General features: G+C 38.3%; 1 protein-coding gene and 1 non-coding gene across 2 annotated transcripts; both read left to right on the top strand.

Annotated features, from left to right (window-relative positions):
* The first annotated feature begins 33,070 nt into the window (after positions 1-33,070).
* LOC139451131 (AF4/FMR2 family member 4-like) lies at positions 33,071-187,160 on the top strand. The gene is made up of 20 exons (XM_071232927.1): positions 33,071-33,396; positions 59,249-59,357; positions 70,940-71,914; positions 72,354-72,401; positions 73,318-73,413; positions 77,597-77,630; positions 94,577-94,634; positions 112,330-112,378; positions 118,954-119,009; positions 143,361-143,544; positions 144,109-145,832; positions 161,963-162,137; positions 167,682-167,827; positions 168,063-168,120; positions 168,808-168,947; positions 169,311-169,385; positions 177,034-177,130; positions 177,490-177,606; positions 178,421-178,622; positions 181,089-187,160. The coding sequence occupies exons 1-20, from the start codon at positions 33,380-33,382 to the stop codon at positions 181,196-181,198; spliced, it is 4,470 nt and encodes a 1,489-aa protein (XP_071089028.1). The 5' UTR covers positions 33,071-33,379; the 3' UTR covers positions 181,199-187,160.
* A 5,135-nt stretch (positions 187,161-192,295) lies between these two features.
* On the top strand, positions 192,296-192,368 carry Trnav-aac (transfer RNA valine (anticodon AAC)). The gene has a single exon. It is a non-coding gene; the product is annotated as a tRNA-Val (tRNA).
* Positions 192,369-204,496: the final 12,128 nt, after the last annotated feature.

The following is a 204,496-nucleotide window of genomic DNA, read 5'->3' as shown; positions in this document are numbered from 1 at the left end:
CCAATCTTCGTCTAATCGATCTTTGTCTATTCTAACACTAAATAGCTTCAGCGACAAAACGATTTCAGTGGGTCTGATATTACAAAGTCAAGGCTGTCATATAATTTCTACACAAGTAATTTTGCAAAGATTGTATATGTTTGAAAAGGCGTTTAGCAGCGGGCGATCGATCATGTGTTGCTTCATAGTGTTGTTGTCTCAGAGAGTCTGCACTATGGCCAAAGGGAGGTAACTTTCGCAGCGAGGGGGAAGAGGTTGTTTCCGGCAAATTGGCATTTCAAGCAATTTTGATTCGAAGTGTTCACACAACACTTTGTACAACTTGCATAGTCTATCTAGAAAGATCTACCAGGGTACATGTGTGCAGTATAGACCAAAAGAAGCGCGAAACATGCATGTCCTACGCGCATGTCCTACATGCATGTCCGTAAAAGGCGACTATTAGATGCTTGTCGTAAAAGGCGACTAAGGGGATCGGGTGGTCAGGCTCGCTGACTTGGTCGATGCATGTTATCGTATCCCATTTGCGTAGATCGATGCTCATGATGTCAATCACTGGATTGTCTGTTCCAGAATCGATTATTTACAGATCGACGTCATATAGCTGGAATATTGCTGAGTGCTGTGTTAAACAACAAACGTGTCGAGTGTCGAGAAAGATGTCGACAAATAATCGGAAACGCAAGATGTTGACAAATAAACGGAAAGCAAAAAATGGCAAGCTACAGTGAAAGATAGATCGTATTCGAACTACCATGTCTATGTGCATATGAGCAAACCTGTGAGGGAACACACTGCATCATACACTTGTAATAGACCTACTTCTTTGTGGAAAAGCGGTGCATGACCAACATAAGTTTCAGTAGAACGCTTTACAGGAATTATTTGCCTCCAAATTCAGAACATCACGCTTGTGAGTGAATTTACGCAGCAATACGTTCAGGCATACTATGTATATATCTACCTCTGTGAACGTCATCTTATGTTATTTCTCCGTGTAGCCGTTCTCACGGCCCAAAAATCAATCTGTAAAAAGGTGAGCTACAGATACCTTTGGCACATGCTAATAGCATATGTAGTACCGGATGTACGGAGAATTTCATCATAATAGAAAAATAAGAATGTTCATACCTAAACACTATTTATTACAATACACGCTCAAAATATGAAAGTTAAAATCATTCAAGTAAATATTTCCAAAACAAATCCTTAAAATGTAATTTTTATTTTAATGTTATTATTATGGAAAATTAAAATATACACTTGAAGCTTAAATATTATAACCCTGTTTGTTACAAATGGATTGTGCGTATCAACTCATAAGGATTATCTCCCTTCCTAGCTCTTCCCGTTCCTATTTTGTCTCGCTCATTAAATCTCTTGGAAGCTGCAAGCCAACCTATTGACCCAAGGCACAACAAAATGAACGAACCCGAAACTCCCAATGAACAGTGTTTTTAACTACCCACAATTCCCTGTCGTTAATTACTATTCATTCCAAACCCCGACCCTCGCCTATCTCGGAAAAGTTAGGAATGACGCAAACGCAATTCTTTTTAACATGTCACTCGTTCTTTTTCTTGTCGACACTAACTATTGCACGTGTGAAAATGACTTATGCATTGTTATAGTTATAAACAAACAAAACAAATCATAGCCTATAATAATACTAACTGATCCTTATAAAACAAACGGCATCACAGCCCAAACATGCTGTGTTACATGAACTAGGGGTTCCTGTGGCACATGCTACGAGCAGATGGAACACCGGTTCTAGTGTCTTCTTCATAAAAAAATAGAGGTAAGAAAGCACATACATTAGCATTAGTAATTACAATACAATATAAACGTTTAAATTAGATCAATTATAATAATTCAAATACTGTACTTCATATGAATGTAATGAACATTTATGTTGTCGTTATGAAAAGTCAAAATTGATAGTTTGATTTGTACAATAACATTTTCTGCTTTTGTATCAAACGGTTCATTAACCGTCATATCCCATATGAACATTATGGGATTATCTCCTTTCCAAACTGGTGATCTTCAACACATCAGGGGCTTCCACAAACAATATCCCCACCGTTGAATTAAAGGGTGATTACTGGTTTAGTTTTTACCAGCAACATGAACTCACACCACTTCGTCTTCTGGTTTTACATTTTGTTCAACAATGAAGTTTAGCCGTTCTCACGGCCAAAACTCTATCTGTAATTAGGTGCGCTACAGATGCCTTTCGCACATGTTAACAGCATGTGTATTACACGAAGCTGAAGACAAGATTAGAACTTAACAATAATATTATCAAAAGAAGTCAGGGTAATTAATCTTAAACTTAATACATATTTGTAATTTATAACAAACTATTCCTGATCAACCTCTAAAATACTGTATGTAAATGGAAATTGTTTTAACAACATTTGTGGTTAATAATCTGGTTAAAGCTGAACGCTAGAAACAATTATTTAACGCAAAAATGATGCAGTTACTTGTGAATGGATTACCCCCCTTGATCGAGCCATGTCTCGGCTAACTCTCTTCCCCGCCATCTGGCATGCTGCAACAAGGCCAACAAAGGAGGAAATCAACTACGATAAACAGAGAATAATACAGGTTCAGCAAACTACCTTCAGTACGTCTGTACTAACTGCCGTATTAAAGTCTAATAATTGTGTCATTTTTCGAAATCTTTTGACAGAAGCGTACTTCCTAGCTTTTTATAAATAATTCCTACCACAGACGGGAGTATAGACGATATTTACCACAGGTGGTTCTAGGTGGGGGTGCAGTGGGTGCGCACCCCAACTCCATATTGCTCTCTGGCCCCTTACGTGTTAATTGCTTCCTCGGTCAAGTGACTTCGTGACTTGGGTATTATGTTCACCATCAACACATTTTGTTGGATATATGTTAAACATATATCCGAATAAGTTAATACTTATAACAATCTCAATAATAGCATGGTCTGCTCCTGGCTACCGGTTGCTTGACTCTCGTTACATACGCTCTTCCGAAGTTGCTTTCGTTCCACAGCCACCTGCTAATAAATGCTGAAACGAACGAAGCACCAGGAACATCTTGACTTTGCAATGTAAGTTCTGCCGTACGATGTCCAAAGCCTGGATGACCAAGATGAAACTGTGTTTTGTGAGCACATCTTAACTCATTTACGTAATACTTCGGTTGACCTAAATTGCTGAACGTCATATTTCGGTGGATGCATTACTCGAGTTAACAGATTGAAAGTGACGTCTTCGTTAAAGCGATTTAGTTTTATGTATTGATTCAATCATGAATAAAAACATTTAAATGAATATCAAACTTTGAATGACCTGAGTCAAATGAGATTACCATATATCTGGCAAACAGAATTGACTAGATTTAACCTGAGTTTACTAGTATGAATCAAGTATAAGCCGAAATAAAATGCAATATCTAAGGGAGCACTTTAGGCGTATTATTTCGGGTATTGACCTAAGTTATCCTTGATTAATACTGGTTAACTCACGTTGTAAGCGAACGAATGTTTAGTATCGTCGAGATTTCACCCATTACGTGACGAGAACTAAATATATATCCGTTAAAAACATGCACAATAAAGCCAATATATCCATTAAATAAACACGATGGAGCCACGTGATGTATGACATGGATCACTTTCTTGAAGTATACTAATTAGGTTAACTTGTTAACACATATAACTGAATCAAACAAACAAAACTAACAGTTCTTCGACTAAATTGCTGCTTGTTTGCATTCATAGAACATTTTTGTACTTTAATAAATTCAAATATCATTCACAGGCACCATGAGAATAAGTCGGAGCGGGGAACTACTCAGCCTGTAAGAGTTATTTCCCTTTAGTCGTAATACCGCAGTGCGGGCAGTGTGCTATTCATATTACACAAGGGCATGGGTATTGGTGGAGATCATTAAACGAGCACGTGTGCGATGATTTTCCGAATCGAGTGTTAGAATTCTTGAATTTACCGAGCGGGAGCGAGTGTAAAACATGGATTCTTAAACGATAACAATTTCTATTATTTCTTATTCCTCTTGAGCTCCCCTTAATTGTCGAATGACGTCAACAATCTTCAGCTACGACGTAATTTATATTGTGACGTCATTCCGACCTTAATTCGCAATAAGATTCGAATCACGCCAACAATGCCACCCGTATGATGTAAACAATACACTGGTGCGCGTGTATTGATATTTGCACTGGTGTACAGTTATTTTTAACTCGGTTATTTCTACCCCCAACGGGTAATAAGTGAATTCCTTTCACTGATCATTAGAATAACGTTCCCATTGCTTTCATTGTTTCAAAAGAGGCCCATTGTTCATGACGTCATGGTGATTTTTAGGTGACGTCGTTTCAACAACTCCTGCGCAGTGGTGACTTAGCATAACACCACTGCCACAGGCTAATTCGCATATCACGTGAACGGACTTTCCTCTTGTTTGTAAACAAACGCGCTGATTCCGAAATCAGAACAGATTAGCCCAATGCAAGTATTTGGGGGTGCTTTACATATTGTTTTGCTGAATTATATCGATATGCTACTGTGAGGTGCATGACAATATATCTTTATACATCAAAGTGACCGTATCGCTAGCTCTCCGAAGGGCTTCGATGACAGCTCGTGGAGGCATACAACAATGGAGACAAAGGATAAATACGCAAATGGAAATAGTTTTCACGTTTTACGATGATTTCTCAATGGAAGTTACCCATTCTATGACATATGTTTATCTGGATGTGTAGACTTGTAAAAAATGAAACTGATCAAAAACATATGCAATATCTTGAATGGACTATGTTAGATGTGACGAATCGTCACATGGCACTGGCCTGTGGCAGAGGTACTATGCTGGCCGGAAGGAACTCTCGGTAGGAGAGTGTGACTGGTGATCTCTCCATTTTAGATTAGCAAACCCATAATTTTGTACATTTTCTAAAACATAGACTATTGGTATATAAACAAAAACTTACAATTACGGAGTATCTGTCCCCTCTGAATTAATGTTGAAAGCTCCTCGCCACAACATAATCTAATTTCTTTTACATTCTTCTACGACGTAAGATTATTACATTATTCTGTTACAAAGGGCTTTCTTTCTCACACCGTCCGTATCAGTAGTCTAGCGGATAGAGTGTCGCCCGGAGAGCGGAAGGTCGGTTGTTCGACCCCTGCCCGTGTGATACCAAAAGATTGCTTAAGATGGTACATTGTATTTGTTGTTACCCTACCCGGTGCTCGGCATTAAAGGGATAAAACAAGTACTGGTCAGCTTGGAGTCAGTACACACACACACACGCACGCACGCACGCATGCACGTACCGCGCACGTGCTTTATAAGTGCCAAAATCTTGAACGCGACGTTAAACTCCATTTTACTTCACCTTTCTAAGTACTTTTTTGTCGATTTGCAATCAGCCCCATCCCCGACAGACTGGTTGCCTTAGTTCACGTTTATGAAGAGATTGTGATGCATCTACTTGGAGCCAAGTTCGGCCAAAGTACAATGCTAAATGTTTGGATTGAAAAAGGATCAGAAATCAAATCATGAACCCTTCATAGAAAGGAAAGACTGTCCAGAGCTTATACATTGCATTTTGTAAAAAGTAAACTCGTAATTAATCCGTCTAAAATTCTATAAAAGTCATCGAAGACAACCACTTATTATGCATGTGACCATATCGACGGCTTCATTGTAGAAGTACAGTTGCCCGGCCTATCATAATTCAGGACAGAGGCCGGCCATTATACACGCAATGAAAGACGTACCACTCGATCATAACACACGCACTGAACGCTCCATCACTGGGTCATGATATACGCTCTGGAAGAGCATTCACTGGACCATGATACATGCACTGCAAGCTCCATCACTGGGTCATGATACACACACTGCAAGCTCCATCACTGGGTCATGATACACACACTGCAAGCTCCATCACTGGACCATGATACATGCACTGCAAGCTCCATCACTGGACCATGATACATGCACTGCAAGCTCCATCACTGGACCATGATACATGCACTGCAAGCTCCATCACTGGGTCATGATACATGCACTGCAAGCTCCATCACTGGGTCATGATACACACACTGCAAGCTCCATCACTGGACCATGATACACACACTGCAAGCTCCATCACTGGACCATGATACATGCACTGCAAGCTCCATCACTGGACCATGATACATGCACTGCAAGCTCAATCACTGGACCATGATACATGCACTGCAAGCTCCATCACTGGGTCATGATACACACACTGCAAGCTCCATCACTGGGTCATGATACACACACTGCAAGCTCCATCACTGGACCATGATACATGCACTGCAAGCTTAATCACTGGACCATGATACATGCAGTGCAAGCTCAATCACTGGACCATGATACATGCACTGCAAGCTCAATCACTAGACCAGTATACAAGCACTACAAGCTCGATGACTGGACCATGATATATGCACTTCAAGCTCAATCGCTGGACCATGATACATCCACTGCAAGCTCAATCACTGGACCATGATATATGCACTGCAAGCTCAATCATTGGACCATGATACATGCACTGCAAGCTCAATCGCTGGACCATGATATATGCACTGCAAGCTCAATCATTGGACCATGATATATGCACTGCAAGCTCAAACACTAGACCATGATACAAACACTTCAAGCTCAATCGCTGGACCAGTATACAAGCACTACAAGCTCGATGACTGGACCATGATATATGCACTGCAAGCTCAAACGCTGGACCATGATACATGCAGTGCCAGCTCCATCACTAGACCATGATACATGCACTTCAAGCTCAATCACTGGACCATGATACATGCACTGCAAGCTCAATCACTAGACCAGTATACAAGCACTTCAAGCTCAATAACTAGACCAGTATACAAGCACTACAAGCTCGATTACTGGACCGTGATATATGTACTGCAAGCTCAATCGCTGGACCATGATACATGCACTGCAAGCTCAATCACTGGACCATGATATATGCACTGCAAGCTCAATCACTAGACCAGTATACAAGCACTACAAGCTCGATTACTGGACCGTGATATATGCACTGCAAGCTCAATCGCTAGACCATGATATTTGCACTGCAAGCTCAATCATTGGACCATGATATATGCACTGCAAGCTCAAACACTAGACCATGATACAAACACTTCAAGCTCAATCGCTGGACCATGATATATGTACTGCAAGCTACATCACTGGACCATGATACATGCACTGCAAGCTCAATCATTGGACCATGATACATGCACTGCAAGCTCCATCACTAGACCAGTATACAAGCACTTCAAGCTCAATAACTAGACCAGTATACAAGCACTACAAGCTCAATCACTGGACCATGATACACGCACTGCAAGCTTAATCATTGGACCATGATACATGCACTGCAAGCTCAATCATTGGACCATGATACATGCACTGCAAGCTCAATCACTGGACCATGATATATGCACTGCAAGCTCAATCACTGGACCATGATATATGCACTGCAAGCTCAATCATTGGACCATGATACATGCACTGCAAGCTCAATCAATGGACCATGATATATGCACTGCAAGCTCAATCATTGGACCATGATATATGCACTGCAAGCTCAAACACTAGACCATGATACAAACACTTCAAGCTCAATAACTGGACCAGTATACAAGCACTACAAGCTCGATGACTGGACCATGATATATGCACTGCAAGCTCAAACGCTGGACCATGATACATGCAGTGCCAGCTCCATCACTAGACCATGATACATGCACTGCAAGCTCCATCACTAGACCAGTATACAAGCACTTCAAGCTCGATGACTGGACCATGATATATGCACTGCAAGCTCCATCGCTGGACCATGATACATGCACTGCAAGCTCAATCACTGGACCATGATACATGCACTGCAAGCTCAATCACTAGACCAGTATACAAGCACTACAAGCTCGATGACTGGACCAGTATACAATCACTTCAAGCTCAATCGCTGGACCATGATACATCCACTGCAAGCTCAATCACTAGACCAGTATACAAGCACTACAAGCTCGATGACTGGACCATGATATATGTACTGCAAGCTCAAACGCTGGGCCATGATACATGCAGTGCAAGCTCCATCACTAGACCATGATACATGCACTGCAAGCTCAATCACTAGACCAGTATACAAGCACTTCAAGCTCAATAACTAGACCAGTATACAAGCACTACAAGCTCGATGACTGGACCATGATATATGCACTGCAAGCTCCATCGCTGGACCATGATACATGCACTTCAAGCTCAATCACTGGACCATGATACATGCACTGCAAGCTCAATCACTAGACCAGTATACAAGCACTTCAAGCTCAATAACTAGACCAGTATACAAGCACTACAAGCTCGATTACTGGACCGTGATATATGTACTGCAAGCTCAATCGCTGGACCATGATACATGCAGTGCAAGCTCAATCACCGGACCATGATATATGCACTGCAAACTCAATCACTAGACCAGTATACAAGCACTTCAAGCTCAATAACTAGACCAGTATACAAGCACTACAAGCTCGATGACTGGACCATGATATATGCACTGCAAGCTCAAACGCTGGACCATGATACATGCAGTGCAAGGTCAATCACTGGACCATGATACATGCAGTGCAAGCTCAATCACTAGACCAGTATACAAGCACTCCAAGCTCAATAACTTGGCCAGTATGTTACCACTGGAAGCTCAATTCACATGTTACCATGTGATTCTGAATTTGTCTATTTATATCTATTTCGTTCACTTACTGCAGCGAACTAACACAGACACAAAGTAGTATCATCGTCAAGCAATAGTCAGTCAAGCATTGTTATTGATCTGAGATTATCTGAGTACCCACGACGTTGCCGAAGTACTAGATCACAGTCATGCCGGAGCGCGTTGGATATGCAGATGTAGTGGGCATACCGTTGGGGTTGCGTCTGTGCTTTCTGAGATCGATTGACAAGTGGCCTCGGAAACATCGATTTTATGTTATGTTCTTTCGCGTTTTGTCTTTGCGTTTGATTTGTGAAGTGTTGAAGGTAATGGGTTCTGTGCAATAAAAGGCAGTTCCTAGATGGCGATGTCCCGCCTTATAATGACGTCCTAGCAGATGTCTTCTGCCTTACAACGAGGCACTGGTAGATGTCTTCTGCCTTACAACGAGGCACTGGTAGATGTCTTCTGCTTTACATTGGGTGTCTGGAAGATGTCTGATACTTTAAAACGAGGCGATGGTAGATGTGTGCTGTGCTACAACGTGATCGGGAGGGATCCGTGGTCCGGGGAGATGTCTTGTGCCCTACGACGAGGGCCTGGCAGCTGTCTTCTGCCTTATAACGAGGTCCTGGTAAATGTCTTCTGCCATACAAAAATGTCCTGGTAAATGCCTTATGCTTTACAACGAGACACTGGTAGATGTCTTCTGCTTTACACTGGGGGCCTGGTAGATGGCTGATACCTCACAACGAGATTCTGGAAGATGTCTTACACTCTTAAAGGAGGCCCTGGTAGATGTGTGCTGTGCTACAACGTGATCGGGAGGGATCCTTCAATGAGGTCCTGGATGATGTCTTCTGCCTTACAACGAGGTCCTGGTAGAGGTCTTCTTGCCTTCAACGAGGCACTGGTAGATGCCTTCTGCCTTACAAAGAGGTCCTGGTAGATGTCTTCTGCCTTAAAACGAGGTCCTGGTAGATGTCTTCTTGCCTTCATCGAGGCTCTGGTAGATGCCTTCTGCCTTACAACGAGGCCCTGGTAGATGTCTTCTGCCTTGCAACGAGGTCCTTGTAGATGTCTTCTGGCTTACAACGAGGTCCTGGTAGATGTCTTCTGCCTTCTAACAATGTCCTGGTAGATGTCTTCTTGCTTTCATCGAGGCCCTGGTAGATGCCTTCTGCCTTACAACGAGGTCCTGGTAGACGTCTTCTTGCCTCCATCAATGCCCCGGTAGATGCCTTCTGCCTTACAATGAGGTCCTGGTAGATGTCTTCTGGCTAACAAAGAGGTCCTGGTAGATGCCTTCTGCCTTACAACGAGGTCCTGGTAGAAGTCTTCTGCCTTACAACGAGGTCCTGGTAGATGTCGTCTGGCTTATAACAAGGTCCTGGTAGATGTCTTCTTGCCTTCATCGAGGTCCTGGTAGATGTCTTCTTGCCTTACATCAAGGTCCTGGTAGATGTCTTCTTGCTTTCATCGAGGCCCTGGTAGATGCCTTCTGCCTTAAAACAAGGTCCTGGTAGATGTTTTCTTGCCTTCATCGAGGTCCTGGTAGATGTCTTCTGCCTTACAACGAGGTCCTGGTAGATGTCTTCTTGCCTTACATCAAGGTCCTGGTAGATGTCTTCTTGCTTTCATCGAGGTCCTGGTAGATGCCTTCTGCCTTACAACGAGGTCCTGGTAGATGTTTTCTTGCCTTCATCGAGGTCCTGGTAGATGTCTTCTGCCTTACAACAAGGTCCTGGTAGATGTCTTCTGCCTTACAACGAGGCCCTGGTAGATGTCTTCTGCCTTACAACGAGGTCCTGGTAGATGTGTGCTGTGCTCCAACGTGATCGTGAGGGATCCTTCAATGAGGTCCTGGTAGATGCCTTCTGCCTTACAACGAGGTCCTAGTAGATGTCTTCTTGCCTCCATCGATGCCCTGGTAGATGTCTTCTGCCTTACAATGAGGTGCTGGGAGATGTCTTCTGGCTCAAAACGAGGTCCTGGTAGATGTCTTCTTGCCTTCATCGAGGTCCTGGTAGATGTCTTCTGCCTTACAACGAGGTCCTGGTAGATGTCTTCTTGCCTTACATCAAGGTCCTGGTAGATGTCTTCTTGCTTTCATCGAGGCCCTGGTAGATGCCTTCTGCCTTACAACGAGGTCCTGGTAGATGTTTTCTTGCCTTCATCGAGGTCCTGGTAGATGTCTTCTGCCTTACAACAAGGTCCTGGTAGATGTCTTCTGCCTTACAACGAGGCCCTGGTAGATGTCTTCTGCCTTACAACGAGGTCCTGGTAGATGTGTGCTGTGCTCCAACCTGATCGTGAGGGATCCTTCAATGAGGTCCTGGTAGATGCCTTCTGCCTTACAACGAGGTCCTAGTAGATGTCTTCTTGCCTCCATCGATGCCCTGGTAGATGCCTTCTGCCTTACAATGAGGTGCTGGGAGATGTCTTCTGGCTCAAAACGAGGTCCTGGTAGATGTCTTCTTGCCTTCATCGATGTCCTGGTAGATGTCTTCTGCCTTACAACGAGGTCCTGGTAGATGTCTTCTTGCCTTACATCAAGGTCCCGGTAGATGTCTTCTTGCTTTCATCGAGGCCCTGGTAGATGCCTTCTGCCTTACAACGAGGTCCTGGTAGATGTCTTCTGCCTTACAACGATGTCCTGGTAGATGTCTTCTGCCTTACAACAAGGTCCTGGTAGATGTCTTCTTGCTCTCATCGAGGTCCTGGTAGATGTCTTCTGCCTTACAACGAGGTCCTGGTAGATGTCTTCTGCCTTACATCAAGGTCCTGGTAGATGTCTTCTTGCCTCCATCGAGGCCCTGGTAGATGCCTTCTGGCTTACAACAAGGTCCTGATAGATGTCTTCTGGCTTACAACGAGGTCCTGGTAGATGCCTTCTGCCTTACAACGAGGTCCTGGTAGATGTCTTTTGCCTTGCAACGAGGTCCTGGTAGATGTCTTCTGCCTTACAACGAGGTCCTGGTAGATGTCTTCTGCCTTACATCAAGGTCCTGGTAGATGTCTTCTTGCCTTCATCGAGGTCCTGGTAGATGCCTTCTGGCTTACAACAAGGTCCTGATAGATGTCTTCTGGCTTACAACGAGGTCCTGGTAGATGCCTTCTGCCTTACAACGAGGTCCTGGTAGATGTCTTTTGCCTTGCAACGAGGTCCTGGTAGATGTCTTCTGCCTTACAACGAGGTCCTGGTAGATGTCTTCTGCCTTACAACAAGGTCCTGGTAGATGTCTTCTTGCTTTCATCGAGGCCCTGGTAGATGCCTTCTGCCTTACAACGAGGTCCTGGTAGATGTCTTCTGCCTTACAACAAGGTCCTGGTAGATGTCTTCTGCCTTACAACGAGGTCCTGGTAGATGTCTTCTGGCTTAGAAGTCCTATCAGATGACTTCCGCCTTACAACAAGGTCCCGGTAGTTGTCTTCTGGCCTTCAATGAGGTCTTGGCACATGTCGTCGGCCTGACAAGGAGACACTGGCAGATGTCTTCCGCTTACGGCGCTTCAAACAATATTGAAGACACCAGAAATTGCCTCTTACAATGGACATTACGTTCTTACAATGGATGGTACTATTTTTAAAATAGACATTTGGTTCTTACAATGGATGCTACTGGTTTTACAGTAGACATTACGTTCTTAAAATGGACATTACGTTCTTACAATGGATGCTACTGGTTTTTCAATGGACATTACATTTTTACAATAGACATTACCTTCTTACGATGGACATTACGTTCTTGCAATGGATGCTACTGTTCTTGCAATGGGTGCTACTGTTCTTACAATGGACATTACGTTCTTACAATTGATGCTATTGTTCTTGCAATGGATGCTACTGTTCTTACAATGGAAATTACGTTCTTACAATGGATGTTACTGTTTTTACAATATACATTACGTTCTTACAATGGACATTACGTTCTTTGAATGGACATTACGTTCTTACAATGGATGTTACTGTTTTTACAAAGGGCATTACGTTCTTACAATGGACATTACGTTCTTACAATGGACATTACGTTCTTTGAATGGACATTACGTTCTTACAATGGATGCTACTTTTTTTACAATAGACATTACGTTCTTACAATGGATGCTACTGTTTTTACAATGGACATTACGTTCTTACGATGGACATTACGTTCTTACAATGGATGCTAGTGTTCTTGCAATGGATGCTACTGTTCTTGCAATGGGTGCTACTGTTCTTACAATGGACATTACGTTCTTACAATTGATGCTATTTTTCTTGCAATGGATGCTACTGTTCTTACAATGGACATTACGTGCTTACAATGGATGCTACTGTTTTTACAATAGACATTACGTTCTTACAATGGACATTACGTTCTTTGAATGGACATTACGTTCTTACAATGGATGCTACTGTTCGTACAGTGGACATTACGTTCTTACAATGGACATTAGGTTCTCACAATGGACATTACCTTCTTACAATGGATGCTACTGTTTTTACAATAGACATTACGTTCTTACAATGGATGCTACTGTTCGTACAGTGGACATTACGTTCTTACAATGGACATTAGGTTCTCACAATGGACATTACGTTCTTACAGTGGATGCTACTGTTTTTACAATAGCCATTACGTTCTTACAATGGATGCTACTGTTCGTACAGTGGATGCAACTGTTCTTACAATGGACATTACGTTCTTTAAATGGGCATTACGTTTTTACAATGGACATTAGGCTCTTTGAATGGACATTATGTTCTTACAATGGATGCTACTGTTTTTACAATAGACATTACGTTCTTACATTGGACATTACGTTCTTACAATGGATGTTACTTTTTCTACAATAGACATTACGTTGTTACAATGGACATAACGTTCTCACAATGGAAGGGTTCAATGTGTAGTGTCTTGTTATGAACGGGTATATGTGTGTTTCAATGAAGATGCCCGTCTTGTAGTTAAGATACTCGTGTTACAGAGAACATTGTCGTGTTACAATGAACATGCTGCTGTTACAAGCACGGTGCCCCGAACGCTGTTATATTCACCTCAGTACTTTCAGATTCACACACGTTGTAATACAAAACTATGAAGAGTAAACTATATAGACTGTCGATCAAAATTATTCCGGCTCCAAGTGTGCATTACGCTGTGTAAATGCCCCATGCATTTGTATTCACTAAATGTTCCGTCTACCAGTCCTCAACAGTATCAACAATTCATCGCCGAAACAACCTTTTCTGAGATAGAATTTGTGAGTCAAAGATAGAAGTTCGCTTCAGTCAGCTATATTACGCAGTCAGCGCCCGCCGAGAGCAGGACTATTATTGCCGCAGTCTATATTGAGGCCTCGGTCGATATTAATGGGTATGTTTAGATTCAGTGACCTTCTAGAAGCAGTAAGACGCAGGGCGAATGAGACAAGAGCACAGTCAAGAGTTCTTTCTTCTTCTGTATCATATTAGGAATGCTACTTTGGAAATATCGCACTCATAATGCACAAACTAGGTCAACCGCCGACTGGTAGTTGAAAACTAACATGTTGATAATTATCATTTGATGTCATTCGCCAATACCGTTGATCCTTGGTTAAATTTCAGTGTTTCACAATCCTAACAACTTTCAATAACAATACATAAATGTTTTCTATGGGCAAGTTTAAGGTATTTTGTGTACATTATTTAAAACAACCTAAATTATACTGGCCCGAGGATTGCTGAGAAACCTTCCAACACCCGATTTCTCAATCACCCTTCATAATGAATGTTTCCTTCACAAAAGACACCTGAGTTAGCTGACGTCACATGACGCGTGTCAGAAGGGCGACTACCTGCACCCCCAGGCGAGTTGATACTGTTTGTCCGAGAATAGGAAGTTATCTGCCCACAGGAAATGATTTAACGTTATACAAGCGTCTGATATGAGAAACATTTATTAGGTCGATTGCTATTGCCATGAACCCATCAGTAACTTCATACATTACTTTAATATTTTATACGCACCACTGTGTGTTTGGTGATTACGTATAATGTTGACACATCCCCGTATATCCCAACTCGCTGTAGTACCACCCCTGGTATATACGTCTTCATCCTGGACATATTCTATACAAACTGTTCTTGTCAAACTTACGTTCAAGATCTATTGTAACATTAAAATCAATATCTATGACTCCGAAAATGTTTTGGAAAAACAGCCAAATGTACGGTTTGACATAATTGTAAAGAACCGTTAACTGTAACAGAAACATGCATCTCATATACAACAACCTGGTTCCACTCTTCGGGATTCAACTCGAAAATTAATAACAGAAAAACCGTTTAGTGGCGTTAACAAACTAAATGAATCACTAAATATGAAGGGTGAGACTATGACTGAGAATATATTTAAGATCGTGAAATTACTTTAATTTTAGATAATTAAAACGACGCCAAAATCACACTACAAAATGTGGGGAGATTGTGCGCTGCTGTTGTGCAGGAATGGAACAAGCGCTGCTTGCTATATTAATTGACAACCTGTGGTGTGAGAACCGCACTAAATACGACAGAGGCCTCCTTATCGCTATTGTAGGGGGCCCCCGGGCTCTCTCAGCAGGGCCTTTGATGAGAGTGATGACACGACTTGTTATGCGGGGGCCGCTCAGTTTATCACCAGACCCCCATGAAGTTAAATATGCGCTGCATGTTCTTCATCGAATTGCGCATTCATTAAATACATGCGCGTTTTGACGTAATTGAGGAACAGTTTATAACTAGTGAAGACACCGTCCACATTCAATGACGTGAAAGACCAAATCTTGACAAAATGTATGGAGGTAGCGGGTGAGGCTTGGGGTGGGATTGAGTGGGGTGGGGCTCTTAAGTCACAGATTTATTTCAACTAGTGCAGTATTCCTTGCAGGGCACTTGTATTTTTTTCGAGCAGTAAGTTTGTTGTTTAACGCAGCACTGCTATATGACGTCAGTCTGTAAATAATCGAGTCTTGACAAGACAATCCAGTGATTGAGATCATGAGGATCGATCCACGCAATGTGGGATATGATGACATACATTAACCAAGTCAGCGAGTTTGACAGTAGCAACAACAACTTACTACAAGCAGGGATTATATTATGTAGATGCTGTTCACAAGTGCATATATTACATCAACTGACTATTGTGTCCCGCAGGGATTATATGATGTAGATGATGTTCACAAGAGAATATATTGAATCAACTGTCTATTATGTCCCGCAGGGATTATATCATGTAGATACTGTTCACAAGTGCATATTTTGCATCAACTGTATATTGTATACCGCAGGGATTATATGATGTAGATACTGTTCACAAGTGCATATATTGCATCAACTGTCTATTGTATACCGCAGGGATTATATGATGTAGATACTGTCTACAAGTGCATATATTGCATCAACTGTCTATTCTGTCCCGAAGGAATTATATGATGTAGACACTGTTCACAAATGCATATAATGCATCAATTGTCTATTGTGTCCCACAGGGATTATATGATGTAGATACTGTTCACAAGTGCATATTTTGCATCAACTGTATATTGTATACCGCAGGGATTATATGATGTAGATACTGTTCACAAGTGCATATATTGCATCAACTGTCTATTGTATACCGCAGGGATTATATGATGTAGATACTGTCTACAAGTGCATATATTGCATCAACTGTCTATTCTGTCCCGAAGGAATTATATGATGTAGACACTGTTCACAAGTGCATATATTGCATCAACTGTCTATTATGTCCCGCAGGGACTATATGTTGTAGATACTGTCTACAAGTGCATATATTGCATCAACTGTCTATCGTGTTCAGCAGGGATTATATTATGTAGATGCTGTTCACAAGTGAATATATTGAATCAACTGTCTATTATGTCCCACAGGGATTATACGATGTAGATACTGTTCACAAGTGCATATATTGCATCAACTGACTATTGTGTCCCGCAGGGATTATATGATGTAGATACTGTTCACAAGTGCATATATTGCATCAACCGTCTATTGTGTCCCGCAGGGATTATATGATGTAGATACTGTTCACAAATGCATATAATGCATCAACTGTCCATTGTGTCCCTCAGGGATTATATGATGTAGATGCTGTTCACAAGTGCATATATTGCATCAACTGTCTATTGTGTCCCGCAGGAATTATATGATGTAGACACTGTTCACAAGTGCATATTTTGCATCAACTGACTATTGTGTTCAGCAGGGATTATATGATATAGATGCTGTTCACAAGTGCATATATTGCATCAACTGTCTATTGTGTCCAGCAGGGATTATATGATGTAGATACTGTCTACAAGTGCATTTATTGCATCAACTGACTATTGTGTCCCGCGGGAATTATATGATGTAGATAATGTTCACAAGTGCATATATTGCATCAACTGTCTATTGTGTCCCGCAGGAATTATATGATGTAGACACTGTTCACAAGTGCATATTTTGCATCAACTGACTATTGTGTTCAGCAGGGATTATATGATATAGATGCTGTTCACAAGTGCATATATTGCATCAACTGTCTATTGTGTCCAGCAGGGATTATATGATGTAGATACTGTCTACAAGTGCATTTATTGCATCAACTGACTATTGTGTCCCGCGGGAATTATATGATGTAGATAATGTTCACAAGTGCATATATTGCATCAACTGTCTATTGTGTCCCGCAGGTATTATATGATGTAGATACTGTTCACAAATGCATATAATGCATCAACTGTCCATTGTGTCCCTCAGGGATTATATGATGTAGATGCTGTTCACAAGTGCATATATTGCATCAACTGTCTATTGTGTCCCGCAGGAATTATATGATGTAGACACTGTTCACAAGTGCATATTTTGCATCAACTGACTATTGTGTTCAGCAGGGATTATATGATATAGATGCTGTTCACAAGTGCATATATTGCATCAACTGTCTATTTTGTCCAGCAGGGATTATATGATGTAGATACTGTCTACAAGTGCATTTATTGCATCAACTGACTATTGTGTCCCGCGGGAATTATATGATGTAGATAATGTTCACAAGTGCATACATTGCATCAACTGTATATTGTGTCCCGCAGGTATTATATGATGTAGATACTGTCTACAAGTGCATATATTGCATCAACTGTCTATAATGTCCTGCAGGGATTATATGATGTAGATACTGTCTACAAGTGCATATATTGCATCAACCTTCTATTGTGTCCAGCAGGGATTATATGATGTAGATACTGTTCACAAGTGCATATATTGCATCAACTGTCTATTGTGTCCAGCAGGGATTATATGACGTAGACACTGTTCACAAGTGCATATTTTGCATCAACTAACTATTGTGTTCAGCAGGGATTATATGATATAGATGCTGTTCACAAGTGCATATATTGCATCATCTGTCTATTATAGCCCACAGGGATTATATGATGTAGATACTGTCTACAAGTGCATATATTGCATCAACTGTCTATAATGTCCTGCAGGGATTATATGATGTAGATACTGTCTACAAGTGCATATATTGCATCAACCTTCTATTGTGTCCCGCAGGAATTATATGATGTAGATACTGTCTACAAGTGCATATATTGCATCAACTATCTATTGTGTCCAGCAGGGATTATATGATGTAGACACTGTTCACAAGTATATATATTGCATCAACTATCTATTGTGTCCCACAGGGATTATATGATGTAGACACTGTTCACAAGTGCATATATTGCATCAACTGACTATTGTGTCCAGCAGGGATTATATGATGTAGATACTGTTTACAAGTGCATATATTGCATCAACTGTCTATTGTGTCCAGCAGGGATTATATGATGTAGACACTGTTCACAAGTATATATATTGCATCAACTATCTATTGTGTCCCGCAGGGATTATATGATGTAGACACTGTTCACAAGTGCATATATTGCATCAACTGTCTATTGTGTCCAGCAGGGATTATATAACGTAGACACTGTTCACAAGTGCATATTTTGCATCAACTAACTATTGTGTTCAGCAGGGATTATATTATTTAGATGCTGTTCACAAGTGCATATATTGCATCATCTGTCTATTATGGCCCACAGGGATTATATGATGTAGATACTGTCTACAAGTGCATATATTGCATCAACTGTCTATAATGTCCTGCAGGGATTATATGATGTAGATACTGTCTACAAGTGCATATATTGCATCAACCTTCTATTGTGTCCAGCAGGGATTATATGATGTAGATACTGTTTACAAGTGCATATATTGCATCAACTGTCTATTGTGTCCAGCAGGGATTATATGATGTAGACACTGTTCACAAGTATATATATTGCATCAACTATCTATTGTGTCCCACGGGGATTATATGATGTAGACACTGTTCACAAGTGCATATATTGCATCAACTGTCTATTGTGTCCAGCAGGGATTATATGACGTAGACACTGTTCATATCTGCATGTATTCCACCGTTAAGGTCAATAATTTCGTGATTCGGAAGGATGAACTAGTCGGTGTGTCCTTGGAGAACGAATGCCTGGATAACGTTCATTGTTACCCGCATGCCTTCTCTGGTTCTCTCTCCCTTCATCCATTTGGTGTTGTCTGTAGCCTGACGCGTGCACATGTAGCTAATCTGGACGGTAGTAAAGCTTTAGCGTTCCATATGGCCTTCACGGTAAAGTCACCTGTATCCATACGACGTGGCGTGCGTAATTTACTTCTATACAGATATTGGTAGACACACAGCGAGAGCTTCTCTCTTGGTTCTGGGGGTTCTACAGTATTGTAGAGTCCTATCCTTGTAGTATTGGGTGGGTTTACAGAAACCGACCTCTCTTTTAATGCAACCTAAATAAAAGAACACAACCTTTCCCCCTTGGAACGATATGTACCAGAAAAGATCATTGTTACAGAGGGGAAAGATGGACATGTCGTCTACGATCCTATGATCCTGGATTGTTTTGATACCGACATACCCCTGCTCGTGGGTTTCACCAAAAACCTGCATCACTTAGGATCATCCAACCAGCTGAAAACCGTAATATTATTCATATAAACTGATGAAAGCTGTTGAAAATTAGGATGTGATATGCAACACTACAGTTTTTTTTGTTATAATTGACAACTTTTCTTGTCGTAAATCCAGCAGGCAGTAGCAGAATGGGAACGTAGCGGTCTCTCTTGAATGTTACATACTACTTTGACGGTGACATTGATGGTTTATTATGGGACTGGAATTGATAAAGATGAAAATATACACTGATCTAACCATAATACATGAATTAACAATAAATAAATCCTGCTTCCATTAGTAGGCCGAGTGACTCAACATGCAAGTTACGAATAATTTGTGGCAAGCAGCCATTTGATTTGAAATGTATGTTCATTTTATCCCTTTTCCTTTTCAATAATATAGGTTTGTTTTAATCCCAATTTATTGTGAACAATATTTAATGAACGATCTTAATTTTACATTTGTAGATGATCAGAGGAGTGTTCCCGATTACAGCCCAGGTATTAATAAACAATACAAAAACAACCTGACTATACAGAAATGGGCGTTTATGTATAAGGGGAAAATGGAGATTTCGTGATTGTTTTTTTGTTGTTGAAGACACAGAAACTGTTTGGGGGGCTCATCTTGTAAAACACATGCACTATTTCATTTGCCAAAAGGTAGCTATGTAAAATATAGAAGGAAGGTTTGGATTTCGAAGGAGAGAAGTAGTAGGAAGCCTTTTGGGGTTAATCTAGAAACAGACGCAAACACCGAGGTGTGGTTGTTACATCAAGTACTTCATAGTCGAGTGTTGTATGGGACGAGTGCAGGGGGGCTCGGTGCGTTCATAGCTGCTCTTTATGTGGCGAGTATACGCATCCTGTTGGTTAGGGGTCGCTAGGTTCGGACTGGTCCTGACACAGGCAGCGTGTCAAGCAAGGCTTGGACAGGACGAGTGGCGGGCACTGACTGGCGGGTGTATGTGTGGGTGGAGTGTCGGTGCATAGTTTGCACTGTCACTGAATAATGTTATTTTTATAACAAACCGGTTGTCTTAAAAATGACAAATGTTCGTGTTCATCCCTGTCTCTTTGGATCTAGAAGTTCAAGATGACCTGGACCCAACATGCTTGCTCAGTTGCTTATGACATACCCCTGCATGATCATCTGTGAAGCATGTGTTATACTGTAGCAGTACACTATGTATGTACATATGTGGTGGAGAAATGACTCGGGATGGTAGGGCCTAGTCTAATATATACTATAATAAAGAAGAAGCGGATATTCATATTTACAGTAATCAAACAATTCGGTGCATAGAATTAGATCTGAAAACGTTAGTTGTGATCAACAATAACATACCTTCCTCAGCCTGTATTTGCTCAGCTAAAAGCCGGCGTCCTCACTCAGTTCATTTTCTATTTTCCGGCTGTGATTAGTGAGGCTGCCAACCCCCTTTTGGTACGCAGGATTTGGAAGTTTTTTAGTAAGTATTCGGGACTCAACAGTGTGGTTCGCGGGACGCAAATAAAATCGAATTTGGTACACAGATTCCACATTCATTTAAAAAATGATGGGGAACGTAACAAATCCTTTATTTATTTAACTTTTTCGATATTATTTCAGAAATTTTACTTCAAATCGCACCCTTTTCTCAATGATTTTGAGATTTATGTTAAGTAGTATTTGGGATTCAGGGGTTAGCAAGCAGACTAAGAGTGAAAAATTACATGGTATTGAGGATTCAGGGGATGGGGGTCGGGGGCATATAGGCGATGGGTGGTGGTGGTGGTGGAGGGGGTTGACACCTTCATTAGCGGTCAGGGCCCCGTTCCACAAAGCGACTGTCGTAAGTCATTGTTAAAGTATATGGGGGTTTACGACAGGCTCGAGACCTTATTCCGTTCGTAGCTGACAAGAATTCACGGCTTAATTAGTAGACTTTATCGTATTCAAATACTCGGGTCCAGTTTCCAAACCTTACCCTTATACCCCGCCCTTAATAGAGGAAATGCGGTATGCTGACGTGTACTTCAACTGTCGATATCTACTATACCAACCGAAAAAAGTAACCGTGCTTCATATAAAGTTCAATGAAAACAAATCTATTCTGAATTTATACTTTCAATACATATTCATGAAGAGATCTCCTCAACTTTTGCGTGAGCGTGATACGCACTTTTGAACATGAACAGCACACAATGACTGTTAATCTATCAGGTGCTGATAAGTGAGTGAGTGAGTTGGGTTTAACGCCGCTTTGAACAGTATTCCAGTTATATCGCGGCGTGTCAGCTTAATGTGGGAGGAAAGCCCGAAGTGGTGCAGGTCTCAGACGTTTACCACTTCGGTGAAACCCACGAGCACAGGTATGGTGCTGACAAACCTAGAAACATAATCGGGGCAAACCGGGATTCGAACCCACAATCATAGGTTTCTGGCGTGCCCAAGGGACGCAACTCTGCACAGCGAATCGCGGCGCCTTAGACGACTGGATCACCCGTGCCCCCCAGGTGAAGATAAAAACAATTTTGTCTTACCATAAGTAACACTTACGCAATGCCCCGGCTGCTGAAAATCAACGTCAACACGCCGTTGGTAGGTCGCAAACAGGAATGACACAAATGTTGCCATACATTTTAATGTTCATCGAAAAAAACCTATTTCTTTTGAAGACGTTATCTACAGCAGGTCAATACGTAAACAAGACAACCATATTCGGCTGGTGCATCAACGGATATCTATACCAAATTCCCACGTTAACACCTCCGACAATTGCTGGGTTGAGAACAGTTAGTAGCAGAACAGTAAGAAACTGGTTAAGGGTGCACAACATCCGGCCTTGATACGTTTAGCTATACGCCCAAGTTTGCTTCCACGTCACCGTCAGGAACGGCTAGCTTGGTGCAGACAGCATCTGAGGCTCATGACTTGGGCAGGTCCAGGTTTCATCTGGACGGCTCTGATGTCAGGGACGCTTGCGTTATTCAACGTCACCTACCCACAGGTGGCACGTGTTGTAACATACGTTTTGAGACAGCATACCGTTGCCGTCTGACATGGCCGTTTGTTTCTCCAGACCTCTCCCCTGCGGAACACGTCTGTGTAGAGATGGAATACGCCTATGAGAGGACCAGCCGGTAATGCTAGCTCATTTGGGCCAATCTGTGGTTGACTTTCGGAATATGGGGTATGCTATAATGTCGCTTGGTACTACTGAGGTATACAAGGTTGTCACGTGGTACTACTGAAGTATACAATGATGCAATTTGGTACAACTGAAGTATACAAGGTTGTCACGTGGTACTACTGAAGTATACAATGATGCCACTTGGTACTACTGAAGTAAAGAATGATGCCACTTGGTACTACTGAAGTATAGAATGATGCCACTTGGTTCTACTGAGGTATAGAATGATGCCACTTGGTTCTACTGAGGTATAGAATGATGCCACTTCGTACTACTGAACTATAGAATGATGTCACTTGGATCTACTAAAGTATAGAATGATGCCACTTGGTACTACTGAGGTATACAATGATGTCACTTGGTTCTACTGAAGTATAGAATGATGCCACTTGATACTACTGAGGTATACAATGATGCCAATTGGTACTACTGAAGTATACAATGATGCCACTTGGTACTACTGAAGTATACAATGATGCCACTTGGTACTACTGAAGTATAGATTGATGCCACTTGGTACTACTGAAGTATACAATGTTGCCACTTGGTACTACTGAAGTATAGAACGATGCCACTTGGTACTACTGAGGTATACAATGATAACATTTGGTACTACTGAAGTATACAATGATGCCACTTGGTACTACTGAGGTATACAATGATACCACTTGGTACTACTTGAGTATGCAATGATACCACTTGGTACTACTTGAGTATACAATGATAACACTTGATACTACTGAGGTATACAATGATAACACTTGATACTACTGAAGTATACAATGATACAATGGTGTATAAGCCATTTTCACGAAGAGTGTAATTTTCAAAGGAAGAAAAACTGAAAATATATTTGGGTGTAATGATAATTGATAAAGTTCCCTTGAAAACTGTTTTAGATGAATCGACAAAAATGCATTCTTATACTTAATTAAGAATGGGTTTGATAAGGGTCGAATCTATCTGAAAATGTCAAGTGTTTGAGATAATTATGTATGCTTTCTTATAAATTATGTGCAACCACTTGAAGTTACCAGAACATATATATTTGTATATTATTATATTTGTTGTAGGAATAGTAGTTATGGGCATCTATAGTAAAGTTATGTAAGAGAACAGTAACGGTATGGGCAACTGAGTTGGATGTCTGATTTTAATGAATATTTATACAAAATGTATACAAAAACATCTTTGAATCATTCCACCAAAACATACTAAATATTAAAATGGTAAATCTAACATATAAAAAGACTATAAGTGTGAATTCGTGAAGTTGACTAGCTGGCAAAGTAACAGTTCGGGCATAAGTTGTTGACATGTGTCAAAATTTGTGTTTCTTATTGTAAAATCATACAGAAAAACAGTTTTGTAAACTATTGAAAAGCTGAGACATTTTCCTAAATATGACCCCTTGATGAAACAGGACAGTATATAGAAACAACTGTTTAACCAACATCTAGTTACAGTTTGGACATAGTCACAGTATGGACATTGAGAGTTTAGTCCTAATACACAAGGTAATATGATAACTAATAAACTTGTTGTAAATGCAAATCTACACAGTCCTGACACATTTTCATTCTCAGTAATCAAGAATTTGTAAATTCACAAACAAAAACTGCAAACACAATTTTGTTGAACAGGTAAACAATATTTCCATTAAGAGCAATTAACCTCAAAAGGGATAATGTGGAATTCATGAGGAACTTTCTCCAATAGCCCATAAATATTTTCGTTTTTTCATATTTTACCCGGAATTGGCATTTCTTTGGTTCAGGAATGACACACTAGATACTGTTGTCATAAGGGTACCGACATTTGTCCTTTAATCTAGGCCAAAAAACACACAATTGCTTTTGTTGATGATCTGTTGCGTGCATTCTACATATAGGTCAGGCTGCTCAACACAAACTATCACATAGCCAGGACATGCGTTATCCCCATCGAATACAAGTTCAAATTTGTCCTGCAGGTTATCTGGCATGGGCAATAACGTGTTCAGATGCTGAAAAGTGTGTGTCATGGTAATTAGGGGAAGCCGACAGCTCCTCAGTGGTATCAGTTGCGGGAATTGAAACTTTAGTAACATGTATCATAGATATAGATATAGGTATCATAGATATGTTACACATTATCTTTTTCAAAACAGTAATGATTACCGGCATAAAAATCCTTAAATACATATTTTTATTGAATTGCTTATTTTTCAAGAGATGTGTTCCTACTGTTACCATTAAATCTTCATCTGAACATTAATTATGCAGATCTGTTGACATGTTGAAATTAAGAAATACATTAATGTTTTAACATATCTTATAAACAAAATTAGAACCATGTATTTCTTATTAATAACATGTATTTCTGTAAATACCATTTTAAACTATTCTGTTACTGACATTGTCCATACTATCACTGACATTGTCCAAACTGTCACTGACATTGTCCATACTGTTACTGACATTGTCCATTCTGTTACTGACATTGTCAATACTGTAACTGACATTGTCCATACTGTTACTGACATTGTCCATACTGTTACTGACATGGTCCATTCTGTTACTAACATGGTCCATTCTGTTACTGAAATTGTCAATACTGTTACTGACATTGTCCATTCTGTTACTGACATTGTCAATACTGTTACTGACATTGTCAATACTATTAATGACAGAGTCCATTCTGTTACTGACATTGTCAATACTGTTACTGACATTGTCCATTCTGTTACTGACATTGTCCATTCTGTTACTGACATTGTCAATACTGTTACTGAAATTGTCCATTCTGTTACTGAAATTGTCAATACTGTTACTGACATAGTCCATTCTGTTACTGACATTGACAATACTGTTACTGACATTGTCCATTCTGTTACTGACATTGTCCATACTGTTACTGACATTGTCAATACTGCTACCGACATTGTCAATACTGTTACTGACATTGTACATAGTATTACTGCAACTTTTCAATACTGTTACTTAAATTGTCCATACTGTTACTGAAATTGTCAATACTGTTACTGACATTGTCCATTGTGTCACTGACATTGCCCATACTGTAACCGAAATTGTCCATTCTGTTACTGTAATTGTCAATACTATTACTGACATTGTCCATTCTGTTACTAAAATTGTCAATACTGTCACTGAAATTGTCCATTCTGTTACTGAAATTGTCCATTCTGTTACTGAAATTGTCAATACTGTTACTGACATTGTCCATTCTGTTACTGACATTGTCCATTCTTTTACTGACATTGTCAATACTGTAACTGACATTGTCCATACTGTTACTGACATTTTCCATACTGTTACTGACATGGTCCATACTGTTACTGACATTTTCCGTACTGTTACTGACATGGTCCATACTGTTACTGACATTTTCCATACTGTTACTGACATTTTCCATACTGTTACTGACATTTTCCATACTGTTACTGACATGGTCCATACTGTTACATTTTATATGGTAACAGTATGGACAGTAACAGTACTGACAATGCTAATACAATTATTGATTATTGACCACAGTCAAATAAAGCTGCTTGCCATTTTGAAGACCAAATACAGGAAGTAGCGTAATAGGGACACTTTTTGAGGTATCACTCTTTTACAAGCATGCTCTTTATATGACCACCATAATTCCTTATTTTGACAATATGTTCCCGTGAACAATTGACCTCTGCGTGTGTGTGTGTGTGTGTGTGTGTGTGTGTGTGTGTGTGTGCGTGTGTGAGTGTGTGTGTGTGTGGCGGGTGCCCCTAGTGGGGCAGGATACGCTCATCTTTTCATGAACACCTGGTATCATCACTTTGATAGTGATTCATAAACACATGCTCATTTACGCAGTCGGAATCGTACGGTCGACTGTAGCTATAGAAAGTGTTTCTCGTTTTTATTTCATCAGCATCTTGATGCGCTAGGGATCCTTCTATGAGATCACATGCTGACACCGAGAGAATTAACTTTGTGATACACAGCAGTTCCCATCAACAGCAAAGAAGACAAAGGAATTTCTTAGGAATGGTTGAACGAATTAGCCATTGAAATGTCTGGTATTTTCGGCAACTGCATTGGCAAGAGAGACTCCAGCAAGAGAGCACGTCCGTATGGGATATAGTAATTGTGTGCGCAAAGCATTTCATGATCATTTCGCGTCTGGTATCTTGGTGTACTGTTAGGACGAATCCTATTTCCACGTGCAGCCCTGGGTATTCCATATTTCCTTCTTTGAGACTTTACTCCATACACTATATTCGTACATAGTGTAAATAAAAGCGACAAAATCCTGTTCATAATCATGAAAAATAACTGCTAAAGCAATCACTTGTAAGATTCCGACTATTTCAGGAATTTTTTTTCGCAAAAAGGTGGGCGTATCCTGTCCCACCGGTGAAACCCATCACAAACGCATACAAAGGCAAGTCAAATGTTCACTGAAACAAACACGAGAGCATATTTCAAAAGGCTATGTGTGTTGTAACGCTGATTAAACAGCTTTTGAGCAAAAGTCGTATGATGCTCTTTGAAATCTTTGAAGACAGAGCAATGTACCTACAGGTCGTTACACAAAAGCCTGGAGCAGCTGGATGTTGCTCAACATAAAGTTACAGTTGACTAGCACCTTGTGGATATTAAAATATGTTAGCTGCCGAGTGCACGATCTCCAAATGTTCCTATAATTGAACAACTTGGATAGGAAAGTGTTCGTACGGGAGAATACTGGTGGCTCTTGGAATGTGAAATGTTGTGAGACATTTAGGGAAATTGATTTTTGCCTGAGAATGCTACTTAAGTTTAAAGTATCAATTCCCTTGTTTGCAAATTTTAAATTCTGGAACATGCGGTCTATATTGTTTTGGTGGAGTCTACTTATGGTTGGGCCAAACTTCTAATTTCAAGATCTATGCTCTCTAGTCGGGACTGTCGGCCTTTACTGTTTGTAGACCCATTCATTATCCTCAGTGTGTAGTCATGAAATGGTTGGTTTTATCTTCTTTGTCAAATACGTCAATTTGATTGTTTCTCCAGCCATAATGATATCAGTATACAACGCTATAATATACCATCTTTTCGACTTAAAGGATGGTATTCACAATTTCCACGTACATGTTCATGCATGGCGCACAATTTGGATGATTGCGTGTTCGTTGGGAGTGTGATACTCACTTTTGATTGTTAATCTGACAGGTGCTGCCAAAAACAATTTTGTCTTACCATAAGTAACACTTACGCAATGCCCAGGCTTCTGAAAATCAACGTCAACGCGCCGTTGGTAGGCCGCAAACAGGAATGACACAAAACGATGTTGCCAGACATTTTTATGTTCATCGAAACACAATATCATCAGTTTTATCTACAGCAGAGCAAAAAGCATGATTTGTACGGTCAAAAAGACAACCATATTCGGTTGGTGTATCAACGGAATCGATACCAAACCGCCACATTAACAGCTCGGACAATACCTGGGTGAGACCAATTAGTAGCAGAATCGTAAGCAACGGTTGTGGGAGCACAACATCCGACGTCACTGTCATCCACGCCCAGCTTAGTGTAAACAGCATCTGAGGTTCAGACGACAAGATTGGGGCAGTATACTATTCACAGATCAGTCCAGGTTTCACCTGGACAACTCTGATGGTCGTGCGAGGCTCCACCAGGAGGCGTCCAGGACAACGTTTCAGCGACGATTGTGTTATTCAACGTTGTCAGGTTCAAGCGTGGATGTGTAATGGTATGTGGTGGCATCACAACTCATGGGAGAACACAACCCATCATTGTTAATGGCAATTGGCATGGCGTACGCTACCGTGATCATCTTCTAATGCAGGGAAGTATGTTGAACGATGCACTTCCGTATTTAGGTGAGAAGCAGTGCGTACGAACCAGGTGTCACGTGGTCACATAAGCTCTGCTCACTCACGAATTTTAGTACACTTAAGGGCTCTACAAACATCAAAAGAAACATCAAATGAATTAAGTTTTGGAAATCAATCAATAGTGTAGTTGAATATGGCCATTTTCCCTGAATTGCTTAATCATAGTTTAAGTGTATTTGTAAACAGCTGAATGCCTTACTGACGTTTGCCTTTATCGACCTGCTTTGGGGATGCATTTTTCCAAACGGTCTTACACATAAAACCTCTGACACATTTGATCAAGTAATAGTAATAGATTCGAAATCAAGGAATTATTTACAATTCTAAACCGTTTTGAGTTCGTGGTCAAGGTATGCGATCATTAACTTCCTGGTATGACAAAAGATACCCGCTTCTGTTTTGAATTGCCTTTTTCATTAAGGCGAGATTAAGCAGGACTACAATAAGGTCGACCTTCGCTCATGTATACAGACAATGGTTTTGTGTTCCTACATACTAGGCTCAAGATTTACCTTAACTTGCTGCTTGTGTGTTGTTGTTTAACGCCGCACTCACCAATATACCAGCTCTTTGACGGCGGTCTGTAAATAATCGAGTCTGAACCAGACAATCCAGTGATCGACTTCATGGGCATCGATCCACGCAATTGGGATGCGATGACATGCATCAACCAAGCCATCGAGATTAACCACCCGATCCCGTTAGTCGCCTCTTACGACAAGCATATTCGCCTTTTACGGAAAGCATAGGCTGCTGAAGACCAGTTCTACCCCGGATCTTCACGGGTAATTTACCTTGAAATAAAACCGAAATTACAAACTTGTTTCGCAGAATGTACGTGCTACTGGGGTCACATAATACGTTTTTTGTTCAACGGATCTGCCTTCTCTTCTTTCTAGGTTATATATATTTGAATTGACATATATCGTAAGGGGAAGCAAGGGCGTCAGCGAAACAAGTCAACAATAATGACATTCACGAATAATTCTCGTGACTTATGATTGATTGGTGCCGAAGGCTCCACTTGTGATAGGGAAATCCTCTTTTTTCTTCATTTTCTTGTATTACATGTATTGGTAAAATAAAAAATAAACTAGTCGCAACTCATAATTACGGATTATGTATCTGTTTGTCGTGAAATAGTGTGAGCCCCGGAAGTAAATTGACAAGCTCCTCACAGCGGCGCCCTGTACACCCACACCATGGCGCGGTGATGACATACACGTTACACCTCTAACATAGGATAATTTGCATATCACGCGACCGGACTTTTCTGTTGTTTGTAAACAAACGCGCTTATTCTGAGATCAGAACAGACTGGACGAATGCGAGCCTTTCGGTGCGCTTTACATATTGTGTTGCACAATTATAATATTATTATATAATATATAATTATATACTGTGCGACTACAGCCGCGACAGTGAGGTGCATGACAATATATAGAGATTATTACACTAGTGTGTGACACGCTGATGTTACTAAACGAGTGTCAGAATTCCGATATTCCCGAGCGGAAGATTGTAATACATGAATTCTGACATGAGTTTCGTAAAATGAGTTAGACACACAGGCGAGTGAATTAGTTTTATTTTCACCCAGTTTTTCTTAATCCTCACGATCGCTGTCTTCGAAAGCCACAATATTGTCGAATGACGTTAACAATCTTCAGCTATGGCATCGTTTCTAGTGTGGCGTCGTTCCGACCTTACGTCACAATAACATTCGCATGACGTCAACCACTCGGTTATTTCTGACCCTATGGGTGATAAATCGTTGTACATCAAAATAACAGTATCGCTAATTCTCCTAAGGAGAACGTTTCGCCGACGCATGCGTTACTCAACGTGGTCAGTTTCTGGGTGGAAGTGTATTGTTATGAGGTGGCATCACAATTCATGGGAGAACACAGCCCATCATTACTAATGACAATTGGAATGGCGTAGGCTACCAGGCCTTAGGGTCACGTTGCAGCAGGATAATACCTGCCCACAAGTTCCACGTGTTTTAACAGACGTTTGGAGGCAGCATAACATTGCTGTATTGCCATGGCGGGTTGCTTCTGTATACCTCTCCCACATAAAACATCTCTGGGTAGAGATAGAGTGACGCCTACGACAGGACCAGAACCACCCGGTATGTTTGTGTTTGTGTTTGTTGTTTAACGCCGCGCTCAGCAATATTCCATCTCTAAGACGGCGGTCTGTAAATAATAGACCAGACAATCCAGTGAATGGCATCAGCGCAATTGGGACACGATGACATCCATCAACCAAGTCAGCGAGCATGACCACCCGATCCCGTTAGTCGCCTTTTACGGCAAGCATGGGTTGCTGAAGACCTATTTTACCCCGGATCTTCACGGGACAAGCCGGTATGTATGTATGTATGTATGTATGTAAGTGCGTGCGTGCATGCGTGTGCGTGCGTATTTAATTATAACTCGTCAATGCAATTTTTGAATAATCAATTTTGTTCTCTATAATGACAGCATTGTACCATGTGTGCTTACTTGTCTTATTATATTTTCCTTGTATTTGTGTCCATTGAAACAGTTAAAATGTATTTACTTGCAGTTTGGTTTAACAAATAAATAGCATTTTCAGGACATGTGTATTGTCTCAAGTGATTATAAAGATTGTTTTAGTTATTTTACAAATTGATTTAGACATTGATTATAACATATACATGCCAATATGCCTTCTTACCCCTGTGTGCCGATTTTGCAAAGTGATGTTAATAAGTCACTTCAACTCACTTGTACATTGTACGACACACATGTACACGAGGAAACATTCAACTTCTCGCGTTTGTATGAGTCAGCATGTCGCTTCTATATCACACTTGATGTTTTAGATTTGTATGACTGTTGTTTAAAGATTTTTGTAGAATTAGGAATCGCTTAGCCAACGAAAAGGAATCAAACACAAAATGACCTATAAGTGTTTCCCCTAAAGCTAACGGATTATCACCAACCATACTTCAAGTCGGCCGAATTTGGTCACATGACTGTTTGACGTCAGAGTAGCGATGTTTGTCTATTTGGAGAACGCAATGTTTATGCAATGGTAAACAATTCGTGTCTCGTGGTACTTTTATTTTAATAGTCCTGTGAAGGAAGATAAAATTCTCAAAAATAAACAATACTTTATGAAACCGTGGAAGTGTTCTGGAATTTTTTCGGATGTCACATTTCCCTCACTCAATCAGCTGGTGCAGGGTGATACGACGAAAAACTATTTTCCTGACGACTAGTTCTGAGACAGAATTAATAATTGGAGTTCTCCCTGAAGGGATTGTAACTATAACTGTAACCGTTAAACTGTGAACGAGGTCAGTTTTCATTCAACACAATTTGCAAATATAATTGCATCAAATATTTGGGTAAACGATGATTACTTCTATTAGTGGTTTGAACTGATAAAATGACAGACATCTGTAGCGATTTGATGTTTACCCACATTTTTATTTTCCAAATAGTGGGGTTGGTAACGTGGAAAACGAATATGATCAATGTTGTTACTCCCTTTTTTGTTTATTTGAACACGATTGTAAAGATATTTGTCTTCACACAAACATAAGTTGAAGTACTCCAAATGATGTTGAATATTGCTATTATTGAAAAGGCAGTTTTTATTTTAATTTTATTATTATATATTTTTGTTTGGAGTGGGGGTGGGGGGCTTTGTATAATGAATGTTCTCCTTTGAATACATTCGCAGATGTAGATTGACATAAACAAACACAAATCTTGTTTATAAATATTTGGAATCTTATCGAGACACGTATTATTTTAATTCAGTAAAACTTAATTGTTTACTCATCATTATATCCTTTGTTTCAAGTGAGTATTTACGCATTTTTATAATTAGCGTGTGTTATAATGTGAATTTAGGATGTATGAACTTGAAAAATGTATTTACGAAATATATTTCATTTCAAGTTAACAAAGGAATGATGAATTCAGATTAGTAGCTGATTTTTTAAAGATTTGTATGTATTATTTAGGGCGAGATATGCAGTATTCAGTGAATCACATGGAACATGTTTTGTCTCTAATCGTTCAAGTAGATCCATTTAAACATTTCAGACACGAAACAACTGAGACCGCTAGAAAATAGTGCAGTATTAGCAGTCGTCAGTTATCAGTAGCTGTCATTCGCGAAACCTTACTTGGATTCTCAACTGTAATGGCGATTCAAGGCTGTTATCATCACGTTTTATGTTCTAGGAATTTCACTGTTGTGCGACTCTCCTGACAATTCTGATGGATATGCCATCAAACTTTATTTGTTATTTTAACTAACTGTTTTAAAGTTTGGTTCCACTGGATAGTGAACGGTTATTTCTCAAGGTCTCAACATGTAGGCCATCATCATCGTCTGAAAGCTGCGTTCCCTGTTTCACGAATTTGTGGAACTGTTGTGATCGACAGTATTTCATTCTGGCTCAATTGTTGACAACTTGTTTTTAAAACAAACAAGTCCGAAATGTCTGGTCATCAAAGGTGAGATATAATCATAAATACAGTGAATTTATTTGTATCACAAAACCTTTTTGTTGCGCATGCACTGAAAATCAGCATTACGACTTCGGGGACAAACTCGGCTACTATTTGTTTGTTTACAATTTCGTTACAACTCAGATCATATAGGCCTTTCTTGTTTTGTTTTATATTAAAACAAATATTTTAAAGAAATGTGGAATATTCACCTTTATTATATATATACATCTATGCATCGTTATGGGATGGGACAATTTTGAATGTAAATCGCATTTTCAATCACACCAGTGGTCTCAATCCAGGCTCAGAGATCAGACAACTTTGCAGGCATAGAAATGAAAGATGAAAATGGACCGATACAACACCTAATATCATATCTTTCACCCACTAAAGTCAAACTTCAGATGTCGAAAAAAAATTACACGCATTGAATCCTTTTCTCAGCTGTCTGTAGAAAATGGCCGCCATATTGTCTCGGAATGTTGTCACTCGGCTGACATACTGAATTCATGCATCAACTTCCCTTGAATTGTTGTGGTACATATCAGTAATTTAAATGAAGTGTGCTCTTTAAGTATCCAAGCTTTCCGTGATTACATATGCGTTATGAAGACAAGTGTTGTGTGCATTGGTCTGGGCTGAGGTACTGGTGCGGGACACTGACACAAATTGGAGCAAACTAACCTGACCCAATTTTATGAATATATACGTTGGCACTGCTAATTAAACTTACCTTTTGCTCCTTAAAATTGTCATATTTATCTAAATGTTTTGTATTACAATGTCAATGAATTCTAGGGTTCTATTTGCATCAAATATACAGTCTTTTATTATCAATATTTATTTTTTAGGTTTATTACTCCTTGAAATTGAATGGATTGAATTAACAGTTCACATTGTTTAACATCATGCAAAGCTAGACATATGACAAGGCTTTTGTACAAAGTGTTTGCCTTGATGCTCCTAAAGATGACAGGTAACAGTTCAGTCCTTTTAGGTTTCATGTGACAATTCATGTTTTGGTTTTGATGGGTTGGAACTGTGAAGTATTACTCGATTGAATAAGTACTTGAACAGGTGCTTCTTGAATCAACTTGATTAAGAAGCACCTGTTCAAGTACTTATTCCCAATTCACCTTTCTCAAAATTAAGTAACTGCTATTGTCAGTAGACGACAAAACATTAAGATTCTTCAGTATAGAAACAAAACCCTGGTGTGTTAGTCATTTATTGTCATGTTTATGTATTGTAATAGTGAAAGCTTGTGGGACAGAGGTAACTAATGCGCCGATATATGATGTTGATCATTTGAAATTGTAAAACCATTCTGAAGATGACTTTATTGATATGCTCATACAGTCAAAATACTTTATTTGAATTGGCTTGGTTATTTTAGTGATATTTCAAACTTGCTGCTTTTGCATATAATCAAGACTCTCAAAGTTTCATTCATCATGAAAAGACAATGAATCTAACATATTTGAATGTAACCTTTTAGTGGGAAAAAACCTTATTTGATGCTTAGCTTACCAATTGTTTCAAGGTAGTGGAACATAATTTCATGGAAACAGCATTGTGGAGGACACTTTTTATGTAGATGAAGAGGTAATAACATGTTAATATGAGAATACAGTGAAAATTGCCCTACATTTTATGAATGAACATATACTAATTAAGCAGCTGTTACCTTATACCTTTATTCCTTGTGTACCTGTTATATCATTTCTAGTTTGTACAGGGAGGTCAATGGTGGCCATGGATACTTGATATTGGTGCAGCTTTGTTGATAGAGGTTTTCATTGGTACCCACTGAGCTCTATATTAGCTACATATTTGTGTAAAATATACAAATTAATTCACCATAACCCAATCAACAATACTGCATAATAACTCAATGTAGTTTCAGCCTGCTTCTTAACATGTAGGTCTTTAATACTTTATAGATCTTTTCTTACTGACCTAATGCAGGCATCATGTATGAATGAACTCTACTGCAGTGCGTAATGCACTTGATCCCTGGATGTGAAATATCTTGCTTTGGTTATCTGGGTTAGAATAGGTCTTCACCAACCCATAATTGTCGTAAGAGGCTTCTATGCTTGTTGTAAGTGACGACTAACATGATCAGGTGGTCAGACTTGCTGACTTGGTTCATGCATGTCATTGTATCCAAATTGCATGGATCGATGCTCATGATGTCATTCACTGAATTGTCTGGTCCAAACTCGATTACTTACAGACCGCCGTCATATGGCTGGAATGTGACTGCATGCAGTGTGAAACAAACATACTAACTTGGACTGACTGGCTCGCCATGATATTGCTGGAATATGGCTAAAAGTTGCATAATACCATACTCACTCATTCTGAGATCTAGTATCAAAATATTTCATATTCTATACAAGTCTCTTTTATTAATGTTTAAACATTCAAAGGATTATTAAACGGGATGAAGAGCAATATCGAAGTTTGATTTGGTACAACATGTACAATATTGTACTTGTACTTAAAATTTATTGTACTGATATTCTCTGATAGAAAGATACGAAGTGTGTGACAAGCAGCAGGTTTTCCAAGTTGTCCGTGATTAACTTCTCTTGTAGGAACATGAAGGGCAGAATGTATCCCGTGGTGTGTCTTGTGGTAGTTCAGTTATGCAAATACTAAGCATGATGTAAGACAGTGTGTACAGTCATCAGTACTTGACTCATTACTGTTGTGGGAGCTACTTGCAGCAGGGTAGCAGCTATCTAGGACACTCTGAGCAGAATGATGGAAGAATTGTTATTGATTGAGAAAGCACTTCGACTTGATGTGCCTGCACTTGCTGATGTTGTCTGCATCAGGTTACAGGTTGCATTATCACAGTCAATTCCAGTAATTGATTTGTTTGGTTATTAATGTCTTACTCTTAGTGTACATGTTACTTGGTAGGAGTGCATAGAACAAACATACTTTCATGTTGGGAAGGATTCAGTGGTGCTGTGGTTGGTGACTGTTTCATGTTTGTTTCATGTTTGTCAATCACGTTCATGATAACAATTTATTATGAAATATTTAAATAGCATGTATGATGTTAACATTGATATTGTGACTTAAGGAACCAGGTATACAGTGGTTACTGGATAGTTTTAGACCATGTTACTATTTCTGTAATATTGATCATGTTGATGTCTGTTTCTTATTTGAATTTAGAATTGTATGATTCTCAGATGCTCTGAAAACATGACTAGGCATCATTAAGCTATGGAGTTGGCACCTTGTCATTTTGTATACAGTGTGCAAGGGTCTGTTATCATAGAAGTATTTCATACCTTCTCTACCTTCCTTGTCACTGTCAGTTCACATGTTAAACTGCACTAAATCAACATCTCGACAACCCCAAAGTAGACAATCCGAGGAATATGCGACAGATTTTTGCAATGTTCCAGGTTGTACACCTATCTTGTGACAGTATAATGCAAGAGTGACTGCTGCCTTTAGCAATCTTTCAGCAATATCGCGCCAGGGACACCAGGAATGGGCTTCACATATTGTGCCCATGTGGGGAATGGAACCTGGGTCTTCAGCGTAATGAGCAAACCCTTTGACCTCTAGGCTACTCCACCGCCCTGTATAGTGCAAGAGCATGTGGGTATTTCAGTTTCAACCCTATTCCTGATTTTTTGGGTCAAAATTTCATCAGCCATGTTGACAATATATTCATAAATGGATCCCATTCACTATTCTTACTTCCCTTTGATCAAAGAAGAGCAATATGAAGACATTTAAATTATATGCAGAAATATTGCTTGAACTTATGTTCACCAAGTGAACTGATGCCCTAATATTATTCACCATCATTGAATTTGATACAGGTACTACTGTTCATATGGTGTCAATGTTTACTAAATGCTGGTGACCTTTGACCACTCATTAAGTACTGTGTTATTGAGATACATCATGTTACTTTTGCTGCTAATTTTTTAGCGTGTGTAGGACAATTATAGTGAGTGAAGGTGTGAAATATGCATGACTTAATTACAGTGATAACTATGCACAGTTTGGGATACAAATATAGGCCTCCTAACTTGTGACAGCCTGGAGGTTATAGATCATCATGCAGATAACATATCTGATAAAACAGTCATGAATGATGGACAGTAGTAGATTGTATATTCCATGTATTGAATAATGTATGTACACAAATGCTGTCATTGCAGTGTCATTAGTCTCATGTTGGGAGTGCAAGGAGTCAAATATTGTTTATCTGCAGTAGCCGACATAGTTGACAGTGAACTGTCAACACCTTTGTATTCATGAATATGGGCTGAACTATCATTCTTTTAGTTTACACATGTTAAAGTTTACAATGAGAAATAATTTTGAATATGATAGCTATGAAATTGTTGAAGAACATGTTTTCGTCAAAAATGTTAATAATATTCATTTGAAATATGTTGCATTTAGATTTTGCCCATGTCAATTATTCTGAATATTGTGTGATGATTCTCTGTGGTGTGACTGTCTGCTGACAACTTGAATTATTGTTTACACTGATGAGAATCAGCATGAATCATTTTGCTGAGAAAATGTGTGAATATTATCTCAGATAGATCTGATTGTTCTATTGCAGTGGCTATTGGTTGTTTGTGGGATTATGTCAGATTGTGTTTCAAATTCACAGAAATATATGGTCCCATCGGCCTACATGTTCAGTTTCACAGTCGTATTTGGCATAGGCCTATGTCTTTGCCAGTGGTGTATACATGACAGATATTTTACTAATTAGTACCTTGCCTACTAGAGTGAATGTACATGTTGATCATAGGAAACACATGTATTTGGTAGTATTGATATACACTATTGTTTGGTAAGTCGAAATTTCAGCTCCTAGTACTAAGATTTGGTATGGATGTGTGAAGTAGTTGGGATGTAATGTTATTTTGATTTACCTGTAACAAGCAGTATAAATTTTCCAACAAGGTACAGAAAGGGAATACAGTATATGTTCAAAACAAAATCACAAAGTCCTGGATGAATGTTGTGAAATCGGTAGACCCAGTAGTCTTAAGCCACCCTGACACTTGCACGATTTTTGTCCCTGCAATGCAGCGCAATGCGTCGTGGCAAGGCGTGGCATTTCGGTGGTACGCAGCGGAGCGTGAAGCCGCGTTTGCGCCCTTTTCGTGCACTGTACACGCATAAGTTACGCAATGCACAGCCAAAAATGGGCCGCATTGGCACGCAATGGCACGACTTGTTTACGTATAGATAAAGTATTGTTCGCGCATTGTTCACGTCTACCGTACCGCAATGTCCCGCAGTGTCACATACGACACGCATAGTTCCCGCTGTTTTCCCGCATCTCCACGCATTGCCCCGACGACTTCGCGCATGCGTGGCAATTTTTGGTCCCACTTTGTCCCGCTTGGCGGCACGCTTCAAATCTCGCTATTAGCGTATGTATATAAACTCCAAATAAAATGGATGCTTCATTCCTCGACTCGCTGTGGACGATACAACATGCTGAATACCAGAGACACTGCTATTGCAGAACAGAGAAGGTGTCTATATCTGGAAGCTGAAGAACTATAACTTCTTGAAGAGCAGGAGAAAAGGCAGCAAGAGCAAGAGGAAGAGCATGAAAAAGAAGAAGAGACAACCCTAGCTAGAACAAGGAAAGCAAGGACAGTGTGGTTGGCGACATGAGTTTTGACATTATGATCAGCTATTGACAGGACTCCTTAAGGAAGATCCCAGAGTCTACAGGAATTACCTGAGAATGACACCAGAACTGTTCCAAGAGATGGTGAAGTTAACCCTCACCTTAAGAAACAGACCACATTCATGAGAACCGCTTGAAGTTGGACTCAAGCTGGCTGCCACCCTCCGCTTCCTAGTCACTGGAAATTCCTATCCAAGTCCACAGTACAGCTTCAGAGTTGAAGCAAGTACAATCTGCAAGTTCTTACCAGAGGTGGGCAAAGCCATCATTGAGGTCTACAAGGACGAAGTGCTCAGCTGCCCAAAATCTCAAGAAGAGTGGAAGGAGGTTGCTGAGATGTTCAGCTCCAGATGGAACTACCACAACTGTCTGGGGGATGACAAGCAAGTTGCTATGAAGAAGCCACCCAAAGCAGGGTCCCTCTATTATAATTACAAGGGCTTCCACAGCATTGTACTCATAACTGTTGCAGATGCTTGGTATAAGTTCTTGTATGTTGATGATGGGGCAGAGGGCGGTGCCCCATTGAGCCAGTCCGTCTGTCTCTTGTCATACAACTGTGGGTAGTCTTTTACATATTCTGCTAATTTCATGGTACCCTCATCTGTTCACTTATACTCCTTGGACACTCTGATTCTCTTCTTCTGTTTTACTGTGGGCTCTTCTTCACTTGACAGTTCTATTTAAGTCTCTGCAAATACTTCAAGTTGTGTCGGTGGAACAACTTCCACACTTGAGCAGGAGGAAGGAGGAGAAAGATCCCTCTCCCTGTCTGCAATCTCTGTCTCTTTCTCTGTCTCTGGCCTGTCCTCTTCCTGTCTTTTTTGCACTGGTCTTCCTCTTCTTATACGGACTTTCTCCTTGTAAGGCATGTTGTCCGTTTGGTGGCAAGTTGCAGCATGACCAGGACCCGCTTACATACGCACTGACGCGAGCGCCGTCGTCGCTCATTGGTCGGGAACTACGCGCGAACAATGCGTAAACACTTCGTGAGCAGTTCCTGCATTGCGCGAATGGTTCGTGATGTGCGCGACCTATGCGTGAGCTGGGCGTTCCATGAATACGTGAACAACTCGTGACAACACCCTAACGACCGCACGATCACTCCTCGTGAACGCGACGCGAACAGGCGCACCCACAACGTGGACAGTTCGTGACCCATGCGTGGCATGGCGTGTCAGAGCGTGTAGTGGATTCCCATGGCACGCATTGACACGCACTGTCGGCAGTGTTCGCGCCGAGTACGTACAGTATTCACGCATGGTTCACGCAAGTGGCACGCACATGGCACGAAATTGATGCGTGCCAAATTTTTGAACATTTTGAAATACTCTCTACGACATGGCACGCATCCCCGCATTCCTCACACTCTCCTCACGCTCGTTCCCGAAGACTTTAATCATTGGCACGCCGAAGTGCGAGCCATTGCGGGAACAAAAATCGTGCAAGTGTCAGGGTGGCTTTAGATGCTGCAATTCACTGCTGCACCAGTGATCGTGGGTATGAATCCCAGCCTGGTATTGTGTTTCCAGATTTGTCAGCACCATTCCAATTTTTGCAATAAGAGTCTTAAGATCTCTTTTTCTTCAGGTTTTGTATATTTAAATCTAAAATAGGCAAAAGTTTTTCTTCAAATGTGCAGAATTAGAGTTATGTCCCTTGACCAGACTCGTCATAATGTTGTTATACATTGCAATAAAGTTCCAGATGGCAGTACCATGAAGCAGGTCAGTCACTCTGTTCAAATCCTTCGGTTGGCTTCCCCAGTGTAATGTCAGTTGTGAAGCAAACCATTGATGTCACCAGTTATATGACTGAAACATTGCTAATACTTGTGACCGAAACACTCACTTCATGATTTCACTATTGTCTTATTAGACAATGTTTTGATTTTGTCTAGAAAGAAATAGTAAGAGAAAGTAAGAGAAAGAAATGTTTCTTTCTCTTTCTTATTTTTTTCTCAGGTTACACAAGTAATAACATCTACAATTACTATTAATGAAATTATTTCATCTGTAAAAAGGTGGATGTGTTTGGCGGAAGTATGTTTGTATTTACTCGGTAGACAAAATATAGACACTGAAAGTGAAATCAGAAATGTTGACAAGACTTATTTTATTACTGGCCTGTGAAGAGATCACCCGTTTAATAAACACACAGCTTTATTACACATTGTGTAATACCAAAACACATGCTTATGTACTCTCGGAACACGTTTCACGAACAAATATTGAAAGCTCTCAACATCCCTTGGCTTATTCAACCACATTGTGTATGGAGATGATAGATCACTGGGAGCAGCGTATGCACACTCGATGACCCCAGCAACCTTGTTGCAAGGCTGACGTCACATGGCATTGTTTTGCGGATGGATCTTGCAACAAGATTCAACAAATTACGTCATCGGGTATTGTGACGTGATTGTAAACTTTGAGGTGCAAGGCGATCGTACTCTAGCGCAACGACAGTCGTTAGTCTAAGTTAAATTATGTGAGTTGTGATAGCCTTAGCACTACGATAATTTTGTGGGACGAACGCCTGAATTTTAAAGGTGGACTATTGTATGATATTAAATTCATACGTTTCAACTTTTGACGTGTTTGAAGTATTATTCTGTTAAGCTCCATTGGATTATGCCATGTATCGTGTAGGTGTCAGTCTATTTACACTCATCAGTATAATTCTAAAAACATTATAAATGACAAGTTATAAATAAAATACTAAACTCGCTCTCGTGTAAAACCAATTTTATGAAACTCATGAATAGTTGTGGTATCTGACTCGCTTTCACTCGTCAGATACCAGAACTATTCACTCGTTTCATAAAATTGGTATTACACAGGAGCTCGTTTAGTATTTTATATATATGATATGTGGATTGTTGACATGCAGAATTTCAGTTATGAGCATGCATGTGGCATATGTATGGTCACAAATATGCACAAATCAAGGATAGACATGGCCACTAGTCTGTTAGTCTGAGACTGTTAAATAGCTAGAGGAAGTTGTTTTCTCTCGAAATCTAGTTATTTTGCATTAGTGGACTAGTTTGATATGACTGAAATATCCCCTGGAAATATGAGAAAGTGAGACAATACACATTGTGTAAGACCTTGAAGGGATTAGTCTCCATATCAAAGTAAACATCAAAGAGTTAACGGTAAGGTATTCAGTAATCTTGATCAAGTCAGCTAGTTCCTTTTTAGCTGACTTTACTGTGTAGTCGAGAGGCATTACTTTTTTCTACGCATTTTGAATTAACACCCTTAAATTGAAGTACTGTTCAACATGTTCACATGTTTTAATGATTAAAGAAAACACAGGTTAGCTTCAGAGAATCTAGATAAGCTATTCGTTTTTTTTGTATTTTACCAATGGGTTTGATTTTGATTGGGTATCCACACTTTGTAGTGAGTATTCAGGTTTTTTTACCCACCTGTTTCTTAACATTTGAAAATCTGTTTCGTAACAATCCATGTAAATCATTCTTGAAGTTTTCTTTGGAGTGTCTGTCTCCTTGCGACGTCCTGTTCGGGAAGCCATATCTTTGTTAAAACTTATCATTGCCAGAAAGGTGGTTGATCATTAGACGCTACTTTTAAAAACACCATTCAGCGACTGTTTAAGATACTGACTAGGCAGATGTTCTTTTCACATGGAATCTATCAGTATTTGAGTTTGTCACACGTTTTACCGAATGTAACTGTTTGTAAATGAATGTCAGCTGATACACATTTATATAATCTAACAGTTATACATAAATATTATTTCATTTCAATAGCGTATGTATAGCTTTTGTTGTATATTGGATATGCTAGGATTTGATTTGACTTGGCATTTGTTCATTTAATGGATGTTTTGTGAAAATAATGCAGTTTATCTAGAGCTCTGGTGTCTGTATCATAAGTTAAAATGCGTTGGGTTCATATTATTTTTGTATCATTAGTCTTTCAAGTGATGAAAAGTTAAAATATTCTTTAACAATTTAACCAAACTATATTACTACATTAACTCATGGCAATGTGTCAACTCTGTATTAGCTAAGCATGGAAGCATACTTGTATTTTTTCCTCTATTAATCATGGTTGTTTTATCTGTTTCCAATCGACTCAGATTATATTTATCCTTATGAATAGGTAGCCTTTAATTGACACAATACACACGTCAGCATTTCTTTTATAGAAATCAAGCATAAGAACTGTACACATAGCTTGGGAATGTTTGTATGTTTCTGTTGGGAGCCAATGTTTCTGTTTTCATTGGAGATCTCAAAACAAGTTCTTGAAAAGCAAATGGTTGTCACATGGTGTGTATTTTGTAGAAAGAGTAAATATGTTTTTGAAAATGCAATACCTCATGCATTGTGTTGAAATATATGAGTGGTAACTGAATGATTATGTCAATACTCATGGTGTTCCTATCATTATAATATAGGTATGTGCTTTCTGGGCCTCTCCCTTTCATCCACTGGTTTACTTGCACCAGGCATTTCTACATTTTCCAAGCTGAATGTATGTTGCCCTAATAATGTTTATTATGTGTTCAAAATCTCTCACCCAATGTCTCCTCAAGTAATCCCACTTTGTTTCTGAAAATTTGGAAGTGTTTTTCAAGAGTTGTTTGAAAAGTTAGTGTTATTTTCTGTTAACAGGCTAGTTCTTTTTATCAGTTGAGGAATGTACTTGAGAATGTACTTGGGAGAAGAACCTCTTTGAAAAATAATTATTTGTCTGAACTTGATTTCAAAACAGAGGAGCCATTTAATTTGCATTTGGAATGTTGAGGATTATGCTAGATGTTCAAGCATGTTATGTCTGAGAACACACAAGAACCCTTTCTGTTCGGTAATAATCCCATATGGAACATATCTGTTGAGTGCAAACACATTTGCTGTGAAACTAGTGACATATTAAAACGTAGTGAGGTATTCATACAGGTGTAAAGGGACGCACTAATACAAGCATGTAGTTAACAAGACCTGGTAATGGTATGTCAGTTGTCAGGAAAGTAAAACAAAGTGTTGAAATTCAATGCCACATGTAACAGTGTTTGTGAGGAACAGTAACCTTATTTCATTGTCTTGCTGACATGCACTTCCCATTCTTAGGATTCAGCACACATGATTGGATAATAAATATACATTATTCACTTCCTGTTTTGACAGCCTTGAACTCATGAAGCTTTTATTTTGGCTAGATGTGTTCGTCTGTTCAAATTGGGCTGTAAGTTTTCAGTGAAGTTTTACTAAGTATTCTTGTAAGGACTAGAAGTTAGAATATAGAGAAACAATAGGTATATACATCTGTGTAAAGTGGTTGTTCAGTAGTGGATGGCATCCCTTTGATGTATAAGCATCCAATGTTCATGGGTTCAAATACGAGTTTCTCTTTCTAACTATAACGTAGGGAGATGTCAGATACAGTGTGTAATACAACTTTTGATCATTATTAAGATAGCAAGGTGTTTTGCAGCATTTTGCTGTTTCTGTATTCAGCTTTAATAACTCATACCTGAAATAATCAGAGCAGATAATTAACTGATTGGAGATAAAGAAATAGGCTTCAGATTAAACTTGGGAAGATAAAAAAATAAACTTTGATTAATAAGAAGGAATTTCAGACAAAGTTTGATTTGGTGTGCATTATGAGTGTCAGAATAGATCCTCTGAATTGTACTCTGCTTTGAGAGTTGAGCAAGTAGCCTTCACCTTTGTTATGATATCACCTGGGTGGTATTTAGGTAGTGTGTACTTTGTGACAAACACATTTGTAAACATGAAGGCAAGTTCCTGGTCCTAAGATACTGGCTTCTACACACACTCAATTTCTCCTCACATCCAGCCCATGCTTATGTATGTTATGTTGGTGATCTTATCTGATGTGCTTCGTACCTGCATGGGACTACGTCTGAACAGGGGTTACAGCACACGGTATACATGATTGTTTATAGACATCATAACCAGGCTATGTAGTTAAGAACTCTATACAGGTACAGCTTATTTACTAACTTGACAAATTAAGGTCCTGTCAATCATGACAAATCTGATTTTGTTGACATTTCTTGCATTGATATGATTGGTGAAAGTGAGAAATATAATGCAGAACATGTTTTAAACAAATCAAATAGTGAATTTATGTGGGTTTTTATCAGCACATTATTTTGGTTCTTCATTTATCTGTCACACAGTGACACCACCAAATGTCAAGTGCTTGTACCAGGCCAGAAGACCGTTAGATGATTGAAACCCTAAGCATTTCCACATTACATTAAGATGTTTGCTGTTTTTTGGTTCATTCATATCAGTCAAATATAGTCAGTGGAACACTGCCTGACAGTGGGAGATAATATTCAAACACATCCACATGAGCAAATCAGAATGTCAGAATAAGGCCACACTGTATTTTTTACTTACTTTACACATTTATTGCAGGAAAATACCTGTCGTCGATAGGTTGGGAAAAAGCAATTCAACTTTTTAAAATAGTTTTTTGTTCGTCACAGGTAGGCTGGTATAACAAAATATAAATAGCTTCATGTGGGAGCAGAGCCTGCAACACAGCTGTTGCTTTAAGCAATTCAAACCTTACGAATCAAGTGGGAATACTGTTGTGCATCTATGCATCATATTATTTTCTGGAACAACAAACAACTTTATTTTGACTTGCATGTTTAATATACCCAGTGTCAACTCTCAATGGGTCCTTGTTTAGGAATTGTGTTTTCGTGCAATATGCTATCAGCTTATCAGTGGCATAAAACAACGTACCAAATAGTGAACAAAAAAGTCTCATTTCAACAAAATTTACTGTTGGCGGATATGTAAACCAAGTGAAAAAAGAAGTTTTTTTCTACTCTGTGATGAAAACACACAACAAACAACATGGAGTCTATTCGTTTCTTTTCCTCTGATGCAAAATTTGTGAGTTGGATAGGGGAAGTATTGGAGACAGCTAGCTGGTGTTTGGTGACAAGGTGTAGTCTCTACATGACAGAGGTCCCGATCACATTTGCTGCTCCCTGGCCTGGTAGACTCCCGTCAACTACAGAACACACTCACAGCCAACATCCTATCCTGTGCTAGTAATCCCTTGTTGCGTCACTGAGCCAACATAAACAGTTGGTAATTAACTGTCTTGTTTGTGTTTTGTTTTACAAACTGATCCCTTCTTGGATGTCATGCTTGTTTGGTGATGATACATTTGCTTTGTCTGTTCAATTGTTTGAAACTTAAGTAAGAAATTAATCTGAAGTGAGAAGAGACTTTTATCATGCATATTTGAAAGTGTCCAGATTTGAATAAATGCATTAACTTAAAAGAAGAGAAATGTAAATCCAAATATACTGTGAAATCTTGTTAGTCTGCCTTTTTTGTAGTTGAAAGAACGTTCCAGCTTCAATGTACCAGTGATTCCCAATGATTCAGAAACCCAGAAATTTGTTAATCCATATGATTTCACTGGGAACAGAACCATCTCTTTCAATTGTTCTGACAATGGGTAATGCAAACCTGGCATATATCATGCAGGCTCAAATGATTCCCATTATCTAATGTCCTGTGACATGTTTGATGTAGGTACATTTTACCCAGAAATGTGAACATGGTGAAGTTTGTAGAGGTTCATGAGTTTGCTTGTGCTAGTTTAGTAATTATTTATGAATAAAAAATCTTAGATCCACCTTGATTATCCAGTGTATTAAATGTACATTTTATTGTGATAAATACCCTTGACCCTTTTGCCTCCTTAGCACTGTGGGGCTAACACAGTGGAAATGACATGACCCTAAATAAAGCCATTTAATCAAGTTACGCTCTTCTTTCATGATTGAAATGAGTGGCCACATCACCAGTACTTGAGTTGCCTTGTTTGCATGATGTTTCAAGTATAACTGGAAAGCATTGTAGCATGTGTATCATAAGAACTTTGCTATGTTTTAAGTCTCCTGAAAACAGCTTTTCAAGAAAAAAATACTTTGTCTCCTGACTGAATAAATTTAAACAATTTCTAATGTAGATAATGGCTGAACTCATAAGATTGGTTGTTCATTTCAAGCTAACGAGCAAGAGACATTGTGTGAAGCTAATTTGAGAGAAAGAATGTGAGAATGATGGCATGTTAGAATATGATACCCTGGATAATCGAGGATTAAATGTTATGCAATACATAATAATAGATGACATAGCTGAAATAACAATTCTTAAAATGTTCACTTGCTTTTCTATTAGTCATTCAAGTCCATTATGATGATGGTTCTTATTATATATCATAGCATATGATATCCACTCAAGTGTTTACTTTACTGCAATAAAAAATCTGAATCTGTATGTTTACCATCATAAGAAAACAGTCTCAAGAGTCGTCATGACCCATAGATCTCAAAGCAGTGTAATGAAAGGAAACTTCGCTTGATGTAAGTTGTCAGTGGATGTTTATAAGTAAACATGTATGTTTTTGCTTCTCTGAGACACAGTATGTGAGAATAAACAATAAGCATAATAAGTGGAAATTATTTAGTGATGATGCTTGAAGTGTCTGTAAATGACAAATGTTTCAATGACAGCAGGTTAAATATCAAGTTAAGTTTGTCAAATGTTGTCTGGATAAATATTTCATTTATGAATAATGTCATGGTGGAAATATAATGTCGAGTTTAAACACAGTTCAGAACACTGCCAGGCATACCGTTTGGCGTGTTTTCAATGTACACATACATTAATCAACCAAACTGTAATATTCCTGCTTTGGTTTTGCAATTATTATTAAGATGTTTTAGTGGACATGATTTAAACTTTTTTAGAGAAATTGAACACGCAAGTTAATCTTACTCTATTGAGAGCTAAAATATTCGTTAGACAAACAAACAGACAAATCATACATTTTTCACAGGGTAATGCAGAATATCAGGCTAAGGATTCAGTTTTTGGTGTGCATGTTTTCTAAGGAACATTGTTTTGATTTTTTAAAAAGTGAATGCCTCTTCCTATTTGATCACAATGTTTACGTCATTCATATTCATTGATAAAAAAAGTATGATGATGTCTGTGGTATTTGATTGGCGTTGTTTGTACTGTTGCAGATATCATGGGCATGTTTGCATTTGTAGAGGTTCAACACAGTAACCAGCTGCATGTAGTTTGACTGGCTTGGAAAAAGCACCCACAAACAAACAATGATGTCCCATGTCAACATGACCTGAACGGTGGATTGCTATCTACCTCTGTATGAGACATTTATCTTTTTGCAGGGACCTTCCGTCATATGCAATATTTGGGTGTAACCATGGTAAACTTCGCACATATACAGTGATGCGATGCTGTATCATGAAGCAGATGGACAAGGTTAAATGTGGATATGGAAATACTTGATGATGATAAATATATTGCTTTTAACTCAGGAATGGAATTGAGGCATGGGAAATTGCAAACTGTTGGGGTAATTGTAAGTTATCAGTAAACTTTAAGTCTCTAATAGACATTTTGTGTTGTTATAGTTACTAAAGCTTCCATGTGAACATTAGTCTTACAGGAGCTATTATTGTTCCCTGTCTAGTGAGAATGGGTGTGATTCTTTGATATAAGACATGTAACAATATGTTAAAACATTGTTTGTGTGTATAGAATAGTAGTTCTTACTGCAGCCAGTATCACTCTGAATATAAATATCTATATGATGGGATTTCCTAACTCAATCATAGGGAAGTTCTGGTGGTAAGTGTCTAGACGCCAGACACAGGCATGATGAAGTTAGTGTCACTTTCACACTGTAAGATCAATTGTCTTTCATGTACCTTGACATTGTTGACCTTTCATCATTGTCACTTAACGAACTAGGCTGACCTTTTTGCGGATCAGCCATTTTAGACATTAGTGTCAGTTGTATATGTTTTTTGGACAATTTTGTTGAGTGTGTTATTAGTTTTTCATCTTTGGTTTCATATCCTTTAATCTTGAAAGAAATTTTAGTTGGACAGTTGCTTATTTAAGTTCTTATAAATGCTGATGGTAATAATGTATGACACGAATGATGAAAGTACTTCTAAATAAGATGACACATGGCAAATTGTTATTGCTAAGTGGGGCGTTAAACAACAACAAACCAACATGAACCAACCAACATGGCAAATTGCTCTTGCGAAATAGTGTTTCAAGGCATAAGTTTGAGTTTTCATTTATCTTGTTTTGTTTTATGAAGGTTGTATTTATTATCTGTTTCAATACATTGTTCCTTGATATATAGGTCATGTGACATCATTCACTTGACAATGACATCATCACACATATTCAAACCATGCATGACCTCTATCCACTGATCAACTGGTACTACCTTCTAATATAGGGATGGTGGTGTAGCCTGGTGGTTAAAAAGTGTTGCCTCGTCATGCCTAAGACCCGGGCTTATATCACCACATGTGTAAAGCTGGTAATTCCTATGAATACAGAACCTCCATTACATCATTGCCATAAATCCTGTATTTTTGCTGTTATCACAATATAAAATACTCAGATTTTCAACAGAAGTTCTCTTCACTGTCAACTGTCCATAATCAGGTGTGACACAAATAGTATCTCCCTTCCCATGCTGGACTTAATAACTGACTTTTTGCTTGTGTGTGCGCTATAACAACAGCTTACAAAGTTTGGGAGTTGTCTCAGCAAAAACATTGTCAATTCACACTTTAAAATTTATTCTAATGATCCAGTTTAAGAAGATCTATTTCCTCTGCTTTCTTGTCAGTCTTCTAACACAAAATTATTGTGTATAATTGTAGACCAGCTTGTGTACAGTTTGGGCACTCCTGATACTTTACACCAGGCAGAAGAAAAGCCTAAACTCTCTTCAAATATCTTCCGAGAGTTATTGAAGTAGCAGCAAGAAAGTATTCAGGTTATGGTTGATAAAAGACTGGACACTTCTCGGCTGAAATCAATGCATACATTGGCAGCAGCATGCACCTGGCAGTCTGAGATAACTTCCCAGGTGGCTTGGATACTGCAGGGGAGGATAGTATCATGGCCAGGTGTTCTCGATCGCCCTCAGCAAGACACAGTCAGACCAGGACAGTTGAGAGCCAGGGCACAAACATTCAGGCCACATGGTGAAGTTGAATTTCGAACACTGACCATGGGACCTCTAGATGATGGTATACCTGCCACTCGGGTTGGCTGTGCGTGCCATGTCTGTCATACCCTACATAACATGGAACGGTTTTGTCTTACTTCCATGGGATAGCACACAGATAAGAGAATGGTAAGTTCAACAGTTACCATGGCTTATGTTATGCCTATGTTAATTTGGACCCATTGCCAGTTCATGGGGAGATACAGCCAGGTTAGAGATTTGCCACGTGTCATGCAATGCCTGTCAATCATCCACATCACTATCCCGGATCTGTGGTTATAGATCAGCATGTGCCAACATGAACCAACTGATGGTGGATGGTTCGCCTCATCACGGATTACATCTAGATCAGAGAGAGGGATATGATTCTGATAATTCATTGGTCATAGTGTTTAAAGAGAAGAATCCAATACTTGATTTCAAACCTGGATACTCATTTCCTGATCTAATCAAGGAACTTTATTATTTGATGCCGGACCTCAAAACAGATGTGCAGGAGGTAGAGGTAGCTCAGATCCTACCAGGCAAATAAGACCACTCTTTGTAGAAACAAGACTTCACAGCATCAGCTCCAACAACCAGATTACAATCGATGGGGTGGGGGCCATTACTGTGGGACTAGGTAATATGAAGGTGGTAAACTGGTCAGTAGAGGGGATCACCAATATTGAGTATTGGACAACCCCATTGCTTAGACCAAATCCCTTCGACATGGCAATGTTTATGGACACAGATTGTCACAAACCAAAATTCAACATAATCCGTACATTGGATCCAGTGGGGGGGATGTTTAGTGTTGTTTGCAGGCAATTGGAAACACATCATGTCTGATCAGTGGATTTTTAGAGTGGTCCAGGTAATCTTAGTCCTTACAAAATGCACTTCCATCGACGACATAAATCTTTTAGTCAGACCAGAGGGTCGATACTTTTGTCTGGAGGGTCCCAACTTAACAGCAGCTTCCTTGGCCATATAGACATTAGTGGACAAGTGTGTCATATGGAACTGAAGGATACGGATGACAGGCACAGCTTCTATTCTCAAGTTACTCTAATACCCAAGAACATGCCAGATATGCACATAATAGATCTAAACATTGTCAACAAGGAATTCCTGTTATGACCAGTCCAGATGGAATTGGTGTGCAAACTTTGCACATCGCTCAGGCCTGTGAATTGGATATTCAGCCTAGATCTCCAGGATGCATAGCTATAAGTTCCAATTCATCTATGAAATATCTCTGATTCTCAGGGAGTGGTCGTTGTTACGAGTTCCTTGTACTTACGTTTAGGATACAGAGCCGATTATCAGTTTTGCTCACATCCAGCTGGTGCGTCCTCATGGATATATTGGCAGATCAAGACAAGATTTAGATACGTCATAATCTAAGAATTGTGTCATTACAGCTTCTTAGTTCACCCAACCAAGATGAAACTAAAGTTGGTACAGAATATTGTAGCTAAAACAGAGGAATATTTGCCCACCGGAAGAACGTTACCTCAAGATGTCGTACACCCCATCTGGACTTCTTCGCCACATGTCTCAACAACAAACCCCCAGTGTAGTCGAGATCTCCTCCAACCAGATCAAACATTACATACGGCAGCCTACAGCTTCATGCTTGGAAACGATTACATTAAAGATGTAGGATTTTGGCTGTTCTAAATTGACTGCAGAATTAGTTGGTGCATCATGGAGACCATATTCATCAGCCATCTATGACTACAAGTCCTTCCAGTGGCGCACATGACAAAGTTTGGACCTGTCACTATACCCATGACTTCCTTCTTTATCTCCATCAGGATGTCAAGTTCTGTCCCGGCACAATTGAGGGATACTGTCCTGCCCCAACATAACATGATGGGTTATCTATTGGTGATCGGCCTATCCTTAACCGAATCATGGGATCTTTCTTGGAGGATGTTAAGATCCCTCACACTTTTGGAGTGGAATCTCTCAGTGTTTTTTTTCTGCTCTTCTGGACGATGCATATGAACCTGACATCCACCAAGTTTTGTTGCAAAAGACTAAGAGGACAGTTTCCTTTTGGCAACGGCCATAACGGCTAGGGTTGTAGAACTTCATGCCCTGGACATTTAAGGTCTCGTGCATCCTGGGACGATGTAGATCTGTTATTGGTCTAAACAAGTTGAGGTATTTTGTTTGAAATTATAGTTTAGGGTAAATAGTGCTTTTAGAAATCAGTACTTATGAAGTTCAAGTAACACGAAAAAATTGTTTGCATTTTTGTTACGAATAATCAATTACCCTATATACATTAGGTCAATTCATGAGAGAAAAATTCATAACATTCCTAAAAGTATTTAAGTGTCCAAGTGAAAGTGATGAAATCACACACTCCGTAATTGGTTTGCTTTTTCTGCCCTGATGACCGTCTGCATGCAGTCATGAAATAAGTGCAGGTTTTCTTTGAGGTTTTTGAAAACATTTTGTTTTAAAATCCTAAAGAATATCTGTCATGTCTGTACAGACAGTATTCATTTATCCTTTTGTTCACAGCAGGGGGCACGGGTGGCCCGGTCTAAGGCCGCGATTCGCTGTGCAGAGTTGCGTCCCTTGGGCATGCCAGAAACCTATGATTGTGGGTTCTAATCCCGGTTCGCCCTGATTATGTTTCTAGGTTTGTCAGCACCATACCCGTGCTCCTGGGTTTCACAGAAGTGGTAAACGTCTGAGACCTTCATCACTTCGGGCTTTCCTCCCACATTAAGCTGACATGCCGCGAAGTAACTGGAATACTGTTAAAAGCGGCGTTAAACCCAACTCACTCACTCACTTGTTCACTGCATTGACTTCAGTTGAATTTTCTTATCAAGGCTTTTGTTTGCCATCTCAACTGTGGTATCATTTACCTCAAGGACAAAAGGATGATAATGATGTTATATAAATTTTGACAATCTTCAGAAATCTTCTTATGAAAGTTGATATGACACACACCTGGTTTATGAGAGTTATAAATTTTCCAGTATATAAGTAGCTTACATAAGTGCTTCAAATAAATATTGTCATCATTTAGTCCCAGCGTAATCTATTCCTTCACCGAGTCAGATTCAATGCTTTTGCTGCTGTTTGCTGTTTGATGAATCATGATGGTGCAAGATGCAACAAGAAGTACAAATATATCCAACACCAGTGAAATGGAGCCAGTTGAATGCTGTGTGCACACCTCTTGTGCTTAGATACTGAATTGAGTGTTGAGGAAGTGCACTGCAACACAGGCTTATTCAGGACCGTAACCTGATCACAAAGGCAAGTTCAGTTACAAGCAGTGAAATAATAATTTGTGTGGGTGGATCTAAGAATAACTTTCAAATTGAGAACAGTGAAGCCTGATGCTCCTGTTTTAGAGGTAATGAATGCTCTTGGATGACTTGTTAGCCACCACTATGTCTTGAGAGGAGAAATGCATGTTTTGCTGTTTCTGTCAACGCTGACTATTGTTTTTGTGTATGTAGTGTTAGAATAAGGAAATGCTTTAGCCAAACATATTTAGTGTAATGTGCACAGTGACTTCATGTCATTTTAGGTAATGATGTCCAAGGTCAATGATAACTTTTGCTGAAGGCAAATTGAAGTTTTCTTTATCATTCTTGTTTCATTTAAGTTGTACACAACATTTCTTAATTTTCTTTTATATATCCTTACTATGTTTACACATTTTACTGAATTTTTTTACAATGACTGGTGTTGTCAGTAATTAATTTTAATTATTCATGATGCAAGAAAATTGTAGTGATGTCGTAAAATCAGTCAAGCAATCACACTGACTGAGTATCCAGCAACCCCAGAACATGAATGAAACTGAGTTTAGGTACACCGGGACTCTGATTTCCTACACAGTAGTAATATCAACTTAAAGTATAGGAGACCACACTTTTATATAAGTAAGATGCCCACAATTTTGATTTATTTCCATGATCAGTGCTGCAAACCACAAAAATTAGTGTACTAGAGATTAGAAATGCTGAAGGTTGGCATGTTTAAGGAGTTATAAGATTTTAAAGATGAAGACAAATGACTAAAACTCTGTATTAATGTTTGAATGCATATGATTGTTAGAATAAGAACCAAATAACTTGATCTGCTTCTTCAGTGCTATTTATGATGTACATGATACCAGACATCATTATTCGTGTCAGTAGTTTCATACCTGATTACCTATGAATATACCCTTGGGAATTTTTCTTTCAGTTAATTTTGTGAAAGTCATGGTCCATGGTTATCAAAAAAGAATTAAATTTAGCACTAGAAAGGTAAGCGACAGTGATACCTTGAGAATTAAGATGTAGAATTCTAGTTCCCACCAGTGATGACACTCCAATTTGTTCAAGAGGTTCGAATCCAATGCGGCTGCCATTTTTGTTAAAAATGTAATAATTTTATATGAAGTTTATGCAATAATACACGTTTTCACTTCATGAAAGGCAGTCACATGACTGTGAAACTGATGTTCATAAAACATCTGAAAGACTCATTTTGATGTTGAAATGTGTCATTCAAATGTTTTTCACGAGACCAGACTAGTCTTGAAATAACATAAACACTGATGGCTATTTCCACATTCTTAAGGAGATCCCTCGGAATTCTCCAGCATGAATAAATACAGAAGTGTTGTTTAATCTTGCCCTCAATATTTTAGCAGTCAGAGTTGACTGTATGCTTTGTGTTTGAATATCCTCTCTACGACCCATCCTAGTGAACAAAACATACCCCTATGCATAGACTGACAGTGAATTTACCTAAGTATCTATTTGACACATCTTTTTAATCACCTTTCAATGGTAAGTCAATTGATAAATGATGATTGGCACTTTTAATGGCCACAGGTTCATTGAATTCTTCACAGACTATGCATCTAATAATGTTATTATTTAATCCATTTGTTCTTACCAATCTACAAAAGATGTTGCTGTACAGCAGCAATTTGAGCTTCCATAAACTCATCTCACCTGTCCCTTTGAAGAGCTATAGCATCCTACCATACAGGTAATTTTCAGTGTAAACATTAAGTCACAGGTACTAAATGGATACATCCTCCAAGGTATAACATAGCTACACTGTTCATACAGTTTAGCCATCACTCTATAAAGGTTCATACTCGAATATTGACTGTAGTGGGTGACCTCGCCTAGGTGAACACCACCAAGCTGATTGTCGTTTATTTCCTGATGATTATGTTGTCAATAGCGCGGAGACATAAGAACTACTTTAGGGGAAGTCCTCAATGTCTAAAAATAACATTAAAAATAATTAGGGAAAACTGCGAGTGACGTCAATTTAGGCTATGAATCATGCAGGCTTTGAAGACAGACAGATCATGTACATATGTCGGGTCATCAAAATGAAGCATCCATTCGAAACTATAACAGAGAATGCTCGACTTACCAAAAGAAATCACCGAGCTCCACACTATCGTGCCTCAGTAAGTCCAACCACCCCGCCTCAAGCGGTAATCCCTGTCATCAGCAGCCATAGTATGACTCAAACACACACCAAAAGTTCACAGAACTTTACTATATATCCATTTTCAGCATGAGCAGGGTCTAGATTTCTTTTCAATTCCACCGCTAACTTTACTAGGTGCAACTTGTATTTCAAGCGAATGACATTACGGTAGCAACCATTTTCTGCCAAGGGATGTCACTGCAAATGGAATTTTTGGGACTGATGACATCACGACTCTCCTCGTTGATATAGTTTGCTATAAATAATTAAAGTTCGATGTTTAATGGGTTTTGTTAGGATTTATGCGAAGCTCTTCATGGTAAATTTGCTCACGTGAGGCACCATCTTCATCAGCTGATGAACGTCAACAAATACAACTTCAATCCTTAAATGGATTTACACAAAGTGAAAGTTCTTAATTGAAATATAGCACATGTGTAGTTGGTATATGTATTGGGGTTCGCCTCAACATTCTCAAAATGCATTTCTTTTAGCACTGTAAACATTTTCTCTTCAGAAATCACTTGACTGATGTTTCCACCAATAATATCACTTAAATTTGCAGAGAGGTTTGAATCCGATATTCAATATGTTTGCCACAGCAGTCATATTGAAAAATACTATACTGGTACAATGAAAATGCATAAACAACTGTAACTCAAAATGAATGACAAGAAAACGATTTTGAAAGGAATTATTTTCTTGCATGACAAAGATGAGTGTGTGACACTTGAGTGCACGGGAGATACTAGTGGATGACAGTTCCAGCAGCAAGATGGGGGTTTAGGGCACCACTCCCAAGATCAAGAGGTCAGTAACTGATGTGACCATCAGTTGCACTAAGGCAAGGACGGATGTTCAAGCTCATTCCACATATGTTCTTTCAAATTTTGACGGGGGAAACTGTGGGCCATTTCATTGATAAAGGATACGTAGAAGCGGGACTCATTATGAAACAGATTTCTGTGAAAGAATTGGATTTGTCTGCAGCCATACTGAAAACAAAACTGAACTTTCCGCACAGGAGTGTGATGAAGCTACCATCATCATAAGGTCGACTGCACGCAGTTCTCCCTCAAACACCAAATCACTTTCAAGGTATGGATGTATCTTTCATGGTTTTCCACATCATGTTTCCGAGGCAAGGGAGTTAACTGACTGTACGAGTCTAGTTTCCACCCTTGCCAAAATAGGCTGGAATTCTGGATTTAAATTTTGGCTGTACTAACGAGTCTATGTGCATCGTCCAATCAAAATCTTGCAACGAACTGGATATCAGCTCGTAAGAGACATGGATTTCAACATGCAGATTTCTATCGACTGGAGGATTTGCTAAACATGTACTGTAAACTGGGCACCGACAGATATTTCCAAATCTTTTCACGTTTTTAACCAAGGCGCTCATTTATTTGATGCACTTGGCGAGGGTAGACTCATTTTATTACAATAAAGATCTTGATCATCGATCAGATCGTCTTGACTGGGTGCCGTCAAGTTGTTTGAAGCAAATGCAAGTGATGCGAGAGGTGGAATCTGATTGGTCAGGAGGGACATAGACCGGACACAACTCATCATAGCCACTGGTAGCACTACCATCGAGCCACAAAATTCCAGCCTAGTTAGACAAGGGTGGAGACTGGACGTTTGTTGTCAGTTAACATCGGTGACTTGGGAAGATGGGTTTCCAATGAAAATAGCAGCTATTCTTGCTGCTGGCCTGAAGCAATCATTAAAGTGTTGATGGCGAATGAAGCAGTCCTTATGGGATGTTGTTTCGTTATGTCGGCCTGGTTGGGGTTTGCCACTGATGCTACCTATTTGTCAGTGATGTATCTGGAGATGGTCAATGGCCGTTTGGATGCATGTGGACATGGTTTCCAAATTGCCTTTTATGCGTCCACGTTCAAGAAAGCATGTACAATGTTTTCAAGCATCAGACAAGAAGTACTTTTTTTGCTCAAGTCCATCTTGAGACACATCAAATGAGATTCGAATTGTTGACGTATGCCTAAATACACAGAACAAATGAATTAATTCTGTGGCCATTTTGGCATATATTACCAAAAACTGAATATGCGCATTCATTATATGCACTGATATTGAGGAAAGTTGATATTATTACTTTATTGGTTGTAGTCCACTGTCTTTTGTTATCAGATGAGGTGAATATTTCTAGTTATTATTAAACATGTTTACTTACCATCAGACTATGTCATGGTGAACTGTGTTGTCTAATGTATTTGCTAAGGTTGCAAAATTAGATGTCTGTTGACTGTTGTCATGTCCTTAAGCAATATTCATCAAGGTACTTTATTTTGTAACCTTCTCTTTCCTAGAATTGAGGTTAGGCCGTTAGGGTATGAGATACAGAAGGAGGTGGGTGTTTCAACATGTTGGCATGCGTATTGTTCTGGAAATGTGGGGAATTCCAAGAGGCAGGTACACTAGTGCAACATATTCTCAGTCTGCTAAGCTGCCTCATTGCTGCCTTTCCTTCAGTCTTCGTCAGCTGTTTGCAGTGCAAATAGTTACATGCTGTTGTGGGGAGGTGGATACAAGACGCAGCCTGATCCTGCACAGGATTGTGTTGCTGTCCTCAAAAACAAAATGCTGATATGGTGGCCAACAAAACGATGGAATGTTGTGAGATCAACATGTTCATGTTGCTACTGCAGTAACACATCGGAGTTACATAGATTCATGACCTTCTTCAGACAGCCAATATGGCTATGGATTATTTGTTCATTTTTAGTTAGATCTGCTTGAAAAATAGACATTTGGAGGCTGTTGCCACAAAAATAATGTTTTAAGCAATTTTGTTATGTAATACACGTAGTTCGAAAACAGATGATTACCCCTGCATGATATTTGGAGAATCAATGGGTATTAGCTAGTTTTTAAGATAAACGCCCTTGTCAACTTTCAAAATCTTTGTAATTTGGTACTTTCTACTTTGGGTCTCAATCAGGTAGCTGATACCTTTTCAGCATACACAGCACAGCATAAGTGAGCTTGAATGTTTGTTGGCTTGTTTGTAGGCTAGTAGAACTCATATTCATCATGTTCATGGTGAATACACAGATTTGATCACATGCGCCCAAAATGACAGTGTTAGTTGATGGTGCCTGAACATTAGAGTAGTGACTGTAGTCGTTTGGAAAAGATGCTATGTTTTTAGTAGCAATGAGATATTTCCACACAAGAAAACCACTTGAAGAGCAATTTTCTATTACCCTTAAAACCAGATTATATTTTGTTGAATTTACCACTATTTTTATAGCCTCCATATGAGGCCTAAGTGTTGAGAGAGGTGTTCAAACTCCTCTGTATTTGCTGATACACCCTTTGTTGTCACAGAGTAATGAAAGCACCAGCCATAAACACTGGCATTGAGGAAAAGTTGTCTGAAGAACAGTAATCACTCTTATGACTTGTTTGCAGTTCAGACAGTTATTGGATGCTATTTTGTGTAATTTTATCATAGTTTTGATGCTAAAGTGTGTATTACCATGTCTTGGGCCAAAATATAGTTGCAGAGTAACATTATGTGTATTTATGCTTCCAGACATGACAAGGAGCGTCTCCGTGAGTTGGCGCAGAAAGAGAGAGCCACCAAAGCCAATACTTCCGCCTCTGACAGCCCCACCATGCCACTCTTTGACAAACCTTGCAAGGTTAGTAGAATGTTTATTTAATAGATGTTTCCATGTTTATGGTTATACTTGTTTCAGTGTTATACTGTCAATTACTTTGCCTGTGAAAGAATGTTATCAAGACATAATTAGACACATAAATGGTTAAGTTGGAGATATGATGTTCAACTGATGAACTCTGTTCGGAGCCTAACGTCAAAATGTTCAATACTGAGTAGACTATTAACCGTTAATTTTTGCAAGATTTGCAACATTGACCAATAAAAGGTCACGGGTGCCAACGCATGATGTACATGTGAATTCAGGTTATGTCAAGAAACACAACAGAGGTCAAGTATCAGAGAGCTCCATTCTACCTCTGCCAAACTGGGGAAAGTGTGCTAATGAGCCATCATATTCCCGATCCTTTGACTTGTTTGTACATCAGTCATCAGGTGTCCCCTCATGCATGTCCAATTGAAATTATATTTCGAGTTGTAGATTTTATGGAACACACCAAAAGGGATGAAAAATAATTTTGCTTGCTTTATGTCACTATTTTCAAGCAAATGTTTTTAACGATTCAATACAAACGTTTTGTAAACTTTTTGAATTGTTAAGGTATGTCAAATCCACTTAAATCACAAAAGTGAGTTTAATAAGAAACTGAAGACAACAGTGTATTGTTTCCGTCATCAGGACGGCATTGTTGTCATAATTTGAATCTTATTGTGACGTGAGCTGAAGATTGTTGACATCGTTCTACAAATTGTGGTTCCGCTGCTGTTGCGACTTATCTCTGTATGTAGACATCTTCTTCATTAATAAATGGAACTTTATATTTATGTTCATTTCATGTAATGTTTACGACACTCGTGCCTAAATGCTGGTATTACTCTCGCTTTCCCTTGGGAAATACCGGAATTTTGACACTCATGTCGTAAACATAGTATGACATGAACACTCATATAATATCCTCTATGTAAAGGCCATCATGCCCAAACATGTTGCAAACCATATAGTTTCCTATCCAAATCACAGTATGCCAGCAAAACAATGGACTTCGTTTGACATTGGTGGTTGGCTCAGTGACCACTGCTGGAATATGGCTGGAATATTTTCAGAAGTGATGTGATACCATACTGCACTCACTCAGTCATTATTCTCTTGTGACATCAAAAAGAAACAGGCTTTTGTTGGGTGTGTACATAAAAACTGAAAAATAAGTCTGAGAACATGAAAGAATAATTATTGTGAGACAAACTGTTTGAAACATATAACAAGTGAATTGCTTAGTGCTGGCCCCAATCACTCTGGTTAATTTGATACGTACAAAGCTTTGATCCCAATTTGGGAGTCAAATTGGCGTAAATTCATCAGTAAGCCTTTCCGTATTTTCTTGTGAATAGTGCACACTTTTTTTTCCAAAAAAACACAGCTGTGTAGAAGGGGGTGCGCGTTATACAGGAATTAATGAGTTTTGATGTTTTTTCCCCCATGGAAAGACATTACTGTGAGCACGTAACACTGGAATACTGAAGTTCGCAAATTATTCATGTAATTACAATGTCTGGCTATAAAAAGTGTTCTTTGTATATCTGGACTTGTTTGTAACTTATTTCATTAATTTTATTCAAAATCCTTTTAATATTGTTTTAATCAATTTCGGCGAAATTGTATGTGAAGCGATCGGAAGATCGCACAACTCACCGTTATTAACAGCAACCACGCTTAGATTACCGCTGTTGACGCCTTGAAACAAACTTTAGTTGACAGAGAATGGATACATATATCATAAATGCCATACTTTGATTCGCTGAAAGTCATATTTGTTTTTGTTTGACAATTCTATGTCAACGCGTAATTCTCGTGATTTGACGGTGACTGGTCAGATTGGTTCCATGTAAAAATAATCCCCGGGAATAGCGATCAGCTACTTCGCTTAGGGTTATTATTATTTTAAATATGTTTAGTAAAAGCTGCATCTAAATTAACAAGATATTGGAATATATTATTCCTGATAAAAAAATAGTCTCAGATACAACTTTTGACGATCCTTGCATTTAAAATCCTGTAAAGTTATATCATTGGGTGTGTCTTGATCGAATCACCGGTAGATTCCAAGAAAACGTGTGTACAGCTGATTGCTGTGTCCGGCTTAGTTTACGAGAAAATGCACACGGTAATCTTAATCCCTGGATATAAAGCAATGCCTAGCTGAACAAAAAATACAATTTAAACGGTAAATCGACATGTCTGAAGATTTTTTTATCTCAAATTTTGAATTTGTACTGTCCAAGTTTCTCATCACCCGTTCGTTTGCCGGACTTCGCTGAAGGGGTACGGTGTAATTTTTTTCTGCGCAGAATATTCAAAGTCACAAATATCTAAAATATACAGAATACAGTCATGCCACGCTTATACGGACTTCAAATATCCGGAAACCTCGGGCGGCGCTTATTGGGAGAGGGGGGCTTAATGGCTCGAATATGGTATGTACAATGCAAATGTATATTTTGTCATGATTGTGTTAATATCCAGGTGAGCAATACAGGTCTTTTGTTTTTATTTTGCCGCTATATGTCATCCAAAGTTGCCTATGTGAAATAGTTATTCTAATGACAGAAATGGCAAAGTAATGTTTACATGAACAAGAGCATGTTGAGAATGTAGAAAGTGGCGAATTATTGCCATCTGAGGTTAGGCGCCAGCCACAGTGGGCTACACCAGGGAGGTCAGGGTGACTCGAGTCCTCACTCTGTGCCAGCTGAGAAACATTGCAGGCAAATATAATTACTGCCTGTCTCAAGAATGGTTCAAACCAATTGAGAGATATGTTGAAAAAAAAGTAAAGAAATTTCTAACACTGTAACAATGTCTTCTTATCAAGTTGATTGAAACATTTTAGGTGAAAAAGATGTATTGGAAGTTGATGAGAAGGTAGCATGTATCCATCAGTAAAATGTGAGGAGAGCTGGAGGAAGTTGCAGTGTGAACTGGGTAATCCCTTCTGACTCTCACTGATTCTTGCCACTCTGATAGGAGAGGGGGCATTACTGTAAACCTGTTACCTCAAACTAAATCTAATAGGCTCAGGTGCTTGCGCTTCATAGCTTGTTGACTTTCTTTACTTAAGGAGGATCTTACTGGATTCTGATGTTTTTCACCTCCATTGAACCACTGAAGAGGAGAGAAAAGTAATCTGATTAAAAGGTCTTCTCCTGGAAAGTGTGTCATTTGTTTCTGAATTAATGAAATAGCAATTTCATCAGATTCAATTGATACAACGTGGGTAAAACTTCTGTGACAAAATCAGGCCACTATCAGTGGTATTTTAAGTAGAAGTTAATGTATTTTAATTTTGATGTGATTAGGATAATCAGTTTGAGGGAAAAACATATCTCGATTGTTGAAATTTGACTTCATTTGGCTGATTTCTGTCTTGGCATTTGCTAACTACTGCTGGAGATTTCATTCTTAATACACCTCAAATCACCCTGAACACTAATCACTTTGTGATATGTGTGATACTCTTCCTGAAAATACAAAGCATTTTCAGTCAGTGATAATGAATTACCTTCATTAATACTTGTAACATGCTCTGCTCATGTCAAATGTATTAATACATTAGTTTAGAGATTGAAACTTGATTCAGAAAGTATTGACAGTGTTGATACTCCTTCTGTCTTTGCAGTTGGAATTGTTTTCGTGTTTAATTGTCTGACAGGTGAAGGTTTGATAATGAAATATGTTTCAGTAGTTTGTCACCGCAGTCACTTGAGTCTTTATCATACGATGTTTTACCATTAGTAATGTGTATGCACTCCTGGTAGGAGTTTTGTTTACCTCCATCAAAGGTCCAAATCACAGGTTGTTTTACAGTCGTCATAATACATGTAATTCATGACATGAATCTAAAGAATAATCATTGACTTAGACTATATTAAAGTTAAAAGCTTTTCACTGTTCCACTGTTATCTTACTCTCATATAATAGACTTTTTGGGATTGTTGGGGTGTACATTTGAAGAGTGTTGAGCATATATCTGCTTGTATTCAGGGTCCTTTTCCCCCGGCTAGGGTAAGTAAGCCCACATCATTCAAAGTCTTTTTATGACTGACTGACAGACAGACTGACATAGTTTATGAAAGTGTCACAAGTTTTATTCACATAGCTAACACATTTCATAGCACAGTAAAAGATTGGTTGGTTGGTTTGTTGTTTAACGCCGCACTCAGCAATATTCCAGCTATATGACGGCGGTCTGTAAATAATCGAGTCTGGACCAGACAATCCAGTGATTAATATCATGAGCATCAATCCACGCAATTGGAATCGATCACATGCATCAACCAAGTCAGCGAGCCTGACCACCCGATCCCGTTAATCGCCTTTTACGACAAGCATAGTCGCCTTTTACGGCAAGCATGGGTTGCTGAAGACCTATTCTACCCCGGATTCTTCACGGGTCTTAATATCGAGCCATATCTTCGCTTACGAGACACCACTTATTTATTATGTTATGTACTATAAAATGCTATTTACTATGATACAATCGTTATAAAATAAACAATGCAAGTATCATGTGAGAAGTTGTTGTGTAAAAAACATGTTTCTTATGGTCGAAGCAAAACATGGATGCGCTAAGGATTATTTTCAGATAACAATTTAATGAATAGATCTTAAGGTTCTGTAGAATTGTAACAAGATAAGCTAATGTTTTTCCTTAGGTCCTTATGAAAATTACTCTCTCAAAGGAAATGAACTTCTGTTTCCACTTTCTTACAAACATAACAAGTTCTATGCTCTGAAGGGGTGAGGGGTCTACTGAGTCTACCAGTGCTTTATTTGTTTGTTTATCTCTGGCTGAACCATGTCCATAATCACCAGTGACAGGTGTAAATCCTGCTGGAGTACCATGCAGAAAGCAGAGGTACAGTAAGCCCCAATTGTCCCTGGTATGGTGGCCAGACTTTGATTGCTAGTGATCTATAGCCTGTTTTTATATTGTAATTTGTATTGTTGTTTATATTTGTTTATGGTAATATGCTAGTTTTAATATAACTCTGTGATACACCAGTTGTTTTACTGTATTTTGTGACAGGTTTTAATGTTGTCTGAATGTATTTATTATTCATGTATAAATTGTACTCGTCACAATATTGCTGATGTACTTTAAATTTTTACTCACTTGCTCGCTCCTAACGGAGCTACAGACCTGTGTTAATTTGTGAGAGGCAAATGCTCAATTTGTTTGGGCAGCCTTTAAGCAGAAACTATTACTGTTTTACAGAATTTCTTGATGTTAAGTAGGGGTTAACATTAAAAACATTTTAATGTGAAGTTTACATGATATGCAGCTTTTCCATTTCCGAGAGGTTAGTCATAGGACCTTGAAATCAACGTTCATTAGTGAATGAAAGACACAAGTTAACGTTCCTACTATTTTTTACAGGAAATGACGCTAACACTTATTACTACTAACACATTCCTTGGGGAACCCCTCGGTCTTCCCTAGCACGAATACATAGAGAAGCGTTATTTCTGATCATGTAGACCCTTTAGGCTTGAACTCTACATTTTAGCATACATTCCAAAACATCAGAGAGTTTGACTGCATGCCCGTTCACAAATATGCCTGCTACGACCCATCTTTGTGAACAAAAACGAAGATATGCATAATAAAACTATTGTAGTATCGACTTATCCGTGTCTGGGCTGGACAGTGACAATCTACAGCAAGCCCTGAATTTACCTAAGTATCTATTTGACACATCTTAATAGTCACCTTTCAATGATCGGCCAACTGATCAATGGCGACCAACACATGTAACCGCCACAGGTTCATTAAGAACTTTAGAAATCCCTCGTGTCACTTTTATCGTATCAGCCATTTTGAGGTCTTGTAATTGATGTAAATTTATTATGACATGCTGTCATTTTTACTGACTTACTGAGTTTGTTCATAACAGACATTTCTCATGCAGTGGTGATTATGTTTCTAGGTTTGTCAGCACCATACCCGTGCTCGTGGGTTTTACGTGGGTCTGAGACCTGCATCACTTCGGGCTTTTCTCCCACATTAAGCTGACACGCCGTGATATAACTGGAATACCGGGTACTGTTAAAAGCGGTGTAAAACCCAACTCACACACTCACTCATACAGTGGTGAAATTATTTGAATGCATTTGTTGTAAACATACTAAAACAGATGTCCCTGTAAAGCAAGTTGAGCATACATACACTCACCCCACTTTTTGAGGAACTATTTTATTCCCAGATACAGCTGGTTGTTGTATTGCTGTCAGTGTAAACACACTTTGAATATGATTGTTAATGACCCAGCACTCAAACCTTTGAGGTAAAAAATATTGATATAAAAAAATATTGTATTGACTTTCACTTTTTGAGTTTATTAGAGTATGAACCTTCAAAGAGTGAGGGCCAATTATTGTATGAATGTCATAGCAAGCTCCCACATTCATACAGTTTGGCCCTCTATGAAGGCTCTTAATATTATACAGACATTTGATATCTCCAGAAGATAATAGGTGTGTCGCAGTGCTCGAGATGATAATTATTGTTCTTCCTGACTGCAGATCATTCCTGACTGTTAATTCAAAAAAATTGTCTACACTTGGCCGACAGGCAAATTTATTTTGCCTCATATTGTGTTCGCAGAAAGTTTTCAGTGTTTCTATTTATTTTGAATTGTAATGTGTATATTTTTATTCAAGATAATTAATATATGGCATGTATTGCTTGTCAGCATCTTCGCATCAACTGTAGCTCATCGGTATCAAAGATCAGTATGACTCCCTGGTTGGAATGCTTTTCATCTATAATCTTGTATGGATCTTGTATATATCTTACACTGGTTTGTTGATGAAGCAGAAGGTTACTGGTACTTAAATTGATCAGAAAGTCTATATTAATTTTGAAGAGGGCAGTTGTATATCAGTCCTATTATTGGTATCACTTGGTTATCTTGCCATAGATATGAGTATCCAAAAGAGAGAAATTGTTAATACTTACCGGGTATGTTTGACCTAATCTAATTAATGGCCATGTAAACAGGGTGTCAGATCGGTTCATATTCTAGAATATTGACGAATTGTCATTGAGATAATTTTCAAATTTGGTAATGGTATAGAAGAATTTTCATTTAATAGTTGATGGAGTAGGACATTTATTGTATCAAGTTTTCAAAGTTATTAGCATGATTAGACCATTCAATATTTTTTTTATCAAAACTTTGCACAGATGTCAGTCCAACCATCAAAAGGATCCTTTTGTAATTGAGGAATTTAATGAATTTTCTGTTTTGTTTTCCTGACAATAATGTTAAGTTTAAAGAAGGGCAAGATGTGGTTTGTTTCCAGAACATAACTCAAAGATCACTCAATATTTTTTATATGTTTTGCACAGATACCAGTCTAGCCATGAAATGGTGCCTTTTGCTGCGTAGGAATTTATAAAAAATTGTATTATATCTGGTTTCCATGACAACAAATTCCAAGCAAACTAGAGTTCATTTCCAGAGCAAAGGTCATGAAGCATTTTTATTACCTCATTTATCAATCAAGTGGTCAACAACTGTTTTTAGAAGTTACTATCTTATCTATTTTTTTTTTACACCATCAAATATCGCCTCCTAGCGGACAGAGCTTTTATCCTGGCTGGGTCATACCAAAAGTGTGTGAAGCCCATTTCTGGTGCCCCCCCCCTGCCGTGATATTGATGGGCGTAAAACCAAACTCACTGACTCATACCAGAAGATATTAAAAAATGGTACTTGTTGTTACCTTTACTTGATGCTCCGCATTGAAAAGACGAAGACTGGTCTGTTTGGAGTCAGTATACTGTGCTTGAGTGGGGTATCCATGTTAATCTGCAGCATGGCATCTTGGTGGAATAGCACTATAAAACTAGTCATAAGTCTTGACTAGTACAAGCTGCCACATACATACATATTGCTATGTAAGTGCAGTAGTCTTTGAACGTGATGTTAAACACCACTCCACAGAGATGGATGAAGGTACCTGTCAGCATATTAATCAGTTTTTGATTCAGTGTTATGAATTTTACAACACGTCCCAGGCAGCTTTAATGGTCAGGGAGGGGTAAGAGTGTTGCACTCTATAGAACATACCATTGGTAGGGGTATATGTATTTCATGCTTGTTCCTACATGTTCTTCCAAATTGCCCCATGGAATTCTATTGGCACATGCAAAGTTCAAGGTCAAGGTAATGAGATACCAAAAAGCTCGAAAGAGCCCACATTCTCAGAAAATGTTTAAACGCATTTAACATTAAGCCCAGTACCATGTATTGCTGTGTATAAGGCGAGTTTTTCGTACCTAGAATTAGAGGCTTCCAAGGGGTTCGTCTTATACACAGGTTTGAAGAGTTTGCTTGATAAAGGTGTTAGGAATCTACACCGAAACGTCGCACTAATTGTAATAAAGAAGTTGTTCATCCATAGAACTCGTCTTACTTCATCTTACAACAATTTCAACAGTGCATGTATCATGCAGAAAAAAACATTAGTTTTGTTTGTTTGTTGTTTAACGCTGCACTCAGCAATATGCCAGCTTTATGACGGTGGTCTGTATATAATCAAGTCTGGACCAGACAATCCAGTGATTGACATCATGAGCATCGATCCACGCAATTAGGATATGATGACATGCATCAACCAAGTCAGCGAGTCTGACCACACAAGCCTGGATTGCTATTCTACCCCAGATCTTCACAGGTCCAGAAAAACTACTAGAGCGGCATTTTATATATAGACCGTATACTGCTGTGTATAAGGCAAGTTTTTGTACCAAGAATTAGGGGCTTAATAGGGGGTCGTCTTATACACACGTTTGAAGAGTTTGGATGTTTTTTTACCCAACACAAAGAGATTACTGTGAACATGTAATACCAGAAATACTATGTCAACAAATCTGTACTGAAGTACATAAACTAATCATGAAGTATCACTGTCTGGTTATAAAAAGTGTTCATTGTATATCTGGACTGATATTTGTAATCTATTATATTAATTTTGTTCAAAATTTCATTCCATATTGTTTACATTCATTTCGGAGAAATAGTATGTGAAGTGATCAGAAGATCGCACAACTCACAATTATTTACAGCAACCATAGTCAGATAACTGCTGTTGATGCCTTGAAACATACTTTCGTGGGTAGACCAGTAAAGAATGGATATATATGTCATAAACGCCATACATTGACTCGCTGAAAGTCATATTATTTGTTGTAGTTTGACTATTATATGTCTCCATAAAGTTTTTGTTAGCGCGAGTGCGGGAATTGACGGTGATTGGTCAAAATGTTCCATACGGAAAAATATCCAGCAATAGCGATCAGCTGTACAAAAGTGTTACGCTTATGGTTATTAATTTCTTTCAAATATATATAGTAAAGCTGCAGCCAAAATAACATGATATTGGAATAAATTATTCCTGATAAAATAATAGTTTCAGATACAATTCTTGCGATCACTGCATCAAAATTCTTTAATGTTATATTATTGGGTAATTTTTATCCGAATCACCAGTAGATTCTGAAAAACGTGCACAGCTGATTGCTACTTCCGGCTTAGTTTATGAGACAATACACACGACAATTTTAATCTCTGCATATAAAACAATGGCTATCAGAACAGGAAATACAATTTTATGGGTAAATCATCATATCTAGTGATGTTTTATCTCAAATTTCAAATTTGTATTGACCAAGTTTAATTGTTGTGATCTTTTCATTTCCTTAAATTCGCTGAAGGGATACAATCTTTTTTTCTGCAGATGCAAACACATTTGTATTGCAGATGTAGGGATTGTGTCATATGCTTCATTCCGATTTACTTTATTGAGGGGGGGAAGGTGGCTTATATCTTGGGTCGCTTTGTAGATGGCAATATACGGTACTAAATATCTTTGTAATGTAAATATTTGATGCGTGTAAAAGGACTAAGAATTGTTCAGTGAAATGTGCTAGTTCTACTAACTGTAGTGATCTTTTAACATGGAATGACATTGTGAACAGAAATGAAACAAGACTCTTGGAGTTAGTTCAGTGTTATACAGCATTTCATCCTTCATCTTAATTCTTCAAGGTTGAAAAAAGGTGTGTCAAAGTCATTCAGGCTTTCTAGCCTGTACTTCTCTATTGGCAGCAGATTTATCAGATTTGGATGTAAATATGTAATGGGCTAGTATGAGTTAAGCTTACTATACAGAAAGACAAAAAGGAATTTGACTGGGGGGTGCATATGTTCTGCTTAGTACCACATGTCAAAGGAAGTCTGCAACTAGTTGTTCCCCAAACATATTGCAATAACAAATTTCATACATACTATTTATGATGCCCTTTAACTGTTTCGAAAGCCTGAATGTCGTAAAATTTCTTTTGAGCTCATAAAATTTATTTTTAGCTAGTAACATGCAATGTAAAAAATCTACTTAAAAAGATGTTGAATGACAATTTTGGCCTTGTTGCCAGGACAAGTTTGAGCACAGGCTGAAAGTGTGAAAAGACCTAAACTGTAAATGATTCAGAAGATAGGGTTTCAGATGGCCGTCAGGTCAGTCAGGTTAATCTATGTTCAGCCTTTGTTCAGCCATCAGAGCTTCTCCAGAAGTAGATGTTTATCTGGCACATGGAAATCTTGTTGGTGAATTTCTATGAATTTACAGTTACATTTACTTTATATGTAGTGAGACCTCACTCACAACTCTTGCCATATGGTGTCCTTGAAGCCGGCTAGTTCACTGTGGTGATAAACACATCGGTCATGTTACTGTGTTACAATTGTAAATCTTTTTACAGCATACATGTTGTTTAATTATATAGATGTAAGAAATCTGCAGAACATTCTCCTGTAAATAATTCTCATTTTGGCAGTCAATACTGTAAGATTAAAATCTACAGAGAAAGAAAACTTGTATTTGAATGATTTATATGAAATGTTATTTTGCCTGTTGTTAGTGTTGATATCGCATGCAATTTATTAATGTTTATTTAAGCAGTGGTTTGGCATCAGTAGATGTCTGGAATCTGGAGAGGTCAAGGCAAAAACATCAGCATCAGTCAATGATACAGTTGTAATCCTCTCAGGACTGCTTGCTGATTTACAGTTATGTTACTGTTGGAAGCTGGTTGTAACACCTGATCAATACATGAGCAGATCGTTTGTCAAATTAACATGACAAGTTATCAGGCTCATTTGTAATTCCATGTTGATATTTTGGGCCTCAAATGTTCTTCATTTTTGAACATTTATTTAATAGTAACAGATATTCACTTCAAACTGAATTTGTCATTGTTTTAGAGCATTACTGTGCCACGTACATGTTGCATTAAAATGAATGATTTCAAACATGCTCAATAGCTGACAAAGCTGACACTATGATATAATGCAAATAAGGTTGTAGCTCTGAAAGTACTTTTCATGAACATTCATGGTCATGTTTTCTAAATGGGAGTCTAAAAAAATTACTGTTCACCCTCCTACCCTTAACAGTAGCTGCTGTTGCTAGTAAAAGAAAAACGGAACTCTATTCCTTATCTAACTGCAGATTTGAAAGTTCTCTTTCTTTGGTTGAAGGTCCAGAATTCAAATGAAGGTGATGACATTAACCAAAAGATTCGCCAGGTGCTTGGAGAGTTTTCTGACTTCAAGAGCAGAGGTCCCAAGTACCAGATAGGTGCACTAGCAGCACCTACGACTCCACAACCTCAAACTAGTGGCAGCAAGTTTTTCAAACATCCAAGCACACACAATGGTGCTTTAAGACATGGAGAAAACAAATCCACACATGACCACAGTCGCCGCAGTCTGGAGGGATCTGGGTACAAATCCCAGTCTGGTCAAAGCTCAGATTTAGATCCTAAACCAGTGGACATCAAATCTGGCCATGGACACAAACAACGGAGTGATGTGAAATCTAGCCATGACCACAAAGCAGGGTACAGTGACAAGAGAAGTCGAGACCACAGTGCGGACTCTTCTTACAAAACGGGAAGAGAACACAGAGGCCATCATAGCAACCATGATCGAACTAGAATGCCCTCAGATGGGGGTGGGGGATCTGAAGGTGGTGGTGGTGGTGGAGGAAGCAGGCGAAGTCACTCCAGTGAACGCTCCATCCATTCCAAACAGAGTAGCAGCCACTCTCAGTCATCCTCCTCTTCACAACAGTCTAGTCTATCCAGTTCCCAGTCCCCTGCAAAACCCAGTTTCCCTTCAATGCATTCACCCTTGTCATCACAGAGCAAGTATCAGCTTCATTCCAAACACTCCACCAGCCCAAGTCCTAGTCAAACTGCCAACAAATCACAAACTTCATCCAATGTCATTGTCCCGTCTCCCAAAAAGTCACCAGGCTCTGCCAGCAAGCCTGTGTTCCAGCCTAAACCTTCATCTGGTTCTCAACACAGTACTTCTTCAATTGCCCCCAACCAGGCCAGTAACATGCCTCTTCGGGAATCAACTACTCCACCAAACGGCATTGTCAGTCGGGGACCACTGGTCAAGCAACAACAGAAAAACAAACTGCCAAAGCTTCTCATCCAGTCTGAGGTAGGATTCTTCGTTAACATCTGTAGGTGTTCATCAAGCATTGTCTGAAAGTCTGTCAGTGATACCAGTAGAAAATAATTGTTAGCAAGCCCAACTATTTTTTTTAATAGGTATCAAATCTTTGGAAGGTTTATATCAATTTTGGTTTTCATTGTGATTTTATGATTAATATGTTTGTCAGTATTCCCAAACAATGTTGATAGATGGACTGCGTTTGATTTGCCACTACTTGCAGACAACCCCTTCACCCACTCCCTACACCCACACCCCACACCCACTCCCACACCCACTCCCACACCCACACCCCCACCAAATATGTATCGGTAAACATATGATTGAGAAATGGATACTATTACTAGAAATGATGTTTCTTTTCAATCTTGAATTACCCAGTAATTGCTGACATGGACATGTTGGACATATTCTTACATCTTTTCAGAATAATGCCCCATCTTCTGGAATCGAAGGACTCCATGACATATTCAATGTAAGTATATCTTCTTGGTTTTATTGTTTAGAGAGCTTAATTTAACACTACAATATAACAGTATGCAATCACACATACAGTGTATCCGATACTTAGGGAGGAGACAAGTTAGCATTTGAATGATCACCTTCTGATGTATATGCTTCATCTGTCTTTGTTTTACTTGGGACCGTCAAATTCTAGGTATATATTTTTATGAGTCACCCAGATGGTCTCCACTTAGTAATTTAGGATATTGCTTCCTTTTTTTAATTTTTTTTTTACTTATGTCAGCATGTCAACAATAAAGCACAAGGCTATTCCCTCTTTCACACATATATATATGCCAACTCGTAAAAGTGAAGAAAAAGTAAGAAGGGATTTTTTTTGTTTGAACATTAATAACATTTGAAGATGAAATATTATTAATCACCTCAAGTAGTTTCAAAAACACAATTTATTTGCCAAACTTCAGAAATTCAATTTGCTATGGTGTTTCAGCATCCAACAAATCTGAAAAGATAAAGATTTTATCTGAGACTGTCCTGTCATCAGGAGTCAATTACCCAGCCAGACCTTGATACACACCATTCATACAGCTAAATCAAAATACGAATATTGCTGAATTAATTATAACATAGTCTCCCTTGATGACGGTCACTGTGGTAAAGTTGCCTAAACTGGACTTGACTGGCGAGACTTTTTCTCTCTGTCACTGTCAAATGAACATTTGCCAAGCATGTTGCTTGTTTTTGACAAGTGAGCATGAGTCTGGAAAACCTGCAGTATTCTTATATTTGCAATCACTCCACCTTGTTCCTTTGTTAAAATTGTAGAAGATATTTTATGTGATTGGTAACTAACTTCTACCATTTTATTGAATTATTTGTATTGTTTAAAGGATGAATTCAATTGTATTTTATTATTTGTTTGGCAGGAAATGAGAAGTATACCTGCACCTGTGTCAGAAATTAATACACCAAGAAAATCAGAAGAAAAACTGTCGTTCCAAATTCCTCCAAAGCTTGGAAAGGTAAGAAAGTGAAGGAGTCATTTTTATGGATATACCATTTGTCACTGTTTATGCTCTACTTATGCAGTAGAGCTAAATGAACCGTGCAGTAAATTAAATCTTAGTTCGAGACATTAAGGATAACATCGAAGTAGCAAGATCTTCATGGCCCTTCTATTGGAATGTTACTGTTTGGGGGCTAACAAAATTCAGATCTGAACTTCTCCTTTTTAATCTTTAGTTGTCAAGCAGTATTTAATCTCAATAAGCTAACATGAAATTATTTTGTATGATATAATTGTGTCACAAGGTCTCTTCTTTTATTCTATGTACCGTATTTTCTTGAGTATAGTGCACACTTTTTTCAAAAAAACACAGCTGTGTAGAAGGGGGTGCGCATTATACACAAATTATGAGTTTGGATGTTTTTTTCCCCCATGGAAAGACATTACCGTGAGCACGAGACACTGGAAATACAATGTCAACAAATCCATACTGATTTTACTGTCTGGCTATAAAAAGTGTTCTTTGTATATCTGGACTTTTGTTTGTAACTTATTTCATTAATTTTATTCAAAATTCCTTTTAATATTGTTTTTATTAATTTCGGCGAAATCGTGTGTGAAGCGATTGGAAGATCCCACAACTCACCATTATTAACAGCAACCACGCTTAGATTACCGCTATTGACGCCTTGAAAGGAACTTAAATTGACAGAGAATGGATACATATATCATAAATGCCATACTTTGACTCGTTAAAAGTCATATTTGTTGTAGTTTGATGATTCTATGTCAACACGTAATTCTCGCGATCACGTGCACGTGAGCCTTGACGGTGACTGGTCAGACTGGTTCCATGTAAAAAATAATACCCGGGAATAGCGATCAGCTGCTTCGCTTAGGGTTATTATTATTTTAAATATGTTTAGTAAAAGCTGAACATATATGTCCTGATAAAAAAATAGTTTCAGATACAACTTTTGCCGATCCTTGCATAAAAATCCTATTAAGTTATATCATTGGGTGTGTCTTGACCAAATCACCGGTCGATTCCAAGAAAAGGTGTGTACAGCTGATTGCTGTTTCCAGCTTAGTTTACGAAAAAATACACAAGGTAATCTTAATCCCTGGATATAAAACAATGCCTAGCAGAAAAATAAATACTATTTAAACGGTAAATCAAAATGTCTGGTGATTTTTTTATCTCAAATTCACCCGCTGAAAGGGTACGGTGTAATTTTTTCTGCGCTTGGTATTCGATTTTTTTTTTTTCAAAATACTGAACCCGCTAGAAGGGGGTGCTCATTATACATGAGTGCGCACTATACTCAAGAAAATACGGTACATAAATAAGATAACACGAAATATGTCACTGGTATATGCATTGTAAAATCTCAAAAAGTGTGACATTAGTTTTCCCAGCAGTTATGAGTATTGGTTTGTGTATTGTTTGATGTCCTGGTTCTGAACCATATCTTTCTAGCAGTAATATGATCTATATTAATAACTTCAAGTATTGATCAGTACCTTGATGAGAGACCACAGAGACAATACAACACACAGATAATGGATATAGCATATTTACGTTGCACTGGAGAGGTGGAGGTTTGGTGGGATTTTAGCAGAATATCAGCATTACGTCTAGTATGTTCCAGTTTTTTCATCACTCAGTCTCAATTAATCTTGTTAAAATCAGAACTTAGTACTTGCTACCACTACACAATGATCTGAGGACATCCTATTACAGGTCATGCCAGAACGCCTTTTCGTAAGCTTTCACTGACCAATGATATAACTAATTCAGCATCAACCAATCAGAAAGCACCATTCTCAAGCTTAATGGCACTAGTTTCAAAATTGTCACTCCCATTCTAGACTCCTCTTTGAAAAATATTTTGACAAAGTTGTCAATTCAAAACTTGAAAACGGAACATACCTTTCCACTGGCTACGAAATTCTTTTCCATTTTAGATCCCGAGCTTTTCATGTCCATGTCTAGCATTCATGCAGCACGTAACTGTCTTTAGAAATGTACCATGCTTAGGGTTCACTGTTTGAATTTTCTGACATGGACCCTTTATGTGACAATTTCAAATATTCCAGAGATACGCCTATAGAGCACAATGTTAAAATGCCCCATTGTATTTGAAAATGTGGGCCTTATTTCAAATTTAGGGGCTAAAAGCACAAGGCCCCACCCTAGAATTATTCCTGCGTGCTAAGCATCTTGAGGTTGCATGTTAGTAAACACATTCAGATTTTCACTATTGCAATCTTGTAAGTGACACTCTAATTGGTTGGATGAAATGACCTATAATAGCAGAAGTGAGCACTAAGATTAGATTTTAATGAGATTGAATCTTTTACTCTGATACGATACTTATATGCACTAAGATTTGAGGACACCTCCATAGAAGGCTGTTGCTTCTGGTGAACACTGAACTTTGACGGCCTAATTTCAGTGAGGGAAGTATGGGTTCTTGAACTGATCAGATATCAGCTTTCAAAAATGATTTTGATTCATTTCTTTACCACCTTGATTTGAAAAATTTGATCTTTGCAAAAGAAAACCTTGACAGGAAACAATTAAAATATGCACCCTTTTGGGATGTATTATATATCCATGACCATATGATGATGATATTTATGTATGTCTGAATGCCTCTCTCACTCATTCAGAGACTTTAAATCTTGACACTGATTAACCGATTAGAAAGTTAACCTGATATGACCTATGAAGGTGTCCTCAGACCTTCACGCACAGAGCTGTCACATTGGAGATAAAGTTCTGAACACGAGGTGATTGGTCATCACTTAAATTCTGTGACTGTATAGGTCCTTTGTACTTAAAACCACTACATGATTGAAGTAAGAAGTGATTGGAATGGAAATCAGGTGGGACAATGTGTCACTTTGCTGATTCTGTCACAGACAATCACAGATTTGTCTGGTTCAGGCTGCAGGCTTTGTAATGGCTAATTGTGGCTTAAGAAGGTATTTTCTCAGTCGTAGAAAAGGCAGAAAGGCAACTTGTAGTTGCAGGTCTGCTATCATCGACAGCCTTTGCACTTCATTGACAGAGGGTTCATTGGGTGAGAGGAATACCATTACAGTTTAATATAGTTATTTTACTGTCTATGTTCATATTTTGACCTCAGTTGAGATGTTTCTGGTGACAAGTAGAAATGAATAGTCACCGATTCTTACCAATGAAATTAATTGTATCAATGTTTTGATAGTGGTTTTGTGCAGTCAAAACCCTTTTTATATTATTTTATAATCTGACCATCCAGCCACTTGGATGTGTCTGAATTCTTTTTGCACTTAGACATGGAGAATACATTTGATGACTGAAGCTACTGTAAAAGCATAATGAATTTTCATTTTTGTAGATGATAAATATGCATCAATGAAAGTAGATCTCACATGTGGGATTTCTCCACTTAGCTATTACTTATCCCTTATTTTAAAGTGTAATGACATTTGGAATCTATGTGCAGTTAGTTGTGAGGCTTATTTATATGTTCCATTTTTGAGGGATACCGGGGTATTTTAGGTTTTGACCTTTTACGTTGAACTTTGACCATACCATACTTGCATTGTGAACATAGTCTCTGCAGAGACCACTGGACCAAAGGAGCTAAAACAGTGATGACACCTGAATTTGTTCAGGAAGTTTGAATACGATTTTCAATATCATGGCAACAACATTGAAAAAAGCTGTTAATGGCCATTATTAAGTCATTATAAGCTGACATGACTGAAAGTCAAATTTCCAGTGTCAGTCATCCATCATCCATAATCAACACCATCTTCTCAGTAATCTTTGATCACTAATCATGGAACCATTGAAGCTGAAACTGTACATACTTGTTCTCTCCCACCAATGATGGCACCCAATTATGACCTCGATTCCACTGTGATTTGACCCCAGTTCTTTGAGCATATTTCATATTTGTTAATACTTAGGCCTCAGCATGTATGCAGAGAATATTTGAATAACAATGTTAACAGCAACTCTTGTAAGTTGATTTGTCTTAGTTGACATTTTGAACTGTTGACTACATATTCAGGGGAGCTACAGCGACACTATTTTTGTTATTTGAAACGCATTTCTTAGGGAAGGGGATATTGATGACTTATTTTTTCATGTTGGCAATTCTTTAATTCAGTGTTCAGTGTGTTACTGTTTTCTGTTACAGGATGTCACACCACCAAATTCTGACATTGGGAAAGGTATGTGTTATGTATACAGGATTTTGATGACTTTGATGTTGTGCATAGAAGTTGTTTTAGTTTATGATTGAGACCAAATATATTGCTATGCACAAGAAAATTTTCCCAAGACATGTTTTTACCAGTCTGAAAGAAAACATACACATTTGACTGATTGTCAGAGTAAATTATGGAATTAGCGCCCAAGTCACACAAGACAGATAAAACATGTGACGCTTTTCTTCTTTGAAATTCCATTGTAATTGCTAATAATCACCCAGAAGTTGGTGCTGCAGCCAGTTGTTGTATAGCCCAAAGAGGCTACAATTTGACTAAACACTGTATGATAATAATAGAAGACACCATGGCTTACATTATGCAATCACACAAGAGCTAACTGACTGGCAGGCAGGCTCAGCAGGCTGGCCAGGGATGGCTGACCGACTTTTCAGCTGACAGTGTTTGGCATAATGCAGTACACTGGTGTGTGGCTATGTGTGCAGTCAAAATGAGGACAAACAATGTGTTTCGTTAGCTGTAATGTCAGCAATTGCATCTGTTAATTATTGTCTTTTTGTTTGCTAACATCAAACTAGGCAATGATTTTCTAATGTGTCAAGGTGAACCCTTTGTGTATCAGCAACAAAATATTTTATGTTGCCTGATCCATGCTTATTACAAAAAATGTTGTCAATGCAATTTAATCAACTTATTGACAATTTTTTTAAATAGAAATAAGTCAGCTCTATGTGACTGTACACAACAACACTATGTTGTTTAAATTAGTTTGACACAACAGCTGCACCTTTTGAATGTCATCTCCCACATGAGACATCATTGTGAGGGCTAATTTTGTCACAAACACTGTTACATTTGGTTACTTGCTCTTTCGCAACACTATTTATAGAACTGGTGTAAAGCAGTGACAAATAACACAATGGCAAGCTGGGTGATACCAGTAGGTACGCTCTTCATGTCCGTTAATCCAACATTTTCTGCCGTTTTTTTTATATATGATATGCGGAAATTGAAGACGTAGAGGTATCTTTGCAGTCAAAACAGCAAGCGTTCTGGATAGTGACCTACTTGGCAATTTACATTTTTACAGGATTCATACCTCTGTGGGATATCTTGAAGTATTGCTATATTTAGCACTTCGCGTAGGCAAAGCTTGCTGACCAAAACTTGTTTTGTTTAATGACTCTCACTCACTCAAACAACAGAATTATAACCATATTAAATAGTATGTTAATTCATTCATGATAGCATAATTATATTAATTGATTTTTACCATATCTACTGTCTCTGTGAATTAAGTGGTTTGATTGCTGGTTATGAAGAGCAGTAGTAGGATAAATTAATGTTTGTAAATGTCACAACACGACAGGCGGGCAGGCGATATGTAGGCAGTGTGTGGGCTGAATCAACAGTCTACAGTTTTGTGAATAACATCACCTCATTCCTAGCATCAGCTACAAACTCCAGAGCATAGTTCTATGTCTTCATGGTTTAAATGTCAAACCTCTTTTTGAAAGGCTTTATTACCTCATGCTGTAGTTAGAGGCTTGTATTAATGTACTTCATTTCTGCATTGTTTGCAAGAAAAAAACTACCAAAACCTGTAAGCCTATTATCCTCAATTATTGATGAGAATAATTTGTTTGAAGATTTTGATATCACCAAATATATGATTATGCATTATTTATTTCGGTTTATGTTTTAGTTGCCAGGCAGTCCTAATAATTGGTCTTGTTTAAGATGATGCTAATTTGTAACTTTTCTGAAAATCAGATGGTACTTTGTGACATTGCACAGAAAGATGTTACTCTTGGTCGTTATTGTATATTTGTCAGATCAAGGATCTGCTGGCACCATTTTCATCTAGTATGGAAAAATCCTTTTTATAACTTACATTTATTATTTTCAGCCAAGACATTACAAACAATAATATCTTGTGCTTAGTTCAAAGTAATCAACAATTATAATATACTGAATTTGACATTCATGTTTCCACAAATACAAACCTGGGTTTCTCTCCCTTATCACATAGACTTTAAAAATTACTCCCTTTGTCTTAACACCAACATTTTGCTCACTCCCAGAGTTTGAAAAGCAAAAGGTGGTGGAGGCTGATATAATGTTTTGCTCACCTGACTGTCATAGCCTTCTTGTTTGGCGTTGGTGTCTGTAATCATTTTCTCCTCAGATATTACTGGACCAATATGGACCAATATGTGAAACTTCACATACTTGTTCCCATCAATCATGACACCCTAGCTTGTTCATGAGGATCAAATATTCCAATCTACAAAATCTTAATGTCCTTAGATGTTAGCATGGGTGCTTGGTCAACAGAACAGACAACGATATGAAAGTGAAATAGAATAAGAATTGCAATTTGACAACTCTGCCTTCCAAAGTTTGTTTGTTGTTTAAATATGCACATTCCTGCAAAATGATGTCAGTCTTTAAATAATCGAATCTGGATCAGACATCTCAGTGATTGACATCATGAGTCATTAGTCCCCCTCTTGCATGGGCTGCTGAAGACCAATTATAACCCCAAAGTGAAGAAATGAGTGGATGTAATATACCAGATATTTTCCTTGTTTTCTGTACCTACTGAGTGTAATTTGTAATGTTTAATGTTATTATTTCAAAGGGGCTTTAACTGGGGGGTTGCCTTTTTGACGGGGTCATTTTTTCTTTGGCGATATATGGCAAGTTTCATTTAAAGCGGATCAGATCTGATTGTAGCAAAAAATGTAGCTGGTCACCTTTGTCCGATGTCATGATCTAATGTTTGTTTGAAATTGTGTCTTTCATATAATTTGCAATGAAATGTTTGATGCTCACGGAATTAAATTGACAAGATTCAATCAGATATGGCTCACTACTGGTGTCAGTTAAGTGTTTTTTCTAGGTAGACATGAAACACTGTTTCTGATGCGAGTATGACACTGAGTTATGAGCACTCAAGCAATAGCTTCTGAAGCACTAATGTGGTAGTGGAGTAGCCTTGTTGTAAACATGGATTGTCATACTGAAGACACAGGTTTAATTCCCCACGTGGGTACAATGTGAGACATGATATTACTTGCATAGTGCTAAAGGCAGTGAAACCCTGCTAACTTTTTAATACAAATACATTGTAGTAATGCTGATGTTGGTGATAGCAGAAGTAATATTAACTTGGTAATACATGCTTTTTATCTTGACCTGCTGAGAGGCCAATAATTGGCCTGAAGTCTGCAGCAAATATCTAAAAAAAATTAAATGGAAATCAGACTATTCTCAATTAATTGTGTATAACTATTAACTAATGGAATGGCTTGGTCAAAGGACCAACAGAGAGGAATTTTACATTATTGCATTGAATATGCCCTGATACCCCTGAATTAAGAAAATTAAGCACTTTTCAAAATAAATGTAATAGTTATTAAGGTAGTAGATACTGACATTCCAGCCCTCAACATTGCGTCAAACTTGGTTGTTTATGCCCTTGTAAATGTCAATTAAAAAACTGAATTATTGTGATGTGACAACTTAATAAAAATGAAATCTTTTACTTCCATGCGACACCTCCCTGTATGATCTGAGGCAGCTCCACAGGAGGTCGTGTCAAGTGAACCCTGAGTGTCCTTTGACTTCTCAGTTTAAATGAAGGATGCATCGGTTCATGAGCCAATCAGATGTCAGCTTTCTAAAATGTTTCAGTTTCAACCATCTCAATTCAGAAAATTAAAATTGTAACAAAAGAAACTCTCCACAGAACCCAAATATTCTTTCAATGGCACTCCCTTTTGGATGTAGATGCCATTGAGCTCCGAAATGCACATGGGGTCAGCCATGGGGTCAGCCACAATAAAAACATAATTTTTTACTTATCCTGCATTGCTCCTTAATGCATTCACTGCTTACCTTACGACAACAAGAAGACTGCGCAATGGCGATGGTCCTGGGTGAAGAAATAAAGATGTTGATTCCAAATCCCACTTTTATATGGACCTTGATGACAAGTCACCTTCTTCACATCACTGTCTGTCGCCCTACAGCAAGGACGTGTCCCAGCCAAGCTTGTCAAATTGGATTTATTTAGACCTTCAGTTTTCAGCTATAATTCTAAAATTGAACTGTGAAGGGTGATGTATTCCTTTCATATTACTTTCACCATGTTGTGTAGTTTGATGTAGATTATTTAGGTGTAAAAAGATTTTTGTCCAACATTTTAAATTTGTGTTACAATAATGTACCTGCCAAGGTGGTCAGATTGTTTACATCTCCCAGCTACATATGTTTAACATATTCATGTGTTTTTAAATACTAGTAGCTTTGGCGTTACATTGAGTTGCATATATCAATATTGTATAAACTTTCAACTCATAAAAAAATAATTGCCGATAGAATATTGTTTAATTCTATGGCACTCTTCCAATCCCGTTTCATCAACAATTCTTTATTTGCGTAAATTATGATTGCTTGTTGTACTGATTGTCGTGGGAAAAAAATCTTCCAAAGATCCTCATCCACATTGTTTAGCATGCACACAGATTTGCTCGCCAAACTCTAAATGTAATTTTTGTGTGACTCTCTCTCCAGCAAGTTTTACAATATATAGGCAGGTTACACACAAACATATTTTGCAGCAATCCCGTCGTGTGGTGAGGAAGATGTCACAATCGCCTGATAGCAACGGACATGTTTCTGTCATTACCACGCAGCCATTATCATCGATGGGTCATAGGGCTCCCGTCATTGTGACTGCAGAAGTGCACCCTCCGCCGAAATCAACAATATCGGAGGAGATTGTGAGTGTCGTAACTGCTCCTAATTTTCAACTGCCTGAGACATCCAACTCTTCAAGATCTACGACGCCGGCGCCAGCATCTCAAGATGCGCAGGCACAATTCATGATCAAGTCAGCACCGATGAGCATTGCGTCTCAGTGACCTGCACCAAACGCAGCGCCTGCCTACTACAATGACATCAGCCCCAGGGCTTACATTATACAATGTTACGCAGGCGACGCATGATCAGCTTAGCGCTGCACCAACGACTTATCCAACGCAGCCGATGCACGCTCAGGCATCAACACTGTTCCAGAACACTAATTGGATGCAAAACTTCATACAGTTCATGTGGCAGCAGTCTATGGCATACCTGTATCCCACCCTTTTGCCAATGTACCAGACCCCAGTGTCAGCTACAACAATGACACAAGGCTTGGCGCCTCCCCCGGCACCTAACGTCCTACAATATGCCTATTGCATGTCCTGGTACAGTGATCCCTCGCTACAACGCTTCCTTCGGGGTCCAAATAATTGATGAGCGTTACAGATGATCAGCGGTTTAACTGACGTTGAGTGGTAGGTGGTAAATGACCAACAAACCCATTATTTTATATGCAGAGATTAAGATTACCTTGTGTATTTTCTCGTAAACTAAACCACAAATAGCAATCAGCTGTGCACACGTTTCCTCCCAATCTACTGGTGATTCAGTGCTACATCTATTTTGATTGCGAATACCGTATGTTGACATTTGATGGTCAAACTGCCTCAAATATGACTTTTAGCGAGTCATGGTACAGCATTTATGATATATGTATCCATTCTCTTGCAACTAAAGTTCGTTTCAAGGCATCAATAGCGGTAATCGGACCGTGGTTGCTGTACTTAACGTCCGAAATTATTGTAAACATTAATATAATTATTGAATGAAATTTTGAATAAAGTTAATAAAATATATTGCAAACATTAGTCCAGATAAACAATAAACAAATTCTTTTATAACCAGATATTATAATAATAAGAATTATTGCGTACTTCAGTTTGGATTTGTTGACTGATATTTCTGGTGATCGGCTGATAATGTTTTCTGAAATGGGGAAAACATCCTGAAAACTTGATTAAAAATGTTAGTAAATTTTGGGAGCCATGGTTTACCGCACACTATAACTGATTTAGCACTATATCGAAGAACGCAATAGCGAGGGAACACTGTACAGCACATTCATCGCTGAGCAGCGCTAGTAACCCAGAGCGTACATGGACATCGGTGCATGACTCCCTCTCACCAGGTGGCTCATCCAAGCCCTCTATCAGAGGTAGCACTACACACCGGAGCAGAAGCCAATCACCATCTAGGCGAACACATCAACATTGTTCTGACTTGTCAGACTCATCAAATGACGATTCCTTGGTAGAATGGAATATGCATCTCGGCTTAGCGCCAGTACCCGATTATGTAGGGGACCATCTCGTCAGTGGCGCCTTCCCTTGGTAATGGGGTGGATAAAAAGGACACCTTGTGGTCGCATCCTACATCGATTCCTATCGACCCTATGCTGACAGATATGACTAGGTCATTTGATGAAGACCACTTGCGCCATCATTTAAACCACCCAAGTTTAGGAAGGATGAGTTTCCTATCCATGCGTTTGTGGTACCAGACCTAGCTCTTAGTTTGGATGAAAGCATACAAAGGATGACAGGCTCGTCAAGGCCAACCACCCTTAAGGTACAGGATACCAGATTTATTGAAACGGAAATCAGACGGGTATTGAAACCTTTGTCAGCACTAGCATCGTCAACATGTGTGGTAGAGCAGGATCTATCAGAGGACAACATATTTTCTTGAGTACAGTGTGCAAGGGGTGCCCATTATACATGCCATAATGAGTTTGATGTTTTTTTTCCCCCCCAAAGCAAAGACAATACCGTGAGCACATAACACCGGAAATACCATGTCAACAAATCTGTACTGAAGTACAGATTATTAATCATGTAATTACATTGTCAGGTTATAAAAATTGTTCATTGAATATCTGGACTTATGTTTATGGACTTACATTAATTTTATTCAAAATTCCCTTTAATATCATTTTAATTAATTGTGGCGAAATCATGTGTGAAGCAAGCAGAAGATTGCATGACTCACTATATTAACAGCAACCACTCAGATTACCGCTATTGACGCCTTAAAACAGACTTTAGCTGACAGAGAATGGATACATATATCATAAATGCCATACTTTGACTCGTTAAAAGTCATATTCGTTGTAGTTTGACAATTCTGTGTCAACACATAGTTCTCGTAACCATGTGCACAGGAGCTTCGACGGTGACTGGTCCAATTGTTCCATGTGAAAATAATAACCGGCAATCGCAATCAGCTGCACCGAAGTTCTACTCTTTGGGTTATTATTATTTGAAATATATTTAATTAAACTAAACTAAAATAACATGACATTGGAATATATTATTCCTGATAAAAAGATAGTTTCAGATACAATTTTTTCCGATTCCTGCATTAAAATCCTTAAAGTTATATCAATTTGGTAAGTTTTAACCGAATCACCGTCAGATTCCAAGAAAAGGAGTGTACAGTTGATTGCTGTTTTCGTCTTAGTTTACGAGAAAATACGCAAGATAATCTTAGTCCATGGATGTAAAACAATGCCTAGCAGAACAAAAAATATAATTTAGATGCAGGATCAACATATCTGGTGATTTTGTGTCTCTAATTTCAAATTTGTACTGATCTAGTTTCTTTTCACCCGTTTGATTACCAGAATTCACTGAAAGGGTCCGGTGTAATTTTTTTCTGCTAATAATATTTTAATTAATTTTTTTCGTAAATACTGAATCCGCTAGTGGGGGTATGCATTATACTTTTGTATGCACGATACTCAAGAAAATATGGCATATCATATCCAAACTATAGTGGACTTCCCAACTGTGTCAGATTGACTACCAGAGGAATCATCTCAAAGCTGCTCTGGTGGAGATTACTGTCACAAGCAGACTTGGCTACGGCAACCCTCGTCATCTTCTTCTTTGTTCAATGAACAGATCACAGACCAGCACGCCAAAGTTTCCAGTTACTTTTGGGATGAGACAACACTCAAGGCTCTAGAGCACATCTCTCAAAGTCTATCCCAGCGATCTGGCAAGCCAGGCAATTATAAGCCTAGACACGCGTCTCTCAAGGACGGCCAAGACCAGGAGTACTTTTGTAGGGAAAGGGCATGGCAGAGTAAAACCTCAAGGTTCTTGTCAGTCCGGTTGTGGTAAATCCAGGGCAGAGGAGGTGATAAGAGGGGTAAACACTGAAGTGTTGGACAGTCATGACTAGGAACTCCCGCCCCCAGCTGTCCCAATTGTCAACTTCCCCGTAGGCAGGAGACTGAATCAGTTCTTGAAGAACTGGAGCATCCTCAAGAACGATTACGTTCTCAACGTACTACGTCACGGTTGTCATGTAGACGTAGAGATACTTTCTCCATAGACCACAGGTCCACTCCATTGGAATTATCAAAGGAAGCAACATTTGCTATTTAAATTCAACGCACCCCAGGGTTAACACCTGGCTTCTATTCTCACATCTTCCTGGTACCCAAGAAGGACTCAGACAATCTCTCCTTGTTCAACGAATGTTACCTGAAGCGTCCACCTTACTTCCGCCTCACCATGTTGAGACTGCTCAGAACCAGCATCAAGGCGTTCAATTCTTTGATCAGTCTCGACCTGCAGGATGCCGACCTGTTTGTACCTATCCTTACCTTCAACCGCTGGTTCCTCAGGTTCTAGTTCAATGGGGTTCACTACCAATGGGCAGTTCTCCCATTTGGCATTTCAGTGGCCCCGTGGCTATTTACACGAATAATGAAGCAAATTACTGCTTTTCTACACCTGAGGAACATTTGGTTCAAGTCGTACATAGACGACAGTCTTCTGCGTCATCAACACACGCCGAAGTTAGTATGCAACCGGGAATTCACCAGACAGCTACTATATCAATTGGGATGGATAATCAACGAGGCGAAGTCAGAGTTAACTCCATCCTTTCGACTCCAGTTCATAGGAGGCCTGCTCCAGACAGACCAGCATCTTCTATCAGTACTGAGGGACAGATGGCACAAAATCCTACACCTCTTGTCACCCATGCTACACCAACCACACACACTTCACCAATGGCAAGTGTTGCTAGGATTACTCACTTCGGCACAGGACTATCCAGCAGAGGCTGATTACAGCTGCGCCCAATTCAACAAATCCTGAACCCTTACATCAGGCGTCAGGATCCACTCAAGGCCATCACTATACTGGCACATCTAAGACCTTACCTCAATTGGTGGCAAGGTGGAGTTGAATGGCTTAGGAGGAGTTTCTTCATCTGGGTTATTCCTGAGTCTACACCTGTTCATAGATGCCGCCCTTCAGGGATGGGGTGCGCACCTGCAGGGCCAAAGAGCCTCAGGGCTATGGTTCGGTGCTCATCATAGGTGGCACCTAAACAACTTGAAAGCGTTAATTCTGGCCATATCCCATTGGCAGAATCAGTTCAAGTCCGCCCAACTCGCAATATGCACAGACAACAGCACTGTGGTGTGGTTCCTGCGCAATCAGGGAACAACACACTCACACTCCCTGCTTCAACAGACATTTAGATTTTTCCATCTAGAGGATCGTCTAGAACTACAATTCATAGTTAAGCACATCCCTGGATGTCGAAACATGCTTTATCGATGCGTTATTGTGCCCAGACAGGGTGGCTCCCATTGAGTGGAAACTTCAATCAGAAGCATTCCAGCTACTGCTTCAGAAGTTTGGGCAACCAAACATTGACCTGTTTGCTCTGTGCCAAAACCGCCAACTTATGATGTATGTCTCCCCATTACCGGTGACTTGGGCGGTGGACATGTTCAGCATCCCTTGGGAGGGGCTAAAAGTGAATGCCACCTGTTCCACTTCCCAAGGTGATACAAAAGATCAAGGAGACAAGGAATCTTGCTCTGACTTTGGTCACGCCCTCGTGGCTGGCGAGAGAGTGGTTCGTTGAACTCAGAAATCTAGCAGAAGACGATCCCTTTCCCCTCCCACAGTGGTCCAACCTACTTATCCACCCTCACAGCAAATTGCCTCACCCAATGCCAGACAAATTTTGTCTGCACGCTTGGTTCGTCTTATAAAGTTGTTAAGTGTGAAGGGCTATTTCAGCACGGGCAGCAAAAGCTATAGCTTAAGCTCATCGTCCCTCTACCAGAGGACATGTCACTATATAAGTGCAATAATCTTGGACGCGACGTTAAACCCCATTTCACCTCACCTCACCTCTACCAGAGGACTATATGATGACAAGTGGGGACCATTTGAGACTTTTTGCAAAGCAAAAAATCAAGACCCCATGACTGTGTCACCACAATTCCTAGACGACTACCTCCTACATTTGCGTACCCAAAGACACTGTAAAAGTAGCACCATTACTACGTACTAGGTTTCACTTAACTCAGTGTTGGTCGCTCCGGAAAATCGCAAGATGACTTAAGGTCATAGGACTTTAGTTACTACAGGCCCTACTACGCTCATTCAGGCTTGAGGATCAGAAGGCCCCCCTGCTTGGGACTTGAAAGTGGTACTTTGAAATTTGCGAGCCCCCCCCCCTTCTCATTTTATCATTTTATGACATCACCAAAAAAATAGTATTTTTCTTGGCTTCAGCCACAGTGGCACGGGTGAGCAAGCTGCATGCGCTTTGAGCATGGGATGCACGGAGCAGTACATCTTGGGTTGTCCTGGGATTTTATAGCAATATTGACAATTGGGGGAGCGAAGGTGAGGGTGAACTTCTCTGGTGCTTGGTGCGAGCACTTCGAGTTTTCATCCACCACTCCAAGACTAGGCGTGGTTCGAGGAAGCGGTTATTTAAACGCCTGTCTCCTACGTCCACAACTGATGTTAGTCACAACACCATATCCCTATGGTTACGTGCAGTTATCCTTAAGGCTTACGAGATCGCCAATCTGGATTCTTCGAGAGCGAAAAATCCTCACGAGATCAGGGTGCTAGCCTCTACCATGGCGTCGCACAGCAACTGTTCTATAAGAACGATCATGGAAGGATACTTTTGGAGGACCGACACAGTTTTTGCTAGTCATTATCTGTGCGATGTGACTCTTGAGGACATCGAAGGTGTGCAAAGTTTTGGCCCTCTGGTGGTAGCCCAGTTGGTTACCAACCCCCGATGCAAATAATGAATTTGCCTTAAACAGAGCCAATCTACTTCCCCATGCAAGTCACTGAGATTCGGCCAGTGGAAGGAAATTGACAACCTTATTTTTGTCAGGCCTTGGCTCTATGACCTAGTAAGGAAAAAATTGGCTGCTTAGCTAATAATTTCTAAATTACTATAAAGACGGGCAGTGATGTGAAGAAGAATAGGGAAAGAAACAACAAATATCTAGGCTGGATTGGATGTTTAATGCAATAAAAGGCGAATTGTCAACATGTTTTAATTATGGTATTTTAAATTGTTTGTTGATAACAACTACAAATGAATTGTGTTTTGTTCTACATCTTTTTGGTTTCTGGTTGGAGGAATAAAACAATCCATTGCTTTTTGTTTTTTGGCTTTTCACATTTCAATTCTTTTTGAGTCAGTAGATTCATAAACCAAGTTTCAAACAATAGTCTGGCCTTACATGCCTTTACTAGATTCCCTAACCCAGTTGATACTACTGTTTGATTTCACTCAATTGCGTATAGTGGACATGGTAGGTGTACTCCATATTCAAGTGACTGTCACTATTTAAGTACCCTGGGAAGACACTGGTTAGGATTGGTCTTCAGCAACCCATGCTTGTTGCAAGACTAATGTGATCAGGTAGTCAGGCTCGCTGACTCGGTTGATACATGTCATCGTATCCCAATTGCGTGGATTGATGCTCATAATATCAATCACTGGACTAGTAAAAGCAGCCACCCACCTACACGTACATGCATGTTGCTGTGTAAGTGAAACAGCCTTGAACACAACATAAAACCCCATTTCACCTCACTCCCGAATAGCTTGATATATTTAATTAACAAGGCTTCATTGTTTTATATTCATATGCACATTATGTTACCATTAATTTTCTTTCCTAATCTATCAGCTCCCTTTGTTACCATGTGACATCAGCATTATCTTACAATTATGCTTTTTCTCATCTGATGTAGTGATTTTATTGAGTTTTGTCATTTAAAAACTCTCGACAGTAATTCAGCAACAAGAGAAATTTACAACCACCATGACAGCAGTAATGAATATAGCATGAAAATATCATGGTTCCAGAGAAACAAATGTACAATGGTTTCTCACTGATAGACCAGAAAATGTCTGCCTTAATGGCCTAAAATTGCTTTTATGCTACAACTGTTGAAAAATGTTGATGCTTGTTTCCATGGATACGAGACCACTAACTGTGGCAGGAGCTATTAAGAGATTTTATCATATGTTAGTATGATGGAGATGAAATGTTCTTAATGCAACCCAAATGTACAATAAATATGTCAGAAAGCTGAATCCAGCAATAAATGCTTTTTATGTGCTTAGTATAAAAATGGATCTGTGCTTGGTTTACCACAATAAAATATATTAAAGCGTCTTTGCTTATTTGGTTTAAGTACAACATTGTGAGTGAGAGATTAGGTATGTGTGTGTGGGTGTGGGTGGGTGGGTGTGGGTGTGGGTGTGGGTGGGTAGGTTTCCAACTGAGCACAGCCTAATATTGATACTCAGGACCTCTCTGGCTTGAATGCTTGGATTAAGGAGGCTTAGAGGCAGGAGAATGAATAGGGAAAGAAACACCATTGACGACAAAGGAAATGGTATTAAAGTTTGGGAATGACCTGATTTATGCCAAAAACATTACTGTTGGAGGTGTGAAGTGAAGATTTGATAAGGGACAGCTCTGATTTATGTGTGCATAATTTGCATTATGTGATTCAGTACCATGTCTTCTTTTTCTAATAAATGATTAAGCAAATGAATTATTCATTGTTTTCACTAATTTCAGTTCTGATGCATTGTGTTTCATTTATCACATCCATAAGTGTAATGTTGAATGTATTTATAATCATTTGTATGTGTCATTTTTCAATGTGTATGTAGAATTTCTTCGACATTGTTAATGAAGCCAAGATTGACTGTTATAATTGTACATTTGTCAAACAATGCTTATCACTGCCTTGTTATTAGCTTCCCTGACCTTATTAAGGCTAGCTCAAGGTTTCTGTTACATTTAATTATGTTTGTATATCAGGTTAGGTCGTAAACATACTGGCATGGCATCTTTGTTTATTCTAATTTTCTCAAGTCATGATTGAGAAATCTAGATTTGGATGAGTTTCATGTCAGTGAAAATGCCATCAATATCTGTTTACAAGAATACTTGCACGCAGAACCTGTGTACAACCGAGTTTGCCCTGTATTGATTGTCTGTCATAGAGTGTCTTCATTAGATGCGCATGAAGAATGGCTTAATTAGTCAGCTTCTAATATTCACTGATAGATGGGGGGCACGGAAGGCCCAGTCGCCTAAGGCGCAGAGTTGCGTCCCTTGGGCACGCCAGAAACCTATGATTGTGGGTTCGATTCCCGGTTCGCCCCGATTATGTTTCTAGGTTTGTCAGCACTTTCCCGTGCTCGTGGGTTTCACCGAAGTGGTAAACGTCTGAGACCTGCATCACTTCAGGCTGTAATACTGTTAAAAGCGGCGTTAAACCCAACTCACTCACTGATAGATGTGCTTAAACTTTGTGAAGGATAAAGCATGACTCTGAGGTTATGGTCAAGGAAGTAAGACTGAGGCAAGAGGGTATTGACAATGTAACTGGTTTCATGACATGTAAATTTGAACAACTTTTCATCAACTGTCCCGGTGGCTCGGAAGGAAAACAGTGGGTTACAAAACTAAACATGATATGCGAGTTTGTAAGTTAGATTCCTGTCATCCATGATGAAAACTTGCATTTCTTGTCTTCAATTTTAGAACATTGGACGTTTTTTCATGTTTTCACATTGGATGTTTTCCTTGGAAATTTCATCTACTACTCAAATCATCAGGTCTTACTAAGAAAAAGTAAAACCTCATACCAGGGCCCACTTGAACAAAGCGATCTTAGCGTTAAGATGATCGTAACTCCCATACTTTAACATAGGCTTACAATAGTTGTAACACTAAGATCGCTTTGTGCAAGTGGTCTTACCAGGAAAAAACCCCTCATACCAGGTCTTTTTTGGAAAAAATAAAACCTCATACCCGGGATGAGGTCTTACAAGGAAAAATTTACGATTGTCAGGGGGGTACTCCAAGTACGTGATCTAGACTACCAGTTGTCGGACTTCCATTTTTGTGGAAGCCTCGGTGGCTGAGTGGGTGAGATCGCTGACTTTGTGTGCTGGCGATTAGGTGCCTCACCCTGGCAGGCGTGGGTTCGAATCCCGGACGGGACTCAACCCAAAAAAGTACTAGAATCTGTACTTTACTAAGAAAGTGTTATCCCAAATATAACACTAGTTACATTTGACCACTTTCTAAATGGCATTGTGTATTCATGTATACTTATTCATGTAACTACAATTCTGTTCACTCCTTTATGAACAAGTTTATTTACACGTTTTGTATATTTTTATCGACTCTCGGTAATGGCGGAATGGTCGGTACACATGAGAAAACGACAGTGTATATTTCCATTATATTTATGACGTTCATTGAATGAATTTATAACCATCATCACCCTAATCATCTCAACGTTAATATCGTGTAACTCGTATTTTATGCAGTGTTACGGATTGCGAAATATAGCGAGATTAGTAATGTGGTTACCACGCTTCTCGATCTTTTTCTGCCATGCTGAACTTCATGCGAATGAAGGCAATTTTATATTATGCACCCATGTCACATACACGTAACTAGACAGCCAATTTGAAAAAGAAATCTGATCGGACTAGTCAGAAAGATTTACTAGTCCCCACTGTACAGTTTTTGGCGTAAGAGTACTAACGTTTAGTCGGCCACGGAAGTTTTTTGTTCAAGTATTGCAAATGTTTATCGACTGTGTGTCATGGCGATTTAGCACGGCACTATATGCGCACTACATACCAACCGACAGTGCAGATTGTCTTTGTTTATGATGCTGATTTACAGAAAATATTCAAATCAAAGATATATGGAAAGATAGCTATAATCGTTACTATTAAGTTGGTATAGTGTATATTTATGGGCAGAAGGTTCATGATCAAAACCTAAACATTGAATGGCCAAGCCCGAAGTGATCAACAGGGCATGTTCGCATCATATCTGTGCCGCGATTTCTTGTTTACCGGTTGTCCTACATACTTGCCCGTTCAGACAAATAACTGCTACTTTTTTCATATGACGAGTCTTTGAAGCCATGAAATCATTAGTTGCAATATTCCAGACAGACAAGAACAGGATTCAGCCAGTGTAAATTACTTATTGTCTGACTGTAGCATTCCATTTGCAAATAATATTTTCAGGATACTTTGGCAGTAAGTCCAACTTTGATGCTAGTATTGCTACACTGACAATCAAAACTGCATTGTCATCAGGTGGAAGGGAGATAACTCTTGCTAATGGCTACTTGAAGCTCCCAAGTTCTTCTGAACCATAATGATAGCCTGCCTTAGTAAGCCTGGTCCAGCTCCACTGACATTGTGACAGCATTTTCTGTCTCATCATTAATTATTTATCATCATTTATGCAATCTAGTATTACATGCCATTTTGATAAATGTGGCAGTGCTGGAAATCAACATTGATATAAAGCTGTTTTTGTCAGGGTAATTGATGCCAAAATATCAGAATTGGCTCATAGATTTATGAATTATTGTTCTAGTTGCTTGTAAATGGGGAGTTAGAGTGAAACACCGGAAAAAGGGAACATTGAGCAGCATCATATTGACATCGATGTATTGATTTGAGGTATACTTTGATAGGCTAGAGATGGGGTATGGCTTCTTATGATTTCTTCACACTCTTTATCAGCTTGTGTGCAACTGACTATAATGTAAAATGACAGTTAAAAACAATTTATGTTTACTTTGCAGGATGTGTTCAGAATATTATGTACTGATTAATTATTGAAAGCCTGTATGTTGGTCCTTGTTAGTTTTATTCTGTGAATCATCCGCTCATTGATGTATTTCTCTGATGTATGGAATGTATGCTCTCTATTTGGAGTTTTTAAAAAACATTTTGCACTTTGATAAGTTGTTTTCATTGAACTAATTTCCGTTGATCATCAGTTAATTATGATTGCTGAAACTGACAAGTTCTGTTTTAGTATTTACTTCTGCCCAAAGCAGTTTTAGCATTATAGGCAATTTCAAATATTTGTTTAAAACAAAAAATGAGTTTTCTTGACTGTATATAGGGAAATGCCACATTTTAACTTCTCAAAAGTAAACTAGTCATGAATTGGCTATATACTTTTTTGAAACAGATTTCCAAGTTTTGTTTGGTGAAATGAGCATGATACACATTAATTGACAGTGCAGTGATTTCTGTTGACATTGTGTCGCATGGTTGGCTTGGAACTGTCATGGGGAATGAGTGTGAACAGTGATGTATCACCCGAGCACTAGCTCTTTATAGATGACGGACATATTGTGGTGCACAACAAAGTCACGCTTTTGATCTGATTGATAGAATGGCACTTGTGGGATGGTTTGTTACACCTGGGCATGCAACAGTTGGTCCATTATTACACTTTCTGTTTACCTAACAACCAACTGCTGTCATCATGCTCAGGTCTTCCTTGCATAAATGCCACCTATAGATGATAAAAACAGAATTCTCTTGCATAAGAGAAATCATTACTTGTTCATGTAAATGTTAGTTTTTCACATAAAACTTCTGTCAGTTAGCAACAAATTTCATCAGTATACGATTGTATTTTCTATTACATTCATGTCAAGAGTGAATCTTTGTACACAGCAAAATTAATTTTTAATTTCAGAGTTGTGTGGTATATACTGCTTTCTATTCTTGGATGTGGGCCGTGATATTGATTTCCTTGTCCATTGCTGTTGATGTCAGACTTCCATTTTACCTACCACACTTCCATTATGAAAGTAAAGCGATTCCTTCTAATTGGTTCCTCTTTTCCAATGTCCTTTCAGCAAAACCAGAAGACGAAGAAGAAAAGTCACAAGTATCTTCTCTTGGGCTGTCAGAAAAGTAAGTAATTTGAACATTTGTTACAAGTTGTTTTTCTGATATGTGACATGGTAGGTGTTTGGCTAGGGATCCCGATTATGTTTGGAAGAAAATATTAATCAAATTTCCATCCCTTCAAAATGTGAATAAATTATTACAGCTTTTTGGACCGAGTGAGGAAAAATAGCCTTTTTGTTTTTGTTGCACAAGCATCCTATTTTGTTGATATAATTTTCTCTTCCATTTGTATGTGTATTATTCAAAATAAAAAAGTTATTGTGTATTTATGTGGTTAAAAAAATGATTGTATCTAGCTCTTTTAATTCAGAACACCAGAATAAGCCATTCTTGTAGCCAGAAAGATCCACCATGTAGCATGTTCAGTATTTTAAAAGCTGACACTAAACACAAAAGCCAAAATGCCACTCTGCTGATTATTAACTTATTTATAGCATCAAATAGACAAGCCTTGAGTTTGATCAATTGTGTTGTGTGTAATTGCTATTAAAACTGGGACTGTACTAAAGCTGCTTCCAGTAAGGCAGTTGTTGTTGTGGTTCTGCTGCTCGGTTTGAAAGTTGTTGCTCTACTGACTTTTGAGTGTTTTGACAAAATTGTGACGAAACATAAGAGGGTTTTTTGCAAACATTCCACAAAGTATCAATTACTGAATGTCATAGTTGTTGGAGTGAAAACATGGAAATGTCAGTGGATCAAAGTGAAAAGGATTGATGTCTGAAATGATGAATTGTATCCTTGGAACTTGATATTTGTTTCTCCATTTGAGGTAATCTTTCTTGCATTATTCCAAAAAATCCATTGAATTGAAATAATATGAAGCGATTGAGAGTCATATCTTTTACAGTGGGAATGAGTTGATTTGAAAAACTAATGAATATGTATCACAATATTTGATTCACCAGGAGAAAAGGGACCTTATGGGTGTGAGGATATAATAGTGCTATGACATCATAAAGACATTAGACGTCAACATACTTCAGTAAAGATCAATGTGGAGTTTCTAGGCTCGATCGGAGAAGTACCTGTGGCTATTACAAGTTATGTCCCTTCTATGTCCCTCCTATTGAACAATCAGATTCCACCTCTCATATCACTTACATTTGCTTCAAATGAAATGGAGTCTTAAACGTGTCTAACCCTCGCCAAGTGCATCAAGTCAAGTGAGCACCTTGATTAAAAACGAGAAAAGATTTGGAAAATATCTGTCAACGCCCAGTTGACGGTACACATCTTTTGCAAATCCTGTAGTCGATCGATATCTGCACATTGAAATCCATGTTGTTTACGAACAGGATGTCTAGTTCGTTTGGGCGGTCGGGTAGCCTAGTGGTTAAAGCGTTCGCTCTTCACGCCGATCACCTGGGTTCGATTCCCCATGAGTACAATGTGTGAATCCCATTTCTGGTGTCCTCTGCCGTGATATTGCTGGAATATTGCTAAAAGCGGCGTAAAACTATACTCACTCACTCACTCTAGTTCGTTTTCCGATTTTGATTGGACTATGACTACATTCGTTCAGCCAAAATATAACTCCATAACTGCAGTCTAATTCGGCAAGGTTGGAAACTGGACTTTTAGAGTCAGTTATCTACTTTTCCTCGGGAAGATGGGTCCTTGCATATAATATTTGTATATTACACATGTGTTGAGACCATAGCACCATCCAACCAAATGACAGACGACTACGAAGTTGTCAGAAATGTATGAGGGAAGTCCAATGTATAGATCCATTTGGGTTATTTTTATTCAGGTTTGTAACAAATTTCGGGTTAAAGAATGCAATATACCGTATATCGCTGTGTATAAGGCGAGTTTTTCGTACCTAAAATGAGGGGGCTAAGAAGGGGGGTCGTCTTATACACGGAGTCGAAGATCTCACATTTTTTTCCACTGGCGATGTCAACCGGCGTCCGATAGCCAGCCCAGCATTTGACAATAAAACTTCGCATTTCGTCCTAAATAACTGTTCCAATAACTATTTCCATACATAAACATGATTTGTATCTCTTTTCCTTGAATAAAGTTTAATAATTTCTGCAAATAAAGTTGAAATGACCCTCGCCTCGATGCAGATTGTCAAACCACCTGACACGGTAAAACAATCAACATCCGTGAGCAGAGAGCCGGAAGTACCGGTAAGCATTTGCATATTGCACATGTTACCTAACATGTGATAACCGGTGAAGCTGAAATCAATTCCCGCTGTTTTTACAGTTGTATTAACAAGTGTTGGAGACGGTGTATACAAGTGATTGTGGAATAAACACGCTGAATGTGAAGCAAACATAAGCCTAGTTAGTTACAACATAGTTAATTGGCGATTAAATTACTCACCATTGTCTCTTATATGTTATTACTTCATAAATGAATTTTATTTTACGAGCACCAATTTGGTGTCGTACCGTGTAAACACAAAATGGCGACGTGTGCTGGAGTTACACACGCGACCTATCATTGTAGAAAAAAACAACGCAAGATAAACATATTTTTATTGCATATATAAGGTTTGTGTGCGCACTTGTGATGTGTGCGAAATACGCATCAGTCGGAAAGCGCACGTTAAATCTCCAAAGTAACTAACTAACTAACTTGTGATGTCCGTGTGCGAAATACGCTACAGTCGGAAAGCGCACGTTAAATCTTCTATATCAGTCAGACTTGTGATGTGTTTGATTCCCGGTCGCCTTATACACGGAGTATAGGATTTTGGGTTGATTTTTAAGGCGTGTACAGGGGGGTCGTCTTATAAGTGGGGTCGCCTTATACACAGCGATATACGGTATTGTGTTTTTTATTGAAACACATTAATCATTATTGCAATAAATTGCAATTTGAAAGTCTTGCCAATACCCATGACTAAGTCTATGGCACTGGACTCAGTGTACAAAGTTGCAATTCTCAACTGTGCTTATGGTCCACTGGTTGTGTAAATCCCAGACTTGGTCTGTCAACAACTTGTCAATGCTCATGGTTTTCACGCAGAGCAGATTCTTACAAAGGTTTGCACATCAGTTTTTCGATTCATACCTCAGTGAACTGAAAAAAAATACACAGTCAATGCTTATAATTAAATTTGACAATGAAAACATGTTTTATCTGCAATAGTTTAACCCAAAACAGTTGTTTATATCAAAGCAGACGAAAATGTCAATATTGATAAACATTCTTGGTGTAGGAATACATACTATGGGGTGACATGAATCAGGTGATTGTTTAATTTATGCATATAACTTGACACGCCTTCAAAGTCAGTTGCCAATCAATGGAGGGTATGATAAAAACAAAGTTCACAGGACCTGTCAATCAAGGCAAGAGGCGAGAATAATTGCAACAGTCAGACTGTAACGACCTTTGACAAAGGGCAGTTACTCTAGCGGACAGACCGATGGATTTCGAGAAAGGCAATTGAAAACAACTGTTGTTTTGCGTATAAGTTGCTTCGCCACTGTATAAGAAACAGATTTCAGTTGGAACTATATTGGCTACTGTCACAGTCCGACTGACACATCACTTACCCTGTGACGTAATGAATATTAATGCGCGCATTCCAAGAAAACTCGCAATGTTTCGGTAATGTTTGTGAGAGGGAAGGCGATTTTAAAGCACAGAATTAAAGAATGACATTATATGATAAAGAGGTTATCACGCTTGTGTGTTTGGGGATGGTAAATATCCTGTATTAGGAATAAACACTATGTATTTAGCTCGCCAAGGCTCGCTAAATACAATGTTTATTCCTAATGCAGGATATTTACCATCCCCAAACACACTCGCGTGATAACCTCTATATATGTGTTTGTTATTTTGCATTTAAAGTTATGTTAATGTATTTGACACAGATTCCTAACTCAATGATACAATCTTGTACACAAATCTTATTAAAGTAAGTCTCAATATGCTGTGTCAGTGCCACTTCAAAATTGTGTAGGTACTGGAACAGCAGCAATATCATATTCACCATAGGGTTGGCCTTTGTAGATGAAAGTAAAAAGGAATTAGACACTATTGATTCGTCGAGCAAATAGGTTTTATAAATTAAGTTCATGAAGAATTCATTACTTCTGGTGTAATCGCTGAAGACCAACTACCGGGTAAGCTGTGATTTGTTGACAGTTAGTGCTGAAGAATAACCAATTACACATAAACAGCTTTTTCAACTTTTACATTCTTGTCCTATCATGCAAGCCTATAAAAATGTAATGACTCTGATTTTATCATTATCGATTTTTTCTTCATAATAACACTAGCAAAAGAACCGTTATGTGCTAAATTTAGAAAATTTGAAAAGGTATTAACAACCAAATCAGTTTTGATATGCAATTCAAAGCTTAGATGAATTAATGGAATAAGGGAAAATGATTATTTCCATACAACAAATTAGCTTGTGTCTTCAGATAGTTTGAGGTTTCCTAATGTTTTCAGTGGAGCATGCTTAGATGATAGTGACTTATCTGTTGTGGCTTCCAGCTACCCACAGCTATATGAAGCATGAGCCAAAGCACTGAATGACCTTGTACGAAATAGTACATTACAGGTAACTTGCAAATGTGGGTGGTCAGACAAGAGATAGTGTCTTCCTACATCACTTCGCCTATAAAAATACGCATTCAGTTATCAGTTTAGCTTCTAAATATTAAGTTATTGCAAACATATTATTATGCCTCACCTGAGGTTTAGTCCCAGACATAAAGTTGTCTTATTTAATAAGATATATCTACAAGATAAACAATAAATCCAAATTTCGTGCCTAGAGCTGAGGCAGTCTGGACTTTTGCCTCGCCTCTCCGTCTGTCCGTCAGTCTGTCCATAACCATTTAATTTCTGGAACACAACTCAAAAACCATTGAATATTTTTCAACAAAAATTGGCAGATATATCAAACAGTTCTTTTGTGGTTCCTTTTGCTATTTACAGATTTGGGGCATTTTTTTGTTTTATGGATTCCATGAAAACAATTTGTACTTTGTCATATAAGGGGGCCTTCGTTTCCAGAGCCCAACTTAATAACTGCGAAAAACTTTTCATCCAAACCTGGTACATGTATTGATCAAGGGTTCAAGTGGTGCCTTTTGCTATGTAGTTATTTTTCAAAATTTGATTTTTCCCTCTTTCCTTGGTTACAAGTTGGACAAGTTCCGGAACTAAAAAAACTATTCAAAATATTTCATTCAAACTTGGTACATGTATTTATCAAGGCTTGAAGTGGTGCCTTTTGCTATTCAGGAATTTAAATCTTTTTAAAAAAAATCCTGTTACCCTGGCAATAAGATTGACTTTGACTTTGTTCATAGTGTATGTTTGTCTGGACCGTATCTCAAAAACTAAAATTTACTCTTTCTTGAAACAGTACACACACAAATACCAGGTTGTCAACTGGTGCATTTAGCTATTTAGGGATTTTTAGAATTTATATTTTTTCTGTTTCCATGGCAATAAGTTTGACTCTGTTCATAGTGGTGTGTACCCGACATAGAAATACAAAGTTCTGAATCTCAATTACATAGTTTTGTTTTGATAGCTCCATAACTACTCTTGTATATGGACACATAGATTAGATAGAAATTCTCTCATCAAGTTGGACTTAAAGTAACAGTCAGATGATTTTTTTTTTGAATTTTGGGGGCCGGAGGGATTTGTCATCTTCCAATAACTCTTGTTAGTTTATTCTCTAGGGTCTGGGAGACTGGCTATATTATACCCCACACAGTGGATTACGTCATAGCAAAATAATGTTTAGAGATATTGTCTCAAAACTGTGTTTGAAGATTGAGGTGATAATGAAATAATTTATTGTCATGATGATATCAATTTGTGTAGTTATTCAGCTAAGTAGATTAATGAAGTAAATTTGCTTTACCTTCTGTCATTCACATTCTTCAGAGTTACTTCCCTTGGCATGTATTGCTGCTGCATGGGAGAGCTAGAGGTAGATCTCTGAAGTTGTGTCTGGCAGATCATGGACACAGCCTACATAAAAGTAAAGAGATGGCACGCAACATTTTTACTCTTTGTGAAACATTTCAATGGCCAGCAGCGATAGAAACTACATGTAACATGTTTAGTCCACTAGTCCTTATAATGATGATACATAACAAACCCCTTAAATATGGCAAATTTCTTCTCGTCCTTATGATACCTCAACTATTGGGTAGTTTGGCAAGGAGTAGAGAACTGGTACCAATTTCTATTGCTGGTCATTCTACAGTTGAAAAGAGAAGTTCAGGCTGATGTAATAGTCTGGAACTTCTGTATGTACAAAGTTTGTTATGAGCTAGACTAAATTATACAAGAATGTATGGAAGATACAAATTGTAAACGAAAGGATTTTTGTCAAAAACATAAATCTGCAAAGATATGTGATGGAATTCAGCCTAGAGACCAGCACCAACTCAGATTAGCACATTAAAGCTCTGTCCAGTTGTCATTCAGTCACTGCTGCAACGTACTTATCCAAATTAATGTCTTTACTAACATGGCAACATTCTTCAACTGCAAATATTGTATACACAAGTTGTCATGCTGAACCCTTTTTGTTCACTCAATTCTGGAATTGTTTTGTAACACCAGGATTGTCTCAAGGAGAAGGGGAAATCTACAATAAGAAGCCCTGTTTTTACTTGTGTTGTTGCTTTTGTTTAATGTTACACACATCATAGAGAATTTGATGTGTCAGTTCTGACCCTTTCCCTGCTTATAAGGGCACACTGCTTGTCTGACACATTATTGCAAACACAGTTATGTGGACACAGTGCCTGGTATGATGGGGGAAGTTCAGCTTAGTGCATGGTCGGCCAACCAAACTCTGATCAATACTATGGCAGCTTGTATGCTGGTGGGCTACCGGCTTTCCTTCGTACAGCCAACACCACAGCCCTCTATCTGCATGCATTTGCTGCTGAAATCTTTCACACTACTTGCTTGCAGGCGAAAAATGGCTGATTTGGAAGATAGATGTTGTTTACAAATTTAGCTCAAGTCGACTTTTGTGCAAAGATTTTGTGCGTACATTGGCTAATGGGATAATTTATGGATACGGCTTGTTACAATGGCTGTGCTGCCTGATGTGAACTGCTTACTCCTTGGGTAAGGTGAATTACTCAGCTCTCAACTCACTGCTCTCTCGCACACATACCTATCTACATCAATAGCAACATGTCAGCGTGCCTATTGCGCTATACACTACCAATCTCTGTGCGCACTGCTTTGTTGACATTGTGTTTATAGTTGTTTGAATAGAGAAGGATGACTATATTTATATCAAAAATCACAAAGCATTTATCTACTGTTACTTGGGCATGTAATTGTTTATGTGGATAGGAAAGTATTGTTTTCAGTTAAAATCTATTGCTGCAGACAAAATGATTAAATTGTATTATGAGTGTGATAATTGATCAGACTTTAAATATTTTGCTTGGTCATTTCTGTTGATAAATTAGGTTGAAGTGATATGCATGCATTTTTGGTGATGGATTATATTTCTGATATTCTACTGATTAATCTTGTCTTGAAACTTTCTTTACTTGCTCGTCATATTGTCTGTCCAAGTTGAAAGCTACAACCCTGCCTGGCAGTGAACATAGTGTTCCTTCATGGCCCAGATTGTTGACATTATCCACATAGCTGATGTTTTGTTGGTCCAATCAACCAAACATGTGAACAAATGTTCACATGAGCCTCTTTCATTTCTATGAGGATTACTAGAAACATGCAACAGGACTTTTGTTTTGGTTATCTTTGTTGTTGTTATCATCAAAGTAATTTAAATCCTGTATATTGTCCCTGTGAGGTGTCATAGTTTGTAGCTGATACATGTAGCTATTAGGCATTCATTTGGCTTTCTTATATATCATTCATGCATTGATTTCTTCTTAACAACATGTTTTTATGACATTATGTCATAAGTTTTCTTGTGAAAAAAGCAAATGACACTTTGAAAAGGCATGCCCCTGTGTGAATTAACCCCTAAGTTTGTTGTAAGAGGCAACCAAATGGATTAGGTGTCAGACTCTTGTTGACTTGACTTGTCATCATACCCCTACAGCATGAATCGTTCAGCAGTCAGTGGATTGTCTGGTCTGGACTTGATTAATTACTGTCCCCTATCATACATGAGGAATAGACATGTGAAGATCCGGGTAGAATAGGTCTTCAGCAACCCATGAAAGTCGTAAGAGGCGACTAATGGGATTGGGTGGTCAGGCTCGCTGAGTTGGTTGATGCATGTCATTGATCCCAATTGGGTGGATCGATGTTCAGAATATCAATCACTGGATTGTCTTGTTTAGACTCGATTATTTACAGACCGACGTCACATAGCTGGAATATTGCTGAGTGCGGTGTAAAACAACAAACAAACAAACCAACCAACATCAGGAATCATGATGAGTTCCACATTGAACAACATAGGAAGATAGGTTTGGCATTAAACACATTAAATGATGAACAATAGCATAGGATGGGTTCATATGCTAGAATGTACACACATATTTTTATTCCTTTGGTAATTGTAATCATCTTGCAAATCGATGTTTGATGAAAAACAGAGGTATCACATGGGAATTACACCTGTAAGATACTTCTGGGTTTTCATAAAACCTTTTTCAATTTTCAAATCAAAGGTTTAAGGATTGGCTTTTGAGGAACAATTCATATGACGCTTGCTAAGATTTCAGTTTTATTAAGGGATGTTGCCGAGACAGATCGTGGATTTTGGATCAATACATGAAATTAGATAGTGCTATTGAATACCCCATATATATGAACATACTAAACATAATGCTTAAAGCATGTCAGCTTGCTAAACCTTGCACAATATCATAGCTGATTAAATAACGATTATTGCAGAAAAGTAATAACATTTTTCAACATTTGAATTGACTGCTGTGAAAGGGATAGGCCTTGGCAAGAATGTTATTAAAATAGTGCCACTATGTTGATAAAATTTATCTTGACCTTGATCTACATGTATTACATAACCTTCTGATTTGTGAAGTTAATTAAGCAGGTGCCCCCCTTCTCATAAGCACTCTTTGAAAGTAAACCTGCCTTCAATTCGCATCCATATTTCCAGGGGGCTTCACTCAGAGTAAGGCTTTATTGTCCCCCGCCTCGCGAAAGCGTGAAGCGGGGGATATAGTATTCACGACCGACCGTCCGTCCGTACGACCGTACGTCCCACCTGTTTGTTGCCACGATATCTCAAGAACTAAACACTGGATTGTCTTCATATTTGGAACTATGGTGTATATACAGACTCCGCAGACACCAGTCGGTTTTGGTGACCTTGACCCCATTTTCAAGGTCACAGCAGGCAAATCTGCTTTTGGAGTTGGAAAACGGTGTTGCCGCGATATCTCAAGAACTAAACACTGGATTGTCTTCATATGGTGTATATACAGACTCCGCAGACACCAGTCGGTTTTGGTGACCTTGACCCCATTTTCAAGGTCACAGCAGGCAAATCTGCTTTTGGAGTTGGAAAACGGTGTTGCCGCAATATCTCAAGAACTAATCGCTGGATTGTCTTCATATTTAGTACTATGGTGTATATACAGGCGGGGGACATTTCGTCACTTTGTAACAAATACTTGTCTATTTTGGTTTTCACAGTTACTGCTCAATTTTAAATAATTATACAGATATACAGACTATAAATGAGTTTTTTTATCTTGTTTTTTTTTCCACAGTCATTACAGTTCTAAGGTAGCTCTGATTGTTGTAAAAGGCGACTAACAGGATCGGGTGGTCAGGTTCACTGACTTGGTTGATGCATATCATCGATCCCAGTTGCTTGGATCGATGCTCATGATATTAATCTCTGGATTGTCCTTTGAAAGATGTTTATTTTTGTGTATTATGATTGTATATTTGTCTTGTTATGATTTTCCTTAGTGCACATTTCTGTAGATCTGTATCATCAAAATATGAGTGTTCAAGTTTAAATTCTTCAAATTTCCAATTCAACCAGACACATTTCTCTGGTTTGCCAAAATTAAGCATGTTCGATGTAGATATGCGTGATAGGTTTGAAATGTCAGGAATGACAATATGTAATGTCTTATGCATGAATGTGTCCTATTTTCATTGCCATGTGTAATGATAAATGCAGACAGAATTTGGCAACCATTTTCAACCATGACATAACCTGTTTAATATCTTGTACTAACTTTATCATGCCAACAGAGCAATGGCATAGATTATTTAGACAATTGTTTTGAAAATGTTATATATGACAGTATATGTGACACTCTCTGGTCTCCTGGTGTTGTTGCTGCTGGATGGACTCCAAGTGGCAAGACCTGTTCATAGACTAATGCTAATGTCACATCACTTGGAACAGTCTTGGAACAGTCTAACTAATTTGACAGTCTGTATAAGCCACTGGTGTTTGGCTTTAAGAAATAAGTAGATACCTAAGGCAGCAAGGTTTGCTTGCAGATCTAACTAGTTTTCACCAAGTCTAGACGATTTTCCTTTGTTGTGTTTAGTCTCCTCAAAACAAGAAACGGGGGCGGTCGGGTAGCCTAGTGGTTAGAGCGTTCGATTGCCACGCAGAAGACCCGGGTTCGATTCCCAACATGGGTACAATGTGTGAAGCCCATTTCTGGTGTCCCCCGCCGTGATATTGCTGGAATATGGCTTGAAGTGGCATAAAACCATACTCACTCACTCATTCAAAACAAGAAATGTTCTGTCAGTGCTGTTTGATGTTCATTGACTTCAGATTGCGAAGTTGGTTGTATGGATAAATGATACTACCTATTTCGGCATTGATATGGAATGTTCATGTAAACAGTGTTAAGCATATGGTTTAAATAGGAACCCAGTCCAACCAAATACCTCAAGATAGTAGATATAGTGTTTTAATTGTATATTAATTTTTCTGTGGCTATCGGAAAATATCGTTACTCAAGGGTTGTATTTGATATATGTATTGCTGAAGGTTGTATTGCAATAAACCAGTATACCAGTTACATCACACACCCTTATCAGGCATTATTTTATTTTTCTTTCATAACCAGTTAAAGCCTTATTCATTAGTAATGAATAGAAGAACCATTACAGATCTGCAGTGCAATTTGATGAAGTGAAAAAATCCATGTAGATTTTTATCATTAATATTTCAATAAAACTAGTCTATTTGCCTGCACATATATTTATCTATTGCACCTTATTTGATCATGATGGAGAACGCATGAAGAGTTTCAACAGCTTGTTTACCATTCAGCATTAATTTACACACTGAGCACCTCATGACAAGCAGTGTTGACTTCTCCTAAACAGCATGAATATTACTCAATTCATATACAAACAAGTGTTTTGTATATGTCAAACAACTGTATGTGAAGAAACTATGATACACAGAAATTTATCAGGATATGTAATGTAATATCCTTAGATAGAATAGATTTTTCTGAGTGTTAATGACATGCTCCCCCAGGGATACAAACAACTGTAAGTTAGTGAGATTGTTATGTCCTTACAACATCACCAGCAAATGCACATGATCTTGTGGTATGCTTTCCTAATCCTATTCAAACACAACAGGAACAGTGGCAATATGACAATATGTTGAATTGTTTCTGTTTCAAAATTAATCTTTCCTTTGGCTTACAAAAACGTAAAGGGGTGATGTTGCTGGGACAAACAGGCCACAATCAGGCTTGGATTTACGGCAATCAGATGGAATACTGACACCAACCCAAGTCATAATTTGTCACAGGGGTTTTCTTAGCTTTAGTGTTGGTAGGCTGGATGGAGTGTTAGTGTAGCAATGACCTATCAACACAACCAACGGTAGGCAGTAACACCCACACTCTTGACATGCTCCCTATAAGAGACAGTTCTACATAACTAATAGAAATTCTGATCAGAAATCTCACCGCAAACTAAAACTCCTGCTCAAAAAAAAAAAAATCCACCATAAAACCCAAACAATTGACAGTATTAACTTAAAATACAAACAGGCCACACTTAGTTAAACTCCCACCTACACCAAATTAAAAAAAACCTGTTTGGAAGTAACCTCAGAAAATGGATGAATGTCTTGTACACCAACATACAGTCATGTGTAACTGTGAATGGAAGAACATCGCCTGGTTTGATATACAAAGGGTATGTCGTCAAGGGGACACCCTCAGCCCCTATATTTTTCTTTTATGTGCCGAGATACTGGCAGTATTAGTTAAGAAAAAGAAAAATATCAAAGGATTATGTATTAATGGTAAAGGAAATATCATAGAACAGTATGCTGATGATACTGAATTCATTTTGGATGGAAGCAGAACCTCATTCGAAGAAACAATTCATACTTTAAAACAGTTTGCTAATATTTCAGGTTTAAAAATAAATTATGATAGGTCCGAAGTTATTTGGATAGGGAGTAGAAAGAATAGTGATTTAAGGTATATACCTGATTGAATATTAAATGGAATCCAGCAACTTTTAGAGTTTTGGGAATTGTTTTCTCCACATATCTTGATTTAATTGAAGATTTGAATTTTAGAAGGAAACTTTATGAAATTGAACAAATCATTAAAAAGTGGATGAAAAGAATTATTACTCCTCTAGGAAAGATAGCAGTTATTAAGGCATTATTAGTTTCTAAATTGAATTATTTTTTCTTATCAATGCCAAATCCTTCAGAGCAGTTTATGAAGGAGTTGAACAAGTTACTGTTTGCATTTTTATGGAATAATAAACCAGATAGAATTAAACGTCAAGTGATATGCAAATCCTCTGCAGATGGAGGTGTGGGGATGGTTGATGTTTTTAAGTATGTCAAATCTCAGAAAATATCTTGGATCAAGAAGGTGTTGTCTGAAGACTATCAGACCAACTGGAAGGTGTTGTTGATGTCTTGTCATCCAAAATTATCCGCTATGCACAAATACGGGTCCTCTTTTATCCAGAAATTGAGTAATCAAACTCTCAATCCTTTTTGGAAAGACTGTTTGGAGGCTTTTTATGAACTCTCTAATAAGGCTACAATTGACACTTTTGATGCACTGGTAAGCGAACCTCTATTTTATAATCCAGATATCAAGATTGACAAACAAACTGTTTTTTGGAAACAGTGGGTTGATGCAAGAGTGTATAGAATTTGCGATTTATTAGATATAAATGGTTGTTTTTTGTCATACAATGACTTTTGTAGAAAACATGAGTTCACACTGCCAATCATGCAGTTTAATAGTATAGTTTCTGCAGTTTCAAACTATATTAAGAAGGCAAACATAAAAATGGAGAACACCATTAGCCCTTTACATTACAGTTTATTATTGACTAAACTTTTCTCATTAAAGAAAGTGTCCAAACATGCCTACTATACACTTTTGGGACCTTTGGTTAGTTGGAAAGCCAGACAGAAATGGGAATTTATTTTTGGTGAATTAAACTGGAAATCCATTTTTATAAAACCTTTCAAAATAACCAAAAGATACAAAGCTTTGGTGGTTTCAGTTCAGGATAATTCATAGGATACTTACAACCAACTCATTTCTATTTTATATCAAGAATGTTGACAGTGATCAATGTACTTTTTGCAGTGATGATAGAGAGACGATCGTCCATCTCTTGTGGGAGTGTGATATTGTACAGAATTTTTGGAAACAGTTTATGAGCTGGATAAATGACAAATGTGGACACATTCATAATCTCAATCCAGTACCATAACCTTTTGGAATTTTAGGATATGTATATGTATATGTCAATTGGAACCACTGACTTGAGATTTGAGATCTCTCTTTGAGAATATAATGTGTGTGTGTGTATGAGAGTGCTTGTGGCTTCCCTGTGTGAAAGCGTTTAAATGGTGTTTCTATGAGAAGTGTGAATGGCTGTTGTTTTTATGATAAAAAAAAGGGGACTCCATCATGTGATACATATATATCATGTATTAAATCATTTATTATCACTAGTAATATCAATCTCACATTACAAATGATGTGCAAACAGTCACTGTATTAATATGCACTATATCGTGTTCAATGTATCCTGAACCCTGAATAAAAAAAGTATTACAAATTTTATTTATTTTTTAAAAAACCCCACCAAACCCGTAAATGCCTCCACTGCAACTTAAAAGAAACTCCTGAACATGTAAACTATATTGCACACATATACCAGCATTCAACATTCCAATCCACACTAAACTGCAACAATCAAATGACACTAGCAATGCTACTAAATCCCCAAAATGACTAACAAACCTATAAAGCACTAGGCATATATCTAATCAAAACAGGCCTATTCCGCCGCATCTATAAAAGTACAACAAACGAGCTGTTAATAAATCCTAAAATTCTAAACCTATAAAAACAAACAGTCACAAAACTTCATTTAGTCCCATCCCAACCCCACATGCATGGCATATTTCAAAATTTCAAATTTGTTCTCCAAATTAAGCAACCCTAAAAGCACCTTTTTGTTTCGGACATACCCTTTTTGACCAATCACTAAATGGCCTTGCAGGCCCGAAATACGCATATTTCGGAAAGCACACGTTAAATTCCCAATTTTAGCAAGTAAGTCTAATAGGATGGACACTGTTCCACATCTCTTGGATCACTTCCACAACAAATAACATAGCTTGTATGTTGTAAGAGAAGACACTTTACATACATAAATCCTCTATAAAGTAGCATCTTTGAGCAGGCAGATATATGATGCATTGTTAACATTCACTTCAGCTATAAATATCCTTTGCAAAGGTAAAGTTGTCTTGCTTCAGAATGACTGTCTTGCAGCTTCAGTGATTATGAAAATTTGCTAAAAGTTGACATTTGATACCTGTCAGTTTTGCCCTACTGATAATGATATTGGCAAGGGAAAGTTGAATGTTTTATTGAAACGCAATGATTACTGTGATTCCCTATGGGCAAATTTAGAGATCTGTTTACTGAAACTATTTTGTTCAACAATGGTTATCACTGAGTATTGACTTCTGCACAAGACTTTGAGAATATTGACTTTTTCTTGCAAGAAATGCTTGTGCAGTGTCGTAGTACTTGCTTTTTCCTGATGGTACCATAATTTTGCAGATATGAGCCCATTGGCCTATCTTTAGACTTAATTTATTTGTCAAACGTTTTGGGGTGGGCTCAAGATATCCACTGTTCATAACAGAATAATTGATATCAATCAATATGATGTTGATCTGGACTGAAAGTCAAGTGAGCATAACTCATGGCCTGCATTGGTGTCTGTAGACATCTTCTCCTCAGAGAACCAATGAAACTGAAACTAACATCCTTGTTGCTGCCAATGATGCCACCTGCATTTGTTGAAAGAGCTTTGAATCTGATTTTCAAGTTGGTCACAGCTGCCGTAGTAAAAAACCCACTATTGACCATTACTTGCTCATATTTGTTGAAATGTAAGGCATTTTGGTGTATATGGGCTCAAAATACATCTAAAAGCACTATTAAAGATCCTTCCATTTCTGAGCTGTATGGGTCCCAAATGTAGCTTTCCCTGTACTTCTGATACCTGGCCCATCATATCCACAGGTGATGGTTACTTGACCCAAAATTATACTCACATCACTCTGAATGTCTGTAGTTACTATGTTTACCTAGGACAGAGATCTATTCTTGATGATCAATTGACACATTGTAATGTGACTCCAATTGTGTACAGACTGCTCATTACTATCCTTTTGAAGGGGAACAGTTTTGAAAGAAGACATGCTCATACATATTTTCTTTGGTTGTTTGTCTCCTGTCTCATAGGCATTCACCAACAGAATTTGTCTGACATAGAAGTGTGATATAAAGCCCATATCAATGAATGTTATGTGTTCCTCTATCGACACTTTGCCACTACCAATTATATTAGTCAGGTTCAGGTTCTGTATGAATGCTGTTGACCTAATTTCTGTTTGCACTGGCTTAAGGACAGTTGAATTAACAATGTAGATCTCTTTGCTTCAGCTGTTGAGAATGTCAGTGAAAGTAAATATTATTTTCTCTCTCTCTACAAACGTACTTTTGCCAGATTTATGATTTATAACCTGTATTGTATGAAGCTAATTTTCAGGTTAGAAAGACCGAACATGGGTAAAAACAATTTGAAACAAGGACAGACATTTATATGGTTTGTTTTAATATCTATCCATTTGTATCTGGCCAGTATTTGTTGAGATTGCTTCATTGTCAATAACACAAACAGGAAGGTCAACTGGGTCCCACCAAATGTTCCTGGGGCATAAGCTCATTATTGAGGCACAAAATGTCTTCAATAATAAGGAAACTTATAAAGAGTACTAACTCTACATAATAATTTTTTGTATATGTTGAGAATAGATGTTCTGACTTCAAAAGAATTTGTTTTATAGTAAAAATATATTACTTGCATAACTTGAATGAACAGATCACTTGAGCATGGTGCATTGCCAGTAATTCTTGTCCCACTCATTATGACTATTTTGTTACATTAGTGGAAATTTGTATCCAAATGTTTCTAATCACTAGATTGATCTAACATTTCTGTGTTGATACTGTTATGGGTGTTTTTTTAAGAATTGACCTTCACTTTGTGTGAGTTCATTGGAGTATGAACCTTCAAAGAGTGAGGGCCAAACTGTATGAACGTCGGAGCTTGCGACAACGTTCATACAATGTTTGGCCCTCGCTCTATGAAGGTTCATACTCCAATGAACTCACACAAAGTGAAGGTCAATTCTTATAATTTTTTATCACAATTTCTTACCCCAAAGGATGTAGGCCAAGATCTAAACACAATTTTATTTAGTATGTGTGACTTCATGTTTACACTGACAGCCATACAACAACCAGCTATATCGCGGAGTAAAATAGTTCCTCAAAAAGAGAGGTGACATTTAGACATTGTCGTATGGATGCACAACTTGCTCTTCAGAAACATCTTACGTAGCACATGTGTTCAAATCATATCCTCATTAGATGAGAAAGATCTGTAAAGAACTACCTCAGTAAGTCAGTCACAATGACAATATATTTACTTCAAGTACAAGACGTCAAAATGGCCGACACGATAAACGTGACGGGAGAGATTTCCGAAGTTGTTAATGAACCTGTGGCGGTTACATGTGTTAGTCATCATTGATAAACTGGCTGCATGATCATTGAAAGGTGAATAAAGATGCGTCAAACAGACACTAAGGTAAATTCATAGATTGCTGGAGACTGTCAATGTCAGCCTAGGCACGGATCGAGTATAGACATTAGGATAGGCCGTAGCTAGGATATTCGTGAACAATCATGCAGTCACGCTCTCTGACATTTCTCAATGTATACTGAAACGCTGAGACCAAGAATAAAGGTTCTAAATGATCAGAAAGAACGCTTATGCATGTTTTCGTGCAAGGGAATTCCCAGGGGTTTCCCCAGGAATGTGGAAGTAGTCCGTCAGTGTTTACATCATTTCAAGAAGAGGATCCCGTGAAAAACGTATGAACGTCAAATTGTGTCGTTCATACACTTATGAACGTCAATTTCGCAGTCATGTGACCGACCTCTCGTCCAATGGAAAACCTTATATCGTGTAAACTTCAAATTAAAAAATTATTCAAGATTGAACAGAAAGAGAGATCTTGAAGAATAATTGTCATTGACTTTCAGTGGTATAATGAAGCTTCTACAGATATCTTCTACAGCAAACTGGCATACATTAATTATTTAAAATTATTCTACATGTTCTATTTCTTTCGTTTCAGCTCCCTTGCTGATGACCTACATGTCAGTGATGACAGTGAAACTGAGCAAGTATGTATGAACTTTAATATCTGATATTTACATGACATAACAATATAATCCTACTTGACACAGCAGGGTCATTATGTTTGTCAGCCAGCTCTCCCTAGGGGGATTCGCCTCATTGTTTTCAGGGACATAAACATGGTAAAAGTCCATTCCACATGATAATGGCTTGCTGTCAAAGCATGTGAATTTTCACAAAAATGTTTTTGTAATTTCATGTAATGGATCAAAATGCATTCATGTAAAGTAAATGGATGAAAGAAAATCTATCATGTGTCATTTTAATGAATAATTACAAGTTTTTTTAAGCCTATTGCTAATCTGCAGTATATTTTCCAAATATTTAGAGAAATGAAGGAAAATGTGTGATCATTGCATTAACAGTGCAGTACATCATAGGGGTTGGAGTTAGATTTTCTTAGTTTCTGTTGTCCATGGCTTTTCTGTTATATATCAGAATTGAGTAATGATGACTTGATATGATATGTAGCTTGTTTGGTCCTTTAACTCTTTCAACACCGTAGGCCGGTTATCCGGCCAAGCCGTAGTCACGTCAAAATAGTATATATTTTTATGGACCTACCTGTAATATCATTCATTTATAAAATCTATCACATTTCAATTTATCATTTTTTATCGATAAATTAAAAAATTATTCACTATTTCCCGCGATGTTATTGAAAATAAAATTCTCGGACACACATTTCGACAACGGGTCCACATCAAACATGTCAAAGAGCAAAATAAAGACGTTTTAAACAAATCTTTAAATATATTACACAAAGTAATAAATAAAATCAACAAAAATATATCTAAAAGTAATCAAACTTACATCTAAGTTATTATTTCAATCTTTTCGTGCGATCGCGTGTAATGTAAGTCAAATGAAATCTCGGCTTTCGTCGCCTTGACTTGTTGGCTCGGACATGATGTTTAATGCAAAAATATATGCATGAAAAATCTTTGTCACAGCTCGTAACCTAGCACAATACATTCACAGAGTTCAATATTTTTAATATATATCGTGATTTCCTGCTCAAAATGTTTAGAATAACAGGATTTAACAAAAATCTTTCCCCAACTTCTGTAATTTATCGAACACGAGCATGGTATCACAGCTGTAATATGATTGGCTGCCTTAGGTCACGTGCTCAAAATTGACCAATCACGAAACTTGTAGCAGATTTCGGCAAGAAAGCGTCGTTAGAAACCAATGAAATCGCTTGTTATAACTACAGAAAAAAACAGGCGATGTTACGAGCGTACAGATGAAGGAATAAGCTTTCCAGCGATGTGTCATATGCCATTCTTCGACGAACGTGTTATTCATACGAAACCTTGAAAACTGGGGTATTTCTTCATTTTACTGAGCGGACAGTCACTGTTATCGGGAAATGGGTGATGACAGAAACTATTTATAATTCTTTTTTAAATGATTTTCCAATTACGTAAACAATGAAAATAAAACAGAAATAGGTACGTGGATATTATGAAATCATATATTTGCCGAAAATCGTCAATGTTTTTGCTTCCTTGGTCCTTAATCTGGATGTTAACAACGTGTTAGCTTACTTTTTTTATTTACAACGAATTTAATTAAGTTGTAAATGCATTATTTTATATTATGTGAAAAACATAACTTTCATATTTATAAACCATAGGATCAGACCTTTCAAATGGTGTATAACATGTAGTAGCAAATATATTTTACAAGCAGGTATTTTCTTTCATAAATGTTGGCTTCATCTATCACACAAGAGTCTCTGGGAACTCGGTGTCCCAGCAGTAAATTCTTCTTGTTGACTGGTGTTGAAAGAGTTAATAACATCCTCAGGACATCAGTGTAGATTTTAAAATGTTGAACATGTTAGTCAAATTGTATCAGACACTGTGATTCAATCATTATGCTTCTGTTCTATTTCTGTTTTTTTGCCCACACAGTATTTTCAGTTTGAAGTTGTATAGGCGTCAGGTGTCAATGTCTATTTACCAATCCTTCTGCCTGCAGTAGGATTAGGAAGGTAGCATGCAAGTGTGGCAGATTAAATTGAAATGCATGCACGCACGCACGCACGCACGCACGCACACTCACACCCTCTGCATGGTTTTTTTATTTTACTTCAGATACTTACCATGACAACATGTGAAATGTTCTATAATGAGAGGTTTGAAACATGACTTGAATTCTCAGTAAAATTGTAGAAACTTTATGTTGTGTTCTGTAAACTAACGCCAACAGTCATATATGTTTATTTAAAAAAGCAATAATAACAGCAATGAAACTGTGGTTGTTAAAAATATATATAACCTATTTTGCCAAGCAGAGGGAAGGTGATGTTGCAGTACACAAGTTCAGATTGCCCACAAACCTGTGTGATAGTTACGGATGTCATTGTTTTTCGCGGTATCAATGTAACAATAACGTTTTAATGTCAGTGCTCTATCGATAAAAATGTATGAATATTGACACCAATTTCATAATTCAGTGCCACAGAAATGTTTACAGCTGTTTCGATGACCATAGATGAACTACTAGCAGGCCATAAATTCAAAAAAAAAAAGAATAGCATGATTTTTCATCAGTAAGTATTTTGATCATAAAAGTAAATACTGGAAACTACCCCACTTGCTGACCCATGCATTGGGACCAGGATGATAAGCCAGTGCCTTGTTACTCCTGACCTGTGTTGAATGAACATTGGACATGCAACATAAGTTATGTAAACTGGCCCAAACACTACTTCTTCACATGTTCAACAAAATCTTATCTTCACTCCTAAAACTTGGCTATGGAAGGACATAAGGCGTGGGATGGGTTTCATTAGATGGGACTCATTCATAATTAGTCACAATGAGGCTAGCACGACAGGCATTCTGTGATATGATTCCTCCCCATAGGCTGTTGATTATCCCCATTGTTTAAGAAATGAATGGCTTGTTAGTTACTGAAATGAGACTAGTTGGTATTTGTGCATCTATCAGGTCCTCCATGACATTGTTTAAGTGGTGCTAGTTCCAAAGTTTGTGTGGGGGTGGAGCGACTTGTCACTACTTTGGCAAGGGAGACTAAAATAGATCTTACATTTAGAAATGGATGACACTTTGACTGGCAGTCTGATGCAATAGAGGAATAAGTTACTTTTAGCTTGTCAGGACATTTTGTCCCACTTCAATTTTTCAGAGATTTTAGAGAGATATGTCACATAAATTAATCTGGAATTGGAAAGAAAAACAATGAGACAGCATAAATTGTGTGTCTCCGCTGCTTTTATTGATTGAAAGGAATGCATTTTCTTTGTCCTTGAAAGCGGAATCAGCATTACGTTAATCATATGGATTGCACCTTGAAAAATAATGTCATAGCTAGATTTCAAGATTACATTGACTACCCACTGGTATAAAATCTAAAGTTAATATTAATTTCAATGGAAAAATTTGAAGCGTTTTGTCATTAATCAGTTGAGTGACAAGTCTCAGCTAGAGAATACCATTAGTGGCAAAACCACTGCATGCAAAAAACAATGGTTTGACAAAGTGATGAATGGTTGTTAAGTCCAGGCTTACATTATAAACATGGTATATCATGATTGCAGCTGGAGGTAATGATACAACTGCATGAAGACAGTATTATAACAAATGGTGGTCATTGCAGTTCCAACCTTGTTTATTCCCAAACATTATAAGCCAGAGCTCAAGGTGTGGTGTAAACCTCAATACTTGACTCACTCTCAGTTGCTAAAAAAGAACATAGCTTAGAGGATCCCAGATTATTTTTGAAGGATTAGAGATGTGATGCTAATCTGTCATGGCATTCCATAACATTTGTTATTGCTGTAGAATTTTTTTTACTGTCCTCGAGGAATGAGTATTCTTAAAAGTATATGCTTAAAAAAATATAAGATTCAGAACCATATGAGCTCTCACAGTAATGCCACAAGAGAATTGTTATATGATTAATTCTTTCTTCAAAACTTACAGACATTAAATCACAGTCATTGTGTAGGAGTTTTGTCTAAATTATTTTTAACTTGTGCAATGTCAGAATTGAAAAATTGAAACTGAAAATATCTGTTAAAAAAACCCTAATAATTTCTTGATTTTTAGACAATTGTACAAATAAATTTTATTTTGAGTTGTTAGGTTCCCACAACAATTAAACACAGTTGTGATATACAAACAAGCTTTTGTCTCATCTGGGTTTCTGTTACAAATGTGTCAAAATTATAAATTGTTTGAAATTTATGGATCTTTTCATGCATGTTGGTTAATAATGTCCTTTGTAATTTCAAACATTTGCTTGAATAGAATAGATCCCCAATGCCTAATGCATGTAAAGCTGTGCTAACAAGAAAATGTGATAGTTGTAATGTTTGACAAGGCTGATCATCTTTGTACCCCAATGACTTGGAAGGTTACTCATTTATCAACCACTGATCTGCCTTGTTCAGGCCCATTTATTGCTGACTGAAAAATAACTTTCACTCATGCTAATACGCTTGGCTCTTTTTGTTTCTGGAGCAGAACTATGAAATCGCCAGCAATGTCTTTTTGGAACTTTGCACGTTTATTCACTAAGTGGTATATTGAATTTTGCATGATTTGTCCATTCTGTCCTTTGAAGAACACAAAGTAAGAACTGGTCTTGAATCGGAGCACCTTCAAGGTTTTAAGGTAGACTGAGTCCAAAATACTACCAGCAAATGAGGATCAAGGAGTTACAACTGTATGTGCAAGCTGGCTGATTGCGTGTTATTGAAACACCACAGTGTTGATGTTGCTCATAGTCATATTGCTGACTGTGGCATTATGCACATTCACTTGTTACCAGGGCAAAGCTAAAATAAACCCTTAAAGATATCCTCATTAAACTTAGTGGGGTAAATAAGTGTCTTTTTGGTCTAAATTGTTTTTGTCTTCTCATTTTAGGGGCAAAATCAAAATTATACTTAACATATGACAGGATGGCAACAAAAATACTCTTCTCGCTACGGTATAAATCCAAAAATTCGGTGGTTGAATGACAACATTCTTCGTCAAATTCTGCAGTAAAATCTCATCTTTCAAAACCTCGAATCCAAATCCAAAACAATTACTTCTGCTAAGTATCATTATAAACTGTTATTTGGTAATACATGAAATTATGCAAATAAATATGCATTGTGTCACTGCTATTTATTTCTGGTTAGATGTAAACATAGTTTATCTTGTCATATTACCACAAGAACATTTATGAGTGAGAATGATTTGCAAATGTCATTGCAGGATTCATATTTTGTATGTTGAATCACATGTTCAATTTTTTGGGGCATAATTCAAGTGCAAAATTTGATAATAAAGTTTGAAGGAAATTTTTGTATTGATTGATTAAAAAGAGCACATTCCGAGACTTTTCTGCTTTTCTAAGTTGTGTTTTCTGCAAATCTTTCAATGATAGTGCAATCACAGAATTTGTATGGGACTGCTAGATGGCAATATGGGATGTTTCTTTCACAATATTAATTTACCTAAAGTCTAGAATTAGCTTTCAGTCTAGTTTTGAAACGCATTGTGCATTAGTTCTCAATAATGTGGAAACACAGTTTTGTGAAGAACATTACAAATTGTATCCCTAATATTAGATAGAAAAAAGAGTTGTTGATATATTTATGTTGTCTGGTTTCCACTGTAATGTATTCAGAAGATGCTTGTTGAGATTCACAAGACATTCACTGTCTCCAAATTCTGCTCTGTAACCAGACTATTTTGTCATTTAACATGGTAAACATAATACTTTAATATGGGAATTTAATGTAAATAATATAGTACATATCTTTTTCAAAGCCCATTTCAAATTTTTTTTCCGTTTATATTTACAGTTTTAATAATGGAATCATTTTTAAAGAAAGCCATGATGTGTGGTGGAGTTTTTTAACAAGAAATGAAAAGCCTAATATTAATAAATTGTACATGATTGAAATTATAATGTTAAATATAGACAAGAGAAATAATATATCAGTCTTGTCTGCCAACATGAAAAGTCAATTGATAGGTTGTCTCACAGACAGGTGTGTTCATGTGCTAATAATTGTTCGTAAATTTAGTGCTAAAATAAAGAAATGTGGAAAAGGAAATTGTGCTATCCTGTTACGAAAACCACTGGAGTTATGTGTTATTAAACTGCTACAAGATATCCCAGCTCAATCTTTGTTTAGCAGCTGGGTTAGCATACCTAGCATGGCCACTCAAAGGGAGGGGTGATAGGTGGCATGACACTCATTCAAGTGACAAAACACGGAGATCATAGTCAAAATTCCTTGTCACTTTCCCAGTTTCATTTTGTGCATGCTCTATTTACTCTCAGGCTCAGCACAAGCCGCTGCAGTTACCCACCCATTTAATTTCTGAGAAACTCATACCACCCTGTCTCCCCCTTTGGAGGAAATGAACGCGACCACATCTCATATTTTTAGTGTGGCAAATGACTTGTTCTAAGGGCACACTGTGACTGTGTTGTGGATTTCCGGGCAGAATTTCCGATTCAGGATTACTTTCTATGGGGAATGTTTGTTAAAAATGACACTTTGTTCCTATCTTACCTTCAGGTACCCATGGATATCCCATCCATTAAAGCCCCAAGCGTGATAGCTACTAAGAAAAGGTAAGTCTTCATTCCACCTTCAAACCATTCACATTTGTTTCTATGGCGACACAAAACCATTTAGGATAGCAGTTACTTTTACAAGCTCGCTGTTTACAAATCTATTGTGGACTAAACAAGCTTTACTAACCTAGGAAGAGGAAGAAACCTATAAGGTGAGGTAAGTGTTTGTTGATGTTTTTGATCCTGCAGACAATGACGGAGGTAGACCACCAACTGACTATGCCAAGTGGTGTACTTTAGTCACAGTATGCCTTGTGTATGTGAGTGGCTCATAGGCTGTACATACTATAATAACTGTGTGATAGTCATAAATCCCAGCTGCTTCCTTTGTTTATGTTCAGTTTCCTGTAATAGATTTAAGGTCAAGTTGCTAGACAGGCCTGACTACACATCTTTACTGCTGATCGTAAAGCTGGGCATTCATACAAGTTAGACAAAGTGCTTGCTTATTTGTAGGCATTTTGAAACCATTTCAATTTTGATTTTTGAAATTAAGAAAAGATTTCTTGGTTTAGGACCTTGATGATGTATTATGTTATTTTAGATGGATTTTTTATTGTATCTTGTATGTTGAACATTAAGTAATTATGCTGTGTATTCTGATTTTTCATGCCACAGACAAATGTAACAGTTAAGTTATGATTTGTTAGGGAGGATTATGTTAGGTTATGGTAAAAATAATGTCATTAACTATTTAACTTGTGGATGTCTTTATGACAGAAGAACAATTTTAGTGGTACGCTATGAAAGTAGTCTGTTATGAATCTTATGATAGTTTGATAAAAAGATTGGTTATTGAAAGGCGATACATGTTGCTTGTGGCAAGTTTGCCTGATGAAATTGCGGATTATGATCTGTAGAATAATAATCAATATTGTCCTGGTTGCAGCAATGGCTAGCTTGTACATTTAGCATGATTGAAAACTACACCGTATCAAGTCAGGCCAAACTCATCTAGATATCATGACTAGTTATTTGAATCTGATAGTTTCGGCTCAAAACTGGAGTTTATGATGGAAAATAGCAATTTGCTTGCAGCATGTCAGTTTCAACAAGATATAATTTGTATTACGCACTATACATCACATTTGTTAAATATTGATTACCAAATGTCGCCCAGCCATTGTGGGTGGAGACAATCTGCAGGGTTTCAAATAATTTTATGCAGCATAATAAGAGAGTGTTTCTGTAAGAGATGAATAAAGACAGTTTACTCCTGACACCAGAAATGACATTTATTAAACCATAGCGAATGGAAAAAAATACTATGACAGTCGTGGTGTATGTGATCTCATACCTGTCCACTCATTCAAACAAATTATAACATTTTTATATGTTATATCAATATGCCTCAGAAATAAATGTCTTATGGTCAGATTAATACCAATATAACATTAATATGATACTGAAATTTTACCTCCAACTCACTTACTGAAATTCTTATTTTTTGCTTATCTTGTGAGGAACTGGTATTATTAATTTGTATGTTGAGATGATTATTAATGAATATTAAATGAGAAGTCTCCCTATGAGGGATCTGGTGATTTGGCAGCCCAGTGGCTCCTGTGCATGATGTCAATCACTGGATTGTCTGGTCAAGACTCAATTATTTACACGCTGCAGTAATATATCAGGAATATAGCTGAATGCGGCGTTAAACAACAATTAAACAAACAAATGTTCAGTTTGATTAATGTTATGCCAAACAATTTTTGAGTTTCATTTTTGTTCATGCAAAAAGCCTTTCTGACATTCTTTTCAATTTGTGAAGTCCAGTCTTGTATTCCTTGTTGGGATATTCATATGAAGTGGAAATGTAGGTTCTTCTATGCTGTGATTTGGCAATATAGAAATAATTTTGTTCTTATTCAGGGTCCATTAGAGTCACAACCAAGGCTATGATGTGATTTGTTAGCAACCAGTGCCAGTTTAGAAGGTGGTAGTTAATTTCATTGGTGACATTAATTACAGACATCTTTCCTTTTAGTATTTATGGGTCAGGACCTAGATTTTCAAAACGATGGTAGCTCTAAGATAAGATATCGCAAGATTGTCATAAATCTAATATAGACCCATACCTGTGGTAAGTTTATTTAATCTTCATCCAAGATGCACAAAACATACCTTTTCGATAATTTGGGAAGAAAAAAACGGAAGGTGTCAGCAGGCTATGGTAGTGACCGTGACCTTAACAAGGAAATACATGTGATCAAATACGTTTATATAGCATATTTGTATAAAGAGTATATTTAATGTTTTTCTAGCAAAAGTAATTGTATTTTGTTTTGTTTTGAAAACAACACCAAAGTTATCTATATTATTGAAAGAAAAATATTTCATAACAAGTAATTAAATATTGTCTGTTGAATAACTGCATTCTTCGAAAACAGGTGATTAATTAACGCCATAGATGTATTCCATTGAGACAAACATCTAGTCTCTGAAATTAAGATATTATAGAGAAAAAAACAGTTGTTCAATTATCTTAATAAAAATAAAATAAAAGGGAGCCCTGTGACTCATTTTCAGTAGTAATCTAGACTTGCCAAACATTATAGACTTGCATTGGCTGTATTTGATATATATTTGTATCAGGGTCTGTAAGACAGACTATATTCCATTAAATATAGCAATTTATTGATATTTTGACAGCAAAAGTTAAGCACACAGTTTCATATTGTATTGTATTTTCAAGAATGGCAATTAAAAAAAATCAAATAAAAAAGGGGGTTCTCATGCTAGTTTGGGTTTTTAATGTCGTCAAAAAGTAACATATTTTGAACATTGTCCAAAATTCACTTTCCAATATATTTTTTGCAGAAAATGTTTATTGAATGAAATTTATTGATCAATATAAAATGGACATTTTCACCACAATAATCTTTGAATTTTGTGGAATAATCAGTTAATTAGCTCTCCTTAATTCAAAGGGATAGAAAAGGACTACATTATATGTATGTTCATGTTAACTTGTGGCGTTTTCCATGAGAACATAACTTGACAATTCCTAAATTATCTCCCTCTGTAAGTGAAAATTAATGTCAATTTCAAATTTTGAAAAAAAATATGGATCTAGATAGAATAAAAAGAAAAATTACACCTTCTAAAAACAAATAGCTTGATATTGTATTTGAGTGCTTTGTTTATTCGTGAAGTATATTAGATATGTAAATAACAAAAGAACCGTGCATTGTCATTATAATTCGCTTGTGGTTGCACTGCTTCCTGAACAATTTTTGTTTTGAGTGTTTCCGGGTATAATGTTGGTGTTTTTTCTATAAACTTGACTTTTCATGTAAACACAAAAAAAACAAGCTGTATTGTGATTTGACTTTGTACGTGATGTGTTAACATAAAGTTCTGCAGGCTCGCGAGAGGATAATTTGAAGGGAATATAGTGAAGTATCTCTTTTGCACATTATTTCAATTCTAATAGCTATATTGTGGTAACACAACACTTATTGATTTGGGTTTGAAAAATGCCTTTGCATGGCACACGAATAGTAGTCATCTTTTATCATAAGAACAAAACGTCTACATGTAGGACATATACAGGATTGTACGGAATGTTACTCAAATAGTTGCGTGGTAAACAGTGTGACCTGACAATGTGATCCTGAATTCCGTGTCACTTCTCCATGTGTATAGCGGAGTGCAGCGTCAAACAACAAACAAACACTTCTCCATGTTGTTATTGCTAGTGGCTAGGAAATCCACTTGACGTCACTGGGAAACACCCCGCCTTTTCAGTCTCTAACACAAATGAGTTCTCTGTCAGAGTTACGAAAGGCTCCATAGCTCTGTACGATCTGCGACAGGTTTACGATAATTTCTAAAATCTATCTTAAACTTAAGATATCTTATCTTTGAACGCAAATTGTTAACATTAATTGTAGCTAACATCGTTTCGAAAATCTTGACACAATCTTGCCTGTCTTTATCAAGTTGATGTTAGTGGTAAGGGAGATTCTGATGTACCCCAATAATGTAACTGACATATCACTTTAAACTGTCACTGGCATGGTCTCTCTCCAGATGTGCCTCTTTGTTGCTTCATGACTTTTCCTTCTGAAACAGACCGTGTCTGTGGTCTTGTGGCAGAGCGTGCGCCTGGAGAGCGGAAGGTCAGGAGTTTGATGTTAAGAAATGGTACTTGTTGTTACCCTGCACAGTGTTAAAAGAATGACTGGTAGGCTCGGAGTCTGTATACTGTGACTGAGTGGGGTATTCATGTTCAACTGCAGCATGGTATCTCAGTGGACTAGCACTATAAAATCAAGTGTGATCTGTACTAGTACGCACACACAAAAGCACATTGCTAAATAAGTGCAACAATCTTGAACGTGACATTAAACCCCATTTCACCTCGTCTCACTGCACCTCCTTCTGAAATGTTGAAAACATGAAAGAAATAATTATCTTCATGATGAGAAGACCCATGAAAATATTACAATCTCAATAAGAACTTGCGAAGACATTCATCGTAATTGAATAAAGACAGTACATGAACCCTGACTGGGTCAATATCAAAGAGATTAAAATCAAATTGTATTGTGTTGCACTACCTTGAATTCAACTGTTTCCTTGAGTTAATTAGCAGTTATGCTGGTTAGACAAAGAGACAGGAGGACTATATGATGTGGATGAGACTGATTTAACAGACAAAGACAGGTATTCATCTGAAACCCCTGCTTGGTTGGATTGACAACAGGGAGCAGTCATGTTTCCATAAAACATGCATGCACTGGTTCAGCACAGGCACCTCCTCTAGGTGAACAGTGCTTCATACTTCACATACTCAATAGTACAGCCCAGATGCTGTTATTGTGTCAATATTCCTGTTAACTGGTAAATCTGTCAGTTTAGTTGATTAATGTCAATGACTGTCATGACCAGGTCATATCTGAAGATGCTGGTTTGGTGTATTGATTTATTGGCCGAGGTTACAGTTTAGGCTTCTCTATTATTGAGAGTATTGTGTTTCAAAAGTATGTGATTACTGTTGTTGCTGATGTTTGAAAAGCTGTGTATATGAGCAACCAGTGTTGTCAGTGTAAATGTGTGCTTGAAGTGATACCAGATGACATGACAGGCAGCCAGTCATGTGTGGGTGTTAGTGTGGGAGAGAAAGTGTCTTGGAGTAATGGTGCTATGAGAGATATGTATGGAACACCTTCACATTACTTGTGAGTAAATTATTGTTAATATTCAGTATTTCAGATTATCATATTCAAAAACATGTTCTGTAAGGATGTCAGCAAATTGAAATGATAAATAGTCAAGATATTTTCAATAGAACAATTCTAAAGACATGCTAAAATTCTGTTTCTCTATTAAGGTTACACACAATCACATCAAATGTTGCATTGTGTGATTATCTTATCAGAAATGTTTTCTTCAGAATATGCTCTTTGAAAAAATGCAAATATTTCTTTTTTAATTTCGCAGGTTTCCAGGTGATATATTGCTTAATTTGTTAAGTAGAAGAACGAACAGGATTGGTAAATTTTGAATATAAACATATGGCAGAATCCCAGTTTAAATTTAAACATATTAATTTGGAACAGTATTTCTTATGTACTTAAATGTACATGTACAAAATTCACAAAGTCACAAAATTCATAAAATATTAATCTAAAACATGGAAAAAGCTGTTTATTAAGAAATTCAACATGGATTAAGGTCCTGTATGTTTGTAACAATTTGTCTGGTATATGTGAACATAATAATGAAAGATTGACAAACAAGTATTACATGTTTGCTGATGACAGTCCCTATGTGTCCAAAGAAAATATCCCACCCACCTCCTGTCTGCCGACTATCTCTTCATGATGGCTGACAAACTCACTCCACCATTGCCTCTGACATACATGGCATATTTACATTTCTCTATGTTTAGCTCTAAAATGCATGCTCTTATCACTCAGTATGCTTGTCAGTATCCAGTTATGATGTAGAATATTATGAGCTTTCATGTGAAACTGAAAGCCTATTCTTTGATCTTGAAAGTGCTGTAGTGAAATTGACCATCCTGCTGATCTGTGGTGTCATGGATGGAAGCTGACATGAAAGCTGTTCCTTTGCAATGTGAGAGTTGAAGTAGTAATGTGTTGTCCCATTGTCTGAAAGCATTTGTTTGTAATGTATGGATTTTCTTATCAGTTATGACATTGAATTTCCTTTTTAATGTTTACTATTTTGGAAAAGTCTTCACATTTTCTCTTGGTTTATGGTGTTCATGTTTTAGCTATCAAACTTTTTGTTAAACAATTAACTAAGTATTATTATTTGCTCCAATGGCAGTCATTGAATATTGTTTTGTGTTGTCCTTTACCTTAATGCTATGGAAAGTGAAGTCTTCAATATTATCATACTTATAATACATATTGCTCCTGAGATGTGTCTGTGTGTCAGTGACCGCCTCTGTGGTCCTGGCGCGTCATACCAAAAGAGGTTAAAGGATGGTACTTGTTACTCTTTTGGTGCTCGGTGTTAGGGACCAAAACAAGGACTGGTCGGCTCGTCCGTCTGTCCGTCCATAATCATTTTGTTTCCAGAGCGTAACTCAAAATTCAATATTTTTTTACAAAAATTAGCAGATATATCAACCAGGTCCTCCAGTGATGCCTTTTGCTATTTTGGGATTTGGGGGATTTTTCTCTTTCTTGATTTCCATGAACAGAATTTGGACAGTCTCAAACGTGTGGGGTTTGGTGTCGTTTCCGTAGCACAACTTGAAACTGGGTACTGTATTTTCCTGAGTATAGTGCACACTCTTTTTCCAAAAAAACACAGCTGTGTAGAAGAGGGCACGCATTATACACGCCATAATGAGTTTTGATGTTTTTTCCCCCAATTCACAGACATTACCGTGAGCACGTAACACCGGAAATACCATGTCAACAAATCCATACTGAAGTATGCAAGTAATTGTAATTACATTGTCTGGTTATTAAAAGTGTTTATTGTATATCTGGACTTATGTTTGTAACTTCTTTCATTAATTTTATTCCAAATTCCTTTTAATATTGTTTAATAAATATGGCGAAATTGTGTGTGAAACGATCAGAAGATCGCACAACTCACTGTTATTAACAGCAACCATGGTCAGATTACCGCTATTGACGTCTTGAAACAAACTTTAGTTAACAGAGAATGGATACATATATCATAAATGCCATACTTTGACTCATTAAAAATCATATTTGTTGTAGTTTGATGATTCTATGTCAACATGTACTTCTCGTGATCACATGCGTAGAGCCTCGACGGTGACTGGTCAAATTGCTCCATGTGAACAAAAATAACTGGCAATAGTGATCAGCTGCACCAAAGTTCTACGCTTTGGCTTATTATTATTTTTAAATTATTTAGTAAAAGCTGCAACTGAAATAACATATTTGAATATATTATTCCTGATAAAAAAATAGTTTCAGATACAATTTTTCCAGATCTTTGCATCAAAATCCTTTAAAGTTATATCATTGGGTACATTTGAACCGAATCACTGGTAGATTCCAAGAAAAGATGGGTACAGCTGATTGCTTTTTCCGGCTTAGCTTATGAGAAAATCCGCAAGGTAATCTTAATCCCTGGATGTAAAACAATGCCTGGCAGACCAACCGTTTACCGGAATTCGCTGAAGGGGTACGGTGTAATTTTTTTCTGTGCATAATATTTGAAATTTTTTTTTTATAAAAAGAATACTTAATCCGCTAGAGAGTGGACTATACTCAAGAAAATAGGTAAGACTTTTCATCCAAACCTGTCGCATGTATTAACCAAGGGCTGAAATTGTGCCTTTTGCTATTTAGGAATTTTTCAAAATTTGATTTTTCTTTTCCTGTTTCCGTGGAAACAAGTTGGATTTAGCTGAAACGGAGGTTGGTGTTATTTCCGGAGCAGAAGTGAAAAGCTATTCAAAACTTTTCCTCCAAACTTGGTGCATGTATTAATCAAGGGCTGAAGTGTTGCCTTTTGCTATTTAGGAATTTTCCTGTTTCCATGGTAACAAGAATGACTTTGACTCTGTGCATAGTGGTGTGTTTGTCTGGACCATCTCTCTTAAAATTAACAGGTACTCTTTCTTGAAACTGTGCACAAACAAATACCAGGTTGTCAACTGGTGCCTTTTGCTATTTAGGGATTTTTAGATTATTTATTTTTTCTGTTTCCATGGCAACATAACCACCTTTGTATATAGACAGATTAGAGAGAAATTTTTTTTCATCAAGTTGGACTTAAGGTAACAATCAGATGATTTGTTTTTTTGAATATGTGGGGACCGAGGGGATCTGTCATCTTATGATGATTTTTGTTTAAAATGCTTCTGAAGATCCTTAAATTAAAACAACACAGTGGACTCAATCACTATTGGTGGGTTTTGTAGTGTGTTTTCAAATGGCAACTTATCTCAGTGACTCTTGCTCTCACTTTGAGAGCTAGTTCACTTGCTGCACACACTGATGTACAAGCTGTAGTAGAGCCAGAGCAGTGCAAATATTTACTGCTGAGTGTCAGTGTCGTAAATGTGTATCACATTGACCCTGCTTACAAGCATGTTGTCTAATTAGCATGTCTAGAACTGCAAGTTGCATGTGAATAAAGGTTGGGCCAGCAATTAACATTGGTTTATGACATTCCCAGGCTGAGAAGAATTCACTGCTTTGGATTTATGTGCTTCATACTTCGCTCCATCTCCAATTCCTTCACTGATACTTACTCATGTTGAAACAGAATCAAAGGACAGTTTGTTTTTTACCAGATGAATCAGTATGTAAAATTTACTGTGTGAAAGGTTACGGTTTGTATGACATATTCCAGATTTGATGTTGTTCTCATTGACTGAGAATTCACATTATAACATTGTTGACTTGCATTTGTTTTAAGATTGGAAAGTGTTGCCACACAGTGGAGAACATGTTTGAAAAAGCCCCTTTCTGGGTTGAATTAGCATATCAGAGTTTGAGATAGAGTAAAATTCATGATGGCTTCCTCAGCCAGAGCTGTCTTCTTGTCTGTATCAGCATGTAGATTATCCTGCACAGATAGATAGGCCAAATTGACTCTGAAACAAATAAGGATTTGCCAATGTTATATTCAATGAGATTTTACTTTGGATGGGATTGTGGAAGATCCATCTCAGTAGACATTTGCAATCGATCAACATTTGGACGCACAGTAATCCCACTGAGATCTGCCATTTATCTTCATCCTCACTCTAAAAAGAAATACTGCCATCAAAGACCTGCAGAGATGAATAAAGTGAGCTTCCCTTCTGCTTTAAAACATGGATTAAAGTTATGAAGTTGAAAAGCTATTGATTCAGCATCTTTAAGGATGACTGTGTGAAATCATAAGTAGAGGTGAATTAAAAGGGAACAACGAATAGAATTTAGGGAAAATTTTTAAATATTCTTTGCAGACAACATTGTAAATAGCTATTTGAACAGGGTAAAGGTCAGTTCTCCATATGTGTTACACAACTAACTTCAGTCAGTTTACATCAATGTTTGGAATATTTGAAAATCTACAAACAAAAACATTATTGTATTTCGAAAGAAGAAAGAATTGCAATTCATTCTACAGTTTATAATAAGTTTTTCTTTTCTATCAACACACATACATACACTGATGTACTAGCTCATACAGACAGTACGGAATAATTTGTTGGTGAAACAAAATCTAGTTATGACATGAAATTACATAGCCTACTCGTAAATACACTATATATACGGTATTTACCGATAGTTTTTGTGGTTGTTTATGCATCAGCTGGACAGTTATAGGTCAAAGACTGTGAGATCACTATAATGAATTTGATGATTCCACCAGATTAGTGTAAATCCTGGGTAGTGTGATTCTCATTCTGCTGGTGTTGGCACTGTCAGTGACACCAGATGCATGCCTTCTGATTGCATTTCCCTTAGGGCCTTACAGGATTGTCAGGATAAACAATTCCAGCCAGTTAACCTTGGCCTGAAGTTCTTTGCAGCTCTGGTATCAATTATCCATTGACTTTACTGGATGTGTCATCGCTCATCCACCCTAATCAATGTCTAGACAAGACCAAAAGAGAAAACACTAGTGTGAATACAGGGCCATCCAGGGTGTCAATTACATGTGAATTTCCCCTTACTGCTGGAAGTAAGTAGTGGGGATGGTATTCACTGTATACTCCAATAGTCATTAATTACACAGATTGACTGCTGATATGCCAATTCCATGACCTTTTATGCAAAGAGAACTTGACTTGGGCTTGTTTCTAACTTGATTCTGAAATATGCAATTGAAGGTTGTACTTGTAGCAATGATTGGCCATATCTTTTTGATAATCCTCATCATTTTATCAATCTTCTGTGTTACTCAGCCTTAAGATTTGGCAATTTACAGTAACAATGCATGCTATAAATGTACTACTGTTGTAAGGTTCTATAAACCAATTCTTATCTTTGTATGGAGAGTTCTGGTGATTGAAAATACAAGAGCAGGTGTTTATGACACACAGGAAACTGTTATCCTTCAAAACAACAGCTGTATGTGTCAATGTGGGAATCAGTGAATTATCTGTGAGTATGTCATCTTACGATCAAGTGTGGAACAGTTGAAATAGTTCCTACTCTTCTGCACTAAGCTCTGTTGGTATCTCTTTCCAACCTCACATTTTCATTACCAACAAGATTGTTTCTATTTCAGTGTCAACAACTGCACAATGTGAGCATAGGGTGATTTTCATAAAGGATATGGACCTTGTGTTATGACATGTTTAAGAGAACTATTCAACGAAACTTTTATGCTTCATGTTGTCAAGTACACTGGAGCAAAACAGACAGCTATGTACAATCAGACACCGTTGTGCTTGGGGCGGTCGGGTAGCCTCGTATTTAAAGCGTTCGCTCGTCACGCCGAAGACCCGGGTTCGATTCCCGACATGGGTACAGTGTGTGAAGCCCATTTCTGGTGTCCCCCGCCGTGATATTGCTGGAATATTGCTAAAAGCGGCGTAAAACCATATTCACTCACTCACTCACTCACAGTTGTGCTTCATCCACTTTTTTGTGTAAGCTTGTGCATGGCCCACCCATCACCGATATAAACATTTCGTGTATCAGTTTGTTAATCAGCCGAAACCCTCTTGCTGTGGCTCTGTGGCTTGTTAGACCACCAAGCAGTTGTCTTGACCCTGTGCCAGGCCCAGCTGAGTGATACATATATACCAAAGAATGACTGAGTTCATGTAGCTTACTGGAATTATTTATTGTTATAACAGATCTGTGAATTAGAAGTAATTATCTGTGACTTTCCTCCATGATTGATTGCACGTAAGACCACACCTTTTTTATACAAACTTTGCAGATTTTGTTGAAATGGGAAGATATAATTTAGACTTTGCTCCTATTTTTTATCCTGACAATGAACTGATGGCATATTGCACCCAAAAATATTTTAAAATAAGGACCCGCAGTAGTTAACATCTATTAGGAATCAAAATAAAGTTTCTTGTTATTCCTGAAAAGATATATAATAATGATAAGATGCATAGATGCAAAACAGTCTTCCCGCTTGATTTGTCAGGTTTGCATTGTTTTAAAGCAACAGCTGTGTTGCAGGCTCTCGTAAAACATTAAACCACTTTTTGTTTTTTTATACCAGCAGACATGTTGTGGAAGAGAAAACTGATTTAAAAAAATTAGAATTGCTTTTCTTTTTTTCTTTCCCCCTGCCCACCTACCGAGACGAATTGAAGAATGAAGTCTTTCCAAGGAGACATGACCACAACTCTGATCTTGTCATGCTAATTGATCACTTGCACATGTGAACACCTTTTGTCATATTTAAAGTACAGGCAAATCCGCTATATGGAAATTGTATTCTACCTGTGAGTCAAGGCCCAGTGATTTGGTGCAGGTGATTGACATGTTTAAGAATCCAATACCTCTCTCATTGAATAGAAAAAAAAGAATTCACTGAATTGTGATTTGATGTTTTGGATGATTTATGTTGCATGATCGTTTTAAATCATGTATTTCTGTTATAGAGAAGGTATATAATGTATGTGGATGATTGTCTGGAAGGGTCTATTTGTGCTTGCAAATCCATTCTGATATTTATGTGTATGGCCAAATATGCTTATTTTCTCCAAACTAGATTCTTACTTGAACAGTGTGAAACAGTTTGTTTCAAGTATCATGTTCTTGTCAATGTGTTTGTAGGCTGTGGAGTTAAAGCATTTGCCCTTCATGATGAAGATCTAGGTTTGATTCCTTACATGTTCCATGTGTTAAGTGCATTTTGGTGTTCAGGCAGGGATATTACTGTAATATAATGTTATGCACTTTTCACGCACTCGATATGCTTACTAATTCATAAGACAGAATCTATGTCTTTGTTGAAGAAATTAATAATTCTTTTGTTCACATGACAACAGTTCAGACAAATCAGTGATGTCTTCGTGCAGAGATTAATCGGCTTGTTCATCCTGAGCTAGGACTGGACATTTTGTAATGCAAGGCTATAAACAGTCTGGCAAACTTTGTGTAATTTACCACTGCTGTCTGTAATCAGGATAGTGGGCAATGGAAATTGAACACAGATTAGACTGGATGGCTTATGTGGTTTTTATGTGTCCATTACCTAATGGCAATGTGGGCAGGAGGTACCACAAACACCAGTAAGAGGTCCTGTCCAAGTGACCAAGTGCCTGCTATTGGAGGTTGGAGCTCTGAACAGACAACTGTTTACACCCACTGGAGTCCTGTAATGTTAATCTTCAAGCTGTACTTGATTACTATGTGAACCCCCATTGCACGTAATTGGATTCTTTGAATGAAACATGAATATTGATGAAAAAGATATACATTGACTGTTGGGATTTCCCATTTTTTGTGTGATGGCAGAAATGGTGATGATTTGTTGGTGATTTCAGTCACTTGTAGATATGACATGTTTGAAGTCAATGTCAGAGTCTTTTTGCAGTCCTAAGTGCATACCTGTATCAATGTCAAGATTTGATAACCCATGTAAGTAAGTTATCTTCCTGTCCTTTGCTAGTCCTGATTTCCTATACACTCATATCCTCTGTATTGTATGATTTTGCTGTACATAAGCTTCTTATGTTTGATTAGGTCTGGTTAGATATGGTACAGAAGGGTTCACAACTTAATGCTTGTCTTGTGAGGTATATTACAAGCACGGAGAGAGAAAGCTTGCCATTGAGAGCTTTCCTTCTGAAGCTTTCCTTCTGAAGCTTTCCTTTAGGACTGGTATACTTGCAGGATCACATTCATTCTGAATATTACTCAAGTTATGTGTTACTATTATTATTCCTCTCTCTGTGTGTGGTCCAGAGTAGACCAGTAATACTGGAAGGGAGTGCAGGTGTAAAATGACATACAGTAGCAGACAAATTGATGACATCTCAACTCGTATTATGATAGTTGGTCTGGATGTCAGTTACAGATATAAGTATCTTGTTAAAATACTATTTCTGCCTCTTGACACACGTCCTACCTTTTTTATATTTGGATCATTCTTGTTTTTATGTTTAACACCATACTCAGCAGTATTCCAGCTATATGACAGTGGTCTCTAAATAATTGAGTCTGGACCAGACAATCAAGTGATTGACATCATGAGCTTCAATCTGTAATTATTATACATTGACATGCATCAACCAAGTCACTGAGTCTGACCACTCGATACTGTTAGTCACCTCTTTTGACAAGCATGGGTCTATCCTGGATCTTCATTGGCTTTTGATCTTTGAAATGCACAATGATGTCTTCTGCTATAAGGAAACATAATTTGGGAAGTTATACTAACAGCTGTGTAAATTGTAAGAAAACTACTTTGCATAAATATTCCTTCTATCCTACTGGTGAGTGAAAAGAACAAGAATTGAACATAATAATTCTTTCATGGGGACTGTAGTAAGTGCCAATGAAAGTTAGGCTCTTTTTGATGAATGTAATGTGTTCATGGATAAAGCATCTTTGCACAAGGTGTTATTATGTGCTGTGTGGCCAGTGTTGCATGTCTACCAGCTATTGTAAAATACTGTGAGGGTGTTACTTGAGATGTTCACAGGCAATTCCCAACACCTGGTCCTGCATTGTTACCTGAGAAACAGACCTTCATAGACAATATTGCCATGGTATGTATATCACTTGGCATACCTTATGCATGTTGGTGTTTTCTCATTGAGTGCGTATTGTTCAGAATTGGATACCAACATGGCTGTATATGCTCTGCAGTGCAATCCCTAGCACACTACTTTTTATCCCCCGCCGGGCCAGAAATGGCCGAAGGGGGATTATGTCGTGGCGCAGTCCATCCATCCGTCTGTCTGTCCCACAGAGGGTACTAAGCTTGTGAAATCAGCTCCTCCTACAGTTTCCAGAGAATATCCCTGACACTCTACACACAAGATGTTGACATGTTGATGATACGCATATCGCAGTCCTGTTTCGTTTCAACTAATTTTGACAGAGTTACTGCCCCTGTTTAACGGAGCTTCATTTGACTCGTTAAAATTTTTTATGCGGGGGATGCTGTGCTCTCAAAGCACTCTTGTTCTGTATCTTAGGTCTACTAGTTTGGGAATAAAAAGAAATAGATTTTGAATTATATTGTCATACCTTATGAATGGTACCCCGAAATTGCTGCTTATCCCTCTTCGCCTTAATGACAAGGGGTCCGAAGCTGTGGCTCTAGAAGTCACAGGGAACTGCACTTGTGCTCTTGTGTGTTTCTTACTGGAGATAAAATATATACTTGGATACTCTTTCACACGTATGTCATTCATTTGATGTTGATGTCGGGAGCAATATACACTGTCATGTGCCTGTGTACGACTATAACAGGGTGTCTGTATGTGGAGGTCACAAAAACCTGGTGCCCTTGTGCTGCTGTTGTACACCAGGTAGAACACTGACACCATCACATCTCCTGTGCTGACAACACACATGCTCACATGTCAGTATTAAGCTTGACATATGTTGGGAGTTTTGACATCATGTAGGTGACAGCTGCAATCCTGGCACAGCTCATGCCACTTTTCTTATTTGTTTCCAATTCTGACATATTTGTCGGCTCTGATACCTCACCAGCTGTTGTTCAGTCCACAAGAAAACAAACATTAACTCATCTACTGCCACACATTTACAACATGTATCATTGAATTCCTGCTTTTGTCACAATGTTAATATGAAACAGAACATACTTGAACAGTGAAAACATATTGTCAAATCTCTATGAACATATATATATTATGCAGTCATTTCGTTTTCTGTATATCTAACACTGTTTCTTTTGTCAATGGGGGGCACGGGTGTGCAGAGTTGCGTCCCCTGGACACGCCAGAAACCTATGATTATGGGTTCGAATCCCGGTTCACCCCGATTATGTTTCTAGGTTTGTCAGCACCATACCCGTGCTTGTGGGTTTCACCGAAGTGGTAAACGTCTGAGACCTGCATCACTTCGGGCTTTCCTCCCACATTAAGCTGACACGCTATGATATAACTGTAATACTGTTAAAAAGCGGCGTTAAACCAAACTCACTCACTCTTTTTTCAATGTTCACTTTGCAGCTGTCCTGTGACTGCTGTCAAGTTACAAGAAAGAATTATGTGTAGATATGTAATCTTTTAAGGAATAGCTTATGCCATGGATTGGTATTATTTGATGATGGTCAAGGATCTCATCTAAAGCAGCAGCAGCCTGAGTTTGAATGTATTGATCTCTGTTGGGGCTTACCAGTAGGACTAGATGTCAAGATAATGGTTCCATTAATTGCCTGCTATCAACTTGACTTGATTCCACAAATCCCTGATATTGTCAACATATTGCTTCATCTTCATTGCAGCACCCCTAGAAATTGATTGGTAATAACTCAGTAAGTTGTTTCTCATAACACACTGAGAACTGATTGGCAAAAAGTTGTGGTAGTTACATTTTGATGGGGGCTTAGGTGGGTAAGACATCTGTTCAGTTAGAAGCAAGTATTCTTTCTTGTGTTATGTCTTGTCCTTGTACACTTTGAGATATGATTTTGTGTGACTGGTAAACTGTGTGTTCATGAAGGGATGACATGATGGTTGCAAGGTTTTCTGCTCTCTTCATAAGCCACAGCTTCCTGATTGAGGTAGAACTAAATCGTGTAACTAATGTGTTGTGTAATAGGTGAACAATCTAAACAGCACGAGAACATGAAAGAAAAACAACAGAAAATTGAAATGATTGACAATTTAACCAACATTTTGAAGTTCGTTTAAGATGAAGATCACTTTCATTATATTGAGGTCTTCATTAAAATGTTTAACAGTCTGGTTGAAATATGTGGCACAGATGGGTGAGCTGAAGTTTGGACTTTGTTTTCTCGAAGATATGTATTATCACACATAGTCATTTCACTTTCCTGCTATAGGTTTTCTTTCCTTGTTGCTCATCAAGTTAATGACAACTGAACAAGATTGATTCAATTGCATATAGAGGCTTACAGCAGCAAGAAAAATCAATGGTTTCTCAAAATAAAATCCCTGGACAAATGATTTTAGCATAATGCAAGTTTTTTAGTGGCTGTTTCAGGTAGCGAATTGGTTTGCAAGGGAAAGTATGACTTGTCAAGTGATTGCATTGTAAAAGATGTGAAATAATAGTTAACCAGCACTTTGAGGTTAGGTTTGATTAATTTCATTTTGTTAGGGATGAAGAGTTTGGACAGGATTGGTGGTACTGCTGCTGCTGCATGTGCATTGAAATGTAGTTGCTGAGGTTCACTTAGGATGTGTTCTGATGCTGTACTCCTTTTGGTCAGTTTGCACTTTATATTTCAGTAGTAACACACTGATTTGTCTGGATTACTGACTGATGATCAGTATTTCTCCTTGGGACTGTGATTAAAGAGGCAAACGTTTAGATTATAGTGGATGCAAAATGACTGAATGATGTTGATAGTTATGGAAGAAACGATCAAAGAAATAACAATAATTCATTTGCTGTTCGTCAGTTGCAGTCTGCTGCAATAAACTAACCTGTGCACAGATGAAATATGAAAAGTATTTGAAACATCCTTGTTTGAAGTTCGAAACCATGTTTCTGTCTCACTGGAACTGGTTGACACACTTGATCTTCAGTGAGGAGTTACTCATGGTTTTATCTCAACCCATTTGTTCCATGATACTTTGTTCTTTTTCTTTGTGAAACTTGTGATGGAAAATCATGGCAAACCCTACACCACAGTAAGGTCTATGCATAAGTGGAGTCTTTGATAAATTTTGTCTTGATGTTATGAATTATTCATTTTTAATGGCAGCAGAAAATATGAATTCCTTTGCTTCAAGTGTGGTAGAGTTCATTACAATGAGTGGGCAGTATTAAGAATTCTGATGTAAATTATCTACATTCATGCATGGAGAACAGAGTAATGTTTGTCCCCCATTTGCCTGCAAGGGGGAGGTGGTGTAAATCTGTCAGTGTGTCACGATGTACACAGGAGACATTCATCACATGTATGATACCTGTATACCTTTCACAGACCAGAGGATTTGTAAGGCATGTAACATGGGCTGTGTGGAGGTCGAATATCATTTCTGGTTAATTTGTAATGCATATGTAACAGCAGTATATTCCTGAGAAGTTTCATGTCCATCCCACATTATCTATGTTTAATATACTAATTTCAAACCGAGAAAAATCTATAATTTGAAATACAGCCATGTTTGTACATCACGCAATGAATCACCGTTTGGTCACACTGTCTTCTGTCAACCCTCAATTGTACCATGGGGCATAGGCCCAAACAAGTACTGAATAAAGAATTAGACTACATTTCCATACCCTAAAGGAATCAGTACATCAATTTCTTCCTATGACATGGTGTGCATAGAAAGTATTGCATTCTGTACTGTATGCATAGAAATTGAGAATTGATATCTTAAAAAATATCCACTGTGAATCCCAATAAGTATGAATGTTGTATCATTGAGACTAATTCAATTGTAGCATGCACATCAGATTAAACTGATATTTTATTCTGATAAGAAATACAATCAAAGTTCGGTGAGTTGCATCTGATTATTTTCACTCAGTCAATAAGTTGTGATTCAGACAAGGAAATCTCCATCTATGATAAGCATAAGGTATCACAAGTTATTGTATGTGTTGTTGGACACTGCATGTGTAAGGTGGACATTGAATCTTCACCCAGAAGCTTTTTAATTCTGTATCCTCCCTATGGAAAACACTGGCGCTGAAAGGCATCCATGTGTTACTTCTGATAGGGTGTCAGACAGACATATGTTACCTGAAGGCACTAATTAACAATAATGACCATTTAATGCCTGTGTCACAGCACCATGACTCAGACAGCTACTCTGTCATTTTCTACTTTGAAGTAACTTGTCCTCATGACCTCTGTGTTACTACTGTTTCTTCAGTGTGCTGTGTGACACTATTGGTGCGATGTATTGATTCTAGACAGGTGACAGTAAATTAAAGGTTGCAGTTTCATGCTCATGCATATCTCCCTTTTACTTCCACAGTTCACAGATTTATTGCAGTTATTAACATTGATCCAATGATGGTACTGAAATAGTATAGTGTTTTTAAATACAAGATGTTATTAGTTTTACCCTCAGGCAATCTCATTGAAATCAGAACTTAGTGCTCGCTATTACTTAAAAATTATCTATAGACATGGCCCAGTATGGGTCATGTGAGAACCACCCTTCGTAAATGTTGACCTACCAATGAATTGACAGGAAGTAGACATTCGCCAATCAGAAAGCAGCTTTCTCGAGCTTTACTGTACTAGTTTCAAAATGGTGACTTCCATTCCAGACTTCGCTTTGAATTATGTTTATGTTATCAAATCAAAATTTGAAAACTGAACAAAAGAAAATTCTGAAATGTCTAATGGATGGTCGATATTGTATGGCAGTACTTCCAAGAGGCAATTGAAAGTCTCTTCCAAATGTTGGAAACATTCGTTTCTTTCTCAATTCCCTGTGTAACCTTTTTTGGGGTTGCATGATTACAAAATACATTGATACTTTCATTCTCAATCTCGTAGGCAACACTCTGATTGGTCATTCTGGCATGACCTGTAATTGGATGTGCTTAGATATTTGTGTGGCAGTAGCGAGCACTAAGATCTGATTTTAATCAGATTTACCTCCAGGAATAAGTTTCTGAATACAAATAGACCTTGAAAAGAAAGTTTGTTATTCATAATTTACAGGATATTTTCTACAGATCTGAAACTGTAAACTCTGTATTTCATCTGAAAAGAACAAGTATCCTGAAAGATAGGTTTATCAAAACAATTCTTCTGTTAGCAATGAAAATATTTTGCAATGGACAGTTTAGGTTTTGCTCATTCCTAAGTGATTGAACCTAGTCTTCAAGATGTTAACATGCACGAAACCTGTCCACTGAGATGAACACATCAGTTGTGTTTAGATCGTGACATGAAAGCCAAGTGCTGCAAAAAATGCAATAATATCATTTGGGAGAATTCCCAAGTTCGTCTTGGAATTGAGGGTTTCACTAATGAAGGATATTTCTTTAGCTGTGAGAGGTTATTAAATTACAGCTAGTTACCTTGATAGAAGAAGTAATCCTGCCTTTGCTGTTCCAGTAGTGACTGAACATCACAGGCTGCCACTGTCGCTGTCAGATGCTTATATAACCATGTTCACAGATTTTTATTAATAAGAAACTTTCTAAATAATTGATGTGATTCTGATAAACTGACCTGACCTCATGTAGTAGTTAAGGCGGTGACCCTATCAGTTTCTCCCTTTTTAGTTGTTCTCCAGCATAGTTGCTGGGATACTGAAACAGATAGGAGAAAAAGCCTGCCAACCTACACTGTTTAAGAAATAAAGGAGAGTGTAAATCATGAGGGTTGCATTTGGGAGAAAAAATCAGGAGGGGCACGGTTGGGTATTTCCCCATATTCTCACAATCCTCACGTTGATTACTTGTACTTTTTCTGCCAATACTGATTGTCATATCTCTCAAGCTTTTTGATGCGATCATTTGGCCAGCTACATCTCTGGGGAACAACTCTCTAGACACTCTCCTCAAAAATAACCTGGTCCAATATACGATGTCATCAAGTTGTGAGCTCATGTTTGAATCTCCAGAAATGAGGTCATGATAGAACGATGTTTTATCGTGAAATAATCTACACTTCGTTCTGCATTGTTCTTTGCAATCTATCACGTAGCAATGTTATATTTTGAAATAATGTGTAATCAGAACCACCACATTATAGTGTAAGCACTTGTACTTTGAAAATGGATTACACGGTTATCCATTCTGTTAGATGCTGCAAATCAAACATGAACTTCGGATAAAATTGAAATAAAGAAGATTGTCATGGTGACTTTAGTTTTGCAATAGTATGAATTTTCTAATTTGACTGCAGTTTCATGTTTAGTTATTTATTGATCTGACTCTCATATCTGCTTTTCATGTTAATAGTTATTTGAAATGTTAAAGTTTGTTACAAGTACATTGATTGAATCACTGACGTCATTTGATTTGACTGATCACCAGCATTTAATAGTGTCACAATCCATTAATGATGAATTGATTAATATTTGAAACTGAAACTGAGTGATTGGTTATTTTTCAATTTAACATGAGTTCATTTGAAAGTAATTATTTGAGAGTAATTATTTGAGATAATGAGCACACACACACACACACACACACACTCACACACACACACACACACTCACTCACACTCACACTCACACTCACACTCACACACACACACACACACACACTTGGCCCCACAAAATGCAACATGGCTTTTCACCCTCTGTATCCAAGGATAAGTAGAGGAGCTATACCACAGTCCTATGGTAAATGCATCCCTGCAGCTCTTGTCTGCTGGTGTTGGTACTTGCACACAGGCTATGTGGGAAAATGTCCAGCATGAGCTCATATCAAGCAATGATGATCGATTGTCACGCTCAATCTCTTTAATTTAGAGGGAAATGGGAAGAGTCAGCGAAACATGACTTAAATAGGGATCACAGGAATTGTTCTTGATTGAGACTCTGTTTGACTTGCAAGAGAAGGCCGATCAAATACTTGCTTTGAAGGTTCTTGTCAAAGCCAAAAACTATTTGACTGATTTTCTCACTTTTGAGTGTTGTAATATAATTGAAAAAGACTACAAAGGCATTTCCCAAAGGTGCTTGATCTCCAACAGTTGCAGTGCATTTTCCTTCAACTTAAGTGATGATTTATGAGTCACTTCAGCATGTCACATTATTTTGTAGTCAACCTTTGCTGTCTCAGAGGGTATTTTTGTGTTAATTTGTATTATCATTTTCAAGAAGTGATAATATGCGCTATATATAATCCAAGCTCAACATCTCACAGAAGATGCTCTAGTTGTCAAGTTATGGATCACCAGTGTATTTGATGGTATGTAGGAATAACAAAACCCTACTCATGTATTTTCATCACTGATGGATTACATAGGTTGTGATGAAATCAATCTTTCCATCAGTTTGATATTTCAAAAACCATTTATTTGCCAGTGTCTGACAAGAGCTCATGGGCTCTGAGCTATTACGTGACTGCATGCGTCTCACTGTGTACACCAGTGTTGGGGTAATTTTTCACACTAACCTTCTGGTTTGTCTGGCCCAGGTCAGATCACTATATAGAATGGGGGCTGTAACATAGACATCTGCATCATGAGACACCTTTAACCCTCTTGCTCATATTTCATTGAAAATCTGTAGGATGACAAACAGAATTGTGTTGTTTAAGCCCCCTGTTGTGAAGGTGGTGCAACCAGGCAGTAATGACAGGCTGTAGTGTTGTACTGAATGTGAGACCCATGTTTGAAATGCAGTATCTTGCCTAACGGTGCACTCTTTCACCTAACTGAAATGTTTACTCAGTCATCTGGCGGAATGACAGCACTCTATATGACTTCAACGAAGACAGGAGGAAGTGCCTTTACTTTGTTGTATTGTCCCTGCAAAAGTAAATTCACATTTGATTTAAAAACAGATATAATTCTACTGTGCTTACCATTACAAAATATGGAGATGGAATGATGAATTTTGTTTTCCCTCAGTTCCCCTCAGCAATGCCAAGATAAATGCATTTCTTTACCTCATCTATCCATGAGAGTTGGAAATATAGAAAATAAAAAATTCAGAAACCATATTCAGTGGCCTATCTGGATGTGTGCATAGAAATTCAAAATCATGGCAACCTTTGTCCCAAGCTGTATGATGAGGGATGATTTGGGTTTTGTAATAATGAATTTCCCCTTCATATCTAGCAAAGTTACTGACATTTACATTTCCCTTTTCTGACGTCTACATTTCCCTTCATATCAAGCAATGTAGCATCGGCTCCAGTTTCTGACGTCTACATTTTCCTTCATATCAAGCAGTGTAGCATCGGCTCCAGTTTCTGACATCTACATTTCCCCTTCATATCAAGCAATGTAGCATCGGCTCCAGTTTCTGACGTCTACATTTCCCCTTCAAATCAAGCAATGTAGCATCGGCTCCAGTTTCTGACATCTACATTTCCCCTTCATATCAAGCAATGTAGCATCAGCTCCAGTTTCTGACATCTACATTTCCCTTCATATCAAGCAATGTAGCATCGGCTCCAGTTTCTGACATCTACATTTCCCTTCACATCAAGCAATGTAGCATCGGCTCCAGTTTCTGACATCTACATTTCCCTTCATATCAAGCAATGTAGCATCGGCTCCAGTTTCTGACATCTACATTTCCCTTCATATCAAGCAATGTAGCATCGGGTCCAGTTTCTGACATCTACATTTCCCCTTCATATCAAGCAATGTAGCATCGGCTCCAGTTTCTGACATCTACATTTCTCCTTCATATCAAGCAATGTAGCATCAGCTCCAGTTGACGTCTACATTTCCCTTCACATCAAGCAATGTAGCATCGGCTCCAGTTTCTGACATCTACATTTCCCTTCATATCAAGCAATGTAGCATCGGCTCCAGTTTCTGACATCTACATTTCCCTTCACATCAAGCAATGTAGCATCGGCTCCAGTTTCTGACATCTACATTTCCCCTTCATATCCCTATACTATGACTCTTTCATGGAGTTTTCACACCTTACTCACTGTGTGGCAAGCTCAGTGGCATGGTTGATAATGTGGCATTGTACCCCAATGGTGTGGATTGTTTCTCATAATAACAATCACTGGTTTGTTAGGTCAAGAATCATTTGTTCACCGTCAATACTGAGTGTGATGATAGGCAACAATAAAACAAACCCTTGCCTTTTGAATGAAAATTGGGTTTCATCACTATTTTGCCTATTTCATCCTATGGAATCTGTTTCTGCAGATATTTGGTTCTAATCATACTCTGGCGTTGATGTTGTTAGCTGTGACAGTTGTGTTGGATCTATTATGTGCTGTTGAAAGTCACTGTAATGGATTAAAATGTTATTGAGACTAATTTTGCCCAGTATGATATGGATAGTTAATGTGTATCTATGTGTTGCCAATTGATCCAAGGGAACTGAATGGGTCATTGGGGGACTAGTTTCATTTAGATTCTTGGGTATTAATGCTTCATGGAGCATTTATAGCAGATCTTGTGGAGAATTACAGTTTTGCAAATTGTATCAATTGACATGGACTGGGTAGAAGTCCATTAATTTTCTTCTGCTGACTCAATAAGGAAGTTAGTGTGAGGATATAACTCTCTGATGAAATCTTTCACTGCCTTGGTGTAGAAATGCATTGACATTTTTTTACCAATTTTATGAATTGATTTCCTGAAAGCTGACTAGAAATTTCTTTAAACCACTTCAAACTACAGGCCTGGGAAATCAATAATTTGAAACGAAATCTTTACTTTAAGTTTTGTATTGAGAAATTAATTTCCATGTTTCCCAACATAATGAGAGATGACTCTCTGTAAATGAAGCCCTCTGGTGATAATGATGGTTTAATCTTTATGTCAGCCTCTTTAATTGAATGTGTTAGTCTAGACAGATAATTCACTATGTACAGCCATCTCACTCAAGAGTTTATATTTGACTTCTTGATCTCAATCATTTTGAAAGGGATAGCTCTTCTATGTGAAATATAATTTGACATTATTTGATTTGTTACCATAACAGCCTATAGTGCAATTAGATTGCCTTGAACATAATTATGTGAGGGTTGTACTATAATGATTTAATTAAACTGGTACTGTTAAATATGTTATCCTGCATTCTCTCTAACTAGATCTTTGTTCTAAGACTATTTCTGACTTAGTTTATTTGTTCCATCTCAATTAATGATAATGTATGTATGTATTTTGCAGAGAGGTGGAGCCAGGAGTTAGCGGAATGTCCTCAGGCTCTGACAGTTCCAGTGATGGGAGTGACAGCAGTTCATCCTCAGAGGGGGAGACATCATCTTCTGAAGGGGAAGAGGAAGAGGAAGGAAAGAAGATGGAACAAGTGGAAGTGACGAAAGAGGAAGAGCAAACAGCCACACCAAAAGAGGTGACACAATACTTCTCTTGAGACATTCATGGCATATTAAACACTATGGATAAACAAGAATTAAGATATTCATTGCATACTTTCGAATATTTTTGCACATGTGTCAAGCTATTCATGTCTCTTCTATTTGCTCCACCTGAATTATTGTCTAATGCAAGATACATCCCAATTCAGTTCTTCTGGATACATTTATTGATCATTTTTGCATTGAAGAGATGTTACATGAGAACAAATGCCATAGAAGCAAACCTCAAGGACTCCAGGACCTCCCTTAGTTTCAAACGCTGATCATCATGTTAATAATGATGCTTCAAGGTCTTTTAGTGAACTGAGCCTCCAAACAGAACAGCAGAAACTGTTTGGCAATGTCCAGGAAGTTCTATTAATGGATGTTACCTTTGTGGATGCAGTACAATATTTCTAGGTGCTAATCAGCATATGCAAAAAAAAAAATCTGATTCAATCAAATATTTGACATGAGTATTTTTAACTCTGATTTTGTGATTTGTTGTTGAACATTTGTATGGAATGGTTGGTTTTCATTATTTTATTTTACTGTTGTAGACACCTTCTTGGGGCTTAGGCAGCTTTTTAAGACAACTAAAGCAGTCGTCTCCTGAAGCTCCAATTCCTAAGAAGTCATCTGAGAAACAGAAAGAGATTGATGAAACCAATGATGAAATGCTTGATGAAATTTTGCACACAGCAATCACTTCACAGACACCTCTGAAAGACATTGGTCATGCATCCACGTTGCCCTTCCCCACAGACCATCTGGATCCAGACTTCAGTTCTGAGCGTCATCAGAATGGTGCAGATTCTGGTTGTGATTTGCCAGGTAACAATGACAGGACTAACACCAGTCTGGGGAGCCTTGGTTCTCCTGATACTGCCAGTACATGTAGCAGCACCAGCTCAAAACCTTCCAGTGGAAAACCTGAAAAGAAAGGGCGAGGTAGGCCCAGTCTTAGTTCCATGTCTGATAGTTTGCATAGGACGTCTAAATCTGAGGGTTCTGATTTATCCAGTTCTCTCAGTAAAAGCAATAGTGGTGCAAGCAAGTCTAGAAATACACCCAAGAAAGACTCAAAGAGAGACAAACCTAAATCAGCTCATGATGAAAAGAAACGAAGGAAAACTGATTTCAAATCTAAACCAACAATATCTGACAGTGATGATTCTGAGATAGATGTTGTGACTGTTACTCCAGGCAAAGTTCCTGCAACAATGGCCAATTCTATTGTTGATGAAGATAAAGACAAAAGTTGCAACAACTTGTTTTCCTCCCCTAAGGCGAGTAAACCATCTCCTGTTAAAGTTCCTGTTTCTCAAGAAAAGGAGGAAAAAAACAATAAAAGTGTATCCAAAGACAAAGTTAAAGAAGTTAAACATAAACCATCAAGTCATCGTAAGAAAGAACGTGATAAGGACAAAGATAAAAATGATAATAATAATGAACGTAACCGAAAGAAGGAGCACAAAAATGTGTCTTCATCACCACCAGTGTCCGATTCCAAAGTGGACGTGCATAGTGAGAAACATGTTGATGCCATCATTGAGACCACAAATGAGTTCAAACCCCCATGTTTACTTTCCCCCTTTGCATCCCCAACCAAGACCCCCATTGCCCCATTGCTGTCCCCCTTACCAATCCCACCCCAACCTTCTTGCCCCCAGTTGACTTTCTCCAATGGAAAGCCGGCCATTATGGTGGAGATTAACCTTTCTTTATTGGATCATATTCCTTCCAGTGCTAATTCACAAAGTGCTTCAGCTCCATCTTTACTCAAATTGGAAAACAAAAGTTCAGATTTTTCAGAAACCGATAAGAAAAGTTCTAATGTTGGAGCCAAATATGCTGATTTATCTCATAAAAATGCTGATATTAATCCAAAGAGTGCTGATGTGACACCAAAAAGTGCTGACAAGTCGCAAAAGGGAGTTGATATTTCTGAAAAATGTGCAAAAAGTTCTGAAAAGAGTACAGCAAGGAGTGTGGAAAAAAGTACAAAAATTGTTGCGAAAAGTGCATATAGTGTGGATAAAAGTGCAAATAGTGTTGAAAGGAGTGGAAATAATATAGATAAGAATGCAAATGCATCATCACCAGGATATAAAGAAGAGGATATGTGTGATGACACTAAGGATAATGATTCCCAGGTGACACTGGATAAGATATCACGGTCCCACAAACGGAAAGGTGACAGTGAGCGTCAGGAGAGTACTGGTAGCAAAAGACACAAATCCACTTCCAAATCCAGCAAGAAGTCCTCATCAGAAGACCTTCAGTAAGTACTGTTGTCAGATGAAGTTATTGATGATTTTGTTGGGGATTTGGTATGGATTAAATCATGAACAGAATGCACATATTTTCATCAGGATTTGCAATCATTTCTATTGCTAATAATTGGAACCTTGTTAAGATCTGTAGGGGTTTTAAATATATAGCAAGGAAGTCTTAATTACTCTTTTTATTTGAGAATTAAATGACTAGTGGTCGTTGTTTGTCTTACAATAAAATACTGCAGGGAGAATAAAGCATGAGGGGCGAATGGTTTATTCTCCATACAGTGTTTTATTGTACGATAAACAATGACCATGAGTCGTTTACTTCTTATATTGGATCTCAATATTATGTACAGCATGTTTATGGATGATTATAAATTGTGCAGGCTTTAAAATATTTACCCGTATTTAAATAATGATGACTCCCTCAATAGAATCCGACCTGGGCAATGTCGGACAATTCAATTTTATGCACAGGTGGGTATTTTCTGCATTTTCCCACAAGCCTCACGGTGATTACCTGTACTTTTTCTCCCAATACGGATTGTCATATCTCTCACACTTTGGGATGCGGTCGTTTGGCAATCTCGTTGATCTGCGTTGACCAGCTGCACCTCTGGGGAACAACACTCTAAACACCCCCCTCTCAAAAATAACGTTGTCATATATATGACATCAAGTTGCAAGCAAAATAGTGTCCAAGTAGCTTGATGCAGTCTTTCTAGGTGTGGTAACAGGAGTCCCAACTTACACGAGATAGGTTGACAAGGTCATCTACCATTGTAATTAACAGGTGTTTTCCTATGGTCTCTGCATGTTTCTGTCTGCATTTACATAATTTGGTCGTTTTATGTTAGTGGATGTCACAGTCATCATATTTTAGAAGTAAGCTACTGCATTGAAGGGTAGATAACTCTGATTATGATAATATAAATAGACTACATAGTTATAATTATAAACAGATAGATATGAGTTCATATCGCATTCTTCATATATATTTGTTATATTTTTGTGTGTGTTTTGTGTATCCCATGTATGTGTTAACAATATGTGAAAGAATGAATATATGTGGAGGAACAATGTCTGAAGAGAGAGAATTGGTCTGTTTTCAGTTAGATGAGCTGTTAACCAAAGGCATATTTAGAATTGTGTATATTTTATTTCAATTGAAATTGCTATGAATCAAGACTGATTTGTTTAGAATCTACTTAAAACTTTTTCTCTTTATAGAGGGATAACTGTTAAAACGTGTGTGCACACTGTAAACATATAAATATATTGAAGTCCATTTTTATCAATAGATAAGTCAACAGTAATAACTTCACAGACTGCTTATTAATCATTAGCACAAAAACTATAGCAATGCATAATACAAGATCTGTGACATCTTTCAGCGCAATAATACAACCCAAGCCCCACCCTACAATCAGCCAATCAGAAACAGTAGTCCGCTAGTATGTGTTGCTTAAACATTTTATTGGTTTAGGGGAACATTACTGCGAAAAGAAATTGCTTGGTCAGCTAATCAAATGCCATGGAATCACTTGCAGTTTAGTGATAAACACAGAACAGTTTGACAGTTGTTTAATACGTACTTGATGTACTGACCGAGGTCAAACATTATGCTTGGTCAATAGAATGTGTCATATTTAATCAGCCAGCATCTATATCTTGATTTATATGTAATGAAAGTTTTATAAAGAATGGGTTAATTCTAATGCCATGGATTGGGTGAATGGCAGGTCAGTAATGTTTAATGCCATGCATCAACCTCAAGTCATCAAACCAAAATATCAAATACCACTAGAAGTCTTGGTGGAATAAGATGACCACAGTAAAGTGTCCTTCTGTTTTCATTATCCCCCGCCATGAGGTGGAGCGGATGATACATTCCTGAACGATTCCAGTTGTGTGACCGTCCGCTTCAACATGTCGACAAATTTTCTCCAAAGCTATTCAAGTTAGAGAAATGAAATTTTACACACTGATGTTACTGGTCACGATCTCAAATGAGTTGAAAATTGTTGTTGTACATTCATATTTTTTTAGAGTTAAGGTACTTGCTCCAGTTTTTTAACTTAGTGCATAGTGTGTGAAATGGGGACAACTTTTTTCAGAAACTACTGAACTTACATAAATGAAGGTTTACATTCTTATCTAAGAGATACTTGTCAAGACTGAGTTCGGAAATTGGTCTTGTAAATTATTTGTATGCAGAGTTACGGCCCTTGATCCATGTTATTTTCCTTAGTGCATAGTGTCTGCAATGAGGACAAGTTTTCTCAGAAACAATGAAAGTAGGTTATGTAAAAGGTACTTATCAAGACTGAGTTATTTTTTCTTGAGAAGGGACCTTTTAGTGTATTAATTTCACATTTCGTCAATTTTTTCGGTTCACTCTCTATTGTCAGACATCCCATTTGTCAGACGACCCAATCATCAGACAGACCAGTCAAGTGTGACCAGTGTAACTGCCTCGTCTTAATTTCTAATTGATGAGATGCTCCCAACTGTCGGCAACTTGTTAAGTGATGCAGATTAACCAAATTAACCAGATATATGACTTGATCATTAAAAATGCATAATGAATATATCCTGTAAATTCCTAAAAATGTGTGTTTTCTGGTCTGTTCCACTCAATGAAAGGTAAACAGGTAGCTATTGCTTGACTAACCAACCTTTACTAATCCTGGTATAAGCTGTCTGACACTTGGGACGTCTGACAGGTTACAAATATTTCTGATGAAGTCAAGCAGCCCAAGTGGCTATCTCTTTTTAAGGCTTTATAGGACTTTTTGGTAATAGTTTAGATTCACTACTATATGAACAAACAAAATTCTGAGATAGTGATAATGTTGTTTTCTTGTTTGTCTTCTTTACAGAAAGTATGCTTTGTTTCAGGACAGTAGTCATAGTCAAAAGTAAAAATTAGTTTATTTGTGTGTAGGCCTTTGACCCATATACAAGAAATGCAATGTGAAACACATTACATGGATTTTACGACATCAAGTCTTTTTTTGTATGCATTATATACATAATATTGTAGATGTTTTAATAACTCAACCTGAGTTGTACGCAACAAACTTTTGAATTTATGTAAAGTTGGAAATTTCAAATACAAATACTTTACGCAGTTCTATATAATGTTTACTGATCAATACGAAATGATATTAACCTTCAACAGACATTGCAAACAGGAAACATATGTAAACATGATTCAATAGATTGCCATCTATCCTCAATCTGTCGGAAAGGTAAAACATTACATCTTAATTTAATAAAAACTCTGCGTATTACGGTATATGTTTGCTATTGTAAATGCTCAAATATCTTTCAGGTTGAAACAATGTTTGATATTCTTTATACATCACATATCAAGTACTACTGTTGAGTGTTGACATCCAGTTTTGACGAAATAGTCAAACAGCCTTGATGTTAAATTGGCAGGATATATTATGCTCTTTTAAAATATAACTACCATTTTATGCTGCACCATAGCATGTAGTGACATGGACAGGCCCAAATGGTAATATGCAAACATTACTTCCATTGAGCCGATCTCTTGAATCATTCTAAAGCTGTCTGCATTGCCCAGCATGTCAGTTTAGCTCATTTTGTGGGGCACTGATGATTTTACCAGAATGATGAATGTCTTTTGGTAATTAAGTCCAGGTTTTGCATAAATTTGAAAAGTTTTGAGGTTACGCCTCAATCAGAATGTTGAGATTGTGTAACAAAGCTTTTTGTGTAAAGTGCTTTTAAAAAGTTCATGATGACCAAACTTTCATTTGTGAGCCAAGTAAATAGTAGTGGAAAAGGTACTAGGTTTTCCCCTTTACAGATGCATGGACTGCATTTGGAAGGTTTAAACATTACCAGCATTACCAGATTCTTTAATGATATAAGTAATCCAGAACTAGGCTGGCATGGATTCCTTTTGCTATTTGAGTTTTGAGTATTTGAGGTATTTGAGTTTTTGTCTCCCATGGGAACTCCTGTAATAACAACATAGAAAACACCTTTGAAAACATTTCGACACTTCCATCAAGAGTCATATCAAGTATTGTTTCCTTTGAGGTACTATTTGAAAAAGGATCCCCATGGGAAAGAGTCTTCAACATCTGATAAAATCCCATGGGTGATAGTTTTGGAAAGTTTATTTATTCAGTCATCATTTCAGTCTCTTGCTTTAGTCACTAAGTCCTGTTTCACAGAGAATGTGTAGCAGAGTTGAGTTTGTTGTCTTTTTAGTGAGCTGATAAACAAAGCTTTCATGTATGTTATCTTTTGTTCGTAGTGCTGTCATTCATTGATTAAAATGCATAGAGTGATCTGATGCAGAAGTGTTCACCAATCACGAATATTTATGATTTAGATCATGTGTGTAAGTATATGTTGGGACTTCTCTTTAAATAATAGCTATTAATCATAGGGCTTTTGTCCAAGCTCAGAACAATGTTTTTTTCAGAAAGAACTCTTACGTATCACTCAAAACAACTTGTGAGTCATAATTATTTGGGGGCAGAACATACAGATTTGTGCCCTTAGCCTTGTCAGGATCCACTGAATGTTGGTTTGAATCCTACATTTACCTTTAGCCTATGGAATCTTTTGCACACTTCTTACCCCCACCTGCTGAATATTTTTTAACATATGGCACTGGCAGCTTTATAAATGTTATGAATGAACCAATATTTTGCACATTTATTCCTGATAGAAAAATAGTGAGTGAGTATGGTTTTACGCCGCTTTTAGCAATATTTCCAGCAATATCACAGCGGGTGACACTAGAAATTTGGAAAGTTTCTTGAACTTGCAGGAATTACTTCATTGAATGTGGATTTTTCCTTTAAACAAAACACTGTTTAGATGTGTTGGACAGTCCAGCTTTAGAAATTGGCACTAGTTCTGTAGTCCTTACCAAACTGCCCAATAGTAAAGGTATCCTAAGGCGACGCTTTTTTTATTTCTTGGTTTACGGATTTCAAACTCATTTCAAAAGTGAGGCAGGCCAATTAAAAAAAAAAAAAAAAAGGAATTTTGTCCTACAAAGTTAGGTAGGCATGAAAACAAATATCCTCCCGTCATAAAAGTAAAATAACTCAATTTTTCAAGAACATTTTATTATATCCCTGGCACTCAGCTTGTGCAAGGATGGCAACATGACAATATTCATGTCATTGGTGGAAATGCATGAAAGACGCTGCTATTTTGGCAGCATGGGCAACGTTTAACTCTTTCAACACCAGCCAACCAGAAGATTACTGCTGTGACACCTAGTTCCCAGAGACTGTTGTGTGATAGATGAAACCAACATTTATCAAGGAATTATCTGCTGAAATTAACATCTTTGCTACTACATGTTTGGCCATACACTATTTGAAAGGTCTAATTAATCCTATTGTTTATAAATATGAAAGTTATGTGTATTTCACGTTTAAATAATTCATGAACAACTAAATAAAGTTCGTTTTAAATAAATAATAATGTAAGCTAAAACATTCATAACGTCCAAATTTAGCGCAAATCTAACGATTTTTTCGGCAAATATAAGAATTCATAAAATCCACTTACCTATTTCTTTTTAATTTTCATTTGTTTACGTTGTTGGAACATTATTTTAAAAAGAATTACAAATAATATCTGTCATCACCCATTTCCCGATGATAGTAGCTGTCCGCTCACTTACATGAGGAAATACCTCGGTTTTCAAAGCTTCGTATGAATAACACATACGTCCTGCCATGTCAGTATACATTAAAAAGCTTAAATTGTTTCACCGACAAAATCTGCTACAAGGTTCGTGATTGGTCAAATTTAAGCACGTGACCTAAGGCAGCTAATCCAATTACAGCAACGATAAGTTTCAGACTTTGGCGAAAGGTTTGGGTTAAATCATGTTATTCAGAACGTTTTAGCATGAAATTGCGATCTATATTAAAAATATGGAACTTTATGGATGCATAGAGCTAGGTTACGAGCTGTGACAAAGATTTCTTCGAGAAATCCAGGCGACGAAAGCCGAGATGTCATTTGACTTACGATATGCGATCGCACGAAAAGTTGGAAATAATAACTAAGATGTCAGTTTGGCAACTTTTATAGATACATTTTTGATGATTTTATTACTTTGTAATTAAAGACGTTTCAGCCCGTGAGGACCCATTGTCGAAGTGTGTCCGAGAATTTTATTTTCAATAACATTGCGGGAAATAGTGTTAAGTGAATATATTTTTAATCTATAGATAAAAAAATGATAAAAATCAAATGGAATACGTATTTCAGACATTGTAAAATGTGATAGATTTAATAAATGAATGATATGACAAGTAGGTTAATATAATCATAAACTATTTTGACGTGGCTTGGACGGTTTACCGTGCGGTGTGACTTGTGGCTTTGAACGGCCAACAGTGTTGAAATAGTTAAAACTGGTCACTACTGCACTTTGCGTTGACAAGCTTTGATGGTATTAGAGAAGGATCCCAGCAAGAAATATCAGAGTGACTTCCCTTTGCTTTACGCTCGACGGGGAAAAGAAATCTTTTTTTGTTTGAACTTTTGTCGAAAAGATCGGCGGTAATAAAAAAAAGGGTAATTTTCATTTTTATTTTTTTTAACATTTGGACTTTGAAAGAGCGGCGCATCCGTAAACCAACAAATAAAAAAAATGTCGCCTAAGGACTAGTAGAAATTAGCCCATTTTAAGGGTTTTGCTATATGTTATCATTATAAGGACTAGTGGACAAAAACTGTTAGTTTTTCCTTTTTTTCCATCTATTTATATACCTGTTATACAAGTACTAAAGAATCAAACAGACGAGAAATGTTTCTTCTTAATCTCCAATTGCCATTAAGAATAGCCTAGTTTTGAGGACGAGTGATTCTCAGGACAAGTTTTCATGTTCAATATAAAAAATTGCCATTCATGCAATTAAGGACTAGTAACAATGTTATGTTGTTATTATGGTGTCATGTCAAATGGGTATGTCTGAAGCTGCTGTCATTATTATCAGAAATGATTTAAATATAGATCTCAGAACCCTTTATGATTTTGGATTTAGACTTCAAAATATAATGTTACACACTGACAGCAATCATGGAAAAATATAAAACATACCAGTGAAGACAACCACAACTTCTACCAAGGTCAGTCAATAGTAAACACAGAAGATGAAGATGATAAAATAGTTAACATGGTTAATTATGTTAGCTCTTTTGAATTTGGGGGGCACGGGTGGCCCAGTCGTCTCAGGCGCAGCGATTCGCTGTGCAGAGTTGCGTCCCTTGGGCACGCCAGAAACCTATGATTGTGGGTTCGAATCCCGGTTCGCCCCAATTATGTTTCTAGGTTTGTCAGCACCATACCCGTGCTCGTGGGTTTCACCGAAGTGGTAAACGTCTGAGACCTGCATCACTTCGGGCTTTCCTCCCACATTAAGCTGACACGCCGTGATATAACTGGAATACTGTTAAAAGCGGTGTAAAACCAAACTCACTCATCCACTCTTTTGAATTAGGCAGGGTTTGAATCTATTCTGGAATTTTCTCTCTTGTAAATTACCAACTTTTGCATATTTTCCCTCGATGTGTGCAATGTTGTACATGCTTCTGGTTTAAGCAATAATGGAGAAAATTGCAAATAACTGATTATTATTCTTTATCTGCGTTCTAGTAAAATATGTTTGATATAAATAAAAAAGATTGTAATAATATTATGGTATAACAATGCTGTTGCCATGATCATGATGATTATGTCCTTTTCATCCAATCGTTGATGTAATGATTCAGATTGTTTTTGTTTAGAATTAAGTCAGCTGAAAGTTGCTAATTTTTAGAAATTAGGGAACTAGAATGTTTTTTTTCATACTAACAAACAAAGTATGATCAAATGAAACAATTGTTCACATTATGAAGAAAATCTCCATTCAACATGTACCTCAAGTCAACAATGTCTGTTACTGGTGGTTGGTATTGACAATATTTTTTAACATGTGGGAATTTCATTTTGAGGAACATAAACTACTTAAAGTTTTGATGTTTAGAAAGCTTTGCATTTATAATATCATAAATAATTAAAATGATACGTAAAGACAACTTTTTGAACAGTTACTGCAAGTTTTATTTGGGGTTGCCTTTTGCTATAAGCCTATCAAATGATAGCCTAGTTATCAAATCCACAGTTAGCGACACACTCTGGCGAAGCATTGAAGCCATGAACCTTGTTTACATCCTTGATCTGTCTTACTGCATGTATCTGCTCTTAGGTTTCACCAAAGTGATGAATGTCTGTAACTGCATCACTACTGGCATTTCTACTACAATAAGCTCACATAGCTTGAAAGGACTGAAATACTTCTAAATCAGTTTATTTCAAAGCACTATTAATAGCACTTTTAATGGCCTGCTTCATATCATTGGGGAGATGTGTTACCTTCTGACATATCTATGGATGTAATCTAGTTGTGTAAAAGGTGACATGGCAGGAAGTTCTTCAGGATATGACAAATTTGAATACCATATCAAGATTTTGTCAGTGAACAATAAACCTACCATATTCTACTTGTCTTATGTCTTACATGTGTCTCATAAAAACTTTGGAGTCTCCTTTTCACAAATCTTTGCTTTAATTTTGCTATCTTTTTCAGTAGGTCTTATTTTATAAGTATGGGTTGCCATAAGGTAAGCTTTATAGCTACCATATGTTATTTGACTCGACTTGGGATTCGGATTTACAACAAGATGGGGGTTGACTTAGGCATGGTATTTTATTTTTATTGCACATGTCTGTAAAAGTGATATTGTAAGTTATAGGTAGCACATCTTAGAGACATTGACACTACAGTCTTGATTTACCTGATTTTCATAAAATCTTTTATCACATGCATTGCATTGATGTGAAAAGTGATGATCTGGGGGTCTTTCCTTTAGCATATGCAAGTAAATATGTACATTGTCTCCTGAGTATATGGCACAACTGGGTGTCATGCAGTTGATGACCACAGTCTGTTATATGTGTCCATGTGCAACAACATAATCTATTATGCAGTTGCAACAACAGCCTTACTTCCAAACTTTCTTATTTGACTTAGGACCTATTTGCTTGTGACTTGCGATGGACCTCTAGAAGTGAAGGCTGTATAGGGGAACACACTGTATGTGCATTTACTTCCACTATAATGAGAAGACACTGGCCCATGTCCAGGAGGTTGTATTGTGTTTAACTAGCTGGACTTAAGCAAACTCAGACAAGTAAATCAGTCCAACACAAGATCATTACGACTGCCATAGGACAACAATAATAATTTCTTCCAGACAAGTTTGGAAGAATTCAGTTCAAACACTAAAGAGCAGTGCAATCATTTCCTGGTTTGCTCAGCAAATCATAATATGTAACTTTTTACATATTTTCGGACAAGTAGATACAGAAGTTTAGTTTTAGCACATACTGTATACAATTGACATCCTTCAAACTATTCCATGGAGGTATTTTTTTATTCACTCACTATACACTTAATTTTCTGAGTGTCACAAGGTAGATATCTACTTCTAACTTGTTAACATCCGGGCTAGAATAGGTCTTCAGCAACCCATGCTTGTCGTAAGAGGCGACTAATGGGGTCAGGTGGTCAGACTCACTGACTTGGTTGATGTTGATTGTATCAAATTGTGTGGATCAATGTTCATGATAGCAATCATTGGATTGTCTGATCTAGACTGGATTATTTACAGACCACTGTCATATACGAGGGGTGTTCATTAAAGATTTCCCCTGACCCACTTCCAATGGACCTAGTGGAATGAAACTTGGTATTGGTATTAGTCTTTCTCAACATAGGAACCACCAAGAGTTACACACTTCTCCCATCGTTTTATGAAACTATGGAGACCTTGCTTGTAAAAGCCCTCATTTTGCGTCTCAAACCAGGACTTGACTTCAGAAATCAGTGTTCATCATCTGTGAAACGTTTTTCCTTCAAAAATGACTTCATGGTTGGAAAGAGGTGGAAGTCAGATGGTGCAAGGTCAGGAGAGTAAGGAGGATGTGGAAGGATTTCATAGCCACAGGACCGCGCTTCTGTCTGGGCAACATGAGAGTTGTGTACTAGAGCATTGTCTTGCAGGAGACGGACACCCTTGGTCAGCATGCCACCCCTCTTAAGCTTGATAGCGTCCCGCAATTTCCGCAGCAGTGAAGCATAATAAGCTCCTGTTAATTGTGGTACCCTTTGCCAAGAAATCCATCATCACTACTCCGTGCTGGTCCCAAAACACTGTGAGCATGACCTTGCCTGCAGAGGGTTGGACAGGTGCCTTCTTTGGGGGTGGTGACTCCACATGCTTCCATTGCATCGACTGAACTTTAGTCTCAGGATCATAGCGATGGACCCATGTTTCATCCTGAGTGATAAGTCTGTCAAAAATGTTTGCCTGTTTTTTTTGGCACATGTCCAAAAGATCCTTTGAGCTACTGACTAGTTCCTGCTTTTGGAAACGTGTGAGCAACCTGGGAATCCATCGTGCAGACACCTTATGCATGTTCAAATTGTCATGGATGATTTTTTCCAAAGATCCTACACTGATCTTGACATCTTGTGCTAACTGGCAAACAGTTATACTTTGGTCTGCCAAAATTGCGGTCTCCACTTGATGGATAGTGTCCTCATCAATGGCTGAATGGGGGCGACCAGGAATGGCAGCTGTTTCCACAGATGTCCGACCACACTTGAACTGGCGAAGCCAGTGTTTAACAACGTCATATGATGGGGCATCTTCCCCATAAGTTGCTTTCATTTCATCGAAAATTTCTTTTGGTATGCGACCTTTCAAATATAAAAACCTAATCACTGCTCGGTATTCTACTGGCTCCATTGTCACACCCTACTCGATCATAACACCTGTAAAAGTGGTAAGATTAATAGTTCGGTGCTGCAATTTCAGACATAACCCATAGATACATGTATCATTACACATGTGAAATTTCAACCAAATATGATAACCCTAAGTTGTTTAGGGGAAATCTTTAATGAACACCCCTCATAGTTGGAATATTACCGAGTGTTGCATTAAACAACAAACAAAAAACTTCTTGGCCTCTGGTATTGGGTCATCAGTGGCTATTTCAATTTAACTTTTCCAGTGCCAATATGTGACATGTGGGGCTCTGTAGTTATGTACCTGCCTTCCCGGTCTGTATTGAGTGGATCAGCAGAAAGTTTTGTTTTGTACCTTAATACTCCTAGAAATAAAAGTGACAAAACCCTTCCTGTATCATCAGAAATCTCTGCTGAAAAGTCTGTTGGAAGATTTCGAATATATAATAAGCATGTGTTTATAAATTGCTATCAAATAGTGATGATACCAGGTGTTAGCAAAAAGGTGAGCATATCCTGCCCTACCAGTGGCACTCATCACAAAGCGCATGCAAAGACAAGTAGAATGCTCACCTGAAAAAACACATGAATAGTAGTTTTGTATTACCATTGTTGTAGTTTATCCCAAATATGAGTTAAGGCAGAGTTCCTGTTTACCGGTAATTACCAGGTATTTTTACTGGTACCTTTAGGCTTGGACCAGTAATTCAAGTCACTGTCTTTGTTGTTGAACAAAACATCATCAATATTCATAGAAGTATATTTTTCAAATGAAGTCAGCTTGTCTCTTACAATCAGCGTTTCCCCTTGTCTATTTTTTGTGCAAGGAAATGGGATTTTGCTTTGCTTTGAGGTTAAATATCCATTTGTAGCGACTTTGTCTCGAAATATTTAAAAAAGAAAATTGTGACTGTAGTTTGTGTGAATGATGTGTAGATCTAAGTAAGTTACCTCAGAGATGACATTGCACTGAACATGACATTGCAAGAATTAAAACCAGGTAATTTTCATACAAGTTTTTGTTAGTTGAAAGTTGTGACTGACAAAAAGTAGGGGGACCGGTAATTTTTAGAGTTGCCTTTCCATCAGGACTGGCAGTTTCAAAAGCCATTGGGGGACACTGGTTAAGGATTCCGAATTTGTAACTTGAAATGAGAAGCTGATATTTTGATAACATATGTTTGGCTATATAAAGCTTGGCAGAACCAGATGTAAACTGTGGATGATTGTTAGGGTAGTCTCCATGGATAATAATTTACGCATAAATGATTCTGTTACTTTGCTGAGATTATGCTAACACAAGGGCTTATTTGGCTAGCCCACCTTAAAGTCACATACAGTATGGATAAGTTTATACACCTGTACATAGTTTGTAGGTGAAAACTGTTCCCTGTCAGTTGCATGTGCCTTTACAAAAAAAGTTGTGACCACATTCAAACTACTGTATTCGACGTAATAAGCGCCCCGCTCTAATAAGCGCCCACGGCGATATTTGCTAAGATATTGGCTTGTGAACAATTTCAATTAGCACCCCTTCTGATTGATCAATGTACACAAGACTCGTGTCTTATATGCACACTTAATTATGGGCAGTTAAGTTCTGGAAAAAATTACACTTTAAATTTATCTGTAACAGACTTCCTTGTGGAACCAAGAAATTAACTGAAATATGTAAATAGAGTCATGTTGAGTTGTTACTTCCAGGTTTGGGAATAATTGCTAATGTCTTTATCGCTCTCAAACACTCTACTACTGTGTAAAAGACATTTTATGGCAATTATCACAGAATATTAATAAGAATGTTTCCTTGCCCGAGTGTGGAACACAGACATAGCAGTAGGTTTGGGGACCCTTGAAGATCTTGGGACCCTTGAAGGTCTTCAGCAACCGATGCTTGACATAAAAGGCGACTATGCTTGTCGTAAGAGGCGACTAACAGGATTGGATGGTCAGGCTAGCTGACCTGGTTGATGAATGTCATTGTATCCCAATTGCGTGGATCGATGCTCATGATGTCAATCACTGAATTGTCTGGTCCAGACTCGATTATTTACAGACCACCGTCATATAGCTGGAATATTGCTGAGTGCGGCGTTAAACAACAAACTAACTAAAATAGGTTTTGGTGACCATTGGGTCATCCTTTGAAGTTGAATCACACGACAAAGATTGGTTATGTTTTGTGTGTATCGTAGGTTAATGAGGTCCAGTTTCCACTTATACTTATAGATGTTACTATATTCTAAACATTTTAGGTTGGTTTTCTTCAGGGATTGTTTAAATAGGGACATTTTAGTGTTTGATGCTATGTATGCTAGCACACCCTCAGGATGACCATAAGTGTCATCTTTATCTCATTGTCCCCCGCCGTGCGAAAGCGCGAAGCGGGGGATATAGTATTCACGAGCGTCCGTACGTACGTCCCACCTGTTTGTTGCCGCGATATCTCAAGAACTAAACACTGGATTGTCTTCATATTTGGAACTATGGTGTATATACAGACTCCGCAGACACCAGTCGGTTTTGTTGACCTTGACCCAATTTTCAAGGTCACAGCAGGCAAATCTGCTTTTGGAGTTGGAAAACGGTGTTGCCGCGATATCTCAAGAACTTAACACTGGATTGTCTTCATATTTGGTACCATGGTGTATATACAGACACCGCAGACACCAGTCGGTTTTGGTGACCTTGACCTCATTTTCAAGGTCACAGCAGGCAAATCTGCTTTTGGAGTTGGAAAACGGTGTTGCCGCAATATCTCAAGAACTAATCGCTGGATTGTCTTCATATTTGGAACTATGGTGTATTTATATACAGACACCGCAAACACCAGTCGGTTTTGGTGACCTTGACCCCATTTTCGAGGTCACAGCAGGCAAATCTGCTTTTGGAGTTGGAAAACGGTGTTGCCGCGATGTCTCAAGAACTAATCGCTGGATTGTCTTCATATTTGGTACTATGGTGTATATACAGGCGGGGGACATTTCGTCACTTTGTGACAAATACTTGTTTATCCTACTTTCAAAACATGTATAGATTGTGTGAAGGGAATGTATGTTTTGCAAACTGTATTTTACGGGTGCTTCAAACACCTGTGTCTGTTTTGAAAGGTGACATGCCTTTTTAAATCTGTGATTTACCTAAAAGTTACTACTCTAAACTCCAAAGCCAGACTTTCATGAAAGGACATGATCAGACCCTTTTTGGTAAACTAGATCTGTATTGTGGTCAAGAATTGAAAAGTTATTGTGAAATCAAAGGTATTGATATGAATGGCAATTATTTTTTTCTGTTAACATGTTAAACACTTGCTTGTTCACTATTGTCTAATATCTGAAAATGAAACTTAACTCAAATTTATTTTCATATGTCAAAAATAGTGAACAATTCCAGGGTACCACATTTGACACAGCCGCTCTTCTGCTAGTCTACTAGTCTAACACTTGAGAACAATTGTATTTCTATCAGTGTTCATTCTATTGGGATCCCTTATGAAATTTATTATGAAAATATTGGGTTCCTTTGAAAAAGGGGAACTTCAAAGAACTTGGTGATCCTTACTCTTAGCATGTCATGTCAGTTTACACATACTTGTTACGAAGTTTGGCGATCTATCTGTCATATATTTTGATTTCTTGTGCTTGATGTCCATTTAACAAGTCATAATTACTCATTTATGTAAAAAGACATCCAAGGAAATAAAGCCTAACCCTTCTCTTTCAATAAACTGTCTTTCATAGTGTGATAGTGACAACAGGGTTGTGACATTTATGTTGATAATTTCTGACATTTAGAAGAGAATTTTACACATGTTAGCATAAGCCTATCGTAACAATGTTTATATGTGACAGATCCTGCAACAAATCTCTTTACAGCAATATCTCATTCCTGGTACTACCGGTATGTGAGAGGGCACCAAAGGTGTCTCACAATGTGATGGAAGTCACCCTCTGATGTAAACAAGTGAAGCACGTTGATGAATTTGTCACAAAGTGATGCACATTAAGGTTATAATTTGATAATCTTTCATTTTGGAAATCAGTGGACCAACTTCTGCTCATAATTATTGCATCATCATAGAGAAGGATGCTGCAATGCCAAAATGTCACAATGCCATACTCTAGAATATCATCCATATATTTATCCTTACTTATGAACATAGGACTAGTAGTAATGCTATATATACTGAACCACAAAAGAAACGTCCCCCTAAGTAACATTGCATGGAAAGTTGTAATTTAAATATCTGGGTAATTTTTGTCAAAGTTTCTAAAATTTAACATTATCTTGTTCGGAAAAATGAAATTTGATGATTAAAAACCCCGAAGCAGATGACAATAAAACCAATCACCACAACGCATCACGGCAACGGCTATGGTAACCCGATGCATGTGAGTTCCGTGCAAATTGAAATGCGCATTTATTCCCCAACGTAGTGGAAGGTCAAGATTCAAAGATGGCTGTTTGACATCCGACCAAGGCCGGCAACTGCAGCTGAACTGCGTCAGGCGTTCCTCAGATTGTGGGCTCAAGTGCCTATGGCCTTCATCAACCGCCTCTTCCATTCCATGTATCGACGTTGCACGGCAGTCATCAATGCACATGGCGGACACACAAGATACTGACTTGTGATGCCATTTTCTCAGAGACTAGTGTTGTGTTTCACTTGAAGAACATTTGATACTTTAATTTGCCAAGTTTCATCTTTTTAATATGTCTCAAAGTATGTTTACAGTGTTAAGACAAATAAGATTTCTCATATATCTATCCATGGTGATACAGTCCAAAGGCTAGACCTGTTGTTCCATTCCCATATCCCACTGCTGACTGACTGAGGATGTGTGATTGTGGTGATTGAAAACAGTTGATGGCCACTGAGTATGACAGATGATTTTGATCTGAAACACATTCCTTTGTGGTGTTTTTTTGTTTTTCCACAATGATATTGAATGCAATATTTTTTCCCCAATGATATTGAATGCAAGGTGTGACCCATACCCATACATGCATTTAAGTGAACTTACAATATAGTAATATAAATGGAAAATAATCCATCACAGGATTCAGGAACTGTAACCAATCGAACAGAGATGAACTTGATTATTTGGGAACTCTTGGTAGGGTTTGAGTTGTATCTTGGGTTTCTTCTTCTATTCTGGCCAAGAAAAGAAGTTTTTTGTTTGACCCTGTTTCTTCTCCAGGAGGGGAGAATGATGAGGGGAGTGTTGTATTAATTTGTAACACTGTTTTTTCTCTAGTAATGGCAGCCAGGAAGGGGAGAGTGAAGGTGGTGGCAAGTTGCGAGTGGGGGAGAGACGGAACAGTTCATCAAGCACATCTAGTCGGCACAGTATTACCAGCAGCAAGTCTAAGAAGATCAAGATTGAAGACAAAATCAAGAAAGAGCCTTCAAGTCCAGACAAGCATAAAAAGGTAAACATTGCCTTTACAACAAGTAAAGTAAGTCTTTTGTTTTTAGTTAAGTGTACAAGACTACAATTGAGACACATATACCAAAGAGAACCAAATAAATTGAAGTAGGATTGGTGTAGATACTATCCATGTTCTCCCCTTTCTAAACGTAAATCCAGTTCAGAGGAAAACAGCAACTAGCCAATATGCCCTCTAACATTATTTGTTTATCTAATTTCATGTTTTAACAGTGATAGGCACAAGTGGACTGCTGTCTTCATAACAAGGTTTCATTTACAAACTAATGGGTTGTTAAAACAATCATTGACCATTTATCCAAAACAAATGGTTTGCTTACCTCTTAGTTTTGCCACTTGAAGGAAACTCATAATATACAGGTATGTTTATTGTTCATATTTGGGACTATATATACTGAACAACAAAAGTTCCTGTGACATTGAATAAGATTTAATGCAAAGTTATGTTTTTCCCAAATCTGAAACAGTTTCGGTTTGCAACAGATAAAAGACCCCTGTAAGTGTTCAAATGGTTTAATTTGCCTTACTGACTTCAGAAAATGTGTGATTTTATAAAAGAACATGAACATGCCAAAATGTCAATTTACAAATCAATAGCGTGTATGTCCACCTCTGGCTACGATGCAAGCAACACATCTTTGTCTCATGGAATGGACCAGGCGTCGCACAAAGTCCTGTGGGATATCTGTCCATATCTGCTGGAGCATGTTTCGAAGTTCCTTGAGTGTCTGTGTAACATGTGGTTAAGTCGAAGGTGCCGATCCATCTCATCCCACATGCGCTTGATTGGTGAGAGATCAGGGTAGCGAGCCGGCCAGGGGATGACATTCACGTTGTTTTGTTGAAGAGAATCCTGAACAAGTCGAGCAATATGAGGCTGGGCGTTGTCATGTTGAAAGGTAATGCCTGGGCCATGACAACGCAAAAACGGTAGAACAACAGGGCTGATGATCTCGTCGCGGAAGCGCTGTCCATTGAGATTTACCTCCACCACTATCAAACTTGCTGTAATCCCACCCAATACCATAACGCTGCCGCCTCCGAACCGATCTTCTTCCATGACACAGTGATTGACGTAACGTTCACCTCGACGTCGGTACACTTGAATCCGTCCATCACTGTGGCTGAAGTGAAAACGAGACTCGTCAGTGAATAGAACTTGTCCCCACTGCATGGCCGTCCAGCGTAGACGCTGTCTGCACCACTGTAGACGTGCTTGACGGTGGTTTCCTGTCAAAATGGGACATCTGGCGGGTCTTCTGGCGACAATCCCTCCACATCTGAGGCGGCAAGTACGGTTTGTGGAGACATTTGTTGGAGGCCAAGGATGCTTCTTGCAGTCACTGTTGCTGGCTGGAAATGATTTCGTAGGTGTGTTGTTCGAATCCAGTTGGTTTGTCGAGTCTCTTTTCTTGTCTCTGACTGCATTTGTCTGTTGCCAACATTGCCATAAACACCATATGGTGTTTCTGTAGACACTAAGTTGTCTTGCAACATCACGTTGACTCAATCCTGCTTCAAGCATACCAATGGCTCGCAGACGCTCATTTTCGGACAGGCGTGGCATTTCGTAATGTTTAATAATTGCGTAATTTTGTTGTTTTTCTGAGTGGTTGTTGTCAGCACAATGCTAAACAATGCATATGGAATCCCGTTTACGCACATGTAGTGAAATGCATGGGACTTGCATAAAAGTCAACTTTTGCATGGAATGCATGTTTTTCTGTAGCAGTTGCATTTTTGTGACTTGATTCCATACATGTACCACAATATTGAAAACCAAACTTAACTTGTTTGAAAAATAAACTAAAATATTGGTGTCACAGGAACTTTTGTTGTTGAGTATAGAATACAATCAGATTCAGTCTATCACGTCCATAGTTTGGCTGAAATTGGCCATAAAACCTTAATAACACGATAATGGTAGTCAAATTCAACTTTACAAAGTCACTGCTTGCCTTAGCTCTTCCAATGCATAGTATTTCCAGTTTATAGTCCGTAAGACAGCGAGTCTGTCTGACCAGATTGTATTTTTATCAGGGGAATACAATATGTTTGAGATGCAAACTTAGTTCCTCTTATGCTGACTAGGCACCGGATTTATTTTTACATATATGATATTGCCTGCTATCAAGCAAGGAAATAGATGGGAAACTCTGGAACGTCTGCTGACCACACACAACTTACCTGCTGACAGTTATATTACAAAACAAGATCATTCTAGACAGGAACGGTTTCTGTGAAAATTGCACTGAGCAATATAGAAATAGATTGCGGTGGTTTAGATTTGTTTTTTCTAGTCCCCCTCTGAATAGTGCATTAGCATTTAACTTGTCCACATGTCATATTCTACCAGAAAAAACAAATCTAAACCACCGCAAACTATTTCTATATTGCTCAGTGCAATTTTCACAGAAACCGTTAAGTTCCATCAATCGTGAGAACTGATAACTTTATCAGTTCTCACGATTGATGCAACTTAATTAAAAGAGCTAATGTATTGACAGTCCATCTCTTTTATTCATTTATTAATGGTACACATCTATTTGAAATCATTAGTACATGATGGACTCTAGTTTTTTGTAACCCTAGTTTATGGCCTGGAATCAGCAGAATAAATTTTTAAGCCCAAAGGGTATAACAGTTGCAGAAAAAACCCACTTGTCTGGTATTTGCCTCCACATACCATGTACTGTCTTGATATACAGTTTTGACAGGCGATGTAGAGTAGGAATATACCAGTAGCACAGAGGTATGTTTTCTCCATCATCTATTTTATTGAGTTTATTGTATTATTTTTTTTTAATAAGTCAATTTTGAGAAATTATTGTTTTTGATATTGGAAATTTTCTGTGTCAATTTACATAGAAAGGGACTTGCAGGTGGCATATGTTGTGATGATCTATGATCAGTTGGTGGCTGTTCATTGTGATCATTTCACATAAACTATTTGAAATTCAGTGTCTACAAGTAAACAAAGAAAACCCCTGTACTTCGTGAAAATGATCATTCAAAATACATGAATGATGTGGCATGGTCAGATCATACATGTATTTATCTTGGAGGTCCCAACTGAGATGTGCAGTTGACAATAGTTGAGGAGATATATGTAAGTAACATGTGGCAGTGGTCCCTTCCTGACATGTATTGTTTTAACCCAGTACTGGAAATCCCCCATAGTCATCTTACTTACACCAGCTCCTAAACAGTTCGGCATGCAGGCCTTCAAGTGCAGCCTGGTAAATCCCCATTCAAACACAGGCCATAATAGCTTTCAGCTTGTCACAAGGAGAAACTGCATTCCTATGATATTCTCAACATGTTTTCAACATCATAAGATTTTATTGTTTTGGGAAGACTGCTCATAAGAATGGCATTTTAATAATAGTTAGAGACAGATATCCTTGTTACGTCATTTTCAATTTCTACTCTCTTCCGTAAGGGTATATTCTTTGTGCTACATTTGATCAGCATGTTGGTTTAATCATGTATATTCCTGAGGACAGGATATATATATATATATGTATATTTAAGAATTGACCTTTACTTTGTTTGAGTTCATTGGAGTATGAACATTCATAGAGTGAGGGCCAAACTGTATGAACTTCAGTCAATTCTTATAATTTTTTTATCACAATTTCTTACCTCAAAGGATGTAGGCCAAAATCTAAACACAATTTTATTTAGTATGTGTGTCTTCATGTTTACACTGACAGCCATACAACAACCAGCTATATCACGGAGTAATATAGTTCCTCAAAAAGAGAGGTGACATGGGCGTATGGATGCACAACTTGCTCTTCAGAATTAACTTACGCAGCACATGTGTTCAAATCATATCCTCATTAGATGAGAAAGGTCTGTAAAGAACTACCTGAGTAAGTCAGTCACAATGACAGCACGTGGTAATATATTTACATCAAGTACAACATGTCAAAATGGCCGACACGATAAACATGATGGGAGAGATTTCCGAAGTTGTTAATGAACCTATGGCGGTTACATGTGTTAGTCATCATTGATCAACTGGCCGATCATTGAAAGGTGAATAAAGATGCGTCAAACAGACGAGGCAAATTCATAGATTGCTGGAGACTGTCAATGTCAGCCTTGGCACGGATCGAGTCGATACAATGATAGTTTAGATGTGCATTTCATTGTTTGTTCATTAGGATACGCCGCAGCGAGGATATTCGTGAACAATCATGCAGTCACGCTCTCAGACATTTCTCAATGTATACTGAAACGCTGAGACCAAGAATAAAGGTTCTAAATGATCAGAAAGAACGCTTATGTATGTTTTCGTGCAAGGGAATTCCCAGGGGTTTCCCCATGAATGTGGAAGTAGTCCGTCAGTGTTTACTTCATTTCAAGAAGAGGGTCTCGTGAAAAACGTATGAACGTCAAATTGTGTCGTTCATACACTTATGAACGTCAATTTTGCGGTCCTGTGACCGACCTCTCGTCCGATGTAAAAACCTTATATCGTGTAAACTTCAAATTAAAAAAATTATATATGTATATATGAAATCTGATCAACACACAGACATATTTACTAGTTGATTAATTAAATGTGATTAAAAAGTATTATTATTTGTTTGAAATTCCGATACAAGTCAGTTCAACTTATAACATGAAATGAAGGATGTATTGTATTGGTGTCTTGCAAATGTGTAACATCTTCAAAAATAGCTATTAGAGACGTGACCTGGGCTTTATCTGGATCAGTTATGCTAACAGGCTACATGTGTATGTTTGCTGATATGTTTGTGGGAGCAAGACACAGCCAAGATAGCTGGCCCAGAACAATGATGACTGGGCTGACATTCCTGTCTTGTTTGGTCTGGCAGGCAATCGGCTGATATACTCCAGCTCATAAAGAACTAGTTGCAGTAAACATGGCTACACCAATTGATCTTGTTCACATAACACATCTTAGGGTTTTACTATGTATAGTGTCCCCTGGTAAGTGTAAATACCTCAATATGAAAACTAAGTTGAAATTGGCAAAATGTTTTCACAATTGTCTGTTGCTGATATTTTTCCACCCTTTTTATTTCCTTTCTCTTTCTTGTTTGCTGTTGACTTTTTTGTGTGCATTACTAGGTACCCGAGTGAAGGATTCTGGAGTCAATATCAATGAATGCCTTCTTTCAAACAACAATATAAATGTTTTCAAAACCATCTGTACCTCTTGACTAGAATTCATGGATATCTGATGACCACAAGTTTGTATGCCACTAGAATTGACCTAACTGTCTGCCATGAGACCTAGCAAATATGCTAACAGTGGTTATTGGATGCAGGTTCAGTTGCCATTTTGTTTGAAGCTGATGCAAGTGATATGAGAGGTGGAATCTGATTGGTCAACAGGTGGGACATAGAAAGGACATAACTAGTAATAGCCAATGGTGGAGCTACGATCGAGCCCAGAAATTTCAGCCTAGTTGTCAGGGTGGAAACTGGACTTTTTCACTTTTTCATGCATATAATATCATTTGTATCATTTGTTCTTTTCCTTTCGCAGCAGCAAGATAAGAATGACTTGCCTCACCAAAATGGCCAGGATCACCTGCCCTTTCACTCTTACAATGAAGGAAGTAGTGTCAAGTCAGACACAACTCAGGATAATGCACCACGGGTACCACAATCTGGATATCACCAGGATGAAAAGTGAGCTTTGAAGAATCTCAGTTTATTTAGTGGTTTAGACAAGTATGCAAAAAATGGTAAAACTGCTTACATTTAGACAAAATGGGAACCCATCTCAAGTAACAAGTATCTTCACAGGATACTTTTGTTTTACATATGTGAATGATAAGGAATAATTGTTACATTCTTCATACCATATTTTCATATGAAATCAATGAATGGAGAATTGTCAAAATGTACTGTATATGTGTTTCAGGTTGGAATCGGCAGAAAGATACTTAACTAAGGCTAAGGAATTGAAGCACCTTGCTGATGTAAGCCACCATTGTTAACAGTACATCATGCCTTGTAATTGTCTTCTCCACAGTTTCATGATGTATCATATTGCAGAAGGGCTACACTTTATAACTGATTATTGAAGATCTCCATATATACACAATACACAAGATTTTTTAAGAGCTTCCCATAGGGAAGATTTGACTCCACATGCATACATGATATATCATAGTGCTGAAGATCTCCAGATCGGCATACTATAAGAGATTATTGAAGAGCTCCACCTATACATGATATAACAAATTATTGAAGACCTTTACCCATGAAGATCTGGATGGAGAATAGGTCTTCATGCTTGTCATAAGAGGCGACCAACAGGATGAGGTGGTCGGGCTTGCTGACTTGGTTGATGCATGTCATCGTATTCCAATTGTTTAGATTGATGCTTGTGATATCAATCACAGGATTGTGTGGTCTTATAGCTTGAATATTGCTGAGTGTGGCAAGAAACAAATGAATTGAAGATCACATATACATGCTATTACAGATCATGGAAGAGCTTCATGATATATCCTATTGCTGAAGAGGTATGTGTGTCCCCTACTGCAGATTAATGAAGCCATGACATTGATTCTGTTATTGAATTATATTATAATTAATCATTCAGAATCTTGTCCATCAGTAGGCAGTCCTATTCATTCCAGGCTTTGTTGTGTGTTTAACAGAAGGACAAACCAGCCAAATTCTCCTTGTACATCAAGTCAGTGTTGTCATTTGTCCAGTGTGGTTGCGCCATGGAGAAGGAGGCAATCAGTGAACCTCAGAAGATATTCACCATGTATCATGAAACACTTCAACTACTCAAGTAAGTGACATCACCAGCAAACCTGTATTATTTGGAATTTCCTTTAAACATGGGATGTCCTTGCTAGTCTAGATTTGTATAGTAACCACTATGCTGTACAATAGATCACTATATCGATTTGAGATAGCCTTTTGTGCAAAGACAGTAGAAAGATTATGTTGTTGTAGTACCATATTTTCCTGTGTATAATGCGCAGCCCCACTCTGGAGTACAGATGTCTTGACAAAATACTGTCTTGTCTCAAGGTGAAGTCTTTGTTGGAGAAAACAGGAGATTACGAAATTCATATGATATAAATGTTTTTGTTTTGGCATAGCCCTATCTTTCTTGTCTGATATCTGATCATGTTTTCTTTTGTTCCAGACAAGTGATCCGTGTGCGGGTAACATGCATCGACCCTGATATGCCCATCACAGACAAGAGGTTATCAGTATTATTGTAAGTGTTTGAACCTTTCTCTGTGTTAGTTTCGGTGAATTAGGTAAAACAATAAAGCAAGAAACATGACGGCCCAGGGGACAGTTACCAATGTTGCAAGGAAGTGTTTCTCAGTCACCTCAGGCGCCGCGATTCGCTGTGTAGAGTTGCATTCCTTGGACACACCAGAAACCTATGATTGTGGGTTCGAATCCCGGTTTGCCCCGATTATGTTTCTAGGTTTGTCAGCACAATACCCGTGATCGTGGGTTTCATCGAAGTGGTAAACGTCTGAGACCTGCATCACTTCAGGCTTTCCTCCCACATTAAACTGACACGCCCAGATATAACTGGAATACTGTTCAAAGCGGCGTTAAACCCAACTCACTCACTCAGTCACTCACTCAGAGGACACCCGCTGTGAATGATTCTTGTAGGGTTAGAAGTAAACTCCAAAGCTTTACTAGCCCAGGTAAAGATAAATTTTTTTACTTATCCTGCATTACTCCTTAATGCATTCACTGCTTACTTACGACAACTAGAAGGACAGCGCTGTGAAGGTCCTGGGTGAAGAAATAAAGTTGTTGTTCTCAAGTCCCAATCAGTGGCCTTCTGTCGCTGTCCTGTGACCTTGATGACACCTAAGGTCATCTTCACATCACTGCTTGTCACAGCACAGCTAGGACGTGTCCCAGCGGAGCTCTCCTTTTGGATTAATTTTTAGACCTTCAGTTTTCGTCTACAATCCTAAAATTGATCTGCGATGGGTGATGTATTCTTTTCATATTACTTTCACCATGTTGTGTAGTTTTATGTGAATTAATTAGGCGTGAAAAGACTCTTGTCTTTTTTCCTGCCACAATATTGTTGTTTGCCGCCGTTTTGAATTGTGTTACAATCGTTTGCCTGCCAAGGTAGTCATATTGTTTACAATTCTCAGCTACGTATGTATAACATATTCTTATGTTCTTAAATACTACTAGCTTTGGCGTAACATTGAGTTGCGTATACTCAAATTATTGTATACCTTTTCAACTCGTTAAAAATATGTTTGCCGATAGATTAATATCAAATCTACGGCTCAATTCTTCCAGTCCCGCTTCATCAATAATTCTTTTATTGCGTACCTATGTTTATGCGATTAAATATTTTTTTGTTGGTGTTTCTGGTTTACATTGAGTTGCGTATATGTACTATTGTATACTCTTGCAACTCGTAGTTTTGCCGATAGATTATTGTTCAATTCTATGGCATTCTTCCAGTACCGCCTCATCAACAATGGTGTAATTGTGTAACTTATGATTGAGCGTCGTACTAATTGTCGTAGGAAAAATCTTACAAAGATTATCATCCACGTTGTTTGGTCTGTACGCAGATGTGCTCTCCAAACCCTAAATGAAAATATAAATACCCTTGGTGTACCCTGAGTTGCGCATACAAAAATATTGTATACCCTTGCAATTCGTATTTTTGCCGATAGATTATTGTTCAATTCTTCGGCATATCGTCTCATCAACAAGGGTTTAATTGCGTAACATACCTTTGAGTGTTGTACTAATTGTCGTGGAAAAAATCCTTACAAAGATTATCATCCACGTTGGTTGGTTTGCGAGCAGATGTGCTCTCCAATCTCTAAATGTAAATAGCCTTGGTTTACATTGAATTGCGTATATAAAATATTGTATACCCTTGCAATTCGTATTTTTGCCGATAGATTATTGTTCAATTCTATGGCATTCTTCCAGTACCATATCTTCAATGGTTTAATTGCGTAACTTATGTTTGCGTGGTGTACATATTGTCGTGGAATAATCGCCCAAAGATCTTTATCCACGGTCCTAGGCATGCACGTAGATGTGATCGCCAAAATTCAAAATGTAGTTTTTTGTTGTTGTAAATCTCTTATCCAACGAGGTTACTATATAAAAGCAGGTTACTCACAATCATATTTTGCAGTTATTCCGTCGTGAGACAAGAGGAATGTCACTATCACAGAATAGTGAATAACATGGTTCGGTTATTACCACCCAACTTATTATCGGCAGGTATTATGACGCCTGTGACTGCAGAAGTACACCATCCACCGAAATCAACAATACCGGAGGATTTTGTGAGTATCGTAACTGCACCTATTTTTTCAACCTCCGGACACTTCCAGATATGTTAATCTGTGAAGTCGGCGACAGCACCAGCGTATCAAGATGCTATGATGGGGGTAGATAAGACGCAAGCCTTGATCCAGTCAATAGCTTTGAGCTTTGTGGCTCAGTTATCTGCGCCGAGCGCAGCACTTGACTACTACCCAAGCACTTCTATTACACAAGCGACGCACTATCAGCTTAGTGCTGTTCCAACATATTCAGCATAGACCTGCGCCGTGCGCAGCGTCTAACTGCTACCCAAGCGCTCCTATTACGCGAGCGACGCACGATCAGCTTAGCGCTGTTCCAACATATCCAGCATAGACCTGTGCTGAGCGCAGCATCTGACTGCTACCCAAGCGCTCCTATTACGCAAGCGTCACACGATCAGCTTAGTGCTGTTCTAACACATCCAGGCCTGCGCTGAGCGCAGCGTCTGCGTACCAATCAAGTTCTCTACAATGACGTTAGCCCAAGGCTTACAGTGTACTCTGTTACGTAACCGGCACATGATCAGCTTAACACATGTACCCGATTGGGTAGCAGACCATATCGTGTTAGTAACCCCCTCCCCTGATAACAGGGAAAATAAGAGGGACACCACGAGGTCATTGGAGGAAGACATCTTCAAAACTCACATTTGCTCCGTCATTTAAGTGACCAATATCGTCAATGTTTGCAGTGGATCAGAATCTATTAGAGGATAACCCTATCTGATTTGATCACTTCCAAACTATGGTGTTTTTCCTACGGGGTCAGTTTGACCACAGGAAAATTCATCTTGAGACCGTTCTGACGGAGATTACCATTACACGCAAGACTTTTTAGTGGTTCCAACTGAGATTCTGGTTTCAAGGGCAGTCTATTACGTCAACCTTGGTCATCTACTCCCCTGTTCAACGAACAGATCGCAGACACGCACGTCAAGTTCCCAAAAAGCTTGGATAGTCTAAGCGGACTGGCAAGCCTAGACGCGCGTTTCTCGGGGAAGACCAGCTTTCCCTTACTGGGAGAGGGCGTGGCAGAGACAAGTCTCAAGGACGATTTCATACTCATCGCACTATATCATGGTGTCCGTATACAGGTAGAGATAACCCCACCCTTGACCACAGTTTGATGGGGAAAATCCAACATAGACATACTGTTGGTAAGAAGAGCTGTAGAGTTGGTTCACAACCCAGTCTTTACACCGGGGTTTTATCCTCACATCTACCTGGTACTCATGAAGGACCCAGACAAGATGAGAATGTTCCACAATTTCTCTGTGTTCAACGAACGTTTGATACCGAGGGACAGATGGCACAAGTTTCTACTTCTGTTGTCATGTACTTTACACCAACCACACACACTTCGCCAGTGGCAAGTGTTGCTAGGGTTTATCACCTCGGCACAGGAGTTAACTAGCATGGGCCGCTTACAACTGCGACCAATTCAATTTTTTCCTGAACCCTTACATCAAGAGTCAGGATCCACTCAAGGCCATCACTCTACCGACTAAGCTAGGGCCTTGCCGCAATTTGTGGCGTTGAATGTCTTCGGAGTTTTTTTATTCGGGTTTTCCCCGAATGCACACCTGTTTGTGGACGTCCCCCTTCAGGGGTGGGGTCTTCACTTACAAGACCAGATAAGCTCAGGGCTATGGCCCAGCGCTCAATGGAAGTGGCACATAAACAACTTGGAGTTGGAAGCTTTAATTCTGGCTATATCAAATTGGCAGAATCAACTACAGTTAGCCCGACTCGCAATATCCACAGACAACAGCGCTGCGGTGTGGTGCCTGTGCAATCTGGGAACAACACCCTCCCACTCTCTACTTCTACAGACATTCAGATTTGTTCCATCTAGTTGATCGGCTGTGACTAAAGTTCATAGTTCAGCACATCCCCGGATGTAGAAACATACTGGCCGATACTTTATCACGTCCAGACAGGGTGGCTCCCACCGAGTGGAAATTTCTCACAGAAGCATTCCAGTTACTGCTTCAGGAATTCAGGCAACCAAACACTGACTTGTTTATTACTTGCCTAGGCCACCAACTCATGACGTATATCTCCCCATTGCCTGATCCGCAGACTTGGGCGGTGGACGAGTTCAGTATCACTTGGGAAGGGCAAAAAAATAACACTTTTCTGCCACCACTTTTACTTCCCAAGGTGATACAGGGGATCAAGGAAACAAGGTATCTTGATCTCTCCTTTGGTCACACCCTGGTAACCGGGAGAGGGTAGTTCGTCAAGCTCAGAAAAATCTAGCCGAAGACGATTCACTACCCCTTTCACAGTGGTCCAACCTACTCATCCACCCTCACAGCAAATTGCCTCACCCAACGTCTGCACGCATGGTTCGTCTTTAAAAGGCGTTAAAGTGCGAAGGGTTATTTCGACACGGGCAGCAAAGCTATAGCTTTAGTTCATCGTTACTCATCGAGACTCAAGTGGCGATCATTTGAGACTTTTTAGAGAGAGAAAAAAGAATCAAGACCCTACGATTGCGTCACAAATCCTAGAGGAATACCTCCTACTTTGCGTACCCCAAAACACTTGGAAGGTAGCACCATTACTACGTAATTGGCTGCAATTATCTTAGTGTTGTCCGTTCCGGAAAATCACAATGTGATTAAGGTCACGGTACAACAGGCCATATTATGCTCATTCAGGCTTGAGGATCAGAAGGCCAAGTTCCGCCCACCTGATTGGGAGTACTTCGAGGTTTGCGAGGGCCCCCTTCGAGCCCCTCATTGGATCCTCATTTTCAAGCTCCTTTCCAGCGCGTGACACCTTCGTTACACTCTCGGTATAGTATAGAGAGCTCCGCGAACGGGCTATCGCTGTGAGGAGCTTGCAACTTTTCATGACCTCACCAAGGAAACAATGGTTTCTCTTGGCATTAGCAATGGCAGTACGGGTGAGCGAACTACATGTGATCGACTCAACCTGGATCCGTTTTGAGCATGGGACGCACGAAACGGGACATCTAGGGTTATGCTGGGATTTTATTGCTAAAATCTACTACCAGGCCAACCAGACCGTTCCTTCACCATCCCGCCGATATCGACTATTGTGGGAATCGTACATAGTGAAGTTCTTCTGGGCTCGGTGCAAGCAGTTCGAGTTTTCAATTGACGCTCCAAGACTAGGCGTGGTTCGAGGAAGCGGTCATTCATACCCGTATTTACTTCGTCCACGACCGAAGTTAGTCGCATAGTCGCAAACACCATATCTCTATGGTTACGGGCAGTAATCCTTCAGGCCTACGAGATCGCCAAACGGAACTCGCCGAGACCAAATTACCCTCAAGATCTCAGGGTGTCAGCCTTACCAGGGCTCAACACGGCAATTGTGGTTTTGGAACAGATATTTCGTGAGATTCGACACAGATTTTCGTTAGTCACAACCTTCGCTTTGGGGCTCTCGAGGATGTAGAAGACGTGCGAAGTTTGGCCCTCTGGTTGTTATCCTGCAGGTTGCCAACCCCTGACGCAAATAATGAACTCGCCCTATACAGAGCCAGTCAACTTCCATGTGGAGTCACTCAGTCACTGCCAGTGGAAGAATATCTTGTTTGTCAACGACGGCTCTATGACGTAGTAAGTAAAGAATTAGCTGAATAGCTATTATTTTCTTTATTACTAAGCGTGTATAGGGAAATTCTCTTTAATTCCTATGTTCAATCTTTTTGATTTTTGAACAACCCTACCGTAATGGCGTTTTTCTGAACTTTTCCGCTTAACAGTTATCGACCAACTGGTGTCGTAGGGTGTGAATTATTGAGGTTTCTGTATTCTGAAGGTTTACCCACCTCCAATCCGTTCGATACAGATGCATTAAGGAGTAATGCAGGATAAGTATAAAATTTAGTAAAATCTAAATATTTTCACATTTGTATACTTATCCTGCATTACTACGTTTAAGGACCACCCGTCGCAAGACTTGCCTCCCCACTTTGGCTTCAGAAACCTCAAAAGTATGTTTTTCTAAGAGCTTGGGCGACAAGCAGTGATGTGAAGATGACCTTAGGTGTCATCAAGGTCACAGGACAGCGACGGAAGGCCACTGATTGGGACTTGAGAACAACAACTATATTTCTTCACCCAGGACCTTCACAGCGCTGTCCTTCTAGTTGTCGTAAGTAAGCAGTGAATGCATAAAGGAGTAATGCAGGATAAGTATACAAATGTAAAAAATATTTAGATTTTACTAAATTTCTTTGGAATGTTAAAACAATGGGAAATTTTTAAAAATTGTACTAGCCGGTAGGAATTTGTACTAGCCCCGGGCTATCGGGCCAGTGTTATGTTCTAGCCCTGTCTTGTGTGACATGGCTACTGTTTTGCAGAAAGTGACCACTAGTCTCTGTTAATATGTAGAATGTTTGACCAGGTATTTGATACTGTGAGTTAGCAATAGCCAGCATGTGAGTGAGTTAAAATTTAATGGTGCATCGGCATTATTTCAGCCATATGGTGATGTAATCTGTCTGCATGACAAAGCATTCTTCTGCCAATAGGTTTGCGTGTGTGTGTCATCAGCTGACACAGGAGATGAGTCTGCTGCATATTGCCCAGACAATATATATATATGTATCTCTCTATGAGACATGAGTCACATCATGTTTGATTACTTGTCATAACCATACTTACTGCTGATATATTTGTCTGACCTGTGTGCTGGGTCTTAAGGCTGGCTAGACTTGAAAGACAACATAACTCAACAGAACTGTTATGACCAAGGTCTACAACAAAACTCCGTCAGATCACAAGTAGTTTTGTTGTAGACTTGGTAATAACAATTCTGTTGAGTTATGTGTCTGTGGCAACTGTTGTAATGGTTGTTGGAGTATATTTTATGAGAAAGTTCATGGTAGGATATTTTTGTTCCCCGCCGCGCGAAAGTGCAAAGCGGGGGATATAGTATTCACGACCGTCCGTACGTACGTCTGTACGTATGTCCCACCTGTTTGTTGCCGCGATATCTCAAGAACTAAACACTGGATTGTCTTCGGGGGCACGGGTGGCCCAGTCGTCTAAGGCGCCGCGATTCGCTGTGCAGAGTTGCGTCCCTTGGGCACGCCAGAAACCTATGATTGTGGGTTCGAATCCCGGTTCGCCCCGATTATGTTTCTAGGTTTGTCAGCACCATACCCGTGCTCGTGGGTTTCACCGAAGTGGTAAACGTCTGAGACCTGCATCACTTCGGGCTTTCCTCCCACATTAAGCTGACACGCCGCGATATAACTGTAATACTGTTAAAAGCGGCGTTAAACCCAACTCACTCACTCACTCACTGGATTGTCTTCATATTTGGAACTATGGTGTATATACAGACTACGCAGACACCAGTCGGTTTTGGTGACCTTGACCTCATTTTCAAGGTCACAGCAGGCAAATCTGCTTTTGGAGTTGGAAACGGTGTTGCCGCGATATCTCAAGAACTAATAACTGGATTGTCTTCATATTTGGTACTATGGTGTATATACAAACGGGGGACATTTCGTCACTTTGTGACAAATACTTGTCTCTATTGTTTCAGATTACGCATCCAGTCATTGTTATGTCTCAAGTTATTTCAATTAAAGAGGCCAGAAGTATTGAAATTCAAGAAAATCATTGACGCTGACAACACCAAAGTAAGTACTAGAAAGTACAAGGTACTGCTGTCTGGACATGTTCCATTGAGTTTATCACCTTATTTGTACCTACTGCTGAAACAACAAATTTTATGTTGTCAGTTTGGAAATTATACAACATCTCCATGTTCTGACCATCCATGTAGAATTTTTTAAATTCATAGACCCGTGGATGCAGACTGTTTTGTGATTATATACAGAAAAATATGAATTGGTCTTATTGCTTTTGAGGCATGTTGAGATTGTAGAAATGGTCCATGGATGAATAGTGTCAAAAGATTCTTGAGAACACTGCTGCCTTTGATATGCATTAACAACATTTTTGAGCCAGTTTCTGAATCATGATTTGTGTTTTGTAGACTGCCTCAGCCAAGTCCCCTCATCTTAGCAGCATCCCCAATCGCAGTATAGGAACCCCACCTCCCATCTCCCCAACACGCTCCCCTGCTGGCAGCATTGGCTCAGTTGGATCACAGGCAAGTACCACTCAATCCTACAAACTCATCTAATGGCGGAAGTCCATGATGGAGGGGAGATAATTCACCAGCTATATAACATGACACATTTTGATGTTTGACATAACTTGATATAGAAATAGTTAATCTATTTGACCTGTTACATTCGTGACCAACTCGTGTTATTCCGGGACAAGCCGAATAGCGACTCGTGCCCCTCTCGTGGCCATATTTGCGACCGGGTTCCGTCTGAGCGCAAACGGGCATACCTAAAACAATTGTCAACTCGTTGCGTAATGTTTCACATATATGTCCCAATATTATATATATTTCAGATGCAATTAAAAGCACATCGGTACGTGCGGATTTATACAATATGATTGACCACATTTAACTGTGTCTTGGGTATATTTTTAGATGCAAGACATATGTAAAAACAAAAATTGTTTTTGACGGATTCTTTGACGAAGAACTTGAAATCATACACGCATTCTGATTGGTTTGTCGTATTTTCGCACAAAACATTCATCGATAGGGGGATGAGTCTTCTTGCAGGTTACGGAAAGGGGCGAGTGGTGACGAATGGACCTGTTAGTCCCATTTTTTAAACATGTTTGTAATGAATATTGAGACACATGATTTGTAATGGGCATGTAATATGTACATAACGAATGACTTGAAGCAGTGTTTGAAATTATGCGAAGTAGTCTAGGGATCCTTGTCATAAACCTAATGTTAAAAGTGAATGATTTAGGGGGTTGACCTCAGGGAACCCACGAAGCACCTTAATTTCAAACACTGCACGATGTCATATGTATTACTTGACTGTCTACAGGGTAGCTGTGACTTGCCATCCAACAAGCTGACAAATGGTAACTTAAGCTCAAGTGCCACCACTCCCATGTCATCGCCAGGGACAATCAATGTCTCCCAGCGAATGCATTCCGTCATGCAACAATACATCAACTTCTCTGGTTATCTGGTCACCAGTCATGATCTCTGGTTGCAGGCAGATGTTGCTGCACACGAGTTTAAAGGTATGCTGAAATCTGAAATTTTGAAGTGACTTGCTTGTATTTTAATTATATGCTTCACTGGTTTGTAATAAGGGATCTCATATTTCATTTTCATCACATCCAAATCAAGTGGGGATAATAAGAAAAATTGTTAGCTTCCCTGGCCTGAAAGGCAAGTCTTCCTTCATCGTCAAAATCCATAACCTTTTTTATCCCCCCAGCATATAATACGGGATGATATAGCGATCAGCCAGTGTGTCTGTCTGTCCGTCCGTCTGTCCGTAATCATTTCCTTTTCCGGGGCAGAACTCGAAAACCATTCAGTATCTTTGATCGAAACTTGGCAAATCTATCAGTCACATACTGAAGTGGTGCCTTTTGCTATTTTTTAATTTAAAAAAATAATAATTTTTGCTATTTAGGAATGTTTCAAAATTGTATTTTTTGGTGTATCCTTGGACACAAGTTAGACTTTGCTGAAATGGATGTAGGTGTCGTTCCTGGAGCAGCACTAAAAACTGTTCAACAGTATTGAATCAAACATGGAACATGTACTATTAATGTGTTGAAGTGGCACCTTTTGCTAAGGACTTTAGATATTTTTTCCCTGTTTCCATGGCAAGAAGTTTGACTTTGACTACTTCTTTAAAACTAATAGGTATTCTTCCTTGAAACGGTGCACACATATGAGCAGTTTGTCATCTGGTGCCTTTTGCTGTTTTGGGATTGTTTGAATTTATATTTTTTCCGTTTCCCTGGCAACAAGTTTGACTGTTCATGTTGGTGTGTACATGACATTGAAATACAAAGTTCCGAAGCCCAATTCCATGGTATTGTTTTGATAGCTCAATAATAACTCTTGTATACTGACAGACAAGTCCACTTAAAATTCTTCATCAAGTGGACTTAACAGGCAGATAATTTGTCCTTTCGAATTTATAGGAGGATTTGTCATCTTCTGATGACTCTTGTTTCATGTTCAACTTCTTGTCTAAAATGGCTAGACAGATTTGGCTGAAGTGTTTGCTACTAAAAGGGTTTTTGTTCTAGGCATAAAAAATGGAATTCCATTTTTGTTTAAGAACAAGAAAAATTCATAACTCTTCTCCCATTTGCTGGGTGAGATGGTCACGTTGTGTTGTACCAAGTTTGGTCAAGACATGTGTGCTTGACCATACATAGTATTGTGACCATATTGGAAATACTAAGAATCATGAGTTGTCTGCTGTAAACATTTACTCGAGAAAAAATGAACCAGCCATACTTAAACTTCACATGCTTTTTACTTCCAATGATGACTCTGAATTGGTTCTAGAGGTTTGAATCCAATTTCAAATATTACAGTCACTTGAGTCAAATAGAAAACTCTATTTATGGACATTACTTAAGTCAATTTTGGTTCGTGTGTAGTTAGCAGTGGGGCTCAAACATATGTTTCCTGTGTTTTGGCACTATTTTGAATTTTGATCTTTGCACTTTGACCATGTTAAAACTGGAACTTCTTATAGCTATAACTCAGCCATTTCTGTTTAAGATGTATTGCATTTGGTATATGCAATATGAGAGGTGCTCAGTACATATGTTCCATTTTTTGGTGATGTTTGACATTTTGACCTTTGACCATATCACTTTGACCATGCTCTCAAATTCTATCAAAATGCATTTCCTCATACTCTCTCCTCAAAACCACTGTTCCAATGAAGCTGAAACTTTACATGCTTGTTCCGGCCAATGATGACATCTGAATAAGTTCAGGAAGTTTGAATTGGATTTTCAATAGTGCCACCACTGCAGCTACATTGAAATGCATAACACATCTCAGTCATAACACAGCCATTTCTTCTCACAATGTAATCAAATGCTCTTAAATTCTCTGATGGATGTCTGTCTGGCTTTGTAAACATCTTCTCTTAAGGTCCAGACTGAGCTGAACTTGGCATGTATCGTTCTCCTTATGATGATATCATATTTTGTCCAAATTGTACTCTCTCCTTTTTGTGAACAAATGGAAATATTGTGTAATATTGTATGGTGTTAAAAAAAATAAATTCTGTGGTCTATATTTAAGGTTTCAGTGTTACGTTTATTGGTTGTGTAATGCAACAATATTTTACAATATTATCTACATTGTTGCTGATTTAGAAACATTGTGGATAGTTAGTTTTATATTTGAAATTACTTTTATCCTCAGTACTCATGCAGGTAATGTTTGAATAGCAATACTGGCAGTGACTTTGGTTTAGTGGATGCCTTTCGTGACATTTTAAACTTGTGACTACATCTCCAGGTAAACTCCAGTGTTGTGGCACTATTTTTTACCTTAGGGGTGTTTCATTTGACTAGTTTAGAATAAGTGTATTTATGATGACATGTGATATCCAAATATGACACATTATCTGATTATTTTGTCATGAAAATATTCAGTATGTTAAATCTACATGAACAGTTAGTAAAATGGTTAATCATGTATTGATTTTCTCGTTTCAGAATTTTTTGATGTCCTTGACAACACCTGTGGCCCTCTGTCCTTACACAGTAGTGTCTTACAACTGGTACATTATGTAAATGAAGGTCTACGCTTACTAAAGGATACATGACATAGGGCTTGTCCCAGTGCTTACTGAAAAGACAACCAGGTGCTGAACTTAAAATGGTCAACAGCCTGATCACAGTCTCAATCTCATCATGTGATAAGTCAAGGACTGAGAATATCGACTCCATAAGTGCTCCCTTCACATCTTGGCTGCAGCATTGTGAAATCCTCATCATGCCAGACATACATGCCAACAAAATCTTAAGCATTTCAGTGTACTGATCATCAACTCAGCCTATTGTCACATTCTCTATCATGAAGACATGTTCATTAATGGGAGAGTCACCGCATCATGAAACAATGAATCAAACTCAACGAGAAAGAATACCAACACACTCTTCGTGGCTCAGCTTCAATTCCCTCTTGAAATCTTCTGACAGACGTTTTGTCTTCCAAAGGCGGCCATGTTTTACTCCATGAACAGAACATATCCAACTAGGTACTGAAGGTATATCCACAATACAACAAATTGCCAGTTGATGAATCAATTCAAGTGGCTGTATAACAGCCAACAAGATCCATGAGATCCCTGAAATGTATGAAGATTGATTAACCGATATGTGCCCACTTGATGGCCATCACCATAAACCAGTGCTCATCATTTATTGTAATTTATTGCCCTGGAAGAGGAGCAGCTAATTACATGCCTACAGTGACTGGCAGATCTCAGTGTGTTCCCACTCTCCTAGTCCACAGCCAAATGCAGGCCTACCGACCTGTGTGTGTGTGTGTGTGTGAACAGACCTCTCTTACTTCTTACTGCAGACAGACAGGCTAAGTCATATGCAATTCCTGAGGATGCACGTACACAAAGCCTGCACTGAGAATCTCACCCTATTAGAAATGGTCTGATGCTGCATACAGTTGGTTTTACATTCTGACACTATGAATGGTAGACTGTTAGAGTTGACAGAATGTGCACTTGCTGCTGCTGCTGCTGCAGTGACCACTACATTGGGAGGGAAGTTGACCCCTCAAAACATGTGGCTTACTTTTGTACTCACATGACTATTTTCTGTTTGTAAATTTGTGTGGAAGACTACCACCAGTTTGGATTCTATTCTCAGCTGTACATATTCTGATAACTTTTTGAAATGATGGTATTTCTGTTTTTAAGTCCACTCCACTCACTGTGTTATACCCAACTACCTTTTATGAAATTGTTTGGGATCCGTGTGATGTCCCCTCTCCCTATCACCCACCCCTCTGTGTTGCTGTTCTTCATGTTGGTGTTAGCTCTCCATAAGGTCGACTGACAGCTCCCTAGCTTTAAGACTCGATGGATGTCTATGGCTGGTTGGTCGACCTGCACAAGTGCTGTGTCCTTATTCTGTGATTCTCTCTTGTCTTGTACTGTTGGATTTGGGAAATAACCAGTCAATAGGCTCATGATAGGAATCAAAATGCCAAAAGTTGTCCAAAAGACTTGCACATACATGAAACTGTATTTTGTTGTTACAAGAGTGATGAATTATTTAGAGGAAATCGAGGCACTGGAAAATATTTTTCAGCTTTCCATGTATGTGCATGGCAAAACTTATCATAATATTTTTCTTAGGGATAAGGGGTTCATGTGTTTCTGCTTCCAGTTTATACATATATGGTACAGTTTCATGCGTCTCATTTCTTTTTTGTCATGATCATTTTTATAAATATATATATACATACATGTATATCTTTATATATATATATATACATATACACTCCAATATGATGGTGTTTGAGCCAGTCAATTTGGTCTGAGTCAGTAGCAATAGGCCCATCTTGTTTTGTAGCTTTCAATCATGTGACAATGGGTAGCCAGTGGTGCTGCTACTTGATGACTATCGAGGTTGGAATAACACAAGGAAATACTCCACAGCAGATGCCATGACAGCTCTGACATTGCCACCAGCCTACTTGCCCATATCCTGGCTAGCACTGGAGACAACATCTGAGTGTGCACACACCTCATTCCAACATCGTCATCAGTAACAGATAGGTGGTCATCATCTCACTGGATTTTCCCATGCAGTAAATCAGTGTTCCAGGAGAAAGTTGTAAGATGTACTTTCTAAAGTGACTAATCATTGATATCTGCTTTATGTCCTGTGATAGAAACATTTTTGACTTTGGCAACAGTGGATTCAGCTTTTGATAAATATCCTAAAGAAAGCAAAGGTAGTAGTTAATTAACCTGACAAGCATACTGATGAGAATGAGTTCTGTCTTTTGTCAGTCATAATTGTATTTTGTGAATATATTTAGCCACACAGCAATTAATTATGCTATGGGGCCAGCAAACAGAACTCTGTATGTTTGTACTTAAGTATACTGTTATGCATTTCTTCCTATGCATTGTGAAATTCAGTATTGCTCACCCAAGACACTGTTAAATATTCTCCTTTGTCAGATATTATTTTGCAGAATTCAAAATTCTGATATTTATTTCGCCAATTATGGTAGACACCAATCACAACTACATGTATCATGTTTGTCAAAGGGAGGTAATTCGCTATAATTCACATGGCATGTCATTGACAATCTTGCATTAAGGCATCTCATTATATGTACACTGTCTGACAGAATTTGGTGCTGTAAGCATCATCCCCACTCGATACTAATGTCTTGATGTAAACTTGAGAATACTTTTATGGCAAAGGCCTTGTCAAGTCCTGTTCAGTATTCCTTAATCTGATGTCAGGCTGCAATTGTACTTCAGGGAAAACAACATTTGTATGTGCAGACAATTCATTCAAAACTGCAAGTATTTTGCATGAGATGTTATAGAAATCTAAATTATATTCCTTATTATAATTAAGAGAAAACATATTCTTTAAAAGATGTATTTTTATAGCAATGTTCATGAATACTAAACTTGCAATATATGTTGAACTACACTATTGACATGTAGTCAGGATGCAATCAAACACTTTGTGGAGTATCACATGAGAGGACTTTCTGAAAAGTCATGTTACAAATCAAATAAATGATCAATATTACAGATGACACTTTGAGTACGAAAGTAAATTTCACTCCAAAATAATCATGACAATTGAGAAATCCCCATCCACTGTGCTGTATGATATCACCATATTAAAAGAGAAAGCAATTATAATAATGAATGATATTTAACAATAGGTTGGAACTAAGCTGCATGAATAAACTGTTTGGTATCAATGCTTCTGTTACTGAGATGATGTGATAATAAGCATGTCTGAGACATCTGAGAGAGCACAATTGTGACCTTGATTTGCAACAGCACAAAGCCCAACAGGCACATGCAATCAAAATGATTACTTGCAGTCAATAATTGTACATTCTTACTGTAATTCCATATGCGATTCTGTTTTGTTGACAAAATTATGTTATGTTATTATGATTTGTTGCATGAAACAATCAAATCCTATGTTTCAACCAACAAACATTTGCCTTGTGCTACTGTATCATAATGAAGTGCTACTAGAATTTATCTCACATTATTGCATGTACTTGTTACACCTATGCAGCTTAAGTTTTTTATGAAAGTGACAGGACAGTCACACTGTTTGCTTCTGTAATTACCTAAACTTTGGACTTGACTAGTTCTCTGACCATCATGAGTTTTAAGCCTAATGTTGTCAGCACCTGACAACAAGACCACTTTGAAAAGCACTTTGATGCTCTAGTCTTCTATTTGAAATTAAGTGACAGGTTTGGAAATAGTTGTGTTATTCTATTCATTCAGTGTTTTAAGGTCATATATGGTATGGATGAAGATATGCAATAAACAATCAATATGCAATACAATAAATTATTGTTTTATGTATTTTGAGTACTCGTTATGAAGAGCAAGCAGACACTGGACCATTTCTTTGTGTAAAAGTAATAACATTTCTAGTCCAAGGTTTAGGCAGTTACTCTTCCATATTGTTTTGATTTGGTGAAGCCACATTTGTTGCTTTTATTCCAACAGTGTAAACATTCTTCATACACAAACCATATCAGTTTTATTCTTTTGCTGCCTCTAAAACAATGAAAATAACTTAATTTAAATATCATAAGGCTGAATAACTAAAACTCATAAAATAACATGAATGAAACTGTCATACATTGTTCAATGATATATAAAAAGTAGGCTTTTCTTTGTAATCTCACACATTTTCTAATTCTGACCATGAAGTTCAGGTGAAGTCTTATCCGTTTCTGTACAGTATTTACAGAAAGAATGTTTACTCAGAAATTGGCAGTTTTTGTTCTTCACAAAGTACATTTGGACATAATCCTTGTACCTGTTTCTTACTTACAATCATTCCTTAAAACGGGGCTTTGATGACAGTCACACATCTACTTCTAATGTTAAGTCATTTGAATCAGAAAGATGCCAGTGTTGACCCCATAATACCAAATATGTTAAGTGATATCTTACATTAATTGGATTTTAGTGATTCTGAAAATAATAACTTATTTTAAGAATGACTGGCAGAATGTGTCATCTTTCTCCTGTCTAGACAGTTAGCTTTTGAATATTTAAGTATAGAATGTGGGGTTGGGTTGAATGGGGATTTTCCCATGCCACTAAATTAATAAGTATGCAGATGAACTATGACCTCAAACTGAGTACATGAAATATGCTTTTTGTATCTTCAGAACTAAATTGTGTAAAATTGACATTGCTGAAAGTGATGCTTTGATTTGCTTTCATGGGAATGAGGGAGGGGGGGATTGGATGTGTTGCAACATGTGTCTTATCAGTCCTTGTACATTGTACTTCTTTTATTTATGTCTGTTTTACTTCACTTTGTACATACCTATTATATAGATGATCTATCTAATGACAGTAAGTGATACTGTTAACAAATTATGCACAAAGTATATGTTTTATAATTATTGAATTGCATATTGATAATTTATGTAGTTATTTATTGACCTCAAAGGACATGATTTTATTTATTTGGGGGTTAAGAATAAATACCAACTTAGATATGTTGGCAAGACTTCTGGTGCATTGTCTTACAGATATGAAACTGTTTTTAACATTTCAGTGCTGCAACTAAATTTATTTCTGAAGCATAATGTTTAGGAATCATGCTTTAACGGCAGGAAATGTGTTATTATTTTAGTTATGGACATGTCTTAGACAATTTCAGTACACCAATTTCTTCTTAGAGAATCCAGAACATCAAAAGCTTTGTAGAATGTACATTTTGAAAGGCACCAGAGACATGTTTAGTGTTATTTACTTACTACTATCATGTACCGTAATTAAATGTATTGCCATAGATTTAAGTTGTGATTTGAGTTTGCATAAATGAATTTTGATCCTTTTGTATGATGCATTTCATAGTCCATTGCTGTAACCACAGATCATCTGTATCGCTACTGACATGTCCTCAACAAATGTTTCTCTATGAATGAACTGTGCCTATCAGGTGATCATTGTCATGTGTACAAAGTTTTTGATCATTTGGACTCCATGCTCATGCAATATCAGAAGGGAGTCATGGCTGTACTCAACATTTAACTATTTCACACACATTGCAATATATTTAGGCAACAAGTTACATTTCTGTTTTGTAGCTGTAGTTTATTTTATTATTTTAAAGCTGACATTTCTTTTCCAATCGGAAAGAAATGCCAATCTTTTGTGATGTTGCCTAAAAGCTACAAAATGGAAATGCACAATATTTTCCATGATTTTGCTCATACCCTCATGCTCATTGTTTCATTGTAAATATCTGAGCAAACAGATGCAGCACCGTGTGCCAGTGAAGTTATGTTTTGCTGCCACATTTGTGTAAAATGTTGAGTACAGCTCATTGAGTGCTCACACTCATTTCATGGTAACATATTTTTTTTGCATACATTATCTCATTCCCAGGTTGTGTATGTTCTGTTACCGTGGTTTTGTTCTCTGCTTCCATTAGTTGTTCATCCCTCGTGCCATTGCTGTTCATAGCTTTGGCAGACTATGCTGCAGATATTATATATATGCATCATTTCATGTTCATTATTAAATACAAAAATGTGCAGTTATGATATACGACTTGTTATTTTTCTCTGAATTCACATATAGCAGGAAATGCACATGATGTGGTTAGCAAGAAGACTGTCCCAAACCATTGTGTGGCATGGCCATTTGAAAGGTCAAGAAGAAGGTTGTACCATAGAGTGGTAGCTGTATTCAATGTTGCCGTCAGTCAGTGATGTCTTGATGCAGATGGGTTATGACTGTGGCAGACTGATGACTACCAATACAATTACTTTGTTGCTGTTTGAGGGACATTGAAAGGGCAGAGTCTGGATGGACATGAATCATTTTTCAACTTTATCAACATCACATGTTGAATAAAGTGTAGAACCACTGAAGATATCACTTCTTGACAAGTAGGCTGTGGATATTATTTGTGTTCACAACATATCATTCAGTGTTACACAAAACAAGCCATGCATGATAAACAATAACGTTGATTATCTTATGAACAAATACCAAGAGCTTTGTGAGGTTAGGCTTTCTATGTGATGAAGAAATGAAGCAGTTTTTTTCAAAAGCCGATACAGGGAAAGGAGAATGTATTGCTATATTGTTTTTCAGAACTTTTACAGATTGAAATAGATTATATTAATGTATATCCAGCCTTTTCATCTGGACATTTTGGACATTCTAAATAATTTCATGCTATCCCATCTGCATTACAGGTGGAAACACACTTGCCAAACATGCATTCTATTTTACCATGGGGGAAAACTCTCTCGGAAAAGAAACAAATACAGTGTATGCTCATAACTTATATGAAATTACAGATTCAATCATGTTCATCCACATCACATGACCAAAACATGATAAAAGTGACAATGTGTCAAACCAGCTCTTCCTATATCCTGTATATAGTAATATCACAGTTAGGGATCACCCATACAAGTACTCTGCAATATTTCCAGCTATATCAAGGCGGTCTGCAAATAATCAATTCTAGACCAGACAATCCAGTGACTGACATGAACATCGAGCCATGCAGTTGGGATATGATGACGTGTGAAACAAGTCCGTGAGCCTGACCACAAAATCCCGTTATTTGCCTCTTTGGACAAGCATAGTTGCCTTTACGGCAACCCTATTCTCTAACCACATCTTCACAGGTGCCTAAACTTGGGAATAGGTTCCCATTATCTTTTGATTGAAAAAGCCAACTCAAATTGGACTGGTGTGGTCAATTTCAAAAGGTTTCTGACTGCCCTGCAACCCCAATCACCAACATATTTTTCATACTTGCATGCATTGGTAATACAACCTAAACATACTGTTAAAACCTTAAATCTTACCTTGAACTTAAACAGGTGTAACAAAAGGTACTTCAGTAAATAGCTAAAGGGTAAATAGTATTTAAATTTTGAAACCCAAGTGGTTGGCACATGGAAATACTTGTTTTATTCATACAGAATGGTGATTAATATAAAAAATATATAAAAATGCCACAAAACACAACATTTGCAAAGGACCAACATAGTCCAGTTAAAGGTATGGTCCTTATTAAATACTATTCAACATTTGCTAAGATAAAACATACAGAAGTAAATATACACCTGGCACACCTTATTAAGTTTCATATATCCCGAACTCCCATGGTCTTTCGGAAATATTTACATGTATATTGCATGAGCTTTGATTTGACAGTCTTAATGTATGACTGCCATACCTGATACATTGCTGCATGTGTCTTCAAATATACTCTGCCTAAAAAGAAATGCAAAAGTGATTTTAGATGTATATTTAATATATCATATAATTAATCAACAATTGTTCAAAATTGGCACACATGGAACAGTACATTTTAAGGTGAAGGTCAGCTGTTCTCAATATCTTGTATGACCACCATTAGAGTCCAAGACTGACTGGCACTGGCCTGGAGAATGTTTGCCCACTCTGCCTGCAGTGCTTGTGCCAACCGTCCGAGGTTCTGTTGTTGTTGCTGATGTGCTCTCACTCCTTCATCCAGTGCATCCAATAAATTTTTGATTGGGTTTAAATCTGGAGACCTGGAGAGCCATGGCAGGACCTGGATGTTGCGAAGCATAAAACGTATGTCATCAACGCATCTTCTGCATTTGTGGTCATACTCATTGACACCATTGACGTCGCAGACGATGCAGGTACCGTATTCGACCCATTAAGCGCCCAGGGCGCTTAAAAAAAAGACAGAAAGGGTGGGCGCTTATTGGGACCAATTCAGGTCAAATTGGTAAGCCAATTCATCAGTAAGCCTTACCATATTTTCTTGAGAATAGTGCGCACCTTTTTCAAAAAAAAAACACAGCTGTGTAGAAGGGGGTGCGCATTATACACGAATTAATGAGTTTTGATGTTTTTTCCCCCATGGAAAGACATTACTGTGAGCACGTAACACCGGAAAACCATGTCAACAATTCCATACTGAAGTTCGCAAATTATTCATGTTATTACACTGTCTGGCTATAAAAAGTGTTCTTTGTATATCTGGACTTTTGTTTGTAACTTATTTCATTAAATTTATTCAAAATTCCTTTTAATATTGTTTTAATTAATTTCGGCGAAATCGTGTGAAGCGATCGGAAGATCGCACAACTCACCGTTATTAACAGCAACCACGGTCAAATTTCCGCTATTGACGCCTTGAAACGAACTTAAGTTGATAGAGAATGGATACATATATCATAAATGCCATACTTTGACTCGTTAAAAGTCATATTTGTTTTTGTTGGACGATTCTATGTCAACACGTAATTCTCGCGATCACGTGCACGGGAGCCTTGACGGTGACTGGTCAGACTGGTTCCATGTAAAAAATAATACCCGGCAATAGCGATCAGCTACTTCGCTTAGGGTTATTATTATTTTAAACATGTTTAGTAAAAGCTGCATCTAAATTAACAATATATTGGAATATATTATTCCTGATAAAAAAATAGTTTCAGATACAACCCTTTGCCGATCCTTGCATTTAAAATCCTGTAAAGTTATATCATTGGTTGTGTCTCTATCGAATCACCGGTAGATTCCAAGAAAACGTGTGTACAGCTAATTGCTGTGTCCGGCTTAGTTTACGAGAAAATACACAAGGTAATCTTAATCCCTGGATATAAAACGATGCCTAGCTGAACAAAAAATACAATTCAAACGGTAAATCAACATGTCTGGTGAGTTTTTTATCTCAAATTTCGAATTTGTATACCGACGAAGTTTCTCATCATCACCCGTTCGTTTGCCGGACTTCGCTGAAGGGGTACGGTGTAATTTTTTTCTGCGCATAAAATTCATAAGTCACAAATATCTAAAATAAACAGAATACAGTCATGCCCCGCTTATACGGACTTCAAATATCCGGAAACCTCGGTGCCCGGACGATTTTCATTTAAAACGAAATAATTACTATATAAATTGGGGGAGGGGCGCTTAATTGGTCGAATACGGTCAAATTGACACATCGAACTGGTTGTCTGATAGCGGGAATACCTTCAGTGCGAAAACGGCTCTTCATCGTCTGGGTTGATACCCTACTCAATCCTGGTATTGCTGTAGTTGTAGACTTGCTGAAAGACTTGCAGAAAGATTGTGATGGCATACAAATGAAAACCCAACGTTTGTATGGCCTAACAAGTGATGTTGCAAGTGCATACCATGTTGGTGTGTTTCGGCGCCAGGCTCTCACGTGGTTGTGTCTTTCGGGATTTTCACCAAATTTCGGCAGTACCTCATTCTTTCCACTCAAACCAATCCCAATCCATGAATGACCAATTCATTTTTGGGATTCAATTTTATTGATGTCTGCAACACTCTTTCGGGTATTTTACATACAATTTAACTACTGCATTTCTTCTTTTTTTTGCAGAGTATAGTTGAAAGTACCAAGTCATTATCATATACAGAGGGGAAGTGCGAAGCTAGTCCAACTATTTCCATCCAACAATTACCAAACATTTCATTAGATGATCCGATTTCTACTTTCGTTTTTCATTATGAATTTTATTTTGTACACATCAAGCACATGTGTCTCATCAGAAAATATATGCAAGATATTTCCCATAAAGGTTATTTTATATGGCAATCCACAATAGGCCTATAGTTGGGGCGGTCGGGAAGCCTAGTGTTAGAGCATTCGCTTGTTACGCCGAAGACCAGGGTTCGATTCCCATCGAGGGCACAATGTGTGAAACCAACTTCTGGTGATATTGCTGGAATATTGCTAAAAGTGCGTAAAACCTCTCACTCACTCACTCACCCACCCACCCACCCACTCACTCACAGTATATAGTAAGATATCTTCAAGTTATTACAGGTGTATTTCAATACAGTTTGCACATCGTTTTTTTTTATTTAGATCTATACCTCAATGAACCGAAAAAAAACCACAGTCAATCCTTAAATTAAAATCATGTATACGTAGTGATATCATTAAATTAACTGACGTTATTAATTTATTAAGGTTATAATTATTAAAATAATAATCAGTTATCGAACCCATAAGTGATTAATTATTAATTATGTCAGTTATTATAATGTTATTTCATGATATCAGCACCTATAGGTAACATATCATTAATACATGTCACGATGCCATTCGAACAATTACTTAGAATTAGGTAAAAAAATAAAAATAGCCTTCGCAAATATTTTGATAATAAATACGAAAACGGCTTGCCATATTATGACATTAGCAAAGGTACCAGTGACAATCAATTCAAACATAACTTCTAATAGGGAAGATATCACTACGTTTTGCAGGGGGCTGCGGCCTCTACCACGATAACTCGCTGGTCGGCAGTGAGGTACTAGGTATCGAAATATGCTGCCCCTGACCAACAAAATGAAAAAGTGATATCACAAAAATCAATTTTGATATCAAGGATCGACTTACATCTATGTTTAGATAGTCTGCCACAAATTCCAAATGTATTGATTCAGTCAAGTTGAATCGGTAGCGGGCAGTGTCTAGGCTAATAAGCTTCCAGGAGGGCACTCTCATTCTGCAATGGTAGAAAACGAGTTCCGGTACGATCCTCGACGCATAATATCAAAGACGAACAAAAAACGCAAAATTGGAATGGCTCAACAATTTAATCTTAAGTTTATTTTTAAATAAACAAAATTGTCTCATCCGAATAGGGAGGTTCCGTGGTGTAGTGGTTATCACGTCTGCTTAACACGCAGAAGGTCACGAGTTCGAGCCTCGTCGGAACCTCGTTTTGGTTGCCATTTTTTTTAAAGATGTATTCTTTTGGACAGAATTCGTATCATAAATGTTGTTTTCAAACCATTTAAAACATATATAAGATTAATATTTTTAATGTTTAGCTGACTAAGTAGTTTAAGCCTCGAGATGGACATTTACACCTGCACTGCCTGATAAGCGCACATAAAATCCACCCGAAACCGCCGGTTTAGATACCCCCCGTTCACGTCAAACAGCGCTGGCTCACGCTTCGTTGTTCCTTTGGAAAACAGAACCTCCTTGTGTTATGAACCTGCATATGTTTTAACCTACTTTCTAGAAAAAACGCTACCAGGTCACAAAATGGATGAGCGTTATGGCCGCAATGTCCAGTTTGATATTATAGTTAAACAATAAGTCACTTATTCAGCGGTAGAAAATAACAAGTATTGAACCACTAGTCCTCATAATGATAACATATAGCAAAACCCTGAAAAGGGTCAAATTTTTACTAGTCCTTATGATACCTTTACTATTCGGCTGTTTGGCAAGGACTACAGGACTAGTGCCAATTTCTAACGATATTATTATTATTATTATTATTATTATTATTGTTGTTGGAGTAGTAGGAATTCTGTTTTTCTAAAATAAGCAGAATATGCCTAGTTTCACTAATACGCTGAGTGTAACAGTTAACCTGCATCCTGCCCCAGGACTTACATGACTGCAGTTACATGTAGCAACTGTGATAATGGTGCAGTTACTTCGTGGGAGGTCCTTCTTTCCCTGTTCGCCTGCACTCCCATGCAGCACAACCGGTAAACAAAGACAACAACTCACACCACAGTTTGACTTGACAATGTACCGGGATATCGCCTGGGAAGGTTGAACTTACATACAGCTAGAGGGGCCAGGCAGGTTGGTCACCTCAGTGTTGCTGCCACATAGCAAGGCTTCGGACTGGTGGTGCGGGACACATACCTCACGCTCCATAACAGTTATAGTTGGAACAATTCTGTACTCATCTTGAACAACACTGGAACACGATGTCAATGAATACCACTAGAACATTTTGAGATACTCACCAGAACATACCCCTATCGCATTCAACAGCCGACCGAGGAGGTGTCCATTGTTTAGTCACATTCTTTCACATATAGTGCGCGGCATTCTGCAGACTTCATACTAACTCTATAGATGATTGGTATCTATTGTTTTTTTGATTGGTATCTATTGTTTTTTTTAATTTTGTTTATATCATATTCGTTTGGACGTTTGATATATTATACATTAACATTTATTACCACATCTAGGTAGTTTTTTTTCCCCAAAGTTGGAAAAAATCACGACGAATTTCTTTTTCAATTTGTAGACAGTAATTAGCAGTGTCTTCAGTGTAAAAAGTACTGCTAACAGCTTCAGTAGCAGAGCCATTAGTGATGTCATTTGATTGTGACGTCATGGTAACCAGTGATGTCACAATGGTCTGCAAAGCATTGTGATGTAATTTCATCCATCATCTCATCCAAGCGATATCTGCTGTGTGAGCCAGCTGTGGATGATAAAGCGTTTGAGACCCGGGTTCGATTCACCACATGGGGACAGTGTGTGAAGCCCGTTTCTGGTGTCTACCGCCGTGATATTGCTGGAATATTGCTGAAAGCGGCGTAGAACAATACACAATAAACTCACGACATTTGAGTGTTTAATGCGCAAACAGACAATTTAGGGAAGCAAACGTAAAATACTCATTTTTGAATCGCTTGGAACTACTTACACCAGTGATTATGGTTTAATCGCGTCTTTACGTCAAAAATACAATTCACACTGTTGGTGGGACTAATGGCGTCTATACTAACAAATCACACCAGCCTATCCAGAGGGCGCAATGCCGCTGAGAAGCACCTGGTTATGCCCGGCTTTCGTTATTCTCGAGTACCTATCTTTCGTTAGCCTTTGGGCATTTATGTTGGCAGATAAAAGATGTGTACCAACTCCAGCGCTAGACGCCCTGTTCTCACCCCCTACACCCCGGGGCTACACCAACAATGTAAAGCTCCCGCACACCCCGGTCTCGTAGCATATGTAACTAGCTGAACACATTGTGGACATTACAGTGTTGGTGGACAATTGTAAAGAGTCTCCTTTGGAATGCCGAATTCCAACACTTCACGTTCTGTCTTACGTTCATGAACTGAATCGCAGGAACGATATGCAACTTGATATAATCCTTACTGTTGCTGCAGTCAACAATATTTCGACTATATCAGGACGACTTTTCAATAATCGAACCTAGGCTAAATAAACCAGCGGTTTGAGCAGCGATCCGCATCACCGGCACCCACTGTCACAGCATCAGCCACAGTCACAGTCTTGCATCAAACATTGGTCACTTGCTAACCTATTCTGCCTCAGAATCTCTCTAACACCAGACTACTGTACACTGTCCCTAACACCAGACTATTGTACACTGTCCCTAACACCAGACCATTGTACAATGTCCCTAACACCAGACTATTGTACACTGTCCCTAACACCAGACTATTGTACACTGTCCCTAACACCAGACTATTGTACACTGTCCCTAACACCAGACTACTGTACACTGTCCCTAACACCAGACTATTGTACACTGTCCCTAACACCAGACTATTGTACACTGTCCCTAACACCAGACTACTGTACACTGTCCCTAACACCAGACTATTGTACACTGTCCCTAACACCAGACTATTGTACACTGTCCCTAACACCAGACTATTGTACACTGTCCCTAACACCAGACTACTGTACACTGTCCCTAACACCAGACTATTGTACACTGTCCCTAACACCAGACTATTGTACACTGTCCCTATCACCAGACTATTGTACACTGTCCCTAACACCAGACTATTGTACACTGTCCCTAACACCAGACTATTGTACACTGTCCCTAACACCAGACTATTGTACACTGTCCCTAACACCAGACTAATGTACACTGTCCCTAACACCAGACTATTGTACACTGTCCCTAACACCAGACTATTGTACACTGTCCCTAACACCAGACTACTGTACACTGTCCCTAACACCAGACTATTGTACACTGTACCTAAAACCAGACTACTGTACACTGTCCCTAACACCAGACTATTGTACACTGTCCCTAACACCAGACTATTGTACACTGTCCCAAACACCAGACTATTGTACAACAGCCATTACTTTTCTGCTGTACAAAACACCGGTCACCGGCTTACATTGTACACTGTCCCAAACACCAGTCACCGGCTTACATTGTACACTGTCCCAAACACCGGTCACCGGCTTACATTGTGCACTGTCCCAAACACCGGTCACTGGCTTACATTGTACACTGTCCCAAACACCGGTCACCGACTTACATTGTACACTGTCCCAAACACCGGTCACCGACTTACATTGTACACTGTCCCAAACACCGGTCACCGACTTACATTGTACACTGTCCCAAACACCGGTCACCGACTTACATTGTACACTGTCCCAAACACCGGTCACCGACTTACATTGTACACTGCCCCTAACACCGGTCACCGACTTACATTGTACACTGTCCCAAACACCGGTCACCGACTTACATTGTACACTGTCCCAAACACCGGTCACCGGCTTACATTGTACACTGTCCCAAACACCGGTCACCGGCTTACATTGTACACTGCCCCTAACACCGGTCACCGACTTACATTGTACAGTGCCCCTAACACCAATTACCGACTTACATTATCCACTGTCCTTAACACCGGTCACCGACTTACATTGTACACTGCCCCTAACACCAGTTACCGACTTACATTGTACACTGTCCCTAACACCTGTCACCGGCTTACATTGTACACTGTCCCTAACACCGGTCAACGACTTACATTGCACACTGTCCCTAACACCAGTCACCGACTTACATTGTACACTCTCCGTAACACCAGTCACCGATTTACATTGTACACTGTCCCAAACACCGACTTACTACTGTTCACCCAACGCATAGCTCAGCAACAGCATATCCTTATCCGTGTTTTTGGCACTGTCATTGTAACATTGAAATGAAGTTGTTAACCCCAAAACGTGCCCCTATCTGGACTGTCCTTATTTTTGCATACTATACGAGTTGAGGCCACGTTGTATACCCGGGGTATCTGCTAGATGGGACACGTTGATCTCCAAAGGCATGCCCTTTTCAACAATAAAAGCCTGCTTACTTGCACATCAACAAACACCTTCACTCATTGTAACTGTTTCAGTTCGCCTCGGCCTCCGCCTTCATTGAGTCGCTCAATACGTACGTATTACCTATTCTGATGCGCCCACCTGTCACTGGCCCCAACCCTCAGGGAGTCACCGGGATAGTTAGAAACGCGACCCCCTAATCCCCCTGCTCCCCTCCCTAGCGTCCGAGGAGGATGTCAAGTAGACAAACACACACTTCCGATTCCCCGTAACCTCGTGTCACTAATTTCAATTTAAGCATAGTCCACTCCAATCTTGCCCAAACATTGACCTATTAGTGGTCTCTGAGCCGTGCATGTGACTGTGGTACTGGACAACTTCATGTAATCTCCCTGTAAGATACGCGCTGGCGTTAAATTGTTGATTTGAGAAGCAATTACCCGTGTGACGAGTGTTTGCACGTATCTAAATTGCAATCTGGATAAAACATGTCAACTACCAGCATGTCCACCATCATGCAATGTCGACTTGGATATACGGCTCCCTAGTTTCAAACCATTCGTCGATCATATCCGGTTTAGTGTAAGTTGTAAGTTAACAGTGATTCCAATTATAAGTTGAGACATCTTAAGATATACTTTATTTGTCTGCTGTATACTGAAAGGAATACACGAACCATTTTATCACGAAACACACGTGTTTTGCATGACATGTCCTTTTCCGAATACAATATGCGAGTGTGAGGCAACGGAGGGGACACCATCAATGCCTGTATTGTTCATGTGATTAATCTCTATTAAAGCAATAACGTTGATATTGATATGTCCCTTTGTTGCATCATTATTAGAACAATGATTGAAGCTATTAAAGGCTGGCTTGACACCAGGGAAGTTGTCAGCATTTACAGTGAGGGGGTGCGTTAATATTTAACGTCATATCGGCAATATCTCAACCAGTATAGTATCTTCAGATACGGCTGTGGGCTGTGTGCTCACATACAGTACCACCTAGTTATTTGATAGAACACTTTACTATTGGTACATGCTCTTCCTGGGGTTCTCTATCTTCCTGCGTGCTGGCAATACGCATGAGACAACCAAACTGCGTGCAGTAGTCCTTTTGACAAACTATGAAACTATATTACGTTAGATATCTAAGCATTCAAGTCAAGTGTCTGTATTCTAGTTGCAATCATTTATATCCAACTTTTATTCACAATTACTGAACTGGGTTGTTAAAAAAGTACTCACGGAAATGAAAAAAACCCTGTTTTTCTCAATTTAAAAATCGACACAAAGTGTTACGTAGCTGTAAATACGAAATAACAAAACAACTCGAAAAGTACTAGTCTGGATTTGCTAGTTTGATCTCAGTGAACAATACAAAATGTACTTTACAGGAGGTAATTTGTCGGCACTTTCAACATTCAAAAATAAAACTAAGTCCAAATTGACATAGCAGAAACAGACTATAGGCATTATGCACCTGTTCTCACCTGTTGTCAAGGTGTCATAGGTCACCTTGATCTACTTACACCTGGTTATGCTCTGTTTCACAATAGTCTGTTTTAGTCACATTTTTACACACTTTTATGTGTAAAAAGGCATAAAAACATTTGATACGCTGTATTTGTGCCACGGCCCAATTGGTACTAATTTAGTTGTTTGAATATTTACATATTTTGTATATTAACTGCATTTATTTAAGATCTGAGGTCGAAAAAACAGCTTTTTTTCATTTCCTTGAGTACTTTAGTTATTTCGACCAGGCTGTGCGCCACTGTGAACCAAGCATGGCTCGTGTTTCTTTCACGTAGTTTATTATGACACCATTACGCGGTGTAGGGAACAGGTGTTAACTTGACAAACGGCCACGTTAATTACCAAAGTCGTGCCAATAGTCACAATATAAACGACACAGTGACAGCATGCGAACCCATACCCGTGTATAGTTGCGCAATGCCATCCAAAATTGCAATTCTCTGTGCACAGTTACTGGCCCTTACCCCCAGCGAGGACTTAATTTGCTCTCTTTTGAGCCCCGTAATGATAAATAGTTAGCATATATACTACTAGCAGTCAGTGATTAACCCCAGTTACACGTCCGGACGTCACCTTAGCTCATTGATTCAGGCAGAAGAATAGGAACTGCAGTGCTAATTGGGTTGCAATGTTATGCTCTTTTGTGAAATTGGTTGACTGCAATAAAAGCCTCCCAACGTCCAATAACTGCTTAATAACGTTTTAAGAAACGAAGAGGGGCTGTGGGTAGCCTAGTGATTGAAGCGTTCTCTCGTCACGCGTTTCGATTCCCTACATGAAGGAAATGTGTGAAGCCCGTGATTTGGTTGGAATATTGCAAAAAGCGGCGTAAAACCATACTCACTCACCGACGTAAGAACGAAGAAGTAGATCGGTTGGTCCAGTACATGCAGGGGCATTTATATGGGTGTTCGGACAAACAGCATAGGTGGAGAGATTTATTTAGCTAATAAAATAAAATCTTCCCGTGGCGTGAAATGCTGATTAAAGTGCAACACAGCCCCCTTGTCATACATAATGTCCTCATTTAGATCAAGTGCAGTACTATTTATCGTTTATTTCAAAGAACTGTACTGCACTTGCATTTTTATGCGATACAAGATATTGCATACAAATGCTACATTTCATAGAATTGTGTATTGCGCGTGGATTCCATGCAGATGCTTTGAGTGGCTGTGCTTTAAATAAGCTGGAGAAGTCGTTACAGTTATTTTATAATTCTCGTGAAGTGCAGACAGTCGGTGTAATTTACGAGACAATATATGTGGACTAACTGCAGACGCTATTGTAATGCTGTGTATAATACATGCAGAATGTCCCCGTTCTAGACAGATTGTGACGACTACAACATGCATGCACTGGGTACAGGATTTTGGCAAGGCTTGTGCTTGGTGGGTTGGTACGCAATAACCACATGCCCTGAACAACCTAATATTACATAACTAATATCATTATTTGTATTATTATTTTATTACTGTGGTTTGGGCAGTCGGTGTATTATGTATGCTCCGCTAAAAAACAGCATAACGTAAAGATTATCCGTGGCGAGATTTGCTAATCTGCCTGTACTGTTCTACTTGTCGTTATGGGGATTATCCCAGGGTTCAGTGTTTCCACGGGCCAAACACGATAGCTTAGTATATGGTTCTAAATTCAGAGACTGACTTAGTATGAGCTGAATGAATTCAGGCACACGCGGTTATTATAGCATTGGTGCTGGAGTCTGAGTCGGCGGAATTTCGTAACAAGTGCTTGGATTCTGCAGCTGAAACTCAGTAGGATAAAAATAATCATATTTCTTGGCTAGTCTGAAAGTGGATTACGCTTAATGCGTACTGTTTGGTAAATGAGTTTGTGTGTCGGACAGGTAGCTTTATTTCTAAGCTTGGACGCAACATTTTGGTAAAGGGCGAGGTCGACTCGTGTTATTCCGTGTATTCTCGTTGGTTACGGAAAGGCCCGAGTGGTGACGAATGTTACATACACATGTGCGTAACATTCGTTTGTACTATATTTTCAAATAAAAAGGAAATATAAATTCAACATTACTTAGGGACTTGAATTTAATAGACCACCAAAGTGTACTTACTCCAGGCTATTCCCCTTCCATAACCAGACCACCACAATGTAGTTACTCCAGACATTAAAAGGTAGTTACTCCATGTATTTTCCCCCACTTCAGCCAGATCATCATCAGGTAGTTTACTCCAGAATATTTCATAAAGTGTTACTCCAGGCTATTCTCCCACTATAACCAGACAACCATAAGGTTGCTACTCCAGGCTATTCGCCCACTTTAACCAGACCATCGAAAGGTAGTTACTCCAAGCTATTCCCCCACCATAACCAGACCATCATAAAGTAGTTACTCCGGGCTATTGCCCCACTATAACCAGACCATCATAAAGTAGTTACTCCAAGCTATTCTCCCACTTTAACAAGACCATCGAAAGGTAGTTACTCCAAGCTATTCCCCCACCATAACCAGACCATCATGAAATAGTTACATCAGGCTTTCCTCCCACTATAACCAGACCATCATAAAGTAGTTACTCCGGGCTATTCCCCCACTATCACCAGACCATCATAAAGTAGTTACTCCAGGCTATTCCCCCACTATAACCAGACCTCCATAAAGTAGTTACTCCAGGCTATTCGCCCACTTTAACCAGACCATCGAATGGTAGTTACTCCAAGCTATTCCCCCACCATAACCAGACCATCATAAAGTAAAGACTCCAGGCTTTCCTCTTACTATAACCAGACCACCATAAGGATGCTACTCCAGGCTATTCCCCCACTATAACAAGACCTCCATAAAGTAGTTACTCCAAGCTATTCGCCCACCATAACCAGACCATCATGAAGTAGTTACTCCAAGCTATTCCCCCACTATAACCAGACCATCATAAAGTGGTTACTCTGGGCTATTGCCCCACTATAACCAGACCATCATAAAGCAGTTACTCCAGGCTATTGCCCCACTATCACCAGACCATCATGAAGTAGTTACATCAGGCTTTCCTCCCACTATTACCAGACCATCATAAAGTAGTTACTCCAGGCTATTCCCCCACTATCACCAGACCATCATAAAGTAGTTACTCCAGGCTATTGCCCCACAATAACCAGACCATCATTAAGTAGTTACTCCGGGCTATTGCCCCACTATCACCAGACCATCATAAAGTAGTTACTCCAGGCTATTCCCCCACTATCACCAGACCATCATAAAGTAGTTGCTATGGCCTATTGCTCCATTATATCCAGACCATCATAAAGTAGTTACTCCGGGCTATTGCCTAACTATCACCAGACCATCATAGAGTAGTTACTCCAGGCTATTCCCCCACTATAACCAGACCATCATGAAGTAGTTACTACGCGCTATTGCCCCACTATCACCATACAATCATAAAGTAGTTACTCCAGGCTATTACCCCACTTTAACCAGACCATCATAAAGCAGTTACTCAGGCTATTCCCCCACTATCACCAGACCATCATAAAGTAGTTGCTATGGCCTATTGCTCCATTATATCCAGACCATCATAAAGTAGTTACTCCGGGCTATTCCCCCACTATAACCAGACCATCATGAAGTAGTTACTATGGGCTATTGCCCCACTATAACCAGACCATCATAAAGTAGTTACTCCGGGCTATTGCCCCACTTTAACCAGACCATCATAAAGTAGTTACTCCAGGTTATTCCCCCACTATAACCAGACCATCATAAAGTAGTTACTCCGGGCTATTCTCCCACTATAACCAGACCATCATAAAGTAGTTACTCCGGGCTATTGCCCCACTATAACCAGATCATCATAAAGTAGTTACTCCGGGCTATTGCCCCACTATCACCAGACCATCATAAAGTAGTTACTACAAGCTATTCCCAAACTATAACTAGACCATCATAAAGTAGTTACTACGGCCTATTGCTCAACTATAACCAGACCATCGTAAAGTAGTTACTCCGGGCTATTGCCCCTCTATAACCAGACCATCATAATGTAGTTACTCCAGGCTGTTCCCCCACTATCACCAGACCATCATGAAGTAGTTACATTAGGCTTTCCTCCCACTATAACCAGACCATCATAAAGTAGTTACTACGGCCTATTGCCCCACTATAACAAGACCATCATAAAGTAGTTACTCCAAGCTATTCCCCCACTATAACCTGAGCATCATAAAGTAGCTACTATGGCCTATTGCCCCACTATAACCAGACCATCATAAAGTAGTTACCCCAAGCTATTCCCACACTAAAACCAGACCATCATAAAGCAGTTACTCCGGGCTGTTGCCCCTCTATCCCCAGACCATCATAAAGTAGTTACTCCAGGCTTTTCCCCCACTATCACCAGACCATCATAAAGAAGTTACTACGGCCTATTGCCCCACTATAACCAGACCATAATAAAGCAGTTACTCTGGGCTATTCCCCCACTTTAACCAGACATCATAAAGCAGTTACTCCAGGCTATTGCCCCACTATCACCAGACCATCATAAAGTAGTTACTCCAGGCTATTCCCCCACTATCACCAGGCCATCATAAAGTAGTTACTACGGCCTATTGACCCACTATAACCAGACCATCATAAAGTAGTTACTCCAAGCTATTCCCCCACTATAACCAGACCATCATAAAGTAGTTACTACGGCCTGTTGCCCCACTATAACCAGACCCTCATAAAGTAGTTACTCCAAGCTATTCCCCCACTATAACCAGACCATCATAAAGTAGTTACTATGGCCTATTCCCCCACTATAACCAGACTAACATAAAGTAGTTACTCCGGGCTATTGCCCCACTATCACCAGACCATCATAAAGTAGTTACTCCAAGCTATTCCCCCACTATAACCAGACTAACATAAAGTAGTTACTCCAGGCTATTCCCCCACTATAACCAGACCATCATGAAGTAGTTACATTAGGATTTCCTCCCACTATAACCAGACAATCATAAAGTAGTTACCCCAGGCTATTGCCCCACTATAACCAGACCATCATAGAGTAGTTACTCCAGGCGTTCCTCCCACTATAACCAGACCATCATAAAGTAGTTACTACGGCCTATTGCCCCACTATAACCAGATCATAATAAAGTAGTTACTCTGGGCTATTCCCCCACTTTAACCAGACATCATAAAGCAGTTACTCCAGGCTATTCCCCCACTATCACCAGACCATCATAAAGTAGTTACTCCAGGCTGTTCGCCCACTATAACCAGACCATCATGAAGTAGTAACATCAGGCTATTCCCCCACTTTAACCATACCATCATAAAGTAGTTACTCCAGGCTATTCCCCCACTATAACCAGACCATCATAAAGTAGTTACTCCAGGCTATTCCCCTACTCTAATCAGACCATCATAAAGTAGTTACTCCAGGCTATTCCCCCACTTTAACCAGACCATCATGAAGTAGTTACTCCAGGCTATTCCTTCACTTTAACCAGACCATCATAATAAAGTTATTTGAGGATATATGAATTGCACACAACAATTAGCTATTTTTAGCACTCAGGTGCTCATAAAACCACTTTTATCTAAATATAAATAACGCTTACGCAATACCATTGCTTGCTGAAAATCAATGTCTATGTTGCAAGCAGGAATGGTGCAAAATGAAGCTGCCAAACATTGTCCATTGAAGCACAACATCATCTCTTTGGAGGTGTTATCTTCAGCAAGGGAACCCTCCTGACTTTCCTCCACTTGGTCATCCACCTGTGATGTCATGTCAACAAGGCAACCACATTCGGTTGGTGTGAAAGACAGGGAAAAAACATAAGTTCCAAAGTTTCTACTGAGTACATGAAGAATTATTTTTCTGGAATTAGTAATACAGTAAACTACGGTTAAAACAAACTCGAGGGGACCACTAATTTTAATTTGTAATAACCGTAGTTCATTATAATTATGCATGCAGCATATATACAACTGGTCGGGACTATAAAATAAGTTCGTTATATCGGTCAGTTCGTTATAAGCGTGTTCGTTATAAACGTAGTTTACTGTATTTGAAAAAATATTTTATTTCAGCAATATTTCAGCTTAGTCTTAAAATCAGAGAAAGTGGAAGGAACCATTTTGAGATTGTCTGGTTGGAACCCAGACCTTCAGTTCCTCATTGTGAACATCCTGATGGTTGAAGTTCCATGAGCAGGGGGATTTATCCAAGGTAAAACACACTCACAGATTCATTGTCCAGATAACTTTTATTTACACAATAACTCAACAAATATGGACATATATATATATATATATATACAGGTGAATTTGACTTCTCAAGCTTAACAGGTGATACGAAAATACTCTAGTAGACACAAATACACACAGCTGATGGAAACTCCTGATTGTTGGTTCTTGTCAAGCTATGGCCCTATGACAACCACACATGCAGG

Source organism: Haliotis cracherodii, unplaced genomic scaffold, assembly GCF_022045235.1.
Source record: "Haliotis cracherodii isolate W230 unplaced genomic scaffold, xgHalCrac1.p SCAF_8, whole genome shotgun sequence".
Classification (NCBI taxonomy): Eukaryota; Metazoa; Mollusca; class Gastropoda; order Lepetellida; family Haliotidae; genus Haliotis; species Haliotis cracherodii.
This window is presented reverse-complemented; position numbering and strand designations above follow the sequence as displayed.

Bases quoted from the DNA above. Each gene is read 5' to 3' on its own strand.
- LOC139451131 (XM_071232927.1), top strand. The intron at 59,358-70,939 runs GTTAGTAGAATG...CTTTGGTTGAAG, and splicing joins TCTTTGACAAACCTTGCAAG to GTCCAGAATTCAAATGAAGG. The intron at 162,138-167,681 runs GTAAACATTGCC...TTCCTTTCGCAG, and splicing joins GTCCAGACAAGCATAAAAAG to CAGCAAGATAAGAATGACTT.